Below are 286,583 nucleotides of genomic sequence, written 5' to 3'. Positions count from 1 at the left end.
TAACATGTCCTTGATCTCCCTTTCTATTTCAATTTTGGCTTGAGGAGCCACCCGGTAGGGTTGGGCTCTAATTGGGCAAGCATTACCTGTGTCAATGAAGTGGTACGCCCATTCTGTCTGTCCTGGAGTGGCTGAAATCATTGGTGCGAAGCTGGTGCACAGCTCCTGGATTTGCTGTTGCTGCTTATGCCCAAGGGTGATGCAAAGGCTCACCTCTTCCATGCCACCACTGCTTTTTCCTTCATAGTAGACTCCTTCAGGCCACTTAGAGTCATCTCTCTCCTGGGCTATAAACTGGAGAATTTCTCAAGAATTGATTTCTCAGGAATAAAAGGGCTTTAGAGAATTAACATGGTATACTCTAGGTTTTAGGGTAGGGTCTGGGAACTCTATGAGGTAATTAACAGCTCCCAGGCGCTCTTGGACCATAAATGGCCCCTCCCATGATGCTTCCATCTTATTGGCCTGGAGCACTTTCAGGACCATGACTTGGTCACCTACTTCGAAGGAACCCTCTTTGGCATGTTTATCATACCAGGCCTTTTGCTCTTGTTGAGCATCCTGTAGGTTTTCTTGAGCAAGGGCTAGAGAGTCCTTGAGGATGTTTTGCAGGTTGGTTACAAAGTCCAAAATGTTAGTTCCTGGAGACGATGTAAATCAACTGGACTTTTAGAGGCCCGGTCAGGAGTGCTGACCAGAGCTGCCAGGGTCCCTTTTCAAATGGGCATTCTGGTTGAAAACCGGACACCTGGGAACCCTAGTGATGGGCCACGCTGAGCCCAGGACAGGCTGGCAAAGTCAGGTGAGGGAGCCAGAAGTGTGTTAATGCCCCCCCACCCCAGCTGAGCTGTCTTATTTTGCTGAGGCTGTCTCTTGGTGGTTAGGCGTTTGGCCAGGCTCCTAGGTGCCCCTGGTTAGTCTTGGGAGCACTGGGGTAGCTACAAAGCGGTCAGTAGTTAGAGCGAAGATGGCTGTGAGTGATGGACATAGCGCAGATAGGGTTGACATAGATGTTGCTGCTCAGGAGAGTTAGGCTGAAGCTACAGAGACTGGCAGCCTGTCTGAGGGACTGGATCGTAATGGTCCCTTCGGGCCTTAGAATCCATGACTCTGGTGCAGGCCTCCCTACCCGGCACTCAGAGCTAACATCATTCCCCCTGGGGAGAGCACTTCCCTTTGGGGCTGCCAGCCGGCAGAATTCAAGGACTCTTCAGCCCTTAACAACAACCTGTCACCGCAGGAGCTGGGAAGAGTGGAAGTGGCTAGGGCCCAGCTGTGAGGGGAGGGCTGAGGCTGGGACTATTACTTAGCCATCCTGCGGGTTTTGCAGAATACACTTACTGTATCAGCCAAGTTTATTCCATTGTCCTCCCTTCTTCTCCCCCTCCACCCCCAGGGAATTTCTTGGTTTGAAACCCCAGACTTAGTGCTTGTGCATGGGGATTTGTTGCCCATCAAGGGTGCCATAGGGGTATTTCACTAGGAGGGTGGTAAAGCACTGGAATGGGTTACCTAGGGAGGTGGTAGAATATCCATCCTTAGAGGTTTTTAAGGCCCAGCTTGACAAAGCCCTGGCTGGGATGATTTAGTTGGTGTTGGTCCTGCTTTGAGCAGGAGATTGGACTAGATGACCTCCTGAGGTCTCTTCCAATCTTAATTTTCTATTATTCTATTATTAGTTTTCCAGGTTTCTGGGGAGGGTTTGAGCCAGTATTGTCATCAGAAGGAACAGCTCAAAATCAAACCCAGCCCTTTGGGCTGTTGAGAGCACCTGGCAGAAGATTCCAAAAGGACAGGTCTTCTTAGTAAGTCTGTTCCTGCCAGTCCAGACTCTGACTCCCAAGAGGCTGGCAATCTGTGGAGACCCCGTCATGGCCTGCAGTGTAGCCAGCAGCCTAACCACCCGCAGACAGACTCCAAATGAAGTGTGCAATTTGCTTTAAACTCATGAGATTGATGAATATAACCTCCTGATTAGCTCCGAATTCTCTGCTCCTCCCTGAACCATCCTCGCTCTCCCCCCCCCCCCCCAAAAAAATGCACGCGACACAGGAACCACCCTCCTCTCAAGCAAGTGTACACATGACACAGAAACTGCCCTCTCCCGAGGCAAGTGCATGCATGACACAGGATGCAAACAGCCTAAAATAGACAAGATGCGCTCATGCAAATGGGGCAAGGGGCCCCTAGCTTCCTCCCGATGTGGACTTTCCCGCTCCCTTTTAAACACCTGTGGTGGGCCCTTTCTTTTGCAGGACCCTTCACCAGGCTTTCCTGGAGCTCCCCTCAGTTTTAGGGCTGGCCTATACCACGTTAGGTCAGTGTAACTATCACCCAGAGCTGTGAAAATGTCATGCCCCAAGCGACGTAGTTAAGCCAAGCTAGGCACTGGACTAGACAACGCTAGGTTGATGGAAGAATTCTTCCCTTGACCTAGCTACAGCCTCTCGGCGTGGTAAAGTTACCGCAGTGACAGAAGAGCCCGTTCTGTCACTGGAGTAAGTACCTACACTGTCATGCTACATGCTGCAGCTGTGCTCCTGTAGCATTGCTAGTGTAGACATACCCTTACTTCCCTTCCTGTGAGCAGTGCAGATACTCACACCTCCCTTGCCAGCCCCAGCTCCAAAGGTACCCACATCCTCAGCCAACTCCACTTCCCCCAGCCCCCTCCCAGCAGGCTGCTCCAGCCCCCATTACCTGCTCCAACCCCTACTCCTCCCACAGCTGGCTCTAGCAGCTGCCCTTGTTTCCATTCTGCAGGGCCTGCCCATGTTCTTTCCTAGGCGCCCACCTCCTTCACTTCACTGTGACAGGGTGGGGTGGCTGCAGCCCAAGGCCAGGAGAGGGGGTGGGGAAAGAAGGAGTTCCAGGGCTCTGCCCTGTTCAGGATGCACAGGGCCTTTAGCAGCCAAACCGAGCTCTTGCAGGCAGCTCAGGCAGGATTCTAGACCTGCCGTTTCAGGTCCCAAGGTTGTGATTATCCACCAAACGCAGGCCCATCTGGCAAGAGTGGAGATGTTTCCCTGCGTTTGCATGATGCTGTGTCCATTCACACAGCACATCCCTGGTGGGGCAGCAGTTCTGTGAGCCCAGCCGCCTCCAGGAAGGAACCCAGACCTCCCACAGCTGTGGAGGACACCTAAATTGCTCTGACTGGAGCCACTGTTGTTCGCAGCCTGGATCATTGCTCGTGGGCTGCAAGAACGCCTTTTGCACCAGCACTGCAGTCAATTTAATAACAGGCAGTTCAGGGCCACGGAAACCAAACAAAGCAAAGGCCAGGCTCCATGCCGGAAATGTAGCTTTATAATCAGGGGACAATTGCCCTAGGCACAGCTGTAATTGGTACCAGAGTTCAAGGTGAACAATGCAGCTTTTCAAAGGTAGCATCTAGTACCCTAGAGCACTAGCAAGATGATCTGGGCAGTCCAAAAGGGTCTGAGTAGCAGCGGACCCTGGAAGTCCTACAGCAAACAGCTGCACCCTTCATTCCTAAACAGAACCCACGATCAGCACAGACATGCCAGTGTCACCTCTTGTGGGACACCCAGGCATTTTACTGGCTTATCACACATTCCTGAACAACTCGTGAGATGCCCCACCTATGGTCCCTGCCTGGCGCAGGACCTTGGAACAGAGGGAAAGGTGCACTGAGCTACTGGCCATGCTTTTCTGCTGACTGTCCTTAATACTGCAGTGCCCTTTACTACTCTAAATAGGCCTCATACCCCTCCCTAGCCAGGAGGCAACTATCATTCACTCATCATTAGCACTGGCTGCAAAATGTTGTTCTCCCTCCCCCCTATTGAAAATTTTGACTTTGTGCCTCACCCTCCAACCAGATCACTTAAGTCCTCCCCTTCTGGTGAAATCACAGTCTTTCCAGACCCTGCGGTCTATCTAACATCTCCCACACCCTTAGCCACACCCCCAGTGGCTGGTGGGGGGACCCAGGCCTGCCCAGGGACCCTCCAAACCACAGTCACCTACTGCGTTCCTTTGCCTCACCTACTGCTGCCTGGCACCCTGGACCACTTCCCCACAGCCCCAGCACCCTACTCAGTCCCAGCAGCCCATCTGTTACCTGCACAAAATTCTCTGTTGGTGCCCTAGAGTGTGACTAACCCTTTCCCAGTTCCTAGGGCTCCAGGCAAAAGGCACCTAACTTTACCCCTCCACAGGCTGTGGGCAAACACCCTTTCCCTGTGGAGTCTGGGCTCTTTTGTGAGTTTACAGGGTCTTTTACCAGGGAAAGAGCCTTACTTAGTAATATCCTACATAACCTCGATTTATTATCGCCAAAAACCAGAATGGACATGCTACACATAAAATGCTCACCACTTCCAATGAGACAGACTAACTTTTCTGGATGGCCAGTCAGGATCAGGTCCATGTGGGGGACTCCAGTTTCTGCACAGCGTCAGTGTTGATGTTTGGCAACTCTGTTTAAGGCTGTGTCCTGGAGTTGGTTCCCATAGAACTTTCTTTTGGACCCATTTATATAGTGAAACTTGAGCCCTGCTTAGCTATACCTTAACCAATCATTATACTAAAATTTTTACTAACTAAGCCTAGTAAAATTCTCTAACCAATTATATCCCATCCCCTTAATTAATTTACACCTAGCAAAATTACATAATAGGCAGAAACAATCAAAGAACCAGACAGAGCTCATACAAACAACAGAGAATTTGAGACCGTAATGACAAGACAATAAGGAAATGAGGGTTTCACAACCACAACTATTGATAAGTGATTTCTTGCCAGACAGAATGCTATCAAACCAAGTTTTCTTTAACCATCTTAAGATCTGTTTCTTTATCCGGTGATAGTGGGTGCCATTTGGACGGGGTCTCCTTCGTAACAGCCGGATATTACATTGTTTTAATGTAATTTAGATAGAATGTGAGGATGTGACTTCCTGCTTCTCAGCTAATGGCTGCTGCTCTTTTAATCTGGCCACAGACAAAGGCTTTAAGCTTACACATCCAGAGCTCCTAGTCTACTCCCTAGGTCCCTGCCTGCCCAAGATACTACAAAGGGAGGGGTATCACCTACTAAAAACACCATCTTCTCTCCTCCAGCAGCCACTGACCCTACTCTGTCCTGCGGCTCTTCTTATATGTGTAACCCTTCTGCCCGTCAGAGTTGGCAGCAACAAGGGCCGGGTTCAATATCTAGGGGTTCCATTCCAATAACACAATGCAAACCGGCTCGAGCCCCCACCCAGTGACCTGGGAAAATATATACCACCCCCGCTGGGCGCCTCCAAGAGGCAATACTTCCCCTCTTGCAAGCACATAGTCTGAGTGTAGCAAAAGTCTTTTAATAACAGAGAGAAACAATGTGGCATTATGTTGGGGAAACACCACCAACAGGATTCATAACACAACCCATGAGCAAAAACAACCCCACCCCAGGCAAATTGGGGCATGCCCTTTTCCCTTTGGTTCTTGAGTCCAGCAACCCCAAATCACCCAAAGTCCCAAAAGTCCAATGCCCCAAAAGTCTCTGTCCCTGGTCAGGGCAGCCCCAGAGTTCGAAAGTTTATCGGCAGAGCTTTACCTCCCAACCTGGGTGGAAATGGGACGGGGGTAAGAGGCACCTTACGTGATCTGAAGCTGACCGCCCCATAGCTCCATAGCGGCGCTCCGCCAGCCGCCCCACGAACTCCTTCGCTCAGCTGCGCTCCGCTCCGCCAGCCGCCCCACAAACTCCTTCGCTCAGCTGCGCTCCGCTCCGCCAGCCGCCCCACGAACTCCTTCGCTCAGCTGCCCCACGAACTCAGCTCCACGGCCCACAAGCAGCTCCTGCCATCCACACACTGCTCCGCGTCGAACTGCTTCACCAGCCGTCCCGCAAACTGCTCCACAATATATCTTCAGGCTCCCCCACTACTTAACACAACACTCAGTGATTTCAGCTCTTAGGTGAATTCAGCTTATAGTAGGGGAGCCCCAGTGCTGGTGCACTGTCAGCCCAAAGTGAGCTCAGCAGCCTATAACTAGACTTCTAATGAAACCAAAATTAGCTCTGATATTCCACAGTGGAGAGAGGAGGAAGTGCAATCAGCATGTAAGGCCCTCACCAAGGGGCCCATGCCACCAAGTACTACTACTTGTCCCCAGCCTCTCTCCATTCACACAGTTTTGGAACCCATGACCCTTGCCTAGCGAGTGCTACTTAGTTGATGGTGAATCCCTCCATCATAACCAAAAGGCCACGTACAGTTCCAAGCACAGTTCCCATAATCAGGGTAATAACAATTTATTCTTCCTGCCCCAATAACAGAGACACTGGGGATCCCACAGCAGCCAAAGTGACCATTTGGGCAGCTATGGTCTCATTCTAGGCGTGGTGGGTGTGCCTATGCAAATGAGATCGGCCCCTGAAGTTCTTTTCCACAACTTGCCACACCTCACCACCAGATGTCAGGGTGGAGCTCATCCTGACACTGCTTACATCCTCCCCCCAGCCGAGACTTTGTCGTCCCGACAAATCACACTCCCTTTATACCAACTCATTGGTTTCCTCCAAAGGGCCTCAGGAAGCCCACTTTAGCTTCCACAAGCCTGTGTGCTAAATGTATTGGCTCCTCACTAGTCACCCCAGGTGCATCATAAGTTAACCGTTTCACTGGTCTTATCACCCTGTCTCGTCTATTGAGAATCTCTGTTGCCGAGGTAGGGGGAACATCCTCTTGAGTGACGGATGGAGAGGCTTCCCTGGAGGGTCCCTCGGCTACTGGCGTAGGCCCCTGCACTCCTAGTTCTAATGCTGGAGGGTCCAAGGTGCCCAGGACATCCTCTACCTGTCTGTCCCCATTGTCCAATAACCTGTGTGTGTCATCACAGGGGGGTCTCATCAGCAGCACCGGGGTATCAGAAAGGGGCCTAAATAGTTCCGCCATTGGGTTTAGGGCGGAAGAGGGAAAACTCTCGTTTAGTTCAGCTGATCGAGACTGAAATCTTGTCTCCATCCCAGGATACACCAGGGTTGTGTCTTCCTCCTCAGACTCACTCTCAGATGTGCAGAATAGGGGTAAGTTAGCTGCAGGGGGCCCACTGTCTGTGTTGGATGGCGGCTTTGGTCTAGCACCTCTGTTCTGCCCGGCGGCCCTGCCGTGGCCCATCTCACAAGGGGTGCTTACCAATTCCCCCACAGGGAGCAAAAGGTTTCTATGCACCGTCTTTATTTGCCCTGGACCGTCTTCAGGTTTGATCTTGTAGACTGGCAGATCTCCCAGCTTTTCCATCACCAGGTAAGGTATTGCCTTCCATCTGTCAGCTATCTTGTGTTTGCCAGCAATACCCAAATTTCGCAGCAGGACTCTGTCCCCCGGCTGGAGCTCCTGCGAACGCACTCTAGCATCATATCGATGTTTGTTGCGGTCTGCGTTCTTCCGAGCCGCAGCGGTAGCTAAGCGATAAGCATCCCGCAGCTTTTCTCTTAGTCGGGATACATACTGCTGATGAGTTTCATAGCTATCTCCATCCTCTGATACACCAAAGCACAAGTCTATGGGTAATCTTGGTTCTCGCCCAAACATCAAGAGATATGGGGTGACTCCCGTAGCATCGTTCTTTGTGGCATTGTAGGCATGCACCAGAAATGCGACATGCTGGCTCCAGGTTGCCTTCTGCTCTGGTCGCAAAGTTCCCAACATATCTAATAGGGTTCGATTGAACCTCTCGGGCTGAGGATCACCTTGGGGGTGATAAGGCGTTGTCCTAGACTTTTTAATTCCTGCTATCTTCAGCACCTCCTTCAGAAGGTGACTCTCAAAATCCCGCCCCTGATCAGAGTGTATCCGAGCCGGGAATCCATAGACTGAGAAATATTTGTCCCACAATACTCGAGCAACGGTGGTGGCCCTCTGATCACGTGTGGGATATGCTTGTGCATACCGTGTAAAATGGTCAGTCACTACTAGAATGTTTCCAACATTCCTCTTGTCTACCTCCACAGACAAGAAATCAATGCATACCAACTCCAAAGGTTTGTTGCTGGTGATGTTCTTGAGATATGCAGCCCTCGTGGGCAGAGTTTTCCTTTGAACACATCGAGCGCAAGTCTCACATTTCCTGCGAACATCTTCAGCCATTCGGGGCCAATAGAACCTACTACGAATAAGTTCCAGGGTCCTCTCCATCCCTAAATGCCCAAAGTCATCATGCAGGGCCCTCATGGCCAGGGCTCTGTACTTTTTTGGCAGTACTAGTTGTGCTCGTTGTTTTTGTAAAGGGTCAGTGGTCATTCGGTGTAGCACTCCCTGAATCAGTTTTAGTTTGGTCCATTCTCTCAATAGTAGTTTACCCTCCGGGTTAGGTGGGACAACCGCAGCTGGGCTTCGCCCCTCCCTTTTGGCAAGTAGTGTATCACGAATGTCAATATCTTGCCGCTGGGCTTCTTGCCAGTCAGCCGCATTGAGCATGGGCAAAGGAGATTGGTCTAATGCAATATAGTTCGCCGAAGCAGAAGGCATGCATTCAGGGGGCAGGCCCAAAGCTTCTGCAACACATCCCTGAAAGTCTTCACGGGCCTCTGGCTCTCGGCGACTCACACTGCAAATAGCTCTCACTCCATCTGTAGGTATCACAGCAACTTCTGGAGCCTGCGGACGCCTGGACAATGCATCTGCATCTACATTGCTTCTCCCTGATCGGTACTGAATGCTGAACTCATAGCTAGCCAAGGCGGCCACCCATCTCTGCCCTGTAGCATCCAGCTTAGCACTTGTTAACACATAAGTCAGTGGATTGTTGTCTGTCCACACCTGGAACTGAGCACCATACAAGTAGTCTCGAAATTTCTCAGTGATGGCCCATTTCAAGGCCAAAAACTCCAGCTTGTGGGTGGGATAGCGAGTTTCACTATCAGACAATCCTCGGCTGGCAAAGGCTACAGGTTTACATTTGCCTTCCACTTCCTGGTACAGGACTGCTCCCAGACCCTCCAAACTGGCATCAGTATGCAGGATAAATGGTTTGCTTGGGTCAGCAAAAACTAGGACTGGAGCATGAGTTAGGCAAGTAATGATTTCTCGAAAAGCCCTTTCACATCTCTCATCCCACCGTGGCCCAAATGGTGCAAAGGGGCCATTGTGTCTCTGCACAGGAGGCTTTGGGGACCTCCCCTTATTCTTGGACTTAGATTTGTTCTTGCTGGACTGATGTCCCCTGGTAAGATCATTCAGAGGCTTTACAATCGTAGCATAGTTTTTCACAAATCTGCGGTAGTAGCCACTAAATCCAAGGAAGGTCTTGAGTTCTCTGTAGTTACTTGGACGTGGCCATGTAGTGAGTGCTTCTATTTTATCAGGATCGGTACTCACACCTTCTTGGGACACAATGTGACCCACATACTTCACTGAGGTTCTGCAGAACTGGCATTTGTCAATTGAAAGCTTCAGACCATAATCCTCCAACCTATCAAGCACTTTAAGAAGTCTTTCTTCATGCTCCTCTAAGGTTCTTCCAAACACAATCAGGTCATCCAAATAAACTAACACTTGCAGTAAATTCATGTCTCCCACAACTTTCTCCATGAGACGTTGAAAGGTGGCAGGTGCTCCAGAAATCCCTTGGGGCATGCGTTCGAACTGATAAAACCCTAATGGGCAGATGAAGGCTGTCTTCTCCTTATCTTCTTCTCCCAGAGGGATCTGGTAGTATCCACTTCGAAGATCCAACACAGAGAACCACTGGCTTCCCAGCAAACAGTCTAAGGCGTCTTGCACTCGAGGCATAGTGTACTGGTCGACCACAGTACGGCTGTTTAGGGTGCGGTAGTCAATACACATCCGGATTTTCCCATTCTTTTTGCGGACTACCACAATGGGTGAGGCGTATGGGCTGCGGGACTCTGTAATGATGCCATTCGCAGCCAGCTCCTGAAGATGATGTCGCACATCTTCCATCTCAGAGAGAGCAATCTTCCTAGATCTCTCCCTGAAAGGTCGAGAGTCATGTAGTCTGATATTGTGCTCTACTCCTTTTGCACATCCCACATCCCACTCATGCAGTGAGAACACCTTGGATCTTTCACAAAGTTTCTTCCTCAGGCGATCTTTCCAGTCCTCGGACACTGGTGAATCTCCAAAGTCAAACTTTGCTGGGTCTATTGCCGAAACTGGAGTTTCATACTGGGGTTTTACAATCGACTCAGGCTCAAAGAGGTCTGCTATCTTTTGTCCTTGCTTCACAAAAATATCACGACTCGTTTCATTAGCAATCAGTATAGTCACCCTTTCCTGGGCTTCAGCAGGTAGGGTTATGACTCCACTGGGGACCAGCACTCCTTCAGGGAGCTCTCCTCCCATCGGCTGCTCTATCATTGCTAACGTCCCTTTACTGCCTTTCAGACAGGTACTCATGACAAGCACTTCTTGCTCCGTCCTTGCAGGCACTACTAAGGGGGTTGTGCCCGCGTACTTCAGTGCCCCAAGCGGTAGCTCAGATGTGTCCCTTTTAGCGCTCTCAATTTTCCTATAGGCTTCAGCACAAAGCGTATGGATCATCAGGGTATTCAGGTACTGGTCCCCAGCCCGCCTTCTGCAGTAATCCGCGAGTACCTTGAAGAGACTGGAGTTGGTCCCTATCAGCAATCCTGTTGGTGGTGTTTCCCCAACATAATGCCACATTGTTTCTCTCTGTTATTAAAAGACTTTTGCTACACTCAGACTATGTGCTTGCGAGAGGGGAAGTATTGCCTCTTGGAGGCGCCCAGCGGGGGTGGTATATATTTTCCCAGGTCACTGGGTGGGGGCTCGAGCCGGTTCACCTCGGGGCGATGTTACTGGGAGGTGGAGGTGGGGAATGGGAAATACTGGGCTGTGGGGGTGGCCAGAGAGTCTGTGAGGAGGAAGGGACGGATCAGCCCTAGCCCTGAGGAGGGGATCTGGGCTATGGGGATAAACGGGGTTAAGGGACATTGTAAAGTGTACCATTTTTTCTCCTCCCCTGGCACCCGTTTGATCTCGTGGGATAACATAAAGAGGATAGGGGTTTCTCTAGATTACGAAGCGGGGCAGGTGGCATTTTTGGATGCTGATTGGAAGTCCCTGTTGTTCTCTTTCCCTCCGGCCTCTTACAATGGGGAGAGGATCCACCCTTTCTTCTGGGTGCGGGGATCCCAGCTCGGACTGTGTCCTTGAGACAAGGGGCTGGGGAGATGGGGAGTGTCCCCCTGGGAATGATAAAATGGGCTTCTCTAGCCTCCAAGATCCCGGACGAGCCCCCAAAAATGTAACCCTTCTGCCCGTCAGAGTTGGCAGCAACAAGGGCCGGGTTCAATATCTAGGGGTTCCATTCCAATAACACAATGCAAACCGGCTCGAGCCCCCACCCAGTGACCTGGGAAAATATATACCACCCCCGCTGGGCGCCTCCAAGAGGCAATACTTCCCCTCTCGCAAGCACATAGTCTGAGTGTAGCAAAAGTCTTTTAATAACAGAGAGAAACAATGTGGCATTATGTTGGGGAAACACCACCAACAGGATTCATAACACAACCCATGAGCAAAAACAACCCCACCCCAGGCAAATTGGGGCATGCCCTTTTCCCTTTGGTTCTTGAGTCCAGCAACCCCAAATCACCCAAAGTCCCAAAAGTCCAATGCCCCAAAAGTCTCTGTCCCTGGTCAGGGCAGCCCCAGAGTTTGAAAGTTTATCGGCAGAGCTTTACCTCCCAACCTGGGTGGAAATGGGACGGGGGTAAGAGGCACCTTACGTGATCTGAAGCTGACCGCCCCATAGCTCCATAGCGGCGCTCCGCCAGCCGCCCCACGAACTCCTTCGCTCAGCTGCGCTCCGCTCCGCCAGCCGCCCCACAAACTCCTTCGCTCAGCTGCGCTCCGCTCCGCCAGCCGCCCCACGAACTCCTTCGCTCAGCTGCCCCACGAACTCAGCTCCACGGCCCACAAGCAGCTCCTGCCATCCACACACTGCTCCGCGTCGAACTGCTTCACCAGCCGTCCCGCAAACTGCTCCACAATATATCTTCAGGCTCCCCCACTACTTAACACAACACTCAGTGATTTCAGCTCTTAGGTGAATTCAGCTTATAGTAGGGGAGCCCCAGTGCTGGTGCACTGTCAGCCCAAAGTGAGCTCAGCAGCCTATAACTAGACTTCTAATGAAACCAAAATTAGCTCTGATATTCCACAGTGGAGAGAGGAGGAAGTGCAATCAGCATGTAAGGCCCTCACCAAGGGGCCCATGCCACCAAGTACTACTACTTGTCCCCAGCCTCTCTCCATTCACACAGTTTTGGAACCCATGACCCTTGCCTAGCGAGTGCTACTTAGTTGATGGTGAATCCCTCCATCATAACCAAAAGGCCACGTACAGTTCCAAGCACAGTTCCCATAATCAGGGTAATAACAATTTATTCTTCCTGCCCCAATAACAGAGACACTGGGGATCCCACAGCAGCCAAAGTGACCATTTGGGCAGCTATGGTCTCATTCTAGGCGTGGTGGGTGTGCCTATGCAAATGAGATCGGCCCCTGAAGTTCTTTTCCACAACTTGCCACACCTCACCACCAGATGTCAGGGTGGAGCTCATCCTGACACTGCTTACATATGGGCCTGCTGGGCCCAGACTGGCTGCTCCTCACAGCCTCTCTCCTATTGGCTGTTTTCCTGTGCAGCCTCCTTAAGCCGCTTTTAACTCCTTACACAACAGTGTGGGGCAGTTGCCCCATCACACATGCCAAAGGGATCTTAGTCATCTGGGGAAATTTCCTCCTGGTCAGGGTCTGTGCTTGCCAGTGTAGTTCTGAAGCTGTGTCTGCCCCATTATGGATCATGGCCAAACTGTCTACAGTGCTCTGGGGTGGCCTCTCAGTGAAAAACCCAGCCCACCTCCTCCTAGCACACACAGGTCCTGTGAGAGTTTCTGCCTTTGATAATTTTGTAATTCTGCAGCCACTCATTGGCTTTGGTGGGGCACTGCCATGTGCCCCGGGAGCACCTTTTCTCCAGCAGTTGCTCTGCTAGCTGCTGGTAGATTCTTGCACTCTAACGACTACTAGGAGTAAACTGAATCTGCTCATCTCCCCAGGGGACAAGGAAGTCCAGGATCTCCTGGCACAACCATGTGGAAGTGTAACCCACAGGCCTAATAGGGAGATTTCTCTTTAGGACATCTCTTGGGTGGGCTGGGTAGGAGTGAGTTGTGTCTGAGTCACTGTTGCTAGGCGGATTGAGCACTCCACATACAGAAGCTTCTGGAATTGGGTGTGGTAGATTTGAGTCTGCTCCAAAAGGTTCCCTGTTGCTGGGGTCAGAGTCCTGGAGGGCAAGCAGTCAGGGTAGCTGCCTTACTAAGAGCCATGTGCCCTGTGTGAGTTGGGAGAAGCGGCCCAGGAGCAGAAAGCGGGCTGTTGTCCCTAACTCTGAAGCATTTTGCAGCAGTGATTTCAGCAGAGGAAGAGTCTGCATGGATTCCAGTTGAAGATTCCTACAAGCAAGTGGAGGGAAGATGTTTTAGACTCAGCAAACTGTATAGATTTGGTGATCAAAGACTTTAACTGATACTTAGGTGAACTAAACCTAAGCTTTTGGGAACTCTGAATTTCTTCTCACTGTGTTTCTGTGGGGACTGAACTGTTCAGATTTTAATTTGTTTTCTTTATTTGTGTTTCTGTATAACTGTGAAGGTAATGTCTGGGGGTTATAAAATAGCCATGTTATGCTGTAAAAATTAAATTATTATTTGTTTCTCTCTCATAAGATTTTATAAAGTTATTTAATTAAATTCATTCCTTTAGTTCCTTTTGGGACTTGGAAGTAGGGAGGTTGACCCTGTGCAATCCTAGCTGAAACTCCTCAGAAGCTGAATTCTGGGTCTCCAGCTGCTTTTCTATGGGAGCTGGGGGTTTTTAGGCACTAAATAAGGGCAATGAAGCATTCTGTTGCCCACCCAAAGGCTACAGAAGCACTGGAGATGGTGGCTGTAGTGGGCCCACGGTCTGTGAATTTGCCACGTGCTGGAGTCACAAACAGCTATGCTTGAATATGTGCCAGCATTGGGTGTGTTACAGACAGGAAGCATGGTATAGTGGTTAGGATAACCTGGACCTTTGGAAATCTGTATGTTGGTCCCCAGTGTGCTAGAGACTAAGGCTGCCCCTACACTAGGAGCCAGGGGGTGTTTCCCAGCTGGTGTAGACACACCCAGGGGTGAGCTGGAGCTGGTTGTTAAATTTAGAAGCCCTTTTACAACTGGTTGTTCCGCGAGGGACAGCCAGTTCTAAAAGGGCTTCTAAATTTAATCTGCCAAAAGTGGTGCCTTAGGCGCCGACTCCATGGGTGCAGCACCCAAGGGGAAAATTGCAGCTCCCCGCCCCACCCCTGGCACGGCCCCAGCCCCAGCTCACCTCCGCTCCGCCTCCTCCCCTGTATGCGCCGCCCTGCTCTGCTTCTCCGCCCCCCCACCCCAGACTTCCCGCGAATCAGCTGTTCGTGCGGGAAACCGGGGCGAGCTGAGAAGCAAGCGGTGGCTTCCCGCTCAGGCCCAGGGAGGCGGAGGTGAGCTTGTGCCGGGGGGGCGGCGCGAGGAGGGCTGCCCGCGCTGCAGCAGGTAACCCGGGCGGGGGCACATGCAGGGGAACTGCTCCCCGCCCCAGCTCACCTCTGCCACCCTGGGCCTGCGCAGGAAGCCGCCATTTGCTTCTCAGCCCTCCCCGGCTTCCCGCCGAACAGCTGATTCGCGGGAAGCCGGAGGGCGGAGAAGCAGAGCAGATGGTGCGTTCAGGGGAGGAGGCGGAGCGGAGGTGAGATGAGCTGGGGCCGGGCGTGGAGCTGCCGGTGGGGGCTCTGCACCCACCAAATTCTCCCCGTGGGTGCTCCAGCCCCAGAGCACCCAGGGAGTCAGCGCCTAAGGCGCCACTTTTGATGTGATCAGTGGGGGAGCAGCCGCTCCTCCTGCTCCCCCCAAGCTATGCTTCCCCACCCCTAGGAGCCAGAGGGACCTGCCAGATGCTTCCTGGGAGCTGCCCCAGGTAAGCACCTCCGGGACGCCCCACCTCGCCCCCGGCAGGTTCTTCTGGCTCTTAGGGGTGGGCACCCACTATGGTGGCCCAAGAGACTCTCCTGCCTGGTTCTGGGGGCAGACAGGGGAGGAGGGTGGATGGGGCTGGGGAGGGCGTCAAGGAACGCGGGGGGGTGAATGGGGCAGGAGTCCCAAGGGTGGGCAACGACCCCCTCGTGGGGTGAGGAGGGAACCCGTTGTTAAGATTTTGGCAGCTCATCACTGCATACACCTTTCAGCTGAGCTAGGATGCTAAACAAACAATGTACCTGTGGTAGCACAAGCAATGGTGGGATGGGCTAGCAGCTATAAGTACGTTACCCTGGGGCCCAAGTGGGTTGCTACATCGGGTGGCTAACCCATGCTACCATGGCTACACTATTAGTTTTAGCACGCTAGCTTGCTGGAAGCTAGAATGAGTATGTGTGTGCAAGCTGCAAATCACACCCCTAGCTTGTAGCGTAGGCAGAGCCGAACCATGCTTCAGGCAAATCACTTAATCTCTCTGTGCCTCAGTTCCCCATCTGCACAATGGAGCTATAGCCCTGCCTCCCAGGGGTGTTTTGGGGATGGGTCGTGGAAGATTGTGAGGTGCCCAGAGACTATGGTGATAGGGGCCAGATAAGTACCGAGGGGAGCATTTAAACAGTGAAAACGTGGTCAAGATGAACCCAGATCAGTGGAGAGCACATGGGTACCCAGACAGGCCAGGCTAGATGTGAAGAAGGGCAGTGTGGGTAGTGGAGGGAGGAATACCTGAAGCAGTATAGCTCATTTGAAACCACACACCTCTTATAGCACTATACCACCTTCTGACACAGAGTGATGTTACAGCTGGCTAATTACAGTGGACGGGTATCGTGTGTAGGCACGAGGCAGTGTAAGCAGAAAACCCTGTCCTGGGCAGGGATGGCCTGAGACATCTAGCACCCTTGGCCCCAGGCTGTTCTGAGCCATATGATTCCAAAGCTCTTAGCACACACATTTGTGCAAGTACTTGGGCTGTGCAAACTGCTCAGGAAGGGGCTGCCATGGCTTTTATGCTCCATGAAATGGAGGCAGGAAGTGATCCAAAATCAACCTGATTTATCACAGTTTCAATAATAATAATGAGCAGCGAGGAAGGGGCACCTATTAGTTTTGGTGCCAGGCAATTATCTGAGTTCCGATTATACACTAATTGCTGCATGTAGCCATCACACTTCTCGCACTGACAAATAATTGCCGCGTCCTGGACGCTTAGCGCAAGATGAAAATGCAGCTCACTGCTCTCAAGACATCTTATTGCTCAGCTCTTAAAACACAAGGAGAGGGACGGGGGTGAGACATTATTTCCCGCACTCTCTCTCAAGTGAAACGCTGTAGCTAATTGGAATCACTATTGATATGTCTGTAATTTGCCAAGGCTTATTTGCTGTATAATCAGACACATAACCCTGTCCTTTAATTGCCTTGTAAACTGACAGCCTGATTCATTCTGACTTCTGAATATTTGCTGCAGGGTGAAATGTGGTGGCTTCTCGTGGCATTGTGCTGAGATGTCCGAAGAAGCCCAGCTGAGAAAGGGCATGTGGTCCGCACTCAAGACTGGGAGCCAGGCTGTTGAGAAATATCTGGTTTTAGAGTAACAGCCGTGTTAGTCTGTCTTCGCAAAAAGAAAAGGAGTACTTGTGGCACCTTAGAGACTAACCAATTTATTTGAGCATGAGCTTTCGTGAGCTACAGCTCACTTCTCGGATGCATACCGATGAAGTGAGCTGTAGCTCACGAAAGCTCATGCTCAAATAAATTGGTTAGTCTCTAAGGTGCCACAAGTACTCCTTTTCTTTTTGAGAAATATCTGCTCCAACCTCCATTGGGGCTGGGCCGCTAAAGATGAGGGAGCTGCAATTAGTTCCCTGCAGCTGCCCCCTCCAGGGCAGCTCAGATGTGGTGGAGAATCAGGGCCGGTAGCTGTACATTGGTTCTCCCTCAGCACAGGCAGCTGGACTAGGTGACCTCTTGAAGTCCCTCCAGCCCAACGTTTCTCTGGCGGTATGACTCTAAGCAGCCCAGGCACACGTGGCTCCGTGTCTTTTGCCCTTTGTGTGAATATGTTACTGTGAGCTTTGTTAAACATCGAATCATCCTCAGCCCCTGCTTTTGGATTTCCCTTACCAATGCTTAGAAGCAGAGAGATGCTTGCAGGAGGGAGAAAAGGAAAGCAGCAGCACCACTCCTGCTCAGGCTCCTCACAGGGCCCATCACTGCCTAGGGCACAGGCTGCCATTGAATCAGACATTCTCTCATCAGGGCTCAGTGTGACCCTCGCACTCTGTTAGGGAAGACAATTGGGCTCATGCCCTTTTGTGTTTTTATGGGCTACAGAGAGAGCCCGAAGGGGGTTTCAAACCACCTTGTTTTTTCCATTAGAAATAACAGACCTTGACTTCTCTGTTGTTGAAGGACGACTCCATGGAGGAGTGGAGAGCTGGAGCAGGAGCTCTCTCAGCTTTAGTGCAAGATGCAATGGAGGGCTGGGGAAGAGTGGGCGTGGAATCTCACTCCAAGAGCTTTTCTCTCTAGGGTTACTAAGGAAACATGAGAACAAAAATCTGTAAACAGTCTCACTAAAATCTCTCTATTGCTTCAGTGTCTTGCAATGACATCCTAGCCCTGGACCCTCTCCTAGCAGTTTGTGGGCACATTCTGTTGAATTTTGGGTTATTTTTAACACAGATCTCATTAATCAAGATGTTGAATCTGATTCCCTCATATTCCTCACCCATGTGATAAATACACATGAGATAATGAACAAAAAGAGAAAGAATGTTGTAAGAAGACACAACAACAAAACGGTGGGAGAACCTGAGGCTTGGATTAGCATAAAGGGTGTTTCCTGGCACCGCACTACACCCCAGATATCTGAGAAGATACCATGGTGACAGGCACATAAAAAAATCTCTGCAGGCAATTTAAACTGCACATGCTGCCCATCCCACTGGTGCAGGGAATTTTCCTATTTTTAAATAGAATTTGGAAAAACAAAAACAAGTGCTAAGGCAGGATGAGTGGTTGAGCCTCCAGGGATCACAGACACTGTAAATGTCTGCAGCAGCAGAAGCATCTAAAGTGCCTGAAATCTTTGCAGGGGACAGGCAGGTGTACAGGCAATATTTAGGCGCCCTATATTGCAAGATGCAGAGTGCTTCCTGGGAGCTGCTGACGTCAGTGGAAAATGTGGGTGCATGGGGCATGCTGCACAGCACTCAGTGCCTTGCCAGAGGAGCCCATGGGGAAGCATAACATTTAAGCTGCCTCAGATTCCAGAGCCATAAAACCCAGCATGCTAGGTGGGGGGCTGCCTAAGTCAGCCAATGGGGGATTCATAGATGCATAGATTCCAAGGCCAGAAGGGACCATTGTGATCATCTAGTCTTAGCTCCTGTATAGCACCCGCCAGAGAACTGTCCCAAATAATTCCTAGACCCGATCGGTTAGAAAAACAACCAGTCTTGATTTTAAAATTGTCAATGACGGCAAATCCACCACAACCCTTGGTAAATTGGTCCAGTGGTTAATACTCTCACCATTAAAAATGCATGCCTTATTTCCAGTCTGAATTTGTCTAGCTTCAGCTTCCAGCCAATTGGACTGTGTTAGAACTTTCTCTGCTAGAGTGTAGAGCCATTTATCAAATATTTGTTCCCCATGCAGGTGCTTACAGACTGATCAAGTCACCTCTTATCCTATTCTTTGTTCAGCTAAATACACTGAGCTTCTTGAGTCTATCACTATAAGGCAGATTTTCTAATCCTTTCATCATTCTCATGACTCTTCTCTGAACCCTCTCCAATTTATCAACATTCTTGAATTGTGGGCACCAGAACTGTGCACAGGATTCCAGCAGCACTTTCATCAGAGCCACGTACAGAGGTAAAAATCACCTCTCTGCTCCTACTCAAGATTCCCCTGTTTCTGCATCCCAGGATCACATTTGCTCTTTTGGCCACAGCATCGCATTGGGAGCTCATGTTCAGCTGATTATCCACCCTGACCCCCAAATCTTTTTTTAGAATCACTGCTTCCCAGAGTCACCTATCCTCTAAGCATGGCCTACATGCTTTGTTCCTGGATGTATACATTTACATGTAGTCATGTTAAAATGCATATTGTTTGCTTGCCCCCAGTTTACAAAGGGATCCAGATTGCTCTGAACAGTGACCTGTCCGCTTCATTATTTACCATTCTAATTTTTGTGTTATCAGCAAACTTTATCATCCGAAAAATCATCTGCAAACTTTATCATCTGAAAAATACAGTAACTCCTCACTTAACATTGTAGTTATGTTCCTGAAAAATGCAACTTTAAGCAAAACGATGTTAAGTGAATCCAATTTCCACATAAGAATTAATGTAAATAGGGGAGATTAGGTTACAGGGAATTTTTTTTTTTGCCAGACAAAAGACATATATATATAAACACACATTGTGTATATATATATATATACACACACACACTATAAATTTTAAACAATTTAATACTGTACACCGCGATGATGATTGTGAAGCTTGGTTGAGGTGGTAGAGTCAGAGGGTGGGATATTTCCCAGGGAATGCCTTACTACTAAATGATGAACTAGCAATTGGCTGAGCCCTCAAGGGTTAACTCATTGTTGTTAATGTAGCCTCACACTCTACAAAGCAGCACGAATGGAGGGAGTGGAGACGGCATGACAGACGGAGACAGTGTGTGAGAGAGAGATGAGCATTTCCCTTTTAAGTACGCAGACACCACTCTTAAGTACACTACCTGGTTAAGTTAATCAGCAAGCTGAAACCCCAGCAGCAGCTGCCAGGAAGCTCCCTCCAACCTGAGCCCTGTCGTGTGTTCCCCCCTGCTCTATGGAGATGGGGTAAGCAGGGTGCAGGAGCGGGGGGAGGGGGACACCCTGACATTAGCCCCTCTTTTCTTCCCCCCCCCCACCAGCAAGCAGGAGGTTCTGGAGAACAGCTCCAAGCAGAGGGCAGGAGCAGCACATGGCAGTGGGGGGAGGGACAGCTGAACTGCTGGCAATTGATAGCTTGCTGGGCAGCTGCTGCACAGAGAACTTAGGGCAGCGGGGAGCTATTGGGGGGCTGCTGGTCCACCCTGGTTCCAAGCCCCCACCAGCTGCAATGGGATGCTCTTCCTGCAAGCAGTGGACAAAGCAGGCGGCTGCCAAACGACATTATAAGGGAGCGTGGCAGGTTTTGTACCTCGTCAACCCCTTTGATTCCGGGGCGGGGTGGGCGAGGTTAACCCCACCTCCTGGCTTCTACACCGGTTCTACAACCTCCCCGGTAGTCAGGGCTGTATGCCCCAATGGCCTGAGTCCCTCTAAATCTTTTTCCCCTGATGAGATAGCACGGCCTAGCGGCCAGAGTCCCTATAGTGCACTCCTCAAGCAGTGTGGCCTGAGGGCCAGAATCCCTCTAAGTCCTCTTCCCCTCGTAGGCTAGTGCGGTGTAGTGGCCGGAGTTCATCTATCTCCTTTGAGGTAAGAGAGGGGCCAGTGAACTAGGTCATCACAAAAAGGGGTGGGGGGAGTTAGAGACCCCCTGTAGGGGAGCCCGGGCCCACCTGCTTTCACCGGGCTCCAACCCAGGACCCTGTCATTGACGGCGTGATCCACCCAGGGTCAGTGGGGAATCCTACTGCAACACGCTGCCCTCAGATTGGTGGGAGATACCACTCCCTTCCCTGGGTCACTTCCTACCAGTTCTCCAAACATAGCAGTCCCTGTGGCAGGTTCCTCAGCCCCTGGGTCTCCCTGGGGTTCCCACAGCTGCCAGTCTCTGGTCCCACTTCCTGGCCCCTCAGCTCCCTCCTATATGAGTCGCCACTGCTCCTGGGCTGGAGCCTCCACTCGGTGTCCTCCTTCCTCAGCTGCCAGCCCTGACTGAGCAGCTCTGCAGGCTTTTATACTTGACTCTCTGTTGGAGCATGCCCAGCAGAGCCTCAGGGGCGTGGCTTCCTCTGACAGCAGGGAAGGGTTGACCCTCTCATTCCCAGTGCGGGGCCAGTCTGTCCCATCAAAGGGAGCATTGCACAACTTTAAACGAGCATGTTCCCTAATTGATCAGCAACATAACAATGAAACAACGTTAACCAGGACGACTTTAAGTGAGGAGTTACTGTATTATGTTTTCATCCAGGTGTGATGGGTTGAGTCACAGAAAGCCCTTTGGGACTGCCACCTGATGTGCTGAGACTACCTCTGAGCCCGTTTTCCCTGCCAGCGTGGGACTTCAGTACCTTGCCTGGTTGTGCCAGACACACTAGCCTGCTACAAACACAGACCCAGGTCTGAACCACATCCCCCAAAAGATCCAGGATTAACTGAAAACAGCTAAAGAAGTGCTCCTGTCTCCAACACACAGATGTCCAGTTCCCAATGGGATCCAAACTGCAAATAAATCCGTTTTACTCTGTATAAAGCTTATAAAGGGTAAACTCATAAATTGTTCGCCCTCTATAACAATGATAGAGAGATATGCACAGCTGTTTGCTCCCCCAGGTATTAATACTTGCTCTGGGTTAATTAATAAGTAAAAACTGATTTTATTAAATATAAAAAGTAGGATTTAAGTAGTTCCAAGTAATAACAGACAGAACAAAGTAAATTACCAAGCAAAATAAAACAAAAACATGCAAGTCTAAGCCTAATACAGTAGGAAACTAAATGCAGGTAAATCTCACCCTCAAAGATATTCCAATAAGCTTCTTTGACAGACTAAACTCCTTCCTAGTCTGGGTCCAGCAATCACTCACACCCCTATAATTAGTGTCCTTTGTTCCAGTTTCTTTCAGGCATCTCTTTGGGGTGGAGAGGCTATCTCTTGAGCCAGCTGAAGACAAAACTGAAGGGTTTCCCAGAGCCTTATATAGTCTATCTCTTGTGGAGAATCACAGCTACAAGATGGAGTTTTGGACTCACATGGGCAAATCACATGTCCATGCATGACTCAGTTCTTTACAGGCCGATGCCATTGTATACATGTTAGTTTGAACGTTCCCAGGAAAGCTCAGATGTGGATTGGTGTCTCTCAAGGTCCATTGTTAGCTAAGTGCTCCCAATTACTTGAATAACCCCTTCAGACTATGTTGACTAAATCTGCCTTATGTGCTTCCTACAGCAAACACTTTACATACAAGCATAGAGCCAATGCTCATAACTTCAGATATAAAAATGATACATGCATACGAATAGGATGAATACACCTTTGCAAAGATACGTTACATGGCATATCTAGCATAAAACATATTCCAGGTATGGCATATTTACACTCATAAGCATATTTCTATAAAGCATTATCGGGTGCAATTTCACACCAGGTCATTCATAAAAATGTTAAATAACATAGGGCAAAGACCCCACTAGAAACACACCTTCTTGATGATGATTCCCTATTTACAGTTGCATTTTGAGACTTCGGTTAGCCAGCTTTTAATCCATTTAATATGTACTTTGTTAATTTTATATCATTCTAGGTTTTTTAATCAAAATGCTATGCAGTACCAAGTCAAATGCCTTACAGAAGCCTAAGTATATTACACCAATACTATTAAGTTTATCAACCAAACTTATCGCCTCATCAGAAAAGGATATCAAATTAGTTTGACAGGATCTGTTTTACATAAACCCATGTTGATTTGCATTAACTACATTACCCTCCTTTAGTTAATTATTAAACGAGTCCCATATCAGCTACACCATTATCTTGCCCAAGATTGATGTCAGACTGCTAGGCCTATAATTCCTTGGGTCATCCCCTTTACCCTTTTAAAATATTGGGACAAAATTAGTTTCCTTCAAGTCTACAGGAACTTCTGCACTGTTCCAAGACTTGCTCACAATCAATATTTATGGTCCAGCAAGCTCCTCAGCTGGCTCTTAAAACTCTTGGGTGCAAATTATCTGTACCTGCTGATTTCAAAATGTCTAATAACTTCTGTTTAACATCCTCTAGAGATACTAGTGGAATGGAAAAAGTGTTACCATCACCATATGATGAGACTATATCCTCTGTTTTTCCCCCAAATACTGAAAAGAATTATCTATGGAACATGTTTGCTTTTTTACATTATTATTGATAATTCTACAATTTCCATCTAATAATGAACCAATCATAGAATCATAGAAATGGAAGGGACCTTGAGAGGTCATCTAGTCTAGTTCCCTGCAGGACTAATTATCTAGGCCATTCCTGACAGGTGTTTGTCTAACCTACTCTTAAAAATCTCCAATGATGGAGATTTCACAATCTCCCTAGGCAATTTATTCCAGTGCTTAACCACCCTGACAGTTAGGAATTTTTTCCTAATATCCAACCTAAACCTCCATTGCTCCAATTTAAGCCCATTGCTTCTTGTCCTATTCTCAGAGGTTAAGAAAAACAGTTTTTCTTCCTTCTCCTTGTAACAACCATTTACATACTTGAAAACTCTTATCGTGTCCCCTGTCAGTCTTCTCTTTTCCAGACTAAACAAACCCAATTTTTTCAATCTTCCCTCACAGGTCATGTTTTCTAGACCTTTAATCATTTTTGTTGCTCTTTCTCTGGACTCTCTCCAATTTGTCCACATCCTTCCTGAAATGTGCCATCCAGAACTGGACACAATACTCCAGTTGAGGCCTAATCAGAGTGGAGTAGAGCAGAAGAATTACTTCTCGTGTCTTGCTTACAACACTCCTGCTAATACCATATCATGGTCAGGATTCTTTTTGTTCCCAATGTATTTTAAAAAGACTCCTTATTGTTCTTAACTCTGCTGGCCATAGAGTTCTTCTTTTGTCCCTTTGCTTCCCTTATCAATTTTCTACAATTTCTAACTTCTGATTTGTATTCATTACTGTCAACTTCCTTTTCCTTCCATTTGTTATATAGTTCTTATTTTTTTATAGCTGCCTTCAATTCCCCTCTAAAACGGGTAATTTTTTTTTAACCAATACAACCTTCTTCCTCAGTTGTGGCTTTTGGGGCATCCAGTAAGGTATTCTCAAATGGTTCGTAATTGTCATTCATATTTTTCTGATTTGGCTCACTATTGTTTTCAGCTTTGTAAAATTGGCCCTCTTGAAGTACCAAGTATATATATTACTGATCAGTACTTTATTCTGCTTGCACATTATAAATGTGACCAAATCATAATCACTTGTACCTAACCTACTATTAATTTTTAGTTCTGTGATCAGTTCCTTTTTATGTGTTAGGGCAAGGTCTTATAAAGATTTCCCCCGTGTTGGATGCAACACTTTTTGAGTTAGGAAGTTGTCATCTACAATGTTTAGAAATTCCAAGGATGTTTTAGTACTGGCAGCATGAGACCTCCAGTGTATGTCACTCAGATTGAAGTCCCCCATAGTCACACAGGTGTTTTTTTTCCTGCATGTTAGTGACAGGTGCATAAGAAGGAGGTCATCCTGTTCCTAACGTGATTTGGTGGATGGTAGAAGACACCAACATGTAGTACCCCATGTGCTTTATCTGATAGGACACTGATCCATAAGCATTCAAAACCATTTTCTTCTGAGTTTTCAGTGCCTCGGAAACAGTTGATGCCACTCACCCTCCACTTTTGCACACTCAATCCTTCCTAAATAGGAACCATTGATATTAACATTCCAGTCATGTGAATCATCCCACCATGTTTCAGTAATACCAACTTGATCACATTTATGTTCCTAAATGAACAATTACAATTCCTCTTGTTTGTTACCCACAAGTCTAGCATTAGTGTATAGGCAATTAAAGAATTTTTTCTCTTCATGTCTGTGATGTGGTGTACCGGGACACTGGATAAGAAGGAGTTAACCCCAGTCTGGGCTGACCACTGAGGAAGGAAGACACACAATGCAGGCTGCTGGAGCCCCAGACGTTGGAAGCCAGGTGTGCTGAGACCCAGGCAGATACATGGCTGCCCACCGAAGCCCAAGAGGAGTCACAGCCATCAGGAGTTTCACCAGCCAATGACCCCAGAAACCCAAGAGAGCTGTGGATGGCAGCGCTGGAAAACAGGGTAGGATCCTGTTGTGGAACCAGGAAAAAGGCAGCATGTTTTTGACGGATCTCTGCCAACCTAGTGGCAAATCCATTCACTGCTACCAGGGCCCTGGGTTGGGACCGGTTCAGGTGGCAGCCCACTTCCCCCTGGCCACAGCCCTCCAGAGGAGGGCAGCCATTTTGACCCTGGCCGCTAAGCCTCACAGCCCTGTTGAGGAGGACTGCCTTATTGACACGGGTCATTAGGCCATGAAGCCCTGCGGAGGAGAGCAGCCATATTGACGCCAGTCATTAGGCCATACTGCCCTGAGGCTAAGGGCGGTCATTTGGACAGTTGGAGAACTCTTTGCAGGTAAGCCTGATTTTCTTACAGTTTGGGTTGAGCTGCCCTCCACACGTGTGTCCCATACATCTCTCCTTTCCTTTGGAGCTGCTGGATCTTTGGAGGTCTCTTTCATAGTTTCCGTGTTGAGGACTTTGTACTGATTTGACGGTTCTAGTTGTGTGGAATTCCTCTGCTTCTTCTCTCTCTGGGGGCCACAGCCTGCCCATCCTCATCTGTATCTAGCTGTGTAGAATGCTGCCGTGATATCTTGCAGTTTCAAGCCAACGGCCTTCTCTCTGACTTTGTCTGACTCTGATACCTTCGTGGCAAGCTCCATTCTTCCTTGAACCTGGGGTACTTGTGTTTTCTGAACCTGGTTGTCTAGGAACTCCTCAACTTCTCTGATTCTCAGTAGCAACTTAATTGCCTCTCCAATCCAAGAATCTTTCCCTCCAGCATAGCCACCAGTTCGCGCATGGAATCCCTTCTGGCTTTAAGCAGGAAAGAGAACAGGACACATCCATTGCAGGTCCCTACCACTGCTGTAAACGCTCATGTTCCATAATCTTAACTTCCTCACTCTCCTGTCCCACCCCGACACCAAGTGGCAGGATCTCCTATCCCCTGAGGAGGGTGAGAAGCCCCGGCGGGCCAGTCTGTATTCCACCCTGGGCTTGCGGCCTGCCGGGGATATTAGCTGGCGGCTCCTTCACTAAGCCGTGAGCATGGGCATGTGTCTGGCGTGGGTCACTCCCCTCCCTGACACCTGCCATGTCTGCAGCGAGAGGGAGACCCTGGTGCACATCTACCTGGAGTGCACCAGGCTACAGCCCCTTTTCCATCTCCTCTAGAATCTTCTCCTCAGGTTCTGGCTGCACTTCTCCCTGCACCTCCTGCTCTATGCACACCCCATCCATAGCCCCAGGAAGTCACGAGACCTCCTTGCCAACTACCTCCTGGCGCTGGCCAAGGTGGCCGTCCATTGCACCAGGAGGAGGCTGTTGGATGAGGAGGTGCTCTGCACCTGTGGAGCCTATTTCCGATCCTCTCTCTCAGCTCACATCTCCGGGCAGAGTTTCTCTGGGCCACGTCCACTGGCTCTCTGGATGCCTTTGAGGAGCAGTGGGCTCTGTCCGGGGTTCTCTACTCTGTGTCCCCCTCTGGCTCCCTGCTTATCATCTTGTGACCCTCGCTCCCATCATTGGTTTTCATTAGTTGTCCCTCGCATTCACTTGAGTCCTGGATTCAGTAGCTCCTCTCCTTAGGCTGGGGGCGGGTGGTCTTTAGATTCAATAGGAACAATGGCTCACTCCTGCAGTGATGCATTTCTCAGGCATGCTGCAGCAACTCAGCTGCACTGGCTCACCTCTCCAGCAGAGCCTGCAGTGGCTCAGCCCTCAGGCCTACTGCAGCAGCCTGTCCTTGGGCAGGGCCTGGATCAGATGACCCCAGGCACGGATTTCACTCTTACCACCAGAGCCACAAGTTAGTCTGTGTAGCTGCACCGCTCTGCTAGGAACCCTCCTGCTGCCTTACAGTGGTACAGATGTGCTAGGCTTCCAGCCTGCCCTCAATCCTGGCTCTGTCCTGCCTGTGCCCCAGCCTTGCCAAAGTCTTGTTCCAGCCCACTGCGGCCTGTTCCATGCCATATTATGACCTGACTCCAGCCTTGCATCCACCTCCTGACTCCTTGACCCTTGGACTGACTCAAACCCCACTTTGGCTTTTGGCCTGCTTCCAGACTCCTACTATGATCCTGATTTGGCTTGTCCAAAGACTTTGATCCTGGTTCTGACCCACAGCCTGTCCCTGGACCTTGGTTTCAGTGCTACCCTTGGCTCAGTCCTGACTGTACATCCAGCTTTGACCCTTGGTGCTTGTTCTTGACCACTGCTCTAACCATTGGGCATGACCAGTATAACCCAGAGCCTGACACCCCATGTTCTTAGTAACTAACATTTCTTTATTACCCACTGTACTCTCCTGCCTAGTGGAGTGTGACTATCAAAAATCAGTAACTCAGAATATCAAGAGGAGGATTAAAATACCATTATGAACTGTTTGGTCTTTCACAATTAAAGAGACTGTGTATTGTAATATTTCCCCCATGATTAAATGTCAGTACAACAATGGAAATGTCACCTAGGCAGAAGCCCAGGAACCAATGGCAGTTTCTGACACTCAGCTCTCTCCATAACACTAGGTATGGCTTGAAGTTTTTTATCTGTTCCTGAGGACAGTGTGAATCCTGAGTCTCTCTGTGACAAAGAAGTCACTAGATTGACACCTGTCAAAATTGAGCCCTCTGTCTCTCTTCTCTGCAGACAGCTCTGGCTTCTTTTTCCTCCTCACATAGCTCCCCTTTTGCTTGGTGTGCTGTGGCCATTGGCAGGCTGTGTACGTTTCCTTTGCTGGTATGACATGACAGGCATATTCCCACATGGATCCTGCTCCCTTTGAAGTCAATGGCAAAGCTCCCATTTGGTTCCACGGGAGTGGGATGAGGTCTAGTCTAAGCAGGGATCCAGGCGGGCCAGAAGGTGGCATTTTCAAAAGCACCAGGGTGACTTGGAGCAGGAGTCTCATTGACAGTCACTAGGACACAGGCTCCTGAGTCAGTTAGCGGCTTCTGAATCCCAACCAGAAGCTTTAGCTGCCCCCTTAATACAAGCACAACACCTGCAAACATCATGACGCAGTTCTGTCATGCTCCTCTCTGTCAGCGGGGTGCGTTGTGACCATTGGTGGGGTGGGCATGGTCCGGTGGTCTATAGCAGACTCAATGCTTTTTTTGCCTCTGTCTTCACGAACAAGGTCAGCTCCCAGACTACTGCACTGGACAGCACAGCATGGGTAGGAGGTGACCAGCCCTCTGTGAAGAAAGAAGTGGTTCGGGACTATTTAGAAAAGCTGGACGAGCACAAGTCCATGGGGCCAGATGCGCTGCATCCAAGAGTGCTAAAGGAGTTGGCGGATGTGGTTGCAGAGCCATTGGCCATTATCTTTGAAAACTCATGGCACGCGGGGGAGGTCCCAGATGACTGGAAAAAGGCTAATGTAGTGCCCATCTTCAAAAAAGGGAAGAAGGGGAATCCTGGGAACTACAGGCCAGTCAGCCTCACCTCAGTCCCTGGAAAAATCATGGAGCAGGTCCTCAAGGAATCAATTCTGAAGCACTTAGAGGAGAGGAAAGTGATCAGAAACTGTCAGCATGGATTCACCAAGGGCAAGTCATGCCTGACTGATCTAATTGCCTTCTATGATGAGATAACTGGCTCTGTGGATGAGGGGAAAACAGTGGATGTGTTGTTCCTTGACTTTAGCAAAGCTTTTGACACAGTCTCCCACAGTATTCTTGCCAGCAAGTTAAAGAAGTAAGGGCTGGATGAATGGACTATAAGGTGTATAGAAAGTTGGCTAGATTGTCGGGATCAATGGCTCCATGTCTAGTTGGCAGCCGGTATCAAGTGGAGCGCCCCAAGGGTCGGTCCTGGGGCCGGTTTTGTTGAATATCTTCATTAATGAGCTGGAGGATGGTGTGGCGTGTGGATTGCACCCTCAGCAAGTTTGCAGATGACACTAAACTGGGAGGAGAGTAGGGATACACTGGAGGGTAGGGATAGGATACAGAGGGACCTAGACAAATTAGAGGATTGGGCCAAAAGAAATCTGATGAGGTTCAACAAGGACAAGTGCAGAGTCCTGCACTTAAGACAGAAGAATCCCATGCACCGCTACAGACTAGGGACCAAATGGCTTGGCAGCAGTTCTGCAGAAAAGGACCTAGGGGTTACAGTGGACGAGAAGCTGGATATGAGTCAACAGTGTGCTGTTGTTGCCAAGAAGGCCAATGGCATTTTGGGATGTATACGTAGGGGCATTGCCAGCAGATTGAGGGACGTGATCGTTCCACTCTATTCGACATTGGTGAGGCCTCATCTGGAGTACTGTGTGCAGTTTTGGGCCCCACACTACAAGAAGGATGTGGAAAAATTGGAAAACGTCCAGCGGAGGGCAACAAAAATGATTAGGGGACTGGAACACATGACTTATGAGGAGAAGCTGAGGGAACTGGGATTGTTATAGTCTGCAGAAGAGAAGAATGAGGGGGGATTTGATAGCTGCTTTCAACTACCTGAAAGGGGGTTCCAAAGAGGATGGATCTAGACTGTTCTCAGTGGTAGCAGATGACAGAACAAGGAGTAGGAGGACTTGTGGCACCTTAGAGACTAACCAATTTATTAGAGCATAAGCTTTCGTGAGCTACAGCTCACTTCCTCAGATGCATATCGTGGAAACTGCAGCAGGCTTTATATATACACAGAGAATATGAAACAATACCTATTCCCACCCCACTGTCCTGCTGGTAATAGCTTATCTAAAGTGATTTCCAGCACAAATCCAGGTTTTCTCACCCTCCACCCCCCCACACAAATTCACTCTCCTGCTGGTGATAGCCCATCCAAAGTGACAACTCTTTACACAATGTGCATGACAATCAAGCTGGGCTATTTCCTGCATAAATCCAGGTTCTCACATCCCCCCCACCCCCATACACACACAAACTCACTCTCCTGCTGGTAATAGCTCATCCAAACTGACCACTCTTCAAGTTAAAATCCAAGTTAAACCAGAACATCTGGGGGGGGGGGGTAGGAAAAAACAAGAGGAAACAGGCTACCTTGCATAATGACTTAGCCACTCCAAGTCTCTATTTAAGCCTAAACTTGGAGTGGCTAAGTCATTATGCAAGGTAGCCTGTTTCCTCTTGTTTTTTCCTACCCACCCCCCCACAGATGTTCTGGTTTAACTTGGATTTTAACTTGAAGAGTGGTCAGTTTGGATGAGCTATTACCAGCAGGAGAGTGAGTTTGTGTGTGTATGGGGGTGGGGGGGATGTGAGAACCTGGATTTATGCAGGAAATAGCCCAGCTTGATTGTCATGCACATTGTGTAAAGAGTTGTCACTTTGGATGGGCTATCACCAGCAGGAGAGTGAATTTGTGTGGGGGGGTGGAGGGTGAGAAAACCTGGATTTGTGCTGGAAATCACTTTAGATAAGCTATTACCAGCAGGACAGTGGGGTGGGAATAGGTATTGTTTCATATTCTCTGTGTATATATAAAGCCTGCTGCAGTTTCCACGATATGCATCTGAGGAAGTGAGCTGTAGCTCACGAAAGCTTATGCTCTAATAAATTGGTTAGTCTCTAAGGTGGCACAAGTCCTCCTTTTCTTTTTGCGAATACAGACTAACACGGCTGCTACTCTAGAACAAGGAGTAATGGTCTCAAGTTGCTGTGGGGGAGGTTTAGGTTGGATATTAGGGAAAACTTTTTCACTAGGAAGGTGGTGAAACACTGGAATGCGTTACCTAGGGAGGTGGTGGAATCTCCTTCCTTAGAAGTTTTTAAGGTCAGGCTTGACAAAGCCCTGGCTGAGATGATTTAGTTGGGGATTAAACTTTGAGCAGGGGGTTGGACTAGATGACCTCATGAGGTCCCTTCCAACCCTGATATTCTATGATTCTATTCTATGAAAGGCAGTGGTGGGAGGGGGCACAAGGCACTAAAAATGTTGGATTAATCTAAATCAAAGAAAATCTTCTCCATGCTGCCTGGCCCTTCAAGGTGAAGCTCTGTCAGCCTCCGAAGCACACTGGCGTCAGCTGTCTCAGCTTAGCGCTGTTAGCAGTGAGACTCTTTGACTTGTAGAGCGCGACTGTGACAGAGTGCAGCAAGTTAAGAGATGAGCCTGCACTCTGACCACTCTGACGTTCATTAGCCCCCCTATTATGATATAGCTAGTAGCTAATAATAAGGAGCTGCCCCCCACCATGATTAGGCATGTAAATTCTCCTGCTTCAGGGAATAAGCCAGCCAGGACCTGCCTTGGGAATTCAGCATCTCAACAGCTCAGGCCGACAGGATGCTGTGGTAGATGGTGAACTGGCATTCAGTGTTCTTACATCATTCTTACTGGTGAACCAGAGGGGCTGCTTAACAGTTGGTAACAGCCCATTATGGGGGTTGTGATAGCGTGCTGAGAGCACACCCCATCTCCACCCTCAGTCTCTCTCTCAGGGGGTGGGCAGTGGGACCTAATTCCTGACTCCAGGCCAGGAGTGTTTAGACATCCCCTCTACATCTGGGCCTTTGCCTGAAGTGGGGCATGGAGCGGACTCAGGCCCTCCCTCTCCACCTGGGCCCTGTGGGAAATAGCACCAGCAGACTCCTCCCTGTTGAGGTTCCAAATCTGCCCCCTTGGCTACTTCCTACCTCTGTGCTCCCTCATTTAACATCTTTATTAATGACCTGGATGTAGAACTAGGGAGCATATTGATAAAATTTGCAGATGACCCTAAAATTCAGAGGGATCTTGATAAATTGGAGAACTGGGCTATAGACAACAAAATGAAATTCAACAAAGACAAATGTAAAGTGCTTCACTTCAGGAAGAAAAACCAAATGCACAAATACAGAATGGGGGATAACTGGCTTTGCAGCAGCACTGCTGAGAAGGATCTGGGAGTTGTGGTGGAACATGACCTCAGTATGAGTCGTCAATGCAATGGTCTTGCAAAAAAAGCTAATGCAATTTTGGGTTACATTAACAGAAGCATAGCATGCAAGTCATGGGAGGTGACAGTATCGCTCTACTCAGCGATGGCTAGGTCTCAGCAGGAGTACTGTGTCCAATTTTGGTCACCAATGTATGGAAAGGATGTGGGGAAACTAGAAAGGATCCAGCAGTGAGTGACAAAGATGATTCAAGGGATAGAATGCAAGCCATATGAGCAAAGGCTGAAGGAACTGGATATGTTTAGTTTGGAAAAGAAGAGATGCGGGGGGGCCATTGACTGCAGGGGGGGGGACACATGACAGCAGTCTTCAAATGCTTGAAAAGCTGCCATAAAAAAAGATGGAAAAAAGTTGTTCTCTCTTACCAAAAGGCAGGACAAGAGTCAATGGGTTCAAAGTACAGCACAGATTTAGCTTAAATCTCAGGAAAAACTTCCTAATTGTAAAAACAGTAGGACAATGGAACAGACTGCCTAGGGAGGTTGTGGAAACGCCTTCACTGGCGGTTTTCAAAAGGAGGCTGGACAGCCATCTGTCTTGGATGGTTTAGACACAACAAATCCTCCATCTTGGCAGGGGGGTAGACTATCTGACCCGTGCAGTCCCCACAACCCTGGATGAACCAGATGATTTAGTTTGGGGCATGGCCCCTATGTCCAAATAGTCAATAGCTTCACAGAAAGTCTAAAGGAGCAGGGCCAGACCTGCTGGATCTCAGACGGGTGCTGGTTGGAGAAGGCCCAGCCTGAGGACCTGATGTGCTCTGTAGTCCCTTCTCAGGCTCCACCTTCTGTCTGGCTTCCTGAAGAAGGATTCCTCTCCTGCAACCTGGTCACCACACTTTGCCTGGGCTTCTGAGTTCCTTTTAACCCAATCCTCCAGCTACAGCATGCTCAGCGGGTCCAGAGGGGTAGGGCTTCCTGGCCCAGTATTGCCCACTGCGGAGTTGTGTATCCCTCCACACACCATCCCCTCAACCCTTGAGTCAGTGTGCCTGGGGCTGCTCCAGGTCTCCTCCTTCCTGTGAAATAAAGGAATAAAGGATGTCCGATGAAGTGGGTATTCACCCACGAAAGCTCATGCTCCAATACGTCTGTTAGTCTATAAGGTGCCACAGGACTCTTTGCTGCTTTTACAGATCCAGACTAACACGGCTACCCCTCTGATGCTATTCACCTTATGGAAATTGATACAGAACTGCACTGACCCATCCTGCTTTGGCACAAGCCCAGCGGGGCTCCTCTAGTCACTGTGCAATTCTTCCACAACCCCTAGATTTAACATGGCCTGGTGGTCCTCGTGCACTGTCTCCCACATCTTCTTCTGAAGTGGCTGCTGGCTCTCGCCCCCCATTCCAGCCCCGTTAGAATGTCCTCAGTCAGGAGAATATTTGCATTGATTTCCATGGGTGGCGACTTCTATAGGCCCGTGGTGCCTGGGCACCAGCACTGTCTGAGGCCGGGTCTCTCCATCGGCCCCGCCCTCCACCCCGGGAGCCCCCAACCCGCACCATTTAAAACAGCCCGGGGCCCCCCACTCACCACTGATAGCGCAGCAGAGCTGAGCGGCTTCCTGCCTACTCGCTCCCCTTGGATGCCGGCCCCTCCCTGCAGCCCCTGGGCAGGGTGGGTCTGTGTCCCTCCCCAAGCACCCCTGCGGCCAATGGGAAGCTGCGGGGGTAGTGCCTGGGGGTAGCAGTACATGGAGACTCGCGGCCCACCCTGCCTAGGAGCCCCAGGTAAGCGCCGCACCCCCCAACCCCTCCCATAGCCTGTATTCCCCCCCTTTGGCCCCCAAACTCCCTCCCAGAGCCTGCACCCCCTCCTTCCACACCCCCTCCCATCCCCAGACTCACTCCCAGAGCCTGCACGCCCCACCTCCAGCCCAGAGCCAGCACCCAAACTCTGTCCCAGAGCCTGCACCCCTCACCCCCTGCCCTAGCCTGGAGCCTGCACTCAGCACCCAGACTCCCTCCCAGAGCCTGCACCCCCCACCCCCAGCCCAGAGCCAGCACCCAAACTCCCTCCCAGAGCCTGCACCCCCACCCCTTGCCCAAGCCCAGAGCCGACACCTTCTCCAGCCTGAACTACAACGCTATTTTGTTCCCACACCTATAAGCTGCTTTGATGGATGTGGGGCAAGCACCTCCAGAGGAAGCAGCAGCAGGGTTTGGGGAGGCAGAACATCACTACCTGGAGCTGGAGTCTGGCCAAGCTATCAGGGCAATCACTCCCACACTTGCAAAAAATGCCACCGGCTATTTCAAGAGCCATGACCTGACCTGTTCCACCCCGCAGTTCACCCGTGCTCCAAGGTACAGCACCTCCAGAAGCACAGTGCCCCTAGTACTCCCCTGAGACCACCAGAGGAAGAGTGTCCCCTACCCCAGTGTTTCCCAGTGGGCAGTCCTGACCCACCAGCAGGTCGTGGGAACGTTCTAGATAGGTCACCACATCCAGGGCCAGATTAGCCCATCACTGACCCTGGCCTAGGCAAACACCACTTCTTCCAGCGCAGCGTGGAGGAGAGGCTGCGGGGGATCGGGATGCTGAAGAGCAAGCCTACCCACCTCACACTCATCTCACAATGGCAGCTCCTGTCCTTAGCAATCTGATGCATGGGTCACAGCATCACTCACTCCAGTTTGGCCCAACTGCGGCTCCATCATGCTAGCGGGGCCCAACCTGAGTGGCATCGCGACCCCATGTGCCAGGCTGCAGCATGCGGAGTGTGGAGCTGGGCCCAGCTTCACTGCAGGGTGAGTGCAAGGCAAGATCATTTTCCATCACCCCTCTCCTCAGGGCTTCCCCCCACACCAGGCAGGGATTAGGAATCCGGTGCTGGGGCAGAGAGTACACATGTAATGGTGGGTTGCAAAAAAGGACAAAAGCCTTAGCAAAAAGTTTGGGGACCACTACCCAACCAGTACTCGTCCTGCAGTGTTTGTGCTCCAGGGACGTCTCCTGGGCAGGTTCTGATCGCTCCCAGCCCCACTTTGCACCGGAGCCCAAGAGACTTACAAGGTTTAGCTATTTGTAAATCAGGCTGATGATGAAAAGCCCTTTACTTGCCAGTGGTAAATATTAATTGTTATTAATAATTTATCATCGTTGCTATTTAACAAGCCAGTGGGATCAGAACAGGATCAATAAACGAACATCTGTGTCACAAAGTGTTCTCCAGACTGACCCAGCAACTTCCTTTTCCCCAGGAACCTTCTGGCCTCTGCAAACTACTTTGAAAATGGGCCCTCACCATGTGTCTACAAAAAATAATAACTTGAACAAAACAAGAGCAAATTGACCCTGGCTGAGCTTCTTTGTCTCAGCAGAATACTGTAAATTAGAAAATGCCAGCAAATTCCTGATTCAACCCAGCTCAACTCGCCACTGTCCTGTTCCTGGGGCTTTTGCTTCTTGTCTGACATTTTCTAGTTAGTTACTAATCATGAGCTTTTATTAGATAGAACAGGCACTGGCTTACCGATGCCTGGCTAATTATCTTGCATTAGGCCCTTGTAGGTGACTGGGGTAGATGGCATTCATTGCCCCGCTACACTAATAAATGCTGAGGAGATTACTTTGAAAGGAAACAATTTTCATAGAGACATTAAGACTTTGGTTGCCACTTTCCTACCAGACCCCTGTAATAGATCAGGATACGGTGTGCTCTTTAATTTCAGTCTGTGGAAGTATAACATTGTATAAGTATAACGTTGTATAAGGGGACATGCTGGATACATTGTATATGAGAGGGCATGCCAAAACATGTTACAAAGTATCTGAGGGAGCACACATAGGGACAGTTAGCTTTTGAATGGAGAAGCAATTAAGATAGAGCCAGCACGTCTAAGAAGCAGGCATCAGAATGGAAGGTGTGAAGGGCAATTAGTTAAGTTAACTGGAAGCTGTTAAAGAAGATTGTTAAGGGTGGCAGGTAACTGAAGATACGTGACTGGTCTCAGGGATCTCGAAGGGTGGTGACTAAAATCTTTTCTTCTTTTGTCTGTAACTTCTCTGTAACTTGTTCTCCAAAAAACTGTATAAATTAAAAGACACAAGCCCCACTCGGGGGGCTCACTTCTAAATGTATTAGCAGCGCAGCTTTGCTAATAAAACAGAGTGGTCTGATAAATTGTGAGTCTGAGTCAAACTTTGACAAGTCCTTAGACTCCTGCCACCCTGTCAGGCACCATCAAAGGGCTCATTGCTATTAGAAATAATGTCAAGTATTTACAGCAAAGAATGGTAATTGGCTCGCATCTTTCCTATCTCAGGGCTGGAGCGAGAATCAATTTGCTTTACAATTTATTACTTAGAACTGTAAAATCACCCATCTGTTCATTTCCTTGCACAATTGTGGTCTAACATGTTTCACACATGCACCAATATCATAAAAATGTTTCCATCCCTGTATGAAAGCCTTCTTTTTATTCTTGCTTTTTGGAGCATTAGACCTTCAGAGTACATGAAATCTGCAATGTGTTTTCACATAACTATTTGTACCATGCTATTGTGTATATGTGGCAAGTATATTAGAGATGCACTGGGAAATAACTAACTGTGAATAATTTGGATGATTTGCTTTGAGTGCCTTAGCATTAGGAAGAGAGGGTTATTGGTTTCATTGTCTGATGGTAAGCAATTACTGTTGTTTCATTTATGGATCCTGATGAAAATAAATCTAATGTAGCACTTTCTCTCCCACTGCAGATTGTGTGTTGTAAGAGGAATCGGTATCAGAAGGAGCAGTGCTTCTCAGAATAATTAATACTTTGAGATCCCTGCATGAAAGGTGCAAGAAGTACAAAATGCTACACAAACATGAGGGGCTAGATTCACAAAGGGTCTTAGGCCCTGTTGTGACGGGTTCGGTCACAGAGACTCCCTTGGTACTGTCACCTGATGTGCTAAAATTACCTCTGAGCCTGTTTTCCCTGCCAGCTTGGGACTTCCAGACTTGTTGAGCCAGACATGCTAGCCTGCTGCAACACAGACCCAGGGTCAGGTCCACGCCCCCAAAGCTGCAGACTTAACTGAAAACAGCTCAGCAGGTTACCTCTCCAGCACGCAGACACCCGGTTCTCAATGGGATCCAAACCCCTAAATAAATCCGTTTTACTCTGTATAAAACTTATACGGGATACATTCATAAATGGTCCACTCTCTATAACACTGATAGAGAGATATGCACAGCTGTTTTCTCCCCCAGGTATTAATCCCTTACTCTGGGTTCAATAATAAATAAAAGTGATTTTATTAAGTTTAAAAAGTAGGATTTAAGTGGTTTCAAGTAATAACAGACAGAACAAAGTAAGTCACCAAGCAAAATAAAGTAAAAACACGCAAGTCTAAGCCTAATACATTAAGAAACTGTTTACAGGTAATATATCACCCCCAGAGATGTTCCAATACACTTCTTTCACAGACTAGACTCCTTCCTAGTCTGGGCCCAGCCCTTTCCCCAGTACAGTCCTTGTTAGCTCCAGCAGACATCTCAGGTGGTAAGCAGGGGTTTTCTCATGACTGGCCACCCCTTTGTCCTGCTTCATTCCCTTTTATAGCTTTGGCACAAGGTGGGAATCTTTTGTCTCTCTGGTCCCCACCCCTCCTTCTAAATGGAAAAGTACCAGATTTAAGATGGATTCCAGTATCATGTGACATGATCACATGTCCTGTGAGACCCCAGCCTCCATTCTTCCTGGGCTGGCCCACATGTACACAGGAAGGTTAGCAAGTAAACAGAGCCATTTACTGTTCATTGATTCTAAAGCACACTTAATGGCTTCCATTTAATGTTTACATCAATAATACAAGTGTATATCTTATTCTCTTAACTCCAGACATAGAAATAATACATGCAAACAAATAGGATGAACACACTCAGGAGAGTATAAGCTTTATAATGATACCTTACAAGAGACCTTTTACATAAAGTATATTCCAGTTACATCATATTCACATTCATAAGCATATTTTCATAAAGCATATGGAGTGCAACGTCACACCTGTGTCCCAGACTTAGGCTATGTCTACACTACCGTGGTAAGTCGACTAAGTTATGCAACTCAGCTACGTGAATAACGACGTAGCTTAGGTCAACTTACCGCAGTGTCTACAGTGCGCTGGATTGATGGGAGATGCTCTCCTGTCAACTTAGCTTACTTTTCTCATTCCCAGTGGAATACCAGGGTCGACCAGAGAGCACTCTGCCGTTGATTTAGCGGGTCTTCACTCGACGCGCTAAATCGACCCTTGCTGCATCGATCGTTGATCCGGCAGTAGTGTAGACATAGCCTCAGCTGTTGCTGGTATTCACAAAACCCCTGCTCTGCTGCAGTCAAACCCTGTAGGTGCATTAATTAAATAAAGAGTCATTGGGCCAGAGAGAGAGAATGACTTTGTAACCTTTCTAGGTAGGACTTCCACCTGGAAGGCCCAGGAATCAATCCCCCTGCTCCAATGACTCTTTCATTTAAATATCCACAATGGAACAGGTTCCACAGGAGAGACTGAGGGAGCCCCCTCCCCCCCCATTAGAATGTCCCATAGCCCAGTGGTTAGGGCACTCTCTGAAGAGATAGCAGATCCCTGTTGAAATCCCTTCTCCTCATCAGGCAGATGGGGGACTAGAAGCAGGCATCTCCTACATCCTGAGTGTGTCACCTTGCCACTTGGCTGTACGTTAACTGCTACAGCTGTGCTGCTTCTTACAAGCAATGCCTTAGACACCTGATTGCAGGAGCGGGTTCACAGCTGTGAATTGCAAACAGATTTAGGCACCTCACTCACTCCTATGGCTTGAGTAGGCCAAAGGACAGTGTGGGAAACTGAGGCAGACTTGCTGCATCAGTATATCTGGCCACAAGGGGGTGTGCTGAAGAGGCAACTTTGTTACAGAGAGTTTTGCTATTGACTAGATAGGCCAAAGCCAAACACTTTAAAACCCCCACTCCCTGTGCCCAGGAAAAGTGGGATTTCTTGGTAACTGTTTATTACAGCTAGAAGGAAACCCATTCTTTTCTTTGGAGATGTGTCCAGGATTTTGTTGCACCAATTTGTGGTTTGAGATGGATTCTGGGGTTAAAGCGCAAGCTGTCTGGGGCACAGAGTGTATTTGGTTCCTCATGCATGCAGCACCCAGCACCATAGGCCCCAATTCCTGTTTGGCGCCTGTCATAAATATAAAGGGAAGGGTAAACCCCTTTGAAATCCCTCCTGGCTAGGGGAAAGCTCCTCTCACCTGTAAAGGGTTAAGAAGCTAAAGGTAACCTCGCTGGCACCTGACCAAAATGACCAATGAGAAGACAAGATACTTTCAAAAGCTGGGAGGAGGGAGAGAAACAAAGGGTCTGTGTATCTGTCTATATTCTGTCTTTGCTGGGGATAGACCAGGAATGGAGTCTTAGAACTTTTAGTAAGTAATCTAGCTAGGTACGTGTTAGATTATGATTTCTTTAAATGGCTGAGAAAAGAACTGTGCTGAATAGAATAACTATTTCTGTCTGTGTATCTTTTTTGTAACTTAAGGTTTTGCCTAGAGGGGTTCTCTATGTTTTGAATCTAATTACCCTGTAAGGTATCTACCATCCTGATTTTACAGGGGGGGTTTCTTTATTTCTATTTACTTCTATTTTTATTAAAAGTCTTCTTGTAAGAAAACTGAATGCTTTTTCGTTGTTCTCAGATCCAAGGGTTTGGGTCTGTGGTCACCTATACAAATTGGTGAGGCTTTTTTATCCAACATTTCCCAGGAAAGGGGGGGTGCAAGTGTTGGGAGGATTGTTCATTGTTCTTAAGATCCAAGGGTCTGGGTCTGTAGTCACCTAGGCAAATTGGTGAGGCTTTTTACCAAACCTTGTCCAGGAAGTGGGGTGCAAGGTTTTGGGAAGTATTTTGGGGGGAAAGACGTGTCCAAACAGCTCTTCCCCAGTAACCAGTATTAGTTTGGTGGTGGTAGCAGCCAATCCAAGGACAAAGGGTGGAATATTTTGTACCTTGGGGAAGTTTTGACCTAAGCTGGTAAAGATAAGCTTAGGAGGTTTTTCATGCAGGTCCCCACATCTGTACCCTAGAGTTCAGAGTCGGGGAGGAACCTTGACAGCGCCTATGGGTGCTCCTGCAATACAGATATTACAAGGTGATAAATAACAATTAGAAATGAGTCCCACTGTCTCTGCTCCTTTTGCGGTGTTTCTTCAGCCATTTGAGTAGTGAGGCTCAGTAGCCACATCTAGACGTCGTTTAAACAAGGCTTTAGAGGAGAGTCACAGCTTCCCACAAGCCCACCTGTTTCCCACTCTCCATTGCTTTCCCCTTTTACAATGGGATACCCTGCTCTCTGCAGCACAGGTGGCCTGGTCCAGCTAGCCTGCCATGAAGGCAATGCTGATGGCAAGTATCATTCTTGTATTAGCCCCACACTGTCGTTTTTCCTTCTCCGCCATCTCTTCCTTTCACCTTCTGCCCTGGAGGCAGCAGGTGCAAAGGTAACTGGGGTGGTGTCCTCTACATCCTCAGACTTACCAGGTCATGCATTGCTTTGGTTCTCTTCCAAACTTGCTAAAAGGAAAATGAAAATTGATTGTTTCATAAAGATTTGATCCTCTCTGTTTCCTGGGCATCAGTAAATAACACTGGTGCTGACAGGATCCCACAATGGGCTTGTCCCAGGGGAACTAGCCCACTAAAAGAGCTGGGACCAGCCCCACCTGTTGCATACTTAGCTCCCTCTCCCAGGGGGACACAATGAGCAGTGTTGAATGACAGGAAGGTCATGTCTCAGGGGTGGAGACAAGAGAAGCCTGTAGCCAGGCAGATGGAGGTTCAGGTAGGAAGCTGCAGAAATTGCTGCTTGATGGAGGCCAGGAAGATGCTCAGCAGAGTGGAGGCTGCATGAGATGTGCTCCCCAGCGAGACTCCCAGGCAGAGGGTCGGGGGGTGCAAGCCTGTAGGAACCTGGTAGGAAGGCTGGAATGTGGGGAAAGCCTCAGCAGGACATGGCTTAGAACCCTGGCCCAAGGGCTGGTAGCCAGCTAGGATGGCTGGTGGGGAGTGCGTGTGTCCCTGTGAACTTTGTGAATAAACCCAGCCCCCAAGAAGGGATGTCACTCAACACTGGAAAGTCTACATCACTGAGCTGTTGGGGGACCCAAGAGGAAGAGGCTGAGCCAGCGGCTAGCCCAAAGCCAGACTGCTTAGGCAGTACTGCTATAGGGATGCATTACCCGGGGGGAACATTTATGTGCACAGGGGCCTCGCATCTCAATGTGACCTAGCAGCTGGAGAAGAGTCGAAGGGGACAGCACCACCTGCCCCTCCAGCTCTCCACACACCACCCATAAGTGCTTGAGAGGGCACAGCTTGGGAACCTCAGGAATAAAGGACACGTCCATGCTGCTGCCCATCCAGCCTGGACACTGGGATAGTGTTCAGTGCCTGGCCAAAAGGTGAGTGTCTCTGGCAGAAGCAAAGACCTTGCTCCCATGATCTATGCCTTTGTCACCTCGAGACTGGATAACTGCAGTGCCCTCTGCATGGGGCGGCCCCTGAACCCTATCTGGGGCAGAGCGCTGGGCCTGCTCGGTAAAAGGTTCTCTTTGCGGGGAGAACATGGCTCTGGGATCTGCTGTGGCTGCCTCTTAGTTTCTGGGTGCAGTTGAAGGAGTTGGGTTTGACCTCTGAAGCTCTAAAGGGCCCTGCACATTGGTCAGACCCCTTCTGTCCCTGGCTGATGCTACCACAGCTGTGCTCAGCTATGGCCCTCAGCTGGATTCTCCTTGATGTGATGGAGAGGGAACTGGTGGCAGAGTGTTCTCCATGGGGGACCTCCACTGCAAAGCCAGCTTCTGCCCTTGGCCTCTGATATCCTGGGACTGCTGGCCTTCAGGGTGGGCTGCCCAAGTGGCAGAATTGGCTGGGCCCTGGCATGCGTGGATCTTCAGGAGTGGGAGGAGGTTTGGTGGGGAAAGGCCCCCCAGTGGGGCTGTGGTGAGGGTGAAGTTTGCTGCTTGGTTTGTTCTTTGAATAATGGCTAAAGCAGACAGGGTGCCAGCTGGGATCTGCTGTTAGAAACCATATTAAACAACAAAGTGGTTATCTCAGCAGGAGATCTGCTCTGGATCTGACAGGGATCTGCCTCTCTTGCTCTGGTAAGTTCCTCCCTCCAGGATCAAAGAGTGGGATCTGATGCTGACTTCAGGCTTCCCCTGCTGTTTGCTAGAGGCAGACAGTGATAGGCTAGAGAAGTAGCTATCAGCTACTGATCAGTCATGGCTAGGCCCCTAGCCCAGGGGAGATGGCCTAAGCCCTGGGATAGTAACCAGCTCTCCACAGCAGGATTGTGCCCTCAGATCTTGCACCCTGCTCTGCTGCCTGGTCCAACAAGGTTTGTCTGTCATCTGGGGGTTCTGTCTTTCAGCTGGGAATGTGCTAGTCTCCATGGCAAGAGAAAGGGTGGAACCCCCACATGAAGGTGACCCCCACTACACTGGCTTCGCCGCTGTGTTGGGTAGGACTCCCAAGCAATGCTGGGTTTTGGCACACGTCCTGCACTTCAGCTGATGTGAGCTCCCTGTTCCACCGGGTCAGGCAAACCTTCTGTGAGCATGAGGAAGAGGCTCCCTATCAAATATACTGAAGCCAGTGGGATGTTGCTCGGGGTTTGGAGCCAGGAGGCCATGAGTTCTGGCCTCACGTCTCCTCATGCTGTTTGCATTGCTGTGCACTTCAACCCTTGCCACTGAGCATGGTCTCATACCTCAGCAGCAGACAGGTGAGTTAACTGAGAGGTTGCACAAGGTCACTTCAGACAGAGCTGAGAAGAGAACCCCAGTGTCTAAGTCTTATCCATGCTGCCTTTCAGAATAAATGTACCAGCTCTATGTGCTTTGCAACCCTGACTTCAACAACCTGCTCCACCACACTTCTCTCCAGGAGCCGAGAACAGAACCCAGGAAAGCTGCTTTCCAATGTGCTCTCCAGCTGTTTAAGAAACTGGGGTGCAGCCCACTGGAACAACATGTGTTGTGTTCCCTTACAGTGGCTTGCCCAAAGGAAGGCTACCAGGTAGCCCTTTAGCTCCAGTGACAGAGGTCTATCCTGAGAAGCTGAAGGCCCTGGATTCAGCTGCTGCTGCTGCTGAGTCCTGTAGGCTCGTTAGGGTTTGCATAGGGTGGAATTTTGTTTCATTTCCTTTTTTGAATTCACACCATGAGAAAGCACCCTTAAAACACTGCACCATTTAAAAAAAAATATTCAAATCTCCAAATTACTATGCGACTCTCGACAAAGCACTGGTGTCCTATCTTGTAGTCATTTGCCGCACATTTCATCTTTGGCTCTTTTTTCTATGGATTCGCAGTTCTGACTTTGGGGGTTCTGTTTCAGGTTCAGAATGCACTGCAGACTCCCTGACCACAACAAATCTTCTGGGCTCAGATGGGGGCAATTTTAAAAGCCTCTTCAGGCTTTTGGAGTGCTGGAGAAGGGAGATAGCCATAGCTATTTTCAGGAAGCAGATTTTGAGTTCTTTTCTATGCTGCATTTGGTTCAATTCCCAGCAGGTGGTGCTGATGTATCACAAACACATTTCCAAATCCGTAGCTAGCAAGAGGTGCACCTCTGCCAAAAAACGCTGGAGGTGTTAGCCGGAGGTGGGTTATGTGGGTTAGGATGACCAGATAGAAAATGTGAAAAATCAGGATGAAGATGTGTTAGAGGGAAAAGAAAGACTGGAAGGCAAAGGAGGAGTGTGTGGGGGGGGGATAAGGCAAGAAACCCCCATACTTTCTGTCTCCCTAGGCTTGGCCTCCCTGTCCAACGTCTGTCATCTGGTGGGTTCCCTTCTCCTGCAAGGAGGGCCCCTCCCACCCCAAATAATGAGGAGTCAATCAGTAAAGGTAAAATCAAATAAAAGGTATTGAAGGGTTTACAACAAAGAATGAGACAAATAAGGAGGGAATAAACGGCAAAATTGTGCAATACAGTGATTACCCCCAAACTCAACCCTATAAAAACAGATATAAAAACCTTCTTCATAGATCAAAGTGACAGCGGCTGCTTGGGACCTCAATCCTCCGGCTAATGGCAAGCCTTTGGAGAGGAGCTCCAAGGAGTCCCTTGATGTTCCTTTGGGACCATGGGAATAAAACTCAGGAGAACAGCAACAGATGACAAGAGTAAGTGTTGTCTCTTCTCCTTCTCCCTTTTCTTTACAGGTGAGGAAGCTGTTGGAGGAAAATCTCTAGCTCTTCTATCACTAGAATGGATAGATGTCTGCAAATAAGACCTGGGATTGTCCCTGGCTGCCACACAAATGGACAGCCCTGAGGCCATGTTCGCATCAGCTTTTTATACACTCGCCTGGGAAACTCCTCAGAAAGGGCGTGAAACTCCTTCTGGGAAACCCCATAGGAAAGAAAAAAAAAAAACCAGTTCTGACTGGAAGTTGTTTACAACTCCAGGAGAAATTAAAGAGTGGGAAAATTAACCTATAGCTCACGTGGGCACAAAACTCCATTTTGAAACCAACATGGATTCCTGTAGTCACAAAACATACATGAAAGTGGACCCAACCTAACAATCCCCTTCTTGGGGATGTTATAGCCTAATAAGGCATAGCAGCTCTAAATAACATCACTATTGAGCTATTAAAATATCAAACTAGTAACCCTAGAGCATTAATATCAAAAGGTAACACCTTCTTTTTCTTACTCTTATGCTTCAGTCAATACAGGCTAACGTTAAGGCCTATTACATAGATTAGCAAAATACCCTCAATGATTAACAAAACCACAATTGGATGTAAAAGGATGTACCATGCTGACCTTATGTTTCCCATGTCAGTGCTGAAAATTGTTCCCACCAATAGGCAGGGGTAGTCTCATCCCTAATTCTCTTTGAGATACGTTTTATCTCCGAGATAGAATGTTGAACTGTGAGAAGGGTTTTTTCCCTTCAATCTTCAGGTTATTTAGGTACTGAGCTACCTTCTGGTGATGTAAAAGCTCGCAAATGGCTTCTAAATTTGCCCCAATATGAATTGGTGTTAACTCATTATACAGTTTATATACATCATACATGTCATCGATATATACATTATGTACCATTACAGTGATGTCACAACCAGTAATCTGCATAGCTTGACATATACACAAAAGTTTCCTATCCCTCGGTTACTGACTATATAGAAACCATTCACCAAGAAGTGTGAACACAAACTTCGAATACAAAAACAATGAGTGTCTAGACTATTTCTGAGGCTTTGCTGAGGGAATAATGAAATACCTCATAATGACAGGCTCCCTCAATGGGATTTAGACAAGTAGAGTCTTCTTCCCACACCTGAGTAGTACAGGTGTATCCCAAATTGGGTTGATCTACACACGCTTGGAGGTTAATGGGGACATAGAAATTGTTGGCATTTACATGCACCCATTTGTGTTCCTCCACAGGAACCAATAGAGATTGATTGGTATATATCCCTAAAGCAACCAAAGGATGTATCATTTCCTGGTTGGCTGATTTTAAGGTAAGTACCAATGCCATGATGGTATCATTATGCTGGTAGTAGGTAAATGTTAGTAACTGCCACCATTGATGATGAGCTCTGTCAAAGTCATTGGCATCTTCATAGATAATCTTGTTCAATTCCAAAGGCAATTGCTGATTAAAGCCATCCCTAATGATAGATTTAGCTACTGTAATTAACCACTGTTGGGCTTCTGTACAGGCCAGAGCTTTGGAAAGATTTGACTGAAGAATACCCAATGCGCCTACTATCTGCATATGATCCTGTTCTTGGACCTGGAGCCAATAGGGAAGGATCTTGGTGATGTTGAATGTAGTAGTCCCCAGGGCTTGAAATGCAGATGTTAACGGCTCAGAAAGAAAGAGAGGTAGCATCATGTCCTAAATGTCCAATTCGCTGTGCCAAGAGCTGTTGATCCACTGCATTCAATATACCTAGCCTGGCTCTGACCCCTCCTAGGATCTTTGCGGCTAAGTCGCATTTTTCCCTTTGGGAGGAACTGGAGGAAGGAAGTAGCACTCCTTGCACCCATGCCCTCCACTCCACTAACAGTGGCTCAGTATATTGTGCACATTGGTGTAATTGATCACTGCAAGGGCATGATGATTCTTGTGCTAGAGTACTGAGGGCCTATCATTAAGATTCTTGCCACATCCCTTTTCACTGTCAGTGGTCCCACGCAATGAATAGAAGGTGGTGTCACCACTTGTATCTCTATGTTCAAATTCTAGTGGGCCTCGTATAGTCCATAGTCCAGAGTGTATCAAGGTAACATTTATGGTAAAAACACTCATACACAATTCTTTAAACTCATTATTTTCATTATCTGAGATACCAAAATTTGAATTAATGTGATCCTTCAAGGAGATATTATAACCAGATGTGAGAGAGTTACAGGTCAACCTTCGCACAATGTCATTGCAATTAGGAGGTTTTATATAGCTATCTACAAAATTCGTGTGAGTTTGTTGATGATACATTCGAACGCATAAGCTCATTTCTCCAGGCATGGAGGGAGAGGAGATATTTAATAAAGTGCACCTAGTGAGGTCCCTAAAACTGTTCGAAAAAGTCTTTGTGGGGACCTGCCATACACGTTCTGGGAGAGATTTGCATATAGGGCCAAAAACCTGGGTTGAATTCTGCAGCTGTTTGGTGACAGCTAGATAGCACAATCCCTTTGATTTATATGCGGATAACGTGGCCCATTGCCTTTCCTCATCTCTTATTTCTCTTTCAAATCTCATCTCTTTTCTTAGCCCTATATCCTCTATTTTTCTTGGTTTTGCTGTAGCTTTCCATCCACGTCTCCAATCCCTTAGGGGTGTGGTAGTAGGAGGGGAATTTGTTGCGATGGAGATGCTTTCTTCCATGGTTTTTCCAGATTTTGGAGTCCTGCTTCATTATAATTGATCTGACACATCCAGTCTTCATTTTCCCTAATCGAAAAGTGCATCTCTTCAAGGAGTATAATGGGAATTCTTAAAAGAACTATGTACACTGTTACGGTTGAGAGGGTCATTCTTCTTCTTTATAACCTTAGCCTGAAAGAAGAAGAAGAAAAAAATATCAATCACCTCCTCTTATGGAGGCTTCAGATCATTCGCTTTTCCTGCTTCCAGGGGCTTTACTCCTTTCCAAACTTTTAACTGAGAACTATGGAACCATTTAGTTGGCTTGCTCTTTTTCCTATTATTGATCTCAATTTGGTACATAGTGGGTCCAGCCTTTTGCACAATGACTCAGAGGACTCAGAGCATGGTCCTTTTCCGAATAAGATTTTAAAAGTACATAGTCTCCTCTGTTCCACTCCTGGAATTTCAAGTTATTGTTTAAACAGTCATCTACTGCCTTAATGTTGCCTTTTAAGTGAACTGCAGCCACCTTTTGAGTTTCGGTAATAGTTTTAAGGAGGTCTTTGATATATTCATCTGTTGTCTGTCTTGGCTTAAACTCATCTGGGGGAACCCCTCCTGGCATCCACCATGCCTCTGGAGTTCTCATTGGCCTTCCAAAAAGCACTTCATGGGGTGTAAATCCATGAGCCCCTATGGTCGATCTTATAGCCATTAAAATCATGGGCAGATGCCTGTCCCAATCTCATCTGGATGATTCTATCACCTTCCAAGTAGGGCAGTTTTCAGGGTTCTTTGTTCATTCAACAAGCCCAGATGACTGTGGGTAGCCTGCAATGTGAAATCTTTGCTTGATCCCAAGGCCTATACATGGTTGTTTCATTACCTCTCTGGTGAAGTAACTCTCTTGGTCCGAATCAACAATGTTGGGAATCCTGAACCGACTGAAAGCATGTTCTACCAGCAACTTAACAGTATTTAATGCAGTACACCTTCTGGTGGGATACGCCTCTCTCCATTTACTAAACGAATCCACCACAACTAGGCAATGAATATTTCCGTTTCTTATGCGAGGAAGAGACCCTATGTAATCTATTTGAATACAGTGCCAAGGACCTCCTGTAGTTTGATGTAGCAGAGGGCCTTTTCTGATACAGGGGTTGGCGTTATTTGTGGCACATTGAAGACAGTTATTAATATGATATTCTGTGTCCCGTATGATACTAGGCCACCATGCTACTGAAGATAGACGATGTAGGGTCTTCTGTAACCTGAAATGTCCCTGGGCATGCGCCAGTTGAATCAATTCTCCCCTCTGTACTGATGGGATGACCAATACAGGAAGTTGCATTTCATTATCTTTATCGCCTCCTTTTTCTGCCATCACTAGACCTGAACTATGTTGATTAATAGTCCACAGCTTACTTTTGCCATTCTTGAGGAGTTGTTCTATGTCTGGGTCCTTTTGTTGCAGCTTGATGATGTCGCTACAGTCTGGTGGAATGGAATTCGTCAAGGCCTGAATGGTAGATCCTACTTTGTCCCATAGCGATTCAGGACCCATTTTAGCAGCTTGCTTGGCTAATTTGTCTACTTGGTTGTTAAGTATGGCTATCTGCGCCAAGTTTCTCCAATGTGCTCGAACCTTGAACAGGTAAGTATCTCCTGATCTTTGCTCCGCCAATTGCCAGGCATAGTGAAGACACCTGGCACAGACCACTGCGTGATCATTGCTAGTCTTCATGTCCCTTGTTTTCCATACAGGCATCCAGTCGACGAACACTCTGGTAACCCAATCCGAGTCTGTACAGATGGTAATGTTGACAGGGGGATCTGCATTTTCCAGTGCTGATATTAGTGCCACCACTTCTGCAGCTTGAGGTGAATGTTGTTTGATGGTGCCTTAAAACACCTTGCCCGACGCAACATGCATGGCTGTGAATCCCGTGGCTGCCAAGTGCAATACAGTGATTACCCCCAAACTCAACCCTATAAAACAGATATAAAAACCTTCTTCATAGATCAAAGTGACAGCGGGTGCTTGGGACCTCAATCCTCTGGCTAATGGCAAGCCTTTAGAGAGGAACTCCAAGGAGTCCCTTGATGTTCCTTTGGGACCATGAGAATAAGATGCTCAGGAGAACAGCAACAGATGATGACAAGAGTAAGTGTTGTCTCTTCTCCTTCCCCCTTTTCTCTCGGGTGAGGAAGCGGTTGGAGGAAAATCCCTAGCCCTTCTAACACTAGGGTGGCTAGATGTCTGCAAGTAAGACCCATGACTGTCTCTGGCTGCCGCTCAAATGGACAGCCCTGAGGCCGTGTTTGGGACAGCTTTTTATACACTTGCCCGGGAAACCCCTTAGAAAGAGTGGGAAACCCCTTCTGAGAAACCCCATAGGAAAGAAAAATAACAGTTCTGACTGGAAGTTGTTTACAACTCCAGGAGAAATTAAAGAGCAGGAAAATTAACCTATAGCTCACATGGGCACAAAACTCCATTTTGGAACCAACATGGATTCCTGTATATGAAAGGCACAAAGCTCACATGGGCACAAAACATATATGAAAGTGGACCCAACCTAACAGATGTGGGGTAATAGGCAACTCTAAAAGACAAAGCCCTGAATATCGAGGCTGTCCCAATAAAATCGGGACATCTGATCACCCTAATGTGGGTTGACATGTGGAACATTACCATGGACAAGCTTGGCCCGTTGATACCATTCAGGTTGCTAAAAAGTCTCATCTTTTATGGAACATCCTTCAAGAACGTCCTTGTAGTTCTTTTAGGGTTGCACAGGCCATTTCTTAATCTCTTGTGCATGGGGATATCTGGACATAGCAGGCCTTTGGCTCTGCATGCAGCAGACAGGTGAGGCAGCCCAATGTTCATACAGCATCATACCCTAGTGTTTACGCCAGAGTAAACTATATGGAGTTAAAACCAATGAGACCAGATGTATGGAGTTAAAAACCAGTCAGATTGGTTACACCACTTCAAAGCAGCCCTGCTAGTGCTTTGAAGTATTGATTATAGGGACAAAAGGCTTCTCACCTGAAATGAAAGGTCTGAGTATAAGAAGCCAAATTTCTCCTGGAGGAATGGTGGATTTGCTAGAAGCCCTGCAGCAAGCAAGAAGAGACAGGCATGAGCCACCTGTGGGGCCTGGGCTATGCTAGGAAAATTAACAGTGATTTGGGTTCATGAAAATCCACCTCATGTCCGGATTTCAGCCTGATTGCTGCCTGCTAGACCATCTCCAGAAGCAGGCTCAGTAAGCTGCCTGCAGTACTACCTGTGGCCCCTGCAGGCTGCTCTTCCTCATGCTGAGCTTGTAGCAGCTGCTGAAACATTGGAGTCATGCACCTAAGAGATCAAAAGTCAATCTAAAAAGGTGACTCGGGCTGGTTATTTAGTTAAACAACATCATTTTAAAGTCAGTCTCGCTATTTGCCAGGGCCCATCTCATGGTTTTTGAGTTCAGCTTGGAAACCACTGAGCAGTGCTGGGTTAATGAGAACACCCACCATCACAGTTGTGAGGAGCCAAAGGAGCAGACTAAGAATCCTCATGCCTCCGGGCATCAGCTGACCCTGAAAGCTGGGGTCAGGAAGAAACTTCCCCATGACCAGGCTAGTCCATAATTACCCACTGAGGGGCTCTCATAGCATCTTCTGACACAGCCAGCCTCAGGCCTACTGCAGCAGCCTGTCTCTGGGCAGGGCCTGGATCAGATGACCCCAGGCACAGATTTCACTCTCACCACCAGAGCCACAAGTTATTCTGTGTAACAGCACTGCTCAGCTAGGAACCCTCCTGCTGCCTTACGGTGTTACAGATGCGCTAGGCTTCCAGCCTACCTTCGACGCTGCCCTGCGTTAGATCGGTCCATGCTTGGAGTCTACTGGGCAAGGATGCAACCCCATGCTCTAAAGAGTCACTAGCCTCTGTTTGCCAGAAGCTGGGAAATGGGTGACAGGGGGTGGATGACTTGATGATACCCGTTCTGTTCTTTCCCTCTGGGACACCTGGCATTGGCCAGGTGTCCCAGAGGGAAAGACAGAATACTGGGCTAGATGGACCATGGGTCTGATCCAGTATGGCTGTTCTTGTGTTCCTTATAGGTCTGATTTGCGCTGGCAGGTCCTGGGTTTGTCGCTAGGGGCTTCGTTGGTTTGCTGGACACCACAAACCAGGGAATTCTCTTTATTAAAGACACACCAAGAAAGTCAAGAAAAAAGTAAAACAGGCACAGACATTTGAAAACTCATGAGTCACATCAACTCATGCCATAAACTCCCTCTCCTTCCTGCACCCCTGGGCTATCAGTTTAGATGGCAGCTCTCAGCTGCTCAGATCCCTCTGTTCCTTGAGGAAAAGGAGCTGAGAGACTGGAAAATACAAAGTCTATCTCTGCTACTGGCAGTTCAGTTGCTAGAAGGTCCCAGGCATGGCAATGGCACGCAACCCAGTTAGCCCCTCCTGGACCCCAGCCTCTCTCACCTTGCCTCAGCAAAACATCTCAACCCCCAAACTTACTCTGATTTTTCATCATGGTCACGGCAAATCTCTCCTCAGCGTTGCCCTTAGCTTGCCATGAATGGTCACAGTTGGCAAGGTTCAGTCTGTGCTGGCTGGCTAAACTGGACACTTACTAAACCAGGGGTCTCAAACTCAAATGACCACAAGGGCCACATGAGGACTAGTACATTAGCCCGAGGGCCACATCACTGACCCCCCAGCTGCCCCAGCCTCACCCCCACTCCATCCCTTCCATGAGGCCCCACCTCTTCCCACCAATCCCAACCTTTTCCCCCGGTGCGCCCCGGGCCAGGCCAGAGCCCCTCTAGGTAAATGGTGGGGGAGCGGAGAAAATAATCCCACAGGCTGCCCCATGTGTTTGAGACCCCTGTACTAAACAGAGGGAGTTTGGGAAGGGCAGGATGGGATGTAGGCATCCAGCTGAGAACACAGCGAGGTCACCTGGTTCCCTCTCTGGTCATACAGTATCAGGGTTGGAAGGGACCTTATCTAGTCCAATCCCCTGCTCAAAGCAGGGCCAATCCCCAATTTTTAGCCCAGATCCCTAAATGGTCCCCTTAAGGATTGAACTCACAACCCTGGGTTTAACAGGCCAATGCTCAAACCAGTGAGCTCTCTCTCCCACCATGGTCTGTTTGGAGCATCCTTGAAGATCAGGAAGAAGGAGCCAGGTGGAGATGGGTGTGAATCCCCATCATGTGATCATTGTAGTAAGTTGGTCGGTGGGATGAAACGCTGGCATGGCCTCTGCAGAAGTACCCAATCCTTACTCGCTCAAGACTGAGACACTTAGGAAGGAGCCAGTCAGCCCCTCTGGGATGGTGCCCAGTGCCGTGTGTCTGTGTGTTGACAGACCTTCAGCCTGAGGAGATAAGGTGAGGACAAGAGCAGGATGCCTGCTCAGAACAGGGACAGGAATTTGCTTGTCCGTGCCTGCTGCATTCATCTCCACATTGAGCTCCACAGCACAAATGTTCATGGGAACCTAAGGTGAAACTCTCAAAGCAGCTCAGATTAGAGGAGTTCTGCTCCTCCACTATCCAACCAGCCCCAGGCCTGGAGCCATGAGCTGGCACCAGGGGAACCTGCACAAGTGATTTCCCCTGAGGAGCCACCTCAGTCGAAACAAGATGGCTAATCCAAGCCACCATCCTGTACTGTGCAGAACTGTCTCGACTCACCACCCCCACCATTACTGTCAACTCCTTGGGGACTGCTGCTCTCTGCCCTGCCCTGAACTGGAGATCCCTCTGAGCTGGGACAACTCCACACAGAACTGGGGGAGATGGGGAGGGACTTGCCACTGCCATTCAGCCTGGACACAGAGTATCTTGGATACACAAGCCCCCTGCACCCCAGCTGTAACCACCCTGTGACACACAGTGGGCCTGTATCCAGCTGGCCCCTGCAGCATCCCATTGACTCTGGGCACTGTGACCTCTCTGGAGCTCTCATTCACTTAAAAGTGTCTACAATCTTCTTCCACTTGGGAGAGCTGTTCCCAAACAAAGCCGTATGTTAGACTGGAATGGCCTAGGAAGCGGCCCCATTTGTACCAATATCCCTGTTCCGTAGCCAAGGAATGGTGCCTTCAGTATTCCAAACCGGCTCTTTCAGTGGAGCTCCCACTGCTGAGAATCCAGCCACAAAAGCCAGTGAGGCTGTGGGAACATCAGGTAGACATGGCATGGCTCAGACAGGTAGACATGGCATGGCTCTTTGCAGCTTTCTCTTCAGAAAGGAAGTTTCCATCTTTTCTCCTGGTGTAGATCCTTGAAAATGTCACAAAAATGCCATGGGTGTGAGGGCTGAAAGCAAACACTCCTGGGCTAGTCCCAGTTCCCAACTGGCACCCACATCTGGTCTTTGGGACCCAGGACACTCACAGAAAGGGTTTCTCATTTGGGGGAGAAAAGGATGCTTCCTGAGCTCCTGCTCCTGACATTCAGTAAGATCAGCCTGGCCTTTGGCCATACAGCAGGCTAGTTTAACAGCATGAGAAACAGCATCGTCAGTGGACTAAGCCCAGCACAGAGAACAAGGGATTCCTGTTTGCTACTGCCAGATGAGTCACTTAATTCCAGAGCAGCCCTGATCATGTTGATTAATCTTTCTGTTCTAGTTTCCTCGTCTGTAAAAGGGGGGACAATACTATTGAGCCTCTGGCCTCTCCCTCCTATGTGGGTTTTGATGAGTAGCTGAGGTTTGGAAAATGCTAGTGTGATGTTATTGACATAAACTGTGACCATATAGATCATTGTTGCAACCACTGTTATATATTTGCTGCAACTATTGTACAAAGGTCGTCATGTGATGTGTCTATAAAAAGGTTATGATTTGCTGGTTATGATTATGCTATCTGTATGTGTATCATTTTGTATTTGAAGTTATAAATATTGGTTATGTACTTGTATCTCAATATGTTTGATGTGTTTTGATTCTAAGTAGCCTCAGTGAAGCATTTGATCAGTTTCTTGAGAAAGGACTATTCTCAATAAGAGCCCAATCAAGAAACATTTAACTGACAATGAACTTTGGGAGACACCAATCCACATCTGAGCTTTCCTGGGAACTTTCAAACTAACATGTAAACAATGGCATTGACCTGTAAAGAACTGAATCATGCATGGACATGTGACTTGCCCATGTGACTCCAAACTCCATCTTGTCGCTGTGATTTTGCACAGGAGAACCAAAAGGTTTCTGCCCACAAGAGTATAAAAGGCCCTGAAAACCCCTCCATTTTGTCTTCAATCCTGCTTCTTACTTCTGGAGGAACCTTGCTACAAACTGAAGCTCTGAACAAAGGACTGAATGACCCATCCCAGCTGTGGATGTACTCCAGAGACTTGATTTGAACCTGCAGTTTATTCTATCACTGCTACTAGCCTGAACCAAGAACTTTGCCATTACTGTATGTAATTGATTCCATTTAACCAATTCTAGCTCTCATCCGTATTTCTTTCTTTTTATGAATAAACCTTTAGATTTTAAAGGATTGGCAACAGCGTGATTTGTGAGTAAGATCTAAGTTGTATATTGACCTGGGTCTGGGGCTTGGTCCTTTGGGATCGGGAGAACCTTTTTTCTTTTACTGGGGTATTGGTTTTCATAACCATTCATCCCCATAATGAGTGGCACTGGCGGTAATACTGGGAAACTGGAGTGTCTCAGGGAATTGATTGTATGACTTATGGTTAGCCAGTGGGGTGAGACCAAAATCCTCTCTTTTTGGCTGGTTTGGTGTGCAAGAGACCCCAGACTTGGGCTGTGACTGCCATGCTTTAAGCAATTTGTCCTGAATTGATTCTCTCTTTTGTGTTCCGCCAGAGGCAGCATCATTACAGCTAGTAGATGGGCTAAGACTCCCAGAATGCCATACAACCCTTCAGTGGTGGGGTCCCAGCAACCCACGACTCCCTGTTTTATATTTGAAAATTGTCTCTTGAAAATGCTACCACAAGCCAGCGCAAGCAACTGGGCTCCAATTCTCTGCACTGGGATGTCATCAAATCCAGCACCCTGTGCTGAGGCAGGACCAAATAAACCTAAATTACCCCAACAGGTGTTTGTTAACCTGTTCTTAAACCTCTAGTGATAGGGATTCCACCACCTCCATTGGAAGCCTGATCCAGAGCTTAACTACCCTCATCGTTAAAAAGTTTGTCCTAATATCTAACCTAAATCTCCCTTGCTGCAGATTAAGCCCATTACTTCTTGTCCTTGCCTACATTTAATGGCTAGGAGAACAATTGATCACCTGTCCCAGATACCCTCTTTACATAACTGAGGACTTATCAGGTCACCTCTCAGTCTTCTTTTCTCAAGACTAAACATTCCAGTTTTTTTAAACCTTTCCTCAGAGGTCAGGTTTTTTAACTCTTATCATTTTTGTTCCCCTCCTCTGGGCTCTCTCCAATTTGTCCACATCTTTCCTAAAGTGCAACACGCAGAACTGGACACAGTACTCCAGCAGGGGCCTCAGCAGGCCCAAGCAGAGTGGGACAATTACCTCTCATGTCTTACATATGACCCTCCTGTTAACACACCCCAGAATTACATTTGTGACAAAGCTCTGTCCTTGTCTCCATGGGTCCCACATTTCCTGGCAGATTTCACTAGCCTCAGAGGCTCACTGTGACTCTCCACATAACTCTTCTCTCTCTAGGGACAGGGGTCAGTCTACTGAGCCATTTTCATCATAAGCCAGCAAGGGAGGTGAAGAGAAGCTATCCTTCCTTGCACAGTCTCTGTTGTCTCCCAGTCTCAGTGATTAATCAAGGGGGGGGGGGCAAAGGGGGAGCTCAGGCCCACCCCCTACTCCAGGTTCCAGCCCAGGGACCCTAATAGTATCAGCTATGGTAGCTGACCTTTTAGAAACATGACACATACAATTCCCTGGGCTACTTCCCCACAGCAGCCCCCACTTCCGCAAGCTCCACATCACCCTTACCTCAGGGCCTCCTTCCTTGTGCCTGATATGGTGTGTATTGCCTAATCTCTTCAACAGCCCAACTTCTCCCACAGCTCCTGACCTCCACACCTATCTGACTAACTGGGAGGCTTTTAACTAGTTTCAGCCAGTCCCTGATTGGCTTCAGGTGTCCCAATCAACCTAGCATTCTCCCTGCCTTCTGGAAAGTTGTTAATTGGCCCCAGCTGTCTTAACTGAACTGGAGCAGCTGCCATTTAACTTATCCTGGTACCAGGGATTTGTTTAGCCTGGAGCTAAGATATCTATCTCCCACTACTTTTCTATAGCCATCTGACCTTGCCCCGTTACACATTGTTGACTCATATGCAGTTTGTGATCTTCTATAACCCCAGGTCCTTTTCAGCTGTACCACCTAGCCAGTTATTCCCCATTTTGTAGCTGTGCATTTGATTTTTCCATTGTAAGTGAAGGACTTTTCACTTGTCTTTATTGAATTGAATCTTCCTGATTTTGGACCAATTCTCCAATTTGTCAAGGACCAGCCTGGTACCTGAGAGACAATATTTTGCTAAGTAGTATTCAAGCTATTTATAAAACTGCATTCCTGGGGCATAGAAAAAATTGTGGCTTTTTTCTGGTAGATGGGGTACCCAAATATAATATGTAACAGGATCCAATGAGGAGCCAATCGGAAACGTATGACTTGTAGAGAGATTAAGGAGCATTATGGCCTGGGAAAGACTCATTGAAGATGCTACAGACACATTAAGCAGTCAGCAACAATCATGAGAGCCTTGCCTTGCTTTGCCCTGGCACCTCAGTGACATTACAATTTAAAAAGAAAAGAATAGTCTATTTTGTATCCTAGTTTTACTCCTATGGTGGAGCCCCTGCAGTTGTTAAACACTGTGGGAAGGAGGGTAGAGTGGAGGAACAATACATGAATATTGGTGAGCTATGGAGTCCAATAACTCCCTTATCCTACAACTGGATCAATGCAAATAGATTCCATCACGTGTGGGAATCCTAATGGGGCTCTGACTACATGGACTGGGTCTAACAACAGAATAAAAGCCCCCATCCCTGGTGCATGACTGAGATCTGGCCAGTTCAAAATCTTCAGCACAGGTTACTTTTCCCTTTGCAGACTGTCAAGGCAAAAATCATGAATTTTCACAAATACTGGAGATGTAATAACAGTTCTGGAATCTGAATCATTGGTTTTAAGGCCAAAAGGGACTATTACAATTATCTAGTCCGATCTCCTACATAACACAGGCCAGAGATTTTCATCCACAAATTCTTGCATTAAGTCTATAACTTCTGGTTGCGCTTGAGCATCTATTTTAGAAAAATATCTAATCTTGATTTAAAGACTTCAAGCAATAGAAAATCCACTATCTACCTATGTAAATTGTTCCTTTGGTTAATCACCTCCACTATGAAAAAATTGCACTTTATTTCTCATCTGAATTTGTCTAGATTCAACTTCCAACCACTGGAAATGGTTAGAGTACTTTAGAGTTCTCTACCATGAAAAATTTTCTCCCCAAGAAGAAGATACTAATAGACCATGACCAAGTTGCCTCTTAGGCTTCTCTTTAATAAACTAAATGGATTGTGCTCCTTTAGTCTCTCACTGTAAGGCAGGTTCCTCTTTGAGTGCTTGCTCATGTTGATTTCAAGTAGGCATGTGTGTGCCGCGTGCACAATCATCAGTCGTCAGGTCAGCTCTGGAGCCCCCTGGAGTCACTCCTTCGTGGCGATGTATATAGGTCCCTGCTGATCCGCCAACTCTTCAGTTCCTTCTTACCACTTGTGATGTTCGTTGGAGCTGCTTCTTCTCTCCCTTGCTACAGCAAGCAATCCCCTAGTGGACTTTTCCTATTTGTACCTGTAAAGAGTTTTTACTTAGAGTTAGTGTTTAAGTATTTTTATAGTTAGGTAAGTTTCTGCTGGGGTTTCTCCCTACCACGTTCTTCCCCTCCCAGGGACCGGGGCATGCCTTGGTCTCAAGGCTTCAAACCGTGTGGGTCCTGGCAGAAGCCTATGCTCAGGGGAGACCCTCATGACTCCTTTTTAAAGTGTTTGGGAGAAGCCCACCAGACTGACAAGTGTAAGATCTGCAGAGACTTCCACCCAAGAACCAAGGAGAGGGACTTTAGGTTAAAACGTCCCCCAGTTTGCACAGCCCGTGTTGAGCCCAAAGCCCAACACTTCAATGCGGCGCACACTGGCCTCAGTGAGGGAGGCTGCAGCGCTGACAAAGGACTCGGGGTCCAGAGACCCGCAGCACTGCCACTCTCCGGCAGCGAAGATGAGCTCTGCAGCTTCCCGGCACTGCTTCCACTCACCAGTGCCACACAAGGAGCAGAAGAGAGCTGAAAGGGGGCGTTTGCCCACAGTTAGAGCAGTGGAGCGTGAATGCACCCATTGAGTGCATCCCGTGCTGGGACACTCAGCCCCTGCTCCAGCAAAACTGGCACTGTTGACTCCGGCCTCGCAGGAAGGTCTGTTGAATTTGGTCCCATTGGACTCCCCTGAGCGGGAGTCACTTCCATCCACTCTGGACACATTTGAGGTGGCCAGGGACCCCATAGCAATGATATCTCTGTAGTCCCTGGCACAGGCAGTACCAGCATAGGCAGCACCAGCACCATACAGAGGAGCTGTGCTTTCTAAGGGCAAACCAGTCATGATGCAGTACTGGTCGCCCTCCCCTTGGCACCGCTCTCCGGCACCGTCCCATTCAGCACTACCATAGTCACCAAGGTCGGACTTGTCTTCGCGGTCAGAACCAGAGTCATACATCTCAAGGCAGAGCTGACACCACTCTTACCACCATTCGAGGCAAGAGGAGAGGCAGCAAATCCCCATGATGCCCTGGCCACCACAATGGCAGGTGCCAATGCAGTGACCCTTCTGGGCCTGTGGGCATATCACCAAGCCCAGGAGCCAAGCTCCAGATCTCTACCTATGACTTTGGATAGGTGGGGGCCCCCCTGTCTTCCTCCAGGGTGAAGGAACCTCCAGGAGGCTCAGAGCCCAGAGGGTTGGGAGGGATCTATATACACCACCATGAAGGCATGACTCCAGGGGGCTCCACAGCCGACCCGATGGGTACCACTAGGGGAAAATCCTTCCGATGACTGTGCATGCGGTAAGCACCCACCTACTTGGAATGGACATGAGCAACACATCTCAAAAAAACAACAGTTACGAGAGATAGGTAACAGGTTTTTTTTCCAGACCTCAAATTATTTTTGTGGCTCTTTACTGAACCTTTTCTAATTTTGTAACATGTTTTTTAAATGCTGACACTAGAACTGGACACAATATTCCAGTAATGGTCTCATGAATGCCATATAAATACCACCACCTCCCTAGTTTTACTTATTATCTCCTGGCTTATACATCCAAAGGATCACATTTGCTTTCTCAGACACAGCATAGTGCTGGGAGCTCTTTTTCAGTCAAGGTTCATGGTGGAAACCTTTCACTGCTTTCCAGGATTGAGTCCTCCAACCTGTAAGCATGACCAGCGTTCTTGATTCCTCGATGCCTGACCTTGTATTTGGCTGTATTAAAATATGTGTTGTTTGAATGAACACAGTTTACCAAGTTTCAGAGTAGCAGTCGTGTTAGTCTGTATTAGCAAAAAGAAAAGGAGTACTTGTGGCACCTTAGAGACTAACAAATTTATTTGAGCATAAGCTTTCGTGAGCTACAGCTCACTTCATCGGATGCATTACCAAGTGATCCAAATTGCTCTGGATAGCTGAGCTGTCTTTATCATTATTTACTAGTTCACTAATCAATGTGTCATCTGCAAATTTTATCAGCAATATTTTATATTTTCTTCCAGATCATTGATAAATATATTGACTAGTATTCATCCAAGAACAGATCCCTGTGGGACCTCATTAGAAATGCCCCATTGGATGATGACTCTCCATTCCATCTAACATGTGCCACCGTAAGTTTGTAAAATGTTTATTTTTTAACAAACATGTTGTATGGTACTAAGTCAAAGTCAAAATATATTTGGTCAACAGTTACCTTTATCAATCAAACTTGAAATTTATCATAAATGATACCAAGTGCATTTGACAAGACCTATTTTCTGTAAAACCATGTTGTGAATGGAGTTGTCCATGCACCGGGAGATACTGCAATACATATCTCATGTATCTTAATAATATACAAGTTATAAGTAGTTATATTATCCCTTCACAGAGGTCAGTCTCATTGGGCTATAAATGGGTGTGGTACCAATGTGCCAGTGCTTCTGTAGCTGGTTGGGAGAATGAGTTATTCAGTACAGTGGCGGCCTGTTACAGAATCATAGAATCTCAGGGTTGGAAGGGACCTCAGGAGGTCATCTAGTCCAAGCCCCTGCTCAAAGCAGGACCAATCCCCAACTAAATCATCCCAGCCAGGGCTTTGTCAAGCCTGACCTTAAAAATATCTAAGGAAGGAGATTCCACCACCTCCCTAGCTAACACATTCTAGTGCTTCACCACCCTCCTAGTGAAAAAGTTTTTCCTAATATCTAACCTAAACCTCCCCCACTGCAACTTGAGACCATTACTGCTCATTCTGTCATCTGCTACCATTGAAAACAGTCTAGATCCATCCTCTTTGGAACCCCCTTTCAGGTAGTTGAAAGCAGCTATCAAATCCCCTCTCATTCTTCTCTTCCATAGACTAAACAATCCCAGTTCCCTCAGCCTCTCCTCATAAGTCATGTGTTCCAGTCCCCTAATCATTTTTGTTGCCCTCCGCTGGATGTTTTCCAATTTTTCCACATCCTTCTTGTACTGTGGGGCCCAAAACTGCACACAGTACTCCAGATGAGGCCTCACCAAGGTCGAATAGAGGGGAATGATCACGTCCCTCGATCTGCTGGCAATGCCGCTACTTATACATCCCAAAATGCCATTGGCCTTCTTGGCAATAACAGCACACTGTTGACTCATATCCAGCTTCTCATCCACTGTAACCCCTAGGTCCTTTTCTGCAGAACAGCTGCCGAGCCATTCGGTCCCTAGTCTGTAGCGGAGCATGGGATTCTTCCGTCCTAAGTGCAGGACTCTGCACTTGTCCTTGTTGAACCTCATCAGATTTCTTTTGACCCAATCCTCCAATTTGTCTAGGTCCCTCTGTATCCTATCCCTACCCTCCAGCATATCTACCTCTCATCCCACTTTAGTGTCATCTGCAAACTTGCTGAGGGTGCAATCCACACCATCCTCCAGATCATTTATGAAGATATTGAACAAAACCGGCCCCAGGACCGACCCTTGGGGCACTCCACTTGATACCAGCTGCCAACTAGACATGGAGCCATTGATCACTACCCGTTGAGCCCGTCAATCTAGTCAACTTTCTATCCACCTTATAGTCCATTCATCCAGCCCATACTTCAACTTGCTGGCAAGAATACTGTGGGAGACCATGTCAAAAGCTTTGCTAAAGTCAAGGAACAACACATCCACTGCTTTCCCCTCATCCACAGAGCCAGTTATCTCGTCATAGAAGGCAATTAGATTAGTCAGGCCTGACTTGCCCTTGGTGAATCCATGCTGACTGTTCCTGATCACTTTCCTCTCCTCTAAGTGCTTCAGAATTGATTCCTTGAGGACCTGCTCCATGATTTTTCCAGGGACTGAGGTGAGGCTGACTGGCCTGTAGTTCCCAGGATCCTCCTTCTTCCCTTTTTAAAAGATGGGCACTACATTAGCCTTTTTCCAGTTGTCTGGGACTTCCCTGGATCGCCATGAGTTTTCAAAGATAATGGCCAATGGCTCTGCAATCACATCCGTCAACTCCTTTAGCACTCTCAGATGCAGCACATCCGGCCACATGGACTTGTGCTCGTCCAGCTTTTCTAAATAGTCCCGAACCACTTCTTTCTCCACAGAGGGCTGATCACCTCCTCCCCATGCTGTGCTGTCCAGTGCAGTAGTCTGGGAGCTGACCTTGTTCGCGAAGACAGAGGCAAAAAAAGCATTAAGTCCATTAGCTTTTTCCACATCCTCTGTCACTAGGTTGCCTCCCTCATTCAGTAAGGGGCCCACGCTTTCCTTGACTTTCTTCTTGTTGCTAACATACCTGAAGAAACCCTTCTTGTTACTCTTAACATCTCTTGCTAGCTGCAACTCCAGGTGTGATTTGGCCTTCCTGATTTCACTCCTGCATGTCCGAGCAATATCTTTATACTCTTCCCTGGTCATTTGTCCAATCTTCCAATTCTCATAAGCTTCTTTTTTATGCTGTTTAGCCAGAAATGTCAAAAGCTTTCTCAAGAGAAATAGACACTTTGGGTGGCTGAAAGGGAGAGGTTGATGACTCTGTCCAGACATATGATACTGCCAGAATCAAGCGTTCAAAAGCACAAGTTGGGATCATGAGACTGGCTTAAAAATCAAGAGATTTTAAAAAAACAGATGTAGGGTTCCTTTTATTTGCCTGCTGTTTTCTGACCCTGTAGGAATCACTTGGATCATATTTTCTAACTTCTTATGTAACCCCATGGGCTAGAAAGTCACATTTTTTACATGAAAGCTGAGATTCTCTCATAATCACAGGGTCCTCAACTTGTCATAAAATCATGAGTTGCCAAAACTGTAGGCAGCATTTTCAGCAAGTGGGTGTAAGTGGTATAAAGGTGCCAGGTGAGAGAGAGCAGAAGGGCAGAGTAGTTAAAAGAATGACAGGGTCAGGTGAAAGCAGAGGTACTCTTGGTCCATGCCTAGAGCCCCAGCTCCTGGAGTCATGTAATCGCAGCTTTAATTGAAAGTAAGTGTGTAACCATGGCTGAGCCTATGCGTTTTGTTGCTCAGGGCAGAAAACGTTTCGGGTGACCCCTGAACGGCCAAAGGGTGCACAGGCAAGACGGGACTAAACCACTCCTCAACTCTGATCTGATGCCTCCCGAGGGTGATGTGGTGCTTGGAGGCTGGGGGGGCAGCGTGGCTGCCCCAAGGCTGACCCTGTTTCTGGCCTTAAGAGGCGCTGAGAGTGTCACTGGTCCCGGGACATTCACTGGGAGATACTGGGAGCCCCACGCATCGCAGTGGGGGCTAAGCCTAACTCCCTGCTCTGGGCCCCCCGTCCCCGTCCCGAGAGGATTCTGGGCATTCCCTGGCTGCTGGGGGGCGCTCCTGCCCCGCGGGGCTGGGGAGAGGCGATCGCTGCCGCCGCCCGCACCAACGCTCCGCTCCGGGGCCAGAGAGCCGGCTGGGGCGGGCCTTAGGCTGCTTTCCACTCCCCGCGCGGGGCCCGCCATGCACCCCCCACCCCCGGCTGCAGGGCCCGGGGCAGCCGGCAGCGCCTCGCAGCGCCCGGCCCCGGCTGACCGCAACGGAACGGGCCGGTAGCAGCCTTGCCGGGGCAAGCGGTTCGCCACTGCCCGCTGGGCCCATTGCCATGGCAACCGCCACCCCAGCAACACCAGTGACGCAGGCCCGTGGGGGAAGGGGCTTCCTGGCCGATCCTGCAACGGCCCCTCCCCACGTTCCGGCCCAGGTGCCCGTCCGGCCGGGCTGGTACTGCGCATGCGCCCCGCCCCAGCCCTCCGCCGCCGGCCACTGGCTGCCGGGGCCGGGCGGGGGCTGCGGTCGCCCCGCCCGGGGGAGGAGGGAGCGCGGCGCCGGGCGCGCTGAACAGGGAGCCGGGCGCTCCCGGCCCCACCGCCGCCACTATGCCCGGCAAGTCTCGCTACAACCTGGTCGACGACAGGCACGACCTGCGCGTGCCGCTGCACAATGAAGACGCTTTCCAGCACGGCATCTGCTTCGAGGCCAAGGTGAGGGGCTGGGCGCTGTGCGGTGCCTGGAGCGGCTCGGCGCGGGGCGGGCTGATGCACGTCCAGAACCTAGCTGAGGGAAAAGCCCGTTTCCTGGTCCCGTGCCGCTGCGCCTCCCCAGGCGGGGCCGGGAGCCGCCCTCAGGTGGCGGGGTGCTGCGGCGGCGGCGCCCTGTCCGGAGCCGTGTGCGGCCCGCACCCTTCCCGGCAGGCTGGCGGGTTGCCTTCCCTCCAGCGCAGAGCGCGGCTGGGGGCCGAGCCCGCAGCGCCCTGCGCCTTTCTCCTGGAACGGGCTGGTGCCGCGGGCCGGCGGTCGGCAGGCGGGGAGCGGCGGGCCGGGCACGGCGAACTTCAGCAGGTCGCCAGCGCAGCCATGATCGTAGGACTCGGGCTCTGGCTTATGGTTGATATCAGGTGGAAATGTGCCCTGCTTTGCCTCTCCTAAGCCAGGAGCTCGGCCTGCATTAGGGGCTCGTAGCGCGGTGTGACCTGCCACTTCCACTAAAACGTAAAAGGCATTGGAGGATAAGGCTATCTCGGGAAAGGTCAACACCCTAGCCTGGCCTAGCCAGGATGGTTTGCTATGGAACATTATTAGTCTACTTTTTTAAAAAAGAAAAGGAGTACTTGTGGCACCTTAGAGACTAACCAATTTATTTGTCTCTAAGGTGCCACAAGGACTCCTTTTCTTTTTACTCTGAAATCTACTTTTTAAGTGACTCAAGAAGCTGGGCTTCCACCACTTCTCTCCGGAGTTTATTCCTCAGTCGAGCTCACACCTTAGGGTAACTTGTACTTCCCTTTGTCCTTGTGTCTAGACACTGAAATGTGTTAATATTCCTCTTTCTTATTAAGCTGTTGGCCCAGAACATCTATGGTCTGGCTCAGGTTTGGAGTAGGTGCAAAGTAACAGCTGAATTGGACAGTGACCATAGAAAGATCAGTTTTGCTGCCCCTGTTTAGACTATTGGTTCATTTAGTTTTGGATGCTGTTTCTGGCAATGGCCAGTGCTTGATCTGAATGTTTTCAGAGGAAACCAAACTTTCCCTTTGCTCCATTATGTACCTGGCCAATTTGTATTAACTTTATACAAGGTTGAATGGGGGTGGGGGTTGAAAGATTATCATTTCAGCCCTGTTTTTTGCCTCAGTGGCCAGTGACACTGCCCTCCGCATCACGGGAAGGACTGGCCATTTAAAAAATATAATGCATTTATATAGTGTCTTTTCTTCTCAAGGAATCCCAAAGTGCCTTGCAAACTTAACCCAAACATGTAGGAATTGTTCCTTCCACCTCTGGCTTAGAACATGGCAGGAATACATAGTAAAGCATACTGTATCGACTTGGAGCTGCAAGGTGGATTCTTGAGAAGGCAGAATGGAACTGCCTGGATTGAAATTTTACTAAAACAACTAGGTGAAAATGGCAACAGGAGATTTCACAAGTGATCAGGATCTCTGCTGTCTCTCTTATCTAGATGACCCTGCTGAGGACAGGACAGTTGTTTCTCACCCCACACACTGTTGGCATTTGTTCCATCTGGACTCGGAGCAGAGTGCTTCCTGCAGCATCCATGCCTGCTTCTAGATCAGGGGCGGCCAACCTGACCCTGAGAAGGAGCCAGAATTTACCAATGTACATTGCCAAAGAGTAAAAGTAATATGTCAGCAGCCCCCCACCCACTCCCCAGCACCTCCCGCCTGCTGGCAGCCCCCACCAGTCAGCGCCTACTCCCCCCTCCCCACCACAATCTGCTGTTTCACCTGTTTCACCTGCACAGGAGGCTATGGGGGGGGGGGGGAAGGAGCATGGGCATGCAAGGCTCGGGGGAAGGGGTGGAGTGGGAGCAGGGCTTGGAGCAGAGCAAGGGGTTGAGTAGTGAGCACATTGGAAAGTTAGCATCTATAACTCCAGCCCCGGAATCAGTGCCTAGGTAAGGAGCTGTATATTAACCTCTGAAGAGCTGCATGCAGCTCTGGAGCCACAGGTTGGCCACCCCTGTTCTAAATACTCCATCCAAGTGCTGCTGACCAACTTGGCTCAAGAGCTGGCAACAACACCACAGCTCTTCATGATTCTGAACTTCTCTGCCCCATTTCCACTCTCTCCCACTCTGAACAGGCCTATGGCAATTTGTAACTTGTATCTATCCTGCTCTAACTACTTTCATTGCCCTCTTCTGGATTAATTCTGTCTCTGCTACACTCATGGAACTAAAGCTTAAGCCTGTTCTTCAAATAAAGGTGCACAATTGGTTTGCAGCAATGTGGTTACAACAGTTTTAGTTCTTCTCCCTTTTTCATGCATCACTTTATGCTCTTTGGTTTTTAATTGCTGCTGCATTGTAAGTGTATGTTTTCACTGATAAAGGACTTGCCTCCATATGCATAGCTCCGGCTGACAGTGGGCTTTGGATCAGGACCCATATATTTTTCCCATGGGTTCCTTCAAGTTCCAAGCTCCTTGGTGCAGAAGGGAAATTTAGTTTGTTTTGGCAAATGAGCTCTGCCCGAATTTCATCTTCTGTCCTGCTCTTTTAACATCCATAGCTGCCTAATCAAAACTGCTTAGTGAAATCTGCCATGGATACTGCCTTGTTCATTCTCTTAATCAATAAAATGTCCCATCGTGCTGAGTGCTGTACAAACTCAGAGTAAGACTTTTCAAAAACACCCAAGTTCCATTTACAAAATCATGTAGGTGCTCAATCTAAGCCCTGTGGAAATTAGGAGCCTAAGGACATAAGTGGTTTTCACTGTAGAATTTAGGCTCCTATGTCACTTAAGTGCTTTTGCAAATTGTACTTCCATCCCTGTCTCAAAGCTGAGATTCTAACACTCTTGCAGTCTAATTTCTAAGACAAGGCATAAGTGGATTTAAAAATAGAGAGGATGAGGGTAAACAGTGGTAAGTGGTTACACAGGTTGCCTAATACACAATTTAAGGAGTCTGATTCAGTTTCTCTGCCTTTCACTGGTCCCCATTTTTAAACACTTTATTTACTAGTGAATTAATCCCCTGCCTATTTCCACTGTTACTAACTTCCTCCTTTGCTTAGCTTTACTGATTTTTAAACCTTTCTGCTCTCCATTTTTAAAACACTTCTTATAAAAATATTTTCATGTCTTTCATTTAAAAAAATATTGCCTCTACCTTCTTTCCCCTGTTCTCACCCATCCCAAAGTCCAGCTGCATCCCTCTGCGAGTTCAAGTCCCTTTTACCAGATACAGTTTCCCACTGTAACGTAGTGATGTCGGTGGGGCTTTTGAAACGCTGAAACTGGGTACGCAGGGCTCACGGCTGGATTAAGGCATAGTGACTGCAGTCCCATGATATGCTGGGACCTGTGTTGTGGTGTATCTAGGACACTGAATTGCCTTAATCTGATGGTGGGAGAACTCTTCTGGCCTTAACTCACTCTCCCTCCTGGGCAGAACTGGGAGCTGTTATAGACCACTTTTGGAAGGGGTAGGGTCCTGGTCCCATGTGATTGGAGGCAGAGGAGTGCTTTAGTCCTGCTCCCCCACCCCATATTCCCTCTTTGTTGAGGCACCTTTTCTGCTGCCACTGGACAGCCCAGAGGAGAGGTGGGGCCTTCTGCCAGCTTCCTCTGTTCCCAGGGAGGGGCCTAGTGGACTCCTCCCAGGAAGTGTGGGGAACAGTGGGAGCCTTTCTGGCTGGGACTCCTTGCTACTGGTGATAAGATCCTTGCCTCCCTAGCCTTCTCAGCTGCCTCCATAGTGCACTGCCAATCTATCTGTCCTTGTACCTCCTTTCTGTAAAGGTTCAAACATTTGTTATTTGGCAGGTCCGCTGGGCTGTGCATTTTGTGGTGTAGTGTGGGAGGGCAGGGATGCTAGACTTGTGCATTCTTGTTAGTGAATCTGGCAGCAAAAGACCCCTCTGTGTTGGATATTTTTCAGTCTCTTGGCAGATGTGGTCAGTGTTTCACACATTCTCCCTGATTCCCTCCCAGATTGAGAAAAATTTGGTGATTCCTCCCCCATGACCTCTGACCCTGAGCAGGTGGTATTTGGTGACAGTGTCCATAATAGGTATAGCTGATCATGGAGTTTGAAAGGCAAAGGTACGAAATTTTGTCTGCTTCCCAATTCAGTGTGGTGGACAGGGCTGTCATGCCAACAACAGAGGCTCCATCTGAGGCTACTTTCCTTCAGACAGTGTTTCCCCAAGGTTTGATTGATGGGCAGCCGTGACATTTGACTTGTGTTGTCAGTTGGTGGGAGCTAACCTGCAGAGGGACAAAGAGGGTGATGGGATGAGAACTCTCAAGGCTTCTGCAGCTGAAGGTGTTTGCCTTCTTCAGAGGCAAGCCTCTGCTTTGCTGTGCATGGCACAGTCACCCTGCAGCCTGGCCCAGCATGGGCAATTGGCTGACTGAGGACACTGCTGTGGGGGGTGCTGAGCCACAGAAGAATTGGTCTTGGAACCAATCTATAATCTGCTTCTTGACTGTGTGCTGGGGATTGCTGATCATCGTCCACCGGAATTGCCCAGGAACTGAATTCATTCTTCTTTCCCCCACTCCATGGCCATGGTGCTGATTGTTATCCTACTCCCGCATTGAACATCCTGGTCCGCCCCCCCCCCCCCACAAGAGGTACTAGAGATTGTCTTCCACTCTAGCTCCTGCCCCCACTGAGTGTTCTGCCTTCTCCAAACATCCATGTTGACCTGGGGCGTGGCAGCCTGGGAGCCAACTGTCTCATGCGCAGGGTGATGCAGAGCATAGTACTGGGTCAGCCCATGTTCTTTTGTCTGTCTCTGGATTTCTCCACTTACTCTGCCCCAGCTGTCTGTTGACTCAGTTTCTCCTTGTCACCAGCCTGTCTGTTTCTTCAGAGTGGTGCATATTAACCTTGCTCTCTACAGATATTCTCATTTGCTTCTCTTTCCTTGAAGTATTTTGGGTGCTGTGATTTGCATTTACACCAAGGAGCATCCATTTGACCCTGTCTTCCCAAATTTGTGTGCTGCTCAAGAAACTCCTACTGCCATATTGCCTGAGCCATCTGTGTTCTGCATTTCTCCATCCTCTTATTAGATTGGCAGAGATTAATTAAGTACTTATGCTCCTCTAATTGTTATCCTGAAGGATCCCAAAGCACTTAAATAGCATGGCTCATCCACCTCTTAGGGGAATACAGAAGGTGTTCTGCAGTAGCTTCCCTGCCCAGGAGGGGTGAGAATATCTCTGAATAGAACGGCAGGGAGAATATTAGTGTGCTGGAATGTAATTACCCATGTAGGAGTTTAGCCTGGAGGCCAGGGTTAACATGCCTCTCTTTCTGAGGAGTGTCCGGGGGTGGTTGTTAATTGCTAGCAGTCAGGATCTGTGATTTACAGCCCCTAGGAGGGCAGAAATGGCTCTCTGTGCTTCTGTAGATTAGAATTCTTAACCAGCTTGCTTGGGACTTTGTAGGAGGTGAGCGCAGGCCTGAGTCTGTATTGATTTTTACACTCAGACTAGTGCTATCTGCAGCTGCCTGCAAACAGCACTTGTGTTAAGATACATCTCTTACCTGAAGTAATCAGTACTCTGTTGTACGCTGTTACACTCTATTTTTAATACTGATCAGTAAGCTCTGCCTGAGCGAGGGCCTAGCTGGGCCATTGGGGTGGGGGATTTGAACCCCGGCCTTAGGTCACCATTGAAAACCAGTTTTTTTCGCTCATCCAAGTCCCAGTTTGTCTCCTTTGTGAGCCCACTGCAGGGCCTGATGTATCGGCTGCTGGGGGTCCCACAGCTGGACCAGCAAGAGGTGCCGCAGGCCGCTCTGGCTGCTGGTATTGACTGGCCAATGGGCAGAGCCCCACCTTGCCTTTCTTTAATAGTACTGCTTAGCTCTGGTGTAGCACTCTTTGTCACGAAGGCCATCAGTAGACAGCTTCCGCCCCCCCCCCTTTGAGATGGGGCCTTTCTTTTCCCCTTCTCTCCAGCAGCACCCTGGGGAGAGCAGCAGGTGGTGGGTGAGGAAAGGGGAAGGGCTGGCAGATTGCAGCACCATGGGGCACATTTATGGGCCTCTAGCTCCTGGGGGGAAAAAATGAGGAGTACTTGTGGCACCTTCAAGACTAACAAATTTATTTGGGCATAAGCTTTCGTGGGCTAAAACCCACTTCATCAGATGCATGCAATGGAAAATACAGTAGGAAATTATATATACACAGAGAACATGAAAAAATGGTGTTGCCATACCAACCGTAACAAGACTAATCAATTAAGGTGGGCTATTATCAGCAGGAGAAAAAATAACCTTTTGTAGTGATAATCAGGATTGTCGATTTCAAACAGTTGACAAGAAGGTGTGAGTAACAATGGGGGGAAAAATTAGCATGGGGAAATAGTTTTTACTTTGAGAGTGGATGGGTCATTACACAGTCTTTATCCAAGCCTAATTTAAAGGTGTCCAGTTTGCAAATTAATTCCAATTCTGCAGTTTCTCATTGGAGTCTGTTTTTGAAGTTTTTTTTGTTGGAGAATAGCAACTTTTAGGTCTGAAATTGTGTGACCAGGGAGGTTGAAGTGTTCTCAGACTGGTTTTTGAATGTTATAATTCTTGGTGCCTGATTTGGTCCATTTATTCTTTTGCATAGAGATTGTCCAGTTTGGCCAATGTACGTGGCAGAGGGGCATTGTTGGCACATGATGGCATATATCACATTGGTAGATGTGCAGGTGAATGAGCCTCTGATGGTGTGGCTGATGTGATTAGGTCCTATGATGGTGTCCCTTGAATAGATATGTGGACAGAGTTGGCAACGGGCTTTGTTGCAAGGATAGGTTCCTGGGTTTCCGTCCTACCATCAACCTCAGCCTGGACCAGTCCACAGAAGAGATCCACTTCCTGGACATTACAGTGCTAATAAGCAATGGCCACATAAAAGCCACCCTATACCGGAAACCTACTGACCGCTGTACTTACCTACATGCCTCCAGCTTTCATCCAGACCACATCACATGATCCATTGTCTACAGCCAAGCTCTAAGATACAACTGCATTTGCTCCAATCCCTCAGACAAACACCTACAAGATCTCTATCAAGCGTTCTTAAAACTACACTCCCCCCTGCAGAAGTGAAGAAACAGATTGACAGAGCCAGAAGAATACCCAGAAGTCACCTACTCCAGGACCAGCCCAACAAAGAAAGTAATAGAACGCCACTAACCATCACCTTCAGCCCCCAACATAAACCTCGCCAGAGCATCATCAAGTATCTACAACCTATCCTGAAGGATGATCCCTTACCCTCACAGATCTTGGGAGACAGGCCAGTCCTTGCTTACAGACAGCCCCCCAACCTGAAGCAAATACTCATCAGCAACCACACGGCAAAAACACTAACCCAGGAACCTATCCTTGCAACAAAGCCCATTGCCAACTCTGGAATTAATTTGCAAACTGGACACCATTAAATTAGGCTTGAATAAAGACTGGGAGTGGATGTGTCATTACACGAAGTAAAAACTATTTCCACATGCTAACTCCCCCCCCCCCCGTTACTCGCACCTTCTTGTCAACTGCTGGAAATGGACCATCCTGATTATCACTACAAAAGGTGTTTTTGTTTTTCTCCTGCAGCCCACCTTAATTAATTGGTCTCGTTACAGTTGGTATGGTAACACCCATTTTTTCGTGTTGGGGGTGTGTGTGTGTGTGTGTATAATCTTCCTACTGTATTTTCCACTGCATGCATCCGATGAAGTGGGTTTTAGCCCACGAAAGTTTATGCCCAAATAAATTTGTTCGTCTCTAAGGTGCCACAAGTACTCCTGTGTGTGGTGTGGGGTGTTTTGTTTTTTTTTTTTCTGATACAGACTAACACAGCTACCCTCTGAAACCTAGCTCCTGGGAGAGCTGCTCCCTCCTTTGCCAGTGTGCAGTAGTGCTGAGAACTGCACGTGCTCACAGGGTGCCCTTTCAGTCCTCCTGGGGGCAGAATCAGGCTGGCCCCAGAGCTAGTGCACCGGTGTGGAATTCACCCCCACCTCCCAAGCAGTACTGGGGCCCAAGCAGGGAAGAGGAGGTGGAGGGAGTGAGGAGCTGGCCATCCTGTGATTGCCATGAGGCAGCAGGTGGCCTGGGAGGGCAGGGGCTGCTGGTGCTGGTTGTCAGAAGGAGCAGTGGTGGGAGAGCAGTGGGTTCACAGGAGCTGTTGGGAGAGGGAGAAGAGCCTCAAACTTATTGAGTAGTTGATCTTACTTGGGAGAGCAGAAGTATGTGGGGCGTCCCCAACTGCCAGCTGTAGCTCCACCACTTATTCTGGGCACCAGCTGCTACTGATAGGCAGAACTGTGGGTGGGGGGAGCAGGCTGGAATATCAGCAGGTCAGGACTGAGTTGCATTGGCACAATGATGAGAATGCCTGCCTGCATTTCAGCCCCTTACTATTGTTCTGTTTGTCAGAAGCACCCACAGATTGATCCACCGATTGTGATAACTTGCTGCTCCCACCCAAAACCAAACACAGTACTAGTACACCAGCTCCAAAGCAAACTGCAGCGTCGGAATGTGGCATAGTCAGGGCAGAGCTAAAGAGATTTAATTTGAGTTCCTTGCATCTTCTGAAGCTGCTTGCAACCATATGGTCTGGTTTGGGAAGTCAAACTAGAGTTAAGTATCTTCCAGGGATTATGCTAATCTATTTTCTAGAGATAAATCCAATAGTTGACTAATCCTGCTCCATCTTCTCAAGGACAGCAATACATTTCACACCTTTTGATATGTTTTTATTGTCCATGTCCCCTAGCATCACAGCTCTTAGTGCCTCTGAATTTTTCTTGATCAGGCTGATGGGAAGCAGAAAAGTTGGCTCCAGGGAAAACCTTGTGAGTTTTTAGTTTTGATCTGCACACTGTGGTTTGCATTCTTAGCATGAAATCAAAAGCCAGACCTTTTAAACTGCTGAAGCCTTGAGATAAAAGAACCCTGACCTGCACTTTGTCATGGGGGAGCTGGCGCAGATTCCCCACTCTTAAAGATTCCTTGTTACTCTTTAAATATCCATTTATTTATTTAACAGTGTCTTCTCTGCTTCTCCTTCCTCTTTCTAGCTCCCACAGTTCCTCTAGAGCAGTGGTTTTCGAACTTTTTTGCCTCCAGGCAAAAGGCTCTGTGTCCCGAGGCATCAAACCCACCTATATGTGACAGTGTGACATCTTTCGGAGGGAGGCTACTTTCTGGAAAGAGATGTTTATTAAATCCAGTTCTGACCTTTGTGGAGCTGACACAGACAGGATCTCGACCCTTTCTGCACATGCTGCTGGGAGTGGCAAAATATCCCCCTCCAATGCGCCTCTCAGTCTGGCAAGCCCTTGATTAAATGGACAATTCCCGTTAAAGAAATACAAGTGAATATGCAATAGTAAAACAGATGCCTTCTAAATTGGTGGTCTGCAATGTAAAGTCCTTGTAATAATACTCCAAGGCCCCTGTGCTAACTTATATACCTAGATGTAATTTTTTTCATTCTCACGTGGGTTATTAGCAGGGTTTGAACCAACAGCCTTTAGATGCCCAGCCCTCTTCTACTCTAGCCACAGCAGGGGGAGCATGCTTTTATCCTCTATCCAGGCAGCCCATACAGGGAGACCCAGTATGGACAATGCCAAGTGGATAACACCAGTGCATAACAGCAGTGAGACACTGGGTAGCAGGGTTCTTGATTTTTCTTCCTGGCTCTGGGAGCATTTTGTGGTCTTGTGGTGACAGGCAGCATAGCCAGTGTAACAATGCCCCTCTTTGGGACAGCTGTGGGGTCTGAACCTAGAACCTCTGGATATAAAAGCAAAGACCTGTATCACCTGAGCTAAAGAACCAGCTTCCTAGTATGATTATGGGCTGACCACAGTTTGTAGGGACTAATTGCTGTTGATGTTTGGTGGCCTGTGTTTTGTGTAGACCGTTGTGTGAGGAAACCACATACTGCCAGTGCTGAGCCTGTTCTGCAGAGAGGACTGCAGGCTTCAGTGCTGCCACCGAGAGGGATGGAGGCTTCCTACTGGCAGGAAAGAGATGCCTGGCTGAGAAGCAGCAGTACAGTTGGCAAAAGGCATGCCAAGTTGGGCCCCAGGTTACCAGGTGAATGGTGGAAATGGCTTTTTGGAGTAGGACATGAATTTATTCAGAGGTTAGTATTATTTATTGTGAGGCTGGAGTGCATAGGAGTCCTAGTGCCCTGCTGGACCAAGGCCCTGTTGTGCTAGGTGCTGTACGAACACATAAGTTGATGGTCACTGTCCTAGAGAGCTTAGATTTGTGAGAGTGGTGTTGGCTGGGCAGCGGGAGAGGGATTCGTGTGATAAGGGGACCTGGTAGCGTCTCTGTGTGGCAGTGAGCAGGTCTGCCTAGTATGTGGGACTTTCAGAGACATCGAACATGGGTGTCGGCTGTATGTTCTCAGGCGTGGCTCTTTGGTTAGCAAGGGTCTTTGGCTACACGACTCAAGTAAAATGTGCTTTTTAAAGCCACCCCCAAGGTTTATGTGGGACTTCCATGGCCCCCGCCTCCCCAAGACTTAGCTCCCCCCCACTAAAGTGAGCGGATCTGGGGGTGGGATGGTTATACTGCATGGGCTATGGGGTGGTGGAGGAGAAAGGGAGGGGTTTTTTGTATGGGAGATGTTAAGCTCTCTGTCTCCCCAGGTGACATGCACGCTCCTTGTAAGCAGGACCCACTTCCCTGCTGTCTCCTCCTGGCCCCCATTCCAGGTACACTTCTTGCTCCTGGGGTTCCCTGCACTCTCCATGCTTTGCTAGTGTCCTGCCACCCCTAGAAACCTCAACTTTCTGAGAGTGCTGCTCTTTCATCTGCCCCTGTCTCTCCCATGCCCCATTCCTCGCTGCAGATTCCTCCCTCTCAAATCTCTGGGCTGAGCCCAGAAGCCAGGTTACAAACATACAGAAATTCATAATGAGGAGACAGGACAAGAAGAAATGTTATCTCTTAGCCCCCTCATTAACTCTGCCTCAAGTACTGAGATCTGCTCCAGGAGTCCTATGGAACATAGCAAGTGTGGGGCTTCAGGCCTGGCTGCTAGAGACCAGGAGCCCAAAGCGTGTAACGTGTAAACTACAGCTCCATCTTCCAAACATCTGTATCTTCCCAGGAAGACTCAGGCCTGGGAGGAGATGCAACAGGCAAAACCTCCAGAAAGCTGGATTATTTTTGGAGCGGATGCAGGGAGGGGGGTTTGAAAAATCGGGCTTATAAAGGAGAGCTAACTGCTATCTCAGCTGTGGGGGGAGAGCTCTACACCTAATGCAGGCATTGTGCTTCAGCACTAATCAAAATATAGTGCAAACCCCTAGAAGCTGCTCTATGCCGGTACAGAGAAGTGCATAGACGTGTTCTACTTCAGCGTGTGCCCTTCCTGTGCCCCTTTGTAGGTTTCTCTCTTTTCCCCACCTCTCGGCTCAGCCCTGAAGCAGGGGTCAGAAGGGGTCCGAGGAACCCAGGAAGGGAAGGGGAATGGAGCGGGACCTGGGAGGGGCAGGTGAGTAGATAGGTACCTTCGAGACCGAGTCTATTACAGTCTAATGAACAGGGATTAAACTCATATTGAACTCGGGGACTCCTTTGTCTACCTAGGTTTGTTCGGGCTCTTGTATTATGCCTATCTCTGTGTATAGCGAGACATAGTGACCGAGGGAGCCTCTGCCACTTCTGGTCCTCGTTTCTTTTTCTTCTTCGCCCTTCCACTCCCAGGGGGAAAACAGGGTGTGGATTTACAAACCAGCCCTGTTTGTATTAGAGGAAGTAGATGGAAGAAGTGTGATGTGCTAAGGGCAACTCATATTGCCGAGGAGATGCAATGCTAGTTGGAGTTTCCTTAGATGTGATGGTTGTACGCCCAGATACATTGCAGTGGTGTAGCCCAGGTGCGTGGGGACCAAGGCCTGTGTCACTGAGGCCAGCCAGGATAGCACATGCTCTCCTAGCCAACCAGAGATGACCCAGCGCATTGCTCATGGATGCTGCTATGTGGGAGTCTTGCATCAGCAGGGAGTCTGGGAGCTGCCTAAATTGCAGACTGGCTTGTCCATGTGTGACTGTCTTAACTCAGCAACTGGACCATGGCCACAAGCTGCTCCAAGTGCTTTCCTCTGACACCCAGCATCTCCTCTAACTCCAGCCAGCTGTTCTTCATCTATGAGCTGACCTGGCCAAGTTTGAGACCAGCTTGTGGTGGGTGGTGTCACAGGACGGGAAGGATAGATAGACTGGTGGGCATTTGAGCCTCTGATGTCTCCTGAGTTCTCACAGCTGTTGCATATAGGCGGTGGATAAGACCAGAGAGAATTTATCCTTGTCGGATTCTGCAAGTGAGGGCTCCTATAGCAAACTCTGCATCCATTGTAAGGACCCTCCCCACCCTTAAAATGGGCACTATAGAGCAGTCTAATGTAACTTGGCAAGTAGTATGTGACTGAAACTCTTCTCTGTTTTGTACTGGGTGTGCATAGATAATGGGATGCCCTAATATTAAGCCATTAACAATCTTTCAGCCATCGCTCTATCTTTCCAACAGATGCTGCCCATGTGGATCTGAAGATTTAAGGGGAGATGTAGGATATGTGAGAAATAACATGTAGCCATGTAATAAGCCCCTCAATCCATAATGCACATACAGAGGGTGACTTGGGATTGCAGCTGTACCCAAGCCAGTTTGTGGCTTCAGAGAGCTTCCCCGTGGAACCTTAGTGTTCCTTTTAGTGTTGTTTTTTAATAGTGGCCTGTTGACCATTACATGTTATAATACAGAGGGACAACTACACCTTTCTGTTTTGGGCCTTGCTTCTTGAATCTCCTCACCACCACCACGTCCACAACAAATACTAATTGTCCGTACTTCATCCTGTGTTGACTTCAGGTGGAGCTGTCTGACGTTAGGGTTATTCCCATGGTGCGTCCCGTGGCTGTGCCATAGGGCTGAGCTGATACCCCACTGAAGCTACCAGCCTGGGTTATACAGTCCATGCAGAACTGGATATGCCATTCACACCATCTGATGGGGCAGAGCTTTCACCCATCAGCTGAGCCTGGGGCCCACCACAGCCATGTGGCTAGGCCAGGCTGAAAATCGAAGGACATTTCCATTACCATTCAGCTAGCTGAGGTCCGACTTCCTATTTCTACGAGTTCTGACCGTGCGCCATGTGATCTGACTCAACTTCCCCTCTCCTTCCTCTTTAAACAATCGCTGTATTACTGGGTAGCTAGTCCCTGAGGAAGAGCAAGAGGGTGGCTCAGAGGAATGCACAAATGCAGGGGGCTGGAGTGCTATATAAGCTGCATTGTGCATGTTCCAGCCCAAGGCCATAAATCTGCTGTGGAAGAGGGATCTGTGTGGGGAGGGAGTCCCACCCCTGCTCTATTCTGGAGCAGTGCAATTCAAGGGGCTGCTGTTGGAAGCTGTGCACCTCTTCCTGCAGTACAGCTCTGGAGCTCAGAACAGCTGGGGCAGGGGCTCAGAATACAGCAATTCCTGCGGATCCTGGGACAGCCACAAGCTTCCCTGACTCATACCACCAGCCTGCAGGGGGGGACTGGGGTCAGCTTCTCTCCTTCCTCCTCCCTGCCCTGGCGCGTGCTCTCTCTCTCTGCCCCCTGGGATTTCCTGGTGACCCCATTGGAGCTGGAGCATTAGGCTGACAGTGATGATGGAGTAGGAATGAGAAACATTCCCCTACTGCTGGCTTAGTGACTTCCCAGCTTGCACACCAGAGGAAATCCAGATGACATCACACCTGTGCTCTCCACATGACTGTCAGGTCCCAAAAGCTAAGCAGTGTGGGGTCTGTCCCGTCCCCCCCCCCACACACACACAGCTGGGAGAGCCCCTTGGGCATGGCAGAAAATGCTGGTGATAGAATAGTTGGCTCTCCCTTCTGTGCGGTGGTTCTGAGCCAGTGCCTGAGCTGGGTCTAGGTGGTATTTGTGTTGCTTTTCAGGTGACTTAACCCTGCCATTGTGACCCCTTGTACTAAAAAGCAGGGAACATCTGGAGAACCAGCCTCCTTCAGCACTATGAGTAGCAGTTGCAGTGTGGTTGGGAAGAGTGGGCTGGCACCTGCTTTGCAGTCATGGGGTGGAGGGGAGCAGCGAGGGGAACAGGATTTGCCTCAGGGGTGTGTGAACAGGATGTAAATCTGCAGGCTCTGGTGAAGTTGTGTGTGCAGTGGAAGGCTGGAGCATCTATTTGCTAATCCAGTTATCAAGTCCAGGAGCCCCAAGGCATCAGGAATAGGCTCTCCCTCCTCCCCCACCCATGGCATTGTGTTCGTGGCAAGTTCCCCCAGGCACAGCACACCTGCCCTTCCCACCAGTGGAGCTGTGGGGGAGTCAAGCAGGCACTCGGCAGAGCCACTGGGGCCCACTTTTGGGTGCTCAGGAAACAGGAGTTTTTGCAGCTCAATGTGGAGGGAACATGTTGTTTGGGGACAGAGCAGCCACTGGGGGACTGGTACATGGTATCCTTAACCTGGTGAGTGCTGGCTAAGCCCTGCCTCTCTTGACCAATGTCTGAGCACCTGAAGTGGCCCTTGGACTCTTCTGAAAACACTGGGCCTGAGCTTCACATCTTTGATTTGCTCCATGGAGGGGAGCTACTGAGAGCTTGGACAGACCCAGCTTTGCAAGTCCCTTGTGCATCCAGCCCCTAGATGTGTGATCAAATGACTGCTTGCTCCTGCCCAAAGCCTTAGTGTCCCTTCTAATGGCTGTGTGTGGCACCTGGCATCTCCCAGTGTGCACTGGCAACAGGAGGGGGCTCAGGCTGACCCCCAGGCTCAGGCTGAGGCCACGAGCTCTGGCTTCTTGTTCCTCTCAGGATTGCTCCTTCCTATAGCTTCTTGGTCCTGGGTTCGCAGATGCTTTTCTGCCAGGGTGCTCTTGGATGGGCAGGCCTCCAGCAGGCTGATGTAAACTGGCAGTGTTCCAGGTCTGATCTCTGCACACCGTGCCTGGCTGGTAGGTAGGCAGAGTGCCTCTTTGGTCTGGATTGCCATACTACAGGCTCATGCTGCGCTCCTTCGTGTCACCTCAAGGCTGACTGGGTGAGGTTCTGATGCCTGAAAAGTGAAGAAAAAACTTTCTCTTCACAAAGAATGTCAGAATCTGGAAATTGTTTCCAGTTTGCAGGAATCCAAATGGAACCATTATTTTGGGGGGTGTTCTGACAATGGCTTACAGCAAAATTGGATTTACCAAAAATTTCTGTTTTTGGGAAATGAAATGTTCCAATAACTATTTCAGTAACAGTTTTCTGAAAACAAAAACTTTCTGAAAGTCATTTGCAAAATACCTTGTCTTTTGAAGTTGCTTTTTTGTGGGGACCAGATCAGTGGTTGGGGTCACTAGTGTGGTTAGATGTTCATAGATGTTTGGCTGCGTGTGTGTGTTCCCTCTGTGTGCTGCCCCAGTCCTGCGCAGACAGCACGGCAGACCTTGAGCAAACCTCCCAATGACCACAAGATATGTTAAGGGACGAAGGCACCCAGCCAGGTTTATTGTCGATGGAGCATGGTACTAGTATCCCGCAGACTCTACTAGACCACTAATACATGTATGCCCATAACAATGGACCATCTTAGTGAATGGCGGGACTTTCCATTCCTCCCTAGGGTAGACAAAGATACTTTCTCTGAGATACATCTTTATATCCCAAAACAAACAAGTTAGTACTGCCCCTCTGACATAGTTACTGCCCCTCAACATGGCTAGTTATCACCCATCACCTTTTACATGTTGATTCCATCAAAACATCTCTATTACGGACTGTCATCTTGACCTTATCTTTTAGGAGGGGTCAGTGTGTTCCTGGTTTCCTTGGGGAATGTTTTTGTATCATCCTTGATATTGGGATGTTTTGGTACCACTTGATATCGGGATGTTTGCATGAGTACTCTGTGCTTGGCACTTCTTAGGAATATATATTTCTGCAATATGAGCCCTGTTCTTGCCAGATTCTCTGAGCAGATCCTGCCTCACACCAGGCCTCTGATACAAGGACTTATGTCTCAGGCTCTCTTCCTACTACAAGGGGGGAAAGTATTTTGAGTAGCTTGAAGTCCCAGTGATCCATGCTGCTTCTGGGAGTCGTTGGCAAGTCTACCCATCTTCCAAATGGTGGTGTCAGGAGACCTACCTGGGCCTAGCTTGCCCTGTGGAGCAACGCAAGGGGGTTGTGCTTTGAATGTGTGGGTTGCTAATTGGCAGCCGTCCATCTCTGGGAGCTAGGAGCTGTGTTGTCTGTTCTCTCCAGCTGCTGTACCTCTCCTTCTCTGGCACTCTCTATGGCCTAATGGACCACCTCAAGAGCCAGACTGTAGGAGAAGGCCCACCCACTCACTTGGCTGGGAGGAGGACATGCTTTGGTTCTAGCATCAGGGAATGGGGTTTGCCAGATGGGCATGTGTGACGAAGTGGGACTGTTCTTAATGTTTTCTCTGAATACTGTAGGGGTACCTCTGTTTCCCCTATGCATTTCCTAAGTCTCTAGGTGGTGGGATAAGGGAGTGTAATTGTTGCAGAGCAAAGGGCCAGTGTACATAAATGGCAGATACTCTATCTCTTGGCAACTGATGGCCTGGGTTCTTCCCCCCTGCAAGGTGATAGCTAAAGGTGTTGGAAAACAAAGGAATCAGGTGACCTCCTGGCCCGGGAAAGGGACAAAGCCCAGAGGAGGAGGGGCTAGAGGGTGAGTCAGTTTGGGCTGTCTGGGGATGTGGAGTGCAATGCAGAGGTGGTTGTCTGGCTCACTGCCCCCCAAAATGGACCCAACTGAGGGGTCCTGTTCTCTGTACATACAAGCTCTGTTCTAGACAGTGTTCCTGTCATCTAATAAACCTCTGTTTTACTGGCTGGCTAAGAGTCATGTCTGACTGCGAAGTTGGGGTGCAGGACCCTCTGGCTTCCCCAGGACCTCGGCTGGGCGGACTCACTATGGGAAGCACACAGGGGGCAAAAAATGCTGAGTGCTCCAAGGTCAGACCCAGGAAGATGGAAGCCATGTGACCTTCTTGCCCTGAGAACAGTCTGCTCACAGAGAGGAGACTTCACCAGAGTCCTGACTGGCTTCACAGGGAGCAGTTCCAGAGCATCGCCCGGGGACTCCGTGACAGCATGTGCCTGCACTTCACTAAGCTAGCTGCGTTCTTCCCCGCTGCGAATATGTACACTCTGCTGTTAGTCCAATTTAATTCCTCTGAGGCCTGGAGTCCTGCCCTTGGCTGGACATCAGCAAGGGGTGCAGCAGGGGTACTCAGCCAGGCCATTCTGGTAGCAAGCACAGTGGTGATGTCAGCAGCAAGTGGGGCTGCAAGTACACCCTGCAGAATTGGTGCTTTGTGTTTGCTTGTCCGTGTCTCTCGGTGATATAGCCCAAAGCAGCTCCTGGGGTTTGCAATGTGACTGCTGCCTTTGTAGCATTGCCAGAGTGCCTCATTATAGAAAAGATTCCCCCCACGGCCCATTCATATGGGGCTTCCTTCTAATTGGAATGAGGGGACGGCTGAACCAGGCGAGGCCTGTGTGGAGAATGTCGCTGCTGGAGACTGAACAGGAGTGCTTGAACATGCCTGGCACTGTGCAGATGAACCCATTGATGCGGCCTCTCTTGGCAGCGCAGGCTGCCAGCTAAATGTGCCTGGTGGCCCTGGCTGCTGTTTTGGTCCAGCAGAATTGCTGCCTGGGGAAAAACCAAGTACTGCAATAGCAGGTGTGACTCTGGGTTGGGATTGAGCATTGTTGGCAAAGCTGTGTGCAAAAAGTCCTGCTATGCCAGAGTGCCCCAAACTCCCTGCCAACATTTTGAGTGCCTTTTCTGCCTTTTCACTTCCTGTCTCCCACAGCGAGCAGCTTAGAGCTTGGCCTCTGCGCCATGCTCCTGGGCAGGGATTAAATTTCAAAGCCTGGTGTCTGTGCTGACTGACAGGAGGTGCCACGCTCTGGGAGCATTGCATGGGCACAGACCTGCCCCATAGTGTGCTGGAGGTAGAGTAGGCCTAGGGGGCAGGGACGCTACTTGGATGCCCCAGCATTGTCCAAGTGACAGCTGCTGCCTGGAGAGATGAGCATGAGGAGTGCTGATGGAGAAGGAGAGTTGGTAGGCTGCCAGCTGGAGGTGGAGCTCATCCAGCCATCTCTGTCCTCTCAGCACCTGGGTACCTGCTTGTCTTGCCGTAGCCACAGGGGCTGCTCTGACCGAACTGGGAAGGCTTGTGTTTGCCCTCCGCTCTCCTCACGCGGGGCTGAGATGTCACCGTGAAGGATCATTTGTTCACAACACATGAAAGGCGTGCCGCCACTTGGCTTTTGCTCCCTCCTGAAATGGGGCTGCGGATTTTAAGGTGATTATTACTAAAAGCCCAGATGTTGGCAAGCCACATCCTGAACCTTCTCTGTGTGCTGTGCACATATGGCTCCTCTTAATGCCCTGCAGGCTTTGCAGAGGGCTGGTTCTTTGCTGGTTCGCTTTGTCAAACCACTTACACACAGAGCTTTATGGTCCTACCTTTCTTCCTGAGCTGCTCCTCTCCTCCTCCTCTTCCTCCCCCAGCCCACTAAGTCCCAGTTCTTCACAGCTCCCTATCTAGCCAGGTCCCTGAAGTCTACAGCTCCAACACTCTGCACACAGTGCTGACGGAGACCAACCAGAAGAGGATCAGGGTCACTGTGAGCTTGTTGAGCCCATTCTTGTCCTGTGTTTACATGACTGAAAGCAACAAGGCATCCCTGGGAGCTCCAGAGCCCCGGGTCAAGGTTCATGAGTGTCAAAGGGCAGGGGCCTCCCATCTTGTAATCTAGCACTAAGATAGAGTGAGCTCTTCACCGGCCCAACCCCACTTTCCGTGGTGGGGCCAGCTAAACCCGCATCCCAGGTGCACCTGTGGCTAGGATATGGACTTTCCTGCATGACCTGGAGCAATGGTTCCTTTTATGGCAGAAGGCAACTGAGAAATTAAGACTGCTACTTTGATTGTCCCATATGGTACTCTGCGTGCCACCAACCCAAAGTCAAAGCGTTGTACAAACACTAGTGTTCTGTCTCAAGCACCCTGTGTGGTAGATGAATTAGCAACAAAAAATGTCGACCATAGTTACAGGACAGAGGATTCTATCCTGGGAAGCAGGGACTCTGACAAAGATTTGGGCATCGTGGTGCATAATGAACTGAAGACAAGCTCCCAGTGTGACATTGTGGCCAAAAGAGCTAATGCAATCCTGGGATGCATCAACAGGGAATTTCGAGTAGGAGGAGAGAGGTTATTTTACATCTTTGGTTCTGGTGCTACTGCTGCTGGGAATCCTGTGTCCAGCTCTGGTTTCCACAATTCAAGAAGAATGTTGATAAATGTGGGGAAGGCTCAGAGAAGAGCCATGAGAATGATTAAAGGATTAGAAAACCTGCCTTATAGTGATAGGCTCAAAGAGCTCAATCTATTTAGTTTATAGAGAAAGCTAAGGGGTGACTTGTTCACAGTCTACAAATACCTGCCTGGGGGACAAATATGAAATAACTGGCTCTCCAGTCTAGCAGAAAAGGGTATAACAATCTGATGGCTGGAAGTTGAAGCTAGACAAATTCAGACTGGAAAAAAGGCATACATTTTTAATAGTGAGAGTAATTAACCACTGGAACAATTTACCAAGGGTTGTGGTGGATTCTCCATCACTGACCATGCTTAAATCAAGAAGGGATGTTTGTCCACAAGATCTGCTCTAGGAATTATTTTGGGCAGTTGTCTAGCCTGTTCAATACAGGAGCTCAGACTAGGTAATCGGAATGGTCCCTTCTGGCCTTGGAATCTATGAATCGGTGAATTACACATTACAGATGGGGAGGAAAGTGTCAATCACTCAGTATGAACATGAACAAATCAGAGCTGGGAATAGAACTGGAGAGTCCTGACTTGCAGTCCTGTGTTTCAACCACTAGACAGGCGGTATTGCTATGTATGTACATCTCCTGCTTTGGGACATCTGTCTCCAATTTCAGGGAGGGAGATCAGATTTAAAAATGAGAAGCCTCGTTTTATTTTTTTTGCTGCTCGTTATGTTCCCATGTCTCTCCTTTCTGCCCCAGCCACGTTCCTGGCTCCTCACTTCAGTCCTTATGCTTGTGTCTTCCACACCACTTTCTCCCTCTGTGCTGCCACACCTCTTTCCAGCTTTGAGATTCACTGTGGCCAGCGTGAAACCTAAGGGAGCAAAGAGCTGGAGCAGCTGTGTGTATATGATTATCAAATGCAATTTGCTAGTAAACACAGGTGGTTCCTCAGGTGCCCCTCCCCCTTCTCCCAATGATATCTTTTGTGAGTAAATATCAGTTTGGATCTCCCCTTGTTGCATTTCTCACCTTGTGCATTTCTCTGGTCCTTGCTTATGATGAGGCATCCATGGCCAATAAGAAGTAGCCCGTGTTTGTAAGCCTATTAACACCCATCCTCGTTGTAGCTCTAGTTTGCTGGTGGAGGCGAAAGAAGAGGTCACAGAACACTTTCCATTATAAGCTTCTGTTTTCAGAGGACTCCTAACTTTCTGAAACATTCTTTATCGGAGATGAAATTTTTGTGTTTGTTCTCTGTCCTAAAGGCCTTTTCTTTGTTTAAAAATACTTGGGAAATTTAGTTCAGTAGCTGGAGTTTATGGAGCGCAAAAGATAACCTCTTCTTATTTTCTAAGTTCTAACATGGTTGTGTGCAGGTGTTCTGGGCCATGGGGGCAGAGGAAGAGGCATAGGTAGGCTTGCAGGCAGGTGGTGATGCTGCCTCGCTGTAAGTTAATTCCCAGGATGACCGGGGGAGGGGGGCGGGTCTGTGAGCAAGAATCATAGAATCTTAGACTTTAAGGTCAGAAGGGGACCATTATGATCATCTAGTCTGACTTTCTGCATAGCGCAGACCAGAGAATCTCACCCGCCCACTCCTGTAACAAACTCCTAACCTATGTCTGAGCTACTGAAGTCCTCAAGTTGTGGTTTAAAGACGTCAGAGTACAGAGAATCCTCCAGCAAGTGACCCGTGCCCCACGCTGCAGAGGAAGGCAAAAAACCCCCAGGGCCTCTGCCAATCTGCCCTGGAGGAAAATTCCTTCCCGACCCCAAATATGGCGATCTGCTAAACCCTGCGCATGTGGGCAAGACTCATCAGCCAGACACCTGGGAAAGAATTCTCTGTAGTAACTCAGATCCCACCCCATCTAACATCCCACCACAGGCCATTGGGCATATCTACTGCTAATAGTTGAAGATGAATTAATTGCCAAAATTAGGCTATCCCATCATATCATATCCCTTCCATAAATTTATCAAGCTTGGTCTTGAAGCCAGATATGCCTTTTGCCCCCACTGCTTCCCTTGGAAGGCTGTTCCAGAACTTTACTCCTCTGATGGTTAGAAACCTTCGTCTAATTTCATGTCTAAACTTCCTGATGGACACAAGAACAAATGGATATAAACTGGCCATGTTGGTACTAAGCTTAAATAATTCTTCTCCTTCCATGGTATTTATCCCTCTGATATATATATATATATATATATCAGAGGGATAAATAACATGGAGGGAGAAGATATGGTTGCGTGCGCTGTCTCTGTGTCTCTCATTTGTATTAGAGAGTGCACACGCAATCATATCTCCTCTCAGCCTTCTTTTGGTTAGGCTAAACAAGCCAAGCTCTTTGTCTCCTTTCATAAGACAGGTTTTCCATTCCTCGGATCATCCTAGTAGCCCTTCTCTGTACCTGTTCCAATTTGAATTCATCTTTCTTAAGCATGGGAGACCAGAACTGCACAGAATATTCCAGATGAAGTCTCACGGTACTAACACCTCCTTATCTCTACTGGAAATACCTCGCCTGGTGCATCCCAAGACCACATTAGCTTTCTTCATGGCCATATCACATTGGCGGCTCATAGTCATCCTATGATCAACCAATGCTCCGAGGTCCTTCTCCTCCTCTGTTACTTCCAAGTAATGCGTCCCCAGTTTATAACAAAAATTCTTGTTGTTAATCCCTAAAAATGCATGACCTTGCACTTTTCACTATTAATTTTCATCCTATTACTAATTTACAAGGTCATCCAGATCTTCCTGTATGATATCCTTGTCCTTCTCTGTATTGGCAATACCTCCCAGCTTTGTGTCCTCCACAAACTTTATTATCACATTCCCACTTCTTGTGCCAAGGTCAGTAATAAAAAGATTAAAGAAGATTTGGTCCCAAAACAGATCCCTGAGGAACTCTACTAGTAACCTCCTTCTAGCCTGACAGTTCACCTTTCAGTGTGACCTGTTGCAGTCACCTCTTTAACCAGTTCCTTATCCACTTTTCAATTTTCATATTGATCCCCATCTTTTCCAATTTAGCTAATAATTCCCCATGTGGAACCGTATCAAATGCCTTACTGAAATTGAGGTAAATTAGATCCACTACATTTTCTTTGTCTAAAAAATCTGTTACCTTCTCAAAGAAGGAGATCAGGTTGGTTTGACTCCAGGCCTCCTCCGCCTTTAGATCCACAAGTTCTTCAGTCCAATCCACTTCCCTAACTAACTTCCTTTAATTTTTTTAAGTTAGCCCTTTTGAAATCAAAAACCCTAGACACGGATCCATTTTTGTTTATCCTTCCATTTAGTTTGAACTGAATTAGCTCATGATTGCTCGAACCAAGGTTGTCCCCTACAACCATTTCTTCTATGAGGTCCTTACTGCTCACCAAACCCAAATCTAAAATGGCATCCCCTCTTGTTGGTTCAGCAACTACTTGGTGAAGAAATCCATCAGCTATCGCATCCAGGAAAATCTGAGCCCTATTATTATTACTGGCCCCTGTCCTTCAGTCTATATCTGGGAAGTTACAGACTCCCATAATCCCACAATTCCCATTAGTATTTACTTAATTAAAAACATTACAGAGGACTCTATCCATATCCAAATCAGATCCCGATGGTCTATAGAACACCCCAAGCACTATCCCAGGGGAGACTCTAGTAGCTTTCTTCCCCAATGTGATATTTGCCCAGACTGTCTTATCCATTCCATCACTTCTTATTTCTTTACAGTCTACCTCACCATTGATATACAATGCTACTCCACCACCTTTGCTTCTATTTGTCTTTCCTAAACAGCACATACCCTTCAATACCTGTAGTCCAGTTATGACTACTATTCCACCATGTTTCTGTCATTCCTATAATACCTGGTTTCACTTCCTGCACCAGTAGCTCTAGTTCCTCCATTTTGTTACCCAGACTCCTTGCATTAGTGTACAAACATCTTAATTTTTGCTGTTTGGCCTTGCTCACATTCTTTACCTAATTAGGCACAGACATTCTACCACCAGTATCATCTATTAGACTGGTATGTACACTACCCTTCCTCCTTATGTCCATTCTCCGACCCACAGCTGTATTCTTTCTTACTTTGTTTTCTTCCCTCTCAATGTTAAAATCTGGCGTGGAGATTACCTGGACATCTCCAACTGTCTCCCCCAGATTCCTAGTTTAAAACTCTCTTGATGAGTTGTGCCATCCTAGAAGTCTGTTTCCCTCTTTACTCAGGTGAAGTCCATCCCGAGAGAACAGTCCTCTGTCCATGAATGCCTCCCAGTGGCCATACATGCCAAAGCCCTCCTTATAGCACCAGTGCCTGAGCCATCTGAGCATCATAATCTTGTCACACCTTTGTTGCCCTTCTCTAGGAACAGGCAGAATCCCACTGAAGATCACCTGAGCCTCCATTTCCTTAAGCGTCTTCCCCAGCCTGGCATAGTCTCCCTTGATATGTTCCAGCAAGAATCTAGCCGTATCATTTGTTCCCACATGAAGGATAATTAGGGGATTCTTTCCTGCTCCCTTTAGGATCTTTTCAACCTCAGGTCTACATCCCGTATCTTAGCACCTGGAAGACAGCATACCCTTCTATTCTCTGGATCAGCTCTGGTTACAGTCCTGTCTATTCTTCTTAGTAAGGAGTTCCCAATCATGTAGATCTGCCTTTTCCTGGTGATGGTGTGATTCTCCAGTCTATCCCCTGTTCCCTCTGGCTGCAAGTCCTCCGATTCCTATTGTCCCTTGCAATCCTCTGCAACCCATCCCGTATCCTCCTGGGGCTCATATTTGGTGTTATCTCCATTGACTCTTGCCCTCTTCCTATAGGACTAGCTGCTCTTCTCTTCTTCCTTGCCCTCTCACCTTCAGTGACCACCTACTGTGCCTCTTCATTTTCCAACTCTGCAAACCTGTTCCTGAGCTTTTTCTCCTTCACTAGCCCGTCTTTTCCTCTGCCTGGTTCTCTTAGTCACATGCTTCCACTGTCCACATTCCTCACCCAGCAGTCTCCACTCAGAGTTCTTTGGTCCTGCTTCCATCTGCAAATCTGAGCTTTTCCCTTCAACCTCCTCATGTCTTTGCTCCATCATCTGCTCAAGCTCCCTTCTAAACCAACCAGAGTTTCCACCTGTATCTCCAATCCTCAGATCTTTTCTTCCATCAGCTCTATCAGGCGGCACTTCATGCAGACGAAACTCTTTTCAGGCACCCCCTCCAGGATCGTGTAAATGCCGCAGCTTCTACATCCAGTATTTTCCACTACTTGAGTTGCTACCACTGTTGTCTTTGTATCTGTCACAGCCTTCCCACCTAAGTCCTGTTAGTCTGGGAAACACAAACCAAACCAAACCCCAAATGAGCACCAAAACGCTGCTAGACCACCACACACTCCCTTCACTAGCATGTCTGTTCCTGTGCCTGGCTCTCTTAGTCTTCCCCCAAAATCCCCTTACAAACTCCCACTCAAACCCCCACGTTTACAGCTCTGTGTGCTGGCTCCTGTGCCGCTGCAGCTGCCTCCTCTTTGGTCCATGCTGGTTAATGCAAGGTTGGTCTTTAACAGAATATCTACCACCCAGGATCTGGTTAAGGGGGAGACCCGGACTTGCATATATAGCTGCAAATCTGATTGGATGGCCCTGCTGACCTACCTTGGTGTAACCATGTCCAGTTTGGGATTCAATGCAGCTTGAGCAAAGGTGGGACAGAATGGGCAGTGGTGTGGCTGTGCTGCTCACATCCACCCTGAAGTGGAGGAGACCTCCTGTTCCAAAGCTAAATCTTATTGTGTCTGTGGTGCATTGGAATTCAGGCCTGGGGTTGAGAGTGATGAAGTTTTACGAGTTCTGGTGCACAGTTCTCCCGGCTGTGCTGCACTGCACAGTCCCAAGCCTGTTGTTTAAGTTCCTCTCCACGATGGCTCTTGAGTCACCAAGATGATCTGCACTTGGTGATGTAATGGTCACGCTGCTGGCAGTAGTTTTAAGTGAGCTTCTGCTTCCATGGCTGCCATGGGATATCCCATATGGTTGCAGGTTCAGCTCCTATAGCAGCTCGTGCATGAGGTAGGTATCAGGAACTGTACTGCTGTCATGGCCTGATCTCTCCCACCTCTGTTCTGAGGTCAGGGCACCCTTCCCTTGGTTGGGTGAGAGACCTGTTCTGGATGGCTTTGAGAAGAGTGGTGTTCTCCCGCTAGGTTGCTCAGAGGCTTGGATGAAGCTTTCCAACAATCTTTTATCTATCACTACTGATAGTGTGGTCGCTAGAGGCCCTTATCCCTGGCTCCATTCTCACCAGGCGCTGTAACTCAGGGATGGCCTATGACAGAGGAAGCAGAGGGGAGGAGGTGGTGGTACAACCAGGGTGGAAGACTGTTACTGAAGCAGACAGAGTACACCATAGTGATATTCCACGTTCTGTGCCATGGCTATGTGGGAGGCATAGGAGAGACTGAAACAGGCAGGGCCATCGGAGTGACCTGTGGGCTGGGAATGCCAGTCTCTGAGGCTCTGTGTCTTTTCCCAGCACAACATTCACTCAGCAAAAGGAGAGACCATTCAAATATTACAAAGATCCTTCTTAAAGCCAAGCGTGGGAAATGATGTGGGCCAGGCATCGTGGGAGGAGGTGGATTCTCAGGGCCGTTCTGCCCCTAATCCATGCTTGCATATGCACCTGCTGTCAGTATCAAAGGCAGACTGTGGCCCTACAGGTCACACTGTCACATGTTAGAAGCAACACAAGCGGCTTCTGTGCATAAGAACTGACTGTGATAAAACCTCCAGGACTTGGATTCTAGCAGGGTGGATTTGATTTAAATCATGATTTAAATCACTAGTCAGGAAGGCTTGATTTCATCATGGATTTCTACATTAGTGCATTCTTGTTATAACCTTAATACATATTCTTCACAACTCAGAGATAGATGTAGGTTTCATTTTTAGAAGGTACACTATACATTTTTAAGTGATTTATTTAAAAATTTTCAGATTAGTTTTACAGCTATATCAGAAAATGAAGAACTGATTATTTCATTTACCAAAGGTAATTGAAGCAGATATTTATGAAGTCTTTGGGAGGTGAACTATCTCCAATTCAACAGGTTAATCATTAATATTTGGGGGATTTTCTGGCCATGCTGTATTAGGAGGAGAACATCACCAGGCAGACATTTACATTGTTTTATTTAACTAAAACAACAACGTTGTGTATTCTGGATATTTTTCTTCAACAGCAAACATAGAATATTTTAACAAAACAAGCATATGAATTTTTGAATTAAGTTAAATGTTCAAGTTTTTTGAAATCAGGTTTGTTTTTGTTAAAATTGTTTTTGCCTAAAATAGTTAAATGAAATATTTAAAAAAAAATAATAAAAATTAAATTGAGACTGTCAGCCAGGTCAACACAAGAAACTTAAAATATTGGCTTCTGCAGCTCACTAAGTCGTCTTCAACTTCATTTTCCTGTTTGTTCATAATCTGGAAAAGAAAAACAAGCTTTCCTGCTTTTTCAGGTCCCAAACGATTTCTCAATTTGGAATGAGTTAGTCCAAAGGAAGAAAATATTCTTTTTACACCGGTAGAAGAAACTACTTCCGTTAAAAGTGAGATTCTCTCTACAACAGTCTCTGAATCCAAGTGCTTAAATGACTTCCACCAGTTCACTGGTGTGACTTTCTTTAAAACATCATCAGCAAACATATTTCTTGAATGGTTCTTATTCCCAAACTGGGTCTCTTTTATGGCCTGCTGCCATTTATAGGTTTTCCCTTCTAGTGAGAGAATGGCATAGTAGATCTCAAATCAGTGAAGGCCACACTCAGAAAGACCTCAAGACTTCTGGAGTATGCTGCTCAAACAGTTTCACTTTTGTTTCTACTTCCTGTCCCTTCCTTCTCACATTTATCTCCAGACATCTTCTTGTCCAGATCTATTCCGCCCCCGACAATCTTCTGTTCATTGAACTTTCTGAAACTTTGCACTTTTAGTGAGAGGTAAGGGATTGACTCTGCGTACACAAATTTGCAGCAGGACAGTAGGGTTGAGGTCTGTTGTTTCTCATCTCTCTCTATATATAATTTATTTATTTCAAAACATTTTTGCTCTTAACCAGCATGCTACCTCTGGAGACACACATCCACAGTTTGAGAACTGCAAAAGTAAGCATCTCTGATGGTATCTTCTAGACTGAGCACTGAGTCCCATTGGGTAGATAGAAAGATTAACCTAAATAATCTATACAGAAGCCCCTGGAACCCCATAAGCTTGGGTCCCTAATCCATGAACTATTGGAACTCATTTAGAAAACTTTTGTTATACATTACATGAATATGTTGTCTAATACTATAGAATTAGAATTTATAATCCTTATTCCATGATGAGATATCTTTGAGCTATAATGTATCTTAATTAAAACTATCTTTAGATAGGTTTTTTTTCTCAAAGCATTTTATCAAAAAAATCCGATTTTAAATAAAAAATAGATTTTTATCCAGCCTGGATTCTGGCAGATCTAATAGGCAGGGCTGGAGTTAGGGGATAACAAAGCTAAACCCTTGGGGAAAAAACATATATTGAAACAGAAGGCCTCTTCTCTGGTGGCTTTGTTTAATATTGCAATCGTATTTTACAATGCTAGGCCACTATTCTGGCACTGCAAGGGAATAGCTTCAATGTTCACTGGCTGGCTGCCTTGCTACTTGAACTCTGGCTACTTTGATTTCAATTAAGAATTCCACTTTCAGGGGAAAACCCCTCTGTGATGCTTTCTTGGGGTGCCCAGGACTGCTTCGCCTTGTTACCCCACTGCCTCCCACAAGAGAGAGAGACAGATTTGCCAATGCTTAGCTGGGTCTCCATTCCCTGATTCTACCAGCCTGTTAGCCACCCATCTCATAGACTTTAAGGCCAGAAAGGACCATCATGATCATCTAGTCTGACCTCCTGCAATAGGTCCATAACCTCTGGCTGAGTTACTGAACTCCTCAAATCATGATTTGCCAACTTTCAGTTAGAGAATCCACTATTTACTCTAGTTCAAACCTCGCAAGTAATCCATGCTGCCGATGAAGGCAAAAATTCCTCCCCCACGGGTCTCTGCCAATATAACCTGGGGGGAAATTCCTTCCTGACCTGAAATATGGTGATCAGTTAGACCCTGAGCATGTGGTCGAGACCCAGTAGCCAGACATCTTGGAAAGAATTCTCTGCCATAACTCAGAGCCCTCTCCATCTAGTGTCCCATGACCGGCTGTTGGAGATATTTGCTAGTAGCAGTCACAAATGGGCCATATGCCATTGTCCAAACAATCTCCTCAGGGCAATGCTAGCCCTCACTTTGCTTTGTAGCAGTCCTTGAGCCCCTGTGAGATCCAACCCCTGTGACTAACTACTCAGTGATATCAGGTAAGGTATCCCCAGGGGGAAGGTATACACACCAGCTTGTTTGATTCAACGGAGGATCAGCTCCTATGTAACATTACAGCACTGAAATATATTTATAGTGAAAACAATTATCAGTTTATCAAAGGTTAAGATTTAAGAATTAGGAAGTAAGGGTATGGGAAAAGGAAAGGTTACACGCAGTACAAAACCAATACCTCCTTTTTGGAGATTAACCTTAACTTTCACAGGCTACCCATTTGTGTAAACCAGTCTGATCTCTCTGAAACCTGATCTCACTCAGTGTCCTCTTGCAGCATTTCCAACCAAGCCTGCTTGGGATCCTGTTTTCATGGATGTAATCACACTGCCCGATTATGTCCTCAGGCACAGGTGTTATACCAATAAAATAAAAACCAACAGGATCTTATTAAAGGGGAAAAGGCAAAATGCCTCTTTTATTGTGAATACAGAAAGAATCATAGTAAGCAGTTAGTTATAGCTATAACATTCTCTCTCTCTCACACTCACACACACACACAGGTTCTGCAAGGTGGTTGTCATAGTTACCAGCCTTAGAGTTGCTCATGCCAAGCCACTGGCCAGGTGGCCTGGACATGGGGAGGGAGCAGGGCCTTGTCAGATGCACATCTGATGCTCCTGGACGTGGGTTTGCAGAATCAGACCCCAAAGTTCTCACTTTCTAGAGTCCCTTTTTATAGGAATTTATTCCTATGCCAGGTTATGGGAATTGCTTCATCATGCTGTTGCTGAATCAATCAGCAGATGGCACATTCCTGACAGCTCCGTGCTGCCAGATGTTATCTTGTTCTTTGGTTCGCCCATCCTTGAGGCTGTTGGGTGGATTCCAGTCTGCCTTCCAGGGGTCCTCTGGTTATTTCCACTTGACGCCTTCTTCAGCTGATGGACACTGGATTCTTAGGCTGGCACCTCCCTGATCATTCAGTTATTATCCACACCAAGCATCCATCCACATACATCTTCTATCTCTATTTTAATCACAATTGTTAACAAAGCGAGATAAATACAACAAAAGGTCAGGGATTCTCTGTGCGCTGTTTCTCTTGTTACAAAGTATCGCTTTGAGTCTCTGAGTAGTTGTTACAAAGTATTGCTTTGAGAAGAGACTCTGTTTTAGGATGTACTAACATAATTAGCAGCTTGCAAGTTTCACACAGGGAGGGAAACCGTAAAAATAAGAGACCAAGAGAACTCTTAATTAGTAATACCCTGGAATTTAAACTATGGGGAATCAAACTCATTTGTGATTTTAATACACAACTTCTTTAATATGATCCAACACAGGCTGCTTGCTTGTATGTGTTACAATGCAGTCGCTAATTACATAACATTTTTTACAGAAAAACAAACAACAAAACAGGAGTCTGGTGGCACCTTAAAGACTAACAGATTTATTTGGGCATAAGCTTTCGTGGATAAAAAAACACTTCAGATGCATGGAGTGAAAATTACAGGATCCCTGTCTTGTTAAAGCACAGTTGAATGGAGTGCAGTGAATAGAACAGCTGTTGGATATGTATTTATATCCACAGGTTCAATGTGTGTTCACTGTATGCCAGCCAATCTCCACAGCGAGTGAGACATTCTCCATCCAGCCCTGCAGAAAAAGCAGCATGTGACCTTGTAATTCAGGCCTGCTTTTTAATGCATATGCACAAGGACACAGAGTTCAGGCTGCCTGTGTATTTCCTGGGTTGGAGTGCTCCCGGTTGTATACGTTTTATCTGGAGATTGTTGGTGGGTAGGGTTTTTAACAAAATTATAGAACAATGGAGTCCCACCCTGTGGAACTATCTGCTAGAGAGAAATGGAAAGGGTTTGTCCTGCAGAGCATGAGCACTTAGTGATGCAAGGACTCCTGCAGTCTCCTGAAGTGCAACATCTGAGCACTGATCATATCTGCTCACCTTCACTACTGTGAAGAATGGTACATGGCCCTGCCTGTTTCAAACACATCTTCAGATACATTCCAAAGGTCTGCATGCCGCTCACCTGCATCTGCGTGAGTCCCCTCAGCTGTAGATGTGTACGGAACCAATAGTATGTTGAGAGAACATATATTGAACCTGAATTTCCACATGGCTTACATACCACACACAGGCACTGCCAACAGTAAGAAATAAAACAACGCTTCTTCAACCACCCCCCGTATAACACACTCACTAGTGCGCATGCATGCACAGTACACTTCTGAACCCTCCTAACCTTAGCAAATTAAAGTAGCTTTTCACTAGGACACTAGAGGTTGCAGCTATGATCTAAGGGCTGCCAAATGGCAAGCGACAACCATGCATTATTACTGAGATGCTTGAGCTGTTGCCCAAAAGGTCAAGCAAGCATTACTGTGATGGCAGAGGTTTGTCAAAACCAGTTTTCAGTTAGACAAGTTGTTTTGCAGAAAACTTTGACTTTTAATTGTAAAACCAAAATCTTCTTGGATTTCAGGTTTTCAGTTTTTTGATGAAAAGTCTCTACTTTTCATGAACCTGCCTCCCCTTCTCCCCCAGTCTTCTGACCAGTTGTCTCCTCCCTTCCCACCCCCATGCTCAACCACAGCCAAGTTTAAAAACAAAACTCTGTTTCAGGAGTTTAGACTGAATAAGCAAAATTTTAGCAAAAACAGTAACTTTTTGAGAAAGTTGTTATCAAATAGAAATGGGGCTGTTAGGATGGGAATGCACTAGAGCTGTTGCTACACGCTCTGCTGATAAAACACCTGTAATGCATACATTGTCCTTTATAACCAGCTTTTAGAAGGAAATTAACCTAGACACATTGTTGATGTCTCAGATTATATCTGTTGACTTTGAGCACAAGATGGTAGGGTGGGTGAATGGTTCCTGGTGGAAGGATAATTTTAATTAATAATAAAATCTAATTTTAGTGAGGGCTGCCAGAACATTTGAAATATTGTGGTAAGCCGATTCATAGCTGTAGGTACTGTGGTGGCATGAGGCCAAGCCCGACAGTGTGAAAGAGTCATTGCTCCATATTTCATGCCCTGTTGTCTTATTGCTTAACTTCAGCATTATGATTCATACACCAGGAAATATTGTAACATAGTTCAGGCTTTGGGACTTAATCTCTCTAAATCCAGGATAGTAACAAAGGGGGTAAGGGGAGCTGTGCAAATCAGAAGTTTACTGTATGTTACTCAAAGTTCATTTATTTGCTCTTGCCTATGATAAACCAAGTCCAGATAACATCATTCCAGCACCGCCATACTTCTTGGGGACAAGAAGCAGCATCTGCCCAGAATATTCTTGGTTCTCTGTCTTTCAAATGTTTTCTTCCAGTTTGGGAAGAACTCTCTTACCAAAAGTCCGTGCCAGCTTTTGGCTATGGTGCAAAACTAACATCCTGATTTCTTGGGTTACTAAAGTTCCCGTGGCACTTTTCTGAAGAGTTAAGGAGCTAAGTTCAGTATCTCAGCCAGGTTTCCACCCCAGTGATTGCATTCTGCCCCTGTACGTTCCCCATCAAATGGCTTTTCACTTCTGTCCAAAAGTGTTGTATCGTGTTGCTATGCCCTGTTAGTCAGCTGACATGCTGAACCCCCAGAGATGGCTGCATTTCACTGCTGACTAAAGTGATAGGATGGTTTAGGCGGTGTTTTAGGATCCTTCAGGATGCAATTTGCTATAGCAATATACTGTAAGACCATTTTCCTTCTTGGAGTTGTGGAGGGTGGGGGATAGAGGTGAAAGGGTATTGCTTATGAATGCACAGTGTTCCCCATGGATTTTAGCCAGCCAGCTGAGGCTGCCAGGTGCCCAATAACCAGGCACGTAGGCCTGTGCAGGCCTCTGTTGTCTAACTTTGTCGAAAGCAATCTGTATGGCTCTTTTCATCAGCTTGGGGTGGGGGGACCCACCAAAGCAGGGCAGGGCTCCAGGGTGCTTCCTGAAAAAGAGGGGAGAAAATTAGAGCTCCCTGGGAGATACACATCAAGCTTTGTCCAGGGGCAAGACAGTGCACAGAAAGTCATGGACAGCACCACTGCTGAGCTAATGGTGCAGGGGTTTTGAAAGGGTTACCTAGGTTAGGAAAGTCTAAGGCAGCTTCTTGCGGAGATGGTGAAGTCCTCTTATCTGTCCCAATCCCTAAATCAAAGGGTAAATCCTCCCAGGGAGATATGGGGAGGAAGTGCCCTTTGTACTACATGGGAGTGGCAGGCTAGTTCCAGACCATTAGTGGGATGACGAAAATGATTGCCCAGCTCAGGAGAGGGAGCAGAGCCCCTGGGGCAGGGGATGGAATCTGGCTGCCTGTGGCGAAGGCCTGTGCACTCTAATTCGGCAGGCGTGTTGCAGGGACAGGCTTGGTCTCTGTAACCCAGCCCTGCAGGGAATTCTGGAGCCTGCCAGAGTCCCACAGAAGCACCCTGAGAGAGGCTGCCAGGTGGTGTGGTTGGGAGACTGCATCAACCATCTTGGGGTCAGAGGCCAAAACATCCTGCCTGGACACACAAGCCCTCTATAGAGAGGGAAGAGATGCCTGTGGCGGCTCCCAGTGGCTGATTTGAGGGAAGGCAAAGCTCCAAAGGGACAGGAGAGTGATGCCATGGCACAGGATTGGTTCAGGGTGGATATGGTTCAGCCTTGGAGCAGACAGTTGGCTGGGGGAGTCTCTGTTGATCTCGCAGGGAACCCAGGAGCAGCAGTGGGGGCCCAGGGTCAGGGAGGAGCAGTGCCACCCCCTCTGAGGAGGGGACCTCTGTGCACAGAGTAACATTGCGCTTCCAGACAGGAGTGATCTGTGGTGTGAGGCATTGAAGTGGGAGGGATGCGTGCAATGCACCCAGCATCTCAACTCCCACCCCTGGGTGCTGTGTGCATTGGGTTGGGAGGAGGAGGAGGGCAGTGCTATATTGGGGAAGCATTGCCATGGATACGGGGGCGCCCACACCCTCAAAACAGGGGCCTGTGTGAGTAATTCCTCACCCCTTCCCCCTCATCCCCAGAGCAGCATTCCCTCACCTTGTTTCCATGCCCTCAACAAGAGAATAGGATGGGACAAGGGGGCATGCATCTGTGGCCTGAGCAGCTGTTACTGTATTTAATCTCTAGCCTGATGCCAGGCTGCAGACACTGAGATACAGCTGCAGGCATCATCCCCCAGTCTCGCAGCTGGAGACATTTGGACTGGCCACTGAACCGGGGCTTTCCTTCTTCCAGGGTGGCTGCATCGTCATAGCACAGAGCCATAAAAGCAGCCATTGTTTGTTTGGCTTCTTCTTTCATCCCTCAGTGAGAAAAGCAGGCAAGGAAGGGTTAGTCAAAGGCAGTGTGAGGTCCCTAGTACTACCTGGTTAGTGCTATCTGTGCGGTGCTGGACTCAGCATTGGTAGCCGAGGAGACTCGGCTTCTACACATACCGAGATGGACAAGCCACTTAGTCTCTGTGCCGTCGTTCCACCTGTGTGATGTGTAATAGCACTGCCTTCCCCCCCAGGAGGTTGTCAAGTGCTCAAATACTACGGTGATGGGAGTTGAATAGCCGACTGCTGCATCTTCCCAGATAATACAGGTCACCCCCTGGATAAGGAAAAGCCAAGGCCACCAGACCATCTCTTCGCTCTTCAGATCCAAATCTCTGCCTGAGTTTCCAAGATCAATCCAAGTTACAGAGGGAAGTACTTAGGAGTTGGCAGTGCCAGAGTTATGGGCTCTGTGCTCCCCGTGCGTGTGTGTGCAATGCAGGCTGTGACCACATACTGTTTCTCTTTCAGGACCCCAGTCTGGGCTGGGGCTGAGCTATTTCAAAGCTGTCCAGTGGCTCATAGACATTTTAATGGGACTTCGGTGCCCAAATCCCTGAGGTGGCTGGAAAAATCTCAGCTTCCATGTGTGTCTCTAGTTTCGGATCCCTGCCCATCAGCTCACTGTTGCTTTGTAATGTAACTGGTCCCATTTACCTCCCTCTGTGCCCAGCCCTGGTGAGCATCTGTGTCCAGCTGTATCTGTTGGATAGCTGCACTGGCAACTTAGGCCTGGTCTACACTACAGGGTTAGGTCGAATTTAGCCACGTTAGGTCGATTTTAAAATGAATGTGTCCACACAACCAACCCCATTCCGTCAACTTAAAGGGCCCTTAAAATTGGCTTCTGTACTCCCCAGCGAGGGGAGTAGTGCTAAAATCGACCTTGCTGGGTCAAATTTGGGGTAGCGTGGATGCAAATTGATGGTATTGGCCTCTGGGAACTATCCTAGAATGTTCAATTGTGACCACTCTGGACAGCACTTTGAACTCCGATGCACTACCCAGATACACAGGAAAAGCCCCAGGAAGTTTTGAATTTTATTTCCTGTTTGGTCAGTGTGGCGAACTCAGCAGCACAGGTGACCATGCAGTCCCCCCAGAATTCCAAACGAGCTCCAGCATGGACTGAAAGGGAGACACTGGATCTGATTGGTGTATGGGGAGAAGCATCTGTGCAGGCAGAACGCCGATCAAAAAGAAGAAATGCTAATATATTTGCCAAAATCTCATAGGGTATGTTGGAGAGAGGCTACAACAGGGACACACGGCAGTGCCACGTGAAAGTTAAGGAGCTGAGGCAAGCCTAGCAAAAGACAAAGGAGGCAAGTGACCTCTCCGGGTCAGAGCCCCATACATGCCACTTCTATGATCAGCTGCATGCCATTCTAGGAGGGGACCCTATCACTACCCCACCACTGTCTGTGGACACCTGCAAGGGGGGGATTTCGCACAACAGGGAGGAGGATTTTGTGGATGAGGAGGAGGAGGAGAATGCTCCTGTATTCCGAGAATGTAGATTGTGAGCTCTTCTGGTCTGGTGCTCTGTGTGGATGCTACTAGAATGCAAGTAGTAATAGCACCTGACCAGAAAACAGTGCTCAAGTGGGAGCACTGTGCTCAAGGGCTGAGGGGAAGGAGAAGGATCACAATACTGCTATTAGCCTCCCCTCAGTCCTTGAGCACTGTTTTCCCATGCCATGCAAATGCCAGTTCTTCTGTGTTGTAGGGCATGTCTACACTGGCAGAGTTACAGTGCCGCTCAGAGAGCGCTGAAGGGAAACCACTGTTGTGTGTTCACACTGTCAGTTTGACTGTGCATTAGTGTGTTCACGCTTGCGGCACTTTCAGTGATATTTGAAGAGGTGCGCTTTGGGCAGCTATCCCACAGAGCATCTCTTCCTCTTCTGCCGCTAACCAGTTTGGTGTGGGAAAGTCAATCGTTGGACTCGTGTTGATGGAAGTGTGCAGGGCCATTAATCTCACCCTGCTCCAAAAGACCGTGACTCTGGGCAACATGCATGACATTTTGAATCGCTTTGCAGAAATGGGCTTCCCTAACTGGGTAAGGGTGATAGATGGCACGCATATTCCAATTTTAGCACCAGACCACCTAGCCACAGAGTACATTAATCGCAAGGGGTATTTCTCAATGGTTCTTCAGGTGCTTGTAGATCACCGTGGGTGTTTCACAGACATTAATGCAGGCTGGTCCATAAAGGTGCATGATGTACGCATCTTTCGGAACACTGGCCTGTTCAGGAAGCTGCAAGCAGGGACTTTCGTCCAGGACCAGAAAATCACTGTAGCAGAAGTCGAAATGCCCATTGTGATCCTGGGAGACCCCCCACCTACCCCTTAATGCCGTGGCTTATGAAACCATACATGAGGCAACTTGCTCAGCCTGTTGTTGAACCATTCCTTGCTGCTGTCAAGTGCAGAATGACTGAGTGTGCTTTTGGTCGTTTAAAGGCCCGCTGACGCTGCCTCTCTGTGAAGCTGGACCTGGCCGATTACAATATTCCTATGCTTATAGCGTGTACTAAACGCTCCATTATATTTGTGAAGGAAAGGGTGAAAGCTTCATTCAAGGCTGGACCACTGAGTCTCAGTGCCTAGAGGCTGATTTCGAACAGCCAGAGACCAGGGCTATTAGAGGGGCGCAGAGCCTTAAGGATCAGGGATGCCTTGAGGCAGCAATTTGAAGCTGAAAGCCACTAATATTTGTTGCTGTGCTCAGGAGTGCAGTGTTTGTAATGCTAGGAGGTGATTGTGATTGGTGCGGACGATGCAATATGAAGGTCTGTTGCTTTGCAGGACTCTGTTTGCTTTCAAGTAATAGAATAAAGATTGCTTTCAACCCAACACAATTGTTTTATTCAACAACAACTGGAGGGGAGAGTCAAACAAAAAAACACATCCCCAGTGAGAGGTTGGGGGAAGGGAAGGTCCCAGGAGGAGGTGGGGTCCCAGTATGGCTAAAGATTTGTGTATGTCCAGGGATCGTATCCAGCCTTCTCCTTTGGAGTACAATGCAGCAGGTTTTGTACTTCAGCAGGGCCAAACTGCAGAGGGATGGGTGTTGAGTGCAGTAGGTAGTGGGAGTCCACAGTGCTGAACTGTGAGGAGGGAGGAGTGGAATGCTGAGGGTAGAGAGTGGAGCCAGGAGGTTGATAACAGTGTGGTGGTGGTGTGCATGGGGCGCATGGGAAAGAGTTTTGCGACAGTGACTGCAGGGGAGGGCGGGCACGGAGCTGCTCGGTTTGAAGAGCTAGTATTGCCTGGAGCATGTCCACTTGGTGCTCCATAATGTTTAAGAACCGTTTCGTGGCTTCATTCTGGCGTGCCACATTCTCCTTTCATTCCGTCTTCTCTCTGTCCTGCCACTCCTTCAATTCCTGTTTCTCGGCAGCGGAGAGCATCATAACCTCACACAGAAAGTCCTCCTTAGTTCTTCGTGGCTGCTTTCTAATTCTGTGCAGCCGTTCTGCTGCCGATAACAAAGAGGAGGCTGGGCTCCCAAGGTCATCTCTGTGAAGTTTAAACACAACATTGTACAGAAGCAGTATTGTTTGCAACACAGAGACCACTGATTCAGCGATTTAAAACACAGCCAGTACTCTCACACCTGTTACTAACTGGCTGACCCCAGGCAAGCACACATGAGCTACAAGACCCCCAAAATGGTGAGTAGCCACAGGGGCAGGGGCAATCGCTCTTCCTGGACCCTGCTGTACACTGGGCACGTGGCTTTTGGGAGAGCCAGCACTGTAGGGGGGGCTTGATAATCATTCCTGTCCCCACATTTTCCACAGGATGTGATCATTATGGAAGATATCTCACTGATGAGGGTGAGCAGGGAATCAAGAGAGGGTCTCCTCCAAGACGGCGGCTTCTGCCCTGACCCTTATACAGCTCTCCTGTGTGCAGCAATGGCTTTTCCCTCCACTTCACCCCCATGGTGGCACAGGAAAGTTACCATTAGTGGGGCAAGAAACAAAGCAGCTCTGCCCAAGAACCTGTGGCAGCGGATTGCCCAGTATCTCCACGAGAGTTTCCTGGAGATCTCTGAGGCAGATTCCCATAAAGTGAGAGAGTCAATCAACACCCTGTTCCATCGCTCAGACTAGGCATGTGGTGGGAGACCAGCCTGCTTTCTGCAACCCTCCTGCTGCCAACAACATGCTTCAGCGATTTCCAAAATCAAATCCACTTACCAGGGGCCTCCTCTCCTGTTTGCGTTTCGCCAACATCCAACAGCTGTGACTGGCTGGCCTCCCCCAGAGTAGAAAAGAGCTCCTGGCTGCATGCATCTCTGACCTCCAAGTCATCCTCTGCCTCTGGGTCCCCCTCCCTTGCCACATCCTCTTCCAAGATTTCCTCCTCCTGGCTTGGTCTACTCTCGACTGGAATGTGAGCCACCGAAGTATCCACAGTGGTCTTCGCAGTGCAGGTGGGGTCACCGCTGAGTATCACGTCCAGCTCTTTGTAGAACTGGCAGCTTGTGGGCACAGCATCGGAGTGGCGGTTTGCCTTGTGGTAGGCATTCCACAGCTCCTTCACTTTGACCCTGCACTGCAGTGTGTCCCGGTCATGGCCCCTTTCTGTCATACATCATGAAATCTGTCCATAGGTGGTATAATTCCTACGGCTGGAGTGCAGCTGGGACTGCACAGCCTCCTCTCCCCAAATGCTGATGAGGTCCAGCAGCTTGGCATTGCTCCAAGCGGGGGATTGCCTGGTGCATGGAGCAGGCATGGCCATCTGGAAAGATGCGCTGAGACCACTGCACACGTCGCCAAGCAAACAGGAAGGGGACTTTCAAAATTCCAAAGGAATGTACGGGGTCCAAAGGAATGTACAGTTGGTCACCTGAGGGCAGGGCAGTAGAGTTCAAACTAGAGAGATAACAGGCATTGTGGGACACCTTTATCCCCTTGGCAGCCAGAGGTCTAAGGGCACCCAGATCATGGGGTTGCATCCCTGATCATCTTGGCTAATAGCCATCAACCTATCTAGTTCTTTTTTGAATTCTGTTATAGTCTTGGCCTTCACAACATCCTCTTGGAAAGAGTTCCACAGGTTGACTGTTATGTGAAAAAAATAGTTTCTTTTGTTTGTTTTTAAACCTGCTGCTTATTAATTTCATTGGGTGACCCCTAGCTCTTGTGTTATGAGAAGGAGTAAATAACACTTCCTTATTTACTTTCTCCACACTAGTAATGGTTTTATAGACTTCTTTCACATCCCCCCTTAGTCACCTCTTTTCCAAACTGAGAAGTCCCAGTCTTATTAATCTCTCTCATATGGAATCTGTTCCATACCCCTAATCATTTTTGTTGCCCTTTTCTGTTCCTTTTCCAATTCCAGTATATCTTTTTGGAGATGCGGCACCCAGATTTACATGCAGTACTCAAGGTGTGGGTGTATCATGAATTTATATAGAGCCCATATGATATTTTCTGTCTTCTTATTTACCCCTTTCTTAATGATTCCCAGCATTTTCTTAGTTTTTTGTTTGTTTGGTTTTTTTACTTGCAGTTGCACACTGAGCGGATATTTTCAGAGAACTATCCACAATGACTCCAAGATCTTTCTTGAGTGGTAACAGCTAATTTATACCCCATCATTTTATATGTGTAATTGGATTATGTTTTCCAATGTGCATTACTTTGCATTTGTCAACATTGAATTTCATCTGCTATTTTATTGCCCAGTCACCCAGTTTTGTGAGATCCCTTTGTAACTCTTCACAGTCTGCTTTGGACTTCACTATCTTGAGTAGTTTTGCATTGTCTGCAAATTTTGCCACCTCACTGTTTACCCCTTTTTTCAAGATAATTTATGAATAGTACTGGTCTCCATTCAGATCCCTGGGGGATACTGCTATTTACCTCTCTGTTCTGAAAACTGACCATTTAATCCTACCCTATCTTTTAACCAGTTACTGATCCATGAGGGGACCTTCCCTCTTATTCAATGACAGCTTAATTTGTTTAAGAGCCTTTGGTAAGGGATCTTGTCAAAGGCTTTCTGAAAATCTAAGTACACTATATCCACTGGATCCACCTTGTCCACATGCTTGTTGACCCCCCTCAGAGAATTCTTGTGTATTGGTGAGGCATGATTTCCCTTTACAAAAGCCATGTTGACTCTTCCCCAACAACTTATGTTTATCTCTGTGTCTGATAATTCTGTTCTTTACTATAGTTTCAACATTTACCTGGTACTGAAGTCAGGCTTGTAATTGCCGGGATCACCTCTGAAACCTTTTTTTCAAAAATTTGGTGTCACATTAGCTGTCCTCCAGTCATCTGGTTCAGAAGCTGATTTAAATGATAGGTTACAAACCACAATCAGTACTAGTTCAGCAATTTCACATTTGAGTTCCTTCAGAACTTCTTTCAATGGAAGACTAAAAAATTAACACTATACAAAATGACATTGGCTTATAGTAAAGGAATTAAAAACTGTCTGCTGAAAGATCTCATCAAACCATAATTTTACTTGGGAAATCCTCATCCCATGGGGTGATGGAGTAGTCTGTTCTTGACATCATAATACTCAGTCTTTATCAATGATCTTGAAGAAAATGATTGCAGGTAAAGTTTATAGAGGATATATGTTGATGAAGTAGTAAATACTGAGGACCGGCCGGTTTTAGAGTGGTCCGGATCTCTTTATAAGCTGGATGCAATCAGGTAATGTGTTTTAATACTGCCACCTGCAAGGAACGATATCTAGGAACAGAAAAGGCCACTTACAGGACAGAGGACCACATCCTGGAAAGCAGGGACTCTGAGAGACCTAGAGGTCATGATGGAAACCAGATGAACATGAGATCCCAGTGGGATGTTGTGGTTAAAAGGGCTTATGCAATGCTTGGCTATCTAAGTGGATGACTATCGAACTGTATATAGCACTGGTGAGATCATTATTGGATACTGAGTCCAATTCTGGTGTCCAAATTTCAAAAACAATGTTATAAAATTGGAAGGAGCTCAGTAAAGAGTTATAAGGACGATTTGAGGTCTGGAAGGCCTTATAGCGAGAGACTAAATAAGTCAAATATGGTTTATACAAGGGAAGTTTTAAGGGGTGACTAGATAATCTCCTATAAGTACCTATATGAGGAAGACATTTCTGAGAGCAAAGGGCTCTTGAATCTAGCAGGCAAAAGTATAACAGGATCCAGTGACAGGAAGCTGATGCTTAGCACATTCAGAATCAAAATAAGGCACACTTTTTTAGCAGCAAGGGTAATTAACCATTGGAACAACTTAGCTAAGGACATGGGAGGGGGGGCTCTCCGCACTGGGGATCTTACGGTGAGAAGTCTTTCCAAAAGACCTGCCGGACGATATGGGTTTGATGCAGGAATCACTGGGTGGAGTCTCTGTCCTGTGCTATGCAGGAGGTCAGACTAGGTTGTCATAATGGTCCCTGCTGGTCTTAAAACCAAAAATGAAGACCGTTAACTATGTGGTTTGATGAAATGCCTTGCATGGTAGGGAGAATGAATAATCTGCAGATATGTGAAAGATGAAAACATCAGGCCAATAGATGGGAGGGGGGGGGGATTTAGGATGACTCAGCCTAGGAATAATGGGATGAAATTAAGAAATGGAAAATTTAGGATGAATATCAAGGAAAATTTCCTGACAGATGGATTAGACTGTGGAATAGTTTCCCAGGGAAAGTGACAGAACTGTCATTGTCTAGGACACGTAAAATAGACTGGACAAAGTGCTGTGATGTCTAAGGAGAAATGCTCCTGCATTGGCAGGGGGTGGTTTAGCTGCTTGGTGGAAAAGTCCCTGCATGTCTGTGCTATTTTACAGACATTGGAGCTGTACTAATCCTATATTCTTCTTTTTGCAGTACATTGGAAGCCTTGATGTGCCTCGGCCAAACAGCAGGGTAGAGATTGTGACTGCAATGCGGAGAATCAGGGTAAGTGTTGCAAAGGGTGTATGTTTCCTTGTGTGTGCCACATGGTTAAAGAGCCCAAGAAGGGGCACTGGAGGGCATGGCTGCCTGATGGATTCTGTGCTCTTGACGAAACATTAATGTTTCTCGTAAGTTGGCTTCTTTGATGATCTTTCTGACTCCACATGTTCTCACTGTAGGTTTCATGTCTTTGCCTATGTTGTCTTGGATGTTGGAAGACTCCCATAAAATACGGGTTTTTTTTCTTGGTGGGGTATTGACTGGCATGGAGGCATCCAGTGCCTACCATGTGCCAGTGTCTTGACTTGGGTTTGGTGGGGTTTGAGTGGCTGTCTCAGAAGCTGTCAGCTGATAGGGAGGGAAGTGTAGAAGGAGAGCGTGGTTGTGCATGTCTGTCTTGGTTCCTGAAGCACAGACAGATGCATGCGCAACTCTTAGATGAAGCAGGGCATGTGTTGTGCAGAAGGCTCTCCATGAAGCATATGTGAATGGTTGAGCCCATTGCATTTCCAGAGTTGTTGTGCTATTGCACCACTTCATTATCAGAGAGGAGTGGTGGCCCTGGAATCACAAGTGGGTCTGTTCTAGGTACCTGTGTTGTTATCCCTGTGATTTGTGCCTAGTTTTTTTTTTATCATTGAAGGCCAATTTTAACCGTGTAGTCGGCTGGCCAGTGGCAGTAAGGTGGTGAGTGGTATTTACTCTTACAATTATGACACTGTCATGTTTGGAGATTTCCCTGGGATCTGCAGGAATGACACCTAAGTTATACCCCAGAACCACAGCCTGGCACTGCTCTGAATTTCTCCAAGGGTGGATTTGATTGAAATCATGATTTAGATCACTAGTGAGGAAGACTCGATTTAATCATGGATTTCTACATAAAAGTGCATTCTTGTTGGTTGTTATAACCTTAATACATATTCTTCACAACTCAGATAGATGTAGGTTTCATTTTTAGAAGGTACACACTATACATTTTTAAGTGATTTATTTAAAACTTTTCAGATTAGTTTTATAGCTATATCAGAAAATGAATGAATGATTGTTTGGTTATTTCATTTACCAAAGGTAATTGAAGCAGATATTTATGAAGTCATTGGGAGGTGAAATTCAACAGGTTAATCCTTAGTATTTGTGGGATTTTCTGGCCATGCCGTATTAGGAGGAGAACATCACCAGACAGACATTTAAATTGTTTTATTTAACTAAAACAACAATGTTATGTATTCTGGATTTTTTTCTTCAACAACAAACATAGAATATTTTAACAAAACAAGCATATGAATTTTTGAATTTAAACATTCAAGTTTTTTAAAATCAGGTTTGTTTTTGTTAAAATTGTTTTTAACTAAAATAGTTAAATGAAATATTTTTAAAAACAAAACAAAAATTAAATTGACTGTCAGCCAGGTCAACACAAGAAACTTAAAATATTGGCTTCTGCAGCTAACTCAGTCGTCTTCACCTTCATTTTCCTGTTTGTTCATAATCTGGAAAAGAAAAACAAGCTTTCCTGCTTTTTCAGGTCCCAAACGATTTTTCAATTTGGAATGAATTAGTCCAAAGGAAGAAAATATTCTTTCTACACTGGCAGAAGAAGCTACTGCTGTTAAAAGTGAGATTCTTCTTTGAGTGATTGCTCATGTGTGCGTGCTTGCCACGTGCACTGGTGCTGGAAGTTTTTCCCCTAGCAGTACAGGTAGGGGGGAGCGCCCTCCCTGTGACCCCTGGAGCGGCGCCTGCCTGGTGCGGTATAAGGAGGGCTGTGTTCCCCCCACCCTCAGTTCCTTCTTGCTGCCAGTCAAGGTGCATCGGAACTGCTCAGCTCCAGCTTTGCTGCAGCTCGTCCCCAGAACTCTTCATTTGTTCAGTAGTACCTGTAGTTAGCTAATTCAGTTAGTTTAGCCATTCAGTTAGTCATTGAGCCTGGGCCAGGGTATGCCCCACGCCCCAGGCTTTAAGTCATGTGGCTCTTGTAGGCGTTCTGTGCCAAGGAGCGACCCGCACGCAGATTGTCCGTGCTGCTTGGGAGAAACCCATGTCAGCGAAAGGTGCAAGATCTGCAAGTCTTTCAAGCCCCGGACTAAAAAATAAAGGGACTTTAGGCTCCAGGCTATCCTAATGGAGTTGGCGCTGGCCCCAACCGTGGCACACTGCTCCGAACCGGGACCTGGCACCGCGGCATTGGTATGTGGAGACCCTCTGGTACCATCGTCCAGTCGGCACCACTCCCTGTCCACCGGGCACGCCAAGAGGACCGGAAAGACTCCCTCTTTGTAATGGCACCGAGGGAAGTCTGGGACAGAGGCTAGGCCTATGTCGGGTAGTCCTTGATCCCCATCGGGCCCGAGGCCTCCGACTCATGTTGAGCGGAGTAGCCCGGCCCCTTCAGAGCAGACCTCTCTGGATGCCATCTACGTCCGAAGCCCTCCAGGCAGCCTGGGACGTCATGTCCATGCCGGTGCCCAGAGCTCTGCCAATGTTGGCCCCGCGCTCCAGAGGCAAGCTGCCACTGGGATCGCCGCAGTCGCCACCGGCCCAGTACCAGTCTCGGTCAAGGGAACGTTCCCGACACCGCCCAGCGACGTTCAGGGCTCAGTCTATGTGGATCGCCCTCGACACCGGCCAGACTGTCTGGATGGGTGCCGTCCAACCGGGACTCCCAGCATTGCTCGTCTTCGCAATGAAAATATCGACGGAACCATGGTGGATGTCGCCAACAGTCCTAGTCTCGCAGGAGATACTGCAGTCAGTCGTGGCACGATTGTTGACACCATTCCCGCTTGGACTCCCGTTCCAATCTCCTTCCTTAGATATTTTTAAGGTCAGGCTTGACAAAGCCCTGGCTGGGATGATTTAGTTGGGGATTGGTCCTGCTTTGAGCAGGGGGTTGGACTAGATGACCTCCTGAGGTCCCTTCCAACCCTGAGATTCCATGACTCTATGATTCCAAGTCTCCACCAAGGCACCGTAGCCCCGGGCATCGATCGCTGGCATCCCGCAGATGCGGGTCCGCCCATCGAGGCCGTTCGCGGAGCAGCTACTACTGTCAGTGCCGCTCCTCCACGTCAAGATCGTGGTCCCGTGGCCTACGTTGATCCCGGCACCGCAGATACTCTCGGTTCAGAGGCAGCTGTGGATCATATGCCAGCCCGGCCTCCCCTCACAGCCGTCCATCTACAGGCCAAGCTAGTCAGCCCAAACAGCCGGCTCCGCCGGTGCCTCAGCAAGTGCAATGGCACCAAGCATCGTGGCCAGCCCAGTGGTACCAGTGGGCACCATGGCCTCCAGTGCAGCCCCCAGTGGGGGCTCGCTCGGTGGCCGGGACCTCAGAAGCACCATTGACGTCCATCTTTAGACCGCCAGAAAAAAGGTGCCTGGTCTCGCCCCGTCCGGAGGAGCTGATTGTGGCCCCATCCCCCTCTGTCCCACAGGAGGACTACACCAAGACTTTCTAAAAAGCGTGGCAGCGAGCCTCCACCTCCAGGCTGAGGAGATGGAAGAGCCCTCAGACTCCCTGTTCAATGTGCTGTCACCGTTCAGCACCGGTCAGGGTGGCCTTGCCACTCCATGAAGGGGTGGCAAGAATTTTGAATGCCCTGTGGCAAACTCCAGCCTTGTTAGCTCCCATCTCTAAAAAGGCGGAGTGCAAGTACTTTGTACACATGACGGGACACCAGTATCTGTATACCCACCTGACGCTCAACTCCTTGGTGGTCGAGTCAGTCAACTACAGGGAGCGGCAGGGGCAACCAGCCCCGACCCCCAAGAAGAAAGACTCTCGGGGGCTGGATGCTTTCGGGAGAAAAGTTTATTCATTGTCAAGCTTTTAGCTACAAGTAGCAAACCATCAGGCTCTCCTGGGTCGCTATGAGTTTAACGTCTGGGAATCTCTCCCCAAGTTTGAGAACTCTCTCTGGGAGCTCAATAAGGAGTTCAAGGTGCTCGTGGAGGAAGGGGCGGTGGCTGCAAGGTATCCCTGCAAGCCGCTTCGGATGCAGTGGCCTCGGCCACACGGTCCATGGCCTCAGCAGTGTCCATGAGATGGGTGTCATGGCTTCTGCTCTCTGGGCTCTCCAGTGAAGCACAGTCATCAATGCAAGATCTCCCTTTCGACAGGAAGGCTGTTTGCTGAAGAAACGGACACAAGGCTGCATGGCATGAAAGACTCCCACTCGACCCTCCAGACCATGGGCCTCTATGTCCCTCCTCCGGCAAAACCCAAGTTCAAGCCACAGCAGGCTCCTACCCAGGCCGCCCTCCGGAAGTACAAGGCCACCCACAAAAATCAGCGGGACTGTAGAAAGCGCCCGCAATGGCAATCCCAGCCTACCCCCCAGCCTGGATCTTCTAAGGTCAAGCAGGCGGGCAAAAGACGTTTTTGACGGGATGCTTGGGGGTACCTTGCCAGTTCTCAGCAGGGACCTACCCACAATAAAACTCCCTTTCTCCAATCGGTTGTGTGGTTTCCTTCCAGAATGGTCACAGCTCACCTCAGATCAATGGGTCCTCAACACCATCTCCCGAGGTTACACCCTTGAGATTACCTCCTCCCCACCCAACCGCCCTCCGCCCCCGTCCCTCCTGGGGGACCCCCCTCACGATGCTCTGCTCGAGCAGGAGGTGGGGCGGCTCCTGGACCTAGGAGCGATAGAGGCAGTGCCCAAGGAGTTCCTGGGCAAGGGGTATTACTCCCGGTATTTCCTTATCCCTAAGGCCAAAGGGGGGCTCAGGCCCATCATGGACCTGCGGGATCTGAACCAATACATGGTGAAACTCAAGTTCCACATGGTTTTCCTGACCTCCATCATCCCCTCCCTGGATCCCGGGGACTGATCCCTTGATCTGCAGGATGCGTACTTCCACATCCACATATTGGAGGGGCACAGACACTTCCTCGGTTTCATGGTGGGACAGAGTCACTACCAATTCACGGTCCTACCATTTGGTCTGTCCACTGCCCCCAGGGTCTTTACAAAGTGTATGGCGGTGGTAGCAGCCTACCTCAGACGCCAGAGGGTCCAGATATTCCCATATCTGGATGACTGGGTCAAAGGCACCTCTCAGTCACAGGTGAGGGATCATGTGGCGCTCCTCCTGTCCACATGTACTGCCCTGGGCCTGTAGATAAAAAATGCCAAGTCCACGTTAGTCCCGGTCCAATGCATACAGTTTATCGGGGCACTACAGGACGCAACGTCGGCCAGGGCCTCTCTCGCACCAGACAGGTTTGAGACCCTGAAAGGGCTCATCGACTCTGTCACAAGGTTCCCGGTGACGACAGCCAGGGCTTGCCTGTAACTGCTGGGTCACATGTCTGCGTGCACATATGTGGTCCGTCATGCCAGACTCAGAATGAGGCCCCTCCAGCTCTGGCTGGCCTCGCAGTTCTCCCAGGCCACAGACAGAATGGACAAAGTCCTCACTGTGCTGAACACAATGATCACCTCCCCGCAGTGGTGGTCCACCCCAAACAACATGCTCCAAGCGGTTCAGGGACAGGGCCCCGTCGTTGGAGCTGGTGTCCGACATGTCAGACCTGGGTTGGGGGGCACATGTGGTGAACTTTCAGACCCAAAGCCTGTGGTCTCTACAAGACCTACCCCTCAATATAAACCTCAAGGAACTCAGGGCGGGTGTGACTGGCATTGTATGGCCTTCCGCTCGCACCTGGAGGGCAAGGTGATCCGGGTGCTCACGGACAACATGACCTCGATGTTCTATATCAACAGGGCCTCTGCCACGAAGCCCTCAGTCTGTGGGACTTCTGTAGAGCCCCCAACATCTACCTAAAAACCTTCCACCTGCTGGGCACCTGGAATGTGAGGGCAGATCTCTTGAGCAGGGATTTTTCCTCTCAGCACAAGTGGTCTCTACACCCGGAAGTGGCTCACCAGCTCTTCCGAAGGTGGGGTACTCCCAAGGTGGACCTATTTGCGACTGGGCAGAACCAACAATGTCCCCGGTTCTGCTCCGGGGGGGGCTTAGGGAGGGGCGCTATCTCGGATGCCTTTCCCCTGTCCTGGTCAGGCCAGCTCCTCTACGCCTTTTCCCCCTGTTCCATCTGATCAGCAGGGCCCTGGAGAGAATAAAGATGGACAAGGCCAGGGTCCTCCTCATTCTGCCAGCTTGGCCCAGGCAGCACTGGTACGGGACCCTCTCGGGGCTGGTGGTAGCTCCACCCGGACCTGCTCTCTCAGGACCAGGGCCGCCGCCTCCATCCCAACCTAGCAACGCTTCACCTCACGGCATGGCTGCTCAGTGGCTAGGTGGCAAGGAAAGGACATGCTCGAAAGTAGACTACCCTCCACTTGCCGCTCCAGCTTATTCTTGATTACCTCCTCCACCTGAGGGCCCAGGGACTGGCGCCCTCGTCAGTCAGGGTACACTTGGCGCCCATATCGGCCTTTCCCATGCTGTGACCGGCCGGTTCCTTAAGGATTTGGATCATGTCTAGCCATATTCCAACTTTCTGGTTCCACAGTGGGACCTAAACCTGGTGCTGGATCATCTCACTGGCCATGTGTTCCTGGTCGCACCTCTTGTGGAAGGTGGCCTTCCTGGTAGCTATCATGTTGGCCAGGCAGGTCTCGGAGCTCAGGGCCCTAACCTCCGAACCACCATATACGGTTTTTCATAAGGACATGGTGCAGCTCCGCCCACACCCCATGTTCCTCCCGAAGGTGGTCTCCGCCTAGCATATGGGTCAGGACATTTTTCTGTCAGTCCTCTGCCCCAAGCCTCACGCAACTGGTGAGGAATGCCATCTCCATGCGCTCGACGTGCGGCGAGCTCTGGCTTTCTACCTCGAGCGGACCAAGCAGTTCAGAAAGTCTTCGCAATTGATCATCACTTCGGCTGAGTGCGTGAAGGGTCAGCCGATTTCCACTCAGCAGCTTTCTAAGTGGATCACTTCGTGCATCCATTCCTGTTTATGAGCTGGCGGAGGTTCCCACACCGCCCATTGTGAGGGCACACTCGACTCGGGCTCAGGCCTCGTCGGCTGCCTTCGTGGCCCACGTCCCCATCCAGGACATTTGCAGGGCCGCCACGTAGTCTTCGGTTCACACGTTCACCTCGCACTTTGCGATCATCTCCCAGGCCAGGGATGATGCCGGGTTCGGCAGGGTGGTACTCCGTCCCGAGAACTTGTGAACGCCTACTGACCTCCAACAGATATAGCTTGGAATCACCTATTGTGGAATAAACACAAGCAATCACTTGAAGAAAAGACAGTTACCTTTTCTGTAACTGGTGTTTTTCAAGGTGTGTTGCTCATGTCTATTCCACATCCCACCCTCCTTCCTCTCTGTCGGAGTTGTCTAGCAAGAAGGAACTGAGGATGGGGGGAGCGCAGCCCTCCTTATACCGTGCCAGGCAGGCGCCACTCCAGTGGTCGAGGGTGGGGGGGGCACTCCCCCCTACGGGCACTGCTTGGGGAAAAACTTCCAGCACCAGTGCACGTGGCGAGCACGCACACCTATTGTGGAATAGACATGAGCAACACATCTTGAAGAACACCACTTACGGAAAAGGTAACTGTCTTTTATCACTTCAGCAGTCTCTGAATCCAAGTGCTTAAGTCACTTCCACCTGGTGTGACTTTCTTTAAAACATCATCAGCAAACATTTCTTGAATGGTTCTTATTCCCAAACTGGGTCTCTCTTACTGCCTGCTGTCATTTATAGGTTTTCCCGTCTAGTGAGAGAATGGTATGGTAGATCTCAAATCAATGAAGGCCACACTCAGAAAGACCTCAAGACTTCTGGAATATGCTGCTCAAACAGTTTCACTTTTGTTTCTACTGCCTGTCCCTCCCTTCTCACATTTATCTCCAGACATCATCTTCTTGTCCAGATCTATTCCGCCCCCAACAATCTTCTGTTCATTGAACTTTCTGAAACTTTGCGCTTTTAGTGAGAGGTAAGGGATTGACTCTGTGTACACAAATTTGCAGCAGGACAGTAGGGTTGAGGTCTGTTATTTCTCATCTCTCTCTATATAATTTATTTATTTCAAAACATTTTTGCTCTTAACCAGCATGCTACCTCTGGAGACACAAATCCACAGTTTGAGAACTGCAAAAGTAAGCATCTCTGATGGTATCTTCTAGACTGAGCACTGAGTCCCATTGGGTAGATAGAAAGATTAACCTAAATAATCTATCCAGAAGCCCCTGGAACCCCATAAACTTGGGTCCCTAATCCATGAACTATTGGAACTCATTTAGAAAACTTTTGTTAAACATTACATGAATATATTGTCTAATACTATAGAATTAGAATTTATAATCCCTATTCCATGATGAGATAGCTCAAAGATATCTTAATTAAAACTATCTTTAGATAGGTTTTTTTCTCAAAGCATTTTATCAAAAAAATCTGATTTAAATAAAAAAAATGTGATTTATTTATTTATTACATTGATTTTTCTCCACCCTGATTTCTCCCAAGAGTAGTTGTTCCCGGTGCATTGCTAGCCAGTGCCAGGGGGTTGGGGATTGCTGCCTTTGTGTTAACGTTCTGTCGTGCTATACAAGGGGGGCTGTGCTGCGCAGACAAGGATGTACGCAGAAGCTAGGTGTAGTAGAGAGAGTGAGCCTGGAACATAGGGCCTGGTGCAAAGCCTGAGGCCTAAATCAAAGTTAAAAAAAAGTCAGGCCCTGTCATAATGCAAACACCTACTTACAGCTTCACTACCTGGTATGTGAACTTGGCAAAAGCCTGGCTGGCATTGGTAAAACACAGGCATTCTAAGTACTACTAGGCGCTGGGTATTCATGTAAACACATTCTGGAAGGCTAGCACAGGTCCACCCCAACGTGGAGTTATGGCATAACCCCAATCATGGGTGATGGCACAGGAACACACCGACCCCAAGTAACACAGGGATGGGAGGATGATGGTGGGGGATGTTTTGTTTGAATGAGCTGGTCCAAGGTGTGGGGTCAGTAACTGACCACGTCAGGAGTGTGGTACGTAACCCGTTCCCATCCATGTATACAAGAGAAATCCTTGGAGGGGCACCTTTGTCCAGCCGAAAGTGCCATTGCTGAGTGAGCTGAGCCCATTATGACGGGCATACCTGTTAGTGTCCCTGTAGCTCCTGCGGGGCACTAGGACCATGCTCTGTTGACAATAAATCTGGCTGAGCGCCTTTGCCACAGAACTCAGATTGTGGTCTTTCTGGGCAATGCTGTCGGGTTTGCTGAGCCAGCTGTCTGCGCAGCTTGGTACAGCTTACTGAGAGAGCATGTGCGCACACCAGCTGCCAACAGTAGGCACCTGAGGGTAGACGTATTGGACCTGTATATTGGGTATATGTAATACTGAGTGCTGTTTGACTCCCCTTTAAATAGGAAATTAGTCAAAGGAAATGAGCAGTGCACAGGAGAAGGCTGATTACTACTTCCCTGCTGGATGAGCGTTTTAGCTACACAAAAGACACGGTCTTGATGTTGTGCTTATGGGTGTGGGAATATGCCTGTGCAATGACTGGTAATGTGCTAGTTACTGTATCCAATTGGAGAATGCACAGCAGGGGCGTCTGTAGGGACCCTACTGGGGTTTTGAGGGTGTTCCAGTTTTCCTGATGTTAGTAGTGACTGGGGATAGGTTCAGACATCTTCTGGGTTACCCTGGCCGAAGATGTTTGGGTATTTGTCCAAAGATCTCATGTTCTGTTCTGGCTGAATTAGAATGGCCATGAGAGAAGTCCGCCTTCTGGCGGCTCTGCTGTCTGCCTCACTTGAAACCAGAAAGTGCAGAGGGGCATGTTCGTGGAAGTGGGGTAGGGTGGGCGGGGGCTAGGAAGCAAATGACTCAGCCCTTTGGGTTTGGTTTGATTCTGCCATATCCAGCCTGCCCTCTAAGCTGGCAGCTCAACATCTCCCGCAGCCTTCATGGGATGTGGTGCTAGGACTTGGAGTGGTTCAGTCCTGCTGTTACTTCACAGATGTTGATGTTTCAGAATTACCACAACTAGCAGTAACCACCACCCCCTCTTGTTGGCAGCCTGAGCCTAGAAACCAAGGACTAGAGAACGCTTGGGAGGGAGGCATCCTATCTCCCCTGGAACAGTGCTATCTCCCCGGCTCCTTGAAGTACCAGTTCCGTCAGTCTCTGTGCGTGTGGTTCATACTGAGAACTTGCTCTGTTGGCAAACAAGCAAGCTCCTCTCACCATCCGGGAGCATTACCCAGTGGCAAGAATCCTTCTAATTAAAACACAGTGGACACATCTCACATCACTGACTTATTGGATTCTAAGCAAAGTTATACGTAGTACCCTGGCTTTTGGTTTGTTCCCAGTAGTACCTGCAGCGTGCTTAGTGCTATACAAGCATAAAGGAAGGGCTGGTCACTGGCCAGAACAACTTAAGACTAGAATGTACTCCCCACTGGGGACTGATTTAAAACTTGTCCTGTCCACTGATCAGTGAGATGAACGCTGAGGAGAGCCCACCTCCCCTGGGAGAACCACAGAGGGAACAGCGCTGCGATTCCAAAGAGCTAATAGATCTCCCCCGAACCTCTGCTTTGTCTGCATTAATCTTGCAGTGGAGTCCTCAAGTCTTCCTTCATTTAGTTTATTTCAAAATGTCCCAAAGTCCATCTCTGATGGCCTAAGCCAGTGAAGCTTCTCATTGAAACCTGACAGATAAAACACATGCCCCTTCCAGAATGTTGCACAACAGGTGAATCCTCTGTACTTCACAGATCAGTCGTGTGTAAATACCCTGTGGTGAGGTGTGGAAGGGTGCTGGTTGAGAAGCCCCTAATCAGCTCCTGCCAGTCCAAATCAAGGGGAATGGCTTGGGGCTGGGTGAATTGCCCTATGTTTGCCTGGTAACTGACCACATCTGTCAGCCTCATTAGCAGGCGCTATAAGGCTTGAAAGAAGTGAGAGAAGGGGAGCAGGGAGACTGAGAGTGGGAGGTTAGGCTCATAGGGAGTAGGAGCCTCCTAGTCTGTTGCTAACCAGGTCTGTGGTAGGCCAAGCAGTTGTAAATAGTCAGAAACTGGTGGTGGGGAACTGATCACAAATAAAGAACACGGGTGTTGCACCAGATTGAAGTGTCCCTGATTCACAGAGGAGTGGGGCCAAGGGGCCGAATACCCAGGGGTGCAGTGTGAACCCCATTACATGAGGGTCTGCTTCTATCCTGATCAAATATAATCTTATGCAGTGCTGGACTTTGCCATTTTCTCTTGTGCTAAAAGGCCAGGTTGCCTGCTCACTACAAACCCCAACCATAAACAATGGGCAAAGAAGAAGAATTTAATGCCCTTTAGACACTGATTTTGTGGGCACTTCATTGACGTTTTCATCTTCAGCAAGACAAAAGTGGTGGAGGACTGACTTTCGTCAAGAAGGCTTCTTTTCACAGCTCTCTTCAGTCCATTAACAATTGACACCCCGACCCAGCCACAACTTGCAAAATAATTTTAATGTGAAATTTGTTCTCCTTTTTCAGTATGTCTGTGCAGCACTGAATGAATGGTTGTTTACAGCTGGAGGAATTTTGCATCACTGCGCATGCACAGAATTCATGGCCCCCCACAGATTTCTTTGCTTCCCCACAGAAAAATGACTTCTGACCAGGAAGTAAAGGGAACCCACAAGAGTAGTCACCACCCCTCCCCAGCAGTGCAGGCAGGTTGGTTTGGGCATCTGGAGCAGCCGGTAGAGATGTAAATCACCGCCAGAGCTGGGGGGCTGGGCAGTCATTCCTTGCTATTGTGGCACGCTCAGGGTGGAAGATCAGGGCTTTGGGGCGTTTCTGAGGAGGTAGGAGTGGGGCAGGCTCTGTCCCCTCAGGCAGAGCAGAATGTAGCAGCCTGTTGGCTTAGTGAATTGTTCCCGTTGTCCTTAGTGAATTCCCCAGGAGTTTAAAACGTGTAAAAAATGTTAAGGCTCCTTTACATTGCCAGAGTGGTGTAAAGGAGCCTTATTGTAAAGGACAGTATGGCCTTATAAATGCTTATGGTGCTTTAGTGATTAGAACCGGTCTAAATTTTTGGATTGAAAAAAATTCTTATCAAAATGTGCTTCGTGAACTGTTTGTTACTGACCTTTCTGGAGATGGTCAGAAGGTCCAGGGACATCTATATTGAGCACATCACCGGCCACCGACAGTACCAGGAGGAGTGAGCCGGTACGACATTGTGCACACACTGTGGGAAAGAGACTGAGAGGCCTTCCCCATCGTACCGTATGAACTGGAACCGTAAACCCGCTGAACATTAAACCCCACCAAATGAGGGTAGACCCATCCCCACCCCCGTATTCACTCACTATACCCAACATACTGAACATAGCTGTTGTGTGGATAACTTACCCCATATCTCGATGTCTGTACTCTGACCGGTTAAACTTTTCCCCCAGTCGGGGAGATTGCAGATTATTATGTGATCCTTGCTCCACCAGCTCCTAAATTGAATTTTGCACCCCTTGATAATCTGTACCTTATCCCCTGACAACCAGAAACTTCTATGCTTGAACTCTGTACTGTTCCTTATTTCAACATTACCTCAATAAAATTATTAAGTTGTGAGTTTGAGTCCCCAGCCCTCGCTTGCTCCTCAGTTACCTATGATGTAACACTGAGCGTATGGCTGCATATATTTGTTGACTGATAACTAGAAATAAAGGGTCAAACCTAGCTACATTACTATTAGAGGGAGCTTGGGGATTTCCTCCAATGCTCCCCACTTCCATTCTCCACACATTGTACTGTAGTTGAAATAAATTACCAAAGTAATTGAAACCAGCGTGATTATATTGCATTATTTTAACAAATAAAATATGCAGAATTTTAAAATATTGTGTGCAGATTTTAATCTTTTTTTTTATGCAGAATTCCCCCAGGAATAACTGTTATAACTTGTTTCAGAGTAACAGCCATGTTAGTCTGTATTCAGAAAAAGAAAAGGAGTACTGGTGGCACCTTAGAGACTAACCAATTTATTTGAGCATAAGCTTTCGTGAGCTACAGATGAAGTGAGCTGTAACTCACGAAAGCTTATGCTCAAATAAATTGGTTAGTCTCTAAGCTTTCGTGAGTTACAGCTCACTTCATCTGTAGCTCACGAAAGCTTATGCTCAAATAAATTGGTTAGTCTCTAAGGTGCCACAAGTACTCCTTTCCTTATTGTAAGGAGAGTGATCACTTTACATAAGCTATTACCAGCAGGAGAGTGGGGTGGGGGGGAGAGAAAACCTTTTGTAGTGATAATCACCCATTTTTTCATGGTTTGTGTGTATAAAAACATCTTCTGTATTTTCCACAGTATGCATCCGATGAAGTGAGCTGTAGCTCACGAAAGCTTATGCTCAAATAAATTGGTTACTCTCTAAGGTGCCACAAGTACTCCTTTTTTCTTTTTGTTATAACTTGTTAGATCCTGCAGTGGTATGTGTTCATGGAAAGATATCTCTACTTCTCTCTTTTCAAATACTCTGATCCTTAGCCTTCTTTCTAAATGATCTCCCACAAAGAAACCCTTAATAAAAAGTGTTCTGAAAGGAGTATGGACACCAACCTAAAAGAGACCATGAAATGTTCATAATTATGAGGGGGTGAGTGCAGGTGTTTGATTATGAAAATTAATAAACTAAAACACAATAAAAAATACAAAAAGGTAAATGACTTACAGGAGAGTTTCTCAAACTGAGGGTTGTGACCCCTTAGGTGGGTTGCAGGTGGTTACATGGGGGTTGCAAGTTGTCAGCTCCATGGGGCTGACAGCCCCAATCTCCCATTAAATTACTCGCTCCCATTTTTAATTTATATGGGGAGGTGTCCTATTCAGAGACTTGCTATGTGAAAGAGGTCACCAATACAAAAGTTGAAAAACTGACTTACAGCCTGTATGTGTTTCCACGTACTATGTGCCTCTCCAATGGAATTACGTGATTACAGTTGTTCAGCTTGTCAAAGCTGCAAGACCAGACAATACAAAACCAGACAAAACTCCATTGATGTAGCACGTTAGGGTGGGGGTTACAGTAATAAAGAGAGGTTTCAGAGTAGCAGCCGTGTTAGTCTGTATTCACAAAAAGAAAAGGAGTACTTGTGGCATCTTAGAGACTAACAAATATATTTGAGCATAAGCTTTTGTGAGCTACAGCTCACTTTATCGGATGCATTCAGTGGAAAATACAGTGGGGAGATTTATATACATAGAGAACATGAAACAATGGGTGTTACCATACACATTGTAACAAGAGAGAGTGATCACTTAAGGTGAGCTGTTACCAGCGGGGGGGGGGGGGGGGGAACGGGACGGGGACCTTTTGTCGTGATAATCAAGGTGGGCCATTTCCAGCAGTTGACAAGAATGTCTGAGGAACAGTGGGGATTGGAGGGGGGGAATAAACATGGGGAAATAATTTTACTTTGTGTAATGACCCATCCACTCCCAGTCTCTATTCAAGCCTAAATTAATTGTATCCAGTTTACAAATTAATTCCAATTCAGCAGTCTCTCGTTGGAGTCTCTTTTTGAAGTTTTTTTGTTGAAGAATTGCAACTTTTAGGTCTGTAATCGAGTGACCAAAGAGATTGAAGTGTTCTCCAACTGGTTTCTTATTGTTATAATTCTTGACATCTGATTTGTGTAATAAAGAGGAGGCAATACATGTGAATAGAGAAGGAGGGGGTTGGGACAGGAGAGCAATGGGGTTAGGTGGGATGGCAATCTGGCATTCTTTGAGTAGTCTCAACATTTTAATCCAAATGTGGCTAGAAATGGAGGGCAAATGTCTTTAAATTCATATAATTGCTCTCTACAGCAGCAAGTCATCCTTTATTTGGGTGATAACTTGGACAGATCTTGAATACCACTGTCTGGGCATGATCCTACTCTTCCATTTTTGTAAAATCACACGCTTGGTGATGATTGCAGCTTTCAAGAAACAAAGTTTTCCCATGGAGCTAAACCCAGGTTAGCAGTTAAATAACCGTTATCTAGGATATAATCTCTGGCTGAGGTTTGGATACTGAAATAAAGCACCACTTTAACTCTTGTTTGGTGCTGTAACAAATTAAAAGGAACCCTGATGCATATGCGATATCTGTCCAACACTAGGGCAGCTGTGGAAAGAGGAGGACATAGATTTTAGAGGACTAAATCAAAAAGGAATATGCTTAAATCCTCCTTGAACAATATAAATGGACTGGCGAACCAGTTTGGCTGTCCACGGGCAAATTTTGAAGTGTAGAACAGCCCGAGAGATCACAGTAAAGAATAATAGGGATTTCTGGTGAAAGGTGTGAAATTTAAACGAGAAAGGGTCATGTACCTATGGTCTAGTACAGCCTGGGAAAAGAAGAAAGATATTAAGGTGATATCTTCCGCTTACAGATCACAGTTCTGCCAGCGATGCATTTACTTTTCATTGCTACAAGTTAACACTCAGATGGCAATTGCTGAAAGAGGTCCGAGAGAGCAAATATTAATCGAGTTTTTTTCAGTTTGTGGCTTTGGCAGCACAGTATATATAGCCCTTTTCCTGTTTCCCCGTGCTCTTTGTGGGTCTTTCACACAGCAATAGTGGAGAGAGAAATTCTAACATGTAGGATAACCACAAAAGTTAGCAAGAGGACTCTAGGGGCCAGCATAATGCCTAAGACTGCTTACAACTGGATAGATGTCAAGGTGACTTGTGTCCCTTTAGAAAGGGCAGCGTAGTCATGTGCTGTGCTTTAAAGAATTCAGACTTTTCTTTTCCAAAGACTCTTGTCAATGAGCAAAGGACTATGTGGAAAATTATGGAGCAGCTTGGGGATCTCAAATGCAAGGAATCATGCCGGCAGGTGCTCTGGTGTGTGGGCTCCAGAAGAGATGGCAGCTAGTCTAGTGAGACTGTGTACAGTATCTGAACACAGTAGCTGGGCTTGAAGCCTGGAAAGTTCTTAATGTGACACTTCGTTTAGAGGAGTGCTTTGGAATTGGACCAATGAGACAGGGAGCTCTACAAGCCTGCAGAACAGCCTCCTAAGGGAAGCACTGGGAGCCCATCCCTGGCCCCAAAGTACTGGTCTCCTGTACCAAAATACGCTGCACTTGCTGCCCGGGCTGGGCTCAAGCAGCTGACAGGCCTCTATTCCCAGGATCCTATTGTGAGGTCTCTCATAAGAGACTAGTGAGGTGCTGTGCGCAGTGATGTCTCCTGCCGGGCTGCTGGGCGTAGCTCTGCTGCTGTCATCACTAGGAAGGGGAATGGTCACAGGTGAGCTGTGCTGCGACCTGTTAGGAATCCCCCTTTGATAGGGAGCAGAAGTCATGTTCCAGTGGAATTCTTGGGAAACATGGGCACTATCTTTAAAGTCAGGACCCAGAGAGGGAGAGTGGAGAGACTGCACCAAGTAGGGCCTTGGGCTAAGCCACTGAGATCCTAAGGGTACATATTCACTACCCGCCGGATTGGCGGGTAGTGATCGATCCATCGGGGATCGATTTATCGCGTCTCATCTGGATGCGATAAATTGATCCCCGAATCGACGCCTGTACTCCACCTCTGCAGGAGGAGTAATCGGAGTTGATGGGGGAGCTGCCATGGTCAACTCGCCGCTATGAAGACGGCCAGGTAAGTCGAACTAAGATATGCAACTTCAGCTATGCTGTTCGCGTAGCTGAAGTCAAAGTATCTTAGTTCGAACCACCCCCACCCCCACCCCCCGTGTAGCCCAGGCCTAAGTAACATGCCAAAGGAGGCCAGGAAGGAGCATATGAACTTCAGTGGGGACCAGACATATGGCTCCTCCAGAAAAACAGGTAGGCTGTGCTTTGGTCTGGCATCTTCTGGGAAATGTTCTGTGCCATGCTGAATGCAGTTGGGAGCTCTATATGAGGACGGCACATTGGAGTGAGGCAGGGAACAGTCCACACCTGAGCCAATGCAGTTGTGTTAGAGGTTTTCTTAGGCCTGCCTGCTGGCTCTGGTATTGAGCAGGGTCGCACCTTGAGCATCGGAAAGGGCACCGAAGATCGAAGGAGGCAGGAACCTGGAGGTGAAGGGGTTGTTGAGCTGGAAGTGTTGGATTCCAGCATGCGTTTTGGTTTAACAGGACTCTCGGAAGTCTGACAAGGTTTTTGCCATGAAGTTACTGGGATGGGTTCCTGAATGGAAAGCTGCTTCCTGGGCTCTGCTGAGAGGCAGTGGGGAGCTCAGCACAAGTCAAGGGACCCAGGAGAGGAAATGCAGCCCTGGACGCTGGCTGCCCTTGGGAAAAGCTGTGTGGCTGTGAGGAGCACTGGGAACGGGGGACTGGAGAAATTTGCTGTCTGTCTTACTCTCCTGTTGGATGGGAGAGTGAGAGTGGAGATTCCAGCTTGCTCTGGAGGAGAGGAGAGCGCAGCCTGCGGCTCTACCTGTGTGTGCTGCTCCAGTGGCAGAGGAGCCCTCTGGGCTGGGTGGCAATGCCCTTTTCCCTGTGGAACATAGGGAGGGTTTCTAGTTGCCAGGTGTTAGTTGGGGGCTGTGGCCTGTGGAATAGGGAGATTTCCAGACACTAGGAGGTGAGTCACACAGGGGTACCACTCCAGGGAGCAACACTCCTCTCCTGGCCCTGGAACACAGCTTGACTGGCTCCCAGCAGGCCGGCAACCCCAGAAGGCATGGGCAGAATGGGGAAGGCTTTTCCTTAATGGAGGCTCCCCATTCAGCTGCGCAGCACAGCCAGGGGCACACTACCCTCTTCTGCTGCTTCCAGCGATTGCATGACTGTGACCAGGTCACAGGAGCCTATGGGGCTATCCCTGTCCGTCAGGTGCCTTGCTGATCCCTGATTGGTTCCTGACTAATCCCTGCTGTAGCTGCCGGTAGGGATGAACAAGACAGAGGGGGTGAGACCATGGTGGGATGCAGTATATGCGTGACAGGGCCATGGTCCACTCAGCCTCCTAGCCAGCAGGACTGATGAGCAATCTCCAGCTCCCACTGTCTGGGAACAGTCATTCAAACAGAAACCTGACCCACTGCGGGGCAAAGAGAAAACAACACAGCAGGCATTGCGGGGATTCCTGCCTGCTGCCCTGGATGCCAACCTCGCATCCCCTGGCTGCAGGGGGAGCCTCCAGAGCAATGGGCTGTGGGCAGCAGATATCTACATCTAAACAGGAGAAGAACTGGACAAATGTTAGAAAAAGTAGACTTGCAGTCTATTGTGTGGATCAGGATTGAAGGGCCCTGGCAGAGCTGTGTGTACCCACACATGGTGGTGGGATTGGACTTCAGCCATGGGGTGGTGGGCAACAGGCTCCAGCCGGGGTTTGGGCTCCGTCTGCTCAATGGCAGACTGTCCCTGGCTGCAGGGCTTGGGTCGCGGGCTCTGTCCCCCGGAAATGGGGCTTTGGGGTCTGGCTTCAGGCTCCAGCCCCGGACTCACCACACCCCCGCATTGCCCCTAGCTCCTGTTGCCTCCCTACCCACCTCCACATCCAGGGCTTAATTTGTCTCCCTGCTTGCCGGGGCTGAGTAAATCTGCTATGAAAAGTGATGTGTGTTTGTTAATATCCCCTTTCACAGCAGACTTAGTAGCTAGCTGGGAGGCTAGCAGAGCTATGAATTTAAGCTCCCAGGCTCATCTTCTGAAAGTGTCATGCAGATTTCCTTTGAGGATGAGGACTGATAGGTCAGAGATAGTGATTGAGTTGTGAGGCTGTTCACTCACAGGGCTTTTATTTTTACCATTTTGATGTGTGAGTTCATTCCAGAGCCTAGTCAGTTAGTCAACAGTTCAGGTAACATGGTGATATCTGAGAAAACTCAACCAATCACCTCTACAGATAATTTGCATGCATCATTTACATTGACTGTGATGTCTTAGCAGTATGAGGAGACTGAATGCCTGTCTGGCATTTCTCACTGACAGACTACATGGCCCACGCGTCCCTGGGGCCCCATGCTGGCATGGGCACCAGTGCCTAAAAGGCTTCCCATGGCACTGTTGCCTCGGCTCCACTGCGGTGAGGTGCACTGCCAGGGATCTAGGCAGGAGCACAGGGCGCCCTTAGATTGCAGGGACTGGGCTTCCTCTGCCCTTCCTTCCACCGAGCACTAACACAGCTCTCTAAGCCAACTGCTACCAGAGTCGTCAGTGCACTTAGTGGCTGTGCACTGCTCTGTGACGCAAAGCAGCTGTAATCACAGTTAACTTGGCAGTGCTCCAACTGTCCGCCTTGTTCTGGTGGGCCAGGCCACCTGCCCTTAAAAGGTTAACACTGAAAAAATTACATGGTGTAAGTTCTCCTTTCTGTCTTTTTCCAATGTGTCCTGTGTTACGGGGCAGGAATGACTGTTCCCGAAGTGGGAAGTGTTTAACTTGGTGGCTTCTGAAGAAATGAGGAACTAGGCAGAAGCTGGCTCCTGGACTAGGGGGGAGGCTGTAAATGCTCTAGTTTTCAGCTCTTCCATGCTTTCTCTGCAAATCTCTTTTCCATCCTCCCCATTATGAAGAGAAGACCCTTCATTATGTATTTCTGTTCTCACATCCTGAACTCCAGCTCCTACTTCACCTCTACCACATGCCCAAGGAGAGTCTAAATCTGTCAGGTCAGTTGGAAGAACATAGGAATTGCCCTGCCAGATCAGACTAGTGGCCTATCTGGTCCAGTATCCTGTATCTGACGGGTCAGTATTTGCCGCGTCAGAGGGATATTCAAGAACCCCCCCGGGGGCAGCTCTGACCACCTTGGCTGGCTGGCTTAGGTGCCTAGAAGCCTACCTGGCACTGAGCGGGCATAGTGGAGTCTCCCACCTGCTTACCCTTCCGATGAAAGCAATTCCTGTCTCCCCATTCCTGTGGGGAAGCCTGGCCCTGCTCTTGCTCTTGCTCTGCGTACATGCCTGGGAGGCTGGGGTAAGTTGTGCTGTGGGGGAGTCACAGGAGCCGCCATTTTGTTCTGTGCCAGGTACCTAAGCACACGCTGCACTGTGTCTCATGGGTTAGGTGGCCCTGCTGCCTAATGAACGCATCCACAGCCTGTAGGCTTAGGCGCCGCTCTTAGACACAGCCCCCGAGGTGAGTGCTATGAGTGCTGAGCCACAGGCAGGAGTTGGAGAAGGAACAGCCAGGCACCCCATGCCCTACTGCCTGGTACCCCATAACTCTGCTTCCCAGCTGCTTTGAGGCCTTTTCTGTTCTCTGGGGAGCCTCTCTAAGTGGGATGAGTTCTCCCAGTGCCTGGGAAGCAGAGTGATCCCTTCTGCCCCCAGCAGCTGGATTCAGGGCTGTCATTCTTCAGCATTAAGGGTTAGTATCATTCTCCCTGAGCTTGTGATCACTGTCTGCTGGGAGCTGCCACCCACTGGAGTATGGGAGACATGTCAAACACTTCTGCCCTGCCCCTTTCCTTCCCTGGGAATCCACGTGGTTCCCAGCTCTGCCACTCACACTAAACTCGGGCAACTTATAGAACAAATCAGCAGCCACCTGTCCCTGCTGCTGCTGCTCGTCCCTCAGCACTCCTGGCCCTGCTGCTTCTCTGCCCTGACACTGTTCTTCCTGGTACCTGCTTTCCTTCCTGCTATTGAAAACACTGCTGGGAAGGGCTAGCTTACCACTGGGCTGAGCACTGCATGGGGAGGGGCAGCAGTACCTGTTGGAAACTACTCCTTTGGCAGGGTCCTGGGGTGCCAGGCTGAAATCAAGGGCTAATAGCACTGCACCTGGCATAGGTGTCGAAGCAATACCTTGCTGCTCTCAGAACACAGCAGCAGCCCCAGACTGGGCCCTGCGTGATGTTGTCTCCTCCAGGCATGAGGAAGAACCTGGAGGAGCAGCAGCCAGGCTGCTTCACGTAGACCAGGAGCCGTAGAGTGGAGCTGGCAGCCAGCTGGGGTGCGGCCAGAGAGACAGGACTGAGGCAGCATGGAAGCCCTGAGTGGGGGAGAGGGGTGTGGGAGCAGGACAGCACCACTGAGCATGAGGAGCAGGGCCTGGAAAGCAGCCCAGTCTCTGTGTGATTAGCTCTCTGAGAAGGACATGGCACATCACCTCAGGTAGTCACAGATGAGCACCTCCCAGGCGGGGATTTTCCATGTAGCACAAGCTGTGACTGTTATGGCAGGTGGTGTGACTGGAATGGGCGGAGATGGTGCCTGCTGTTGTGAGGAAGAGGGGACCGGCTCCAGCAGACTGATTACTAGCCAGAGCATGAACTGGAAATCTAGTCAGTATTTTACGGTGCTAACACGCTCTGCCTGCCTGATGTACTTAACTAACTTCCCTTATGGTCACTCTGCAAGGTACCAATCCTCCCCACAGTCCGGCAGGGCAGGGCTGTTAGCCCCTTGTGCAGAGGGGAATGGAGGTACAGACTGAGTGACTTGCTCCACAGGGAGACTGCTGACAAGCAGAGACTTGAGTCCAGGTCTCCCTATCCCAAGCTAGTACCTTGCCCGCTGGGTCAGCCTTCCTCTGATCCTGTGGCTGTGAGGCCTGCCCTGGGCTTCCTCTGCCGGCTTTGAGGCCTTACAATCACATTTCTTTATCTCGTGCTGTTTGGACTTCGCACCTGAACAGAAGAGGAAACTGACTTAGGGACCCACCCCTGCCACAACCTGAGCAGGAGCTGTCACATTGATGTCAGTGAGGCTGTGCACAGGGTGCCTATGGGTTGGCAGAATTGTGGGATAAGTGCCTAATGGGGGCAGTGAGCAGGATTGCTCCCGAAGCACTGTCACACGTGCAAAATAACAAACCCACATGCCAGAGGCAGGGTTTTCTCTGACACCTTTCAGGTATAGGCATGACAGGGTTTCTTGTAAGGACAGTAGGACAGAGGTTCCCAAACTATGGGGCACACCCCCCTAGGGGGTCGTGGAGAAATGTTTGGGGGTCATGGCTGGGGCCTGGGCCAGCCCTCATGTGGGGTTTAGAGGAAGTGCCACCCAGCTCCGCTCCTGGCCCCAGCCCCAGCTGCTGGCCCCAACTGCCAGCTCCACTCCTGGGGCCCCAGCTGCTGGCGTCAGCCCCCGTCTGAGGCTCTGCCCCTGCCCCCAGCCTTGGCCCCCTTACCCCTGTCTGAGCCCCCCCTCCCAGAGCTGCAGCCCCGCTCTTGGCCCCAGCTCTCACAGGTAGTAAAGGTAAAAAGTTTGGGGACCACTATAGTAGGAGGTAATTGGCCAGAGAAAAAGGCAATTTTTGAGGTGAGGGTGAAGTCTGTCACGTGACCAAAATTTCTTTAGGTTAGTCAAGAGCAACCAGTGCCACCCCTCGGATGAACCGTGATATCTGTGTAATAGTCTCCTGAAACGCTGCCCAGTCATGGACAGGAGGAGTTAATTTGTGGAGCACAATGTAAGGCTCCGATCTGGGCAGGGGATGCGGGCAAACACCCTTTCTGGAGGAGTAGCACCACCAGATCTTTAATATGAGCAGGAGTTGAGATTCAATGCCTCATGGGGGCCATGGCCCATCTCCTTGCAATGTCCATCCCTCTATGTCCAGGAATCTTGGGTTCCATTCTGGGCTGTAGAGGGGAGTGTGGTCTAGTGGTCACAGACGTTTCTGCCTGTTCCTTGCCTCCAAGCTTGATCCTTTCTGCTCCAACCTGTCCCTGTCCCAGGTCTGTCTTTTCCCCAGCCCAGCCCCTTATCCCTGTTCCATTCTTGCTTCCCCAGACCCATTCTCTACTCCTGTCTTCTCATCCCCATCCTCTTGCCCAGCCAATGCCCCTTCCTCCTTCTATCTGGCTCTCTCCTCCCCATGGCCTCCAATCATCCTCTCACCCCCCACTGGCTCCCAGTCCCACCCGCTGCTCCTTGTCCTTGTTTCTTTGCCCAGCTGTCCTTGTCTCCCTCCATGCCCCCAGCTCCTAGTCTAATCAGTGTCACCCCCCAGCCAACTGGCTTCCAGTCCCCCTCCTGTTTCCTTTACTGGCTCCCAAATCGCCTTTTTTCATTATATTTTTTTATTCTTCAAGTGATTGCTCATATCCATTCTAAGTGGATAGCAGCAGGAAGTCCTTCACTAAAGCCACGTATCTGGCAAAGTGGAAAAGATTTTTATGTTGGTGTGACCAGCGTAGCACACTCCCCCTCCAGGCACCGGTATCACTCATCTTGGAGTACCTCCTGTGCCTGAAACAGCAAGGCCTGGCGGCACCCTCCACAAGTGTTCACCTCACTGTCATCTTGGCCTTCCACCTGGATGTGTCTGGCCACTCGGTCTTCGCCAACCCTATGTTTGGTCGCTTTCTCAAAGGCTTGGACCGTTTATATCCTCAGCTCTGTCAGCCTGTCTCTGCGTGGGACCTTAACCTGGTCCTTTCGAGGCTCATGGGGCCCCCGTTCGAACCATTGGCCACATGCTCCCTCTTGTCTCTCCCCCTTGTCTCCCTCTTGTCAGCATCATTCCTGACCTAGGTACCGATCCAAGAAATCTGCAGGGCAGCGACTTGGTCCTCAATGCATACCTTCACCTCGCACTACGCCATCGTCCAGCATGCCAGGGACGACACTGCTTTCAGTAGAGCAGTGCTACAATCAGCATTCCTTAACTCCCAACCCCACCGCCTAGGTAAGGCTTGGGAGTCACCTACTTGGAATCGATATGAGCAATCGCTCAAAGAAGAAAAAAGGTTACTTACCTCTCGTAACTGTTCTTCGAGATGTGTTGCTCATATCCATTCCAAACCCACCCTCCTTCCCCTTTGTCAGAGTAGCCGGCAAGAAGGAACTGAGGGGGCACCGGGTCAGCAGGGTCATATATTGAGCAACATGAAGGTGCCACTCCAGGGGGCTCCACAGCTGACCCGACGGATGCTGCTAGGGGAAAAAAACTTTCCGACGGCCGTGCACGTGACGTGCGCACGCCTACTTGGAATGGATATGAACAACACATCTCAAAGAACAACAGTTACGAGAAGTGAGTAACTGTTCTTTCTCTTTGGCTGCTTTCATTCCCCCTCTAAACCAGGATTATTTTTTAACCAATATAGCTGTCTTATGTGATTGTGGAATGGTAGCTTTTGGGATATCTAATAAAAGTTCTTAAACAATTCCTGATTATCCTTCATATTTTTCTGTTTTAAGTTTTTCTGCCCTGTCAGTTTTACTCATAATTATTTAGCTGTGGTAAATTGGCTTTTTTAAAGCACCAAGTATAGGTATTGTCACAGTTCCTGCGCTAACTATACCTCTGACCCCTTCTTGCTCCCCACATGTGCATCCTCCTTGCTCAGGCTTCTAGGCATCACGTGAGCTGGTGCTGGGGGGAATTGCATGATTCTCCTCTCTGACCTGGTCTTGGGCTGCAGTCTCCTGATACTAACCGTGATTGGCTCAGCAGGTCTGACTTTTGACCAGACCCTGTAATTATGTTCCTTGGGGCTGGGACAGTGGTAACCAGTGACCAGACAGCCTTCTTCAAGCAAAGAATTATTAGAACCAAATATTTTTAAAAACAGATCTTAAAAACCATAAAACACGCTCTGGGCATGTCGAACCTACCAGCAGTTAAACTGTCTCCCTAACTCCCCATAGATTCCTTTGCAGAGCCTCACCCTGTCAGAGCTCAGTCACATTCTCTAAGCTGCCCCTGGTGAGACTCGGCCCCTGTCAGGATTCCCTCCCCACTCTGAACTCTGGGGTTCAGATGTGGGGACCCACATGAAAGACCCCCTAATCTTGTATTCTACCAGCTTAGGTTAAAAACTTCCCCAAGGCACAAATTCCTTTTCTTGTCCTTGGATAGTATTGCTACCACTACCAAGTGATATAAACAAAAATTCAGGGACAGGTCACTTGGAATCCCTATTCCCCCAAAATATCCCCCCAAGTCCCTTCACCTCCTTTCCTGGGGAGGCTTGAGAATCATATACCAACCAATTACTTACATTAAAGTAAGTACAGACCAGACCCTTTATCTTTAGGACACTAAAATCAATCAGGTTCTTAAAAGAAGAACTTTATTATAAAGAAAAAAGTAAAAGAATCACACCTGCAAAATCAGGATGGAAGATAACTTTACAAGGTAATAAAAAGATTTAAAACACAGAGGACTCCCTTCTGGACTCATCTTCACAGTTACAAAAACAGGAATAAAACTCCCTCTTAGGGAAAATTCACAAGCTAAAATAAAAAATAACCTAATGCATTTCCTTGCCTTACTTACAATTTTTGTAATCTTAGATGGTTCATTTCAGGTATGTTTTCAGGAGATGTTGTACCTGCCTGGTATCTCTCTCCGTCTGGAGAGGGAACAAACAAAGAGAGCACAAACAAAACCTACCCCCCCTGAAGATTTGAAAGTATCTTCTTTCCTTCTGGTCAGGTGCCAACCAGGTTATTTGAACTTCTTAACCCCTTACAGTTAAAGTGGTTCAGTACAGCTGCCAAGGAGGGATTTTATGCTACTCTTTCCTTTATATTTATGACAGCCCCCCGTCTCAGGAATCAGGCTACCGTTTAACCCAGTGGCTCTCAACTTTTCCAAACTACTGTACCCCTTTCAGGAGTCTGATTTGTCTTGCATATCCCCAAGTTTCACCTCACTTAAAAATGACTTGCTTACAAAATCAGACATAAAAATACACAAGTGTCACAGCACACTATTACTAAACAATTGCTTCCATTCTCATTTTTACCATAGAATTATAAAGTGAATCAATTGGAATGTAAATTTTGTACTTACATTTCAGTTTATAGTATATAGAGCAGTAGAAACAAGTCATTGTCTGTATGATGTTTTAGTTTATATTTACCTCACTAGTGCTATTTATGTAGCCTTTTGTAAAACTAGTCAAATATCTAGACGAGTTGATGTACCCCCGGAAGACCTCTGTGTACCCCTGGTTGAGAACCACTGGTTTAACCATTCAGAGCCCTTTGATCTGGGAAAACAAGGTTTGCAACTTGTTGGAGACAGAATCTTTGAATATAAGAGCTTACCACATTGTGGTGTGCAGTGTAGTTGTAGCTGCATCGGTCCCAGGATATTAGAGAGACAAGATGGGTTTACTGGACCAACTTCTGCTACTGAGAGAGGCAAGCTATGGAGCCACACGGAGCTTTTCCTCAGGGCTGGGAAAGGTACTCAGAGCATCCCAGCTAAATGCAAGGTGGAACAGATTGTTTAGCATAAGTAGTTAGCACATATTCTAAGGCAGTGTTTTTCAAAGTTCGGGTTGTGAACCAGTACTGGGTCTCGACATGTAAGGCACTGGGTTGCCTTGCTCAGCACCCAGGGATCCCAGGGGCTCTGGTCAGCATCACCGACCAGGAGGTTAAAAGTCCCATCAGTGGTGCTGCCCATCTAAGGCAGGCTAGTGCCTACTTGTTCTGACACTGCACTGCGCCCCAGAAGTGGCCAGCAGTGGGTCTGGCTTCTAGGCAGGAGGGCAACAGGACTCTGTGCGCTGACCCCACCCCAAGCACCAGCTCTGCACTCCCGTTGGCTAGGAACCAGCCAACGGGAGCGGGGCGGGGGGGAAGGGTGGTGCCTGAGGGCGAGAGCTGTGCGGAGCCACCTGTGTACGTCTGCCTAGGAGCCGGACCTTCTGCTGGCCAATTCTGGGGTGCAGCGCGATCCACAGTGCCAAGACAGGCAGGAAGCCTGCCTCTGCACCCCGGCTGCACCACTGACTGGGAGCCACTGGAGGTAAGCTCGCACCCCAACCCCCTGCCCCAGCCCTGGGCCCCCCCCAAACCCCTCATCCCCAGCCCCACCCCAGAGCCTGCATTCCCAGCCAAGAGCCCTGACCCCCTCCCGCACCCCAACCTCCTGCCCCAGCCCTGAGCCCCCCAAACCAGAGCCCCTCCTGCACCCCAAACCCCTCATCCCCAGCCCCACCCCAGAGTCTGCAGCCCCAGCTCAAAGCCCTGATCCCATCCCACGCCCCAACCCAGAGCCCCCTCTCACACCCTGGACTCCTCATTCCCAGCTCCGCTGAGTCGCGGGCATCAACAATTTTCTTCAACTGGGTCCCCAGAAAAAAAGTTTGAAAACCATTGTTCTAAGGAACCATTCAAGGTAAAGTTACCCATTAACACCCCTGCAGTCATAGGACAAAAAGAGGAGGTTAATGGGTAGTAGATTGTTGTAATGAGCCATAAATCCAGTGTCTCTGTTCAGTCCATGGTTTTTAGCATCTAGCAGAGTTATGAATTTAAGCTCCCAGACTCGTCTTTTGAAAGTGTTGTGCAGGTTTCCTTTGACTTGAGGATGAGGACTGAGAGATGTTCACCCACAGGTGTTGTGGTGTCTTTGTCTTTTATCACTTTCCTGTGTGAGTTCATTTGAGGGCGGAGTGACTGACTGGTTTCATATACATAGTTTTATTGGGGTGTTTAGGGCACAGGATGAGGTATACCACCTGTTGTGATAGGCATGTGTAGGACCTATGGATTTTGAAAGGTGCGTTGTGAGGGTGTTGATCATCCTAGAAGTGGAGATATGTCTGCAGGTTTTGCATCTCTTGTTCTGGCAGGATTTGGTGCCGCTTTAAGTTGGTGTGTCCTAGTCTGTGGGGGGCTTGCTTCCGAAGCTGAGCTTGGAAAGGTTGGGTGGTTGTTTGAAAGCCAGAAGTGGGGGTTCAGGAAAGGTTTCTTTCAGGATGGGGTAGTAGTCGATGTGCAGAGGGAAGGCCTGGGGGGAAGGTTGGAGTGTGAGCCCCCCTCACACTCACCCTGCAGTGGCAGCTCCTGTGTCCTGCGGGGCTGGGCTTGGCTCCCTGCTCCAGATGTGGCAACCTGGTGCATGGGGTTGCAGTGCCGCTCACTCAGATTTGGCCCAACCCCCCCACCCATCATAGTGCTGGGGCAGCAGGGCTAAAACTGAGCGATGCTATGACCCTGTGTGCCAGGTCACAGTGCCCAGAGGGGGGAGCTGGACACAGCCCTGTGGGACACAGAAGTCACCACTGCCCATGCCTGGGACAAGTGAGGGATGAGTTTGGTCTCTGGCCCTCCCCTCACTGGGCAAGGATTGAGGGCAAGGCCAGGGTAGAGAGTCGGGTGGTTGATGGCCTCTCATTTGTCAGGACATTTTTATCAAAAATCACAGAGAAATCACCAAATCTGGACTTTCTCCTAACTTCACCATTGTGCTGTGTGATTTTGATTTAAAAAAAGTTGTGACAAACCTGCAGCCCTACTTGTAACCCACCCTAGTTATGCAGTAACTTCACCCCACTGGCCAGGTGATGTACAGTGATCATAAAGACAGGTTTCAGAGTAACAGCCGTGTTAGTCTGTATTCGCAAAAAGAAAAGGAGTACTTGTGGCACCTTAGAGACTAACCAATTTATTTGAGCATGAGCTTTCGTGAGCTACAGCTCACTTCATCGGATCCGATGAGCTGTAGCTCACGAAAGCTCATGCTCAAATAAATTGGTTAGTCTCTAAGGTGCCACAAGTACTCCTTTTCTTTTAGTGATCATAAAAGGGTTAAATCTCTGTATTTAGAACATGACCTGTTGCCATGTCTGTCACACATATAGTATTGGCCAGGGCTTCTCTGTTCACACATAACAGTTGTAACCAGGTCATGACCATTTGCACCTAGGCATCCACTAATCTGTAACTCCATGCTCAGTCCACCTCTGTCAGGCGGAATGAAATAGAAGTAGAATTACCCCAAGTTGAGTGCAACATTTTTTTGTGTTAGGAAATTATTTATCTTTCAGTTTTAGACACTCTAGACTGCTTTACTGCTGGCAATATCAAGCCTCCAGCACACTCTCCCCTGCATGCCTCCCCTCCCGTTTCCAATCATAAAGTTTTTTTTTTAAGTTGTAGATAGAGGCTTAAGGAGCTATTTTCGACTCTCCTTTTCGCTTGCTGGTCTGTGATGAACCTCGGCTCCTGCCCCTTCTTGTGCTTTCTCACTTAAACATTGATCCATTAGCATCCCTGACCCTGTGTTGTCATTAACTCCAAAGCAGGGAATGGGATCTGTGATAGAATGTGCCTCCTCCCTTCCCCCATTGGCTCATCTGTGCTCCCCAAGTAGAGTGTCCCAGTCATTTTCACGTTCTAGTCATGTGATTCCTCCCACCACAGTAATGTCAAGTAGGTCAGATTTCTTCTCAAACATGGTTATTTCCGGTTCTTCCTGTTTATTACCCCAGCAACTGCTATTGCTGTGTGGATAGCTAAAGGATGTATTCCTTTCCCCCCCTGACACCTTGATTTGTTACTCTCTGGACACCAGGAGTCTGAGTTGTCTGGGCATTTGTCCAGTGCTTTCCATGTGTAGCTGGTCTAATGCTCTCCCTTCTCATCTAGCTAGGTGTGACCCAGAAGACTGGTTCTCCTACTGTTAAGATGGAGGCTGCCTGAACTGTACAGCCCCTCTTCCAATAAAACCAACCTGCTCTGTTGGGCACCACTTCCCAGGCCTCTGGGTCACCTCTGGTGTCCTCTGTGCTCCCTCACTTGTGGAACTGGAGAAGGAAGTGCAGAAACCTGGCGCCCAGCCCAGCCAGCAGACCCAAGCTTCTGTAGAGGGTTGCTTACAGCTGTCTGCAGTGAGGATGCTGGTGTGATTGAAGGCTGCTGGGAAAGCTAGCTTACAGGCTTAGGTCATAGATTCCAAAGCCAGAAGGGACCATTGTGACCTGCATAGCACAGGCCAGAGACCTGCCCCGTGTCGTCAGATGTTGGCTGTGTGCATGTGTTCTTTCTGCGTGCTGCACTGGCTTCTGGCCAGATAGCCCGTACAGCAGGCTCCAATCGAACTGCTCAATAAGCCCATAAGACTTGGTTTAGTAGCAAAGGCACCCGGGCCGGTTTATTGCCAACGAATCATGGTGCTAATGCCCCAGCTCAATGGTTACAGGTCACACTAACACATGTATGCCTGTGACAATAGACCAGCTCAGTCAGTGGCGGGACTTTCCACCGCTCCCTAGGCCAGTCGAAGGGTTAAAGCAATGTATCCCAACATTTATAGACTGAGACAAACAATCTGGGATAAACAACTTACCTATCACTTTATACGTTTCATGACATGTTTGTTATCTCCTCATGTACTTTCCTCCTGATCTTTCAGACAAAACATCCCTATTCACCACGTCTTTGTACCTTTAATCCTGATGTTTCAGACAAAATATCACTATTCATCACTTTTGTCAAACCATGCTAGGCTTGGGGGTGCTTGTGCTGGCCTGCTGGAATGTGTTTACACAGTCAGTGTGTTTTAGCACTGCTAGCAATACCAGTGCCGAGTTCGTGTACCAGACACTGACTTGCTGGCAAGCACCCGCATTTGACAGGGCCTGGCAGTTGCTCATAGCATAACTTTTGCTGACTTTGTTCAGGCTCAGGCTTTGCACCAGGCCCATGCTCCAGGCTTTCTCTTTCTACACCCCAAAATAATTCCTCGAGCAGAAAGAAATCCAATCATATCTTTAAAATCCCCAATGCCAGGGAGTCAAGCACATCCCTTGGCAGGTTGTGCCAGTGGTTGGTTGCTCTCACTGTTAAAAATTCATGCCTCATTTCCTGTCTGAATTTGTCCAGCTTCAGCTTCCCACCCTTGGACCACGTTATTGCAGGGCTTGCAAAGCACCATGTAGCTCAGAGCCTGTGCCAGCTCCCTCTGTGTAGTCTGTCGATCCCATAGATGTCCCTGGGCTCTAAGATAGGAGAGCTCTCATTAGCCTCCCCTGTCTGGGAGGGCTACCCTGCAGGCTTGTCCCTGGAACGGGGTCTAGCCCCCACGCTCTGTCCATGTGTGCTGAGGCAGTGCTCCGATGCACCAAAACAGTCATGCTGCTTCTGAAGGCTAGTGACACTGTGCCAGCAAAGCTCACCAGAGGGGTGCTCTAACTGCCCTGTGGAGACCCTGCCGGTGCTCGCTGAAAGATACCGAGTTTGGGATGCATAGGCCTCTTTCAGACAGGACTCGGTACCTTTTAGAAAGTGCTGGTGGGTCTGCGTAGGGCAGGGAGAGGACAGCAGGGCCCAGACCCCACCCCTGTGGCGCACTTTGCAGCTGTGTAGACAAGCCCTGATGTCGGGTGCTGGTGGCTCCCAGCGCACCTTGACTGCCACTGCTGGGTGTCACTGAGCCCTATGGGCTGGGGGCATTGAGCAGGGTGGGAACGGCTTGTGGGGAGAAAGCCTCGCTGGAGCTCTCCTGGAACATGGGGCTTGCAGGAGAGACCAAAGGGCAGTTCTAGCCATACTGTCTGTGCTGGGAAGTGCCCCCGTGTGAGGGATCCAAACCAGACTGTGGTGAGAGCCCTCACCAGTATGAGGACAGCTGTGCCGTGAGGGCCCGTTGCTGCCCTTCTCCGGTGGAAGTATTGCTGTGCATTTGGATCTTTCCTCTCCTCGGTTCTCTATTCCTGAGGCCGTGCTCTGTGAGTGACCTGAGCCATATTTCACTCCCTGTCTCTATTCCACGTTGTGCAGCTGCTACAGCTCTGGGTCCCTCATGGCATTTCAGAGCCATGCTTTCACTGCCCTCACGGAGCCCCTGGGATCCCACAGGAGCAGAACATGGTGCTGTCAGTGCCCAGGGCTACTCACCAGAAGTGTCAGAAAGCAAAAGGCCCTTGCCCCAGGGTGGGGTCCTACTGGCCTGGGCAGGGCATGTGGCATACTGCCATGGTTTGGCAGGGAGTGTGCTTTGGATTCTTAGGCTGGGATTTTCAAAGCTGCCTAAGGGTTAGATGCTCAGTTCCCATTAATTGGCATCCAGATCTCCAAGGCAGCTTTGGCCATGATGTTAGGGAGAATGTTTCCAAGTGGCGGGCAGTTCTATGCTCCTGAGCCCCTCGAGCAGGCTGGGGGCAGGGCTGGGACCTGGGTCCTTGCGAGCGGAGCACTGAGCCAGGTTACAATGCAGCAGTACTCCCATCAGCAAGCCTTTGGGAAGGAAGCGGCTTGTACTTGTGAATGTGTTTTGACGACTCCTTTGTTGGAAGCACCGGGGCCAGTGTGTCCCTGGTCATGAGGGAGAGTGTCAGGGTGGGGTGTTGCCAGGGCCAGGCACCCAGCAGCACCTACTCATTTACTCCCCTTCTTGTACCAGCTCTAGCCCCGTGCTGCCACCCCTGCAGTGAGAGGTGGCTTGGCTGGGTCCAGGCCACTGGGAGCGCCTGGCTCTGTGGGAGAGGCTGAGCTTTGCCAATGGAATGTCCCAGGATGCAGTGGGGGGGGGGGCACGCATCACTTTCCTAAGCCCTTCCTTACCATGCTGCAGAGCGCAGCTCCAGTGTCAGGAGAGCCAGCCCCTCCTCTTCCAACCAGGAAAAGCACTTGCCTCCCCTTCCTGTTCCCTGCCATCTCTCTCTCCTCCTGGCCCCAGCTCCAGCCCCTACTGGTCCTGGCAGAGCAGGAAACATGCTCCCTGCCTGCTGCTGAGCAGTGCTCATTCTGCTGGAATGTCTCCATCCCCGCTGTGTACACAATCAGACCTTTCACCTTCACCTGCGTCAGGAGCCTCTCCACCTCCGCTTCCGCTTCCAAGCCACTCTCATGTTCCCTGGGGCTGCATGGCCCAAGACAGTTCCTGGATTTTCTGGCTTCTGCCAATTCCCCCTCCCCCCATCCCCGCCCCGCCCCTGCTTTGCCTCAAGGGAATTTTACTATTCCTGATAAGTCATAGTGATGCCTAGAGGCAGGAGCCGTGCCACTCAGTCCTAACACACTGCCCTGGGATTCCAGACCAGGGAATGGGATCCTCACAAACAGCTCCCCACCTTCCCCTCCATCCTGCCCCAACCCCTGCTATTCCAGGCCCAAGGTCCCCTTCCCCACAGCTCTGCCAGTGCCCCTATACCCTGCCCCACCCCCCTGCTATTCCAGACCTGGGGTCCCCTTCCACCCAGCTCTGCCAGTGCCCCTGCATCCTGCCTCAAACCCCTGCTATTCCAGGCCTGGGGTCATTTCCACACAGCTCTGTCATTTGCCATCAGTCCTGCCAAACCCGCTGCTATTCCAGGTCTGGGGTTCTTCCACACAGCTCTGCCAGTGCCCCTCAGTCCTGCTGCACCCCCCTCTGCTATTCTAGGCCTGGGGTCACTTCCACACATCTCTGCCAGTACCCTCCATCCTGCCCCAACCCCCAGCTATTTCAGACCTGGGGTCCCTGCCACACAGCTCTGCCAGTGCCCCTCCATCCTACCCCACGCACCTGCTATTCCAGACCTGGGGTTCCCTTCTACACAACTCTGCCAGTGCCCCTACCCCCTGCCATGCTAGGGGCTCTGTAACCTCCATTCCCCCCCAAATACTCCCCACTGCTATTAGGGCCTCTTTTTATCCTCCTCTCCCCGCTCCATGTCAGGGGCTCTCTAAACTTCATCTCCCCCGCATGCCTGGGCCTTTGTGTAACCACCATCTCTCCCCCCACATGCCAGGAGCTCTGTAACCTCCCACTCCTCCCCCATGCCAGGGACTCTGTGTAACCTCCAACTCCTCCCAATACCAGGGGCTTTGTGTGACCTGAATCTCTCCTCCCCCACGCCAGGGGCTATGTGTAATCTTCCCCCTCCCTCCATGCATTGGGCTCTGTGTAACCTCCATCTCCCCTGCATGCCAGGGCTTCTGTGCATCCTCCATCTCCCCCCCCCCCCATGCCAGTGGCTCTATAACCTCCATCTCCCCTGACCCTCCTCCATCCCAGGGCTTCTGTGTAACCTCCATCTCCCTCACCATGCCAGGGGCTCTGTAAGCTCCATCTCCTTCCCACGCCAACGGCTCCATCCTCCCCCTGTGTACCAGGGGCTCTGTATAATCTCCTTCTGCCCCATGCCAGGAGCTCTGTGAAACCTCCATCTCCTCCCCCCTTTCCTATGCCAGGGGCTCTGTGTATCCTCCGTCTCTCCACCCATGCCATCGGCTCTGTGTATCCTCCGTCTCTCCACCCATGCCATCGGCTCTGTGTATCCTCCATCTCCCCCCCACTTCCCCCCGCCGTGCCAGTGACTCTATAACTTCTGTCTCCCCTCCCCCGATGCCAGGGGCTCTGTGTAACCTCCATCTCCCCCACCATGCCAGGGGCTCTGTAAGCTCCATCTCACTCCCATGCCAGCGGCTCAGTATAGCCTCTATCCTCCCCCGCATACCAGGGCTCTGTGTAATCACCCATCATCCCATGCCAGGGGCTCTGTGTAACCTCCAACTCCTCCTGATACCAGGGACTTTCTGTAACCTCCCTCTCCCCCATGCCAGGGGCTCTGTGTAACCTCCATCTCCCTCTCCCCCATGCCAGGGGCTCTGTGTAACCTCCATCTCTTCCCCTCCCCCCCCCCCCCCCATGCTCGGGGCTCTGTGTAACTTCCATCTCCCCCGCGCCTCCCCCGTGCTAGGACCTCTGTGTAACCTCCATCTCCCCCACCATGTCAGGGGCTCTGTGTAGCCTCCATCCTCTCCGCGCATGCCAGGGGCTCTGTGTAATCTCCCCCCACCCTATGCCAGAGGATTTGTGAAACCTCCATATTCGCCCACCCCCACATGCTAGGGGCTCTGTGTAATCTCGCCCCATGCCAGTGGCTGTGTGTAATCTGCATCTTCCACACATGCCAGCAGCTCTGTGTATCCTCCATTTCCTCCCCCTCCCCCCGCCATGCCAGGGTCTCTGTGTAACCTCCAACTCCCCCACATAACAGGGGCTCTGTGTAAGCTCCATCTCCCCCCCATGCAAGGGGTTCTGTGTAACCTTCATCTCCTCCCCCCTCCTGATGCCAGGGGCTCTGTGTAAATCTCCCCTATATGCCAGGGGCTCTGTGTGAACCCCTATCTCCCCACCCCATGCCAAGGATTCTGTGTAACCTCCATCTCCCCTTCTCTCCCCCCTACCCCCCCATGCCAGGGGCTCTGTAACCTCCATCTCCTCCTACTCCCGTGCCTGGTGTTCTGTGTAACCTCCATCTCTTCCCCCCTCCCCGCCATTGGCTCTGTGTAACCTCCACCTTCCCCCCCATTCCAGGGGTTCTGTGTAACCTTCATCTCCTCCCCGCTGCCCCGTGCCAAGGTTGCTGTGTAACCTCCATCTCCTCCCCCATGCCAGGGGCTCTATGTAATCTCCGGTCCTGCTTTAAGCAGGGGGTTGGACTAGATGACCTCCTGAGGTCCCTTCCAACTCTGATATTCTATGATTCTATGATTCCCCCTCCCTCCATGCCACGGGCTGTGTGTAATCTCCCATTGGATCTGGCTGTGTTCTGAAGGTGGCTGTGCTGTGGGTTCTTGTATCTACAGGGTGTCTACACTGTCACCGTGGCACTATAGCCCTGGCGCAGAAAGCCGTACGCCTCTCGATGGGGTGGTATTTTTACAGTGCTGCAACTAAGCAGTTTCTGCACACTAAGTGGCTTGGCAGTGTGTATGCCTCAGGAGTTACAATGGAGAATGCTGCTTTACTGCGCAGAAACTTGCCAGTGTAGACAAGGCCTAATTATACACACCTTCAGCTCTCATTTTATAATAATGTTTAATTCATCACATAGATAAAGTATCTTTTCAAAGAGCTGGAAGAATCTCTTCAGATCTATGTCCTCCTATATCTCAAAATGACCTCATCTTGAGTTAGGGTTAAAGTCTAAATTTCTCTCTGTGGCATCTTTGGGAATGGAAAGAAGTTACACTTACTGGATGTCTCATCAAAAATGTTCAAGTTGTACTGATCCATGCTCTGGTGAAGCAATATAAACATTAGCATCCATCGGTTTTACTTAGCCACATGGCCAGAGGACTGTTTTAGTCAGGGCCATTCTACCTGGGACTGGGACATTCATTCCCCTGTTTATATGGGTTTCTTTGTAATCAGTCAGTTACTGATTAATGAGGCACCTCTGTCTGGTAAAGCCATCCCCTCCTTGTCTTTATGTCTAAATAACATTAAGCTGTTTCCCTAATGGTGTTCCTTTTCCCATATAAAATCTAGTAGTGTATTTTGTATGTCATTGAGATGAATATTGATAAAATCTGGGCAGCATGATAATCTCAGGAGAGATATGCCTCCCAGCCAACATTTTGTATAATTTTCCCCAGTTTTCTTTTGAGACTATGATGCATAATGTGTGTGCATGTGATTTGAATAATTAGCTGTTATATAATAATTTATAATTACATAATATATAATATAATCTGAACAATAATTCAAAAATTGTTTATTTTTTATTATTTTTTATTTAAAATATCCCTAAATATTTTACTACAATTTTGCAGCCATCAAAATCTGAATGTTTCACTCATATCTTGTCCATGTCGTTCAGTTAAATTTGCCCTTAGCATTTCTGATTTAACGTAGTTGGCATTAAAAGCTAGAGACTTTTCCAAAGCAGTGAATGTCCTCCATCAGTGATGGAAAAGTTTGGTGTGGGTTACATTTATATGCATTCAGGTATGATACAGGAAAGTATCAAGTATTAAGCTTTTGCTTAATTTTAAGTATGTGCTTAAATGCTTTGCTGAATCAGGGCCCAGTTCCTTGGCTAGGATCCTTACAACTGAGTTTATTGATGCAGAGAATGGCTTTCATGATGAACATCCTATAAGGTCCTTTCCAGGTCTAGAACTAATGATGGTCAGAGCCTAGGACCTAAGTTCCCTCTAAGCTGTGCGGTCGCACAGCAGCTCATTTAAGTGCCGCACAGGCACTCAGGGGTGCGATTAGGAGAGGCAACCCTCCCCCAGCCCCAGCCCAGTCCAGCGCAGACAGTACCGGGTTTACAATGGTGTCATGACACCAGGCCCACGCTCAGCAGCAACCCCGACGGCCTGGCTTGGCACTTCACTTCACTTTCATATTGGTGCACATAACAAAATTCAATCCACATATGTGTGTGAAAAATTAGAGGGAACATTGCCTAGGACTGGTATTTTTCTCTGTTAAATTTATTTATGAGAGGACCATGGAAAGCTTCTTAGAATATCATTAAACATTTAAACAGTAATCTGCCCAGGTCTAGAGCTTTGCTATTTTTCATACCATTTACAGCTGATAAAACTTTGGATTGTTCAAGCATATCTATGGTTAATTGAAACATGGAGAGTTCGCTCTATTTAAGTAATGTGTAATTATTTTTTTACTAATGCTGGGTAATCCACTCTGAGTTTTATAACAGGCTGAGAAATACCTTCTGCTTCTCTGTAATGTATAACCATTTACCTTTCTGCTTTCCGAATTTGGGGGTTGATAGAACCAGGTTGCATTCCTTTACATTTCTGTAGTGCAGGGGTGGGCAAACTTTTTGGCCCGAGGGCCATATCAGGGAATAGAAATTTAATGGCGGGCCATGAATGCTCATAAAATTTGGGTTGGGGGGCAGGATGGGATGTGAGCTCTGGCTGGGGATGAGGAGTTCGGGGTGTAGGAGGGTGGTCTGGGCTGGGACAAAGGGGTTCAGAGGGCAGGAGGGGGATCAGGGCTGGGCCAGGGGTAAGGAAAGAGGTGCAGGTTCCGGCTGGGGGTGCAGGCTCTGGGGTAGGGCTGGGGATGAGAGGTTTGGGGTACAGGAGGGTGCTCTGGGCTGAGATTGAGGTGTTTGGAGAGACTAAGGGGGATCGGGGCTGGGGCAGGGGGTTGGGGCATGGGGAGAGGCTTAGGGGTGCAGGCTCTGAGTGGCGTTTACCTCAAGCAACTCCCGGAAGCAGTGGCATGACCCTTCTCCAGCTCCTATGCAGAGGCGCAGCCAGGCAGCTCTACATGCTGCCCCATCCGCAGGTGCTGCCCCTGCAGCTCCCATTGGAGCAGGGCCCAGCCACGTAGTGCAGCCTGACCCAGCGCCCCGGATGGCGTGCCGGAGCAGGGCCGAGCTGTGTGGTGTGGCCCCTGATCCAGCGCCCCAGCTGGAGCGGGGCCAAGCCGCATGATCCGGCCCCCGACCCAGCGTCCCGGCCGGAGTGCCGGACCAGGGCCAAGCCGCTGGTGCGACCCTGACCAAGCGCCCAGCCAGTACCAGATTTACCATGGTGCCTTAGCACCTGGCCCAAACTCAGAAGGGGACCCATAGCACTCGCTTCCTCCCCTCTCCCAACGCTGCAGAAGCGGAGCAGCAGGGATCCAGCATGGGAGCTGAGAACCCAAGGGGCCCTGGGAGCTGTAGTTCCTTGGCCAGCTCCCTGCCTAGAGAGCCAGCCTTGGAGCAGGGACGGAACTACATTTCCTAGCATTCCCTTGGCTGCTATCAACAGGAAAGGGGAGCTGGCTGCTAGAAGGGGGTGGCACTGTGAATGGGGAACAAGTATGCCCAAGGAGTAGAAGGCTTTGGCCCAGATAGCACCCTTAGAAGACTTCCTCAGATTGGCTTAAGGATGCTGGTGTGACTTCACCTGGCAGCCCCCAAAGAAATAACTAGGTGGAATGAATGGACAGTGCACCTCTCTATCTGAAGCCTAGCAGGCGAGGTATGGGGACCCCACCAGGAGAAGTTAAAATGAAAAGTAAGGGAGGGGAGGCTCTACTAGAGGACCTGGGCAGCTTTAGGTACAGTACCAGGCACGCAGGAGGATTTCCACTTCTGAGCCATGGAAGCAGAAATTGACTTCTCTTTTCCAGATTTATCCAATATTCAGAAAGGGAATCTAGCATATGCCTTCCAGATTTGAACACCCTCAAAATTCAGGAGTGCTCAAGCTCAATTTGAGCAGCTGTTACTTCATTTCTCCCAAATCAAATGTACTGATCCACTGTAATTTGCTGTAGAAAAGGTAGGATAAAATTGAGCAACAAATGCTCGGGTCTTCCCAGTGCTAACTAGGACTGGAATTGCTATCTTCAATAGCCATTGCCATTTTTTTTTTTTTTAGTTTTGTTTGTTTAAAAAGAAGACCATGATGAAGACCATGATATTGCATTAGCAAATTCCCCACGGAAATGAAGAGTGGAAGAAAAGAATAACAAAGGCACCTCAACTTTTCCTCATTTATGTAGGACAGTCTTAGAATACGGATCAGATATCCTCCAGTCACATAAGCTGAAAATTGTTCCACTTGACTGCAGTTCTGTAACCGTGCTGGAACCAGTCCTGTCTGTGTTCTGTGCACATCCAAAATTCTTGCTGAATTCAAAAGTGCCTTGCTTTTGTAACCATACTACCTGATATTTTCAGCCCTGGTAAGCTAAGCAGGAGGCCTCTCAGAAAAAGTTAGGTGCTGTAGGAAGTGTTGCTTATTCACTAGGTAATGTGAGACCTTCCTGTTACAATAGTAAACCAGTGGAGCATAGAATGCACTTTGCTCCTGGAGTCTAGAACGGGGTCCTTTACTTCTATACGCAGCCCATTAAAGACAATGAAAAGACTCCCATTTACTTCAACAGGCTTTGGACAGAACTGGTTATACACGGAGTAACTCCACTGTCTTCATAGGGTCCTGGTCCCACAGCGGAGGGGGGGGGGGCATGTGAGCTTGTTGCAGAGCTGCTGCTCAGGGATGGGAACCTCCTGGCACTCCAGCCTCCAAAATCATTCTGGCTGCACTTTCTGCATGACTATGTGCTAGCTGAGGGGTGTGTGGGAATTGGTGGCCTCTGCTGCAGGTGATGGGCATCTCAGGTACTTTAAGCCATGGCCTAGAGAAGGGAAGTGCCTAACTCCAGAGTCTGCAGCTGCCTAGGGCCAGAGCTGAGAATTTAGAACCCCCTAATGCTGCCATTGCAAGGTTCAAGCATGCTCAGCCTTGGAATTGCCACCCCTCTCTTGCTAGCAGCTGTAGCTGTCTAAGGCTGGCCTCTGGCAATTGGCCACATGGCTGTAGCCAGAGAAGCTGCAGGTGGCTCTGTGACTACTGGGGGCCATTAAGCTAGGAGCGGATAAAGAAACTGGAGTTAACCTCAAGGAACAGAGGTCACCAGTAGGAAAGGAATGTCAAGGGGATCAGGGAAAAAGGAAGCAGATCAGGCTTGCAGGGGGAGAATAGCCCCAGATGGCTAGGGAGCATGTCCAAGGTAGCAAGGAAACAAGCATAGGGAGAGGTGGTGGTGACCAAGTAGTAGACTAGTATGTAGATGGGAGCAGAGGGAGAAAAGCTGGTGACTTCAGGTTCCCAGGGGTTAAGTCCTCACTTTGGGGAAATGGTGTTTGCAAGTGGCTTGCGCAAATGGCAGGATGAGCGTTGAGGGAGGGATTTGTCAGAATTGATCAGGTATCTGCTGACTATGAAACTTTATTGAGCTGAGGCCAGAACCACATACAGTGACAGGAGACATAGGGTGGTACTGGAGACATGGCTATAGAAGGTCTGAATGAGGAAGGAGATAAATCTGTGGGGAGTTTCCCCTGATCACTGTGAAATTACTGCTCATTGTGGACACTGGTAAACCCACATATACAGCTTAATGGGAAAAACTGGGGGCTGAGGGAGCTGTGTATAGCAATGCATATAGTCATGCAGAGGTGTGTGATCAAAATGAAAAATGTCTCTGAGATTCTGTACCGGGTATACACCAGGCCCACACTTGGAGCCCACAACGACTACATGGGGGCCCACAAATATGTTTGGCGCCAGGGCCCACAAAAGGTTTATCCACCCCTGGCCCCAGCCGGTGGTGCAGCTCGCAGGCCAGCTTAAAACGGCTCTGGCCCATGGGCCGTGGTTTGCGCACCCCTGCTGTAGTGCATGAGAATAAGATTTTGTCCCTTTAATTGAGAGCCCTCTAGTGGCGTTCGCCATGTTCCATGTTTTAGACGTCACCAAAGCCCAGTCATATCTAGGACTTGCACATTTATGTATATTGGGCTCCAGTTATGCATCTCTGATTTCTTCACATTGTTTTGTTGGGTGAAGAGCAAAATAGAGAACAATGTCCTGGTCAGAAGTTTATCTCCTTTATTTCCTTTCCATAAATTGTTAGATTGTCTCCCATGCTAGTAAGCTGGCAAAGGATTGTATTGGAATCATTTGTTTGTAACGATGGAATTCTCATTCTGAATCTCCTTTTCCAGCTTCAGTCTGTCTTGTAGACTCTGTTTTTTAATTGGGAGGCTCTGATAATAAAGTGATCTCCCATTATTAATAATTTGTATCATTTATTTGTATTTCATTAGTGTCAGAGGCCCCCAACAAGCTTGGTACCCCATTATGCTAAGTGCTGTGCAAACACACCACTTTTCTTTGACTCCTTTTGCATAGTGTCATTGTGTTCAAAATATTGGGTAATATTTTTTTAAAATAGCTATGTTCTATCTGGATCCTAGATCACCTGCAAAGTTTAAGTAAAGGGAGTTTTTCACCCAAATGAAGAATCGGTGCTGTTGGAGCATGGTCTGACATATTTCTAATGTTTGTTTGTGCTTATAATTTATTGAGGGAGAGCATTCATGATTAGAATGAAATCTCCCTTTCTACATTTTATATGGAGGAGAATAAGATGAGATCATTTTTATTCCGGTGAAACTTTTTTCAACTGTCTGTAAACACATGACAATGAATCTAAAATAGATGCTGTCCTACATTGTCATCTCTTTTGTTAGTGTCTTATCTACCCAATCTAGGATTTACAGTAGTAAAATCTCTGTCTAAAATTATTTCTTCTTCACAGAAGGAGTCCAGAAACAGTCACAGAAGGGGAACACATTTTTAAGTGTGTCGATTTTGCATAGTTTTGACACGTACTGTTCAGTCCCAGATGCATACGTAATTTTAATATAAATTGCCACTCTTATATACTTTCTTTATTAAACTACATATGTAACTGTATGCTTACCAGAATATTGTGCTGTTAATTGATATACAGTCAAATCTGCCTTAGCAACCACCTGTCACGAGCGACTACTTGCAGAGGCCACAGAACTTTTCCCCCTATAATTTAACTGTGAAGAGCGATGACCTGTCATCTGCAACCAGTGACCACATTTTCTTACACCCTTCAGAGCTGGGTACCTAGCCAGCAGCTGCCACGCTTGGCTCTGCCCAGCTCTGAAGGCAGCGCCGCTGCCAGCAGCAGTGCAGAAGTAAGCGTGGCAATATCATACCTTTGAAAAAAGACCACCTCTCACAAGCGACCACTTTTGCTAACTCCCATAAGTGGTCTCTCTTGGCAGGTTTTTCTGTATGTATCAAATGAGAATAGTTCCTACTTAACAGTTTCCCTTTAAAGAAAAATATTTAAACCCTAAACTCAAGATACAAATGATACATTAAAAAAAAAAAAAACCAATCCCTGAGTCAGAGTTCAGGTGCTTGTGTTTTGATGAAATATACACTTCCTTCTACTTCATATGGATAATGTATTTATTATGTGGGTTGTGTAGGCTATAAGGTACACTTAACAATTCATTTCCTTGCTTTTAAGTGCTTGGATTTTGTAAGTGATCAGATGGGTGAGTATACTTTTGTCCCTGAGGCCTGGTCTACACTTAAAAGTTAGGTCGACCCAGCTGTATTGCTCCGGGGTGTGAAGAGTCCACCTGACCTAACCTTTCCCATCAGCGTAGGTAATGTCTACACTGAAGTTCTCCAGCGGCACTGTGTCTCCAGAGACAAGCCCTGAGACAGCCTTAAGTCTTCTTTGAACCAAGAAGTTTGAGCTTGGAATAATCAAATTCTTCCTATAAACCATCAGTCAAAGATTTTAACTAGTTCTGGTTTGTGGGAGCTTCACCCTGAGATGATAAAGATGTAGTGGCCCTGGGAACAAATAAATTGGATTTTTCTTCCTTGATTTGGCCTCTTTTTAGTGTCTCTTGCTAATATTTTTGGTGCAGTTGTATTCCTGTCAAGACTGAATCCCCACTCTGTCACTCCAAGTGCAGAAGTGGGGGCCTGCAAGGATTTTAAAAATTAATACTTGACACTCCAAACACTCCCAAAAGGTTACAGCTTTTCTCTGACCTTGGCTTAGTAAACTCTGCCACCACCCAAATGCAAAACCCGCCCCTTTGAACCCAGGAAGGAGCACTTGGGAATTCCTCCCTGTGGGGTACCCATAAGCCTCCCCCCCGCCACTCCCCTGGGGAAGAGCTCAGAAATAAAACAAAGGAAATTAACTGTGGCTACCAGCTAATCAAAGAACATGCACAAACCTCTTAGGACACCAAAAATCCAATCCTGTTCCTAAAAAAGCTAAATTTTATTAAAAACAAAAAGGAAAAAATTACATCTGAAACTTAGCCTTTTGCTAAATTTTAAAAGAGCAATTCCAAAAATTAAGCACCCAAAATAGTTTTCTTGGGGGTTCAGCTTAAAGGTTACAAGCAAACGAGCATCTGGGGTTAGCACAGAGGAGATCCACAAACCAAAATAAAAAAGAAACCTGATTTGTGTCTGTCTAAACATTTCTTATCCAAATAATTTTTTCTAGGTATGAAAGATGAATGTTCATACCTGGCTCAAGCCTTACACAGCATTGCTGCTCTGTCTCTGCAGCCCAGAGAACAACAGACAAAGGGAAAGTTTCTTTCCCAATTTTAAAAAGTTCTACCTTCCCATTGGCTCTTTTGGTCAGGTGCCCTCTCCTTTTCTTTTACCTGTTGGCTTGTTAACCCTTTACAGGTAAAGCAAGCAGAGAACAGACCAAGAGGGATTTTACAGCTAACCGGCTGGTTGGGTGTCCATCAAAGGGAGCTACCCCGCACCCCCATCACAATTCCGTTGAGTTTATTGTGCAATTTTACACAGAAATTGATATGATGGTGCTTTCTGTAGTATCATCAACCTCAGGTATTCAGGAATCTTGCCTCAGAAAGTCATGAGATTGGTTTAAATAGCATGAGATTAAAAAAAAACTTACCTTTTGGGTTCTATGTATTTGGGCGTCTGGGTTTTGAGCCTTTAGGATCACACTCAGATTACATTTTCAAGCTTTTCTCTCCAATTAGGAGGGCTAGGAGTTGATTTCTTATAAAATGAATGTGGAGATTCTCCTGCAGTCACCGGACTCCAGGAGCCAAAGTTTTAAAAAAAAAAGCACCAGATGGTGTGAGATTTGCTTTAAAATAGCGAGATTGGTGGCACGCAGGATTTCAGTATTGCATCAGGGGTGCAGGAGGGGGCTCCAGACTGGGGTAGAGTGTTGGGGTGCAGGAGGGGGTACAGGGTGCTGGCTCTGAGAGGGGGCTCAGTGATGGGGGTTGGGGTGTGGCCTGTTAGGATATCGATATTCAGGCCTCTCTGCAAAGCCTGTACTTTAAGAATTTAGGTACGTGTTTATCATTTAGCTAGTTATAGAGGTATAAAGGAAAGAATCAAAATCACTGTCTGCCTGTATAAGGCCTTTTCTCACTATGACAGTCTGAGGCCCTGTTCTTAGGCTAAGGCCTCTGGCTAAGCAGCAAGGCAGCCATAAACTGGGAAGCATATGGTCACATCCTTATATTCCAAACTGGGCACATTGAAATAAGGTGCTATTGGGCTGTTAGGCATTATCAGGACAGGACTGTATTCCTATCACCTCCAGAGAAAGGGAAGTGCCTAGAAGATGTAAAAGGAAACTTAGTTTAATAACATCCTGTCTGGCAAGAACTCGCTTATCAATAGCTGGGATGTGAAATCCTCATTTCTTTTTCTATCACTGTAGTCCCCATTTCCCCATTGTTTGTCTGTATAATCTCTGTCTGGTTCTGTGATTGTTTCTGTCTGCTGTATAATTAATTTTGCTGGGTGTAAACTAATTAAGGTGGTGGGATATAATTGGTTACATAATCATGTTACAATATGTTAGGATTGGTTAGTTAAATTTCAGTAAAATAACTGGTTAAGGTATAGCTAAGCAGAACTCAAGTTTTACTATATAGTCTGCAGTCAATCAAGAAGAAAAGGGGGGAATGGGAACGGGGAATTGGAATCATATTTTGCTAACGGGGGGGAATGAGACCAGGGACACAGGCAAGGTTCTGTGGTGTCAGAGCTGGGAAGGGGGACACTAAGGAAGGAAACTGGAATCATGCTTGCTGGAAGTTCACCCCAGTAAACATCGAATTGTTTGCACCTTTGGACTTCGGGTATTGTTGCTCTCTGTTCATGCGAGAAGGACCAGGGAAGTGAGTGGGTGAAGGAATAAGCACCCTAACACGGCCTCCCACTGGGCAGCACTTACCTCTGGCGGCTCCCGGTCGACAGTGGATGCAGCGAGGCTAAGGCAGGCTCCCTGCCTAGTCGGGCACCACACGGCTCCCAGAAGGGGCCAATACGCCCCTGGGAGGGGCAGTGGGCACATGGCCCTCTCTGCAAGCACTGCCCCCGCAGCTCTCTCTGCTAATGGGAACTGCAGGAGCGGTGCTCGCAGGCAGGAGCAGCGTGGGGAGGGAGACCCCTGGCCACAGGGCTGTGCTGTCCACTTCTGGGAACAGTGTGGGACCTGGGTAGGCAGGGAGTCTGCCTTAGCTGCAGCCACACTGCATCACTGGAGATCACGATCGATGAGTTGATCGCGATCAATCGTTTGGTGACCACTGCTTTAGAGTGGTAAGAGTGGGGAGCTTCTGCTTGCTGCTCTCTCCACCCCATCCCACTGACTGCCCCCCTTTCACAAGTCTGTCCCTCCTTGTGGATTTCTCCTGCAAACATCTCTGGTGCAAGCTGAAGAGGAAGCAACAGTTGCCATGGTAACTGCATCTGCATAGTCTCCTTGGCTCCTGAACAAAGTTTTCTCCTCTCTGGACTGGCTGAGGCTGATTTTGCTGGGTTTGCTCCCAGGCAGCCTGAACAAGGAGTGTGAGCCTCGCACATGGCCAGCCCCGGGCTTGCTTTCCACTGGGTGCTGACGTAGGCACAGCATTAGTGGAGGCATCTTCGCCCAGGACAGTGCTTGCCTGGCATCTCTCTGGCCCACCAGCTGAGTGTGACTGGCTTGAGCCATTGACTCAACCACCCTGCCTGCACAAGCGTGGCCTGGCCTGGCCCTGATAGTGTTTTGCTGTTCAAAGGGGGTCTCAGAGCACATTCCATGGGTTGTAACAGCCTTATGCCTTGTGGGGCAGGAGATTATCATCAGCCCATTTCACAGAGGGAAGACGAGCATGGAAAGGCTGAAAGCAGTGGTTTTTGAAGACATTTCTGTGGCTGCTCAGTGGAGCTATTGATTCCATCAGGTCTTTCCCAACAGCCTGGCAGCGAGGCATGTACTCAGCCACAGAATTGCATTGTCCTTCCATGCAAGGCTGACCACTCTCTTGCCTCCTTCCCTACCTGTCACAATCCCCTGCTCTCACCATTCCCTTTCCAGCTTCTCTTCCAAGCATCCAGATCCCCGCTCCATGTGGCACCTGTGGACCACAGTAACATCTCAGGCTCTAGCAGTAGCTACCGGGAAAGGGCACCCTGGAGAAGAATGGCAGGGCAGGGGTTCTACAGAGTGCATCTCGCAGCTCATCTGTTGCTCTGTGCCCTACTGCTGCAGCGTTGGAATGTGACCGGGACAGGGTGGGTTCCTGGCTGGAATGACCAGACTGGTACATTTTCAACAAACACTTTCACTACAGAACACTGACTCCACGGTCAGCACAGCTGCAATGAGGAAATGTCCCCAGAAGAGAGAGCTCATCGTAGTAGGTGAAGATGGGGTTTTACTCCGGTTATTTGAATTGGGCACTGGAACCAGGGCATCCCGACGTGCTTCGCTCAATGAGGCACACACCAGAGGGATGTGCTCAGACATTTTTCTTCTGAAGATGCCAGTGTCCGAGAACCAGACTGGGAAATAGCAAGTGATGCCCTGTCCCAACTCCCACTCCTTCGTGTTGCCCAAGTTGCATGCTGTTCACATTGTTAGGCAGCTCTTCAGAATGCAAGTCTCTCCTCTCTCTCATGTTCTTTGATTAGCAATTGAGAGTTAGCGATGCCCAGGTGTTTAATACCCCCATTCAGAGATGGTACCGCTGTGAGCATCTAGTCCAACCTCCTGTGTAACACAGGCCACGCACTGGAGCAGTTCAGAAAAAGGGAGTGTCTGCCGCCACAGGCCACTGGATAGGTAGAGAGCAGTTGTTTATTCTGCAGAAGAAAATCCTAACTGTACCAGGGAACTGACTCAGAGCCTTTTGCTGCCTTAGGCCTTGTCTACACTGCCACTTACAGTGCTGAAACTTTCTTCGCTCAGGGGTGTGAAAAAACACGCCCCTGAGCAATGCAAGTTTCAGCGCTGTAAAGTGGCAGTGTAGACAGGGCTGCAGCACTGGGAGCTATTCCCCTTGCTGAGGTGGTTTAATTACAGCGCTTTAACGTCGGCCATGCAGACGTACCCTTGGTAGAGGCCAACTGTACCAGAATCAAACAGAAATGTCTATAATGAGACTGAAACCCTCCTGATCAGGTCCACAGCTGGTGTGCATTCATCTCTCTCCACCCAAGTCCGTGTGCCTTCTTTGCACTGCCATCTCCCCAGCTGCATTGGCTAGTGTCTGAAAACCCCTCTGCTGCACGCTTGGGCATGATGAACATGGGAGCAGGCTGCAACCACTCTACTGAATTGCTGTATTATTTAACTCTCTTCCTGGTTGATTTGTTATTAAATTATGGTTAGTGTTTCATTAGCAAGCCCCCTTGGGCATGTGGCTTATTAGTGAAATATTGGCTAGATCTTCGCATGTGTATCCCTAGAGCTCAGCAGAGGGATTGTGCTGATGAGCTGCTGGAGCAGATGGCTCTTTGGGCATTACAAGCCAGATTTGCAAGACAGCTCAGCTCCCACTTAGGCATCTAAGTAAGGAGCCAGGCTTGCCAGGGAGCTTGGCAAACTGGGCTGCTGAACTCTTTGGAGAACATGGCTCACATCGCCCCCAGCAGTTTGGTTGGAGATCTGTCACAGCCCCATCTTCCCGAAGCTTTTGGCACTTGCTGCAGCAGTCTAAGCACCAGTGACCTGGGGCATGAGTCCCTTTACCACTAAGCATCCTTGTCTATGGCACTCTGTTGAGCCTCTCTGGAGAGCTTCATATCCATTGTATCCTGGTAATCTACCATGTGCTTCATTAACACCTTTACCATAACAGTACACTGCCCTGGACTCACCACTTCTGTGCGACCCAAGCAAAATAAAGTCTCAATAACCCAACAATCATAGTAACGTCAGGCTGAAAGGAACCTCGAGAGGTTGTCTAGTCCAGCACCTTGCACCAAGGCAGGACTGAGTAACCCTAGACCAGCCATGACAGCTGTTTGTCTCACATAAATGTTTGAGAAAGCAAAGTTTCTCAGAAGTCTGTCTCTTATACAGAAGAAGCCCAAATTAATCAGCACTGTGCATAGGCCAAGACAGGAGACATCGGACCCCACCATGTAGGAATCTGAACTCTACTTGTGTCATTACCCACTAAGAGCAGTGAATCAGAAAGATGGGTCCTAGCACTACACCATGCAATTTCGTAGCTTGTACAGTGCACTGCAAAGCAGCCAAGATTATGCGCAGAGGTGGTCTTTCGCATTGGTGCATCAATCACCAGATCCTCTTGTCCACAGCCTATCCTCCTGGGACACAAAATGTACTTGCAGACTCGCTCAGCAGAAATTTTGCAATAGACCACAAGTTGGAACCTCACAATTCCATAATTCAGAGATCAGACCAGAGATCACTTTGCATTGTAAATGAACAGCAAATGTTCTACATACTGCTCCAGGGGAGGCCTTGGTCTGGACCATCACTCCCAGGGTGTCGCTCTCCTACTCCCCTGGTCAGACCAACTCAGCCATGCCTTCCCTCCTCTACCACTTCTGTCTTGGATGCTGCACAAGGTCCAACGAGACAGAATGACGGTCATTCTGACCACAACATGCTGGCCCAGACAGTTCTGAAAAAAGAAAAGGAGGACTTGTGGCACCTTAGAGACTAACCAATTTATTTGAGCATAAGCTTTCGTGAGCTACTGCTCACTTCATCGGATGCATACTGTGGAAAGTGTAGAAGATCTTTTTATATACACACAAAGCATGAAAAAATACCTCCTCCTTACCCATAACTATTTTACATTTGGGGACAATGTATACCTTCAGATCAGCGGCACTGCTATGGGTACCCACATGGCCCCACAGTATGCCCACATTTTTATGGCTGACTTAGAACAACGCTTCCTCAGCTCTCGTCCCCTAACGCCCCTACTCTACTTGCGCTATATTGAAGACATCTTCATCATCTGGACCCATGGAAAAGAAGCCCTTGAGGAACTCCACCATGATTTCAACAATTTCCATCCCACCATCAACCTCAGCCTGGTCCAGTCCACACAAGAGATCCACTTCCTGGACACTACAGTGCTAATAAACGATGGTCACATAAACACCACCCTATACCGGAAACCTACTGACCGCTGTTCCTACCTACATGCCTCCAGCTTTCACCCTGACCACACCGCACGATCCGTCGTTTACAGCCAAGCTCTGCGATACAACCGCATTTGCTCCAACCCCTCAGACAGCGACAAACACCTACAAGATCTCTATCAAGCATTCTTACAACTACAATACCCACCTGTGGAAGTGAAGAAACAGATTGATAGAGCCAGAAGAGTTCCCAGAAGTCACCTACTACAGGACAGGCCTAACAAAGAAAATAACAGAACGCCACTAGCCGTCACCTTCAGCCCCCAACTAAAACCCCTCCAACGCATTATTAAGGATCTACAACCTATCTTGAAGGATGACCCAACACTCTCACAAATCTTGGGAGACAGGCCAGTCCTTGCCTACAGACAGCCCCCCAACCTGAAGCAAATACTCACCAGCAACCACATACCACACAACAGAACCACTAACCCAGGAACCTATCCTTGCAACAAAGCCCGTTGCCAACTGTGCCCACATATCTATTCAGGGGACACCATCATAGGGCCTAATAACATCAGCCACACTATCAGAGGCTCGTTCACCTGCACATCCACCAATGTGATATATGCCATCATGTGCCAGCAATGCCCCTCTGCTATGTACATTGGTCAAACTGGACAGTCTCTACGTAAAAGAATAAATGGACACAAATCCAATGTCAAGAATTATAACATTCATAAACCAGTCAGAGAACACTTCAATCTCTCTGGTCACGCGATTACAGACATGAAAGTTGCTATATTACATCAAAAAAAACTTCAAATCCAGACTCCAGCAAGAAACTGTTGAATTGGAATTCATTTGCAAATTGGATACAATTAACTTAGGCTTGAATAGAGACTGGGAGTGGCTAAGTCATTATGCAAGGTAACCTATTTCCCCTTGTTTTTTCTTACCCCCCCCCCCGCCCTCCGTTCCTCAGACGTTCTTGTTAAACCCTGGATTTGTGCTGGAAATGGCCCACCTTGATTATCATACACATTGTAAGGAGAGTGGTCACTTTAGATAAGCTATTACCAGCAGGAGAGTGGGGTAGGAGGAGGTATTTTTTCATGCTTTGTGTGTATATAAAAAGATCTTCTACACTTTCCACAGTATGCATCCGATGAAGTGAGCTGTAGCTCACGAAAGCTTATGCTCAAATAAATTGGTTAGTCTCTAAGGTGCCACAAGTACTCCTTTTCTTTTTGCGAATACAGACTAACACGGCTGTTACTCTGAAACCAGACAGTTCTGGTTTCTCAATCTCCTCTGCATGTCCTCCTGCCCATTGATTCCCATTGCCAACTTCCCCAATCTGACCCAGTACAAGGCAAGAGCCAACATCCCAATGCACACATGCTACACCTCAGAATGTGGTATTTGGATGAGCATCCACTTTAGTACAGACATGTTCTTCAGCTGTACAACATGTTCTTTCCAGCATCAGGAAAGAGTCCACTGGGCAATGTTACCAAGCCAAGTGGAAACGCTTCGCAACTTGAGCTCAACGCAAAGGAGTCTTACCAGAATCCACAGGGGTCCCCCTCATTCTGAACGAAATTCTATCCTTAAAGTCATCAGGTCTCACCCGCAGTTCTTTGAGAGTCTACCTGGCGGCAATTAGTGCATTCCACCCTCTGGTGGAAGGTTGCTCTGTCTTTACACACCTGCTAACCGCTAGGTTTTGGAAAGGCCTCCCACCCATCCAACCAACCGTACCCCAATGAGACCTGAATCTAGTTCTCTTTCTGCTGATGAAGCCATCCTTTGAGCCATTAGCTTTGTGCTCCATGCCCCTTCTTTTCATGAAAGTCACCTTCCTGGTTGCAATTACTTCCTCAAGATAGGTCAGCAAGCTCGGAGCTAAGATGGTGGACCCTCCTTTGATGATATTGCACAAGGATAAAGTCTCCTTAGGGCTACACCCCAAATTTTTGGCAAAGATGGTCTCCCAGTTTCACGTAAATCAAGCCATTCACATACCTGTTTTCTTCCTAAGACCACACACTTCTGCAGAGGAATGTCAACTCCATTCCCTCAACATACAGCGAGCTTTGGCCTTCTGCCTGCAGAGAACTAAACAAATCAGAAAATCCCCTAGACTGTTTGTTGCAGTATCAGAGAGACTCAGCGTGGGGTGGAGGGGGGAACGGGACAGGTCATCGCCACCCAGAGCATTTCCAAATGGATTTCCAGTTGCATTATACACTACTACCAAGTGTCAGGCCTACCTCCCCTTACAGGGGTGCAATCTCACTCCACGAGAGCTCAGCCTTCAACTACGGCCTCCCTTCAAGATGTTCCATTTGTAGACATATGTAGAGCAGCCAAATGGAGTTCGGTTCACACCCTTGCAGCACACTATGCCTTAGTGCAGGACTCAGCGGTAGATGCCTCCTTCAGCACAGCAGTTCTCCACACGACCATTCCATCCTCATACTCGCACTGTCCTCCTCCAACTTAGGTACTGCTTGTCAATCACCCTCAGTGGAATACAATAGGGACCATCACTCGAAGAGGGAAAGGATGTTACTTACCTGTAACAGGAGGTTCTTTGAGATGTGTGGTCCCCATTTGTATTCCACTCCCCGCCCGCCTTCCCCTCTGCTGTGGATTGGTCAATTTTCAGTAGAGAAAGAACTGAAGATGAGGTCAGTCTGTCCCGCCCTTTATCACCTCTGATGGAAGCACAAGGTGAGCCAGGGTGCATGCGCAGACCAATGGACACTAACATCCAAATTCTCCAACTCTGGACACATGGCACATGCGTAACCCCTCAGTGGAATACAGACAGGGACCACACATCTTGAAGAACCTCCAGTTACAGGTAAATAACCTCTTATGATAAGGCCTAAACTTACTGTAAAATCATTTCAATTAAATTAAAAAATATTATTAAGCAATATATGTTTGCTGCTGAAGTTTTACTGCTAGAAATCACTAGCTTAGCACCTGGAACTAGAGTCTGCTGAAGGGCTAACCTAGCTTTTCACACCAGTTAGAGTGAATATTTTCGTCATTTTAGTTTATTCAGTTAGTTCAGTTTAATGATTAGTAAAGTAAAGAAAACAATTGAGAATTGAAAAGGCAGGAAAGCTTGTTTTCCTCTTCCAATCTATGAATAAAAATTAGGTGTGAGAGGATGAGCTCTACTAGTTCTAAAATATTGAAGGACGTGGTAACCAGAAACAATCAGTGAAATCTGCTAACTATAGATAACACTGAATTCAAATTTCCATCTGAATTGAGCTGGACACACATGAGAAGTAAAAAATTCATTATCTAGTAAATGACAAATGCATCATTCGCCATAATAAAAATATAAAAATGAAGAATCTGAATACATAGAATTTAAGCTTTATAGTTGCTTAAATAAATGTGTATAGATACAGTGTATCCTCCTGGTAGCCAAAAGAAGCACCAAATTTGGTGTAACGGCTGTATGTAGTTGCAAATCAACATGTTTTAATGTCTACCAGATAACGAGAATCAGCCTTTCATTAGGAAAATAACTAAAAGTACAAATACAAAACAAGATTAAAACTAATTATTTAAATCGAGGTTTCCTGCTTACTGAATTAAATCATAATTAAAACTCGTGACTAAAATCACTTTAACATAAATCAGTCTGCCCCGTGGGATAACCCTGGCACCTGTTTGCCGGAGAGGGTACAAAAGATGTGTGCGCGCTTTGGGGGCAGGGGAGTCTGTGCTGTAAGCTGGGCCCTCTTCTCTCTCAGTAATGGGCCACTCTTCTTTTTGCCCCAGTTACTGTGGAGCTTTGGCTTTGGGACAGGCTGTCAGGGCAACAGAGAAGTTGTGTGGCACTTACTAGCCAAGGGTTCTTTCCTTTAGTTTATGGATTTGCTTTAATTTAGTCCCCACAGCAAGTATCTGAGCAGCCTGATCCCCCCACAACATTCAAACTCCGCTTCACACATGCACGCACACACACCTCTGCCCTGCCTTGCCTGGTCCTGCCTTCTCTCAGCTCAAGATCAGACTGCTTCACTAGCTCTTCCTAGCACAAAACACAGGGGCTCCTCCCCTTCCCTCTCGCTTAGAGCCCAGCCATACAGTGACAATTAGGCCATGTCTATCCCCCCCCCCCCCCGAGCAACATACATTTCTCCAGCGTAAGTGGTAGTGTGCTCCGCGCTATGTCGGCAGGAAAGTTTCTTTCACTAACAGAGCTACCACCGCTCGGTGGGGGTGGTTTAATGATGCCGGCGGGAGAGCTCTCTCCCATTGCAATAGAGCGGCTACACAAGAGGTTTTACAGCGGTGCACATGCAGCAGTACAGCTGTGCTGCTATAAGCTCTGTCGTGTAGACATAGCCTGAATCAGTCTCTTCTGTTCCTCATTCATTTCAAATGCTCCCTGGCACTCACAGACATCAGAAAGAGTGTGTTCTGCGGCCAGCTGGGCATGAAAGGGCTTTGGGGCTGGGGGTTGCAGTCCAGGTCCAGTGGACAGGTCTCCGTGTCAGTTGAAATCTCACCCCAGCTGGCCCCTTTGTTGGCAGTCTCAGCAGAGGGGTCAAGTCTGAACTGCCCTCCCCCACAAAAGGTGTCCCAGGAGGGTGAGGTGTGTCAGCAGTGAGCAGCGTGTAGGTGGGAGTCAGACTGTGCTGGGGCAGATCGAGGCCCTTGCGATGCAGTCACACCAGGCTGGCAGCACTGCACCACGCCAGGAGCTGTTCATTTGCTCCAGCCTCCTGGCTGGCTGGAGGCAGTGGAAAGGTTTAGAAGCTGTCACTCTCATCTGTCAGATTCATCTGTATCTCGCGTCCATCAGTGGGTGTTCAGTGGTTTTGGGGAATTGTACTTTAGTGCTGTTATTGTGAAATTGCAGGCTGAGCCGGGGGTGGTTTCTGCCTTTCAAGTACTGGCTGTCGAAGCCAATGCCTCAGTGCACACTGCTAATGTCTCAGGAGGGTGCCTACTGCTGGGGGCAGCCTTTGAAGCTGGGCTGGGGTTTGTATGGGTGACTAACCAGTGCTCTTTAATCTGGGCCTCTTCTCCCTGCAATGGGATCAGTTCTGAAATACACCATGCACCAAACTCCACTTCCCGGTGTGCTCTTGTAACAGGGGTGAGCATGTGAGTGCAGCTGTGCTGCCCAGCTCACATGGGGTGTGTGTGTGTGTGTTGGAGTGGGAGAGTGTGTGTGTGTGTGTTGGGGACATGAGCAACAATCTACCTGTCCCTTACCCCATACTGCTCTACCTTCTTCAACACTCAGCCAGTGCGCAACATGCAGGGTACTCTGGAACAGTGGTTCTCAAACTTATTTGATCACGCCCCCTTCTTTGTGTTCGCCCCTACACAAGTACATACACTAACAAAGAACATCCACATTCAGCTCTCACGAAATATGAAAACCACTAAGGCACTGATTCAAACAGAGCCATTTAAGTATACAGGAAAGTGAGATGCTGCTTACGGGCATTGATCACTGTTGCTACTAGTGTGATGGGTGCTTCTGGTTTTTGGAGTAGAGCAATTCCACAAATAATCCAGCGATCCATTGTAATAGGAGCAAAAGCAAAACTCTGATTGTGGTTGATGCTGGGGTGACCAGATGTCCTGATTTTATAGGGACAGTCCCAATATTGGGGGCTTTTTCTGATATAGGCGCCTATTACCCGCATCCCCTATCCCGATTTTTCACACTTGCTATCTAGTCACCCTAGTCGATGCTTACAATTATATGTGCACACTGTGCCATAACAAACGGATTAATGTACAGATAGCAACGACTTTGTTTAATGCTATGCACGCTTAACAGAAATCCATCAAAATGCACAGCGCCACCGGAGGACATGGTATATCTGGAGGAATCAGCTTTGCTAGTTATTCATTGCTGTGAATAAAATGCGTGCAGTACGTTTTTTTTCCTACGCGCGCCCCCCCACCCCCAAGAATACATTGGGTGCATTTAAGAACCTCTGCTCTGGCACACGCTGGAACGACCAGGGCGATTGCCTCTCAGCTTAAGGCATGTAAATGTGTTTGAGTCAGACTGTGATTTCCTGAGACACGGCTCAAATAATCCCAAAGGGGTGGGGACACTGACCAGCCTGCATCAGATTCGGAGTTACTCTCTGTCGGTGACATAGCGATATACTGTACTACCCGCCTTCAGCCATTAGTATTTCGTATTTATGTTGTGGAGTCCCTAGCGACCCCCAGGCCTGAACCAGGACCCCATTGTGCTAGCGCTGTACAAACACAGCACAAAGAGACAGTCCCGGCTTCAAAGAGCTGGCAACCTAAGGACAAGACAAGAGACAGACAGACAGATGGGGAGAACAAGGACACAGTGAGACGGATTGGTCACCACGATAGCCCGTGGTCTCAGCGCGCCAGAGCCTGACAGTTGTCAATACCTTCTGTCCCCAAGGGCCTCCAAGTGCTTACCACGCAGAAGTGCACGTCAGCACCCCAGCACAGCAGTGTGGGCCGAGAACTGCTTACAGTAGAACCTGCAGGGGGCTTGGAGAGGCCGAGCAGGAATTTTCTGGGTCTGAGTGGCTAGTTTAACAACCAGTCAACCCCCCTTTCCATTTGTAGAGATCAGTGTCTGAGGGGTTCTTGCTGTGCCACATCTTTCTAGAGATCAGTTCATGGAGCTCCAGTGCTACCCGACCCACAGTCACACGGACCCCTCCCCACCATGCTGACCCACCTCTGCCCCTGTTGGCGCTCACATAATGTCCCTGCCCTGTGGAGATGTGAGAGCTGGGACATGTTTCGTGTAGTTCTCATTGCCTCTGTGCTGGTCAGTGTAGCCAGTTAGTTCATTCTATCATCCACATATTATTGTATTAAGTGATGTTGTGGTCAGTTCATCTACAATCTATGTTAAATAGATTGATGTTGTAGGATTATAGATGTATAGCATTGACAAGTATTTAGCAGTGATGAGTGTGTATTAGGTTGATAAGGAAAGCAAGGCTGAAATGCACGGCCTACAGGCTGAGACCTGTAAGATGTCAGCTTAGTCATAGGCATCAGAATACTTAACATGAGTGAGTGACCTTGGGATAGCCCTATGCCCATAAAGTCATAAGGTTACTGTAAAGATGGGCCAATAGGTGATTGCAACAGACCACAACGTATTGTCTGAGACCACAAGACACCTGATTGTAACATCAAGGAAAGTCTTTGTTGACCATATGGTATACTTGGTGCATAGATGCTAATGAGAATAAGAGGAACTATAAACAACCTATAAAACAGGGCACCCTAATGTTCCTGGGGTATAGAAGTACAGATTAGGAAAAGAGGGCTGACACCTTCATGCATATGCATAAGGCATTAGGCATAGGTAGAATTGCAATGTATAAAGGGTTCCTTGGTTGGGTAAAAATGGGAATATTCACAGGCAAACCCCAGCAGTAGCTCACCCCCTACTGATGATCAGTTGGTGAGAGGTAGCATCGTTCCCACGAATGTCATTGAGGACACGAGGATGACTGCAGGTATAATTACTGCATAGGTTTGTGGAGGGTTTCTATAGGCTTGAGTAATTGTAACTTTGTTTAGTGCTTTAATAAAACTTTGTGCTGGTGATTGTCTCTGCGGTTGGTATCCTTGGACTTTGCGTGTCCCTAGAGCCTCCCCTTTTGAGAAAAGCACCAGAGGCAATTTTGCTATGTTGAGCTTGAAACTGTTGTGGCTAGAGCCAAACCCACAGTGGTATAAGACAACATCACTACATTCACCTTAAATGAAAGGGTACATTAGCCACTGGTCAAAGCCAGCTGCGTGGGGCAAAAGGCCAACAAATGCTCCAGGGACACATAGTGATCATTGGATGGCAGTTTGGAAAGCAGCGGGGTGGGGTGTGGATATGGACTAGCCCTGGAAGGGTATGCATGCTCTGTGGTCCTGCCCTGTTGGCTAGTACCCCAATTTATGAGTGACTTGTTTACATCTTTGCCTAGGTACTTTTTTTCTCTGAAGATTTGCAATAAAAGTGGATGATGAATGTAACATCCCATCTCCCCCAAAAAGGTGTCACCGTGTCGTTAGTGCAACCAGGAGTTGGCATTGCAGCCAGCCAGGGTACGGAGGAGGGGGCTGCCTTTCTTGAGCTTCCAACACGGGATACTGGTGTAGTGGTGGTGTTGGTCCCAGCTGGTATGGCATACAGTCACTCTTCGCTTAACGTTGTAGTTATGTTCCTGAAAAATGTGACTTTAAGCGAAACAATGTTAAGTGAGTCCAATTTCCCCATAAGAATTAATGTAAATGGCGGGGTTAGGTTCCAGGGAAATTTTTTTCACCAAACAAAAAAACTGTCTGTGTGTGTATAAACACACACACAGAGTATACATTTTAAACAAACAATTTAATACTGTACACAGTGATGATGATTGTGAAGCTTGGTTGAGGTGGTGAAGTTAAAGGGTGGAAGAGGGTAGGTGGGATATTTCCCAGGGAATGCCTTACTGCTAAATGATGAACTAGCTTTTGGCTGAGCCCTCAAGCATTAACACATTGTTGTTAATGTAGCCTCACACTCTACAAGGCAGCACGAAGGGAGGGAGGGGAGACAGACGCACACCCTGTGTGTGGGAGAGAGAGAGAGATGCACGTTGCCCCTTTAAGTACCCTGACCCCTCTCTTAAGTACATTGTCTTTTTAAGTCGATCAGGAAGTGGAGACAGCAGCTGCTGCCCCAAGCTCTCTCTGTCTCTCTCTGTCTGTGTCCCCACCCTGCTGTATATGGAGAAGGGGTAAGCGGAGTGCAGGAGCAGAGGGACACGCTGACATTAGCCCCACCCCTTCCCCCCTCTGCACAGCAAGCAGGAGGCTCCTGGGAGCAGCTCCAAGGCAGAGGGCAGGAGCGGCACATAGCGGTGGGGGAGGGACAGCTGAACTGCCGGCAATTGATAGCCTGCTGGGCAGCTGCTGCACAGGGAACTTAGGGGAGCAGGGAGCCGATAGTGGGGCTGCCGGTCCACCCTGGTTCCAAGCCCCCACCAGCTAGCTCCAACGGGCTGCTCTTCCTGCAAGCAGTAGACAAAGCAGGCGGCTGCCAAAGGATGAGGTTAAAAAGGAGCATTGCACAACTTTAAACGAGCATGTTCCCTAATTGATCAGCAACGTAACAATGAAACAAGTTAACCGGGAGGACTTTAAGTGAGGAGTTACTGTATTGTGTATCAGTGTCCCTGTTGTATGCTCTGTGTGTGTGTGAGAGAGGAGCAGGAGACTGACAAGGAGAGCAAGACCCTTGTGGGCTAGAATGTGCGTGCTTCTGTTTGCACGTGTGTGTGTTTGCCTGTGTGTGCGAGTGTACGAGAACCTTCCTTTGCCCTCCGCCCCCGCGCCGGCAATTGGGTGCTGCTTGGTGGGAGGGCGCAGGCAGGTGGTGCAGGGGGTTCACTGGCCTTTCCCTTGCCTCCCCCAGTACGAGTTTAAAGCCAAGAACATCAAGAAGAAGAAAGTGAGTCTCCTGGTGTCAGTGGACGGGGTGAAGGTCCTGCTGAAAAAGAAGAAGAAGGTAAGACGCTCCTCACCCCCACCCCCCCGAGCCAGTGGTGCCTGTGTGGTGGGGTCCCCTCCACCTGCGGGGACATGTCTGGGCCCCTTAGTGTGAGTGATGGGACTATGGCTGTTGTAGGCTCTCGAGTATGTCCTGCCAACTGGCCTCTTGGGAAGAGGGGTGGGGGAGTTGCCCCTGCAGCCCAGTGCAGAGTTTTGGCTAGCTGTGCACCTGGCGTGGAAAGGGCCTGTCTGTTTACTGAGGCTTTGCAGGGAACAAGCCCTTTGGCTGCAGGGGGCCTAGAGGGACTGCAGGGATTGACCAGGCCCAGCCTGCAGCAGACACACTGCTTGCCTCAGGCTGCAGCTAGTTCTCTGTGGGAAGCGAGTGGTCACTGCCCTGGTACCAGGCCCAGAGGGAGGGGGAATTCATACCCAACTCCTCTCTTTTCTGCCAGGGCAGCCTGTGGGGCTGTGGATGAGGGAGCTGCATTGTCATAAGCAGAAAGCGGCGCAGGGGAGGGAGCGAGCCTCAGCCCCCAGGGTTACACTGGTATCTCCCCAAGAGCACCCTGGTTAGTATGGGCCAGCCCTGGCCTGGGGGGGGACACACCTTTCGCATCGCCCCATTGGCTGAGCCCGGGAAGTACCAGTGTCTGAGCAGCACCGTCTGGGAGTGGTGGCTAGTCAGCTGTGGCCGGCCAGGCAGGAGTGAGGGACATGGTCTGCCGCTGACCCCTGCGAGGCCTCACTTTGCTGCCTAGCCCAATGTCACCATGGGCACCAAGGCAGAGTGCCCATGCAAACCCTGCTCCCTCCCCCCCCCCCCAGCTGGCTGCATTGTACCCTGCAGTGCCCAGGTGAGAGTGGGGATCCAAGGGCTGAGTAGTGTGGGGGTCCAGCCCAAATAGCAGGATTCACCTTCCGCCATGGCTACACTAGTGTGAAGGGGCAGGAAATAGCCCCTGTGTGGCTGGAGAGTAAGTGCTGGCTCTGCCCTCCGGCAGAAAGTGTCCTGGTGGGCGGGTGTGCTGGTGGGAGGAGCTGAGGCAGTCCAGCGCTGCAGCGGCTCAGACAGGGCCCTGGCCCTGGTAGCCCCTGGCTAGCAGTGGTGTAAGCTGCCTCCCCTCTGTTCCAGTCCTGGAGTGAGTGAGGCCCAGGGAGCAAAGAGAGTGGGTTTGCACTGGGGAGCCCACAGTGGGCCAGCTGTGTCCCTCCTCCCCAGAGCAGAGCTGGCCATGCACACTGGAAGGGAGCAGTGCTCCACTTTGGCCCAAGCAAGCTGGCCCATTGCATGCTGGGAACAGCACCTTAGTAGTAACAATGAAGGTGCTGACAACCTGCGTCTGTGGATCGGCCAGGACTGGGGGGCCCTAGCCAAAGTGGACCCCACAGAGGAGGCCAATAAGCCACAACCAGTGAGACCTGTGGGACGTGGCCTGCGTGCCGCAGGACGGTATGAAATATGTCCCAGTGAGCTGTACAGGGTTGGGGAACGGTCTCCACAAGGGAAGTGATGGAGGCAAAATATAAACATGATCATCAATACCTTTTAATGGTCCGTGGCTCATGGGTAGTGCCCTACCGAATTCACAGCCAAGAAAAACCCATCACAGAACATGAAATCTGGTCTCTCGCCATGAAATCTAGTCTTTTACCCTATACTATACAGATTTCACCAGTGTTTCTCAAACTGAGGGTCTTGACCCAAAAGGAAATTGCAAGGGGGTTGCAAGGTTATTTTAGGGGGGTCGTGGTATCACCACCCTTATTTCTGCACTGCTGCCTTCAGAGCAGGGCGGCCAGAGAGTGGTGGCTGCTGACTGAAGGCCCAGCTCTGCGGGCAGCAGCGCAGAGGTAAAGGTGGCAACACCATACCATGCCATCCTTACTTCTGTGCTGCTGCTAACGGGCCTCTGCCTTCAGAGCTGGGCTCCTGGTCAGCAGCCGCCGCTCTCCAGCTGCCCGTCTCTGAAGGCAGCGCCGCCACCAGCAGCGCCGAAGTAAGGGTAGCAGTACTGCAACCCCTCCTCCAATAACCTTTTGACACCCCACATGCTCTTTTTGGGTTAGGACCCCTACAATTACAACACCATGAAATTTCAGATTTAAATAGCTGAAATCATGAAATATAATTTTTTAAAAATCTTATGACCATGAAATTGACCAAAATGGACCGTGAATTTGGTAGGGTCTGTAACGATGCTGCCTCTGGTGGGACACAACTGAGAGCATTAATTCAGGACAAATTGCTTAGGGAAGGGCAGTTACAGCCCAAGGTTGGGTTTCCTTTACTATCAAGGCACACCAAATCAGCCAAACAGAGATGACCCTGGTTTTACCTTACTGGCTAACCAGAAGTCATACAATTAATTCCCTCAGACACTCCAGTTTCCCAGTATCACCACCAGCAGCCACTTCTTATGGGGACAAATGGTTATGAAAGCCAATACCCCAGTAAAAGAAAAAAGGTTCTCCCGATCCCAAAGGACCAAGCCCCAGACCCAGGTCAATATACAAGTCAGATCTTACCCACAAATCATGCTGTTGCCAATCCTTTTGAATCTAAAACCTAAAGGTTTATTCATAAAAAGAAAGAAATATAGATGAGAGTTAAAATTGGTTAAATGGAATCAATTACATATAAAAGGAGTACTTGTGGCACCTTAGAGACTAACCAATTTATTTGAGCATAAGCTTTTTGCGAATACAGACTAACACGGCTGCTACTCTGAAACCTGTCAATTACATACAGTGATGGCAAAGTTCTTGATTGAGGCTTGTAGCAGTGATGGAATAAACTGCAGGTTCAAATCAAGTCTCTGGAGTACATCCAAGGCTTTGATGGGTCATTCAGTCCTTTGTTCAAGTTTCAGTGTAGCAAAGTTCCTCCAGAGGTAAGAAGCAGGATTGAAGACAAAATGGAGGGATTTCCAGGGCCTTTTATATTCTTTCTCTTGTGGGCGGAAACCCCTTGGTTCTCCTGTGCAAAGTCACAGCAACAAGATGGAGTTTGTAGCCACCTGGGCAAGTCATATGTTAATGCATGACTCAGTTTGCAGGTGGCAGCCATTGCTCACATGCTACCTTGAACGTCCCAGGAAGACTTCTCATATGTGGATTGGAGTCTCCCAAGGTCCATTGTCAGTTAAGTGTTTCTTGACTGGGTACTTAATCTTCAAATTCCTTTCTCAAGAAGCTGACCAAATGCTTCACTAATGCTACTTAGAATCAAACACATTGAGATACAGGTACATGGACAGTATTTATAACTTCAATTACAAAAATGATACACACATACAGATCGCATAATCATAACCAGCAAATCATGACCTTTTCATAGACATCTCACACGACAACCTTTGTACAATATTTACTACAAATATATAACAGTGGTTGCAACAATGATCTGTATGATCTGAGAAAACAGAGTTAATGAGACACATGCATCTTTAGCCATACTACTGATTATATAAAAACTAACAATATTTTTACATTTTAAGGATGATTTTAACCAGTTGATTCTGGGAAACTTTCACGGGAGAGTGCATCAGCCACTTTGTTAGAAGCCCCTGAAATGTGTTGTATTTCAAAATCAAAATCTTGGAGAGCTAAACTCCACTGAAGAAGTTTTTTGTTAATTTTTTTTGACTGTATGAAGACACTTCGGTGCAGCATGGTCGATTTGCAGGTGGAAACGCCATCCCCAAAGGTATGGGCGTAGCTTTTCCAGAGCATACACAACGACGTAACATTCCTTTTTGGTGATTGACCAGTGGCTTTCCCTCTTAGACAGTTTTTTGCTGAGAAACACGACAAGATAGAATTCTTGATACGGTCCTTCTTGCATTAAGACTGCTCCCACACTGCACTCAGACGCATTTGTGGTTACTAGGAAAGGTTTGTCAAAGACTGGGCCCTTAGCACAGGGTTAGACATGAGTGTCGCTTTAAGCTGATTAAAGGCCTTCTGACGCTCTTTAGTCCACTGAACAGCATTTGGCTGTTTGGTTTTATTTGGTCAGGTCTGTCCGTGGTGTAGTGATTTGGCAGTAGTGCAGTACAAATTGCCTGTAATATCCGGCCAAGCCTAAGAAGGATTGGACCTGTTTCTTTGATTTTGGGACAGGCCACTTTTGGATAGCATTAACTTTGGCCTGTACGGGGTTGATAGTTCCTTGACCCACCTGGTGTCCAAGGTACGTTACTCTGTTTGGGCTTATTTGACACTTTTTAGCCTTAACAGTTAGTCCTGCCTCCCTTATGCGCTCGAAGATGTTTCGTAGATGCTCTTGGTGTTCTGTCCATGAATCAGAAAATATGGCCACATTGTCAAGGTAGGCGACTGCAGATTCTCCCAATCCCGCTAGGAGACTATCTACAAGTTTCTGGAAGGTGGCAGGTGCATTTTGAAGCCCGAAAGGGAGTACATTAAATTCATACAGCCCGACGTGTGGTGAAGGCTGACCTTTCCTTGACGGATTCATCTAGCCGTACCTGCCAGTACCCCTTGGTTAAGTCCAAGGTAGAGATGAACTGGGCCCGTCCCAGTTTCTCTAAGAGTTCATCTGTGCGTGGCATTGGATAGTTGTCTGGGCGAGTTACAGCATTTAGCTTATGGTACTCCACGCAAAAGCATATTTCCCCATCTGGTTTGGGAACGAGAACCACTGGAGATGCACTTTCAGAGGGGCGGATTACACCCATCTGTAGCATATCCTGGATCTCCCGTTCTATAGCAGTTTTGGCTTGAGGAGCCACCCGGTAAGGTTGGGCTCCAATTGGGCAATCATTACCTGTGTCAATGGGGTGGTATGCCTGTTCGGTCCGTCCTGGGGTAGCTGAGTACATCGGTGTGAAGCTAGCGCACAGCTCCTTGATCTGCTGTCGCTGCATACGCCCAAGGGTCATGGAGAGGTTCACCTCTTCCATGCCACCGTCACTTTTCCCTTTTGTAGTAGACACCTTCAGGCCACTCAGCATCACCTCCTCCCTGGGCAGTTAACTGACAAACCTTTAATTCTCTGGAATAAAAGGGCTTTAGAGAATTAACATGGTATACTTTAGGCTTTAGATTTGAGATGGGGGATGCTATGAGAGAGTTAACAGCTCCCAGAGGCTCTTGGACCGTAAATGGCCCTTCCCACAATGCTTCCATCTTATGGGCCTGGAGCGCCTTCAAGACCATGACTTGGTCCCCTACTTTGAAGGAACGCTTTCTGGCATGTTTATTATACCAGGCCTTTTGCTCTTCCTAAGCATCTTTTAGGTTTTCTCTAGCAAGGGCTAAAGAGTTTCAGAGGGTGTTTTGTGGGTTGTGGTCCAGAATGTTACTTCCTGGAGAAGGCGTAAACCCCTCCCATTGCTGTTTCACCAACTGTAATGGGCCCTTAACCTCGTGGCCATACACAAGTTCAAATGGTGAAAACCCCGAACTGGGGTGTGGTACAGCCCTGTAGGCAAAAAGGAACTGCTGCAACACTAGGTCCTAATTGTTGGAGTGCTCATTTACGAATTTACATATTATGGCCCCCAAAGTTCCATTAAACTTCTCCACCAGGCCATTTGTTTGATTGTGGTAAGGGGTGGCAACCAAGTGGTTCACCCCCTGAGCTTCCCAAAGGCTTTTCATGGTCCCTGCCAGGAAATTAGTTCCCAAATCTGTAAGGATGTTGGAGGGCCAACCTGTCCTGGCAAAAATGTCTGTTAATGCCTGGCACGCACTTTTAGACCTAGCGTTGCTTAGAGATACTGCTTCCGGCCATTGGGTGGCAAAATCCATGAAAGTCAGTATGTACTGCTTTCCTCTGGGTGTCTTTTTCGCAAAAGGACCCCAAATATCCAGAGCTACTCACTGAAATGGAACCTCAATGATGGGGAGTGGCTGGAGAGGGGCTTTGACCTGGTCTTGGGGTTTTCCCACTCTTTGGCATACCTCACAAGACTGGACATAGGTAGAAATGTCCTTGCCCATTCCCTCCCAGTGGAATGACCTCCCCAAACTGTCTTTGGTCCTGTTAACCCCAGCATGGCCACTGGGATGATCGTGGGCTAAGCTTAAGAGATTTACCCGGTACTTAGTTGGAACTACCAACTGTCTTTGAGGATGCCAGTCCTCCTGGTGCCCACTAGAAAGTTTCCTTGTATAGAAGTCGTTTTTCTACAACAAACCAGAATTGATTAGGAGAGCTGAGAGGCGGTGGGTTGCTCCGAGCCGCTGTCCAAGCTCCCTGGAGGCTTTCATCTGCTTATTACTCTGCCTGGAACTGTTCTCTTGATGCTGGAGACATCAGTTCCTCACTGGATTGTAGACTTGGGCTTGGTCCCTCCGGAAGCGATGTAGGTGATGGAGCTGTTTCCTTGGACTGTGAACCCCTCTCTGTTGGTGCACTATGTTGTATTTCAGCCTTTTGTGCAGGTTTAGCTGCTGCTCCCAGGTCAGGCTTGCTGGTGCCCTCTGGCATTGGAGGTGTAGATGGGGTTGCAAGCGCTGGATTCAGTGCTGGCAATGGTTCTGGTGCTGTTTGCTCCTCCCGTTCCAGTTTTGGGGCTGGTTCTGGTTGAGTCTCTGCGACTGGATTCACTACTGCTGTTGCAGTCATTGGCAGGGGATCCGGTTCCACCACCTCAGTTTGGGGCTCTGGTAACACAGACTTGGCCCTTGTAGAAAGCTCAGGGACAGGGATAGGTGTGAAGGCTTGCTTAGCCTGGCTGCGGGTGACCATTCCCACCCTCTTGGCTAGCTTCACATGGTTGGCCAAGTCTTCCCCAGCAGCATGGGAATGGGATAATCGTCATAGACTGCAAAAGTCCACTTTCCTGACCAGCCCTTGTACTGGACAGGCAACTTGGCTGTAGGCAAGTGTAAAGAGTTTGACTTGAAGGGTTGAATAGTCACTTGGGCCTCTGAGTTGATGAATTTGGGTCCACTAAGGATTGGTGGATAGCTGACACCTATGCTCTAGTGTCCCCCCATGCGATAACCTTCTTCCCACCCACACTCACAGTTTCTCTTCGCTTTGAGGGTATTTGGGAGGCATCTGGGCCTGAGGACCTTTGGTGTGATTCTGGTGTAATGAACTGCAATCTGTTGGGGTACTTGGGGTAGTTGGCCTTTACATGCCCCAGCTCATTACATTTAAAACATCGCCCAGCTGACTGGTCACTGGGGTGGGGTGGGTTTCTGGAGACTGGTGTGGTGGGACGATAAGGTATTTGGGCCTTGGGCTGACCCCGGTGGTAGGGTGTTGTTTTGGGTTGCCCCTTCTGATATCTGCTCCAACTGCTACTAGCTTTTTTCTTTTCTGCTACCTCCACCCATTGGTTCCGATCTCCCCCATCTCAATTAGTTTTGGGCTTCCCATCTAGGATGTACCTTTCTATTTGCTTAGGAACACCCTCTAAGAACTGTTTTGTTTGCATTAGGAAAGACAACTCTTCCAGAGATTTAACACTTGCTCCTGATATCCAGGCATTCCAATTTTTTACAATGTGGTAGGCGCATCGGGAAAATGCCACATCTGGTTTCCACCTTAGGGCTTTGAACCGCCAACAGGCATGCTCGAGTGTTAGCCTCATTCAAATTCTGGCCTTTTTTAAAACAAGTTCTTAGCTGTTCATGTTTTCTTTAGGCATTTCAGCTGCCACCTCTGCTAAGGGTTCACTGAGCTGCGGCCTCAGCTCCACCATATACTGGTCTGTAGAGATGCTGTACCTAAGGCAGGCCCTTTCAAAATTTTCTAAGAAGGCTTCTGTATTATCGCCTACCTTGTAGGTGGGGAATTTTTTGGAATGGGGAGTGGTACCTGGAGAAGGACTGTTAGGGTTATCTGGTAGACCAGTTTAGCCCTTTCCAGCTCTAAGTGCTTCAGCTCTAACTCTGTATCCAAGCGTTTTGCCTCTGTATCCAATTGCTTTGCATCTTTTTTCTCCTGCACCTCCAACTCCAAGTGCTTGAAGTCCATTTGTCTTTTATTTTCCTTCTGTTTCGCTTCAGCTTCCAATTTGGCTAATACCGTTTCTTTTTGACCTCACTTTCCATCATCTTTGCTAGCCTTTCTGCCCTTAGCCTAGCCTAGCCTGAGAGCTAGGAAAAAAAAAAAAAAAACAGCTTGTGAATTCCCTTGCTATAGCTTAACTACTCTGCCCTCAGGCAAAGAGGAAAAAAAAACTCCAGCTGCTCTAAGCTTGAAAAAAAAAGTGTCCTTAAAAAACAAAAACAACAACAACAAACCTCCCTGGTTTTCAAGCAGCTAAAAGAAAAAATGTGTCCTTTTAAAATCCTGAGGTCTGTGCTTCTGGTTCAAAATGATCCCACCGCGCTGCTGTCACACCCCAATGGCCCCCTGTAACGATGTTGGTTCGGTGGGACCCAACTGAGAGTGCCAATTCAGGACAAACTGCTTAAAGCAGGGCAGTTACAGCCCAAGGCTGGGGTTTCTGTGCACACCAAGGCAAACCAAACTAGCTGGACAGAGAGGACTTTGGTTTTACCCCACTGGCTAACCACAAGTCACACAAGCAATTCCCTTAGACACTCCAGTTTCCCAGTATCACCACCAGTGCCACTCGTTATGGGGATGAATAGTTATGAAAACCAATACCCCAGTAAAAGAAAAAAAAGTTCTCCCGATCCCAAAGGACCAAGCCCCAGTCCCAGGTCAATATACAAATCAGATCTTACCCACAAATCATGCTGTTGCCAGTCCTTTAGAATCTAAAATCTAATGGTTTATTCATAAAAGGAAAAAGATATAGATGAGAGCTAGAATTGGTTAAATGGAATCAATGACATACAGTAATGGCAAAGTTCTTGGTTCAGGCTTGCAGCAGTGATAGAATAAACTGCAAATTCCAATCAAGTCTCTGGAGTACATGCACAGCTGGGATGGGTCATTCAGTCCTTTGTTCAAAGCTTCAGTTTGTAGCAAAGTCCCCCCAGAGGTATGAAGCAGGATTGAAGACAAGATGGAAGCGCTGCAGCAGTCTTTTATAGTCTTTTGTCATGTGGCCTCCTTTCTTTGTTCCAAAGACATGCATTGGGGCACATGGCAAGAAAAAACCTTAGAGTTCTGTCCATAGGCATGTCCCTGCATGCCTTGCTGAGTCACAAGGTGTATCCGCCTTCTTTCAATGCGTCAGTTGTATAGCTGATGGTCCTTAATGGGCCATCAAGCAGGCTAGACAGAGCTGACACCAACTTGTCTGGGGTGTTCCCCAGAAGCATAGCACAAGTTTGAAATACAGACAGTATAGAGCCAATATTCATAACTTCAACTATAAAAACAATACACATATACAGATAGCATAATTATAGCCAGCCAATCATAACCTTCCCATAGACACCTCACACCTTTGTACAATATTTGCTGCAAATATATAACAGTGGTTGCAACAGTTACAGATTCTATCAATAACGTCACAGCAAGACACATGGAAAAGAATTCTCTGTAGTAAGTCAGAGCCCTCCCCATCTAGTGCCCCATCTCTGGCAGCTGGAGATATTTGCTGCTAGAAGTCACTAGGCAGTCCCATCAGACCATCCCCTCCATACACTTATCAGGCTCAGTCTTGAAGCTAGTTAGGTTTTTCACCCCCACTGCTCCCCTTGGAAGGCTGTTACAGAACTTCACATCTCTGATGGGTAGAAACCTTCATCTAATTTCAAGCCTAAACTTGTTGATGGCCAGTTGATATCCATTTGGTCTTGTGTCCACATTGCACTTAACTTAAATAACTCCTCTCCCTCCCTGGTATTTATCCCTCTGATGGATTTATAAGAGAGCAATCCTCTCTCCCTCAGCCTTCTTTTGGTTAGGCTAAACAAGCCAAGCTCTTTGCTGATATATCCAACACTGGTGGCAGAGAATCTACTGCCATAGAGCCCTGGTGGGATCTTCTCGGGAGCCCAGGAAGCACTCTCATATGCCTGAGACTAAGTCTGCCTTGAAATCAACTTCGAAGAAGTTAGGACATATGAAGCCCTCTTGGGCTGAGGTGCTGGGCTTGCTTAGAGCCACATCTAAATCCCAGAGGCTTGACAAAAAAGCCCATAAACATCAAGCTCTGTCAGTGCTGGAGCACGACCCATGAGTACTGTCAACCTTGTCACCTCCCAAACTTTGGGTCCCTCAGCCCCAATGAAGACTGTTCACCGCCTGCACCATCCTCATCAGCACCCTCTCCAGTTATGATGGTCTGGACAGAAACAGCCCCTCTTACTCCAGGGAGAATTGAGTCTTGTGCACCTCCACGTGACATCTCCGTATTCCTGGATCCAGAATACCCTCCATCGGGTCCGTTCCTGTCCAGTAATGTCAGAACACCACCTGGGGAGTCGACAGCTCAGAGAAAAAGTTTATCACCTGGTTCTTCCTGGAGATACAACTTCCCTCCAGCCACTGAAAAGACTTACGCTACCTTGGGACGAACCTCAGCATTTAGCTCAACGTAGCTGGTACCCCATGAAATGGGGGCCTCCGCATCCCCCTTTTGATCCTTCCTCCTGGCCATATTGGGACCCTGGAACCAGTACCCCCCTGAAGAGAGTCTTGTCTGCTAGAGAGTAACTCCTCCTAAGGAGGCACTTAGGCCCCTCCGCCCCCTGGATCCTTTCAAAGAGGAAGAGCAAGACGTATTGGATCCAGTGGTTCCACTGGAACCTGCAAAACTGCCATCATCATCTCCAGACAAAGCAGTGACCCCTATGTCTCTCTCCTCTGCCGATGATGTCAGGTAGTTCCAGGATCATCTTCGTAGAGTTGCTAGTGAGCTTCAGATTCTTCTGGAAGAGGTTCAGGAATCCCAGCACAAACTCCTGGACATCCTTCACTTATCTGGATCCAACAAAATAGTGTTCCCTGTTAATGAGGCTATAATGGAGCCAGGTAGGGCTGTTGGCACACCCCCCGCTACCTGCATTCCCACCCCCAAGAGGGCAGAAAAATATTCTTATGTGCTGGCAAAAGGGGCTGAGTTTTTTTGTTTTCTCACCCCTCTCCCAACTCTTTGGTAGTCCAAGCAGCTTCCAAAAGGGGTAGACAGCAACACCCCCCACTCCCCCCCCAGTCTACCCCTGTGAACAAAGAGGGTAGACGTCTAGACCTACTGGGGAAAAAGGTCTTTTTTCATCATCCAGCTCCAGTTTAGGATAGCCAACTACCAAGCATTACTGGCCGAGTATGGCTTACTGAGCTATTCCAAGTTGGCAGAGTTCACAGACAGCCCTCCACAACAGAACAGAGCTTGTTTCAAGGCACTGATAGACGAAGACAAAGACCGCTCTCCAATCTGCAGTGTTGCCACAGACATCTCTAGAGCCATAGATATGGCCATTATTATGTGCAGAGTCATGGCACCATGTATCAGGGTTCCCTAAAGAGGTTCCAGAATACTGGGGAGGACCTCCCCTTTGGTGAATCATAGTTGTTCAGTCAGAAGTCAGACAAGTCCCTCCATACCTTAAAGGACTCTCTGTGGATATATACACCTATCCCCAAGGGAAAGTTCCATTGACAGTCATATAGAGTCTAGACTTAGACCCATGGCTCAACAATTTTTTCATCAGAGGCCCTACAAATCACCACTCAAAAGGCAGAAGGTTCAAGGGACCCGTGTCCCTACATCTGTGGCAACAGGCTCAGCTTCCCAATCTCAGCCCCCAACAAGGCACTGTTTTTGACAGGACCTCAAGAGCTGCTGCGAGCCACTGAGTCTGACATCGCCCAACCATGTCACACCACTTGGAGGTCATCTAACACTCCAACACCTGGAGTGCAATAAGCACAGACCAATCTGTGCTGAATATCATCCTCTCTGGTTATACGATTGAGTTTGCATCTCTGCACAACCCCACTCTCAAACAAGAGGTACACTACCTATTAGACCAAAGAGCAATAGAACATATCCCTTCTCAATACCAAGTGAGTGGCTTTCACTCAACTTACTTCATGATACCCCAAAAGAAGGGCAGATGGAGACCAATTCTCAACCTCCACCAACTAAACGGCTTCAGGTCCCGGAAAAAGGCAAATATAGTGCCCATATTTAAAAAAGGGAAGAAAAAGAACCCAGGGAACTACAGAGCGGTCAGTCTCACTTCAGTCCCCAGCAAAATCATGGAGCATGTCCTCAAGGAATCCATTTTGAAGCACTTGGAAGAGAGGAAGGTGATCAGGAACAGTTAACATGGATTCACCAACGGCAAGTCATGCCTGACCAACCTGATTGCCTTCTATGATGAGATAATGGGCTCTGTGGATATGGGGAAAGCAGTGGATGTGATATATCTTGACTTTAGCAAAGGTTTAGATACCGTCTCCCACGGTATTCTTGCCAGCAAGTTAAAAAAGTATGGATTGGCAGAATGGCGTATAAGCTGGATAGAAAGCTGGCTAGATTGTCGGACTCAATGGGTAATGATCAATGGCTTGATGTCTAGTTGACAGCCGGTATCAAGGAGAGTGCCCCAGGGGTCGGTCCTGGGTCCAATTTTGTTCAACATCTTTATCAGTGATTCAGATGATGGGATTAATTGCACTCTCAGCAAGTTTGCAGATAACACTAAACTGGGGGGAGAGGTAGATACGCTGGAGGGTTAGGGATAGGGTCCAGAGTGACCTAAACAAACTGGAGGATTGGGCCAAAAGAAATCTGATGAGGGTCAACAAAGCAAGTATTTGCATTTTAGTACATTCCATAGCTATAGCAGTATGGTTTTTTATTTTTATTTGTTTTTGTATTTTTGTAGCTGGGACAGAGACCTTCATTTATTTTTAATTACCTGCACTTAGGAAGGAAGAATCCCATGCACCTCTACAGGCTGGGGACCGACTGGCTAAGCCGCAGTTCTGCAGAAAAGGACCTGGGGATTACAGTGGACGAGAAGCTGGATATGAGTCAGCAGTGTGCCCTCATTGCCAAGAAGGCCTGTCAGTAGATCTAGGGAAAGATGATTATTTATTATTATTCCCCTCTATTCGGCACTGGTGAGGCTACACCTGGAGTATTGCGTCCAGTTTTGGTCCCCCCACTATAGAAGGGATGTAAACAAATTGGAGAGAGTCTAGTGGAGGTCAATGAAAATGATTAGTGGGCTGGGGCACATGACTTATGAGGAGAGGCTGAGGGAACTGGGGTTATTTAGTCTGCAGAAGAGAAGAGTGAGGGGTGATTTGATAGCAGCCTTCAATTACCTGAAGGGGGGTTTCAAAGAGGATGGAGGTAGGCTGTTCTCGGTGGTGGCAGATGACAGAACAAGAAGCAATGGTGTCCAGTTGCAGTGAGGGAGGTCTAGGTTGGATATTAGGAAACACTCTCTTTCACTAGGAGAGTGGTGAAGCACTGGAATGGGTTATGTAGGGAGGTGATGGAACCTCCATCCTTAGAGGTTTTTAAGGCCCGGCTTGACAAAACCTTGGCTGGGATGATTTAATTGGGGTTTGTCCTGTTTTGAGCAGGGGATTGGACTAGATGACCTCCTGAGGTCTCTTCCAACCCTAATATTCTATGATTCATTCACAAATTCAAGTTTCATGTGGGCATGCTGGTCTCTATAATATCATCCCTAGAAAAGGACATGTGGTTTACAGTTCTGGATATGAAGGATACCTACTTTCATGTCAATATTTATCTCACTCACAGGTGCTTCCTCAGATTCATGGTGGGCCCCGACCTTTTCAGTGCAGCATACTCCTTTTCAGTATAGCAATTAGGACACCGTAGCCAATTGGGAAGCTGCTAAAATTAATTAAGGCTAATCAGGACACCTGGTTTAAAAAGGCTGTCACTCCAGTTAGTCAGGTGTGTGCCTAAGGAGCTGGGAGTGAGAGGACGTGCTGTTGGAGAACTGAGGAGTACAAGCATTAACAGACATCAGGAGGAGGGTCCTGTGGTGAGGACAAAGAAGGTATTGGGAGGAGGCCAAGGGGAAGTAGCCCAGGGAATTGTAGCTATCACGCAGCTGTTCCAGGAGGCACTCTCGACAGCTGCAGTCCACTGGGCCCTGGGCTGGAACCCGGGGTAGAGGGCAGGCCCAGGTTCCCCCCAAACCTCCCAACTCCTGACCCAACACAGGAGCTTCCACCAGAGGTGAAGGTCTCTGAGCTGGTCCCCGACCTACATGGTGGATCAGCAGAAACTGCAGGGATTGTTCTTACACTTTTTTCCCCAGGCTGGCCAGTGATGAGGTTATCTGAGTGAACGGCAGATTTGAGCCACGAAAGTGGCCAAACTGAGGGCTGCCATGAATCTCTGAGGTGAGCAAAATCCACCAATAAGCGCAGGTCCCACCAAGGTAGAGGAGGAACCTTCTCTCAGTACATTCTTTCTCTAAAGACATCTGGCCTATCCATCAGCTCCTCACTAGTCCACCTGGCAGTGATGAGTGTGTGCCATTCTCCCGTTCAAGAGCACTCAGTCTTCACTCACCCACTGACCACCAGATTTTGGAATAATCAAAACCATCCCCCCCTCTTCCCAAGCCTGTCCCTCAGTGGGACTTGAACCTTGTTCTGTCTGCACTCAAAAGGCCACCCATAGAGCCCCTAGCTTCCTGCTCCATGTCCCTACTCTCAGTGGAGGTTGCATTTAGCCATCACCTCAGCCGGAGGGTTGGTGCGCTTGGAGCAATGATAGCAGATCCTCTGAACTCCGTGTTCCATAAAGATAAGGTTTTGTTATGTTTACACCCCAAATTTTCTTTCAGTTTCACTTGAACCAATTGATCCACTTACCTGTGTTCTTCCCTAAACCACACACTTCCTGACAGGAGCAGAGATTTCACACCCTTGATGTGTGGCATGCCTTGGCCTTTAACCTACACAGAACACGACCCATCAGGAAGTCCCCAAGACTGTTCATTGCGATAACAGAAACTCAGGGGACAGGCGAGCTCCACCCAGAGGATCTCCAAATGGATCTCTGGCTGCATTTTGCTCTGCTATCAGCTCACAGACTCTAAGGTCGGAAGGTGTCATAATTATAAAGGAAAGGGTAAACACCTTTAAAATCCCTCCTGGCCAGAGTAAAAGCCCTTTCACCTGTAAAGGGTTAAGAAGCTAGGATAACCTCGCTGGCACCTGACCAAAATGACCAATGAGGAGACAAGATACTTTCAAAGCTGGAGGGGGGGAGAAACAAAGAGTCTGGGTCTGTCTGTGTGATGCTTTTGCCGGGGACAGAACAGGAATGGAGTCTTAGAACTTAATAAGTAATCTAGCTAGATATGCGTTAGATTATGATTTCTTTAAATGGCTGAGAAAATAAGCTGTGCTGAATGGAATGGATATTCCTGTCTTTGTGTCTTTTTGTAACTTAAGGTTTTGCCTAGAGGGATTCTCTGTGTTTTGAATCTAATTATGCTGATTTTTACAGAGGTGATTCTTTTTACTTTTTCTTCTATTAAAATTCTTCTTGTAAGAAACTGAATGCTTTTTTCATTGTTCTTAAGATACAAGGGTTTGGGTCTGTGGTCACCTATGCAAATTGGTGAGGATTTTTATCAAACCTTCTCCAGGAAGGGGGCTGCAAGGTTTTGCTGAGGATTTTGGGGGAAAGACGTTTCCAAACGACTCTTTCCCAATAATAAACCCGGTTAGACGTTTGGTGGTGGCAGCGAAAGTCCCAGGGCAAAAGGTAAAATAGTTTGTACCTTGGGGAAGTTTTATACCACATTTATACCACTCAAAGGATGTCTTGTAAGACGAGCATGTCATTATCTTGTGGAACTCACTGGCACAGGATGTCACTGAGGCCAGGAGCTAAGGAGGATTAGAGATCACAGGGATAGGGGAAACACCCATGGTTACAGGAGATGGGACCCTCCTGCTTCAGGCACGAGCCCTCTACATACTGGTGGGGTCAGGAAAGCGTTTCTCTGAGGGGCAGGGTAGTAAATAATTGTCCACCAGCCAGCTTCCTGCCCTGTCCTTTGAAGTAGCTGGTGCTGGCCACGGTCAGAGTCAGGACAGTGGAGCAGTGGATTGTGGGTCTGACCTGCTTGGGCACATCCTAGCTTCCTACTCCAGGCCTGGGCTCGTATGCCTCAGCTGCTGGGAAGCAGTGTGTCCCACTGCAGGAGCCATCATGTCTGGGCACCTTGACTGCTCACCTCTTCCTAGTGTTGACTTGGCTTCATTGGCCTTCCTGGGAGCAGCAGGTGCATTGCCCCTTGTGCTGTTTCAGTGCTGGGGCTGCGACACCCAGAGCTGTGGGCAATGAGTGAAATCAATGGACAGGCCTCTAGGCAGTCCCTTGTCTGGGGTGGGTTTGGAAAGCACCTGGCACACTTTGGGGTCTGCCCAGACCCCTCGCAGAGCTGGGGATGTGGCAGCCAGTGCTCCCAAGAGGCTCAGAATGGGGACAGTGGGCGGCTGCGGGTCAGAGCTGTGGGGCACTGGCATTGCTGTGTGTGTAAAGGCTCAGGGCTCTGGGTCAGCACTGAATAGCTCAGCAGTGCTGAGTATGTGGAGCCCAGGGCTGGAATGGTGGGGGGCTGAGGGGCATTGCCAGAGCTGTATATGTGGATCGCAGGGCTGAAATAGCAGGGCAGGATTGTGGTGCGCCAGTAGATCTCTCTTTGGGAGTTGGCACAGCACCTGGCTATGCTGTCTGGCTCTTTGCAACACTCCCACCAGTCATATCAACAAGCACGGAAGTGCCCCCCCGCCACCTTTTGATTTGCCTCTCAAAGCCGAGAGTGCCTTGGAGCGCAGGCTGGCCCAAGGGATGCCCACAACTCCGCTGACACCTGCCATCGGAGTCAGAGGGGGAGAACACAGGAGAGAAGGCAATTGCAGAGAACAGGAGTGATGCCTGGGCAGATTGGAAGTGGGCCCAGGTCACACATTGTAAAGAAGGGGCAGGAAGATTAAATGTAAAAGGAAGGCAAGATTTAGAGGGCCCTGTACTGCGCCGTGCTGATGAGCTATGGACAGCACCTAACATCCTCATTTACAGATGCCTTCATTGCAGAAAAGAGAGTGGACCTGGGACGAGAGCAAAATGCTGGTGATGCAGGATCCCATCTACAGGTAAGAGCCCCTCAAGGTGGAATGCAGCTCCCCTGGGCTCTGACGCTGCCCAGCGAGTGCCCGGGGGTGCCTGGAGCTGCCCTGGGCTCTGACGCTGACCAGCCAGTGCCCTTGGGGGTTCCTGGAACTCCCCTGGGATGTGACGCTGCCCAGCCACTGACACACAGCCCACTGGACCCTATACATAGAACCCAGAGGGGGATTGTCTGCAATGCAGATGCTGGAATTTTAGGGCCCCCAAGGTCGCCCCAGACAGGCAGCTGAATCAGAGCCAGGCCAGGAATCACTGAGCCCCTGTGAACGAGCCGCTTCGAGGGAAAACCGTTCTCTGGCAGGGATTAGAGCCGCCCACTGGTGCCCCTCCAGACCTGGGGCAGGGGAGTGGAGTGGCCCTGGACCCCAGCAGGCCTTAGGCCCACTGGGCCTTGTCTGAGACAAGGAGCTCCTGCAGCGGGACGGAAGAGCAGGGCTCCATGCTCTGCCAGCGACTAAGGTAGGGGTTAGCATGTGCTCTGTGCCAACCCGTTGCCTTCCCCCGCTGGGCACCATCATTGCCCGACTCTTAGCTTGCCCAGGGAGCTGGCTGCTGTGGAGAGCTCCTGAAAGGCACATGCCCCAAATCTGCCCTCTGGCCCGGCAGGGGCAGGGCTCTCGGGGGCTTCTTCCCCCATCTCTGCAGCTGCACTGGTAGGGCTGGGCTAGCGGATGCTGCTGGCTCGACGAGGGGCAGAGCCCTGTGGATCGGCTCAGTCAGGCGTACTCCACCTGCCCCACAAGTAGCGTGGGTGAGGCCTCCCGGCCTGCTGAGCACCACAGATGGGGCTTGGATTACAGATGTCCCTCCCCTCTCTCCCTGCAGGATATTCTACGTGTCCCACGACTCCCAAGACCTGAAGATCTTCAGCTACATCGCCAGAGATGGCTCCAGCAATGTCTTCAGGTGTAATGTCTTCAAGTCCAAGAAGAAGGTACCTGCGGCAGGGATGCGGGGTCCCTGGGAGGTTGCAGGGAGGGGTGTGGCAATGCAGCTGACTCAAATGCGCTGTGCCCATGGGGAGGTCCTGGGGAATGGCTGTTTCTTGGATACCCTGTAGCTCCCGGATTCTCCCTCCAGTGCCACCACCAGCCTGGGGCAAGGCAGAGCCCCAGGAGCTCCGGGTGTGCCTTGCCTCGAAGGCATGGTAAGGGAAGCAGCACTCAGCCCCCTCCTCACACGCTCTGCTACCCAGAGCCTTCTGGCCACTTCCTCAGGGACTGGCCAGCAAGGAGCTGCCCAACCTCCCCACAGCCATTGTCCCACCATGCACTGGGCAGAGCCAGCAGGGTCCTCTCGCTGCAGTGGAGGATTCTTTGTGCCGCACCCCCAGGGTCAGCTTCCTCAGCAGATTGGCCTGGCCTGGGCTGCAAAGCCATCCCCGGCTCCTCACTGCTTCTGTCCCCTCCCATCACCTGATGCAACTCACCATGGGCAGGGCAGGGGTGCTGATGCTGTGACTGATGGGTCAGAGGGCGCAGCGGGTGGCCAAGCTATTCCCGTCGCACAGGAACTGCAAGGCTCGGGCTCTGCTCTGGCGAGCTGCCATTCCCCAGGCCTCAAAGGGACTGGCCATGCCGGCTGGTTTGGATGTGCAGGAACACAGGATGTGAGGCTGACAGGGCTGCGAGACCCCTTAGGGCAGGACCATGCTGCCCTGGCCTGCTGTTCTCAGAGAGCTGTGGTCACCTCTTCTCCTGTCCCCTCCCTGTCAGGGCAGCGGGGAAAAGCCCCCAAGCTGTTCTCCCCCTCCTCCCCCGCCCTGTGCACCAAGGCAGAGCCCCTCACTGAGAGGGGATGGGCAGCAATGGATCACACTGTGGGGCTGCACCAGGAGCCTGTGATATTTAACATCCTGCTAAAAGTGATCCTCGACAGCTGGGAGTTGACACCCACCAAGTGAGGGGCGGAGTGCTTAGAATGACACCTGGAGCCAAAGCTGGACAAATGCCAGCAGAGGCCAGTGGAGACATGATCTGAACTGTGCAGAGGGCAGAGCCGGGCAGCGGGGGCCAGAGGCATTCGGGACAGAAATCACCCACTGTTGCGAACTCAAGTGCAGCTCCTCTGAAGGTAGCACTCAGGGCTGAAAGTTTGTTCCTAGGAGCCTTGCTGGATTGGGGCCTTAGAGACCATGATGCCAGAAGGCCCCAAGAGAGATCAGAGCTCTCCCTTTGTGCATGGACTGCGGGGCCGGGGGGCTGGGATGCAGCCCTTTGCAGAGCCCTGGGCCCTCGAGCCATCCAGGGCTCCGGCTCAGCCTCAGGGTTCTCCCAGGGGTCTTGGTCAGCAAAGCCTCCCATGCTGTCAGCAACTGCAGCGGTTTGATGCACAGTCCCTACAGCCTGTCATCACAGCTCCTCTCTCCCCACTCCAGAGCCAGGCCATGCGCATCGTCCGCACTGTGGGGCAGGCCTTTGAGGTGTGCCACAAGCTGAGCCTGCAGCACACCCAGCAGGATGCGGATGGGCAGGAGGATGGTGACAGCGAGGACGTGGGTGGTCCAGGTACGCCGCAGCAGGGGGGAAAGGCTCTGTGCTCGGGACTCCTGCTGAGGGCAGGCCCTGGCCTCCAGTCGTGCTCTTAGCCGGCAGGTGTTTTGTGGCTTGCGCAGGGAGAGAGCCACCCTCCGGAGTTGGCGCCCCCCCCACCCCCCAAGAGCAATGTACAGGTGCCAGGTATTGTAGGGACGCCGCAGGGGTGTGAAGGCCAGCAGTGTCTGAAAGTGCCGTTCTGCCCCGGCTAATGGAGCACTGTGAAAACAAGGCATGCATGCGTCCTCTTCTTCTGGGATGTGGGCCCAGAGCAGGGAGTGACATTTGCTAGGTCCTGGCCTTCATCCTGTGGACCTTCCACCCCACTGGGAGCCCATTTACAGGGCTGCGGATTGTGCCAGCTGCGAGTGCTCAGGGTAGACAAGCCCCTGTTGGGGATGGTTTAGGTGTGCCTGGTCCAGCGTTGGTGTGGGGCAAGGAACTGGATCGAGGGCTCTTACAGCCCTGCAACCCTGGGATTCTCGTTTGTAGCCTGTAAACATTTACTTGGCGCACACGTAAAGCGAGAACATTGTATTAAAGCAACTCCTGGCCCCGAGCAGCCCTTCCACCTCCACCCTGGGGCTGGCCCCAGGGAATTCTCTGCTCCAAGTCGCAGTGAGCACCAAACAAGCAGCTCCTGAGCCGACAGAGTCTCAGAGGAGTCGCCTCAGCCAGGGCCCAGAAAACGAAGTTACACCGGTCACTGGGGTTACAATATGGCAGTGTGTGGGGAGGGGGCATGCTCGTCTCCTGAGGAGGTGCCAAGTGCCAGTGCCGTGGGGCGGTGAGGATCTGGGAAATGGGATATGCCCCTCCCCATATGATGGACAGAGATGGCACAGACTGGTAGAGGTGACGTGTGGGAGGCATGCGGGGTCACATGCCTCCGCAGATTGCTCGGTCACATGGTGTGGCTGGGCCCCCTCCCTGTGGGGCAGCTGAGCCTGTGAGCTGTGCTGGGCAGGGAGAAGAAGAGGCAGGAGGAACAGCTGGGAGCTGCAGGGAGGGGCTGCTGCTTTCTAGAGGGGGCGTAACTTGAGCTGTTCCAGGATTGTGCCCCCCACTATCAGCAGGCACAGGTCATCTCTGCAGACTGGATTTGGGGTGTACCACAGGTTGGGTTTGAGGGTCTTCAGCAGAGCTGTGGGGGAGGGAGGCAGCCCAGGGCTGGGGTAGCATGGGGCTGCAGGTCAGGATTGAGGGGCATTAGCAGAGCTGGGGGTGGGGAGTCCAGGGCTCAGGTAGCAGTGGGATGTGGGTCAGGATTGAGGGACAATGACAGAGCTGGGGGTGGGGAGCGCAGGTCTGGGATAGCAGGGGGCTGCAGGTCAGGATTGAGGAGCACTGGCATCTCTTCTAGGCATGGAGCACGCCATGATTAAGTGAGTGCATTTCATGAGGAGTCAAGCCGGAGCCAGTTTGGCCTGTTCTTCCCTATGTGCCAGGCTGGGCACTGCATGCATTTCTCTCTTGTCAGTCACCCTGAGGAATGGCTCCTGTGATGCATTTGCCAGGGCCCCCCGAGCACTCAGCTTCAGGCCCATCCCCCAGCTCCACTCCACCTCAGCACCCTGGCTCCTCTCAGTTACATGCTACACCAAAGTCCCAGACCATTTGGAGGGTGCCCAGTCCCCCTTCTGTGCTGATCTCCTTGCCCACCCCGTCCTTCTCTCTCTGGAACTAGGCCTGCAAGGAGAGCCAGCGACCTCTGCTCTGTGTACTCTGTCTGTCCCACCTGGTTCTCTGCTCGCCCTCCTGCTCACCCTGCCAGTGCTGAGACAAAGCATCACATGGGACGTCCCCTCAGCACAGACCTGTGCCCTCAGTGACCCACTGACAGGCAGCCCTGTTGCAGACTCGTCGCCTCTTTCTCCCCTCCTCCTAATACTGAGCTCTTACCATGGGCTGAACTCAAAACAGCATCATTAGGTTTCAGAGTCATCCCAGCAGGACGTAGGGGGCAGTTCCTACGCTCAAACCCATTGACATCCAGTCGGACAAGGGCCCCATGCAGAATAGGTTCTTCACGCTGTTCCCCTAGAAGTTATGTCAGCAAGTACTTTAGCTCAACTGCCAGCTCCAGCGTCGGCCAGCACTGATGCCTGCTCCTGCCCTAATGTTGGCCAGAGCCCATGTATCCTGCTCTCCTGCTGCCCAGTGATTGTCTGTGCAATCCCTCTGCTGTACAGCTGCACTCTGTGGAAGGTGGCTGCCTGCCCTTCTCAGAGGAGAGTTCTCCAGAAAGTGAGCCAAGCACAAAGCAAGATAGGGCTGCATCCTGAGCCTGCCCACAGCCTGAAATCGTCTTTTGGAGGGCTGTGAACCACCCACCCACCTCCGTCTCAGAGGGGTGACCTGGAAGCCTACTGCTGACAATTTGAATTTTGCCATGAAATGTTCACCATCAATCGTTTCTGCAGGAACAGCCAGTGAATGTGTTCCTCTTGCATGCCCTGCTCTCCTCTCCTGCATTTCCAGGAGCCAAGAGCCCAGGTAGTGATACCGTTCCTATCCAAGGGCATCGAGAAACCTGCATGCGGTGCCAGCCATTCCCCGTACTTCCGCTCATCCTGGGTCTCTTGTGGCTGGCTCACCGTAACGCCCTTCTCATTTGGCACAAGCTAAAATCTCACAATTCTGTCAACAGCACTGCTTGACCCCAGGAAGTGGGCAGCACGCAGTACCCCAGCAGTCACACACCAGGGTAGCTGGCCCCGCAGAGCCGCCCAGTGATTCCGGTCCTCGACTTCCATCCAAATACAGCAACTTCAAAGATGTCATCAAACCGCCTGCAGGCACCTTGCCCCACACAGGGACTATGGTTGCCCAGTCGAGCTACAACTAGGGGCAAACATTCCCTTCAGGTGTATGGACACCATGTCGGAGCCTGAACTGGCCACACTCTGCTCCAGCTAGCCAAGGGCTTTATTCCTAAATCCACTTTGCCTGCCAGAGCCACAGTCCTTTTTCTTATTTAAAAAAAATGTTGGAAGCCTCAGACTATCAGGCCCTGAATCAGGTCACCATTAGAAACCGATACCCATTACCACCAATCCCCAAGCTAATGGACCACGTGAGCACTGCCTGGGTACACACAACGCTAGCCCTGCAGGGGGCACGCAACTTAGTACAGGTTAGAGCTGGGGACAAATGGAAACCCTCCATTCGAACACATTATGGGCACTTTGAATATCTCGTGATGCCCTTTGGTTTGACAAATGCTTACAATGTTTCAGCATTTATTAATGATGTGCTCTGGAACATTGTGGGCCAGTACGTGGTAGCATACCTGGGTGACATACCGATCTTTTCAGACAGTGCCAAACAACACAGCATGTACATCTGTTCCGTCAGGTCTCTATATGAAGCTAGAAAAATGTCCTGATTTTGTAGGGACAGTCCCAATATTTGGGGCTTTTTTTTTATATGGGCTCCTATTACCCCCCACCGTCCCAATTTTTCACACTTGCTATCTGGTCACCCGAGCCTTTGACCAGTCCTCCATAGAATTCCTAGGCTCATCCTATCTCCCGCGGGTACTGAAATAGACCCATGGAAGATAAAGGCAGTCCTCGAATGGGGGAGCACCATGGAACGTTCGTGAACTACAGTATTTCCTGGGGTTTGCAAACGTCTGTCACCAGTTCCTCCTAAAGTTCTTGGAGCGGATCGCCCCTCTCACTGCCTTGCTCCTCAAAAACACCAGATTCCTGTGGTCTCCCAAGGCCCTGCAGGCCTTCAAGCAATTAAAACTTGCGTTTACCACCACTTCCAAAGTGGTCCATCCTGACACCACACAAGCCTTCATCATCAAAGCGAGAGCTTCCAACCTGGCAGTCAGAGCAGTTCTATCGCAAAGGCACAATCCTCAACAACTGCTGCACCCACACGTCTTCTGTGCCAAGAAACTTACCAGCGGAGCCAAACTATGAAATTTTGGACAAAGAACTCCGGCAATTAAGATGGCCTTCGTAGAGTGGCACCACTATCTAGCAGAGGCCTGATATTCTGCCCAGATGTACACCGATCATAAGAACCTCACATATCTGCATAGGGCCAAGGCCTTCAACCAACAACAATTTTGGTGGGCCTTATTCTTTTTGCACTTTGATTTTGCAATCTCCTGTCATCCAGGAACCCAAACTAGCAAGGCTGACACTTTGTCCCAGAAGGGACGCTGATCTTAAAGATTTGAACCCAAAAACCTCCTCCATCCTCAAGCCTCAGAATTTTCTGGGCCCGGCTCCCCACCAAGATCTGCTCACCCTCATATGATCAACCTTCACCCAGGGAATCCCTCCAGTCGAGCAGAAAGCCATAAATAAGGACCCCCATGATGTCTGAGACAGGGTAACCTACTAAATGAGCGTATATATGTTCTCCTAGGCCTCCAAGGACTACAGCCCTACCAGTATGCCATGACTTGCCTGGCAGGACATTTTGGCTGTTTTAAAACTCAGCACCTTGTCTCTTATATCTTCTGGTGGCCTCACATGCAGGCCATAGTGCAGGCCTGTGTTGCAATGTATGTACCCACTCCAAGGCGCCACACAATAAATACCTGGGAACCCCTTGAACTCCTGCAGCCCCTTGAGACTCCCCCGGCCCGTGGACAGTCATTGCCTTAGATTTGCTAGTAGAACTATCCGAGGCCGGTGGGTTTTTTACCACTCTGACAGTAGTGGGCCACTTCACCCCGGCACTGGCCTAACCTTCTCCCAGGAAACGGCCCAGCTCTGTGTGGACCAAGTTGTCTGCCTCCATGGCCTCCCACAGCACATGATCTCTGAGCACCATGTGTGATTTATCTCTCGCTTTATGTGAGAAGCTCTCTGGATTTTGGGCATCTGCTCCTGCCTCTCTTCCACCTACCACCCTTAGACAAATGGTCAAGTGGAGAGAACCAACCAGATCCTGGAGCAATACCTTCGACACTACATAAACTTCCACCAGAACAACGGGTTCTTGCTGCTACCTCGCATACAGTAACGCAGAATATGCTTCTACAGTGCAAAGCCATTTTTTTTTCAAACTATAGATTCCATCCTTGGTTTTACTTGGAGCTAACCACAACTTCCCACAACCCAGCAGCCCTGGACTGGACTGGACTGGACACAAGATATGTCAAACCCAAGATGACCTAAAAGTTTACCTGGAGGACACCTAGAAAAAAGAAACAACATGCGGACCGTCAATGACAGGAGGGGCCTGCCCTTTTGCTTGGCCAGAAGGTATGGCTCTCAACAAAAAATGTACACACAAACAGGCCATCCCGTAAGTTGGACTACCAGCTCTTTGGCCCCTACCGCATTCTCCAGCACATTAGCCCAGTCACCTTTGAATTCAACTTGCCCCGTTCTCTCCAAATACACCCAGTTTTCCATACATCACTCCTGAAGCCCCACATTCAGGACCCATTCCCTCACCGCTCCCAGCCATCGCCCCACACCAGTACATGTTCACAACATTGATGAGTATATTCTCCGTGAGATCCTTGATGCCAGCGTCAGACGGGTTAGACTCTGGCATCTTATGGCTTGGGAAGGCTACAGTCCTGAAGAGCACTCCTGAAGAAGGACCTGGCGAAGAATGTCCACACTCCTGACCTGGTAAACACATTCCACAAAAACCAGCCTGTAAAACCAAGCCCCTACCTCCCAGGAGAGGGGCTGATGTGAGGGATCCTGGGCCTTGAACCTCGACCTGGGGGTCCCCAGGCAGGGGTCACACCACAACCACCACTCAGCAGCTCACCTGAATGATTGCAGAAGGGGCCAGCAAAGCTCTGCCTCACAAAGGGCCCCACAAAGCTCCAGACTGGGGGAGACTTCTGCCCCACTGATTGGCGGTGATGCCCTATTTAAACCAGAAACAGGAAGTTGTCTGAGCAATTAGGTCAACCCCTGGCTGACTGCTGCTGCACTGGCCCCTGCCTACTGCCCTGAGCCTTGCCTCCCAACCTGTTCCTTCCCCCTGCCCTCCTTCTCCCAGACCCCCACCTCTGCCTGGTTCCTGTCTCACTCCTGGTCCCAGCTCCTATGGCCTACCCCTGATTCTGACTCCAACTTCAACCCCTGGCTTGCAACAACTGTCTCTGGCTCTGACCCCGGCTTGGCACCTAACTCCAGGCCCCGGACTCTATCCACTAGGTCTGATTGCCTATGCCCCAGTACCTGCAGAGACACCTTCTCAGAGCAGTTATGCCGTGACACAGCAAACATTGAAAACAGGATACTGTGCTCCAGCATAAAATGACTGGAATTGAGCATCAGATAACAGCAAGACTGTGGTACCATGGCATTATCGACACCACACCCCACGGAGCTGGTCGGGAATTTAGCTGACACTTCCCCCAGCACTCCCTCTGCCACCCAGAATGCAGGGTTCTGACTGGAGTGGTAGGAGCAGTCCGGGGGCCCTACAGGCTTGGGGGAAGGGATCCTGTGGATTGACATGCTATATGCCAAGGGTGGCCAAACTGTGGCTCATGAGCCACATCTGGCTCTTTTACAGTTAAAGTGCAGCTCGCAGAGCCCCCCGTTCCCTTCGCCCCCATTCTCCGCCTACCAGACTGGCGGGAGGGGGGCCTTGGGGATTCTGCCCTGCAGTGGGGTGGTGGGGCTAGGAGCTTCTGCCAGAGGGGACTGGTGCCTGCTGAGAGTGAGGGTGGAGGGGGCACAATTTCAAGGTTAGGCCTCCACCCAACAGCTTGAGTCACAGGCTCCAGGCACACCCTGCAGCTCCCAGCTCCAGCGCCAGCAAAAGCAGCAGCTCCCCCTGCAGCTCCCAGCTCTTAGCTGCTGCCTCTCCCCAGGCTGCAGCTGCCGTACAGGGAGGGGGCCCAGCAGCACCACATGACTGAGTGGGCCTAGCTAATCCTGGCAAAAATCGAGGGGGGGATGTGACCCCACATGTGTCGCCTTTGGCTTCTGCCCAGCAGGGGGGGCCCTCAGGGCTTCAGCCCTACAGGGCACGTCAGCCAGGGCTTGGGGCTTCAGCAGGAGTGGGGCCGAACCAAACCCCAGCGTGCACGCCCTGGCTCCCGAACATTTGAAGATTGTCATATGTGCCTCAGAGGGTCAGTAGGCTTGGCCACCCCTGGGCTATGCCATGTGCCCCAGCCTGGGGATCGGAAAGGCTGGGTATAGGGAATCCCGCGGGGACCATATGGGCATACAGGTATTGGGCGTTTTCCTTTCTCTGCCCATTCCCTTCCCCATGAACCCGTTCTGTCCCTCGCTGCCCCCACCACTGAGCTCAGGGTCCATGTTACCAACCAGGCAGTTGGCAGCTTGGCAGGAAGGTGGAGACAGGCTGCCCTTTGTCCCAGGGGATGCTGCTGCCCTGGCACAATGAGCTGCTATCACAGTTGCTGGGCCAAACCTTCCGACTCTGGGGAGAAGCTCTCAGGATGCAGTTTAGATCTTTTGCTCTGCAGCCCCTTCACCACAAGAGTTCTTTTGACCTCCGGCACAGCTGAGCAAACCCCAGCCATGGCTCCTGCAGCTCTGTGCCTATCATCTGGTGCAAATTAGTTAATGAGCTAATTTACACTTTTGCAATGTTTGCATGTGGCTAACAACTTCAGCATAAGTCATCGGCGCCTCTGTGGAGGTGATGGGGGCCCTGAAATGACTCCCTCACTGAGACTGACAACGGTTTTAACCTCAGCTGGGAAGAACAGAGGCCAACTGAATGGGATGAGTGAAACCATGTGCTCAAGGGGGCACCAAGCGGGGATATCCACCAGCACCCACTGCTCCGAGAAGAGTGGAGGGAGCTAGCAGGCAAAGTCCAAAGGACTTCCCCGGTGTGCATGAGAGAGCTGGGGTAAACAGCCCCCTGGTCCCAGAGAGCCTCTTCGGTATCAAGCTTTCTCTTCCTGGATGAAACCTGGCCAGTGCCAGGAGCATAGTGGGACCAGGATGGGGTGACTATAAAACAGGGGACAGCGAAGCTGAAATCTGAGGCGGAGGCAGAGGAGAGGCTGCAGTCTGTTGCACTGTTCCTGGTTCTAGGAGCAGAGTGCAGTCCAGTGATGAGAAAGCGTAGCTAGGCACATAGACTTGACAAATTCATTCTGAAAGGCACTATAGCAAAGTGGGTGAGATTTGGGTCTCCCCTATTAGAGAGCTGAGTTCTGGTCCAAGCTGTGCCTTCAGTGACCAGTCAGCTACCTTGTTTATAAAATGGGGGTGATACTTGCCTGCCCCCTTGGGGGTGAGGCCTAGGGCAGGAAAGAGGGCTGAGAACTGCACAGAAATATTGACCCTCGCCAGTAGAAGAGATGGGCCCAGATTCCCTGGTTCAGACCCGAGTGCACTTTCCCCTAGGCCTCAGGATATTTGGAGTGTCCTCTCAGCTCTGTGCGGACAGGGCTGCCTGCTAGGGATGCGTGACCCATGGCAGGTGTGCAGGTGCTTCCCCCACAAGGAGGAATGGGCCTTGTCTGCTAGCCAGGCCGACGTTCTCTCAGCCCAAGGAGCTGGGCTGGGGCAGTGTTTCCGTTGTCCCCTCTCACCTCTGACCATGCCGTTGCTGCCCCCTCCCAGCCTGCCACCCAGCCAGAGCTGAGAATGCAGCTGCCCCTACAGAGGAGACGGATATCGATGCAGTGGAGATCCCTCCACCAGGGAGCAGCACCCTGGAGTTCAGCCGGGGGGTGACAGACCTCGACGCCGTGAGGAACGACTCCGGGCACTCTCTGGACACCAAGGTATGCCAGCCCCAGCCAAGAGCAGCTGTGCCCCAAAAGTGGCCTTTGAGCCGTGGTGCAGGCCCAGGGTCCCCCCAGATAGCATGGTTTCCCGAGCATGTGTCCAAGCAGCTTTGCTGTATGGCTTCAGGAGCAGCTCAAAGGAACCTTTGGGTTTCACACTGCCCTGCAGTGGGGTAGAGAGGGAGCTCATGTCTAGATATGGGGCTGGAACAGCCTGTGGCAGCTCTGCGGGGGTGATCAGATGGGGGGACCACGGCGTGAAGCTGGTGCAACAGCATATGTCCTCATGGCAGCAGCTGGCATCCCCCCCAGCACTGCCCGGGCATTAACAAGGGGAGCCGAGGGGCTGGCCACCACAGGGGAAATGCCTCTTCCCTGAGCCGCCCCGCAAACTAGGGCGAATTGCCTTTGCTGGGGCCCTGAGGGAGGCCAGGTTCACTCCCCTCTGTGCACTCTCATGTTAAGAGCTAGTGTGTGTGCCCACAGCCAGACAGGGGGAACCGAGGCACCACAGTGTCCCCAGCAAACACACACCTTTCCCCATTGCCGGTCAGCGCAGAGCTCTGAAAACCCTGGGAGGTACTGAGCCCTGAGGACACAGGCTGTGGATCTGCACGTGGCAGACCCAGCTCCGGTCCCTGAGGGTGGCAGTGCCCGGCTCTTGTTGTGGGGTGTGCTGGGCAGGGCAGCGCAGGGCGGGAGTCCAGCTATCATGCTCCGTTACTCACTGTTAGGGGCAGTGGCCCTTCCTTGATCCCATCTCCCAGTAGGGGAGGAACCCCTACCCCCACCCCTCCAGTTAGCCCCCGACAATAAAAGAAGCTCATAGTCACTGGCTCCCCCTCATCCTGTTCTCCCCCGAAACTCCCCCAGCACTCAGCCTCTCCCCTGTGCCCTGCACTGCTGCGGTCCAGACACAAACTGGTCCCTGTGTCGCCCCCTCGCTCCTGTTGGCTGTGGCATTTCCTGGGAACAGAGCAGTGTTGGTTTCCCAGGGAAAGCAGCAGGAGTGGAGCTGCGTCTCCCTCTGCCTGACCACACAGCTGCTGGCAGGAGAGAATCACCTGGTGCATTAACCCAGCACGTCTGGACAGTGTCAGAGGCCAGCAGAGCAGAGTCGCCCTTTACCCAGGAGTTCTGCTTGTGCTTCAGAGACCAGGCAACCAGCAAAACCTAGGACATTGGCTTTCCACTCGCCCTGCAGAGACTCCGAGCATCCCAGAGCCATCCCTGCAAGTGGGCAGCCGTGCTGCTAATCCACCTAGGCAGTGGTCCTGCGCATTTGTCCCACCCGCTCAGCCCTGCCAAAGCTGGGGCTCGGTCCTTGGCCAGGACACATCAGGACTGAGCGAGTGCCATGGCGAGGGAAGAGTTGGCCAGAGCACCATCTTGCAAGGGGGGTTCAGAGAACCAGAGGTGCCCCAGGATGATGATCCTCTCCCCTCCCCTAGCCCCGCTTCTCGGAGATCACACAGCAGTGTACAAGCTTGCCCCAATTCAGTCAAACAAACCCCATCCAAGGTATGTGAGTACCCACTGGAGTGTGGGGAAGCCGAGACACGGAGCAGGCCGTGGCTCACATGACAAGTTGGTAGCAGTGCTAGGAATAGAAGTCAGATGTCCTGGTTTCCAGTCCCCTGCTCTAGCCAGTGGGCCCGAGTCATCCTCTGTCAGCTGACAGAGCTGGCACACAGAGAGGTACTGACGAAGGGATGGTCCCATCGCTCCTGCCTGCACTGCATCCCCTAGAATGGCTACCCTCGGGGAGTGAGAGCTGAATAGTCGGGATGCAGGTACATGGGCCCTGTGTTCATGGCACCGATGTAGCCAGCTATGTGGCTTGTCTGGTAGGGAAAGCGCCATGTGAATCCCCAGCTCATGACCACGCAGCTCTGCTGGGCTCTGCCAGTGGTCCCCCATCGTTCCTGGCTCTCCCCTTCCCTCGTGTTGGGGGGGCTGAGCCTGCGACCGCTGCACTGTACTGCTTAAACCGCTCTCCCAATGCACCAGCGGCTGTGGAGCCCTTCGCACCAGTGCTCCCAGCAGTGAGCCTCTTGTGAGTTCGGCCAAGTGCATTGAGGCTTGAACCCTGTGTCATTAGTGGGGTGCCACGGGGTTAGCGGAGGTAAGACTCGTATGGCTCCTCTAAGGCTGGGGGCCATCTGCTCCACCCAGGGTGGGGCAGGGCAGTCCCACTGCTGCCCAAAGTGCTGGAGGAGAGAGGAATGGTGCGACGTAGCATGTCACGGAGCCAGCAGAATGGCTGGCGTGAAGAGTCAGGGTGCTGCCTATGTGATCCAAGCCTGCTTGGTGTGGCACTCTGTCCCACTCTTGTGGCACCTACACCAGCCAAAGTAGCGGTTCTCAACTTTTCCAGACTACTGTACCCCTGGAGCCTGAGCCCTGCTTCTGGGTGCTGAAACATGGAACAGCATTACAGGGCCCTCTATGGCGTGGTGTCTACACCCCAACTCCAGCGCTGCACTTGTGACTTCCCCAAAGCCATCCCACAACCCCCAGGTTGAGAAACACTGACTTAGATGAGTTGATGTACCCCCTGGAAGACCTCTGGGTACTCCAGGGGTGCTCCTGGTTGAGAACCACTGAGCTAGAGAGTGATGAGCTAGCTACAGCCTTGGCTAAAAGAGCTATGTTTGAACCCGTCCTCCAACAACTGAGTGTGTTGGCATTACACATAGCCGTGAGACACCAAGAGCCTGTCTGGGAGCCAGTCCCCCAGGGATCATCTTGCCAGTGGTGCCAGCTCTTGCTGTTTTATCACGAGTCTCTCGCTATTTGGTGTGTTTGTAAAGCCCCAGCTCCTGGAGGCCCGTGAATACATGACAGTCTCACCTTCCATTTGTTCAGAAGAGGAAGCTTCTGGTCTCCCGGGTTGCAGAAGAAAGTCAGAAAATCCAACCCAGGGAATCCAAGGGCTCACAAGCCAGAAGGCGAAGAAACAGGTTGCTGAGGAGGGTTCACACAGGGAGCTGCCTCCTGCCCCCAACCCTGGCAGCTGCCAGCAGCTAGAGCAAGGCTGTGAGCCGAGGTGCAAATCTCTGACCTCCACCCACCCCAAGTGAGGTTGGGCCAACCCTTCTGGCTCTGGCTTTGGAGCATGTGTTGGCGGCCGCTGGCTCTGTGCACAAAGGTGACCCAGGCTGAGAGCATTTTGCTCAGGGCAGCTCACCAGGCTGAGTGGAAGTTCAGGGGGCAGCAGTGAGCGCCTGCTGGAGCAAAGTCAGCCTAAGCCACCGAGCCAGCCCCAGCAGCAGGGAGAGCGAGCACCTATGTGTCACAGTCTGTTACAGGGTGTCTGCCTCCTGCTGGCCTGGCCAGTGGGTTGCTCTGCACACAGCTGGAGGACAGAGCTGCTGCCCAGGAAGGTCAGTTCCTTAGGCTCCTAGCTTGCACTGAAGTCAGAGGTTAGAGACTAAGCTCCCTATGGTTGTTCTGGCTCAAACGCATTAGCCTACAGCTGTGTGATGCTTTGGAATGGCAGAGCTGTGTGACTGCTAAGGATTAGTGTTGTCATTGTGATTAGCTATTAATGCTGTTCTCGCACACAGCAGGTCTCACTGGTGTGTACTGGTGTGGGAGGTAGGCACTATGTACCCCTGCAGGTCTGGGCTACAGTCCCTGGCCCAGAGAGCTGATAATTGAAACAGATGGCTACAGACAGACGGAGCCAGGGGAGTACAGAGAATGAGGCACCGACCCGCCCGGCCCGCAGGGGTCTCAGCTCAGCTGGGAGCGAGTTACTAGAGTGTCTGTGGGATGTTGAGGGGCAGCACGCAGAGTGGATCAGGCTTTGCTTTTCTCTATATTTTCCAGGGCTCCCTCCACCCCGAGAGTATCCTGACTGCATCGCCCAAGCTGCTGCTCCCCTCCTCATCCCAGCTGCCGGACCTGGGGACTCCCCTTTCCACTCATCACCAAATGCAGCTTCTTCGGCAGCTTCTGCAGCAGCAGACGCAACAGACACAAGTGGCCGTGGCCCAGGTGCTGCCCGCATGGTGGTTGTTGCCCCAGCATGCCGAGCACAAGCGGGGCGCGGGGCTGTGCAGGCGGCAGCATGTGCGCAGGGGGCCATGTGGAGGGGCTGGTGTGCTGGGAGGAGTGGGGTGGAAATGGACACGGGCGAATAAGCCAGAAGTGGCAGAGCCCTGGAGGCAAAGCCAAGTTGCTCGGCCTAGATGCAGGAAGGGAGGAGCAGGCAGAGGAGGGGGTCTGAAACTGGGTGGAGATGGAGGGAGGGTAGCTGTGTTCTGAACGTCTGGAGTGACAAGTAGCCATTGGGTTATGGTGATGCAGGCGGGCCTCGGCGTGGGCCTGGACAAGGGGATAGGTCTGATTTTAGCCAGGGCTGAGGGGTGGAAGTCAGGTATCACAGGAGGAAAGAGCCCAGGGTCACCCCGGGTGGGGGAAGGGAATTCATGAGGGACAGTCCGCGGGGAGGGAGAGGGCCTGGCAGATCCAGATGGGCCACGGCACCGGTCAGTTTGAGGGGAGGCAGCTAGGAAGAGAAGTCAGGGAGACAGCGAGTGCTGTGGGATTGAAGGAAGGAGTAGAGCTGTCCCCCATACGCACTCTGCCAGGGCCATCGGGGAACCCACAGACATCCTTCCCCACACCACATGCCCTGCCCCTGGCCCAGCTGCCCCTGCAGTGACTCACACATAGCGCTCCGGGAACCTCACTGTGCTGCAAGCCAATCCCCTGTGCTATGGGTAGGGGCAGGCAGCACAACAGGCCCCAGCACTGCTGGCCCCACGGTGTGGAGGCACACAATGGGACGCCACACCCCAGGGGCCAGAGGGGCACACAGCCTAGCCCGGCCCGGCCAGCCTACTAGGACTGACAGTCAGGGGCTGGCTGGCTAATGTGTGCAGAGTGTACTGACCCTACTGTCTAGGTCTCACACCTGATGAGTGCTGAGGGCTTGTTTGCTCTGTGTGGTGCGTGGGCCAGTGAAATATCATGGGTATCAACTGTCCTTGTCTCCTGGGCAGGGGCCCGGCCCAGCTACGACCCTCATTCAGAACAGCGCAGCTCAGCAGGAATGTAAATGCAGCCAGGAATTGTCCAGACTGCCATGGCTTGGGCTGGGCTGGGCAGGGCTCTTCTGGAGCAGGGCCCCACATTCTCCGATGCTCAGGGTTGGCCGTGGACCTAGAGGTCAGGGCACGCTGCTGCAGGGGGGAATCAGCTTCAGGTCTCAGTGGGATGGTCTGCACTGCATTTAAACCCCCACAGCCGGCCCGTGCCAGCTGACACGGGTTGCAGGGCCAGGCTAAGGGGCTGTTTGCATTGTAGACATCTGGACTGGGGCTGAAGTCTGGACTCTAGGACCCTGCAAGGTGAGAGGATGCAAGATCCCAGCATCTACCTTGCAAATGGCCGGTGCCTAACTGCAGTGTGGGGACACCCAGAGAAACTTGTTTCACTGGCAGCTCCAGGGAGCCATGGTTAGGAGAGTCTGTCTCAAGATGAGCTAGCCTAGCCCTCGCCTGCAGCTGAACGGCCTTTGAAAACCATGGGGCTGCCCCTTTGTGTGGGGACAGGCAGCTGTCCCACTGGGAACTTCCAGCTCCCCTGCTCCTGACAGCACGCCTTGGTGCCTGCAGCTTTGAACTACAATTCCACCACTGCCAGCAGGTGCCAGTGCTCCTGCTTCCCCTGCCCAGTCTCAGCACAGCCTCTGTGGGAGTTCTTTCTGCTTGGGCCAGACAGATCTGTCCCATGGCTAGGCACCCTGGTATGAAGCAGAAGGGACTCCATGCTGGATGCAGTGTGGACGGGGGACAGATGCTAGCATGCTCCCTGTCCCATGCTGCCCTGTGGCTGCAGGGTCCCTGTGAGACTGGAATGGGGAATGGACTTACCAGCACTCTGGGCAAAGTCTGGAAGGGCTTTGTGGGTCCAGGACTTCTGCAGACTGGTATAAATCTCTCCCTCCTTCTCCTGCTTGCTGTCCTAGAGCAGAGCAACTGGCGACATCCCCAGCCCAGAGTGACAGCTCCCAACACTGGGATGGCTCCCGGGGGAGAGTCTCTCTGAGCTGGACCTGAGCTCCCGCTCTGCCAACAGCCACCACTGTGCCTGGCTGAGAGAACAGGTGGCTAAGGGGAGTGGGCATCTGACTGGCGGCACTGCAGGCTGGGGCTACGGGCGGGCTTGCTCTAGCAGCAGGCTGGGGGCGCGGGCGGGATGCATGAATCTCACTCCAGCAGCAGGCTGGAACTCCAGGCTTGGACCCCCGGCTCGGCACAGGCAGCCTGTCCTGGCACGCACACACCCACTCGCTGTGTCTCCACGTCTCTCCGACAGGTTCACTTGCTGAAGGACCAGCTGGCTGCAGAGGCAGCAGCTCGGCTGGAGGCCCAGGCGCGTGTGCACCAGCTCTTGCTGCAGAACAAGGACATGCTCCAGCACATCTCGCTGCTGGTCAGGCAGGTGCAGGAGCTGGAGCTGAAGCTGTCAGGAAGCAACACCAGTAAGAGCTCCTTCCCCAGCCTTGCTGCGGCCCCCGGCCAGTACAGGGACCCAGGAGCACAGCATGGAGGTGCTTGTTGCTGAGCTCCGTGCTGATTCACCAGGGCACAAGGGACTTCCCATCCCTCCCCGTTCTGCCCCGCTCCGGCGGTGTGCCCGTGCCATGGTCCCCAGCACTCCCTGGAGAGGGGATCCCCGTGAATGCCAGTGGGAGGGGGTCACCGCAGAGTGTGCATGGCACAGCCCATGGCCAGGGTGGGTGTGCCATGCACACACATCAGCCCAGTTCCCAGGGGTCAGTGCCCCGACTCACTGCCTGACTCAGGCCTGCAGTGACCACATCCCCTTGTGGGGTGGGGGGGTGACCCACGGCAGCTAGACAGCCCCACCCCTTTGCACCCCAGGGTTTGTGGCATGCAAGAGACTGCCCCATGTCTCCTGGTCCCAGCGCCAGGATGCCCAGGGAGAGAGAATTTATAATGGGCACCCTGCGGGGAGAGTCCCTGCGTGTACTTTCCTCAGCTGTGCGGGGGCAGCTGTGGGCGCAGGGGCTGGGTGTTATTGGGGCAGGGTCATGTCAGGGGTGAGGGGGTATTTCTGTGTGGTGGGTGTGCGGCATCTGGGTGTTACCAGGATCATGTGCACATGTCAGAGGTGTGGGGGAGGATGTTTGTGTGTGGTGGGCATGCGGGGGATGGGTGTTATTGGGGCAGGGCCGTGTGCACATGATGGGAGTGTATGGGGGTGTTTGTGTGTGGTGGGGATGCGGGGGCTAGGTGTTTTCAGGGCCGTGTGCATATGTCAGGGGTGCAGGGGCAGTTCACGGTGGGTGTGTGGAGGCTGGATGTATGGGGCAGCGCCGTGTGCACGTCAAGGCTATGGTTGTGTATGGTGGGCGTACAGGGGTTGGGTGTTATTGGGGCAGGGCCGTGCACACGTCATGGCTATGGGGTTGTGTGTGTGCAGGTGTTGGGGGGGGTGTTATCTTTGGGGGCTGTCCATGCTTTTCCCTGTTGCTGTTTGTTCAGCTAGATCCTCACCTACCCCTCCACCCTCCATCAGCTTCAGCTCCCCATGTGAACAGCACTGATCAGGGTGGGCTCTTGGCCATGGTTTGAGATCTAGAGCAGGCCTGTGTGCCTGGTGGCTGTCTGCCAGCCTGTGTGAGGGGTCAGTGATGCCCTAGGCCGTTCCCGCTCTGACTGCCCTCCTCTCTTCCAGTAGGTTCCCAGGACAGTCTGCTGGAGATCACTTACCGCTGCAATGCCATGCCAGTGCTGTGCGACTCCATCACCCCGAAGCCTGAGGACCTACACCTGCCGCTGCTGGGCCCTGGCCTTGACTCCACCCATGCCCTGGGCAGCCCCATAGGTAGGAGTGACTGCTTGGTGAAGCTGGAATACTTCCGCTTCCCGCCGGGCACCACGTCACCGTCAGAGCCGCTCCTGGGCAGCCTGGAGCTCATCAAGTTCCGCGAGTCGGGCATCGCCTCGGAGTACGAGTCCAACACGGACGAGAGCGAGGAGCACGACTCGTGGGCCCAGGAGGAGCCACTGCGTCTGCTCAACGTGCGGCACAAGCAGGGCCTGGGGGACAGCCTGGATGATGAGATCGCTGTGTAGGAGGGTGGCTGTCTCCAGACCAAGACAGGGAGGAGACAGTCTTGGGGAGGGAAGCAGCTGCTGGAGGCCAGTGCTCAGTTCAGGGCTTTAGGCCAGGGTAGGCAGTAAAAGTTCCCTCTCCGCCCCTGTGGCAGGACAAAGCCAGGGCTGTGCTCCCTGCAGCCCACGCCATCCCAGCAGGCTCTCAGAGCTGTCAGGGCACGCCCTGGCCTTGCTGTGAGAGAGGAGGAGACTGAGTGTGCACAGGCAGGTATCCCTCTGCTAGAACAGTCAGCGAGCAGTCCCACCCAGCCAGCCAGCCACAGAGCGGGTACAGACACATACCCTCCTTCGATGTGCAGTCACTTTCGCAAGACCCTCACCGCGCTGCCCCAAGGCTCTGCCAGCCTGGCACAGCTTCTGCTCTGATCAGACTCCATAGGCTATGGCCAGCAATGTGTGGCTGTAAGTCCATGGCATGGCTTTGTCCTCTGTAATGGAACTGGGGATATTTTCATTAGCCATAAAATCTATAACCCTTTTCTGAATCCTACCAAGTTCTTGGCCCTATAACATCCTGTGGCAAGTAGTTCCACAGGCTCACTGTCCATTTCCCTTGGTCAGCGTTAGATTCATTGCCTTTCCTCATCAGTGTACCTCCCCTGGTTCTCACTGGGACGGCATTCCCACCTCTTTTCTTATCCTATTCAGTCTTTGACATGGCCCTGTCATGTCCCCTCCTGTTCATCCCCTCTCCAAACAGAGCAGAGTCAGGGGGATGGTCACAGGAGCTCAGTGTAGGGGTAATCACCTCTGCTCCCAGTGGAGTCGAGCTATAGATTTCAGTGAGAGGCCACCCAGTACTTGAAACTCCCCATCCTCAGATGGAGCCTCTTGGCATTGTGGGCACTTGCCTCTGGGGCCCCTTTGATTCCTGGGGGCCAGACCTGATCTCTCTATTGCAGGTCAGGGAATGCCCCCTGTCTGTATAACAGATCCTAGCTCTCTGAGCTCCCCACGCAGCCGGTGGCAGCGGAGCATGTCCCAGCCGTACTGTATTCATGCCCACACCCCCCTGGGAGGCCAGGCAAAGCTATTGCCCACTGTACTGATGGGCACTGAGGCACAGAGCCCAAGTCTGTGCTGTACAGGGAATTGAACCCGAGTCTCCCAGGCAGGTGCCAGCCTTGCTCTCCATGGTACCGGTTTTGGAGTTGGTCTCCCTTCCAGTCTTGTGCAGCTGTTCTGCACACTGCTGAGTGATGAACTGGGATACTCGCTGTTCCAGTCATGCCCGGGTCGAACCTGAGCCATTCAGGTCCATCTCAGCCCCCCGTGTATTTTAAAGAAGCCTTATTGAGGGCGCAGGAACAAGCCATCGCAAAGTGCAGAAAGAATAGCAAATATGGCAGGCAACCAGCATGGCTTAACAGTGAAATCTTCGGTGAGCTTAAACTCAAAAAGGAAGCTTACAAGAAATGGAAACTTGGACAGATGACTAGGCAAGAGTATAAAAATATTGCTAGAGCTTTCAGGGGTGTAATCAGGAAGGCCAAGGCACAATTGGAGTTGCAGCTAGCAAGGGATGTGAAGGGTAACCAGAAGGGTTTCTACAGGTATGTTAGCAACAAGAAGAAGGTCAGGGAAAGTGTGGGACCCTTACTGAATGGGGGAGGCAACATAGTGACAGATGATGTGGAAAAAGCTGAAGTACTCAATGCTTTTTTTGCCTCGGTTTTCACAGACGAGGTCAGCTCCCAGACTGCCACACTGGGCAACACAGCATGGGGAGTAGGTGAGCGGCTCTCAGTAGTGAAAGAACAAGTTAAGGACTATTTAGAAAAGCTGGACGTGCACAAGTCCATGGGTCCAGATCTAATACATCCAAGGGTGCTGAGGGAATTGGCTGATGTGATTGCAGAGCCATTGGTCATTATCTTTGAAAATTTGTGGCAATTGGGGGAGGTCCTGGACAGTTGGAAAAAGGCAAATATAGTGCCCATATTTTAAAAAAGGAAAAAAGAGAACCTGGGGAACTACAGAGCAGTCAGCCTCACTTCAGTCCCTGGCAAAATCATGGGGCAGGTCCTCAAAGAATCCATTTTGAAGCACTTGGAGGAGATGAAGGTGATCAGGAACAGTCAACATGGATTCATGAAAGGCAAGTCATGCCTGACCAACCTGATTGCCTTCTATGATAAGATAACTGGCTCTGTGGTGGATGTGATATATCTTGACTTTAGCAAAGCTTTTGTTATGGTCTCCCACAGTATTCTTGCCAGCAAGTCAAAAAAGTATGGATTGGATGAATGGACTATAAGGTAGTTAGAAAACAGGCTAGATTGTCGGGCTCAACTGGTAGTGATCAATGGCTTGATGTCTAGTTGACAGCCGGTATCAGGCGGAGTGCCCCAGGGGTCAGTCCTGGGGCTGGTTTTGTTCACCATCTTTATTAATTATCTGGATGATGGGATTAATTGCACCCTCAGCAAGTTCGCAGATGACACTAACCTGCGGGGAGAGGTAGATACTCTGGAGGGTAGGGATAGAGTCCAGAGTGACCTAGACAAATTAGAGGATTGGGACAAAAGAAATCTGATGAGGTTCAAAAAGGACAAATGCAGAGTTCTGCACTTAGGAAGGAAGAATCCCATGCACTGCTACAGGCTGGGGACCAACTGGCTAAGCAACAGTTCTACAGAAAAGGACCTGGGGATTACAGTGGACAAGAAGCTGGTTATGAGTCAGCAGTATGCCCTTGTTGCCAAGGCCAATGGCATATTGGGCTGCATTAGTAGGAGCATTGCCAACAGATCAAGGGAAGTGATTATTCCCCTCTATTTGGCACTGGTGAGGCCACATCTGGAGTATTGCATCCAGTTTTGGTCCCCACACTATAGAAGGGATGTTGAGAAATTGGAGAGAGTCCAGTGCAGGGCAACGAAAATGATTAGTGGGCTGGGGCGCGTGATTTACGAGGAGAGGCTGAGGGAAGTGGGGTTATTTAGTCTGCTGAAGAGAAGAGTGAGGGGGGATTTGATAGCAGCCTTCAACTACCTGAAGGGGTTTTCCAAAGAGGATGGAGCTAGGCTGTTCTCAGTGGTGGCAGATGACAGAACAAGGAACAATGGTCTCAAGTTGCAGTGGGGGAGGTCTAGGTTGGATATTAGGAAACATGTTTCACTAAGAGGGTGGTGAAGCACTGGAATGGGTTACCTAGAGAGGTGGTGGAATTTTCATCCTTAGAGGTTTTTAAGGCCAGGCTTGACAAACCCTGGCTGGGATGATTTAGTTGGGGTTGGTCCTGCTTTGAGCAGGGGATTGGACTAGATGGTCTCTTGAGGTCTCTTCCAACCCTAATCTTCTATCATTCTGTGAATCACAGATCAGGCATTACCATGCACTTGTTGAGACATTTTCCCCTGCCGTCACACCAGCCATTCTCACTCGAATAGGGCTTGTTGGCCTTCCTAGTCTTGACTAACCTCGGTATTGTGTCATCTTCCAGCACACTTTCTTTGTCCTCAACTCTCTAGGGGTGTGCAGCGAGAGCAGGGTGGAAGCAGGAGATCCCGGCAGCAGAGCAGCTCCGCATCACTGGCTTCTTCCTATTTTCTTTTTCCTTAAGTAAATCCAGGGAAATGAAATGCCAAAGCTGCTGATAATGCAGTGATGAAGTCAGGAAATTCCACAAGTTCAGGGAGCCAAACTCTTCAGTGGCGTGTACCCCACACTCTCCTGGCAGGCCAAAGTCTCAGGGCTTGCTTCACGTTTTGGGCAGATTGGCTGCACTGGCTCCCTAGCAGATAGGCCCCACTTCCTCCTGTTTGCTTTCAAGCTGTCTGGTAAGTTCTCCAGGCTGTGCAGCCTGGCTGGGTCAATGGTGTGGAGAAGGCTGTACTGATGGGCCTTGCTGTCATGGGAGTGGTTGCTTGCTGTCCCCATGGGGCTGCGTTAACATTTGATTGGAGGGGCAGAGCAGATTCCCAGGGAAAAGGCTTTGCTCGGAGGGCGCAAAGGCTGAATGTGCCTGTCAGTAACTCAGTAAAGCTTGGCGATCTCAGAAAGCAGATGGGAGCTAGTTCATTAGGATGGATTGTCTAGCTGTAGCGCCCAGGACAGGATCGGGCCCTGTTGTGGCTGCACTGGCTATGCCCTGAAGAGGTGGCAGACTGAAAAGACAGGAAGTTGACAAAAGCAGGAAGAACAGGGCTCCAAAGGGTTGCATGAGGGGCTCCGGCAGTGCCCTACCCACAGATCTGACCCCTCTCTGGGGCTTGGAGTTACCTCCAGTCGCTGCCTGCTCTCAGCTTTCCCCTGACGATTCGCTGTGATGCCATTAGCCCTGACACTAGGGCAGGGCCATGTGCAAACTTCCCTGCTGGGCCTCCTGACCGTCCCCGGAGTCCTGCGAGCCTTTGGGGTTCAGAGCTGGCTGGGGAGCAGCTTCTCTCTGGAGCCACTAGTAGGGAGAGCGCAGTGAGCAGGGAACCTGGGTCCGTCTGCGGGAGGGTGAGGGGTGAGTTCATGGGGCAGTAGCAGGTGGGTTCCAGGTGTGTGTGGCGGTGACGCGGGAAGTGTGTGTGTGGGGGGGGTGAGTGCAGGGGTACTGGCCATGGAGAGAGCTGTGGAGTGGGGGGGTGAGGGCAGGGCTGGAGGACTGGAATGGAGACAGGACAGGAACCTTAGACTGGCTGGGGAGATTCTACGGGCTCAGAGCAGAGACGTGCTAGAGCAGGAAAGCAGGGCTCCAGAAGAGCAGCACAGTGATGGGAAGCAAAGGCTGCTGCATCCTTTCCCCTCCTGGTCCCAGCTTGCCCTGCCTCACCCCCTCTGGGCCCCAGGCATTGCCTGCTGGGCCCCCCTCTCCTGGCTGCCTCTGCAGAAAGCCCAGCCTGGACATCCACATCAGCTATGCTTGTTCTGTCTGAATTACCTGGCACGTGCAGTGCGAAACTCAGAGCCTGCAACCCCAGGGCAAGGCCACCATGTCCCCAGCACTCTGGGTTCATTTACGACGCTCTCAAGGGCAGTTGTGAACAGTTCACTCCGCTCCCGAGGACTGACACGTCACCATAACACTGTCGATTAGCTCACCCACTAGCTGCTGGCTGGAGGGGCCTTCGGCTAAGGGCCATTCTCCCCATCTCTGTGCCCGACACATGCTGTGTCTTACAGCCAGCAGTCGGAGCTGCACTGATGGGTGGAAGCCAGGAAAGGCACCAGTCATGATAAGGTTTCTTGAGGATGGTTCTGGTTCCACTGGAGTGGATCTAACTGGCCTTTTAGACTCATATCAACACCAGGACAAATGGGGCCAAAATCTCTGAAGATTCTGCCTCCCAGTGGTCAAGAAAAAATCTGTGATAAATCGTGAAGGTTTCTGCAGTCTGGTCAGCTGCCCGCATTCAGAACTCAGGAGGCAGGCTCCAGAGACCATGAGATTGGCTTTCAAAAATAACTAGGGCTCTTTTTCTTTGCTTTCTGATTTCTGAGCCTTTAGGGGGCACTTGGATCCTGTTTTCAGGCTTTTCTCCACAACTGTGAGGGCTAAAAGCTTGCTTTTTTTTGTAAAGGAAAGCTAAGGTTCTCGCGTCATCACATGCCTCCAAGATCTGGAGCTTTATGACTCAGATTATGCGAGCTGACAACTCTGTTTGTGCACACAAATGCACTTGCAAATGTGGATTTTTGTTTATGCAAAACGATGCCCTTGCAAGTGCAGATTTTTGTAACTGAAAGGGGATACACTTGTGTGCATGCAAATAAATGTGCTCTTAGCCACTGTGAAGGCAGTTTGGGATAACCTTTGGGAATGTGGCCCTGAGATCTTTGGAATGCTCACTCGCCTGAGGGAGTATTTTGAAAACCAGTTTCCTGATTACAATAATTAGTTGGCTTTTGTATACCCAATTTCTGTGCATTATTTTGATTTTGAATGATGACTTGAACATGCAGGTGATTGAAGTCTGTGGGGGCATAAGGGGCCCTCTCCTAAATTGGCTTCTAAATAAGTTACAGATGGTCATGAAATTCCAGTCGTGCCCTTGCACGCCCAGTGCTGCCGTGCCCCAGTACTGTGAGCTGCCCCCTTGCCTCATATCACAAGCTGGGACGCTCAGTGTTTGAGCTAACCCAATGCAGGAGGAAACCAGCCAGAGCGCCAGGGAGGATGCCAGGCCAGGCCAGGCCTGGGCCAGGTTGACAGACCCTGTTGACAGAGCCCTACACGTGTGAGGGAGCTGTTCCCCGCCTCGTCCCCTCCTGCATCCTAGTGAAAAGCTGTTACATCATACCACTGTCTCCACCAATCAGGTCTGGGACCCTGCTGACCAACAGCCTGTCCCAGTGATGTCCCGCCAGAGTGCCCACAGTGGGATGGCTGTCCCGGGGCCCCAGGCTGGAAGGTGACCTCTGCCTGAGACATCCCTCCAGCCTTGACACTCCCATGTGACCTGCGGCTCTCCCTTCCTGTTCCTGAGGCTGTTGGTCGCAGGACCAGGAGTCAGGACAGGCACTGACATTCCCTCTGCTCCCCTGAGGACATGGGGGCTGGGGAATGGATTCTTCCTCTCTCTTCCCCTCTGCTCCCACTGCTCCTCTGATCTCTCTTCCTTTTTGCCTGCACCTTCTGCCTGCTCCTCCTGAGTCCACCCCCAGCACCACCTGCCACAGGCACCGTCTGGTGGCACCTTTGGGGAACGCTAACGGGCAGGGCCCCTGGCAGTGAGAGCCACTATCTCTGGCACAGGGGGTGTAGAAGCCACTGAGATCTGGCCTGTGAGCTGCTGTTCTGTGGGGTCAGCGCAGTGAGGAGCACAGGGCTGATGGGCCCCCCAGCAGGTGGGGGCTGCAATCCACACTAACTGCAGTGCAGGCACGGGGGGGGGGGGCCTGAACCACAGTCGTCAGCTGGTGTCTGGAGCTGGGGGCAGCCATAGGTGGGAGGGGTGTTTAGCTGATGTCTGTGTGTTGAGCTGCAGCGAGGTGTCCAGGAGCGCCCTGGCTGGGGCTTATTTGACCCACTGGATGGAGGGCGAGGTGGTGGCAATGGCTGTGTCTTCCCACCAATGTCCCCTCCTCTCACCAGGGCTGGGATTGGACCAGGTGCTGTCATTCAGACAGGCAGGGTAGTGGAGAGGAGGGCCTCCTGGCCAGATGGGCTTCTGAGGTACTGTGAAGCTGCAATGCCTGGCGTGGTCCCGCTCAGAGCTCAGCTGGGCTGTTGGGCTGCCGGGCAAGAGGCAGGGGTTGGGTGGGTTGAGCTTGCACCCATCCCCTGCAGGCCTGGAAGGGGCAGGTGGGCACTGGCAGAGGGGGTGGGAGGTTGGCCAGGCAGCACTTCAGGTGGGAGGGGATGGGGACACCAACAGCCTGGCTAGGCCTGATGCATGGATAGGAGATAGGATGCGGAGCTGGTTGCAGCTGGGAAAGGGAAGAAGAGAGAGATGAGAGTGCAGGGGGATAAGAGTAAGAATGGCAGCGGGAGCTGAGGGGACTCCCTGGGACCTTTGGAGGGGCTAGAGAGGGGACTTGGCATGTGAGAGAGTTAATGCAGCAAGGCCTGTGGGGGGTGGGGTGGGCTGGAGAATGAGCAGCATTACCAGATGCAATAGGCAGGAGTCAGGGTCTGGCTGGCTGACACATGAGGGAGGGGCAGAGAGCAGGGCAGCGGGAGGGAGGGAGGGAGGAAGGAAGGAAGGACCTTATTGTGAGGCTCTCACCCTACCTTTTGCTTGTGGCAGGATCAGTCCTGTTCCCCTCTCCTCCCCTTGCCCCAGGCCTCTGCTCCCTAGCTCAGACCTGCTCTGCACAGCACAGGTAGGAGCAGGAACAGCCAACCCGGAGGGAGCAGGCGTCCTAGTGAGAGACCCATGCCCCTGGGAGTCACTCTTGGAGCCATGGCACTGGGACACCCCCACAGGGACTAGGTGCCTGCAGGCAGCTGGCTCACTTGGCCTGCTTCCAACTCATCCTTTTTCTCATCACTCTTGTCTGCTTCCTCTCAGGATGGGGGTAGGGACAGGGTGGCTGCTGTTGGTTCTGAGAGCTGCCCCTTCTCTTGAGGGCCACCTTTGAACGTGGTGTGAAGCAATGTGAAGGGGCATTGCTGGAAGGCTCCAGTGTGCATCTCATAGGCGTCCCAGGGCTGGGCTGCAACTCTTTCCTGCATCGTGCTGGGCCCTGGAACTGGACAGCTGTAAATTCTCCTCCTCCAAACTCCATGCTGCCTAGGAACCTCCTCTCCAGCCTCACACTGTGGTGGTGGGTCTTGGCTGAGGATCAAGATAGATCTATTTTTTTGTCCTTTCCTTTCCTACAACTGTTGTGTTACTAACTGTGTATTCAGTCGATCTGGAAAGCCAGCCTGTCAATGTAAGTGCACTTAACCCCTGGGTGGTGGTGTTTATCTATTGGCTTTTGCTAAATAAATCTTTCTATTTCTCAAGGCTTTCTGTCGTCTCTTCTTTCTCTCTCTGTCTCTGGATCACTCCTTCCACCTCCCAAACTTCGGGGCCCAAAGCAGGGAAACCAGTTATACCCCAGCGGCCATCCCTCTTGGGAACGGACCTTTCCAGCAGGGGGCTGGAGCAATATGTGTAATGGGGGTGCTGAGAGCTATTGAACCAAATAGAAAAGGAGGACTTGTGGCTCCTTAGAGACTAACCAATTTATTTGAGCATGAGCTTTCGTGAGCTACAGCTCACTTCACTGTAGCTCACGAAAGCTCATGCTCAAATAAATTGGTTAGTCTCTAAGGTGCCACAAGTCCTCCTTTTCTTTTTGCGAATACAGACTAACACGGCTGTTACTCTGAAACCTGAACCAAATTGTAAACCCTGTATCTGATGGAAACCACTTTAAGCCAGGGGGCAAGGCAGCACCCCTAGTTCTAGCCCCTATGCTTTCCAGGCAGTGAAATGTGTCCCCACAGAGCAGCAAAAGGTAATTGGACCCAGTCCCTGGGGCACTGCCAAACACACACAGCTGCTTGTCAGAGGTGGGTCTCGGTACAGATTCCGCCCCAGACACAGGCCCCTCCCATACTGCTGGTGATGACAGCCTTCCACCCTGCTTCAGTTATAATGCATTGGAATGGGTCTCTTTGAGGCAGGAACTGTGGGGGCCCCGATATCACTCAGGATTTGTGCAGCACCCAGCACAATGTGGGCCCTGATCTCCATTAGGGTCTATGCAGCTCCCAGCATAATTGGGGCCCTGATCTCGGTCAGGGTCTGTGCAGCACCCAGCACAGTGGGGGCCTCATCTTGGTCAGGATTGGTGCAACACCCAGAACAATAGGACCCGCTCTCATCTGGAGTCTCTGCGCAGTACGGGAATACACATAGTCAAGTACAGTAATGATGAAACACTTGTAGGATCCCCCTTCCTTGCCCCAGGGAAGCAATTTCTGTCTGTCCCCTCTTCTGCTTGCTACTGACATCAGCTGCTGTTGGGCTCTGGGAGAGAGAGCCTTCTTGCCCTCCTGCCTGGCATGGCCCCACTGCCATTGTTCCAGGGCCTAGGTCGCAGAAGGGAGGGCTGGATCCTTATTCAGACACGTCTCCCAGCAGACTCTGGGGAGAGCAGGCTTGGCCCAGTGCCTTCAGCCACTGGCGATATGAAGAGCCCAGCCTGCTGACCAGGCACTGACCTGTTTGAGAGGAGTAAGGGGCAGCGTCCCAGCATGGTGAGCGGAGAACAGGCAGCATCCCAACATGATGCCCTCATCTTTGCTGAGAGAGAGCTGAGTTTAGATTGCCATGAGTACTGCTCTGCACTGGCATGGGCCCATTGGGCCAGGCATAGTCCGACAGCACACTGGGCTCCGTGCTGACCCTTGTGCAGGCTGGTGCTCATGCTGTCCGTTCAGTGGCGTGACCCACACATCCCCTTCTGTGCCAATCGCAGAGGCTGGGAGCCTGCCAGAGACCCAGCTGGGGAGCTGCAGCTGCTCATGAAAGGTTAATGTTGTGCCAATATTTAAAAAGGGTAAATGGGGTAACTCGGGTCATTATAGGCCTGTCAGTCTGACATAGACCTTGGGTAAGATAATGGAGTCGTTGATATGGGACTCAATTAATAACGGAGGGTCATTTAATTAATGCCAGTCAGCATGGGTGTATGGAAAATAGATGATGTCAAATTAGCTTTATCATTCTTGGATGAGATGACAAGTCTGGTTGATGAAGGTAATAGTGTTGATAGAAGAGATTTAGACTTCTGTGAGGTGTCTTGGAACTGCACAAAATTGTGGTTAAAAAACTACAAAGATATAAAATGAACATGTTCAATGCTGGCTAACTGATGGGTCTCAAAATGTAACTAAACAGGGAATCATCACTGATCGGGGTGTTTCTAGTGGTGTCTTGCAGGGATCAGTTCTTGGCCCTAAACTATTTAACATTTTCATTAGTGATCTGGAAGCAAACATAAAATCATCACTGGGAGGGGCAGGGTGGTAAATAGTGAAGAGGATGGGTCACGGGTAAAGAGCAATCTGGATCACTTCATAACCAGGGCGCAAGCAAACAATCTGCATTTTAATATAGCTAAATGTGTACATCTGGGAACAAAGCATGCAGGCCATACTTACAGGCTGGGGGACTCTAACCTTGGTAGTAGGGACTCTGAAAAAGATTTGGGAGTCAGGATGGATAATCAGCTGCACATGAACTCCCAGTGTGATGCTGTGGCAAAAAAGACTAATGTGATCCTGGGATGCAGAAACAGGGGAATCTTGCGTGTGAGTAGAGAGATTATTGTACCTCTTTATCTGGCACTGCTGCGACCTCTGCTGGAATCCTGTGTACCGGTCTGGTGCCCACAGTTCATGAAGGATGTTAAGAAGTTGGTAAGGGTTCAGAGAAGAGCCCCGAGACTGACTGAAGGATTAGAAAACCTGCCTTATAGTGATCAACTCAAGGAGCTCAATCTATTTAGCTTAACCAAGAGTGGTTAAGGGGTGACTTTCTCACAGTCTATAAGTCTCAACATGGGGAGCAAATGTTTGTTAATGGGCTCTTCAGTCTGGCAGAGGAAGGGGCAACACGACCAAATGGCTAGAAGCTAAAACTAGATACATTCAGACTGGGAGTAAGTGAGAGTTATTAACCACTGGAGCAACTTACTAGGGGCCATGGGAGATTCTCCATCCCTGGCCATTTTTAAATCAAGACTGGGTGTTTTTCTAACAGATCTTCTCTGGGAATTATTGTGGGCTGGTCTCTGGCCTGTGTCCTACAGGTCAGACTAGAAGATCACGACAGTCCTGTCTTGCCTTGGGGTCTATAGATCTGTGCTTTTAGCCCTGGGGGTGCCCTGTTTAGTCCCAGGGGGGCGGGCTGGCCAGAATGGTGGCCATCACCCCAGCAGAGCTCCCCAATCAGTGCTGAGGGCCTGCCGAGCTGCTCGTTGTCACTGTTCAGCCAGGGCCGCTGCCATTCAGTCCTACACAGCACCTGGCTGGTGTCTAGAGTGATACAGAACAGGACCCTTCTAAGCATTTACTGCCCTCACATGGGTGACTGCAAACCACGATGGCTGAGGAGCTAACCTCAGCAAATGGGAGATCCAGCTGGGACCTCCCATTGCGTTCACTTCATGCCCTGCCTTTGTTACCAGAGCGCCGTACCTGGTGGATGGGAATATACTGCTACTGCTTGTCTGTATGTCTCATAGCCAGCCCTCCAGTACCATCTTGCCTGTCCCCAAGCCAGATCCCCCAGCTCCCAGCACAGGGCAACCTTGGTTCTGGAGAACAACCTCTCCCTTGGCCTGTAAAACGACGCGGAAAAGGACAACTTCTTATAAAACAATGAATTTTTTGTTTCCAAAGCCAAAGTGGGAGTGCACTGTGGAAAGGCACCAGGCCATCTTCTCCCTGCTCCCCGCTGGCCTAGACATCTCAGACAGGGAGTGGGCTTTAGAGCCACCCCAGTCATCAGTTACTGGGAATCCAGATTGCAGGAGTGAGGAATGAAAGCAGCAGCCTCCCTCGGGCTCCCCGTGCATCTCAGACCCACACCCTTCCCAGGGCTCCCCAGCTCTCCCTGGAAAGCCAGGCCAGTCTGAGACTGGGCAGCAGCTGGGACAGTGCACGGAGAGGCTGCTGTCTGAAGCCCTTGCAGGATCTGGCCTCACCCCTCTGCTCTCCGAACCAACCTGTGTCTCTCCCCCCTCCCCCCCCTCCCCCCCCCCCCCGCAGCGACCCACCCACCAGCGGATCCCAGCATAGCTTGTATAACATTTTGACCCTTCCTTTCAACTAGCCTGGCGTTGCCCGCCCTCGCTTGTTCAGGGGACCTCTCGGGGAAGGCTCTTTTCTCTCATGTTTGGGAAGCAGCCCAGACTTTGGCTAAAGACGTCCATTCCCTCGCATTCGATGTAAGGGTCCTTTGAAGTCTCTGCCTGGTTTTCGGAAATGCCCCTCCCACACTGGGCTAGTTCTGGGGGGACACGCTTCCCTCAAACAGGTCCCGTGGGATCGGTCGCCAGCACGCAGCGGCTCAGCTGTTGGCACTTCCGGCCCGGGCTGCTGGGTGATAGCGAAGGCTGGTGAGAGTGGTTTCTCTCCCAGGGTGTCTGGAACGAGCAGCCCCAAGAAGCAGGCACCTGAGCTGTCGAGAAATGGCTTCCCGGAACCGCTCCTGAAGGGATGTTGGCTGGGGGATATGTGGGGATCTATGCCTGGACTCTGATCAGCGCAGAGTGACAGGGGAACAGGCCTTTTCACCTTAACAAAACTAGGTGCAGACAGATCCCTTGGAGCGGGGCCTGGGGTGCTGGCTCTGTGTCAGGGTGTGCAGGACTCACTGTGCTAGAGTGGGGGCCTGCTGGGAGGGTGGGTGGAGGGCTGCGGGGCCATGGAGGGGCTCACCCTTAGGGGCTCATGGAGGGGCTCAGGGGGGAGGGCCAGGGGCCCATGGCAGGCTGACTAGGGGCTCACTCCTTAGAGGTCCCACAGCTGGGGAGGGGAGGCTGTGATCCAGCAGGGGGAGGCGGGGGTTCACCCAGTCACATTCCAGGAGGAGGGCCGGGGCTTGTGTATCCCTGTAGGGTAGCGCCTGCCGGGCCCTGTTTAGCCCACGGTGGCCCCTGCCACAGGGTTCTCTGCAGAGTAATGTTGGCTGGTCCTAATAATCTGCTTTATTCAGGTTCTGCTGTAGGGAGCGTAGAGCGCTGGCTGCCCCCAGGCGGCACAGGCTGGGGGCTGTGCATCCACTGGGTCACTTGGGCGTTTTGCAGCTGCTGAAGGCCGGCCGGTTGTTGGGCTGGGCCACGCGCTCCTTCTCCCACAGCACTTTGAGCCTGTGGTAATACACCTGGCAGCTAAAGCCCTCCTTGAAGCCACACTTGACGTGGGTCTTGAGTGAGTGCAGGGTGGGGAAGACGCGGCAGCAGGCCACGCACTTGTAGCCGTTCTGCGGTGCCGGCTGCCACTTGGAGGCCATGAGGATATCCCGGGACGTGATGCAGTCCCTGGCCTCCACGCCGGGGCTGGCTCTCCTGGTGCCCTCGGTGGGGCGAGCCTTCTCCAGGGAGCAGGAGGAGGAGCAGATGCTCTCTGGGAGCTCGTCGGGCTGGCCAGTGTCCCTGGCGCTGGTCACCAGCATGTCCGGGAAGCTGCAGGCCTCCCGCTGGCTGGCCTTGTCCATGCACATGAAGTAGCTGTAGGGGGAGAACCAGGGCCGGTAGATGGTGCAGTTGCGCCCCAGGGGCTCGCTGCTCTGGCCGTCGCTGGGGACACAGGCTGCCAAGAGAAGAGGCTGGGATGAGCCCCTGGCCCAGTGGAGGGCTGGCTGTGGGGAGCAAGGCCATGGTCTGGGTTCACCTTGCCCACCCCCTTGCCAGTTTCCCTCCCCTTTGGGCACCGCTTGGGTCGGTGTTCACCCGGGAAGGGAGATCTCCAGTGGGGGCCTCAGGCCCTTTCCCCTCCTCATCTGAAGGCACCTGGGGAGCACCCGCCTTGCCAGCTTATTGGCACTGGCCTGGTGCTCTGTCCTGATGCTCCTGACCCGCCTGCCCCACCCCCAATCACAGGGCTCCTGCTGGGCCAGACAGTGTGGACATGGGCTGGCAGCCATGTCTGTCACACATGGGTAAGGCTGCGAGTCTGTCATGGAGGTTGCAGAAGTCATGGATTCCATGACTCTCTGCGACCTCCGAGGGCCTGGGCAGCGGCTGATGCGGCTGGCCCCAGGGTCCGCCCGAGTAGCGACCAGTGCGGCTGGCCCCAAGTACAGCCCAGAGAACGGCCACTGTGCCTGGCCCCAGGATTGCCCAGAGCAGCAGCACCCTGGGACCCCCAGCTAAGATTTAGTCAGATATTTATAGTAAAGGTCATGGACAGGTCAAGGGCTGTGAATTTTTGTTTACTGCCCATGACCTATCCAGGACTTTACTAAAAATACCGGTGACTAAATTGTAGCCTTATACGTGGGAACTGGCAGCATCTCCTGGGGTTTTCTCTGTGCATCCCAGGAATGAGCATCACCTGCAGTTCCTCCGACACCCCCACATGCTCAGAACCCAGAGGGGGACAGGCACAGGTGCTCAGAGAGCACAGATAGATACACAGACAGTGGCTGTCTGAGTTTGAACGCACACAGAAGGCCCCCACCACATGCTGCTGTTGTGCTGTGCCAGGGGGTGCTGGATGGGCACAGGGGGCATTGCTTGTCCTGGGCTGGGCCCCTTCGGGATAGATGTTTTGGAAATTCCTGTGTTACAAATACACAGAGAAAAGCCAGTGAACCAAAGGGGCACCAAGTGTGTGTCTTGGGGGGGCAGAGAGGCCCCAAACAAAGGGGTAGCATGGGTCATGGCAGCAGAGAGGGGACCCTATGGTGCCAACAACTGCTCTGGGCTTGTCTCCAGCAGTCAGTTCCCTTCCCAGAGAGCCACACTGGTGCTCTCCGGGATGGGAAGCTGGGTCAGTGTGATACAAAGAGCCCCTTTCTGTCCCCAAGGGAAACGCACATCTTGTGCCTCTGCTCCTGCCCCACTGTGTCTTTGTGCCCCCAGTCATCCCCTGCTCGGCTCTACTTCGGTGAGCACTGTATGGAGCCTCTGTAGTGTAATGGAAGAGATGGCTGGGCCTGTGTGGGGCTCAGTGTTTGTGGCCCCAGGGCTGGGGAGCAGGGGGTGCCGTGTGGTGCAGGCCTTCTCAGGAAGTGGTCAGACCTTTCCTCTCCCTGCATGTGCCACGGGCAGGGCAGGGGCAGAGCTGTCCAGCTGCAGGTCCTGGCCATTCACCCACTGGGGGGCTTAAAGGGCAGCGCTGATGCCGAGCAATGGTGGCACATGACAGGCATCAAGGCCTGGCTCAGGCACAAGCCTGCGGTGAGTCAGAAAAGCATATGAGCGAGGGGGGTTCTGTGGATGAATAGCTACCGCCCTGGCCTGAGGTCCTGCACGAGGCATCTGGGCACATGAATGACAGGCCCATGCATTTTCCCTTGCCCCTGTTTTACAGCTGGGGAAATGAGGCCCAGAGCAGGGTGGTGCCTTGCCCAAGGTCACCTGCCAATGCCTAGCTCTGCTGGAAGTAGTTCACTGGTTTCCTGACTTCCTGGACCTGGCCTGGTTGGCTGTGTTTTGCCTAGGAAAGGTGGCATGTGTGACCCAAGGCGGGGATCAGAGCTGGCTCATCTCCCGGCCTCTGCTGCTGACTCACTGTAGGACCTTGCCCAACTCACTTAGGCCACAATTTTCAAGAGAGGCTTCTGGTTTTGAATGGCCAGTTTGGGACAGCTGGCCCCTGATTCCAGAATTGCTGGGGACCCACAGCTCACATCTCAGTGAGTGCTGTGAGCGCTCAGACCCACTGCAAAATCAGTCCCCAGGGCTCTAACAATGAGTACCCAAAATCAGAGCACACTTTGGAAAACATCAGCATCTGTGTGCTTCAGTTTCCCCACCTTCATATCCCTCCTCCACCTCATGGGCTGTCCTGGAATGCTGCTGGTAAAGTGCCCTGGGGCAGATGGTGAGGATGCTGGAGAAGTGCAATGTCGTTCTGTTCCATGCCATGCGAGATCTGGCTGCGGGCTCTCACTGTGGCCCCATTACCTGGCAGACTGGGTGTGCTCCTGGGGGATGGCAGCTCACGTACGCTCTTCATGGCACAGCTGGGCAGACGAGGCCCTGAGATCGTCAGCAGGGAGAAGTTCTCCATTCCCTCTTGAGACGGGTGCAGGGAGCAGAGTTTCTGGGGTTCTGGACAGCCTCTGGCTGGATTGCCCAGGGGCTTGGCTTTGTGACATCACCAGCTGACCTCACAGTCACCAGGTGGGTCCCCCAGCTCCAGGGAGGGATCAGTGTGGCTCTGGAGGAAAGGAGCGGGGAGCATCTGGCCTGGGTGTTTGAATGGGTTTAAAGAGGTTTTGTAGCAGCTGTTCTTGGGACTTGGCTCTCAGTAAGTTTTGGGGCCTTTGATAGTGCGTACAGCTGCCTAGCAAGGACCACGCCACAGCCCTGAGGTATCAGTGACTGCATCTGGAGATGGGCAGAGACAGGCACATTCCAGTCTCATGGTATACACATTGACTGCATCCAAAGTACTCGCGTTCACTCTGCCCCATGCACCCAGCACTCCCGCACATGTACAGCTACTTGCCATTAGTTCCTGCAGCCCCTTTCATCTTGGACCATTTGTTAGCACTCAAGCACTTGGATTATCCTGGAGCAACTCTCTTCAAAGCCACCTGCTGGCCTCCGGTGCAGGACCCTCCGGCTTCACACACCTGATTGTAAAGAGGTATTTGAAAGGGCTCTTGCTTGTTTTCCCAGCTGCTTGTGAGTCCCCCCAACCCCTCTTGGTTTAAATCTAACCCTCAGGAAGCTGAGGGAGGCTCTGTTTGCACAATGGGGAGAGTGCTTGAATTGTCTGTCTCTAAAGACTGCAGCCAAGAGTTTCAAAAATGGGGGCCCAAAGCTAGGTTGTTATGTCCCTATGTAGGCACCTGGCTAAGCAGCCAGATTTGCACAAGTGCTGCACCCACCAAAGGCTGACTTGAGACCCCCTGGTTGTGCAAAGCTGGCTCTGCCCCCTGGGTGGCCATGGTATCAGCCTGGAGAGTTAAGGAGATGCGAGCCGTGATGATGAGGCCCCCCACGTGGTGGTCCATGGCGATGGGTGTCCTTCCCCCACACTCTGCCATTCTGACTTTAACCATCTGTTTTTTCCCCAGCCCAAGCACGTACCCAGAGCAAGCTACATTGCACCATCTATAGGTTAAAAAAGCTGGCATCTGTTATCTAGTTAGGACTAAACCTATTTACAGATCACCTAGGGCATTTGTGCCATGTAGAGAGAGCTGCAGGGAGAGAGTTGGTCTCCGCTCAGCAGTTGTCTAAGTGGACCAGATTCCACTAGGAACTTACAGGTATGGGTCACAAGCCAAAGGGCTTCAGACACCTTGGACCAGGTCCAAAGCTGCTTCTGTAGCATGTCTCAGAAACACCAGTCTCTGGGCATTGCTACGCTGCAATTAGACACCCATGGCTGAGATCTGCCTGGAGTGCAAGTCAGACTTTTATGCAGCGTTGCTCTCAGCTTCACAGCTAGATCTGCTTCCAGGAGGAGAACACTGGTGCCATCCTATTCCTTATTCATAGAATGGCCAGGTGAGGTACATGCCAGCTACAGCAGGCCTTTGAATAGCTTGCCCCTTTAGAAGGGCAGGGTTCCCTTCCCCAGCACTCATTGCTGCAAGCTGTCCTCACACACTCCCCTGGCAAGTGCAACACCATGTGCTTTATTGACAGTGTGCCATAACAAGTGCTTCTGCCCTGTGAGGCTTTTACACTTTCCCCAGAGAGAGAGGGGAGAGCTCATCTCCCTCAGATCCTGGGCTTCTCTGGCCCTTTCTTCCAGCAGCTCTTCCTGCCTCTCTTTTAACTGTTTCCAGCTGACAAACTGAATCACCAGCTAATTAGCTAATCACATAACAACATAAGAATGACCATACTGGGTCAGACCATACTGGGTCTAGCCCAGTATCCTATCTTCTGACAGTGGCGGGTGCCAGGTGCTTCAAAGGGAAGTGAAGAGAAGAGGGCAATGATTGAGTGTTGTCCAGTCCCAGTTTCTGGCAGTCAGAGGTTTAGGGACACCCAGAGCATGTCCCCCTGACCAATAGCTATTGATGGACCTATCCTCCATGAACTTATCTCATTCTCTTTTTAACCCTGTTATAGTTTTGGCCTTTACAACATCCCCTGGCAAGAAGTTCCACAGGTTGACCATGCGTTGTGTGAAGAAGTACTTCTTTATGTTTGTTTTAAACCTGCTGCCTGTTAATTTCATCAGGTGACTCCTGTTTCAGATGCTATTGAAGGGATAAATAACACTTCCTTATTCACCTTCTCCACACCAGTCATGATTTTATACACCTCTGTCATATCCCCCTAGTCATCTCTTTCCTAAGCTGAACAGTCCCAATCTCCCTCTTGAGATGGAAGCCGTTCCATACCCCTAATCATGTTTGTTGTCCTTCTCTGTACCTTTCTCAATTCCAATATATCTTTTCTGAGGTGGGGTGACCAGAACTGCATGCAGGTACATTCAAGGTGCAGGTGTACTAGGGATTTATATAGTGACATTATGATATTTCCTGTCTTATTATCCATCCCTTTCCTAATATTCCTAACATTCTGTTATTTTGGCTGCTGCTGCACATTGATACTCCTAGGGAAATTCTGCACCACTGCAGCGCAGCAGAAAAATGCCTCCGCCTACCCACCCGCCTCCTGCAGCTTTTCTTTGCTTCCTTGCAGAAAATGGTTTCTGTGGGGAAGCAAAGAGAAGCTGCACCAGTGCTCGCTCACTGCTCCCCGCAGGTCTGTTTGGATCTGTGCAGCCAGGGGGAGAGGTAAATCACTGGAGGGAAAGGGGGGTCTGGGGATGCCCTGGCCACCCAGGGACATTAGTCCCAGCTGGGTGGAGGGGAGATGGAGTTCCTCTTCCCCCTTCCCTGCACATAGCAGCCAAAACTGGGTCAGATCAAGCCCCAGAAACTTCCCCTGGCTGCAGGAAGCTCTGCACCTCAGTGGGGGTCTGGGGGGGGCGGGGTTCCAGGTGCGGGGGTTGAGGCTCAGTGGAGGGGTTGGGTGCAGGGGGGTTGGATGGACGGGGGAGCAGCTCCCTGTACAGTGACTCCCTCCCCTCACGCACACACCCAGAACCCTCTCACACCAAGTCCCCCTGCATCAGGAGCCCCCCGTGCCCAGAATCTCCCCTTCAAGCCCCCCAAACCTCTACTCCACTGAGCCTCACCCCCTACTACAGGAGCCCCCCACACCTGTACTCCCACCCCACTGATCCCCAACTAACTGCACCCTGTCCCCCCGAACCTAACAAGCCCCACTCCCCCCACTGAGCCCTAACCACCTTCACCTGGGCTTGCCTATAGAGTTCCATTCCCCATGCACCCAGAACCATGTACTGAGCCCCTGTTCATCCAGATTCCCCCCTGTATCCAGACCTCCCACCGAGCTGCCCACACCCAGAGTGCGCCACACAGAACCCTAGTACTCTTGAGGGAATTCTATGCCAAAAAATTAAAATATTTAAAATTCTGCGAAGTTCTGTATATTTTAATTGTCAAAATAACACAGAAACACAATAACAATATAATCACACCATTTTCAATTATTTTGGTAATAATAGTTGTCAGCAAATTGAAAATGGTGTGATTATATTGTGTTATTCTGACAAAATACGCAGAATTTTGCAGAATTTTTAAATATTGTGCACAGAATTTTTAATTTTTTGGTGCAGAATTCCCTCAGGAGTAACATTGAGCAGATGTTTCCAAAGAATTATCCGCCACTCCGAGACTTTTCTTGAGTGATAACAGCTAATTTAGAATCCATCATTGTGTATGTATAATTGGGATTATGTTTTGCAATATTCATTACTTTGCACTTATGAACTTTGAATTTCATCTGCCATTTTGTTGCCAAGTCACCCAGTTTTGTGAGATCCCTTCATAACTCTTTGCAGTCCGCTGTGGACTGAACTATCTTGAGTAATTTTGTATTGTCTGCAAACTTCGCCACCTCACTGTTCACTCCCTTTTCCAGATCATTTATGAACAGCACAGGTCCCAGTACAGACCCCTGGGGGACCCTGCTATTTACCTCTCTCCTTTCTGTAAAGTGAACATTTATTTCTACTCTTTGTTTCCTATCTTTAAGCAATTACTGATCCATGAGAAGACCTTCCCACTTATCCCATGACCTCTTACCATTGTCAGTTCTTGGCTGTGTTGTGTTCTATCTGTGTGCTGCACCAGCTCTGTGAGGTAGCTGGCCTAGCAGACCTTGATCAAACTGCCCAAGAAGACCACAGACTCAGTTCGGTAGCAAAGGCACTTGGCCAGATTTATTGTCAACAAAGCACAGCCTAGTGTCTGGCAGACTCTACAGGGCCACTAACACGCCTGTGCCCATCACAATGGACTCGGCTCAGTGAGTGGCTGAACCTTCCTCTCCCACCTCGGCCAGACAAAGACACCCCCTCAACGACCCCTCTTTTATACAGTGATACAAACCAGTGACATATTGGCCCTCTGACGTGGCTAGTTATCATTTACCTTGTACCTGTTGGTTCGATCAAAACATCTCTCTCCATCACACTGTCATCCTGACCTTATCTTTAGGAGGGGTCAGTGCATCCCTGTTATCTTCAGGGAGTATGTTTATACCATACTAGGTATCGGGATGTTCTGGCACCATCCTTCTGGAATGTGTTTATATGCACCCTCTGTACCTAGCACTTCTTCTCAGTTTTTGCAATACTAAGTTTTTGCCAAGTTCATGTATCGGATAGTGAACCTTCAAGCAGGCATGTCTTGTAACAGGGTCTGGTTTTTGCTCATAGCCTGACTCTTGCTAACATTGCTTTATAGTATCAGGGCCTGACTTTAATTCAGGCCTTAGGCCTCATACCAGGCCCTTTATACCAGGTCTCATGTCTCAGGCTCTCTCTTTCTACTGCATTTACTTTGCTTAAAAGCCTTTGTGAGGGACCTTGTCAAAGGCTTTCTGAAAGTCTGAGTTCACTAGATCCACTGGATCATCCTTGTCCATGTGTTTGTTGACCTCCTCAAAGAATTCTAGTAGATTGGTGAGGCATGATTTCCCTTTTAAAAGCCATACTGACTCTTCTCCAGCAAAACATGTTCATCTATGTGTCTGATAATTCTCTTCTTTACTATAGTTTCAACCAATTTGCATGATACTGAAGTTAGCTTAACAGCATGTGATCTGTAGCTGTTAAAAAAGCATCTGGAGCCTTTTTTAAAAATCGATGTTACATTAGCCACCCTCCAGTCATCAGGTCCAGAGACTGGTTTAGGTGATAGGTTACATACCACAGTTAGTAGTTCAGCAAGTTCATATTTGTGTTCCTTCAGAACTCTCGGGTGAACGCTATCTAGTCCTGGTAACTTATTACTGCTTAATGTGTCAGTTTGTTCCAAAATCTCCTCTAATCTGGGTCAATTCCTCAGATTTATCACCAAAAAGAATGTCTCAGATGTGGGAACCTCCCACACAGCCTCTGCAGTGAAGACTGATGCAAACAGTTAGCATCACTGCAATGGCCTTGTGTTCCTTAGTACTTAAACTATTGCCTCTCACTGTCACACTCCTACAGACCTGCACCCTTGGTTCTCCTTCCCCACTTCTTCAGAGCTTGTTCTGGGGTTACTGACTATGAGGCAGGAACAGAGAGGCCGCCCCTCCAGATGTGGTCAGGGCATGGCCCTTTCTATGTTCTGATCCGTGCATTGAGATTTCATGATTCGGTCCATGGGCTGTGCTCACTCGGTGTTCTGACTTGGGACCTGGGTCAGAGACATTGGGGGGGCAGGGAGCTCCCTTTGGAGGCTTCTGGAAGAGCTGCAGTTACTGCCCAGGGCCTGTAGCCCCGGCTGGGGAGGGCTCTGCGGCAGACCACAGCTCCACCAGGCTGGTTCCTGCCCTGCTGGGGAGAACTGCCCAGTGCTGGTGGGGCCGGGGCGCACTGGGCTGCATGGAGCCGGGTGCATGCACTTGAGTGTGTGTGAGCGTGCCAGCAGGTGTACAGATAGGGCCTCATGGCTGAGTTTTTAGAAGCCCTTAGTGGTAACTGTGGAACAGGCAGAGTCATTTCCAGCTCCCCTGGTGTGGGCAAGGCTTGGTACCAGCGGGTGGGGGGAGGGGGGCACTGCTGACAGCTGTGTTAAGGAGCAAAGGGCAGGCGGCTGGCTCCAGAAGAGCTAGAGCACCCCCGACCTGCCCTCAGTCCTCACCTGGAGGGAGCCCGGGAAAGGCGGAAGGGGGGGGTCAGTTACCAGTTCCACTTCACGCTGGCTCCTCAGAGGCACATGTTCCAGCTCCTCCCCACGGGATTGAGTGGCTGAACAGGCCCAATCCCAGAGCCGCTCTGGGCTCACTGCGTGGACAGGCTGTTGGTCAGTGTGTGGTTGCACCATGCCATGCTCAGTGTGGCAGCTGGTACCAAGCGGAGTGCCCCAGGGGTCAGTCCTGGGCTGGTTTTCTTCAACATCTTTATTAATGATCTGGATGATGGGATGGATTGTACCCTCAGCAAGTTTACAGATGACGCTAAGGGGGAAAAGATAGATATGCTGCAGGGTAGGGATAGGGTCCACAGTAACCTAGACAAATTGGAGGATTGGGCCAAAAGAAATCTGATGGGGTTCAACAAGGACAAGTGCAGAGTCCTGCACTTAGGATGGAAGAATCCCATGCACCGCTACATGCTGGGGACTGACTGCAGAAAAGGACCTGGGGATTACAGCAGATGAGAAGCTGGATATGAGTCAGCAGCGTGCCCTTGTTGCCAAGAAGGCTAATGGTATATTGGGCTGCATGAGTAGGAGCATTGCCAGCAGATCGAGGGAAGTGATTATTCCCCTCTATTCGGCACTGGTGAGGCCACATCTGGAGTATTGCATCCAGTTTTGGGCCCCACACTACAGAAAGGGTGTGAACAAATTGGAGAGAATCCAGCTGAGGGCTACTAAAATGATCAGGGGTCTGGGGCACATGACTTATGAGAAGAGGCTGAGGGAACTGGGCTTGTTTAGTCTGCAGAAGAGAAGAGTGAGGGGGGGATTTGATAGTAGCCTTTAACTACCTCAAGGGGGGTTCCAAAGAGGATGGAGCTCGGCTGTTCTCAGTGGTCGCAGATGACAGAACAAGGAGCAATGGTCTCAAGTTGCAGTGGGGGAGGTTGTCACAGGGTTCCCGCAGGCTTTCTCCCTCTTGAGCCTGTGCCCTGTGTTTAGGCTGGTATAATAAAGACTCTTCCATGCCTTCTTTTGCTGGATCACCCAAGTGTCTTTATTTACAGTGTTTGTGCAGTTCCCAGATCCCCAACAGCTAGTGCCCCACAGACCCTCCCCAGGGTCTCCTGGCTTTTGAGGTTCCGTCTTTGGTAAGGAGACAGCGATACCACCCTCCTGTCTCCTCCCAGACTAGCCTCCCCACTGAACTTTGCCCAGGGCTTTTATAGCTCTCTCATGCCTCAGCACTTAGCTCAGCATGTTCCTCTGAGCCAGCCCTCATTAGGGCTTGCAGCTGGGCTCCCTGCTGAATACCTGTGTCTCTACCCCGGCCTCCTGTCCAGAGAGCAGGCTGCAGCCAGCATTTTGGCAGGGCCTTAAAGGGGTTTACCCCTGCCCTGCCACAGAGGTCTAGGGTTGGATATTAGGAAACACTATTTCACTAGGAGGGTGGTGAAGCACTGGAATGCGTTACCTAGGGAGGTGGTAGAATCTCCATCCTTAGAGGTTTTTAAGGCCCGGCTTGACAAAGCCCTGGCTGGGATGATTTAGTTGGCGTTGGTTCTGCTTTGAGCAGGGGCTTGAACTAGATGACCTCCTGACGTCTCTTCCCACCCTAATCTTCTATGATTCTATGCTCTGAATTCAGTTTCAACCAGGCTTAGTTAGGTCGACTGGGAGTCACTTGTATCTAAACCCAGCCAAGTGGCGAACAGAAGACAGGCAAACAGAGGGAGTTTGCCTGGGAGTTCACCTCAGGGGAGTTCCCACAGAGTGTTTTTGCCTTTCAGGCTTCTGCGAGCAGTAAATACAACATCTGAAGAGGCTCTTAGAAGGAAAACCTGGATAGTGAGCAATCAGCTGTTGTGACCTGCACAGGATGTACCATGTTCGTCTTTCTCCCAGAGGATAGAAGCGACTTTGTCTATACGAAGTGTAAGCTTGTCTCCATATTGGAGGAGAAGGTTAAAAGACTAGAGAATCAAGTATCAACTCTCCGTTGCATCAGAGAAAACGAAGACTTTCTGGATAGAAGTCAACACCTGGTACTGCAGGCACAGCATGCTGAAGAATCAGAGAGGGCAGTGCAGAACGGGGAAGAAAATTGGCAGCATGTGGCCTCCAGAAGAAGGGGATATCCCATACACCCCCAATGCAGACAGACGTAAGAAACCATTTCCAGGTGCTCTGCACAGGTACTTCAGCAGAGAATGGTTTGGAAGAGTCCTCTGAGGGAAGGGGTCAGAAGGAGACCCCATCGACTGGAAGGCATGGGATGCGTTGTCCTAGGGATCGGGGTTTCACGACCACCACTTCCAACAGGAGGAGATGGATGATGGTGGTCGGGGACTCCCTCCTACAGGGGACAGAGTCATCCATCTGCCGTCCAGATTGGGAAACTCGAGAAGTGTGCTGCTTGCCTGGAGCTAGAATTCAGGATGTGATTAAGTGTCTGTCGAGACTGATCAAGCCCTCGGATCGCTACCCCTTCCTACTTCTCCACGTGGGCACCAATGATACTGCCAAGAATGACCTTGAGTGGGTCATTACAGACTATGTGGCTCTGGGAAGAAGGATAAAGGAATTTGAGGCACAAGTCGTGTTGTTGTCCATCAGCCCTGTTGAAAGAAAAGGCCCAGGTAAGGACCATCGAATTGTGGCAGAAAATATGTGGTTACACAGATGGTGTCAGAGAGGGGGCTTTGGATTCTTCAACCATGGGATGTTGTTCCAGGAAGAAGGATTGCTCAAAAGAGATGGGATCCACCTAATGAAGAAAAGGAAGATCATCTTCTCAAGCAGGCTTGCTAACCCAGTGAGGAGGACTTTAAATTAGGTTCGCCAGTGAATGGAGACCTAAGCCCTGAAGTAAGTGGGGAAGTGGGATACCAGGCGGAAACACAAGGAGGAGGGTGCAACACGGGAGGCCTCCTGATCCATACTGAGAAAGTCAGCTAGTTATCTTAGATGCATGTACAGGAACGCAAGAAGCCTGGGAAACAAACAGGAAGAAAAAGTTCTGGCACAGTCAAGGAACTATGATGTGATTGGAATAACAGAGACTTGGTGGGCAAACTCACATGACTGGAGCACTGTCATGGATGGGTATAAACTGTTCAGGAAGGACAGGCAGGGGAGAAGAGCTGGAGGAGTTGCACTGTATGTAAGAGAGCAGTATGATTGCTCAGAGCTCCAGTATGAAACTCGAGAAAAGCCTGTTGAGAGTCTTTGGGTTAAGTTTAGAGGCAAGAGCAACAAGGGTGATGTCGTGGTGGGCATCTGCTATAGACCACCAGACCAGGAAGATGAGGTAGACGAGGCTTTCTTTGGACAATTAACTGAAGTTTCCAGATCACAGGCCCTGGTTTTCATGGGGGACTTCAATCACCCTGACAACTGCTGGGAGAACAATGTAGTAGTACACAGACAATCCTGGAAGCTTTTGGAGAGTGTTGGGGACAACTTCCTGGTGAAAGTGCTGGAGGAACCAACTAGGGGCCATGCTCCTCTTGACCTGCTGCTCACAAAAAGTGAAGAATTGGTAGGGGAAGTAGAAGTGGGTGGCAACCTGGGCAGCAGTGACCATGAGATGGTTAAGTTCAGGATCCTGACAAAAGGAAGAAAGGAGAGCAGCAGAATACGGACTCTGGACTTCAGAAAAGCAGACTTTGACTCCCTCAGGGAACTGATGGGCAGGATCCCCTGGGCGGCTAATATGAGGGGGAAAGGAGTCCAGGAGAGCTGGCTGTATTTTAAAGAAGCCTTATTGAGGGCACAGGAACAAACCATCCCAAAGTGCAGAAAGAATAGCAAATATGGCAGGCGACCAGCTTGGCTTAACAGAGAAATCATCAGTGAGCTTAAACACAAAAAGGAAGCTTACAAGAAGTGGAAACTTGGACAGATGGCTAGGGAGGAGTATAAAAATATTGCTAGAGCATGCAGGGGTGTAATCAGGAAGGCCAAAGGACAATTGGAGTTGCAGCTAGCAAGGAATGTGAAGGGTAACAAGAAGGGTTTCTACAGGTATGTCAGCAACAAGAAGGTCAGGGAAAGTGTGGGATCCTTACTGAATAGGGGAGGCAACATAGTGACAGATGATGTGGAAAAAGCTGAAGTAGTCAATGCTTTTTTTTGCCTCGGTCTTCACAGACAAGGTCAGCTCTCAGATTGCCGCAGTGAGCAGCACAGTATGGGGAGGAGGTGAGCAGCCCTCAGTGGTGAAATAACAGGTTAAGGACTGTTCAGAAAAGCTGGATATGCACAAGTCCATGGGGCCAGATGCAATGCATCCGAGGGTGCTGAAGGAGTTGGCTGATGTGATTACAGAGCCATTGGCCATTATCTTTGAAAATTTGTGGCAATTGGGGGAGGTCCCGGACGATTGGAAAAAGGCAAATATAGTGCCCATATTTTAAAAAAGGAAAAAAGAGAACCTGGGGAACTACAGAGCAGTCAGCCTCACTTCAGTCCCTGGCAAAATCATGGGGCAGGTCCTCAAGGAATCCATTTTGAAGCATTTGGAGGAGAGGAAGGTGATCAGGAACAGTCAACATGGATTCACCAAGGGCAAGTCATGCCTGACCAATCTGATTGCCTTCTATGATGAAGTAACTGTGACGCGTCACATAAGCCGCCTTGGGACTGCCTCCTAATATGCTGAGACTACCTCTAAGCCCATTTTCGCTGGTAGCATGGGACTTGAATACCTTACCCGGTTGTGCCAGACATGCTAGCCTGCTACAGACACAGACCCAGGTCTGAACCACATTCCCCAAAAGTTGCAGGCTTAACTGAAAACAACTTAAGAAGTGCTCCTGTCTCCAACACCCAGATACCCAGCTTCCAATGGGATCCAAACCCCAAATAAATCCATTTTACTCTTATACAGGGTAAACTCATAAATTGTTCGCCCTCTAGAACACTGATAGAGAGATATGCACACCTGTTTGCTCCCCCAGGAATTAATTACTTGCTCTGGGTCAATAAGTAAAAAGTGATTTTATTAAATATAAAAAGTAGGATTTAAGTGGTTCCAAGTAATAACAGACAGAACAAAGTAAATTACCAAGCAAAATAAAACAAAAACACGTAAATCTCAGCCTAATACAGTAGGAAACTAAATGCAGGTAAATCTCACTGTCAGAGATGTTCCACTAAGCTTCTTTCACAGACTAGACTCCTTCCTAGTCTGGGTCCAACAGTCACTCACACTCCCATAGTTACTGCCCTTTGTTCCAGTTTCTTTCAGGCATTTCTTTGGGGTGGAGAGGCTATCTTTTGAGCCAGCTGAAAACAAAATGGAGGGGTTTCCCAGGGCTTTATATAGTCTTTCTCTTGTGGATAGAAACCCCTTGTGTTCTCCTGTGCAGAATCACAGCTACAAGATGGAGTTTTGGAGTCACATGGGCAAGTCACATGTCCATGCATGACTCAGTTCTTTACAGGCCAATGCCGTTGTTTACATGTTAGTTTGAATGTTCCCAGGAAAGCTCAGATGTGGATTGGCATCTCTCAAGGTCCATTGCGAGTTAAGTACTCCCAATTACTTGAATAACCCTTTCACACTATGCTGACCAAATGTGCCTTTTGTGCCTCCTACAGCAAACACTTTAAATACAAGCATAGAGCCAACGTTCATAACTTCAAATATAAAAATGATACATGTATACGAATAGGATGAATACATTCAGTAGAACATAACCTTTGCAAAGATTTGTTACATGACATATCTAACATAAAATATATTCCAATTATGTCATATTTACACTAATAAGCATATTTCTATAAAGCATTATGGGGTGCACTGTCACAGTAACTGGCTCTGTTAATATGGGAAAAGCAGTGAATGTGATATAAAGCTTTTGATACAGTCTCCCACAGTATTCTTGCCAGCTAGTTAAAAAAGTATGGATTGGATGAATGGACTGTAAAATGGATAGAAAGCTGGCTAAATTATCGGGCTTAATGGGTGTCTAGTAGGCAGCCAGTATCAAGAAGAGTTACTCAGGTGTTGGTCCTGGGGACAGTTTTGTTCAACATCTTCATTAATGATCTGGATGATAGGATGGTTTGCACCCTCAGCAAGTTCACAGATGACACTAAGCTGTGGGGAGAGGTAGATGTGCTGGAGGGTAGGGATAGCTTCCACAGTGACCGAGATAAATTGGAGGATTGGGCCAAAAGAAATCTGATGAGGTTCAACAAGGACAAGTGCAGAGTCTTGTACTTAGGATGGAAGAATCCCATGCACTGCTAGAAGCTGGGGACCGACTGCCTAAGCGGCAGTTCTGCAGAAAAGGACCTGGGGATTACAGTGGACGAAAAGCTGAATATGAGTCAACAGTGTGCCCTTGTTGCCAAGAAAGCTAACAGCATATTGGGCTGCATTAGTAGGAGCATTGCCAGCAGATCGAGGGAAGTGATTATTCCCCTCTATTCGGCATTGGTGAGGCCACATCCGGAGTACTGCGTCCAGTTTTGGTCCTCCCACTACAGAAGGGACGTGGAGAAATTGGAGAGAGTCCAGTGGAGGGCAAGGAAAACGATTAGGGAGCTGGGGCATATGACTTGTGAGGAGAGGCTGAGGGAAGTGGGGTTATTTAGTCTGCAGAAGAGGAGAGTGAGGGGGGATTTGATAGCAGCCTTCAACTACCTGAAGGGGTTTTCCAAAGAGGATGGAGCTAGGCTGTTCTCAGTGGTGGCAGATGACAGAACAAGGAGCAGTGGTCTCAAGTTGCAGTGGGGGAGGTCTAGGTTGGATATTAGGAAAAACTATTTCACTAGGAGGGTGGTGAAGCACTGGAATGCGTTACCTAGGGAGGTGGTGGAATCTCCATCCTTAGAGATTTGTACGGCCCTGCTTGACAAAGCCTTGGCTGGAATGATTTAGTTGGTGTTGGTCCTGCTTTGAGCGGGGATTGGACTAGATGACCTCCTGAGGTCTATTCCAACCCTAATCTTCTATGATTCTAAGCTGCTCTGAAATCCGAATCAGAGTATTCACATGGGGCTTTGCACCAGTCTGAACAGCAGTATAAGTGAAACTGGTGCAGCTCTCCCATACTGACGTGGTCTTAGCCCCAGCTAGTGTAGCACATTGGCACTTTCCCACTTCTCCCTGACTTCTGCCGGGCAATTGTGGTTGCAGACAGCGATCTAGGGAGGGACTTCCCTCCCTCAAGCGTCGGCCCAGTAAAAAGAGCAGTCTCATGGCTGCACCACGGTGCCTGCTGCATGACGTGCTACGGACGTGTCTGTTCATCACTGATGCCCAGCTGCCAGCCAGAACCATCTCGCTGGGTCTGCCTAGCCCACTGAGCAGTGGTGCCAGCAGAGGGCACTGCCGGGGCTGGCTCCGGGGGAGGTGTGCCACACAGACAGGTTCCTCATTGCAGGAGACTCGTGGGTGCAGTGGGGGGAGACTGGGGACTTCCCTCCAGAGACACCAAGCTGTCTGCTCTGGAAATCGCTTCGCTTTGTTTGCAACCTGCTTCCCGAGTCATGTTCAGTGTCAGGGAAGAGCTGATCCTGCTGAGCCCCCTGCGCCCATGTGTCTGTATCAGAGTGAGCATGCCTTCCCCCCTCACCGCCTTCCTCCTGCCCTGCCCACTCCCACCATTCACCCCCAGCCCCAGGTGGCACTGAGCCACAAGCTGTCCATTGCAGTGCCCCAGGGTGCCTGTCTGTTCCCAGTCAGTCTGAGATGGGGGCCCAGGTGCAGTTCTCTGCTCCTAGGAGGGAGCGTCACCAGCCAGCCAGAAGTCTGGAGTTCTTTGGGTACACACCCAGCAAGGGGCAGGCTGAGAGCGGCCCAGCCTAGCTCAGAAAGGGGCTAGCCCGAGGCCCATCCTGTGGCTGAGGCTAACTGGCTGGTGCACTCTGGGGAACACAAGAGCTCCCTGTTCTGCTGGCTTGTCTCTATCCACGCTGGGTTTCAGAGACAGGGAAGCTGCCTGGGAGAGATTTGGCCAGTCTCGGCTAGGCCAGAACCCCAGGAGGATCTCTGTGCTTAACGTTGTCACTCCCCGCCCCCCACACACACATCCGGCCCTGCTGAAGGTGCCCCATTGGAAACAGCAGCTCAGCAGTCAGAGCAGCAGCAGTGCGCCCTCCCCTCCCCCCCCCCCCCGCGCCCTCCTATGCTCCATGGCTGTCTGCCACAGGGACGTCAGGGCAGCTGCAGGCTTTCAGATCAGCAGAGGCAGGGAGCAGGGAGAGGACAGAGGGACCTAGAGGCAGGGAGAGACCAGAGACTGATTTGTCATGCAGAGACCCTTTCTCCCTAGGAAGGTCATGGGGCCCTGGGCTGTATGGGAGCCTGGAACAGGCTGCCAGACATTAGAGCGGCCAGAGGCCACTCTGATTTCTGCCAGGGGGCATTTTGGCAGCCAGCGCAGCCTAAAGATGTATGTGCAGTACAGTCCGATCCTGGCCCTGGGCATGTCCTCCTTTGCCTGGATGGCTCCTGCCTGGACCAGGTCACTTGGACAGAGCCCAAGGGCTGTGCTTGGGGAGGCGTTGCTGCTGTGAGTGGCCAGGCTGTTCTCAAGCAGCTGAGTAACCCACAGGCTGATTCCCCGCTGCAGACTCTGGGCTGGCTGAACTGGCCCCTGTCCTGTAGCACTGAGTCTCATTGTTGGCAGGGTCTTGTCCGCTGGCTTGTTTGTGAAACCCAGGAACAGATGCTGAGAGGGGTTGCTGAGTGGGAGCTGTTTGCAATAACACTCACAAGCCAGACTCTTCTCCTAGCGCCCCCATGGCCCTCTACAAAGAAGAGGAAGGAGCACATTTCCCATGTTACAGATGGGGAAACTGAGGCACAAAGCAGGGGAGTGACTTGCCCCAGGTCACCTGGGGGTTGGTGGCCAAGTTGGGAACAGAATGCAGGCTGCATGACTTCCAAGCTAGCACCTAGCTTGTGAAGCACGCCACCCCTTCCCACAGGAAGTCTGTATTCACCAGTGAATGGAGGGGAGTGAAGAGTGTGTCTAGTGGCTGGCGCAGAGCTGGGTGCTGGGTCCCCTGGGCTCTGTCACTGACTCACCATTCAGCCTTGGGCAAATCCTGAGGCCCACCCAGATTTTCACAAGTGGCCAGTGGTTTGGGGTACTGCAGTGGAGTGCTCTCAGGCTCTGTTCTGCGCAAGCGCCCTCCTGCCCAGCTTCTGTGGGCACCTCAGTGCCACTGAGGAGCAAAGCCTGGGTACCAAGTCTCCATGCCTGTTCCTGACCCTGCTCATTCCAAGGGAACAAGCACCCTCAGCCAGTGCCAGGAGGCCCTCCAGGGGCCCAGAACCCCGCCCCAGAAGCCAGGGCCTGGCTGAGGGAACCAGAGAGCTTTCTGGGAACATCAGCCTCTCAGTGTTTGTCTAATGGGGTATATCTCTAATGCCAGGCTTTCATGGGCTGCTGGCATGCCCCTTAGGGCAGTGCCTGGGGCAGGGGCTGCAGGAGCTGGAGAAGGGCCGAGCACCACACAGGTCCATGCCATGGCTCCTCTCAGCCTCGCTGCCTCCCACAGTGACCCCCGTGCTGCCTGTGGTGATGCTCAGCCCTGCCTGGCACAGTGCAGCTACCCTCTTGCCCAGTGTCACTGGTCACAGGCCCCACCAGTAACCCTGGCTGTGGGACCTGCTGTACCAAGGAACCGAGCTGAATGTCCTTACATGCATCCTCCAGTTCCCCGGCATGTCAGCAGTGACACAAGAGTCACTGCTCTTTTCTTTCCCTAGCCCATGGCTCATGCCCACCAGGCGGGTAAATCCTCCTAGGGCACCGGAGTGCCTGACAGTTACACTAGCGCTCGAGCTGGTAGCACGAGGCTCTGCAGCCATGGGGCAGGGCCAGCCTTTTGGACTTGGGGTCTGCCGCTGGGCATGGAGAACTGAGTGACAGGGAGGGGTGCAGAGCCCCAGCTAGGGGGCAGTGGCTGCCACTGACATTAGGGCTCTGCCCTGCCATGTACTGGGCAGAAGCGTTTGTAGCCTCTAGGCCCAGAGCAATGCGCCTCTGTGTCTGACAAGAGCCCCATCTCGCTGGGAAGCCTGCATGTGCCAACCCTGTGCGTGCGCCCCTCTGCCCCATGTGCCATCCCCTTCCATGCCCACCACCTCCCCACACGTCAACCCCTCCATGCATGCTGCCCCTTGCCTGCATGCCAACCACTCCCTGCATGCCAACCCCTGCCTGCATGCTGCCCCCTGCCCAGGTGCTGCCCCCTGCCTGCATGCGCTGCCCCTTGCCAGTGTACCAACTGCTCCCCCATGAAGCACTTAGAGGAGAGGAAAGTGATCAGGAACAGTCAGCATGGATTCACCAAGGGCAAGTCATGCCTGACTAATCTAATTGCCTTCTATGACGAGATAACTGGCTCAGTGGATAAGGGGAAAGCAGTGGATGTCCTTGACTTTAGCAAAGCTTTTGATATGGTCTCCCACGGTATTCTTGCTGGCAAGTTAAAGAAGTATGGGCTGAATGAATGGACTATAAGGTGAATAGAAAGCTGGCTAGATCATCGGGCTCAATGGGTAGTGATCAATGGCTCCATGTCTAGTTAGCAGCCGGTATCAAGCGGAGTTCCCAAGGGTTGGTCCTGGGGCCGGTTTTGTTCAATATCTTCATTAATGATCTGGAGGATAGTGTGGATTGCACCCTCAGCAAGTTTGCAGATGACACTAAACTGGGAGGAGAGGTAGATATGCTGGAGGGTAGGGATAGGATACAGAGGGATACATAATACAAATGAAAGGATTGGGCCAAAAGAAATCTGATGAGGTTCAACAAGGACAAGTGCAGAGTCCTGCACTTAGGACGGAAGAATCCCATGCACCGCTACAGACTAGGGACCGAATGGCTAGGCAGCAGTTCTGCAGAAAAGGACCTAGGGGTAAAGTGGACGAGAAGCTGGATATGAGTCAACAGTGTGCCCTTGTTGCCAAGAAGGCTAAAGGCAGATTGGGCTGTATAAGTAGGAGTATTGCCAGCAGATTGAGGGACGTGATCGTTCCCCTCTATTCGACATTGGTGAAGCCTCATCTGGAGTACTGTGTCCAGTTTTGGACCCCACTCTACAAGAAGAATGTGGAAAAATTGCAAAAAGTCCAGCAGAGGGCAACGAAAATTATTAGGGGGCTGTCTTATGAGGAGAGGCTGAGGGAACTGGGATTATTTAGTCTGCAAAAGAGAAGAATGATGGGGGATTTGATAGCTGCTTTCAACAACCTGAAAGGGGGTTCCAAAGAGGATGGATTGAGACTGTTCTCAGTGGTAGCAGATGACAGAACAAAGAGTCTGAAGTTGCAGTGGGGGAGGTCTAGGTTGGATATTAGGAAAACCTTTTTCACTAGGAGGGTGGTGAAGCACTGGAATGCGTTACCTAGGGAGGTGGTGGAATCTCCTTCCTTTGAGGTTTTTAAGGCCAGGCTTCACAAAGCCCTGGCTGGGATGATTTAGTTGGGGATTGGTCCTGCTTTGAGCAGGGGGTTGGACTAGATGACCTCCTGAGGTCTCTTCCAACCCTAATCTTCTATGATTCTAAGCTGCTCTGAAATCCGAATCAGAGTATTCACATGGGGCTTTGCACCAGTCTGAACAGCAGTGTAAGTGAAACTGGTGCAGCTCTCCCATACTGATGTGGTCCCTTCCAACCCTGATATTCTATGATTCTATGCCACCCCCTGTCTGTGTGCCAACCAATCCATGTGTGCCACCCGATTCATGCGTGCCACCCACTGTCCATATGTCACCCTCTGCCTGCATGCCAGCTCCTCTGCCTGCATGCCAACCATTCCATGCATGCCAGCTGCTGCCCACATGCCATTCCCTCCACACTCACGCCAGCCCCTTCCCACACACTGCCCGTGAGCCACCTTCTCCTCACAGGCCAACCACTCCATATGTGCCACCCCATCCCCGCACGCCACCCCCTGCCTGCGCACCACCCACTGCCCGCATGCCACCCACGCACCAGCCCCTCCACACGTGCCACCTCATCCTCATACACCAGCCACTGCCCACATACCATGCACTTGCCCCTCTGCCCAAGTGCGCCCTTCCCCTGTGCACCAACCCCTCCACCCTTCTCTTCTTTTCCAGTTGACCAAAGCATGTTTGAGAATTCAAACACAGACCCCATGCCAAAGCTGCAGCTCAGCCAGTCTGTCTCCAAAGCCTTGCTGGGTCCCACCCTTGAAGGTCTGCCAGCTGCGGCTGAGCCTGGACTGCGGATGGGGAGCAGCCAGCACCTCAAGAACCTGAGCAAGGCTGTCGGGGCCAAAGTCAACGACTTCCTGCGACGGAAGGAGCCCGCCAGTCTGGGAGAGGTGGGAGTGACCGAGGTCAATGCCAGCGCGGGGGCCAAGCTGTCGGGCGGGACGCACGCATTGCTGGGGGACCAGGCCCATGGTGCAGGGTGAGTCTCCCCTCAGGCGTTGGCTGGCTGACTGAATGCTGATATCTCCCCTCCCCACCCCACCCCACCCCACAGCTGGAGTATACACTGGGACTGCAGGGCAGTGCTGCAGCCACAGCACAACAGCCCTGGCTGGGGGAGGCTGCGCATTGCTGCTCCCACCTCTCTGAGCCCCTCCTGTCCCACTTTCCCCCTCGTTCATGCCCTGCCCTTCCCCCTCCAATGGCACCTGGGACAAGCTGGCTGTGGGGAGCTCTTCCTGCTGAGAGGGGGTGGCTCCTGGCCCAGATTGGGACTTACTGCAATGTCCGAGGAGGAGGGGAGCTGCCGCACAAGGGCAGAGCTGTGCAAGGATAGCTACAAGGTCCTGCCCTTTAGCCCCTTTCCCATGAACCCATCCCTACATTGAAACCCCATCTCTCCAGTTGGAAGCGAGGGCTGTAACCCTTTATAGGGCCAGCAGCAGGAACAGATGCACCCCAAGATAGCAGGGAGGGATTTGAAGCAGTGGGTGGACGCAGTGAAGAAAAGCAGCCCTAGGAACTATTTGACTTACCAAATTATTTCTACACCAGTAGTTTCTGCTCCCAGAGCCTGCCTGTCCAAGGGGCCTTCACAGCAGCACCCTACAGATGGGAAACTGAGGCACAGAGTGGCTGAGTGACTTGCCCAAGGTCACACAGGGAATCTGTAGCAGAGCAAAGAATTGAACCCAGGTGTCCTAAGATAGCATCCTCTCCTGGCCCTCTTTCCTCTCTGCCATTCAGTCTGTGTGGTCAAAACTCAGCAATCATGAGTCGTCCTGCTGCTGGGAGTGTGCTTGTGTCTGTGTGAGCTGATACCACACTGATGCCTTAGACCAGGGGTGAGCAAACTACGGCCTGGGGGCCACGTCCGGCCCTCCAGACATTTTAATCCAGCCCTCAAGCTCCTGCTGGGGAGGAGGGTCAGGAGTTGGCCCCCCTCCACGCATGCCATGGCTCCACACGGCTCCCAGAAGCAGCGGCATGTCCCCACTCTGGCTCCTACACGTACGGGCAGCCAGTGGGCTCTGCACACTGCCCCTGCCCCAAGTACAGCCCTCGCAGCTCCCATTGGCCAGGAATCGTGGCCAATGGGAGCTGCAGGGGCGGTGCCTGCAGGACGGGGCAACATGCAGAGCCGCTTGGCCATGCTTCCACGTAGGAGCTGGAAGGGGGACATGCTGCTGCTTCCAGGAGCTGCTTGAGGTAAGTGCTGCCAGAGCCTGCACCCCTGCCTCCCTCCCAGGCCCCAACCCCCTGTCCCAGGCCTGATCCCTCTCCCACCTCCAAACCCCTTGGTCCCAGCCCCACCCCAGAGTCGCATCCCCCAACCAGAGCCCTCACCACCCCACCCCAACCCCCTGCCCAGAGCCCCCTCCTGCACCTTGAAATCCTCATTTCTGGCCCTACCCCAGAGCCTGCACCCCCAACCAGAGTCCTCACCCGCTCCCACATCCCAACCCCCAATTTCATGAGCATTCATGGCCCACCATACAATTTCCATACCCAGATGTGGCCCTCAGGCCAAAAAGTTTGCCTACCCCTGCCTTACACCCCATCAAGCTGGCTCAGCCCTTGGATGGGAGCACATCCAGGGAAACCCCGGGCAGCTGTCAGCGCCGTGTCGGGTGTTATTGTCGCTCACCGAGGGGCCGTTGTGCTTGCAGGCATATGCTGTTGGAAACCTTTCCCCGGCTCGACCCGCCACCCCCGGCAGCCAAGAAGCGCACACCCCGGGCTTTGAAGACCCCTCTGGACATGCTGATCTCCTCCCAGCCGGTGGTGGGCAGCCTGGAGTGCAGCACCGAGGCGCTACCCGAGCAAGGCCAGGAACATCCCAAGCAGGCTGCCCAGGGGGAGCAGTGGAAGGTGGCGTGGGACATGTCTCAGCCACGGGGCAGTGCTGAGCTGAGTGCTCATAGCACAGTAGTGCCAAACGGGGATGGGCCCTCCCACAGCAGGGTCCTCTCAGTGCCTGACCTCATCCATGAGGAGAACCTGGAGGGCAAACTCAACGCTGCAGACAGGCGGACAGCCTCCCCGCCCTGCCCAGAGAAACCCGCCGTCAGACTCAGCTGCCTGCTGGAGTACCAGCCCGCCGTGGACGATGGCCCGCCTGTGGCACAGCCCTCTGGCCTGGAGAATGAGGGGGCCCACCCAGACCTCCTGTCCTTTGAGTAGTAGCCCCCATGTACCAGGGGAGTCAGCCACTTCCCCACTCAAGAACACCCCTCCCCCTCTGCTGCATTGTGCCCCTTTGCCCTGCAGGCGTGGAGGTGGAGAGGGAGCATGCTGACTGCACTCTGGGGGTGCCCAGCAGTGTCTCCTGTCCAGGGGGCTTGAAGAAAAGCCTAGCCCCTGCCCATTTGTCCCCTCAAACAATGGCAGGGTGTGGGGGTGATCCTCGAGGCAGTCCACACAGTTACAGCCTATCCTCCCCGGGCCTTAGCGCAGGCCGTGCCCGTGAGCACTGCTCACCGTGGCCAGGCCAGCACAGACACCCTGGGAGGGACTTCTGTTCTCTCCCATCCGGGTCTCCAGCCACACCCTGCACTCCCTGCCGCCCTTCTGTCCCAGTGCCTTTCTCTCAAGCAGCCCTGGGGCTGATGGCAGGGGCAGGAGGCCATGTGCCATTTGCTGCAGGTCCCTCTCAAGTCCCTCACTACACGGTTCCTGCTCCTACGCTGGCCGGCGGCAGTACCTGCATCTCCAGCAGCACCTTTCCCTGAGCTATGCAGGGCATGGGACACTGGGCCTGGTCTCTCAGGGGGAAGCCAGTCACCCCTTGCACACAGACCGCCCCACTCTAGGGCTCCCTTGGGCTGCTCTAGTCCCTCTGGGCCACACCCCGTCTGTAGCAGGGGCTGGGAAAGTGGAAATGACTTGATGATGGCTCACATGCCTTGAAGGCCATGGCCCTGAGGCATAGCCCACAGACGTGGTGTCTCCCACTTGTGCTGTAAAACACCCGGCAGCTTTGCAAGCTGGGGCATGTGCTCTCTCTCAGCTACAGAGGCAGGGTATCCCATTTCTGCCTGAGGGAAATCTCCTCCCACTTGATCCATTACTCTCCCAGCATGCACTGGGTGCCACTGACAGGGCAGTCTCTGTCCTATGCCCCTTTCTTACACTGCACTGGTGCCAGCGTGAGCTCCCATCGTTAGGGTTGCAACTTTCTAATTGCAGAAAACCAAACACACATGCCCTGCCCCTTCTCTGAGGCCCTGGCCCTGCCCCACCCCTTCTCTGAGGCCCCTTCCCCCCACTCACTCCATCCTCCCTCCCTCCATCACTCGCCCTCCCCCACCCTTGCTCACTCGCTCATTTTCACTGGGCTGGGGCAGGGGATTAGGGTGCAGGAGGAGGTAAGGGCTCCAGCTGGGGGTGTGGGCTCTGGGGCAGAGCTGGGGATGATGAGTTTGGGATGCAGGAGGGAGCTCTGGGCTGGGGCTGGGGCAGGGGGTTGGGATGCGGGAAGGGGTGCAGAGTGAGGGCTCCAAGATGGAGTTAGGGCACTGGAGGGGGTTGGAATGGGGGCAGGAAAGGGGTGGGAAGAGGTGGGGCGGGGTGGGGCCTCATGGAACGGGTGGAGCGAGGGCAGGGCAGCGGGGGGGGGGGGGGTCAGTGATGCGGCCCTCGGGCCAATGTACTAGTCCTCATGTGGCCCTTGTGGTCATTTGAGTTTGAGACCCTGTATTAACCACTTACTCTGGGTTTATTAATAAATAAAAGTGATTTTATTAAGTATAAATAGTAGGATTTAAGTCAGGGGTGGGCAAACTTTTTGGCCCAAGGGCCACATCGGCGTGTGAAACTGTATAGAGGGCCAGGTAGGGAAGGCTGTGCCTCCCCAAACAGCCTGGCCCCCCGCCCCCATCCGCCCCCTCCCACTTCCCACCACCTGACTGCCCCCCTCAGAACTCCTGACCCATCCAACCCCCCTGCTCCTTGTCCCCTGACCGCCCCCTCCCAGGACCCCCCGCCCCAAACCACTCCTCCGGGACCCTCCCCCTATCCAACTCCACTGCTCCCTGTCCCCAGACTGCCCCAACCCAGATCCGCACCCCTGCCCCGTGACAGGCCACCCGGGACTCCCATGCCTATCCAACCCCTCCGTCCCCTGACCGCCCCCCCGAGAACATCTGCCCCATCCAACTGCCCCCTGCTCCCTATCCCCTGACTGCCCCTCTAGGATCCCCTGCCCGTTATCCAACCTGCCGCTGCCACCTCCTCTTTATCATGCAGCTCAGAGCAGCAGGAGCTCGCCGCCCGGCCGGAGCCAGCCACACTGCCCATGCGGCGTGCTGAGGCTGCAGGGGAGGGGGAACAGTAGGGGAGGGGTTGGGGGCTAGACCCCAGGCCAGGAGCTCAAGAGCCAGGCATGACAGTCCCGTGGGCTGGATGTGGCCCACGGGCCGTAGTTTGCTCACCTCTGATTTAAGTGGTTTGAAGTAATAACAGACAAAACAAAGTAAGTCACAAAGCAAAATAAAACAAAACACGCAAGTCTAAGCCTAATACATAAAGAAACTGATTACAGGTAATATCTCACCCTCAGAGATGTTCCAAGAAGCTTTTTTCACAGACTAGACTCCTTCCTAGTCTGGGCCCAATCCTTTCCCCGGTACAGTCCTTGTTAGTTCCAGCAGACATCTCAGGAGGTAAGCAGGGCTTTTCTCTAGGCAATTTCATTTCCGGTTCCCATGCACTGGCACAATGCTGCAATGTCTCGGTTGCAAACACCGCATGGAGAAAGTTTACTTCCAAACCAATCAAACTGTTTTAATTGAAATTTATTTTAGATGTCATGAAACATTTCTATTAATATCCCATTTTGAAAAACCTGTGATCATTATTACTGTTAAGCAAATCTTCACTTTTGTGCCTAAACTACTTATCAAGTCCCTCTGAAGGGCAATATTGAAGCACTAAGCAGTTCATTGGTTATTGTCTTCTCCAGCACTGCTAGCCTTCCCTCTGATCTGCATTGGTTTTTATGCATTTATGGATAAATGCATTTTATGGACTGACAGCCTCTTGAGACTGAAGTTTTCAATTAATTCACAGAACTGTTACAGTACAGGCAGCTGCTGCACCAGAGGGCCTTACCCTGACCTGCAGGAACCAGTTACGCAAGCCAGAAAGGCATTCGGTTTGCCTGGCCTGCTCAGTCCTTGGTCTCTTTTTGTTGCAATTGCCTGGAACTTTGTCAGCTGGTACCAGTGGGGGGATGGGGTTTCCATGTGACATGGATTCCTGATCACTAGGAACTGGATTGAGACCCACTAAACTGCATACAGGCCACTGAGCAGCATAGATCATCCCACTATTGATTCAGATAGCTTCTGCTCTGTTCTGGTTTCCCTGTGTCCAGCAGTTGTAGAAGTGGGCTGCCTCTTTTGTCCTGTTCCACCCCCTTTTATAGCACAAGACAGGAGTCTTTTGTCTCTCTGGGTCCTCACCCCTCCTTCTAAATGGAAAAGTACCAGATTTAAGATGGATTTCATTATCAGGTGATATGGTCACATGTCACTGTAAGATACCTAGTCTCCATTCCCCATGGTCTGGCCCACACGTACACAGGAAGGCTTTCAAGTAACTAAGGCCATTTACAACTGATTGTTTCTGAAGCACCCTTAATGGCCTCCACTTAATATGTTTACATCAGTGATACAAGTTTATATATTGTCCTAACTCCAAATATAGAAATAATACATGCAAACAAATAAAATGAACACACTTAGTAAATTACAAGCTTTCTAATGACACCATACGAGGGGTATTTAGCGTAAAGCGTATTCCAGTTATGTCATTCTCATAAGCCTATTTCCATAAAGCATATGCAGTGCAACGTCACACATTCCATCCACATAAAGGCCATGCACATCCCGGGGGAACAGAACTTGCTAGCAGATCGCCTCAGCAGGTCCTTCTCTCACCACAAGTGGTCTCTCCACCCGAAGGTAATCCAGCAGTTGGGGACTCCCCAGGTAGATCTGTTTGCCACAGCAAAGAACAAGAAGTGTCGCCTCTTTTGCTTGAGACTTGGCCTGGGCAGGGGCGCACTATCCAATGCCTTCCTCCGTCCATGGTCAGACAGCCTGCTGTATGCTTTTCTGCCAATTCCTCTGGTTCACAAGGTGCTCCTGAAGATAAAAGCGGACAAGACAAAGGTCATCCTGATGGCCTCACCAGCGTTGGTTCAGCATGCTCCTGGACCTTGCAGTCTCAGTTCCGTGCACTCTCCCACTCAGACCAGCCTTAATCTCACAGGATCAAGGATGGCACCTCCATCTGAACCTTGCAGGTCTACACCTGAGAGCAGGGCTGCTGCATGGCTGAATCTGGAGGGGTGAGTGTGCTCTGAGCAGGTGCAGCAGGTCTTGATAGGTAGTAGAAAACCCTCTATCAGGGCAACCTACTTAGCTAAGTGGAAACGCTTCTTGTGCTGGGCAGTCGAGTGGGGTCTTTCTCCGATGCAGACATCATTGCAGTCCATCCTAGACTACCTTCTCCAAGGCTTGTCACTGTCTTCTATAAAAGTACAATATTAGCATTTCATCCCCCATTTCATCATGGCAGGTCAGTCTTCACACAGGAAATGACGGGCAGATTTATCAAAGGGCTGGAAAGACTCTATCTGCAGGTTCGTGCCCCCATCCCGACTTGAGACTTGCATCTGATGCTGTCTAGGCTCACTGGACTACCCTTCGAGCATTTGGCATCATGCTCCCTTCTGCTACTCCAATAGAAGGTCACTTTCCTGGTGGCGATCACTTCAGCAAGAAGGGTTTCTGAGCTATGGGCTTTAACCTCTGAACCCCCTTATACCACCTTCTTCAAGGACAAGGTCCAGCTGTGTCCTCACCCAGCCTTTTTGCCCAAGATGGTGTCGCAATTTCACATCAAACAGGATATCTTTCTGCCGGTCTTCTGCCTGAAACCGCACAAGTCAGAAGAAGAATGGCGTCTGCATTCTCTGGATGTAAGAAGGGCCCTAGCCTTTTATATTGACAGGACAAGACCCTGTCGCAAATCAACACAGCTTTTTGTTGCGGTAGCGGACAGGATGAAGGGCCTTCCAGTGTCAGCCCAGAGGATCTCCTCCTGGATCACAGACGGGATCTGTGCCTGCTACAAAAAAGGGGTCCCCGCCTCCGACCATTAGAAAGGCACATTCCACAAGAGCGCAGGCATCCTCAGCGGCCTTCCTGGCATGTATACCAATACAGGACATCTGCAGGGCCACAACTTGGTCGTCAGTGCATATGTTTGCACTGCACTACGCCATCACCCAACAGGCCAGAGATTACGCCAGCTTCAGCAGAGCAGTGTTGCAAGCCGCACGTCTGTGAACTCAGAGCCCACCTCTAGGGATGCTGCTTGTGAGTCACCTAACATGGAATCAACATGAGCAAGCTCTCAAAGAAGAAAAAATGGTTATGTACCTCTCGTAACTGTTGTTCTTCGAGATGTGTTGCTAATGTTCATTCCAAGACCTGCCCTCCTACTTCGCCATCAGAGTTGGTGGCAAGAAGGAACTGAGAGGGCGCAGGGGTGGAGGCACCCCTTATACCACTGCACGAGCGCGAGCCTCCAGGGGTTGCGAGAGCCAGCCCTATGGATACCACTAGGGGAAAAATCTCCAGCAGCGGTGCACGTGGTGCACGCATACCCAGCATGGAATTGACATGAGCAACACATCTAGAAGAACAACAGTTACGGAAGGTAGGTAACTGTTTTTTACACACAAAACTGTGTTACAGACACAGATAGGAAGTGCCTGTGTAACCTATTGCCTGGGCACTGCCACTGTCACCGGACATTGCTGGTGCTGGATATGCCTACTCTTTGCTTCCGAGAGAGTTGCATCACACTCTACACACACACACATCTCTGACAAGATGTCCTTTTGGGTGGGTGGAGGGTGGGGGAGAAATTCATCAGATCCAGCTTTGCTGATGAGTTCAAACTTGCACATGTGAGTAAGGGTGGGTAGATATCTCAAACTAACAACAACAGACTCTCACTGAGGCCTCGATCCCAAGCTTCACTTCATATGAGTCACCTCATTGCCTTCAAATCCTGTGGTGGTGTTGCACTGGGGATGGGGGAACATACAGCAGCTCCCCAAACTTGTTCTCTCTGTCTCACACACACAAGCAGATCACTAGCTTTCAGCCAGTTCAATAAAGCAGACAGCTGCATGTTCAGTAAGTACAGGACAGTATTGCCAACCTGATCCATTTCAAAATAGTGAGTTGGGTACCAAAAAATCATGAGGTTGCTTAAAAATCATCAAAAAAAAAACAAACCGGAGTAATTGTGGCATCTTAGAGACTAACAAATTTATTTGGGCATAAGCTTTTGTGGGCTAAACCCATTTCATCAGATGCATGGAGTGGAAAATACAGTAGGAAGATACATATACGTAGTACATGAAAAGATGGGGGTTGCTGATACAGACTAACACGGCTACCACTCTGAAACCTGTTAAAAATCATATTTAAAAGAAACCATCAGTGTTGGGCTCTTTTTCTTGGTGTGCAGATTTCTGAGTCTTTAAGGATCGCTCGGGTCATGTTTTCAAACATTCCTCCACCACCTGGTGGGCTAGAAACTTATTTTTTAAATGAAAGTGGACACTCTCCCCTAATGACAGGCCTCCAGAACCTAAGGCCTTAAGAAACACAATTACCAGAAATGGCAACATAGGAGTCTCTGGAGGCACAGCGGATATGGGAATTGCAGACAAGCATAGGGATGGATGAGGGCAACAGAGTATTGGGGTTTATAGGCACCTATGGGTAGTGTAGCAGGTATGGGGTTCTAGGGTGGCATAAGTGTAGGTGGGTGCTACCTGAAATTGGGCCAGCTAGTAAGCTCAGGGAGGACTAATGACCCACCAGAGTTTGGCAGAAAGCAGCACGCTTATTATACTGATAGCTAAGCTCAAAAGAAATGGGGGGTCACACTCACACTCACATACTCACGCTCCCAGGACAGGCACGACACTGGAGATGTCAGGATTCTTCAAGGTAAGTCTCCCACAGCGCAGCAATGGATGGTGCGATGAAGGCAAGTCTTCCCGGGGCACGATGGAATGCAACGTGGCAAACCACTGGCCAGGTGATCCGGGCAAAGGGCCTTTACGGGAGGTACAATTTTGTGAGTGCACTCCTGAGCACATGGCCCCTTCCCCTTTTAAGGACCTGCTCCTTCTTGACCTGCTCACCGGCTCAGATCTGTGACCACAGGCGGACACACCAGATCTACTATGCTTCAGCTTCTCAGCTTCCTATGCTGTCTCCGGTAACTCTCCACCTGTGTGAGTGTGTGGGTGCATGAGGGTATGAATGCGGTGAAAGTGTGCGTGCATAAATAAGTGCCAATCTTTTCCGTTTGATCCAATAGCGGCATTTAATAAAACCAATATAAGTGGGGAAACTGAGGTAACAGTGGGGTTATAGGATAGTGTGAGGTATAGGGATCTGAGGGGATGCACCTATAAGGTGGTATAGGATGGATATTGGGGTGCACAGCAAGTACAGTAACTCCCCACTTAACGTCCTCTTGCTTAACGTTTCGATCTTACGTCCCTGATCCATTACAGAACATGCTCATTTAAAGTTGTGCAATGCTGTGGTATAACGTTTGGCCGTCTGCTTTGTCCACGGTTGGCAGCCCCCCTATCAAATCCCCTACGCCCCCCTTCCCAAGCGCCTCCCACCCACCGGCGGACCCCGCAGATCAGCACCTTTCCCCTGCTCCCCCTGCCTCCTGCCTGCGGCAATCAGCTGGTTTGCCGCGGGGGGAGCAGGGGGAAGGTGCTGATCTGCGGGGTCTGCCGGCGGGTGGGAGGCGCGGGGCGTGGGCTTAGGGGAGCTGATAGGGGGGTCTGCCAGCCTGTTTAATACCTGTATTAAATTGCTTGTTTAAAATGTATATAATGCCTTTTGTCTGGCAAAAAAAAATTTCCCTGGAACCTAACCCCCCCCATTTACATTAATTCTTATGGGGAAACTGGATTCGCTTAACATCATTTCGCTTAAAGTTGCATTTTTCAGGAACATAACTACAGCGTTAAGTGAGGAGTTATTGTATGGAGCTTATGGGAAGTCGAGGGAATACAGAGGTTATAGGGGTTATAAAGGCAGGCAGGAGCTATGGAGTATTGGGGTGTATGGGGGCTAATGGGCATTTTAGAGGATATGGAGGCAGTTGGAGCTGTATTGAGGGATATAGGTGTGTAAGTGGAGGGCAGAATATGGAGGTATATAGGGGCTGGTGGAATTTATAGTGGGTTATGGAGTTATTAGGAGTATAGGATCTGGTGGTGAGGGTGTCAGTAGAGTTAGGCAAGGGTCCATAAAGTGTACAGGTCTGGTGGTGAGCCTATAGGACCCAGTTGGGGGTGTATAGGCTCTGGCAAGGGATCTATAACGTGTATGGAGCCTGGTAAGGGATCAATATGGTCTGGTGTTGGGGGGTGTATAAGGTGTTTAGGGTCTGGTGGTGGGTGTCCAGGGTCTATAAGGTCTGCTGGGGGTATAGAGCAGAGGTGGGCAAACTACAGCTTGCAGGCCAGATCCGGCCCAAGGGACCCTGCTGCCTGACCCCTGAGCTCCTGGCCCGGGAGGCTAGTCCCCGGCCCCTCCCCCGCTGTCCCCCCCGCAGCCTCAAGCGCTATGTCACTGCCGCCGCAACGCTCTGGGCGGCCGGGCAGCGCAGGTGCAGAGCCACGGCCTGACCCGGTCCTCTGGGCTCCCCCATCAGCCGCCAGTGCTCCAGGCAGCGGGGTAAGGGGACAAGGGGCGGGGGGGGCGTTGGATAGAGGGCAGGCAGTTAGGGCAGGGAGCGGTGGGGGGTTGGACAGAAGGCAGGGCAGTTGGGGCAGGGAGCGGGGCGGGGGATTGAGGTAGGGAGCCGGGGGGGGGGGGTTGGATAGAGGGCAGGACAGTTGGGGGAGGGGGCGGGGGGGGTTGGATAAAGGGCAGGGCAGTTGAGGCGGGGGGGGTTGGATAAAGGGCAGGGCAGTTGGGGCAGGGAGGGGGTTGGATAGAGGGCAGGGCAGTTGGGGGAGGGGGCGGGGGGGGTTGGATAGAGGGCAGGGCAGTTGAGGGGGGGGTTGGATAGAGGGCAGGGCAGTTGAGGGAGGGGGCGGGGGGGTTGGATAGAGGGCAGGGCAGTTGGGGGAGGGAGGAGGTTGGATAGAGGGCAGGCAGTTAGGGCAGGGAGCTGGGGGGGTTGGATAGAGGGCAGGGCAGTTGGGGGAGGGGGCAGGGGGGGTTGGATAAAGGGCAGGGCAGTTGGGGCAGGGAGGGGGTTGGATAGAGGGCAGGGCAGTTGGGGGAGGGGGCGGGGGGGGTTGGATAGAGGGCAGGGCAGTTAGGGCAGGGAGCTGGGGGGGTTGGATAGAGGGCAGGGCAGTTGGGGGAGGGGGCAGGGGGGGTTGGATAAAGGGCAGGGCAGTTGAGGCGGGGGGGTTGGATAAAGGGCAGGGCAGTTGGGGGAGGGAGGGGGTTGGATAGAGGGCAGGGCAGTTGGGGCAGGGAGGGGGTTGGATAAAGGGCAGGGCAGTTGGGGGAGGGAGGGGGTTGGATACAGGGCAGGGCAGTTGAGGCGGGGGGGGGTTGGATAGAGGGCAGGGCAGTTGGGGGAGGGGCGGGGGGGTTGGATAAAGGGCAGGGCAGTTGAGGCGGGGGGGGGGGTTGGATAGAGGGCAGGGCAGTTGGGGCAGGGAGTGGGGGGGGTTGGATAGAGGGCAGGGCAGTTGGGGGAGGGAGGGGGTTGGATAAAGGGCAGGGCAGTTAGGGCAGGGAGCTGGGGGGGTTGGATAGAGGGCAGGGCAGTTGAGGCGGGGGGGTTGGATAAAGGGCAGGGCAGTTGGGGGAGGGAGGGGGTTGGATAAAGGGCAGGGCAGTTGGGGGAGGGGGCGGGGGGGGTTGGATAGAGGGCAGGGCAGTTGGGGGAGGGGGCGGGGGGGGGTTGGATAGAGGGCAGGGCAGTTGGGGGAGGGAGGGGGTTGGATACAGGGCAGGGCAGTTGGGGGAGGGGGAGGGGACGGGGGGGTTGGATAGAGGGCAGGGCAGTTGAGGCGGGGGGGGTTGGATAGAGGGCAGGGCAGTTGGGGGAGGGAGGGGGTTGGATAAAGGGCAGGGCAGTTGAGACGGGGGGGGGGTTGGATAGAGGGCAGGGCAGTTGGGGGAGGGAGGGGGTTGGATAAAGGGCAGGGCAGTTGAGACGGGGGGGGGTTGGATAGAGGGCAGGGCAGTTGGGGGAGGGGGCGGGGGGGTTGGATAAAGGGCAGGGCAGTTGAGGCGGGGGGGGGTTGGATAGAGGGCAGGGCAGTTGAGGCTGGGGGGGGTTGGATAGAGGGCAGGGCAGTTGAGACGGGGGGAGGGGTTGGATAGAGGGCAGGGCAGTTGGGGGAGGGGGCGGGGGGGTTGGATAGAGGGCAGGGCAGTTGAGACGGGGGGGGGTTGGATAGAGGGCAGGGCAGTTGGGGGAGGGGGCGGGGGGGTTGGATAAAGGGCAGGGCAGTTGAGGCGGGGGGGGGTTGGATAGAGGGCAGGGCAGTTGAGACGGCGGGGGGTTGGATAGAGGGCAGGGCAGTTGGGGGAGGGAGGGGGTTGGATAAAGGGCAGGGCAGTTGAGGCGGGGGGGGGTTGGATAAAGGGCAGGGCAGTTGAGACGGGGGGGGGTTGGATAGAGGGCAGGGCAGTTGGGGGAGGGAGGGGGTTGGATAAAGGGCAGGGCAGTTGAGGCGGGGGGGGGTTGGATAGAGGGCAGGGCAGTTGGGGGAGGGGGCGGGGGGGTTGGATAGAGGGCAGGGCAGTTGAGACGGGGGGAGGGGTTGGATAGAGGGCAGGGCAGTTGGGGGAGGGAGGGGGTTGGATAAAGGGCAGGGCAGTTGAGGCGGGGGGGGGTTGGATAGAGGGCAGGGCAGTTGGGGGAGGGGGCGTGGATGGGGTCGGGGCAGTCAGGAAGGAGGGGTGGTTGGATGGGGCGCGGGGGGCCCTCAGGGGACGGGGGGGTCGGATGGGGCAGGAGTCCCAGGGGGGCCGTCAGGGAGCAAGAAGCGGAAGCGTCGGACAGGAGGCGAGGCCGGGGCCCTGCCCTCTATCCGACTCCCAGCCCCTTGCCCCCTAGCCGGCCCTCCATACAATTCTGGAAACCCGATCTGGCCCTCAGGCCAAACAGTCTGCGCCAGCCGGCAGCCTGCGCGCTCCGACGAGGGCGCGTGGGGCCCCGTGGGACGTATCGATAGGGTCCGAAAGGGGGCGGGGCCAGTGGGCGGAGTCCTGGGGGCGGGGCCAGGGCGGCAGGGCTGGTCCTGTGGCGGGGGCGGAGTTCCGGCTCGTTCCCGGCGGGCGCTGAGGCGATGGCCGGGGTCCCGCTGCTGGAGGCGCTGGGCCGCCTGTGGCAGGTGCAGGCCCAGCTCGGCAGCGGCGCCTCCGCCTCCGTCTTCCGCGTGCGCTGCTGCGGGGACCCGCGCGCCCCGCTCGGCGCCGTCAAGGAGTTTGTGCCTCCGGCGCGGCCCGGGCCTGCCGCCCGCAGCGCCCCGGAGTACGGCTTCGGCAAGGAGCGCGCCGCGCTGGAGCAGCTGCGGGGCCACCGCAACATCGGTAACGGGATCCCCCCTCCCCCCGCAGCATCGGTAACCGGATCCTTCCCCCCCACACACACACACATCCTCCGCAGCATCGGAAACGGGACCCCCCACCCTACCCCACCGCAGCATCGGAAACGGGATCCCTACCCCCCCCCCACACACACACCTCACCACAGCATCGGTAATGGGACCCCCCCCCACCCTACCCCGTCCATCACAGCACTGGTAACAGGATCCCGCCACCGCAGCATCGGTAACGGGGCCCCCCACCCTACCCCACCGCAGCATCGGAAACGGGATCCCTACCCCCCCCCCACACACACACACACCTCACCACAGCATCGGTAATGGGACCCCCCCCCACCCTACCCCGTCCATCACAGCACTGGTAACAGGATCCCGCCACCGCAGCATCGGTAACGGGATCCTCCTGCAACATCGGTAACGGGACAGCCCCACATAGGTAATGGGACCCCCCAACCTACCCCATCCATTGCAGCATCGGTAACGGGATCCCCCCCTGCAACATTGGTAACGAGACCCCCCCATCCTACCCCCTGCAACATCGGTAACAGAATCCCTACCCCACTACCTCCCACAGCATCGGTAACGGGATCCCCCATCCTACTCCCCCCACTGCAGCATCGGTAACGGGATCCCCCATCCTACTCCCGCCACTGCAAGATCCGTAAGAGGACCCCCCCCCACCGCAGCATCGGTAACGGGATCCCCCCAACCTACCCCCCCACTGCAACATCGGTAACGGGACCTTCCCGCCCACCCCCTCAACATCAGTAACGGGTTTTGCTGAGACAAGCCCCACACTCCCCCAGCAACACCAGTAACCAGGTTCACCCTGAACTCTCTGGCCATGACCCCTGAGTAACTGGGATTGGAACAGGACCCCCATGCAGCACAGGTAACCAGGACCCCGGCATTCCTCTCCCAGGCCAGGACCCCCCCCCCCCCCCGACATACACACATCAGTAATCAGGACCCCCAGCACTCCCTACAAGCCAGGCCTCCCTGATCATGACCCTTTCCACAACATCCGTAACCAGAATCCCCCACACAACATGGATAACCAGGACCTCCTCAGACCGGGACCCCACTCATGGCAACCAGGACCAGCTGGGGCCTCCCGCATCCCTGGACTGTCCTGCAACATTTGTAACCAGGTCCCTCCCTGCATCCCACAACCTGGACCCCGCCCTTATACTCCCCCACCCCAGTAACTGGGACCGGATAGGACCACTTCTCCTAATCCCCACAACATCCAGGATTCTACCATTGACCTCCTGGCCAGCACCCCACCCACACCCCCCATACTTCCATCCCCACAACTTCAGTTACTGGGCTCAGACCCATCCCCCAGTACCTCCAGCTGGGACCCTATGCAGAATTGGTAATCAGAAACCCTGCTAGTCCCCTGGGCTAAAACTCTCTTGGGCCCACTACTTCCACCCCCAGTAACCAGGACAGGGCTGGGACAGGACCCCCTTTTCCTCCCCCACAACATCAGTGATCAGGATTCAGGACCCCTGCATGCCAATCCCCCCAGAACACTGCTAACTGTGGTACCCCACCCTCCAGGACAGAACCCCCTGTCCCTACTGCAATATCAGTAACTGGGGTACCTGCTGCTTTGTGGACCCGAACCCCACAGGCCTACCACAGCATCAGTAACCGGGATCCACCAACCCCACTCCACAACAGTAGTAACGGGGACCGTTTCAGCCCTGGCCCCCCTCTTCCTGCATCCCCATTGCATCAGTAACCGGGACCCTGGCCCCCCTCTCCCTGCCCCTCCACAGCATCAGTAATGGGGACCCTGGCCTATGCCAGCCCTGGTCCCCGTCTTCCTGCCCCCACTGCCCACAGCATGTAATGGGGACCCTGGCCCCTGCTAGCCCTGGCTCCCCTCTCTCTGCCCACCCCACGGCATCAGTGATGGGGACCTGGCCCCTGCCAGCCCTGCCCTTCCCCCTGCACCACCACAGCACATCCTTCTCTCCACATGCTGCAACATCAGTAACTGGGCCAGTCCAACTGGGCTGGAACCCCCACCACCGTATCGGTGACAGGGCCAGTACCCCCACCAAGCCTGGCCCCCTCCCCATAACATCAGGGACTATGACCCTTCAACAGCATTGGTAACTAGGACCGCCTCCCTCACCAGCTCACAACCCCGTACTGCCAGGCCAGCGGCGCTCTATCTCCAGCTATAATGTCAGTAATTGGAACAGGACCCCTCTTACTGCATCATGAGGTAACTGGGACCCCCTACATGGACTGGGACCTCCCCAAGATAGAGACTGCCACTCCCCCACTGCAAAATGGGCAACCAAGAGTCGTCCGTCCGTCCCCGGTCCCGTCCCCCTCCGGTCTTTGATCCTTCACTGCAGTATCAGGAGCCAGGACCCTACTGCTCTGGGACAGAGATCTCCCCCACTATAGCAACACAAGTAACCCAGACCCCCTCCATTCCCTGGGATCTCTCACCAAGCCGAGACATACCCCAACTGCAGCATCAAGAGCCAGGACCCCTCGACAGCAATGACAGGGACCCTGGCTCCCCCTCACCCCTGGCCTGGCCATGCTTCCCATCCCCCTCCACAGTGCTGGTAACTGGGACCTCCCGCAGACTGTGTTAGGGGCCCATAGCCCCTCTCTCCCAGCAACATCTATAACCGAAACTCTCCTGAGCCAGGATGGGGACTCCACCATCCCTGCCCCAGCGACATCCTGTTGGGGCCCCCACTGCAACATTGGAAATGGGCTGGGACCCCTTCCTTGGGAACTGGATATATGCGCTCCCCATGGCAGCCTGAGGAACTGTGCCAGGGTCACCCCCTAGGGCTACCGACCAGCTCCCTGCAGCACTCGGCATGGGAACTCCCTCTGCACAACTCCCCCACTGCAGCAGTGGTAATCAGGTCAGACCAAGGACAGGCCACCCCACAACCTCCAGTTACTGGCCCCAGCTCTCCATGTGGGCGGGCTGTGCTTTGGGCCAGGGTGGGAGCTGGAGCTGGTGGGCACTTTGTACCCTCCTGTGTTCTACGGCTTTTCTTCCTGCAGCATCTGGCAGATTGATGTGGAGGAGGGTCTGCCCTGACACTAGGTGCCACCTATATGGCTGCTGCAGGCTGCTATGCCCTGCCTCCCTGTGCTGGGTGGGGGAAGGGAAGAGTGCTGAAGTGTGCATCCAACCATTGGTAGAACCAGTAGGAGTTTTGAATAATCTGCTGGCTCCTTGCTTGGAGTCCAAAGTGCAACTGTAGCAAGAAAAGGGTTAGCAGGCTGGCTCTGTATACTCCCAAACCAGCCCGTTCCCTCTTCCCCTCCCAGCCATGGCAGGGCAGGTGTCCTGTGTGGGGAGAGGCAGGCATCAGAGGACTGTTTGTACTGGGGGTTTTCCAGGTCCAGCTGAGCTGCCCTCAGACCAGGCGGGAGCTGTGCTGCAAAGCAGGTTTGAATTAAAAGGATGGTAATTCAAGTCTGCATGACAGCTCTAGGGATCCACCACCAAGCCACTTGCCCAGGGCGGGAGGTGCTCAAACACTGTGGGGCATGGAGGGGAGCCTGATCCTTGTGAGTAGAATGAAAAGCTGTTGGTCTGTGGGGCCCTGAGCCCATCCCTGCGTCTCCTGCACATTCAGCCACGTGCTTGGAGCCCACAGGGTCGTGCTCCAGTGTGGGAATGACAAGGTTGGGGCGGTGTGGAACCATGTGTGCGGAAGAGGGCCTCTCCCTCTCTTCCCCCACAGCCCCATGCAGAGTCGCACCTCATCCCAGCAGCACCTCCCGCAGTTGCACATGTGGGCAGTACAACTGGGAGAATATGGAATGTCTTAGCTAGGTGCTTCACTGGAATATGTCTGCCTCAGGGTCTGCTTCTGCTCTTTGGGCCCCCCCCCCACCCTTTCCTGCTCTTGTTGTGTTCCCCTGCTGCTTGGAGGCCTTCTCTCCTGGGCATGCTGCCTAGCCACCCAAGCCTCTCCTCAGACAGGCTGGGGGACTGCCCCAGCCCCTTCTTTACCGGCCATTCCTCTGCCCACTAGGCATGGTGCCCCCCCGCTTCCCCAGGCTTGCAGGCTTCTCTGCAATGAGGCTGCGTTTGAGTAACCATGCTCCTGGTAGGTTACACCTTCAATCGGTCATTGAGTCTCTTGACTTAACTGTTTACTGTAGCTCCTAGAGGCCCAGCTCCCATTAGGGCTGGTGCTACACAGACACATAGTGAGAAACCTTTCCCAGAAAGCTTACAGTGGGAATGGACATGATGGGGGGAGAAATGCAGAATTGGCCTTTTTCTACAGATGGGAAACTGAGACTCTGGCTAGACTAAGTGACTTGCCCAAGGTCACGCAATCTGGCTTAGTCCAGTGCCTTAACCATAAGGTGACTCTTCCCTCCCCAGTAACCCATTCCAGACAGCTGCAGAGAGCCCTCTCACAGACAGCGCCATTCTAACTGTGTTGGGATTTGGAACTTACAATGGGACGCGCTCTGACGCACGTTCTATGCTTTCAGCCTCTGTACGCTCCCTCACTGATCTAAAGGGAAGCGGAACGGGTATGATGCACAACTTGGAGTCACTTTGAATTCACCAGCTTTGCCCTTGTCTGATTCCAGTGACGCTGTACGGTGTGTTCACCAACCACTTCTCTGCGAATGGCCCTTCTCGCTGCCTCCTGCTGGAGCTGCTGGACATCAGCGTGTCAGAGCTGCTTCTCTACTCCAGCCATCAGGGCTGCTCCATGTGGATGATCCAGCACTGTGCCCGTGATGTGCTAGAGGCCCTGTCTTTCCTTCACCACAAAGGCTATGTTCATGCAGACCTCAAGCCACGCAACATCCTTTGGAGCGCAGAGGAGGAGTGCTTTAAACTCATTGACTTTGGGCTTAGCTTCAAAGAGGGGAATCAGGTTTGGAACGCTGTTTATAGGAGCGCTTAATTCTGTTTCACGTCACTGTGCTGTGCTCCTGCCAACTCTCTGCAGCTATGTGGATTTGCTTGGCTGGGAACATTGAGGGGACGGTGACTCTTTAGGGGTTACCCGTCTCTGTGGATCATTACTGGGCCAATGGTCCAGTTCAGTAGGAATGTAGGGATTGCAGACCCAGTCGGACCAGTGGTCCATATTGTGACCGATAACCAGATGCTTCAGAGGAAGGTGCAGCTAGGAAGTAGTCGGTCCCTAGGGTCAGTTCCTTCCTAAGCCCAGATAGCTAGTGCCTGGCCTATGCCCTGGAACATGAGCTTGTATCTCGTCTAACAGAATGCAGATGTTCCCATTATCCATGTAAATGTCTAATCCTTCTCTTGATCTTAGTCTTTCGATACCTCGTGGCTGTATATTCCTCAGGGTGATTAAACATTGGGTTTAAATGCCCTTTTTAAGTGTGTTGCTTTTCAGTTTCACTGACAGTCCCTTGTTCTTGTATTGTGCAAGAGGGTAAATGAGCGCACAAATATACAGGCTCTCCTCTAGCATTCATTATAGGCACTGACTCTGTGGGTGTTCCAGGGCTGGAGCACCCCTGGGGAAAAATTGGTGCATGTGCTGCACTCCCCGGCAGCTCCCCGCCCCAGCTCGCCTCCGCTCTGCCTCCTCCCCTGAGCGCGCCGCTGCGTCCTGCTTCTCCCCCTCTCTCCCAGCGCTTGCACTGTGAAACAGCTGTTTCGCGTGGCAAGTGCTGGGAAGGAGGCGGGAGGAGGAGGAATGCGGTGCGCTGGGGGAAGAGGCGGGGCTGGAGTGTGGATTTGGGGAGGGGCCTAATAAGGGCAGTGAGGGGGTGGAGTCGGGGCAGGGCTGGGGCGGGGGGGTGCAAGCACCCACTGGCACCAATGAAAGTTTGTGCCTGTGACGACCATTACCTATGTCCCTTCTTATTCACCTCTTCCTTAACAACCTTCATCTTTTCAGTCTCTCCTATGAAAATCTCACTGTCACTCAGTTTTCACCCATCTTTTGACCTCTTTCTGCTATGTTCCTTCCAAGATAGGGTGATGCTATTAATGAATCCTTGTGTTCTGTTTGATCTTTTGACTGCCGCTTCACATAGAGCAGATTTTCACTGAGCTCTCTGCAAGGATGTCCTGGTTCCTTTTCCACATGACTAGCGTTAATACGGAGCCCGCCCACCCCTGCCCCCAGTGTATGGGCAGTTCAGATTATTTATCCTGATGTGCACTACTATGCATTTATCAACACTGACTCATCTGCAACCATGCAGCCTCCATTCAGCCAGCTCTGTTAGACCCTGTTTGGTGCTTCAGGCTTTACGTGTCTCAGCTAACTTAAACCATGCTGTCATCTGTAAATCTTGTCCTCTTCCTGGGCAGCCCCTTTTCTGGACCATTCATGTGTTAAACAGCACTAGTCCTCCTAAGAAGCTGCAGAACACCTCACTGTTAACATATGACACTAATTTACCTTTCATCCAGGACTACTTAGTTTCCTTAATAGCCTCCTCTGAGGGGTCTATCAGAGGGGTTTTGAAGTCCAGATCGCCTGTCAGCTGGTTCTCATTCATCCACGGTGTGGCTGACACCCACTAAGAATTGAAGTAGACAAGACGGGCATGATATTCTTTTTCAGAAGTGGTGCTGGTTTGTCCCTGTTGTATCCTGTTCATCTAGATGTTCTATGATTCAGCTATTTCAACCACTTGGCCTGATACTGAAAGCAAGGCTCACTGGTCTGTGATTGCCAAGGTCATCCATTTGATTTGCTACCTTTGAGCTCTCTGGTACAGTAGCTGATTTTAATGAGCATATTTTAGTTAGCGGCATGGCCAATCTGCTCTGAAGTGCTTTCGGGACCTGTGGCTGTGTCCCATGCTGTGCTAGTGACTTGTTACTCTGCCTAGCAGAATGTGTTGAGGTTTTCCTGTCCTTGTCTGTTTGCTGTGCTAATTCCCTCTTAACCATCTTAATTCGCTTCTTGTATTTGGGCCTTTCTGTTGAGCTGGATTTCCTGGTTTTGGGAGCCATCCAGGCTGACCTGAATAACCTTAAGTCTTGCCATGGAAACAGACTGAAGCTGGCTTGTCCTCTTTCCACCGTTGTTTATGTGCGTAAATGCCTTCTGTGACCACTAGGACTGCTTGTCTGTGATTTTTTAATTTCCTCACTTCTGACTCTTGGGCCTTTTTGACAAGATTCTCCTCTTTTAAATAAAAATATCTCTTTCTATCACTTAAAGCTAGGGGGTGCTAGTCTTTTGGAGAGGTTCTCTGGTAAAATGAGGTCTTGACCACTTGTGGTTACCAGCAATCTTGGCTCTTCCCGATGGCAGGGGTGGCTAAATTCCAGATTTGGGGATTATATTTGTCCTATGTCCTCTTGGTTTTAGCTAGCCACTGTTCTCTTTCTGCCCTAAGATGCTGTTTAGTTGGGTGGTTAAACCTCGGCTGTGTTTTGCTTCAAACCTGTCTGCACTTAGTGGTGGGTGAAGAGATCCTTTTATACAGCTCATATGTCAGTTTGAAGTTTACAAGGCACTTTGTGAGAATAAATCTGCAAGAGATGTACAGTCAACTAGTTGAATTGAAATGAATTCTCTTTGAATGGGTTCCTGGTAAGGTTGGCTGGCTCCACGCTTTGCCTGGAGAATTTAGTTTCAAACTCCTCTCTTCTGCTGTAATGCCCTGGCTTGCCTCTAAAACGATGCTCCTGAGCAGCCCTATAAAAGCAAGGAGGCATTTAGTTTATTTCCTCTGCTGCTACCTCTCTTTTCTTTGAACAGGTAGCCTATAGGCATTTTACTTTCTCTTCAGTAGCAAAAAGTGTAGCTTTCGCTGCTGAGCGGGAATTGATTGCTACAGATTTTTCTGACTGCGGGGAAGAGGAGAGGTGGGGGGAAAGTATATTTAAGTTCCCTGCCTGCATATTACAGATGTCTGTTTAATATTTTAAAGCTAAATCCTAGTATTTGAACAGAAGTCTTTATCAATCCTCTCTGCTCTATGACTTAAGCTGATTGTGAGCTAGGCCCAGAAGTCCTCCCTGTGCTTTTCTATTAGCTTTTGGAGGAGCATTATGCGGACTTGACACCTTACTCTGAAGCATCTAGAATTCTCCCTGGCAAGAGACTTGATACCTGTTCAGATGGTCATTGAGCTGGTCTAGGATGACACTGTTTGCATTGATATTGGTGCTCTGCCTTTCACTTTCATCTCCAATAGAAATCATTCATGTGAAAATGAGCCACTAGTTTTCTTACTGAGAGGTGGTTCTCTTTTCAAGTGTCTCACCAAACTGCTGGCTGGGCTACCAAAACAGACTGAACTTTCTAAACTTGGCTGGCTGTTTAACACCTGGAGATTTAGCAAGTTTTTGTTAAGCTGCCTTTCTGGAAAGGAATCTGGAAGCTGGTATAAAGGGGCAGGGGCGAGTGATTGGGGAATTGGCTGAATCCTGGTTCTATAGCATATGTTTGATTTTCCTTAGGATGTGAAATACATTCAGACAGACGGGTATCGGGCTCCAGAGGCAGAGCTGCAGAACTGCCTGGCTCAGGCGGGGCTCCAGAGTGAAACAGAATGTACCTCTGCTGTAGATCTGTGGAGTCTAGGAATTGTTTTACTGGAAATGTTCTCAGGAATGAAACTGAAACATACTGTCCAATCTCAGGAATGGAAGGTGAGAAAAAACTGCTCTTTGGATCCCCAAATCCAGGGGTCATTGTTCATGCTGGAGGAGCTTGTGTTTCCTTGTTTTATCCTGCTTATATGATGCTATTCCCAATGCCCAGAAAATGCACTGGAACCATCCCTTTAGTTCTTTCTTCAGCCTTCTTGGGAGTTGCTGTTCTGGAGCACTAAAATTGCACCTGTCCACAGGATGGGGATGTCTTTTTGGGACCTGAATTCGCACTGTGGGACGGGTGAAATGCTGAGGCTCCAGGACTGTGTTGGAAGCCTAGGGTCTTGTCTAAACTGCAGAATTTTGTTGCCAAAAGGCAGCTTTTGGCAACTAAACAGCAAAGGTGTACACACTGCAATGCCACTTTTGGCAACAAAACTCTTCAGTTTTGGTGACAAAACCAAACCACTTGGACGAAAGGCAGAGAGCTTTTTGTGGCAAACTTAAAGCAACAAAGTGTCAGTGTAGATGCTGCTGTTCATTATATCACCCGAACTAGCTTCCCCCAGTATCCCACAATGCCCGCTGTGACTGCTCTGTTCACTATTTTGAACTCAACTGCTGTACAGGCATGCACCCCTCCCTTTTCAAAACTACAGGAAGTTCTGACAGCTGAGCATGCCTGCAACAAAGAGAAAATTATTAACATAGAATGCTGCTGTCTCCCACACTACACACAGAGGCAGGGGCGTGTGTGAGCGTGCATGTGAGAGAAAGAGACTGCTGTGAAGAGCCAGGGAGGGAGACGAGGGCTGATGTCGGGGATGTCCCCCTGCATCAGGACTGGTTGCTTCCGGCAGCTGTCTGAACTTACACACCCTGTCACACACTGCCCCCCTACCCACAGACACATTTCAGTTGAAAAGCGGCTGCCAATCTAGTAGGATGCCCAAGGAACCTGCATCATATGATGCTGTACCTACCCCAGGAGGCATTGCAAACCCTTCCCAAAGCACCCTGCAGCCAGTTGCACAGAGGGATAGCTACCCACAGTGCGCTGCTCTGTGTCAATGCAAGAGCTGCTAGTGTGGATGCGCTCCACTGACACAAGGAGCATAGTCTGGATATGTAACAGCAGCTTAATTAGAGCGGCATCACTTTTGTCGACAAAACTCAGTAGTGTATACTTAGCCTACATCTTAGCTCTGTTTGTAAGACTGCCAGCTTTGGTGTAACACCAGAATGGAAAATGAAATAGATCAGTTAAGTTTCTGCCAACTAGTTCAGTGGCATGGTGACAAAGCAGTAACTTTCTCTGGCTTTTAGTGCGACTCTCACAATGTAGGGCTGTTTATTAACTCTAGAAGTGTGCTGAGGATGGGAGAGGGCTGCAAGGCATGTCTGACTGACTCCACATTTCTGCTCTGAAATGGTCACTTTTATTTCCAGCTCCTCTCTTGGCAGTAGGCATCAGTCAGAAAGACTCCCAGTAAAGAACTGAAAAATGTGTCACAGATGGTGAAATAAGCCCTTCCCTGTGAAATCTGATCTCCCCGTGCCACTGGAAGCGTCCCAGCTGGAGGCTCCTAACTGCTAGTCCAGGCTGGCCTGGGAAGGGACAGGACTTGGTCCTTCCCCTGCACAGCTTCTCTCAGTGGGGAGATCAGACCTACCTCCAAAGGCAGCACAGAAGTGTGTGTGGTACACCCTCACTTCTGTGCTGCAGCAGCCGTGTAGCTGGACTCGGGGCTTCCACCCCCCGTGGCTCAGCGTGCTGGTGCTTGCCCCCCTCCCTTTGGCTCATGGTGCCCAAATTGGCCAGGACCCATGCTTTAATCCGCGACTGGCCAGTGCTAGCCTCTAGTAGCCCCTGGCTGGGGTGCTCCCACTAGCACAGGGAGATCAGACTTGCCTCCACTTTTGGGAGCCTCCTCCTGCTGCAGGAACCCCTGGGGCTGCTGCCTTCAAAGCCCAGCTCTGCAGGTAGCACAGAAGTGAGGGTGGCAATCCTATGACCTTCCTACAACAGCTTTGCGACAACCCCTCCCCACCCCTCCACCCTCCCGATCCCCTTTTAGGTCGGGACCCCCATGGTTACAACAACAAGAAATTTCAGATATAAACTTCTGAAATTGTGAAATTGACCAATTTTAAAACCCTCTAGCCATGAAATTGACCAAAATGGACCATGAATTTGGTAGGCCTCTACCCATAGGAAATGCCTCCTCAGTCTTTTGGTGAATGTTCACCCCAGGATTTTATTTTTCTTCTAACCCTGGCTGCCTTTGCTTTCCAGACAAACAGTTCTGCCATCATTGATCACATTTTTGCCAGTGAAGGTGTGGTAAATTCAGCCATCCCAGCCTATCACCTCAGAGACCTTATCAAGAGGTATATTGCAAATAGCAAATGTGTTACATGTTACTCTGAGGCACATGTATGCTGATCCAAGCAGTACTGTTCTTCTTGTAAGGGTTTGTCTTGCATTCAGATACCGAGGAGCCTTGCAGTGCTCGCCTAGGCTACCTGCTCTCCTGAAACTTTCCCCCTGTTGTGCTGGCAGTGCAGCTCCAGGAGTGCCTGACTCCTTGTATTCTAACTACTGTGTGAGCAGGGCTGCACAAGTGAGTGCAGAGAACATTGGTGGCCTGCCTATGCTAGCACTCCCATTGTTGCCATTCAGGAAGTGGGATGATGGGGAACTGGTATAAAAATATTGATGGTGATGAGGCTTTGGCAGCATTTCTTTAAGCCAGTAGATGAAACATGTTTGGAAAAATGCCTTCCCCCTGTGATGTCAGTAAGGTCCAAATAGGAGCATCTGCATATCCTAAGTCAGTAGAGGAGAGGGCTCAGCGCTGCTGCTGCTCAGATATTTCCCAAGTAACAGCAGAGTAAATGAATAACTCTAGCAGCAAAGAAACTGACTTGACCACCTGGTGGGCTGCAATAGAGCTCCAGTCATGTCACTTAGCTGCTGCTCAGAGCTTCCCCCACTAGCAGCAGGGGAGTCAGAACTCCCATGGGGAAGAGGACATAAATATGGAGGCTGGGAGAGGGGATGGAAGTTTGTCCCTGAGCATCCAGTGTTGTGAGCCCCAATGATCACAGCTTTCCAAGGAGGTTCTAGGTCACCGTGGCACAGTCGCCTGCCATCCCATAAATGGGAATATGCAGAGGCTTTTCAGAGACCAGCCATCTCACTGTGAAAGGGTAGACTCTGGAGCAGCCATAGGGCAGCATCTGTAGGAGAATATTCGATCATGGACCTGTAGCTAGAAATGGTTACAACTGATTATATAAATGAAACCACTCATCAGCGTGGGCCTGTGCTAAAATCTAAGTGTCACTTTCCAAACTCAATTTTGGTAGAGGAGTCTGGAAAAGTTACTCACCAAACATTCCTGTAAGAAGCCCTTTAAGGGGCTTGTAACACCTAAATTCTCACTCTATGGACAAAAGAAAATGCACAGAAATCCAAAGTGTGTGAGTGTTGTAAGGGGGAAGACATGCTGTGGGGTTTGTATGTAAGGTTCTAGCCTCACTTGAAATGCAGATCTCATCACTGCCTTTACTGTGGGGCTGCTGTGTGCAAAAACTTAACATCTCCCTTTGTCTTCTAGCATGCTTCACGGCGACCAAGCAAAAAGAGCCACTGCTGCAAAGGCTCTGTGCAGCCCCTTCTTCAGCATTCCCTTTGGTAAGTTGTGTAGTTCCATCCACCTCAAGCTTCTAATATCCAGGGCAAAGAGCCCATGTGTCCAGCTGGAATTGTTTTGCCCCTCAGGTTTTCTTCACTTATTCTCCCTGGCTTGGTCTTTTGTGCCTGATGGCAGCCACCAGTCCTCTGCAACACAGCTGCTTCAAGCTTTGCCCATGCTTCACCCCATGCACAGGGCCCGACCATGGCCTGTCTCCCCAGCTGGAGGCCACAGAGCGTTGGTCTCCCTCCAGAAGGGCAGGCACTTCTCACTGATTCTGCTTAACTTAGACAAAACCAGCATTTACTGACCATCTTGGGGAACAAAGAAGAAGGGTAACCAGTAATATGTGCCTGTTATGGGTACTATGAAAAGCCCTTTCGGGTAGTCTTGAGCTCTAGATGCCAGGGTAAGCAGATAGGTTACCTTGTTCCCCACTTAGGCCTGGTCTACACTAGTAAATTGGGTCGGTATAACTACATCGCTCGGGTGTGAAAAATCCACGGCCCCTGAGCAATGCAGTTAAACCAAAATAACCCCGGGCACAGCCGTTAATGGGAGAATTCTCCCACTGTCTTGGAGAGGTGGATTACCTACATCAGTGGGAGAAGCCCTCCCATCAGGGCGTAGGTAATGTCTTTACTGCACTACAGCGGCACAGTTACAGCGTTTTGAGTGTAGACAAGGCCTGAGTATGAATCTCGGGGCTTTTGAAGCACCGTGGTGGTGGGGAGTAACTGTCTGAGTGTGTGAGCAGTGGGGGGCTGTCTGACTTTGGGCAGGGGGAGGGGGGGCTTCTGACAGTGGTTTCTGTTAGTGCCTCATCAAATTAAGCTTGTTAGCAGCTGAGCAATGTCAATACACTGCTAACTGAAGGCAGCAGTGTGGTCCAGTGGATCAGGCACTAGTGGGAGTCAAGTCCTCCTTCTGGGGACTGCATAGCAAATCACACTGCATGCTGGTGTTGGGGTCACTTTGTTGCTCAGTCAGCACTACCCCCTCGGATCCAACAGTGTGATTTCCTCTTCAGTTGAAATGGAGAGGCCATCTGTGCCAAATTGCACTCCTGGGTTACAAGCTTCTAGCTGGAGAGAAGTCGGGAACACTCCTGCCTCTTTGGAGTCTTGACCCTCCCCATGTTATGTCCAATTATCCTGCCTCAGCCCCCAGTCCTCCCCCAGTATGTCTGTCAGTGTCTGTGTCCCCCCCGGTCCCCTCCGGAGCTGCACACATGTCTTTGCATTCTGTTGCTTTAACTCTTTAGGCAGCACAGCTGTACCCCTTATTCAATAGTGCCTGTGTAAATTATTAGCAGGTGTGGAGCCTCTCACCTCTGGGCTGGCAAGTGGCTTCTGCTGAGTCTCTGCAGTTTTTCCTGAGCTGCATGAAGTGTGGGGTGGAGAGGCTCACAGAAGAGGAAACTTCTCAAAGCTCTGAGCGGCCTTGGAACATAAGAACTGTCATATTGGGTCAGACCAAAGGTCCATCTAGCCCAGTATCCTGTCTTCTGACAGTGGCCAGTTCCAGGTGCCCCAGAGCGAATGAACAGAGCAGGTAGTCATCGAGTGATCCAGTCCCTGTCACCCATTCCCAGCTTCTGGCAAACAGAGCTAGGGACACCATCCCTGACCATCCTGGCTAAAAGCCATTGACAGACCTATCCTCCATGAATTTATCTAGTTCTTTTTGAACCCTGTTATAGTCTTGGCCTTCACAACATCCTCTGGCAAAGAGTTCCACAGGTTGACTGTGCATTGTGTGAAAAAATACTTCCTTTTGTTTGCTTTAAACCTGCTGCCTATTTCATTTGGTGACCCTAGTTCTTGTGTTATGAGAGAGTAAATAACATTTCCTTATTTAATTTCTCCACCTCAGTCATGATTTTATAGATCTCTATCATATCCCCCCTTAATCATCTCTTTTCCAAGCAGAAAAGTCCCAGTCTTATTAATCTCTTCTCATACATTCCATACCCCTAATCCATACCCCTTTTCTGAACCTTTTCCAATTCCAATATATCTTTTTTTGAGATGCGGCGACCACATCTGCATGCAGTATTCAAGATGTGGGCGTACCATGGATTTATAGAGAGGCAATATGATATTTTCTGCCTTATTATCTATATCTTAATGATTCCCAATATTCTGTTCACATTTTTGACTGCCGCTGCATTGAGTGGATATTTTCAGAGAACTATCCACAATGACTCCAAGATCTCTTTCTTGAGTGGTAACAGCTAATTTAGACTCCATCGTTTTATATGTATAGTTGAGATTGTTTTCCAGTGTGCATTACTTTGCATTTATCAACATTGAATTTCATCTGCCATTTTGTTGCCCAGTCACCCAGTTTTGAGAGATCCTTTTGTAGCAATTCACAGTTTTGCTAGTTTTGTATCATCTGCAAATTTTGCCACCTCACTGTTTACCTCTTTTTCCAGATCATTTATGAATATGTTGAATAGGACGGACCCAGTACAGACTCCTGGGGGACCCCCCTATTTACCTCTCTCCTTTCTGAAAACTGACCATTTATTCCTAACTTTTAACCAGCTACCAATCCATAAGAGGACTTTCCCTGTTATCCCATGACAGCTTACCTTGCTTAAAGGCCTTTGGTGAGGGATCTTGTCAAAGGCTTTCTGAAAATCTAAGTACACTCTATACACTGAATCCCCCTTGTCCACATGTTTATTGACCCCCATCAAAGAATTCTTGTAGACCTTGGTAGAACACATTGGTTTATGAGGGCTCAGGCCAGTAGCTTCATTCGAGCCGGCAGCCTTGAGCTGAAGACAGCTGCTCTAGCTGGGCAGTCTCAGTGCCTGGCTGGTTGGGGAGTATGTTAACAACTTTCCTGTTTCGTGAGGGATTTGGGTTTCATTTGAAGTCTTATCTCCCCAGCTAGCTGGGAATGCTCTGCCTGTCAGACTCCTTGAGCCAGGGCCCCTTTCACTTGTAGAGAGTACAACTTCTGCATCTCAGGGTCATTTTTGGCCCTTTCCTGCTGAAAGATAGCGGCAAGCTCTCGATGGCTCTCTCGATGGCTCTTCTGTCCACCTGCCTCCAAGGGCATTACAGTCAGACTGCGCAACAGTTCTTGAGCCTGGAAGAATGAAGGCATGTGGTGACTCGGGGCTTTGGGAAGGCAAGGAGCTTTGATCATTGACACTAGGGTGTTGTGGTTAAAGCACTGGACTGCGACCCAGAAGATCCAGGTTCGGTTCGTGGCTGGCCGAAGGTTTCCTCCGTGACCCTGGGAAAGTCTTGTCATTTTTGTGGCCAGTTCTCCATATGTAAATTGGGCTCATACTTCAGAAGGATAAAGCTGTGACTGTTTGCAACACTACAGCACTGGGGCTGTGTAAGACCTAGTGTAGACTCATAGCGTTTTAAGGCAATTAGGACGCTCTGGGCTGCCCACCTGATAACACAGGCCATACAGTTGCGCTAGAGCAGATATTTTAGAAGGCTGTCACTTAGTCATGCTCTAAAGACTCCAAGTGCAGAAGACCCCAGTGTGAGTTGTTCCAATGGCTCAGCCCCCGAGGTGTTTCAAAACCCTTGTTATATTTTCAGTTTGAAATTTGCTGATTTCCATTTCCAGCTGGAGAATCTTGTTCTGCTTTTGTCTGCTAAATTAAAGAACCTGCTGCTCTCAGGAGTCTTCTCCCTACGCAGGGTAGATCTACGCTGCACTGAAAAACCTGCAGCACAGAAGTCTCAGAGCCCAGGTCAACTGACTCGGGCTGCGGGCACACTAGGGCAATCCAACCATGCGGAATGTGGGCAGCCCGGGCTGAGTCTGGATCAGTCACTTCTGACAGTACACTTAATTCTCCTGTTTTGTCTGCGTACACCAGAGACTGCCCCAATGTTTGAGTGAGCTGGAACCTGGACAGAGCTGGCTTAGCGGTGACTGGGCTAAGACTGAGAGTATCCTGGCAGGGAGAGAGAAGGCGTGCCAGGGGCTGGACAGATAGTGGACTTGCCCAAGCACTAAGCCAGCACTGGAGAGTTCTCATGATGGACATGATGGGCTCTCTGCCCCCTAACCCCCAGGGGCTGCAGGGATGTGGTGTGGCCGCTTCCCGGAGCAGTACGGTGCCATGGAGGTGGCAGTCCCGCGGGCCGGATCCAAAGCCCCAAGGGGCCGGATCTAGCCCACAGGCCATAGTTTGCCCACCCCTGCCATAGGGACTTGCAGACCATGATCCAGTCATCTGCTAACCTTTTCTTCAGTAAACTAGACAACTGTTAAATCGGCTTTCCAGACCGCAGATTATCCTTGTAGCTCTGTTCTGAACTGCTCCATTTTGTAGCATCCTTGTTGAGGTGTGGACACCAGAACTGGATGCAGTATTCCAGTAATCATCTCACCCATGGCTTGGTGCCGTTGAACATGCAGTGGTCCAGGGCTTTTGAATTGTGTCCATGTAGGAAAGACACTGGCACACCAGCTGAGGCCTTCTGGCAGGTTGGCATGTTGGTGCCAAGCAGCAGAGACGCTTCATCACAGCAGTGTTACTGGTCTCTAAAGTGGTGAGCCTCTGGAGAAATGCCCAGGGGCTGAGGTCTGAGCTGTCTTCTGAGACATCTGGTAGCTATCACCATTTAAAGCATCATCCTCACTTCTCCAGTGCTCTGAGGTGCTCACCAGCTGAGGCTTTTATTGTCACAGCAGTGGTACAATGTCCTTTGAAGTGCTAGACAATGGAAGGCAGCACAGATACATCTGACTCTGCATACCAGCCAGGCTGAGCTACAGTAATGACTCAACAGGAGAAGTCAGCTGAGCCCCTAAGAGCCAGGTCACTGCACCCAGCTCTGTCGGATTCTGCTCTCAGATGAGCACGGAAAGCAGAGAGGTAAGGCTTTCCAGCACCAGGAAACAGGCTGCAAGAAATCCACCTTCCCTGAGCCACCACCACATAGGAGCTATGTAAGCTCTCCAGAGGTCTAGGCCAGTGCATATCTCGTTAACCAAGCAACTGAACGGTATTAGCTGGCTAGTGCTAAATAAAAGAACTTGCATCTCCACAGCCTGAGATGCAGAAAAGCAGCACTTCTGCCAACTCTGACCTGCCAGCTCAGCCCTGGGTCCCATTTCAATCAGTGGATAAGTGGCAGCTCTTCACCGTCAAAGCTCCTGGTGCCTGATTCACTGACGTCTTGGACACCATTATGGAGGCAGAGCCTCCTTGGAATGATAGCAGTGGGAGTCCAGGAGGGCATGGTATTGAAAACTTCCTAACAGGAAGAATTGTTGATTTCCTTTGCTTAGCGAAGCACAGATGCTTGCATTCTGGAATTAGGAGTTGCATTCCACAGCATTGTTGAAGGGGCTGCGCATTGTGGGGTCTGCAGGGGCCCCATGTGGGATGAAGCATTGAAGATTTCAACCTGGGAATGTTGTAGGCTTGGTATTTGATGCTTTTGTCCTATTGATGGAGCAGCAGAAGCACCCCTTCCCCACCAAGACCCTGACTCAGGATAGTAGACCAATAAGTTCTTCCATGTCCTGATGCCATGCAGGGTGAAGTTTTAGGAGTATGTGTGTCTATGCTGCCCTGGGTCACTGGCAGAACTCCAGGGGGACCAGCATCTCAACAGTGGGCTCCAGGCACTGTTTTACTCAGTGACCCCTCTGTCTTCTGGGATCACTGTGTGGCTGATAGGTCAGTGCTTCAGCTTGTGATTCCTATATTGCAATTCAATTATAGCTTAGTTCCTAGCTCTGCTCCTTGTGACTATCTGGTGGTATTCAAAGCCTTCCTCTGCCTGTTTGCATGGTGTGAGGCGGTGCTGCAGAAGGGAGCATTTATTGGTGCTTTCTCAGGGAGTTAATCTAGAAGATCTCTTGAAGCTTTCACTTTTGACACAGTTGGGTCAGAGCTCCCTACAGTTCAGTTCTTCTGGGAAGTTTCATAGATTCATAGAAGTTGGCTGCACTGGTGACAGACTTGTTATCTATAATGACATTGGGATACCCTCACTCCACAAGTCAGTTCATTGTGCTGGAGCTACCCAAGGGTAGGGCCCTACCAAATTCACAGCCATGAAGTATGCGTCACAGACCATGAAATCTGGTCTTTTGTGTGCTTTTACCTGATACTATAAAGATTTAATGGGGAGAGACCAGCGTTTCTCAAGATGGGGGTCCTGACCCAAAAGGGAGTTGCAGGGGAATCACGGGGTTATTTTAAGGGGTCATGGTATTGCCACCCTTACTTCTGTGCTGCTGCTGGCTGCAGTTCTGCCTTCAGAGCTGGGCTCCCGGCCAGCAGCTGCCGCTCTCCAGCTGCTCTGCTCTGAAGGCAGCGCTACCAGCAGCAGTGCAGAAGAGTAGCAGAACTGCAACCTCACCTACAGTAACCTTGTGACGCCCCACCCCCCAAGCACAACTCCTTTTTGGGTCAGGACCCCTACAATTACAACAGCCTGAAATTTCAGATTTAAATAGCTGAAATCATGAAATTTACCGTTTTTAAAATCCTATGACCATGAAATTGACCAAAATGGACTGAATTTGGTAGGGCCTTACCCATGGGTATGGTACTGTTTGCTGTGAGCTGTATTGTGGGCTGGCCCCTCCTTAAGACAGGGACTGGGGTTGGAGACACTTAGTAGCTAGCTTCTGAACTAGGTAACAGTGGGTCTCTGGAGAAATGCCATTTCTCTGTCATTTACCTGTAGGAGGAGCTGCTAGTTGGCAGTTCATGGTGCTGGGCTGTTCCATGCAGTCTATGTCCTCTGTCCAGCAGAAAAAGATGCACCTGTATACCTGTTCTCCATTTCTTTGGTAGCAGGGGTCCTGTCCAGGAGTGAGAGACCATCTGAGCAACACTTCAGTTCTGTACTTACCTGCGTGTTGCCTCTCAGTTCAGTTGCAGATGTCAGTGACTGGTCCCATAGCAATGAGGGAATGATCACAGCGTCATTCAGCATCTGGCTACTCCAGATCGGCAGTGCTTCCTGCCAAGACAAAGCTCTCTGGGCATGGCTCAGAGTGTTACATGCCTTGTAGCTTCCTGCCACCCATGAAGGAGTCGTCCAGGTCACAAGAGAGAATTCATGGGGTGTGGTGCCACTCAGCCATGTCTGACTCGTTCCAGTGAGTCAGAACCACGCAAAGATGTTGAACGTCTGGTTTGAGAGGTTCATAGTCTTGTCTCAGCAAACTCAGAGCTTGTCTACAGGAATATTTTATTTATGGCAAGTTGGGGTGTGACTCTACCCCATACTAGCCTACCGCAGAGTAACTGTCCACATGGACCCTGCTGAAGCACATGAACAGTTTATTAGTGCACTTTGATCTAGTCCACTTTGAAATGGGACTCAATCAAATCATGCTAACGAACTGTTCATGCGAATCAGCAGAGTCCACATGAACATTTAGTCCATGGCAGGCTAGTGTGGGGGTAGATTCACACTCCAGCTTGCTGTGAATTAAATGTTCACATAGACAAGCCCTCTGACCAGTAGTTTATACAGGAGCTCTTCCCCTTCTCCGCTGCATTCGGAGTGACTCTTAAGTGTTTGTTCCTAAATTGATCGGCTCCCTTTGGAAGCAGCCATTGCCTGTTAACTCTTTGTTCCTTCCACTCATGCTCTAGACTGCAGCACCTCCTGACACAGGCCTAGCAAAGTGGTGGTGGTCTGGAGTCATTCTAGGACAGATAGCTGCTTAGCTGGTTAACGTTCTCCTTGACACCTCTACGCATCCATCCTAGAGAGGCTGCCCCCTCCCACTTTAATTGGGAAGGCCCTATGGGTATGTCTTGCATGGAATAGGGCCCTTAAAGGAGCTCATCTCCAAGCCTTTCCTGGACCCCAACTAGCTGGGCAGAGTTAGAGCTGAGTGAAAGCTCCAGGGACTGCCTCCTTGCTTTCTTGGCTGCTGTAACCTACAGATCAGGGCCTTGAGGGAAGGTGGGCCAGACTGCCATGGTCTCAATCCACAATCCGCCTTGTGGTCTGTTAGGGAATTTACCCCACCTCACACCTTTGAAGGCATGGGAGGTTCTTGTTGTTTTAGGGTTTGTTAGAGGTCTTGGTTCTCTTTTGACAACAAACCATTCTTTAGAGTCTTGCTATTCTGTGCTGGCCTGCTGTCCTAGCGGGTCACACTGCAGCAAGAGTGCACATGGCAGGATTTCTAGGCATCCCTTGAGCTTCTTGTTCTCCAAAAGTGGGACTCCTTTGGCAACTTGCCTTTAAAGAAGGGAAGCTTACTTTGCTCAGTGAAGATCTCACACAGGGTTCTCACTCACCTGTCCTTCCACCTCCCCAGAATACACTAAGGCAAAGGGTTGCATTTAAAAAAAACCAGCACTTTTCTTTCACCCTTGGTACCATAAATTGTGCAGTTCTCATGCTGTAGTTGTGCACAGCTAGATTTGGAAGGGAGCTCTTACTTCACATGCATTCAGGAACTGACAGCAAGTATTCTTGGGGGAACTGAGGCCATGACATTGAGAATGGAAGGAGCTTGTGCTGATCAAGGGAGTGTGTAGGCCCTCTCCTGCTTGAACATGGTACCCGCAAGTGGGGATTCTGCAGCAATGGAACGTACAGAGAGGTAGAATTACAAGATGAGTAACTGTCCTTTCATGGACGGGGTAGAAGGGCTTTATATCCTGCTATCAAGGCTGAATCCCCACTCTGTCACTCTGAGTGCAGGAAGTGGGGGCCCGCAAGGATTTTAAAAATTAATACTTGTCACTCCAGGCTTGTATTAAACTCAAAATTAGCTGTTGCCCCCAGCTAATCAAACAGTATATGCACAAACCTCTTAGGACACCAAAAATCCAATCCTGTTCTTAAAAAAGGTAAATTTTATTAAAAACAAAAAGAAAGAAAATACATCTGGAACTTAGGCCTTTTGCTAGATCTTAAAAGAAACAATTACAAAAATTAAGTATCCAAAATAGCTTTCTTGGGGGTTCAGCTTAAAGGTTACAAGGAAACAAAAGCATCTGGGGTTAGCACAGAGGAGATCCACAAGCCAAAATAAGAAATAAACCTGACAGTGTTTAACTAAACATTCCCTATCCCAAATTATTTCTTCTAGGTATGGAAGATACTTTTTCATACCTGGTTCAAACCTTACACAGCATTTCTGCTTATAGCATTGCTGCTCTGTGTCCCTGCAGCCCAGAGAACAACAGACAAAGGGAAAGTTTATTTTCCAATTTTAAAAAGTTCTACCTTCCCATTTGCTCTTTTGGTCAGATGCCCACTCCTTTTCTTTTACCTGTGGGCTTGTTAACCCTTTACAGGTAAAGCAAGCAGAGAACAGACCAAAAGGGATTTTACAGCTAACAGGCTAGCTGGGTGTCCATCAAAGGGAGCTACTCCCCCACCCTTCATATATAGCAGGTGTGATACAAGTAACATCTGGTCCAGCTACCTAGGCCATGGGGGCCCTTGTCAATGTCTGAATCCAAGATGAATAGCAATAATTTCAGACTTGATTCACACTGCTTCTGTGCCTTTAAAATTACTTTCAGCCACTGTCTCTGGACAAACTAACCTTTGGGTCTCAAAGGTTGCACTCAAAGCCTTCCTCTGGAAGGGAGGTTGGTCAATCTGCAGATTGAGGCCAGATGCACATAGCATGGCTACAGGGTGTAATGCATGTATGTGGTGAGGGGAAACAGAACTGTAGCTCCAAAAGTGTAAATACTGATACAGCCTTTCTCCCCTCTCCCTGCTTTCCCATTTAATGCCTTTCCTTCCATGGAACTGGGTGGTGGCAAAGCAGCTCCCCATATTGAAGATCTGGTGATGCTTCCGACTCCTGTGCTAAGGCTGCTCAATGTCTTGAATGACACTTCTCTTCAGAGTGAAGAAGAATATGAAGGTTGGTATCTGTATTACAGACTGCAGTGCAGTAATGTTGTCATACAAATCCACATCCCAGAGTGCTGTCAGGATCAGAGTGGGGTGAGAGTTTAGAGGCATAAGGAAAAGGGAGCTAAGAAACTTGGCTGGGATTTGAAACAGGTACAGGAAGGCTATTCCAGATGGCAGGAGTTGCAGAGAATGCTCTGAGAAGAGACTGGGCCTAGCTGATTAGAGAGGGTGACATGGAGACTGGAGTAAGTTCATGGATGGCTAGAAGGGCAGCTTGAGCACATAATCAATGGGTCAAAGTGGTGCCAGACTCCTGCATGAGCAGAACAGGGCGGAAGGAGGGGGGTTTGCTGAAATGCGTTGTCACGTCATTCAGACATCAGCAAAGATTTAAAATAACCTATTTGTATTGTGAGATATTAGCAATGTTGTGTACAAAGTGCAGACACTCGGAGAAAGCTAGGAGAGCCCCCTCTGGGGGGTAGGGTATGGGATTAGCTCTCCTCACAAAGAGCCTGGCTTGTAGCAGCCAGGTTTCCTCCCTGCTTTAAGTGACATTATAACCCAGTATAGAGCACTCATGGAACTTCTAGCTGTGCGAAACAATCAGTGAGTGCACACACCAGGGAACAGGACTGGGAACACACCAGGGATCCCCATTCCTTTGAGCAAGCAGTGCAGCCACTGGTGTCTAGTCCATGGCACTAGTGCCCCAAGTGTTTCCCCTCTGGGGGACCCAGGCTCTCACCCTTGTCTTAGACAGTGCTTGTTTCTACTGTGATGTAGCAGAGACTTGGTGACTGAAGGACATAGCGCTCTGCTAGACCCTCTAGGTTGTCTGTCTGGAACAGAGACCCCTTTAAATAACAAGGTTTTTCTGCTGATGCTTCTGGGACAAGTAGAATCAGTGGGTGGCCCACTGAGTGCAGGCCATTTCTGGGGGCTGGGAATACTCCAGGTACAAAAGCCCCCTTGCCGTGTATTGGGAACAGAGAGCAATGCCCCCTCCCCAGCCTCCATGCTCCTGGGTCTGACACCAGGTTGCCGCTGCCTCCCAGAAGCAGCTTTGTCTAAATGCTCCTGTACTTCTCCTGTGGCAGTCTTCCAATCGCCTCCCTCTCCTGGTGGGCAGGCATGGGGACAGTCAGCACCAGGGGAGGCAGACAGCAGCATGGCCTTTGCCCCCTCCCAGGTAGCAGGGCAATGGAGCAGAAAAGTCATTGAGACACCCCAGCTGCTAGGGAGAAATAGCAGTTCCCCACCCCCACATTGAGGCTTTCCCTGCAGTGCTTGACTTCTGGTGGGGAAGGTGAAGTTAATGGGGTTCAAGAAGAGCTGGAGGATCATGGGATAAGTACTTTCCTGGGCACCATGATGGGATTGCTGCCTCAATCCCTGAGGGGGCCATTTAAGGATCTGGGGCAAAAATTGGGGATTGGTCCTGCTTTGAGCAGGGGGTTGGACTAGATGACCTCCTGAGGTCCCTTCCAACCCTGATATTCTAGGATCTACTATTCATGCAAGAGTGTAGGGTGCCTCAGGACCACCATGTGCCCAAGTGGGTAGCAGGACGGAGCTGGAGCTGGACTTCATGCTCCCCGTAGCACCCCAGAGATCCTGTGCTCCCTAGGGCCTCCCTCCCAACACAGTGCAGAGTTCATGGAGAGCACGCTAGCTGAGCAGACTCCCTGGCTCCCCAGGTGGCCTCCCTGTTTGCCACCTGCTTCCCCAGGTTCTCTCCCAGGACTCTTGTTTTTGGTCCCAGACTGGCCTCTTTAAAATCTGTAGGAGCTACTGTGGGCCACATTGAGCACTTGGCTGCTCCTGCGCCTAGTGAGATCTGCAGAAGATCCTATAGATCGGGGGAAGTGGAGTAGGTATGAAGATATGAAGGGTGGGGAGAGCTGGATGGCTGCTCTCTGAAATTCCCTCCTGTAGGCCCAGTGCGTCCTTCCAGTATGTGTTCTTAAGGAGCAATGGCAGACGTTCTGTAGGCTAACCCTGATATTGCCCCTTCCTCAAAACTTGCAGCAGAAGTTCTGCCAGTTTCAAACCAGGGGCCAGCAGAGAATTTTTTCACCAAACTGGAGGGTATTTGGGCAAGTCATTTTTATTGAGGTGGCATTTCAGTCCATCATGAGAACTCTCCAGTGCTGGCTTAGTGCTTGGGCAAGTCAGTTCACTATCTGTCCAGCCCCTGGCACGCCTTCTCTCTCCCTGCCAGGATTCTCTCAGTCTTAGCCCGCCAAGCCAGCTCCATCCAGGTTCCAGCTCACTCAAACGTTGGGACAGTCTCTGGTGTATGCAGACAAAGCAGGAGAATTAAGTGTACTGTCAGAAGTGACTGATCCAGACTCAGCCAGGGCTGCCCACGTTCCGCATGGTTGGATTGCCCTAGTGTGCCAAGCACAGGCTAGAGTGAGACCACGCACACCCCCACCCCGCCCATACACATGGCTTTCTCTTCCCTCAGATGTGCTGGAAGACATACGAGAGGAGTGTCAGAAATACGGCCCGGTGGTATCCATGCTTGTTCCAAAGGAGAATCCTGGCAAAGGCCAAGTAAGTGTGGAGGGGAAGGGGCTTGATATTTACACTACCAGCCTCACTGTCTATCATTAATGTTGGATGAGGGCAGTGCTGTGCAACTAGAAGTACCTGGTTCTGTTGTGCAGCAGCATGAATTTGGCAAGGTGGGTCAGTGTTTCCTAGCCTAGGAGATGCCAGACTAGTTTTAGGGGAGGGTTTGGGGTACAGGGCGGAGGATGAGGAAAGTGGGGTGAGAAAGGGGTGTGTTAAGATGTTCAGCACCAGGTAACTATCTCCCAACTCGCTAAATATCTAGTCCAGAGAAATGAGGAATGGTAGGTAGAATCTTAACTGTCCCTCCCTACAGACTCAGGGACTGTGTGACCCCCTCCCCTGCTGTTCTAGTCCCATGGGGTCTGCTGAGGGCACTCTGGAGCTACAGGCGAGGAAAGCAGTTCGTTAGGGATAATTCCTCACTAAGCAGGAGAGGAATAAAGCCAAACTTACCCAATCAATGGGTGATGGATGAAATCCCTGGGGTCTGTGACACAGCGGCAGTGACGGTCTTGTCTCTGTCTTTCCAGGTCTTTGTTGAATATGCAAATGCTGGTGATTCCAAAGCTGCCCAGAAATTGCTCACTGGAAGGACGTTTGATGGCAAGTTTGTTGTGGCTACGTTTTACCCCCTGAGTGCCTATAAGAGAGGGTATCTGTACCAAACATTGCTCTAGCAGCAGCAGCCGCTATCAGGAGGGTCGGCAGCGTCTCTTCCTCATTTCAGTGTGTTCTGCAGTTGAATGTACAAAGAGCTTCCTAGCCCTGCTTTTGAGTAGTTTTGAAAGGAGATCTGCACAGGACAGAACTGGGCTTGTGCCCTCTAGTGCTGCTTTATGCTGTACAAAGGTAGCCCATGTGACTTCAAAATGATCTGTGTTCTGCTTGTTTGGTTACATTAGAGACATGGCTCTTGGCTGCCCTGGACGGCTCTCAAGTGACTGGAGTAAGTAGTGGCATGGCCATCACAGGAGACTCCCTATCTAAGCAATTGAGGTTAAGTCTGGTTCAGACGGTTAAAAATCTTGCTTCAGTGTCTTGACACGAACGACTGATGAATGTTTTGGGGAGGGATCTCTCCATTAAATATTCATCATCATGGAGTGAGAGCCCCCCCATACACATGCTCTGAGACACCCAGGAGGCCCTCCAGCAAGAGCAGGGAAGACTACACTTTTTTTTTCCCCTGTTATCTAAGGTAAAAAGACAAGCAGAAGCCCCTGTATCTCTGGAGGCTTCAGGTCTTTCCACCCCATAAAGTAGTGACCATCTGGTCTCTGGGGTTACCCTGTCACTGACAAATGGCCCAGGGAGACCCATAAAATTTCCTCTGCTCTAGTGTCAGCTGTTGTCTTGTTGGGAAACTGATTGTCGGTGTCAGTGAAGACAAACTGCTGTCTGAGATCAGGGCACCTGCAGCAACGTGAGTTCACTTGTATGGACAGGCTGGGTGAATGTGGAATCCATTAAGCATCTTTGGGGAAAGGACCAGTGTTAGTCCTGACCCCTGTAACACCATGTAATCTAGAGGTTACACATTGCCTGCAGTATGGAGTCATCTATCACAGCTGACGTCCATTGCTCTTAGTATCGGTGCCAAAGAGTGCATAATGTGGAGGCATTCCCCAGCCAGCAGGATTCTTTAAGGGTGTGCTAGAGTGCACAGCATTCCTTTCAAGAACTCAGCAGGATGTCTATTCTGAAGACTTTAAAGGGGGAGCAAATTTGTACCTGTTGTCGTTTCCTTGTTTGGCTTCTGTTGTAGCATGTGTGTTGTTTTTTTGCTTTAGCCAGTGTTGATCTGTTGGAGTTGTGGTAGTAAGCAGGAAGCACTGACACTTTTGGCTCTCCATAGGGTACACAAAGGGCCTGAGACAATCCAAGATCCTTTAGAACAAGGATCCTTGAAATAATCCTACTTGACTGCTAAGGGCCTCCTCCAGGGTGATGCATTCTAGTGCCAGAGGGACTGTGGGGTTAGCAAGCACACTAGTTGAATGCTGTTAGGAAAGAAACAGATTGAATGTGGACCGTGTCACTGCTTCTCTCTCTTAACAGGAAAGCTAGTAGTTTAAACTGCAGTGCTACTGTCCTGTCTGCTGCTGTCTGCCAGGCTGAGCCACAGGGGGAGGACAACAAGAGCTGTCTGCACTGATGATATCATCCTGTTAATTAACACAACATTCCAACACTCTGTATGTGAAGATGGCCCTGTTCAAATCATTGTCAGCTGGCCTGACTTCACACTCATGTTCACACTCTGCTTAGACCCAGACCATCCTGTTTAAATGTGACCCTCCCCAAGGCTGACTAGCTCTGGCTGGGTGAGCTGTGCTGTGATGGGAGGGCTCTGAGGAAGGATGGGGGTATGGACTGGAGAGCACATAGAGGGGTGGCATGGGCTTGGGAAAGGGCATGCATGGGGGGAGGGGGTGATGGGAGCACAGAAAGGGGCCGTGAGGAGGAGACAACAGGGCATGCACAGGTGTGGCAGGAACCCAGGATGGGGGTACCCAGGAGTGCAAAGGGACCATGGGGTGCCTGGCTAGCACAGAGCAGGGGTGGGGAAGATGCAATGTTTTGTCCATGGTACCTTTAAGTGCTCCGTCATCTAGATACCTACCTTGAGATGCATAAAGTGTCCCCATGCTAAACCTCTCCTTGCCCACCCCCAGCCCTGATGGGCACCCAGGCATAGCCACAGCACACCTTGCGGTGGCCTGAAGCAGCTGGCTCTGGAGGGAGCACTGCTTCACCATCCCCATGGAAACGGGCCTTGTTTGGGAAACCCAACACTTCCTTCCTGGGAGAGTGTCAATGGGATCCAGCCACACGCCAGCCCCGATGTCGCAGGGACAGGGAGCTTTCCTTGGGGAGCAGGTCACTGGCGTCTCCTCAGTCTGCCTGACGGAGGGGGCAATTCGGCCCCACAGTCCAGCGAACCTTCCCCCCCCCCGCCTCCTTGGGATTTGCTCCCTCTCAGCCAGTCTCCATGTCAGAGAGGCCCCCAAGACTCCCTCAGGTCTGTCCATCTCTCTGGCTGTCAGACCATGCCCCACCCCTTTGGGGCCTTTTCGCCAGCCATTGGCTGCCCCGAGGGCAGTCCACTTGTGTACCCCATGTGGGCTGTGTGCCTGGGGAGACCTTGACAAGCACCACCACTCCCCCCAGCTCTCTAGCAGAAAGCTCCCCGAGGTTGTGCCCCATCATGGGTCTCTCCCTTGCTGGGAAGGAGGCAGTCTCTGTCCCCCAGCTTTGCCCAGCGTTCCTTGATTTCCATGTCCCCATTCTGACTGAAATTTGGAACAGGTTGTGCTGGGTCTGTCTCTTCTTCTTCTCCCCCCCCACCCCCCCAATACCCCATTCAGGGCTGACCATACCCTGTCAGAGTTACAGGGTTCAGCCACTCCCCCAGTGCCAGACATGCCTTCGCTCAGTCACTGTCTTGCCCACCTGAACTCTGTGCCCCCTACAGGATGCAGAAACAGAAGCAAAAGTCAAAATAACAATTTATTAGGAGACTGGAATCCCATTTCCTGTCCCAGGGGCCCATCTCCTATGACCTAGAGACTAACCTTGACCTTGGAGTATCTTACAAATTCGGAGGCCCAGCTAAGCCTGTGTGGGATGTAATGAGTAGGTGAAGGATTGTACAGCGGGGTGGGAGACAGCGGCTGCTTCCCAAAACTGGCCATTTCCAGGCCACACAGTGCTGGGGCTTGGGTGCTTTGCTAACTGGATCCCAGCTTCACTCCTTTACAAGGCCCAGTTTTATTAGGCGCCTGTTCTAAGTAGTAGAGCCAAGCCGTTACTAACCCCTAGAGGGTAGATGGGGCTTCATGGTGGAGCATAGAGGACATTCTTGTTCATTTTGGCTGAGCTAGCTACCAAAGATGCTGGCTGGGTCTTTGTTTAATAGCTTTAATAGATTTGAACCAAATAAACCTGCAAAATGCAAACCACTTTTACAAGCTTTTGTCTTTTGGATGCCCTGGGAAAGCAGGGCCTGAGCCAGTAAGGATCCTAGGAATTTGTTTCTGGATGTTAGTCCTGGCCACACCCCAGTGTGAGCCTTTACATTCTGCTCCCTAACCTCCCTCTGCGACTTCAGCTACATACAAACATTGCTAAAGCAGAACCAACACTGTGTTGGAGGGAAGCCTTCCCAAGCACCCACCGAGTAAGCCCTTGGTCGTCTTTACACATGGCTTTCCTGTTTGCCTTTGAGCCTTGCTGTGGAGCCGTCGGGTTAAAACCAGGTCTCTCGGAAGAGCATGTTGATGGGTGCACCTATGACTGCGGTGGCACTTGAGCATGATTAAAGGCAGCAGGAGTCTGTCTCCTGTACTGATGGATCATAGCAGAGCCAGGCCCCCATTATAAGCAAATGCATTAGCTCTCCTGTTCATTGACTGATCCCTGGCAACTCTCACTTTCTCTGGTTTCCAAACAGGCTGTGCACACAGGCCACGTCTACACTACAGACCTTACAGCTGCACTGCTGTACTGCTGCAGCTGCACTGTAAGGCCTCCTGTGTACCTGCTCTATGCCCGCAGGAGAGAGCTCTCCCATCAACATAATTAAACCAGCCCCAATGAGTGGCAGTAGGTAAGTCGGCAGGAGCGCGTCCACACCGGCGCTTCCGTCAGTGTAACTTATGTCGGTCAAGGTGCTGTTTTTTCACACCCCTGATGGACAGAAGTGCTAGTGTAGACATAGCCAAAGAACGCTGCTGCCAAAGCACTTTTCAGCTGAGCTTTTTGCTCAGAGCTGGGGTCCGTGTAGACACAGCTCTCTTGGCAGCCAAGCCATTCCATTCCTACCAGTGTCTCTGGCCTGCTCTCACCCTGGTTATATGCCGTGCAGAACCCCAGCTTGCTGGGCACAGTCTGTATCTCCTTGGAGCTGAACATGGCTCTAGGGATGGAAGAGAACATTTAGCACGATTACAGCCTTGTAAAACATCAGGGAAACTTACCACACTGCCCTTATCACAAATACCATCAGCCCCCTCCTGGTCTTCTATCTCTATATCGTTCACTCACTGCTACTAACTCCACACTTGCTCAGACGCACTCCACCACACTCCCCTCCCCTTTGCCCCAGGTTCCCCTTGGCTGCCCCCCCCCGCCCCCCAAGACAAAGCAGTTCTCTCCCTGGCCCCACCAAATCACCCGCCTCTGTGTCTTCAGAGCTCAGCGGCCACCATAGCCTACTGGGACTCAAGGTTTCCCCGCTGGCAGGAGTCTCCTGTCTCCTCATCCCTGCTCTGCTTCCTCTGGCATGGTGGATTCAGTGTCATGTACCTACAGTAACTCTCCTTGCCTGGGCCTAGGGAGGGGGTGCCAGCTAGGAGGAGTCTGGGGTGGGTAGTAAGGGCTTGCCATGACTCCTCCATTGACTAGTGCTGAGACAAGAGATGGAGCTCCCCCTAAAGGCCCTGTTTCGTAACAGCAGCCGCTGCACTATTCACACTTCATTCTCATTTAAGGTTTTCCCTCCAACCAGCAGGACTAGAAAAATACTCTAAAATGAAAACGTAGTTTCTGCTGCATTGGCCATGCTCAGACTGGGCAAGTGGGATTCAGCCAGGCGGGACTATCATGTGCTACGTGCGTACATCAATCAATGTTACAATGCTGTGTGGCCACTTCAAGGAGAGCTGATTGCTGAGTCAGGTACTTCAAGCTCTCCAAAGAAGAAACCAGGACTTGATTCTGGAGATCTTGGATGCTCTTCGTTGATCTCCAGTGCCTCAAGTCTCTGCCCTGTGAGCTGTCATGTTCTCATCCCAGCCCTTTGCAGCCTATTGTTCTGCTCTGGCGTGTGTAGTTCTGTGCCTGAAAGTATCGTGTGCAGACATCACAGCTTCAGTCCTAACCTCTGGGAATTCTGGGACCACGTAGAGCAGGTGTACTGGGAAATTGTTGATCCTCTATCTGTGCCATGTTTGTTAGATCCTGCTGGCCATCAGACATTCAGTGGTGGCTCAGACTCTGAAGTTCCCATATTATATACCATGTTCGTGCTCTAGAGGGCTTTGTAGTGCCCATAACCTTCAGCTAAGACTGTTCTCCACCAAGAACCTCTCGCAACTTCACTGATTGCTCTCAGGGTGGTGAATGTGGAGTAGAAGATATTTATTCACAAATAGCCATACGTAAAATGCATTCCACTAATGTAGTTTAACATGGGCATGATGGGCCTAGGTATAGGTATAAAGCTGGCTAATAGCCATGGCACACAGTCTTTAGGGACTTATGGTCAATTAGACGTGACCTTTGGGATAGTGCAATACTGCGTCAGCAAAGAGAAAAGAATGGAGCATCAGCTCATGCGCTGCCAATGTGCTGAGGAAAGATGTCAGCCATAGATGCAATGCTGTGCTTGTAGCACAATACTGTTGGAATATGTAGGAGACTTCCAGGGGTTCAGTGAAATGGGGAGAAAATCAGAGCAGCAGATAGAGTTCACTTTCCATGGTTGTGCTGAGACAGTCAACAAAGGAGTGTTTGGGGCAGAGGGATACGTGCACGGAGAGGGAGTGGAGTGAAATGCTGTCACCGGTTTGTACAAGGGAGACTGGGTCGGCAGAGGGAAGCTCTCAGCCGGGGCAACAGTCTCCTGGCCAGTCAGGACAATGGGCATCACCCAGCTCCTGCTGCGGTTTGTACAAGAGTTGTCTGGACTAGAGCAGAACAATGGCCGAACCCCCCCACCCCTCCCAATCTCTGCAGCACGTGATGCTTCAGGCAGGATTTTCACATGTCACTGGTGGGGTTTGTATTGCTGGGGTAGTGGGGAAAGGATACCAGGTGACCTTTGAATGAAGCTCTGATTTATTCTTTGAGGTCCTTTGAATGGAGTCTGACCTGCGTGAGGGGCAGGGAGACTTCACCAGCAATGAAGTGCACTTTGGATGGATTTCTGACAGTGTTTGCACTAAAATGGGCCTGGCGCTGGCATGCAGCGCACTTCTGTAATACTATCACTGGGTTGGTGTTTGCTTTGCCTGCTAGAGACTGGAACAAGTGGAGACCATTGCTCTTATTACGCTAAACTAGCTAACTAACAAAATACCTGTGCTTTCTTAACCACTCTGTCCTCTAGGCTACCTTGTCCATAATGCGGGACTTAGTGTACAGAGCAATGTGACTGGTAACTGTGAAGCAGCAAGGCACAAGCTGTGGGCAGTAAACAGTGTCTTGGAAAAAATCTGCCTAAGTGTAACTGTAAGTAGAGGTGTGTCTACTTTAACAGCTCATTGCTTGTGGGGTTCAGTGCAGCTGTGTTAGGGGAGAGGCAGAAACTGGTGTTCCCTAACCTGTCCTCATATTGATGAGGGACAAGGATGGGGAGGTAATATTTTATGGGACCAACTTCTGCTGCTGAGACACAAGCTTCGGAGCTACTCAGAGCATATCTGAAAAGCCCTGTGCAGCTCTAAACCTGTCTCTCACCAAGTGGAGATGGTCTAATAAAAGAGATTCCCTCCCCCACCTCCTCTCTCTCAGATCCTGGGACCAACAAGGCCACAAGCCTGCAAACAACAGAAATATTGGTTCCATGTCTTTTTTCTTTTTTTTTTTTTTTTTTTTAAACTGCTGGGCCAGTGGAAATCCCTCCCCAGAATATTTTGGGGCCCTGTCTAGTTAGTATTGAAGTATGACTCTAGCCTTGAAATGATGAATGTGCTCCTAGCTTAGGCTATGCCTACACTTAAACCACGTCAGCAGCACCGCTGCAGCTCTAGAGCAGTTTAAGAGCAGACCCTTACTACAGTGATGGGGGTGGCTCTCCCATCGAGGTGAGTACTCCACCTCCCTGGGAGGTGATAGAAGAACTAGTGAGCTGAATACTTTTCCTCTTTGTGCAGCAACAGAATTGACTCTGCTCTTGTCCCTAGCACCTCTGCCAATCCATTGGAGGTTGTAGCATTGCTCGTGTAGAACTGAGACCCTGGTTTGGCCTACAGAGCCATTGTCACGGTGCTGAAGCAGGAGAGGGAAGGAGCCCATCTTGGCTCTGAACCCAGGCACGATTTATAGGGTTACCTGTTGGAACACTTTCCTTGTAAACTGTTTCCATAGGGAAATCAAGGCAATGGTGTGGGACCAGCAGTATCACTGAGTCCTGGTTAAGAAGAGAACTTGAGGGAATGTGCAATGTGCTCTTGTCTGTGTAGATTTCCTTGGGATCATACAACAGGAGTGTTTGAAACCATCTGCTCCCTCCCAAGTGTGCGTTGACATTAAAATGTTTGGATGTAACTGTTTCTTGGCCTCGTCCAAATCTGGCAACCTAATCAGGCAAAAAATGTCAAACCTGAGCTGAAGGCAAGCCTCTTCTGTACGTGATATGAGAGCACGGCCCTGGTTTTGCTCTGATTTTCTCACATTGCTTCCGCCCATGCATGGTGTTCAAAAATATTTGAGAGCCAGGGGTGCTCCCCTCTCTGGGGTCACATCGCGTTCTGTGAGCTTGTGCCATCTCCAGTGACCAGCAGGCTCCTGGAATGGAAGTCTGCTACCTGTGCTCAGGCAGTCCAACTGCTGATACAGCAACTGGAGAGAGATGATGAACCAAAGCCAATGGGAGGGAACCTGCTTGTGCTGTACAATCCTCAACTACACCGCAATGTGCCACAGCTCATGCTGGAAAGATCCATTAGGTCCAGCTTGGTTTCTGGCTGATGTTCCTAAAGAAGGGGAACCTGCCTTAGCTCTCCATTATGTGGTACTGACTAATGACCCCCTGATTACTCCTGTGCCAGACTGTGACCTAGAGGCTACTCCACTGACACCCCAAGGTAGCTGTATAGCAGCACTCAGAGATGCAAACACTCTGCAGCCTGTTTGTCAGGAGATGCAAAGGCTGTGATTCTGGTTGAAGAGCAGTGTAGCTGTTCGCTGCCGGTTACTCCTCAAACCAAACACAAGCCCGAGCTGGTTTAATTTTGCTCCGCACTAGCCTCCATCCACTCTTCATGGGAGCACTACATCTACTGTGATAGTCTCTTAGCCTGTTCCTTATCTTTCCTTTTTGCTGTAATCTGGTCTGTAAACACATGCCTTTGTTCAGATTAGATCTAAACTGATGTATCTCGTTATGCACTTTTGCTGAGCTGATGTGTGCTTGATAAAGGTGATTTAAAAAAATAAAGCTTCACTACAAAGAAGTTAATTCATTCAGTCTTTCTGAAACCAAGCATTGTTGAAATACCATGTTATGGGCTCTCTGATTGGCTAGCTTCGGAGGTTCCCTGCCTAGTGTGCTGGCTTTTTGCAAATCCCCTTCTTAGGCTCCTCTCTTCCCCCCCATTCCTTGTACAGGGCGTCTAGATGCCAAACTCAGGCTGTGAGGATCCCAGTGTGTTCCTGTGACTTTTGTAGGCACCTATATAGTTAGTCATTGCAAAGCAGTCACAACACCTCAGTCCCTTTAGGGAGCCAGGCCTGCCTTTTCAAACTTCAGCTTTAACTCTGCCCTGTAGTGGTGGGGGAAGGGCAGTGAGGAGAGAAAAGCTGCTGGCTCTAAAACTCAGGGCAGGTCTATACTACAGTGGGGATCACACTCTGAGATCGATCCACTGGCGCTTGATTTAGCAGGTCTAGTAACACCCACCAAATTGACTGCAGATTGCTCTCCAGTTGACCCTCTGTACTCTACCCCCGACAGAAGAGTAAGGTAAATTGACAGGAGATTTTCTCCCATCGACACCCCCCACCCATGATGTAGGCCCCGCAGTAACTAGACCTAAGGTACATCGACTCCAGCTACGTTATTTACATACCTGGAGTTGCGTAGAGTAGGTCAACTTACTGTGGTAGTGTAGACATAACCTCAGTGTGATCTAATCTGGGACCCCATATGCTAAATACCTTCGTCCTAGTCATTCATATGGCTGTAATGGGAAGTCACTGCAGAGCAGAGCTAAAGTTGTTTGGCTACCCTGACTGTGCAGTTCTAGACCTTGACATGTTTGGATTTAGGTTTTACCTCAGCTCTCAATTTCCTGTATTTGTAGTCCTTGTTCTTGGGTTAATTACATTAGTTATATTTTACCCTAACATTTCTAATGACGCATGCTTTCAGTCATACCTCCATCTGAACGTGGTGTGTCAAGGAATATCCTAGTACAAGGAGGGAGAGTACCCTCTCCACTAACAGGTGTGTTCAGCAAAGCCACTGCTGAAACACAGTGGGCATGTCTGTGCAGACCACTACAGTCACTGGGCAATAGGAAATGCTGCCCTAACAGCTGTATTTCCTCCCCCTCTTCTAAAACAAAGCACCATTACACGGTTCAGTCACTGAACAAAGAAACTGAAGGGGGAAGAGGAGGGATTGATGCCTTGAGTTTCAGCTGTAGGGATTAAATCAGCGTGCTGTAAACATGAAGCAGGCCCTTGGGGTGGTGCATGCACCTGAGACCAGAATAAAGTGCACAGCAAAGGGAAGCTTCAGCTGAGAAGTCAGCTTGTAAGCTTTGTATGATTTTTTTTTTCTGTCGCATGGTTGATTTGTGCTTTGTCCTTGTCTTTTGGCTCCTTAACTCGCGACTGTCCCTGCGTACTAGGACAGCCCAAGAAGTGGTGTTGTGAGTGGGTCACTCAAAGAGCAGCACTGTACTAGGTGTGTGGTCTCACTGTGGGTAAATTCCTCTTCTTGCCTGAGGAAAGCCAGATTCTGCAGGGTGGGTGGGTCAGGTCACAGAGGGGCCTTTTGCTTTCTGGCCACTTGGTAACTAATATTACTGCTGTTCTGCACAGGGCACTGCCCTACCACTGAGGAAGCAGAACGTTCGGAATATCTGCAGCAGAACGTCAGTGCTGGGACAGCGAAAGGAATCATCCAAGCATGGGCGTGTTTGGCAGGCTCAGATGGGCAGCCCAGGCAGCAGCCCTCAGGCAGGCAGGTGCTTGCTGACCTTGGGGAAAGGTTGCCCAGTTTGCTGGAGAAGCAGCAGTACTGGAGAGCTTTCTCCTTACGGCCAGAGCTCAGGCAGCAAATCCCACAACTGGAAATTGTCGCAAGGCAGAGCCACAGCAGTAACTGGCCGTTCCCACCCCCTGTGGGCCCAGGGTGCACTTTAATTCCAACGTGTGGGGGGGAGTCAGCACCATGCCAGTGTCGGAGCACTCCTGGCTCTGCCCTGCATGCTCTCAGCCCTGCTCCTGCGGGCCCAGCTGAGTCTGCCCAGCCACATTATCCTCCTGCGTCACCAATAGGATCGTTCACTGGCCAATGCGAGGCCCCGACGGCAGGGGCCTGGGTGTGTCCCCAGCTGGAACTGGAGGCAGTTTGCCTGCAGAGACAGTATTACAGTATTTGAGGAGGGAGAACCAAGCTTGACTGTTTCCAGGTAAATTGACATTTGGCCTGGCCCCAGTCCTGAGCAACTGGGCCTCCTCTGCCCTTTTCCCCAGCACCAGTGAGCCAGTGGCTCCCCTCCCTCACAACCCAAATGGCTCTGGTGCCCCTGCCCAGAGTTGTCCCACAGGGTTCTTTTGGCTCTGCCCTAGAGAAAAGCTCCAGCTCAGTCCCCTCCTCCCAGCAGCTGGGCTCTGGCTGGCTGGAAGACAACAGTTTAGAGAAAGGCTCGGCCTGCCTCAGCCCACATAGTCAGTGGGGCACATCTCCTGCCTTGCAGGCATGATCCTTGGAGCAATCAGTAGGGACGGGTAGAGCAGCAGCAATAGGGAATGAGAGCACTTGTTCATGCTCCTGCCGGGGGCAGCTGGTGGGTGCTTTGGGGAGGTGAGCGTGAGCAGGTCCCTCACGCCCATCCTGAGCAACAGGTCGCATAGCAGCACCAGCAGCCAAGGTGTCTCATCAGCATGCCCAGAACCAGCATAGGGGCATCAAGGAGGGAGGAGGCCTCTGGTGTAGTGGTGCTGAGAGACTGGAGGTAGGGGGTGGGCCCCAGCCCAAAGGGGACAGCATGTTGACTGTGCTGTGTGCATGGAGCGCAGCCTGTGACTCGGCCAGACCCTCTGCACCTGTGAAGCAAAGACTGCCCTTCTCTCCCTGCTGTTTAGTGCCATTTGTGGAGCTGAGCGAGACCTCCTTCCCTAGACCCTCCTTTCTCCCCCTGCCTGCCACTCTGCACGCAGCTGGGGAGCATCAGGCAAACCAACATGATTCACTCTGACCCCTGGGAGAAATGGAACAATGAACAGATGTGGGTGTGATGGATTTTGTCACAGAGACCCTCTTGGGACTGTCGCCGGATGTGCTGCAACTAGCTCTGAGCCTGTTTTCTTTGCCAGCTTGGGACTCCAGAACCGTCTTGGTGAGCCAGACACACTAGCCTGCTTCAACACAGACCCGGGATCTGAACCACTCCCCCAAAGCTGCCGACTTAACTGAAACCAGCTCAGCAAGTGCTCCTGTCTCCAGCGCCCAGACACCCGGCTCCCAATGGGATCCAAACCCCAAACAAATCGATTTTACTCTATCTGAAGCTTATACAGGGTAAACTCATACATTTTCCACCCTCTATAACACTGATAGAGAGATATGCACAGCTGTTTGCTCCCCAGATATTAATCACTTACTCTGGGTTAATTAATAAACAAACGTGATTTTATTAAGTATAAAATGTAGGATTTAAGTGGTTTCAAGTAATAACAGACAGAACAAAGTAAGTTACCAAGCAAAATAAAACGAAACACACAAGTCTAAGCCTAATACATTTAAGAAACTGAATACAAGTAAATCTCACCCTCAGAGATGTTCCAATAAGCTGCTTTCACAGACTAGACGTCTTCTTAGTCTGGGCCCAATCCTTTC

The 286,583-nt window shown here is 50.4% G+C and overlaps 3 protein-coding genes across 11 annotated transcripts; 2 read left to right on the top strand and 1 right to left on the bottom strand.

Annotated features, from left to right (window-relative positions):
* The first annotated feature begins 63,407 nt into the window (after positions 1-63,407).
* Positions 63,408-238,878, top strand: NOS1AP (nitric oxide synthase 1 adaptor protein). 7 transcript variants are annotated; one of them, XM_084636807.1, is made up of 12 exons: positions 63,408-63,643; positions 105,568-105,639; positions 164,209-164,301; positions 181,253-181,311; positions 182,171-182,279; positions 183,723-183,852; positions 192,435-192,598; positions 196,436-196,603; positions 198,932-199,097; positions 200,318-200,467; positions 235,097-235,412; positions 237,103-238,878. In XM_084636807.1, exons 1-12 carry the CDS (start codon positions 63,539-63,541, stop codon positions 237,614-237,616), a joined length of 2,046 nt encoding a protein of 681 aa, XP_084492933.1. In that variant the 5' UTR covers positions 63,408-63,538; the 3' UTR covers positions 237,617-238,878. The 7 variants fall into 7 exon arrangements, with proteins under 7 accessions (XP_084492933.1, XP_084492932.1, XP_084492931.1 ...); XM_084636806.1 differs by having other exon boundaries at positions 181,238-181,311; positions 200,321-200,467; XM_084636805.1 differs by having other exon boundaries at positions 181,238-181,311.
* On the bottom strand, positions 213,927-216,897 carry SPATA46 (spermatogenesis associated 46; the record flags this gene model as incomplete). The annotated part of the gene is made up of 2 exons (XM_084637949.1): positions 216,772-216,897; positions 213,927-214,450 (listed from the first exon to the last, which is right to left on the bottom strand). The coding sequence occupies exons 1-2, from the start codon at positions 216,875-216,877 to the stop codon at positions 213,927-213,929; spliced, it is 630 nt and encodes a 209-aa protein (XP_084494075.1). The 5' UTR covers positions 216,878-216,897.
* Positions 238,879-248,793: 9,915 nt separating the features above from the next.
* On the top strand, positions 248,794-286,372 carry UHMK1 (U2AF homology motif kinase 1). 3 transcript variants are annotated; one of them, XM_084637543.1, is made up of 9 exons: positions 248,794-249,063; positions 253,689-253,981; positions 257,512-257,703; positions 259,943-260,037; positions 261,270-261,346; positions 271,113-271,211; positions 273,678-273,766; positions 274,318-274,390; positions 286,061-286,372. In XM_084637543.1, the coding sequence occupies exons 1-9, from the start codon at positions 248,820-248,822 to the stop codon at positions 286,099-286,101; spliced, it is 1,203 nt and encodes a 400-aa protein (XP_084493669.1). In that variant the 5' UTR covers positions 248,794-248,819; the 3' UTR covers positions 286,102-286,372. The 3 variants fall into 3 exon arrangements, with proteins under 3 accessions (XP_084493669.1, XP_084493670.1, XP_084493668.1); XM_084637544.1 differs by lacking the exon at positions 286,061-286,372 and adding an exon at positions 275,846-277,749; XM_084637542.1 differs by lacking the exon at positions 286,061-286,372 and having other exon boundaries at positions 274,318-277,749.
* Positions 286,373-286,583: the final 211 nt, after the last annotated feature.

Source organism: Lepidochelys olivacea (assembly GCF_965140295.1).
Source record: "Lepidochelys olivacea isolate rLepOli2 genome assembly, chromosome: 8".
NCBI lineage: Eukaryota > Metazoa > Chordata > Testudines > Cheloniidae > Lepidochelys > Lepidochelys olivacea.
The sequence above is the reverse complement of the archived record's forward strand: the minus strand, read 5'-3'. Positions and strand labels throughout refer to the sequence as shown.

Excerpts from the sequence above, each read along its gene's own strand:
- NOS1AP (XM_084636805.1), top strand. The coding sequence starts at position 63,539 with ATGCCCGGCAAGTCTCGCTACAACCTGGTCGACGACAGGCACGACCTG. Across the intron at positions 183,853-192,434 it reads CGAGGACGTGGGTGGTCCAG|CCTGCCACCCAGCCAGAGCT; the intron begins GTACGCCGCAGC and ends GCCCCCTCCCAG. Across the intron at positions 199,098-200,317 it reads GCTGTCAGGAAGCAACACCA|TAGGTTCCCAGGACAGTCTG; the intron begins GTAAGAGCTCCT and ends CCTCTCTTCCAG.
- UHMK1 (XM_084637542.1), top strand. The coding sequence starts at position 248,820 with ATGGCCGGGGTCCCGCTGCTGGAGGCGCTGGGCCGCCTGTGGCAGGTG. Across the intron at positions 253,982-257,511 it reads GCTTCAAAGAGGGGAATCAG|GATGTGAAATACATTCAGAC; the intron begins GTTTGGAACGCT and ends GATTTTCCTTAG. Across the intron at positions 257,704-259,942 it reads TCCAATCTCAGGAATGGAAG|ACAAACAGTTCTGCCATCAT; the intron begins GTGAGAAAAAAC and ends TTTGCTTTCCAG.